Below are 288358 nucleotides of genomic sequence, written 5' to 3' on the forward strand. Positions count from 1 at the left end.
TCTAGTGTACTAAGGAAAACCACATACAAGGTAACTTGGGATCTCCCTACTAGCATCTTATACACGTAAGCATAGGCATCAACATAAGCAAGAGAGAATAAACATGAGCATGCATATTAACAACCATAATCATGAGCATGTACATGGGCATACATGAGCATGGACATAGCATATCATGAACTTAACATATTTAGAGGATATCATGAACCCAACATTTTCATAGCGTATCATGGACTTAATGTATTCATAGCATAACATGAACTTATACATAGCATATCATGAACTTAACATATTTGTAACATAACATAAACTTATACATAGTATATTATGAACTTAACATATTTATAGCATATCATGAACCTAACATATTTATAGTGTATCATGGACTTAACATATTCCTAACATAACATGAACTTATACATAGCATATCATGAACTTAACATATTTATAGAATATCATGAACGTAACATATTCATAGCGTATCATGAACTTAACGTATTCCTAACATAACATGAACTTATACATAGCATATCATGAACTTAACATATTTATAGCATAACATAAACTTATACATAGCATATCATGAACTTAACATATTTGTAGCATAACATAAATTTATTCATAGCCTAACATGAATCTAAACTTATCATATCATGAACCCAACTTATTTATAGCCTATCATGAAAATCGATATTGGGTTCCCTCTGGGGCTTTGTCCCATAAATGAGATCCCTCTGGGCTTTTCCCCTCACAGTATTCCCATCAAATCCTCATCATTTTGTCACAGTTGACTTACCTGATATTGGGCTCCCTCTGGGGCCTTTTCCCGTAACCGGGCTTCCTCTGGGGCCTTCTCCTATAAATTGGCTCCCTCTGGGGCCTTCTCCCGTAAACGGGCTCCCTCTAGAGCCTTTTCCCTCATGGTATCTCATTAAATCTTTATTATTATCATTATCATTATAATTTTTTTATATTCAAATTACCCAATATTTGGCTCTCTATGGGGCCTTCTCCTATAAATGGACTCCCTCTAATGTCTTCTCCCATAAATGGACTCTCTCTGGGGCCTTCTCCCATAAACAGGCTTCCTCTGGGTCCTTCTCCCTCACGGTATACTCATTAAATCTTTATTAATTAATTTACCTAATATTGGGCTCCCTCTGGGGTCTTTTCCTGTAAACAGACTCCCTCTGGGGACTTTTCCCATAACCGGGCTCCCTCCGGGGCCTTTTCCCGTAAACGGGCTCTCTCTAGTGTCTTTTCCCATCACGGTATCCTTATTAAATCGCTATCATTATCATTATCACTTTGATGAATTGTTAAGGTTACTGATTCCCTAACATTTATCTAGAAATTTAACCTATAACATGTGATATTAAACAATTAGCATGTCAACAAGATGATTTAATTCCCTTAGTGCATGGAATATGAAGATCTCAACATATTTTTACAGTATTTAAGGGACCTTAAATTCTAATAAAATATCTGGAAATGTTCTCTACATAGTAACTATGAGTTCCATAATTCTAAGGGTCATTGTAAGCATCAATAAAATGAAGAAACTGCATAAAAAGTTAAAACTACAAATAAGAATCTGATTTAATGAAGCGGGAAGAATCCTAACTTGTTCACTAGTGATTAAATGACAATAAAATTCAGATTTAATTCACATAGATGTTCTATATATTGTAACCATGAGTTGTATAATTTTAGGGGTCATTATATGCATCAAAAGAATGAAGAAAACTACATGAAATGCTAAAACAACAAACAATGTTCCGATTTTATGAAGCATAATGGAACCTAACATTTTTGCTAGCAATTAAATGACTCTAAATTCATGTTTAATTCATCTAACTGTTCTTCATACAGTAACCATGATTTTTCTATTTTTTAATATCATTATATGCATCAAAAGAATGAAGAAACTTCATGAATATTAAAACAACAGCTAAATGTTCTGATTTTATTAAGCATGAGCAAACCTAACATTTTCACCAGCAATTAAATGACTTTAAATTCGGACTTAATTTGTCTAAATATTCTTCATATAGTAATCATGAGTTTTATAATTTTTAAGATCATTATATTCTTCAAAAGAATGAAGAACCTTCATGAATATTAAAACAACAGCCAAATGTTCCGATTTTATTAAGCATGAGCAAACCTAACATTTTCACCAGTAATTAAATGACTTTAAATTTAGGTTTAAATCATTTAAATATTCTTCACATAGTAACCATGAGTCCTCTAGTTTTTAGGGTCATTAAACATTTCAAAAGAATGAAAAAATTACATGAATGTTAAAACAACAAATCATAACATCAACCATGTTCCCCGAAATTCCCAAACTATAGAAACCAACTAAAACATTAACAAGATAGGGAACATGCACAATTCATATAGGTTGAAACATGATATCATTAACAAGAAAAACAAGCTAACCTTACAAGCTATAAAAATTCCAAAACTACACAAGACTATAGAGGCTAAGTACAACATAACATGGTGGAGAACTGCCTTTAAATCATTGGTTACCAACTCCCTCTTATTGTCCTCCCTTGGGGCTCTAGAACTGGCAGAGAACAATGGGAAGGAGAGGAGCTCCTTTAGGGTTGACGGCACATCAAGGGGATGGGGTTTTTGGAGGTTGGACTTTAAAGAGATGGAGATTAAGACTTTGTCTAAATTTTATCCTTCAAGATATATAATTTATTTGTCTCTTTATATATATATATATATATATGTTACATGTTACATACATAATATATTAAATCTTTTTTTTCTTATTCTTATTTAATTATATATTTTATATTATATATAATATATTATTTATAGAAATAATATGTTACACGTTGTGTACCTTATATATATATATATATTTCCTTATTTAATTTTATTTATGATTTTTAATTTATATTATACATTTTATATAATAAATTATATATATTTTATTTCTATATTAATTAGATGAATAATCTCCATAAATTTATAGATACTAAATTTTATCCCTAATTGCTATCCTTTAACTCCTATTTACTAAGTTTTATCCACATGTTTTAATTTCTTACCTGTTTAATCTTTATTTACACTATATAATTTATATTATATATTTTATATATAATATGTTATTTATATTTCATTTCCATATTATTTAGAAGAATGATTTATACACATAAATTATATAAATACTAAATCTTTATATATTGGTATCTTATTATTATTATTATTTTAATATAATTTCATATATATCCACATATATAAACTTCGTAAGTTATATGTTTTATAAATGCTAAATCATTTATATTATTTTTATAAAACTTAATACTAATTATAAATAGAAGCCTATATCCATATACTAATTTTATATTTATATATATCCATGTTTATATTAGCTATACATGGTAACATATAATTCATGTTATAATTTCTTAATACTATGTCATTGCATTAATTTCATATATATATATATATATATATATATATGCTAATTTCATATTTATATATATCCATGTATATATCACATACACATGGTAATATTAGTATATTTCAATATTACAATTTCTTAATTATAATATATAATATATATATTCTACATAATACACGTTATACAAATATATCATATTATTCTTATTTTTATTTAGTTATATATTTTTATATTATGTATAATATATTATCAATGTTTTACTTCTATATTAATTAGATGAATAATACAAATTTATACACATATGTTATGTAAATACTAGGTCTTTATAAATTTTGTATATTTAGGCCCTACTATTTTCTTAATATACTTGATTAATCAAATTTTCATAATTGTGGGCTAGCTGAATTAATTAAATATATTCATATAACTAAATTTTTAATTAAATCTAATGATGAATTATAATTAATCCAATAAATATCCTTAATTAAATAAATTTAAAATATAGTTATAATTAATCCAATAAATCCCTTAATTAAATTAATCTGGATTCTAATTAAATTATAATTTAATTCAATAAATTTATTTAATTAATTAAGTCATTTTGGACACTACAAGATACCAATATAAAAGCATTTGTAACTTTTAATCTCAGAATTCTTTTACATAATTCCTTTTTAATCTTAAAATTCTTTTAGATAATTACTTGGCATACACAATAATTAGAAGTTAAAAGCTTTCACAAATAATTTATCATGCAACTCAAAAGCATTCATAAGTAGATGTTCATATTTGTACACAGAAATAACAACTGAAAAAGAAGATTAAAAAAAAAGATTAATATAGAATCAATCAATAGTACTAAAATGTTCGTTAATGAAAAATTATAAGTTCTTAACAAGTGCGATCAAAAATGTTCTTTTTTAGAAAATTATAAATTCTCAACAAATGTTATCACATGTTAAATATGTCTTCATGGATATGAATTTGCATAAACTTTAATACCTAAGATTTTGAACAAAGTGATCTTCGAGTATATAGAAAAAGATAGACCTGTAAAAAAAAATTATGTTTCTTCAGTCTCTTATCTTGCTTAGTCTATTTGATAGTGAAAAGATCTATTTAATGGGTAGATGTAGGACCAATTTTTCAACCTTCCATTCACATTCCATCAATGTATTCATTCAGTTCTCTTTAATTTCATTTAAATTCTTTCATTCTAAATGCATATGAGAATTGTATCTTTATTGTCCAATATGAATAAAACAATTAATTATAATAAAGTTAAATAATGTGGTCATTTAACAAAAAAATAAATCATAACAAAGTCAAACAATGGGGGCATTTAATAGGGGAATAAGCCATTAAATAAATAATGTAGGTCATTTAATGAAACATGGGAACCATTTAATAAGAAAACTAATATATATTTCAAATTCAAACATGAAAAGTGAAACCATATTTCGTGCGTAAAATGCTGCCATTTCGCCTTCCATGAGCCTTCTCTAAATAGTGAAGCCAGAAGATGCAGTCTTTGTATTATTTCTCACTTGTTTCATATAATGCTTAGATGTTAATCCTCTATATCTGATCATCTTTGATGATTTTCCTTGTTATGTTAGATTCTCTGAATGGTCCCTAAATTGATAAAATAAGTTATCCTTTATCTTCATTGAACAAGATCTACATGAGAATAGAATGGGGAAATCATTGTTCAGAGTTCATGAGCGAGAAATGGAGGGTGTTTTATCTTCTGTCGAGAAATACATGAAGAAATATGTTGATAATCTACTTCTAACTAACTCTTCACCCTATTAGTGGCCATTTGTCACAGTTGGAGTTAGTTTACTACTGATACTGTGCATAAAGGTAGGATCTGGCCATCGGAAGTTCAGGAGACGTGGCAGTCAAAAGTCAAGGAGAAGTGGTAGTCATAAGTCAAGGAGACGTGGCAATCAACAGTCAGGAAAACATAACAGTCAGTAATTAGGGAAAGAAGAGGTAGGACCGCCGGTGTCATCAGTCTTATGATGCCTGGTCGGATGCTTGCGGATTAGGATCCCAGATCTCTCAGTAGGCCAACTCCCGGTCAGCTCTTGAATAATCTCACCAGAACTCTCCCTGCCCCTCAAGATTTAGGCCAAGTGTTATACATGATAGATTATCCTTAGCTGCCCCTAGTTATACTCGGGCGGGACAGAAGGCGCTACACGACAACAAGGTCAGGGAATCGTAACCACATACAAGAGAATTGTTGAATCGAAAGCGCCGGGGGGGGGGGGGGGGGGGGGGAAAAGCGCTCGTGGCTTTCACTTTCATTTCGAAAGATTAAGACTAAAACGTAGCAGAAAAGTAAATACACTACAAGAAAATCCTCATTCAACAACACTCAAACGACAACGATTTTATGCCAAATCTTTATTTTTTTGCCTTTTAACAACGGTTTTAACAAAAATCGTTGTTTTTTAGCAGTTTTTTTTTACCTACGACAATGGTTTTTAAAAACCGTTGTTTATTTATGCTTTTTTGGGGGTATGACAACAGTTTTTAAAGGCTACGATAATAGTTTTTGAAAACTATTGTGTATGTGCGCTTTTTTTGGGATTACAACAACAGTTTTTGAAAATCGTTGTCTATTAAGTATTGTTGAATATCGTTGTTTTTTCCTTCACCGTTGATCCTGTCTGAAAGCTTGACGTAATGAAGAGCTGGGGGCGGTCAGTGGAGACTCTGAAGAGAAGGTAGGTGACGACTCCAGGGAAGATGATTAGCCACAGTTCTGAGAAAACCAAAGCGGATCCTGAAGAAATCTAATAAAAAAATACCTCCCAGCGGCGAGAATAGCAAGTCGAAGCTAAATCAGAGAAACCCACACTACAAGAAAATAGATATTTTGCGACGATTTTTTTCGTCGCTAATGTTATTTTTTCGCCGCTAAAAAATCTTTGAGACGATAACTTTTCGTCGCTAAAATCGTCGTAATAAGCTTGTCGTAAACCTATATTAGCGACGAAATGTAATATTTCATCGCAAATATATTAGCGACGTTAAATTATTCGTCGCTAAAGTAAATTACTTCGCCGTAAAATATTTAACGACGATATTACTAATATCGTTGCTATAATTTACGTTAACGATGATTCCTTTCAATGTCGTCGCTAATATATTCCCTTCTTTGCTACGAATTAGTCAATTTATTACGTTGCTAACAATCGATGTTGCTAACAAAGAATGTTTGATTTGCAGACAGGTTAGCGACGAATAATCTAAATTCGTCGCTAACATAATTATTAGCGACGAATTTAAACAAAATTCGTCGCTAACTATCCTTATTGGCGACGAATTAAACAAAATTCGTCGCTAATAATTAAGGTTAGCAACGAAAGTTTTTAAAATTCGTCGCGAACCACTAGTTTTACTTCATGTAATATATTTTCTGCATATAGTTTATAAACATACAAACCATCACAACTATAACAACAAATTCACAAATACTCAAAACACAACTATAACAACAAATTCACAAATACTCAAAACATCACAACTATAACAACAAATTCACAAATACTCAAACCATCACATGCTTAACTTCAACACAAATATAATTGCAACAATCACAAACCAAGTTCAAAATATATTTACAACCAACAATCCAACCAAGTTCACAACCAAAAATCCAAACTAATTCAAAACAAGTCAACATCATGTTTCTATCCAAAACTCTACAAAAACAAAGCCTAAGATGGAGGAGGAGGAGGTGGAGCTAAAAATGAATTATGAATCAAAGAATCTAATGCTCCAGGTGCCAATCGGTTAAGTATTTGTTCAAACAAATCTTGTCTTGATTTAATTGATGCTAACTCATCTTGGGTGTTTGCTAGCTGAATTTTGGTATTTGCTAACTCATCTTGGGTCGATTGAAGTCTTTCACGCAATACAGCATTAGTTGATCTGGATGAGGATGTGGCATCTGAAGAAGTAGACCTAACTGGCTTCGGCCCACTTCCAAGTCCTCTGATGTATCCAGACCGAGTACCTAGGACCTAATACAAAATTTTAAAGATAATAAAACATATGATATGATATGATGATAATAAAACATATGATATACTAAAAAATAAGTGGGAGAAAAGTGAATTTAAAAGAGACATGAGAACCAGTTGAAGCTCGAGGCAACTTCAAGATTTGGAGGTAATCTGGATTGATAAACATGCAAGTCAAAGTAAAGTTGTTCATTATTTCGTTTTTCTGTTTTGTAACTTAGCTTTGTTAGATCAAAATAAAGGAACAACACATGGATGAATCAAACTCAACTTCAACTTCAAGGAAACCATCATAGCAGACACCTAGTTTTGTTTCCAAAGTGAACAAACAAACCCAACAAAAGACTTAACGAGACAGGCGCTGCTCCTGTTTTCCACAGCAGACCCACTTTTAAATGTAGATTGTGAGTAGGTATAGCACATTTCTAATGGAGAATATGGCACAACAGGACCGAATGACTCATCTTACCATGGTGCTCCTCCTAAGATGGACAGCTCAGACAATGAGTGTAAAACACATCCAAACATTTACTTCCTGAGATGGACAGCTCATTCATGCTTTTTGATAGAGGATTCACATTCACCTATCGAGATACAGAGATATGATACAATTCACAGTGAAGAAAAAAGTACAAGATACCAAGTGAAAAACAAGATCATCATAAAACAAGGACTCATGACAGATGAGAATAACAAAGATGATACACAGTTTATTGTAACTCTAGACCCTATGACTCATGACATAGATGACCCAAGAACAAGGATCTGTTCTAAATCTTTCACTTATTCAAATAGCATAGGTACATCATCGACGATATGCTAATAGGCTTATTTAGCTACATGTACATAACGCAGAAGTAACTAGACTATCTAAGCACAGGGGTTTACTATAATTCACCTCAAATTTCTTCTTTTTGATCAAGTTCATGATGACTTTGGATCAGCTGGAGCCACAGAATTCACAGGTTGGCTAGGAGAAGCAATTGATGGAGTGGCCTGAGAGTAGTAAATTTGAGGACGGGTATTATCAGTAGTAGCAAATTGATACCCATAGTTAGCTATTGTTGCAGGGGACTAGGAAAGATGGTGCTGCTGCACTACATGATACCCCATTCCGGCTACATATGGGTGGGCTTGGTCGGCACCAATGTGGATCAAAGGCGGCGGTGGCGGTTGCACTGTGGCAGAAGGTGGTGGGACTGCAGTTCGATACAAACCTTAGCAAGTTGCCATACCAACCTTGATCTGAACTTAAGGCATTTGCCATACCTTCAACTAAATTACAAGAGCAATGCTCTCTAATTAAGATTAGTAAAAAAACAACTTAAGCTTCATAAAACCTTAATTGAATACTTATAAATAAACTTGTTAAGAAAGCAAACAAGTTTAATACATCAACTCAATCTTCATTGACGTGTAATAGCAGTTGATGGAAATATCGAGACAAGTATGTTTTGCAAGAAGTTTTGAAAGAAGATGGACAACATTTCATATAAAAATATCGAGACAACATGTCATATATATTTTGAAAAAAATGAAAATTATATCGGCGGTTATTAAATAATATTCTCACAGACCTGATCACAAACTGTATCTGCAATTTGGACTACATCGATGACATCTTCTGGATTTTGTGATAGAATACATTCATCACGTAGTCTCACCATATCATCCTAGAAAAAACAAACATGTTAAAAATATTGTGAAAAATAATTATGCAAAGTTAAGAACAAATTCACTTAATAAGGTCATAACATACATATGCAGTTTTTGCCGTGTCCCTAATCCACCCTTTCTTTGAGCTATAATGAGTTTCATTAAAGACAGTAATCCGATCTTTTCTTTGTGACTGATCGGTCTAAAAAAAAATAATGTCTTAATATTTTAATCAACAAACAATATAAGATAACTATAAAATTAACAATTATACCGTCGTAACTATACTGGATGAATGATTTAGAACCTCCGCGATGGTTATATGGGAGTTTTCCTCGATTTTCGACATTTATTGCAGATCTTTTCTACAACACAAAATTTTGTATAAACAAAACAATAGTTATGGAACAAATAATTAAAATTTTATATAAAGAAGACATTTGTTATAAAATGAGTTACCTGAAATGCTTCAGATTCAAACAGATCACACATGTAGTTCCAATCATCTTGAGTCTCACAAAACTCAATCGGAATATGCTGTCGGCGCTCAGCAGGAGGCAGGTGCGATAGCTTTTTATAATGGTTATGCATTTTAGATCTATTGTCTCTATATCGTGCACTCATCAATCGGTCGGTCTCCTTCATGACCGACGATGAGCCCTCCTGAAAACTTATATCAAAAGCAGCCTGAAAAAATAAATTTATTTTGCACATGGTTAGTAATAAAGGAGTGGTTATAAATATGTTGAATTACTTATACTTACTGATATTCGATCGTATATCATCCTTTTATTCTCAGCGGGGATGTGTTTCCAACTCTTAGCTTGTAATGGAGCAAACTTCTTTACCGAGAGGCCTAACTCGGTCATAAATGAAGCTGCATTAGGGCCAATGGGATGGCCATCGCTCTGACGGAAAGTAATGGGCAATCTACCCCGATCACTGATCTGGCGTCGTAGCCGATCAGAATGTGTGCCTCGTGTCTCCCTACATAGCGGTCGGCCTGTAAATGGAATAGTGTTAAACTGGTAAATGTTCTAAATAAAATTTTTATAAATTAAATACAAAACAACTAACCACTGGAAGAACTATCATCTATAGGTGTCTCCAAAACTGGTAAATGTTCAATCCTCTTTGGCGGCATGGCTGTCGCATATTCATCATATATAGATCAAAAAATATGCATCAACATATACAGATATCTACAAGTAATGAATTAAAAACAAATAAAAACATATTTACCATGTTCATAAAAATTAATCACCACTATCATCTGAAAGAGATAATTGATCATCTGTGTCACCATCAATTTCAGTATCTTCATCCTCATCATTAAGAAAACTTTGAGCATCCCTAGCTAGCTCCACTTGTGCATTTGACATATTTATATGTTGATGCTCAACATCTAATCTACAAAGTTGGGATATCTCTAATTCTTCACCAACTACTAAAGTTGCTTCATTAGAAGAATTATCTTGGTTAGTCTCAATATTGAAATTATTTCTGGATTCAATATCTTCTGATACTTCATCAACTTCAGTTACTTCGTATATTTCTCGGTGTTGAACCTTTTGCACTACCTTCCAATGACCTCCACGCTTTATATCATTTAAATAATAAACTTGGTTTGCTTGGTTGGCCAAAATGAACGGGTCATCAGCGTACCATGTTTTAGAAGTGTCAATAGATAACAGACCAAACTCTTCAACTATTGATTTTTTTTTTGGATTACATTGGAACCATTCACACCAAAATAATTGTACTTTATATCTGAAAGAGTAAAATAGTTGAACAACATCCTTCAACACTCCAAAAAAATCTAAATTGTCACCGTCATCAGATGATGGTACGCTAACCCCGCTATTCTGAGTAGTTCTGCGAGCATCACGAGATCTTGTATGGTATCGAATACCATTAACAATGCAAGCATCATACAGTTGAACTTCAACATCAGGTCCCATTGCTAAATAATATAACTCGTTTGTGATTTCTGAATTTGTTAAATTCTTTAACTGTATCTTTCTATCCCTAAACCATTGTGGAAAATCTCGCTCATGGTATTGGAGAAGTTGATTTGAATGAACTTTATGTGACAAAAGTTGTTGATGTTCACTGCAGAAACAAATAATTATTTTATAATTGTATAATGAAATATAAACAATAAAATTATATAATGTAAATACTTACTTCCTATATTGGTCAACTTCCTTACAATTGTTGAGAATATACCAATGTGCCTTCTTATACAAAGTCAAAGGCAATTTCAGATTATGTTGATTGCCAAATACTCTTGTTTGTTGTGAGAAAACACTTAAATTGCATGTTACTGGTTGAACATCTTGGTTTTGTTCTGGCCTACTAAATCTTGTCTCAATTTGACTCATATATAAGGAACTGAAAGTCAATGCCTCATTTACAATATACCCTTCTGCAATAGATCCTTCAGGCCTTGCTTTATTACGAACATACTTTTTTAGTCTGCCCAAATATCGTTCAAAGGGATACATCCATCGTGAAGAAACAGGTCCAGCTAGCATGGCTTCACGGGGTAAATGAACTGCCAAATGAACCATAATGTCAAAAAATGCTGGAGGAAATATTTGTTCCATCTTACATAATATGATCACTATTTCCTCCTCCATTTTACATAAGTCCGCTAAGTGTAAAGATCTTGCAGTTATCTTTTTGAAAAAATCACATAACTCAATTAGTGTGCCACATATGTCTTTTGGAAAGAATTTTCGTACAGCCACTGGAAGTATTCTTTGCAACAAGACATGACAATCATGTGATTTTAGTCCATGTAACTTTCCATCATTTGCATTCACATTTCTAGATATATTAGCAGCATATCCATCAAGAAACTTCACGGATTTTAAAAATTGACAAAATTCACATCTTTCTTCTAATGTCAATGTGTAACTTGCATATGGTTTACTAAATTTGTCTCCAACTTTCTTTAAATGTAATTCACTTCTAATTCCCATATCCTGCAAGTCTAACCTTGCTTTAAATGTATCCTTTGACTTTCCATCTATATTAAATAATGTGCCAACCAAAGCGTCGCAGATGTTTTTTTCGATGTGCATAACATCTAAATTGTGTCTCAACTTTAAATCTGGCCAATACTTTAACTCAAAAAATATAGACTTTTTTACCCAATTTGTTTCATCCAAAGATTGTTGCCGCTTTTTACTTAATGTAGGATACTTACTGAATGTCACTTGGGGTAATGCATTTAACTGTGCTAAAATCTCATAAGCATTAAGTCTTCCTGGTGGTCCTTCTTGTTCAACCTTTCCATTGAAATTCTTATTTCTACGCCATGGGTGTTGCACATTCAAAAATCGACGGTGGCATGTATAGTATATTTTACTCCGTAATCATTGAGATTTAGTTTCATTAAGACATACTGGACATGCTTTATAACCCTTTGTGCTCCATTCAGATATTGTTCCATATGCTGGAAAGTCATGAATGGTCCACATCACAGCAACGTGCAATTGAAATACTTGTTTAGTCGATGCATCATATGCTTCCACCCCATCATCTCATAGCTCCTTCAGTTCATTGATCAAAGGTCGTAAGTACACATCTATCTCTTTCCCAGGTGATTTAGGACCAGGAATTAAAAGAGACATTATCAAATATGATGGCTTCATCATTTTCCATGGTGGTAAATTATAATTAACAAGTATAACATGCCACATACTATAAGCATTTGACATGTTTCCAAATGGATTAAAACCATCAGTAGCCAACCCTATACGAATATTTCGTGGATCACTAGCAAATATTTCATGCGAAGTGTCAAATTCTTTCCATGATTTACTATCTGCTGGATGTCCTAATACACCATCTGTTTCAACCCTCTTTTCTTTATGCTATCTCATATCTTTTGCTGTATGTTTGGCAATAAACAACCGCTTAAGTCTGGCCTTCAAAGGAAAATATCGAAGAATTTTCTGAGCATTCTTTTTCTTATTCATCCCATCATACTTGTATCTGAGCTCCTTGCACACTGGACATATATCTTTATTCTCATGCTCACCCCAAAATAATATACAATCATTCTTACATGCATGTATCTTCTCATATGTTAATCCTAACTCTTTTAACATTTTTTTTTGCTTCATAATGAGAGTTTGGAATCGCATTCGGTTTTGGAAATGCCTCTTGCAATAACTGAAGTAACATATCAAATGATTTATTGCTCCACCCATTTAACACCTTCACATGCATTAACTTGACCAAAAAACTGAATGCAGAAAAATTAGTACAAGTGTGATACAACTCTTTTTGTGCTTCTTCAAACATTGAGGTATAGCTTCCTCTAATGTCATCTGCATTAATATCATCTAATTGAGGTCCACTGGTATTGATATTTTTTGCATTTCTTAAATCAGTAAACATAGCTTCAAAATCATCTTCTTCAAAACCATAATCATGTTCCTCTTCATCGACAATATTTATATTGATAGATGATGTAGTAGCTTCTCTGTGAAAGTTCCAAACTTTGTATAATTTATCAAATCCCCACCTATAAAGATGTCCTCGAACATAATCCAACTCATATTTAAACAAATTGCCACACCTTCGACATGGACAACGAATTTTAGATAAATTCAAACTTATCATATAATTCTCTGCTACCTGTAAAAACTGATTTAGCTCATTTATATATTCAGGTTCAATCCGATTCTCAATAATTATCCAACTTTTATCCATATTTATAACCTGATTTGAATTCCGAAGGCAAAAAGAGTTAAAATGTATCACCACCTAAGACAAAATGACATAAGTGAACATGGAGACTTGAAGTCCGAAATGTCATATTAAACAAATAAAAAACTCAAGTACAACCAGAATGCATCACAAAAGGATAGGCTGGATGACTAAGAAATTGTATATACATGTGGCCTAACATTACATACTATAAAGGACTATATTACCAAAAAAATATTACAATTCTAAACTAGGTATAGCTACTATAATCACCTACAGACAAGGTTACCAAACTTTCTGAAATCATAATACATTTTAATTACCCAGCTAAGGTTTGACACAAACATGAGGAGTGGATGGGGATAACAAAGATGTAGGCAAGAGATCACCAATGACTAAAGAACTAAACTAGATAGAAGCACATAAAGATGAATAAAAATGAAAAACACAATTGACAGCCCTAAAGATCAATTTCTGTAGCAATGACATGATCATATTAAGCAATAACCAACCCTAATTTAACCAACACAAGGATATACATTCACCAATAAAAAATCATCACAGGTTTACCACTACAAAGATTTTCAATTAATCAAATCTACAACTAGATTTTGTAGTTTCTGATGTTAAAAAGAGAGTGAATATACCTTACTAAAAAGTAGCAGATTTTTAGAGGGAGTAGTCAATCGGTTACCAAATCGCCAGAAATAGGAGGGTCTCTGCTGAGATGTGCTTCCGTAACCAATAAAATGGACAAGGGGCAGGTGGTAGCGTGGATGGTCTCTGCTGGCCGCTGGAAAGTAATGTTATGGCAATGAGGGGAAGGCGCTGGAGTTGCTGGAAGAGAAGTGTGGCGTAGGATGGCGCAGGAGAAGGGAGCAGGCTTCCGTCAGAATAGCTAGAGTCGCCGGAGAAAAGGTGCGCGCGGAGAAGAAGAGGAGGTGTGGCGCAGGGAGAAAGAGGGTGGCAGAGAAGAGGTGCGCGATGAGAAAGACAGGGTGGCGGAGAAGAGGTGTGTGCGGACAAGAAGAGGAGGTGTGGCGCGAGGAGAAAGACGGTGGCGGAGAAGAGGTGCGCGCGGAGAAGAAGAGTTGTGGCGCGAGAGAAACACAGTTGGCGGTGGGGACATTAGGTCAGTTTTAGCGGCGAATTAGAGTCTTTTCGCCGCTAACATATCCCACACGAATATATTTGCAACGATTTTGGCATATTTCGTTGCTAATATCCGAATATTAGTGGTATTTTTTTTCCACCGCTATCATATTAATTAGCGACAAACTCCATATTTCGCCGCTAAAATATTAGCAACGATTTATTTTCCAAACTTTCGTCGCGAACATATATTTTTGATAAAAAAATTATTTAAAATAATAATATTTGCGACAAATTAAAATGTCATTGCAAATTGCGATGATTTGCTTCAAAATTTATTTTTGTCACTAAAAATTCGTCGCTATTTTTCTAATTTTTTGTAGTGCCAAAGCTGATCTAGGGAAGACTTTGGCGAATTAGAGCACCGTGACGAAGATAACACAGCCCACTATTCCGGCGGATGCCATTGCCTCCCACACACCACGCCGCCAATCAACAAAACATTAGTGACCTAAAACCGGGGTGGGAATCCCTGGCTAGGCCCTCCGACGCTCAAGTTAGTTTTCTCCATTTTAGGTTGGAGGAGGAAGAAGAAGTATAGTGAACTCAAATGGAACTTAGGGTTTCAGTGGTGATGTTGCGCGCGTACCTGGCCAACGGAGAGGATTCCTCTTTTTATACCACTTTATATAACCTCTGTAATCATGAAGTGGACCCCAGTTTTTTAGAGTTTGTTATGAGATGATAAAAGTACCTGCAATAATAGTTTAAGGAATTTTTTCGTACCCTAGATGTATCTTCTTTGTCGTCTAGCACATTTACAGAAGTTTCTAGAAGCTGTTTCTCGCCAGGTTGTCATATGATTTTATATTATTCATACACCGCCTATATTTGACTGTAATACTCCTTACTAGCTATGTTCACGAGATTTAATGAATGTAAGTGTCTTTATGCCCTGCCAGATTTTGCCAAGTCAATTTTATACTAATAGACTTATAAAGGTGCGTGTTGGTATACCCACCCGAGATTACACTACCGAGCGAGTTATGTGTATGCTTGTTCGGGCTTATTATACTGACCGTGTTAAGCCAGATCCCTTCTGACAACCTTTGTTCATATACCTGCTGTAACGCCTGAAAATTCTCAAAATAATTATTAGAAATATCCTAGTATTTTTCTGGAATTTTAGGATATTTTTATGAAATTTTTAGATTAGCGGAAGTAGCAAAAATAAATAGAGAACGAAAATAGCCTACGCGGGAATTGAACCCGAGACCTATTGGGTCCTACGACTTATAGTGGACTCTAGTAACCAAGTGAACCCAAAAGGGCCGTGCTGAAAGAAAAGGGAGGCAATTAAATTTATATTAGAGTTGGGCGAAATTACCCAATTAATATAAATAGGGAATTAATAAGTGAAGAGTTATTTTTAACGTAACTTTTCACCTCTTCACCCTAACCTCACGCCGCCCCTCCCTCTTCTCCTTCTTCTCTCGTCGCCAACCACAAGCACACCTAGGGTTCCGTCCCTAGGGCCATAGGAGTACTTTTCGGCGATGACTCCGACACGAGGACGCTCCCCTCCGCGAGAGGAACGCATAGAAGTATATAGTTTTTCGGCACAAAGGATGCGAATTAGCGCATACCAAGTGTTCGATTAAATTACTAGCACAGTTAAAATGCAACTTAGGCATTTTAATAGCTTAGTTAAATGAAATAGGAGCATTTCACAGCTCATATAGTCTTGCCACAGCTTTTACAGGACTAGATGTCCAATGGGTGGGCTCCCACAGTCGCCTCTAGGTTTAGATAACCTAGTTCTGGGTTTAGACAACCTAGTAAAAGCAAGACAAGAATTTATTAGCTTATGTTCAGTATTTTAATTTCTCAGTGGCACTGTACTGGATTAGATATCCATTGGGTTGGACTCCCATAGTCGTCCCTAGGTTCAGCTAACCTAGTAACCCTACTAAATTCGGGACTTGCAAACCCGGGTCTAGTTAGGGATGCGCGCACAGCAAAGTACAGTTGCCGGGCCCAAACAATAGTATGATTATTATTTTAATCTATTATGTTATTAGCTTTTCAAAACTCACAAAGATTAGTTATGTTAGTTGAGTTTGAATTCAGCTTCAGTCTAGCTCAGTTCATGTTTAGCTCAGTTCTTTCTTATTGATGCACATGATAGTTTATGATCAGCTTTGTATGCCATGCTTTAGTGTTCATGTTCAGTGATTTCAGTATGCCATGTTTTAACAAGTTTAGCATATGTTCAATAGCATGTTTTTAAATCATAAATGCATCGTGTGCATGTTTTAGTGAGGTAGATGGTTTCTTACAAGCGAAAGCTTACAGATACTTTTTCCTTATACTGCAGATAAAGGCAAAGGAAAAATGGACTAGTGGAGGCTGGAGGGCAATGCGATGAAGATGTGTGTGGATGGAACTTGGAATAAAGATCTTAGGGAATTTCAGCAAGCTTGTTTAAGCATTAGAACTTTTAGCGTTTTGGTTATTTTGCACCTTAGTAAGTTAAATGTTATGAACTAGTTAATCATGCATTCTATCATGTTAGAACACTATTTTATGATGTTAGAATGTTTTGTATTTGGTTTAGAATAGTTATAAGTAACTTTGGCACGAACAAGTGCTGAAATCAGGCCATTGGCACGAAATCAGAAACTCGAATCGATCAGCTGATCGATTCGAGAGTTTCCAATCGATCGAAGGATCGACTGGGCAATTGGACTCGCGGACAGTAGGCCTCTGGATCGATCAGCTGATCGATCCAGCAAGTTCTGTCGCGAACAGAAGGCTCTGGGATCGATCACTGGATCGATTGGCCAGTCTGGATCGATCAGCCGATCGATCCAGAATATTGCCCCGAGCACAGTAGCGTGCTGGATCGATCACTAGATCGATCCAACCCACGTCCCGGATACAGTAGCCCTCTGAATCGATCTCCAGATCGATTCGACCATTCCAATCGATCCGTGGATCGATTGGGAGGCCTGATATTAACTAGAAACCCTTAGTTAAGTTCCTTGACCATAAGGGGAAGTAATAATGACATGAATAGCTTAGATTACACCCCTTAGCACATGTAGAACCAAGAAAGGATAATAGTTTAGCAAAATTTTAATTAGTACAGCTTCCGCACTTAGTTTTAATGATGGTCATGGAATAGTTAGCACAGCATAATGTGACGATCGGCCTTACAGCTTAGCCAGTAGAAGGCGGGTCGTTACACCTGCTCGATTGTGTGAGATTATACTACCGAGCGAGTTATGTGTATGCTCGTCCGGACTTCTTCTACCGACCGTGTTAAGCCGTGTCCCTTCTGTGTCACACCCCGGAGGAGTCCCTGTTTGAAGAAAGTTTGGCAGCATCTCCCCTGTACGGCGGACAATCTGAAACTTTCTACATCGCCCTCTGGGCCACATATACCTCGGCCAACACGGCCGGAACAATAACAATAATATAAACAATCACCCACGCTGTTAATAATTTAACAAACTGTAACAGTGATAATATGACTCAAAAATAACCCTACTCAACTACACCCATAAAGCACAAAACCGATGTCCTACTCCACTACACTCATAAAGCTCAAATCCGACGATAAATCAACTTACCTCTTCTACCGTCTAGACAAGCGTGTAGTAAAACAAATCCAATAAAACTCATAGGCATTAAGAATCCATACAAGATCCAAATGTATCAACACAAACAAGTCCAAACATAGTCTAAAACAAGAAAACCACAAGATCATCACACGTCCTCGTGGACTGCAAGGGACTAGCGACTGGAACTCTCCTGACAGCATCAACCTGAAAATAGTAAATATCCACGAGGGTGAGTCAACTCCTCAGCGGGTAACAACTGATATGCATAATAAAGAAAATAACATCTAGCACTAATCATGTGTATAGTCTCCTGATACTAGAAGGATAAATGCAACTGAAATAAGTAGGAGAAAACAGTACTAACCAGGACCAAGGTATAAGGATATCAAGGTCATCAGACCGGAAGTGTCATAAATCCTGTATGCATGTCAAACATATGCATCCATCCAAATGCAGCAAATAAATGCAGCAAACACAAACACAACCAATAAATGCATCATGCATATGATGTCAATGGCATGTCCTGGTCACAACTACTCTCCAGTCAGCCGTCTCACACACGATGATAAGACCGAGTGGGTAGGGCTGTGACAACCGTGCACTCTGTCATCAGTACTCCTGATGAGTGACTGAGTGGGTGGGATGCTGTCTGAGTACACCTATCCTCCTTACCCCAAATCATAAATGGGGGAGCTCAATGCTCTCATCTCCCGGTACACGATGACGGGGAGGGATCCCTGTCCTGCTACAACGCTGCATCACACTAACCCATGAGTGGACCAATGGAGCCCTTGACAGAGCACCTGCTGCAACACACCCTACCTGAATATACCACTAACCCATGAGTGGTCGTGTGTACAGATACATGTAACTGGCGATGTGCTCAACAATAATGGAGCCGACAATCACACAACATGCAATCATGCGAATGGTGCATGACACTAAGCATGGCAATATCCTGAACCAATCCATATATATAAAATGTGTACCCTAGAATAAATTGATCTAATCAATGATATAGATACACAGGTCAGATAAGGAATCTAAAACCCTAGGTCATGAACATAATAGAAACATGGTTGTGTCACTACCCCTATAAGCATGTATAATCAGGTAGGTACTAGCATGAAGTGTGATCCTGTCTGAGAAGCTGGACAAAACGGAGAGCCGGGAGAAAAAACCTACTGTTGATGGAGAATAATACCTATGGAATGCCGATCCGAGAAACTCAAAGTGGATCCAAGAAGATGAAGCCACAAAAGTGTCCTCCCGATGCAAGATACCAATGGCGATGAAGAGATTCGATCGAAGAACACCCAGATTCGGAGCTCCTAAGGCTTCCTGCGCACAAGAGACCAACCAACACTACCGGCAGTGACCTAAGACCAGGGTGGGAATCCCTGGCTAGGCCCTCCGACGTTAAAGTCAGTGATCTCTCTTGGTGTGGAAGGAGGAGGAAGAAGATGAACAGTAGTTGAAAAATTAGGGTTATGAATGTGCGCAATGATGTGAACTTACCTAGCCAACGGAGCGGATTCCCCTTTTTATACCACTTTATATAACCTTCGTAGTCATGAAGTGGACCCCGGTTTGTTAGAGTTTGTTATGAGATGACGTAAGCTGCGTACTTGTGGTAAATGACTTTTAAGGAATCTTTTTTGTACCCCAGATGTACCTTCTTTGTCGTCTAGTACCTGCAAAATAGTCTAAAAATACATTTCCCGCCAAAGTATATAACACCTGTTATACAATCATGTACTGCAAATATCTTTATTAACTATTTAAAATATTTACTTCTATCCTGTTTCACAGGTCCTTTAAAGTGTTTCTATCGTTCCTACTTGCCCCTCTTGTTTTTGCTATATCATAGATAACTTAATGTACCAATGTTCCTTGTATCAGTCGGAACTGGGCCTAGTTAGGTTTGACCAATTATTATTACCTCTCATGAGGCTCCTGGGGCAGTGCCCGTCCGAGCTCCTTTAGTTATTAAATATCTTTTCAAGGTATTAGCTAACCCGACCGATATTGACCTTCCTTCTTGAAGGCATGTCTCGGTCGATACTAGTCTACTCACTCGAAAGTATATCCTGGCCGATATTGGCCTACTTCCTTTGAGGCATATCCCGGCCGATATTGGCCTACTCCCTTTGAGGCATATGCTGATTGATATGGGTCTTCCTCCTTGAAGGCATATCTCGACCGATATCGACCTACCTCTTTTAAGGTATATCCCGACCGATATTGACCTTCCTTCTTAAAGGTATGTTTCAATTGATACTGATCTACTCCCTTGGAAGTATATCCTAACCGATATTGGCCTACTTCTTTTGAGGCATATCCCGACTGATATTGGCCTACTCCCTTTGAGGCATATGCTGATCGATATGGGTCTTCCTTCTCAGAGGCATATCTTGGCCGATATCGACCTACCTCTTTTGAGGTATATCCCGGCCGATATTGACCTATCTTCTCCATTTGGTTATATCCTTTCCCTTTCTTATCGGGGACCCATGAAGCCTAACCCATATCACTAGCCTTCCCTTCAAATCTAGTCGAAGGAGGTGTAGACGACTGACTAGACACAAGTATGATTTTGTTTTTTCCTACCCGTGACCCTGCCACAGATATTGAAGTGACCTAACAGATTTTATGTACAACTATCTTGTGATCCTAAGTAGAGTGATCCCGTGATCCTTAGTACAGTGATTCCTTAGGTCCTTTGATCCTTTAAATAGGGCTACAACCTTCTCTTCATTCATCGCCTACCTCAGTTCTTTTCCTTTCCTGCCAATCTTTCTTGCTAAGAGTATGGCCTTGGATCCCCCTCTTTGGGGGCGACTTTTGTTGGGCAAGACGAGATCTATATATGAGTTTATTCAAGTTTTTTCTTCGCCTAACTCTAAGGTTCAAGGAACTGTCCCAAGAGATGAAGTTTCTCAAAGTCTAAAATTTTCATCCAAAGGTGCCAATGCTCTGAAGGCTCAAGAAACTTCAGAGAAGTTTTTGTTACTCATGGAGGGACAACCACATGGCCCCTGGGTATCAATATGAACGTGTAGCCCATGTTACCCTTGGGCTAAGCTTGGTGGCTCCAGTTGCAGAACTCCAGGGCTTGAGGAGGGGAGAGGCTCTTTCAACCACCTTTGCACCATGGTCTGAATAAATCCATCCCCTTCCCCTTGCCCTTGGATCTTTCTGTTGGGTTTTTCGGGCCGCGAAAACCACTTTTTCACGTCGCGAAAACCCCGAATCACCCTAGCCAACGGATCTCGTGCGAAGAAAAGATTTCAAAACAAAATTACGAGTACGAGTTTCTACTTAGATCTACTCCTAGATCTACATGAAACGAGTTATACCTTTGAAGCGAAGCCCTTCGCGTTCCCGCTCGTCCAAACGGTGCCGGATCTCAAGAGTATCAAGATAGATACTCCTCTAGAAGTATCCACACGGACTCGTAGGTGGAGAAAAACACACAAAGAGGTGTGCTAGCACCTATGTGTGGTTCGACCAAGTTGAGGAGGAGAGGGAGAGGAAGAGAGCTCCAAGAGGAAGAAGAAGGAATAATGCACTTGAATGAGGAAAATCAATTTGATTCCCATTCAAAAGTGGCCGGCCACTTTCAAGTTGTGTAACTCCCAAAAAATTGCATTAAGTGCAATTAATGTGAAGCTATTAAAGAAAATGGCTTTGTAACTTCCATGAGGTGGCATCCATGATGATGTGGAGTAACATCATTGGTTCACATCAATGCCAACTCACCAATGAGGTGGCATAAAGTCAAGTCAAACTTGACTTTCTATCTTCCTCTCAAGTCAAGTCAAACTTGACCAAATCTCTTCCATGGTTGATCTAATCTAACCATTTGATTCAAGCCAACTTAATATAATGAATCTAATTCATTAAATTAAGTTGATTTAATAAGTCATAATATAAATTAGACTCATTGAATACATAAATCCACTTGAGTCCAACTCAAGTTAGCCTAATTAGGATTACTCTTAATCCAATTTGATTCATCAAATGAATCTAATCCTCTTGGTTCATCATATGAACCTAATCTCCATCTAATTGTCCTTAGTGTGTGACCCTATAGGTTCTTGTAACATTGGCAATGCCCTAAACCCATTTAGGAGCATAAGTAATGAGCGGTATCTAGCAACACATCATTACTACCCAAGTTACAAGAATGTTGAGATCCAACATCACCTTGTGACTACTAATTGTGACTCCTCACAATATATGACAAGTGCCCTTCTATCCTAGACATCTAGATTGGTTAATGTGAGGCATAGACCGTGTCATCCTCTGACCAATCTAAATCTTGAACTCCAAGTAGACTCACTAAATCAAATGAGCTCAATATCCTATATTGGCTCATTTGGGCATGGCCATGCACTTCGTGGTCTCACTCTATCAAGAATACCGATGTCTCTCCCGTCATATAGGAGGGATAGATCCCATCTACATCACTCACATCCCTCTGCATAATTTGTTATATACCCAGTAATCGCCTTTATAGTCCACCCAGTTACGGGTGACGTTTGACGAAACCAAAGTACATAACTTCTTATGTAGGGATCTATGGTGACTTCAGGTCTAAGGACTAGTAGTCATACTAATAGCCACATGAGAAAGTATATGACACTCATATAACGATCCATGATATTTTCTCATGGCGGGTCATTCAGTATACATTCTCTAATGTATACCCATGTGTCAACTTGATATCTCTATATCCATGACTTGTGAGATCAAGTCATCGAGTTGACCTACATGCTAGTCTTATTGCATTAACATTGTCCCTGAATGTTAATACTCGACTAGGAATGATTAAGAGTAGTGTTCCCTATATCATCTCACTATCGATTCAACCAATCGATTGATATATGTAAGAACCTTCTACTCAAGGACGTTATTATACTTAGTTTATTTGGCACCAATACAAGTAAGTATAATAACCAAACAAATGCCTTTATTAATATAAAAATATGATACAGTAAGTCCATAATACAATCATCAAATGATTGGCTCTAGGGCTCTAGCTAACACTTTCTGCTTCATAGTTTTTTTGTCCTGGGCAAAATATTGCCACTTATGCGCCTTGACAAGCTCGGATGAGCTTCCTCTGCACTAGGTAAAATGTTCCTACTTCTGCTCCATTATAAGTTTGACTCCAGTGGGACTGAAATTTTCTAAGCGTCTCAAGAGCTTATGTTTGTAATTTTTGTTATCTGTTTGAGGTTTAATGTTCTGAGGGAAAATGTAATGTTATGTACTTGACCAGATTCTAAGTGTAAAAATAATCTTTTGTATTGAATCGAGTGACCCTATTGAATCCTTCTAATTCATAAGAATAAATGTGATGTTGTGTTCATTACCCCTTCGTATATCCTATGTTTTGTTATCTTGACAAATATTTTTCATTTATCATGGCCACAACTATCTTAACCGCTGGAATACTTCTCTATTATAGCTAACATTATACCGACCAGTATTAGCTTGTTGATCACAAACAATGTTATTTAAACCAATGTTATACTTGTCTAGCATAACAGAAGTTATGTCGATCGATATAAAATTATCTTGATCAATGCTAGTTTGCATTTTATAATGATATTAATTTAAAATCTGTTATTCGCCTAAATCGCTATCCTTAAATGTTCTTGTCCTTAACCTGGACTTAGTCAAACTCAGTCTCTCTTTCTTTATTATGCCTAGTTAACTACGTCTCCTTTCAAAACTTCCTGGTTGGTGATTGGCTCTTTCTCTAGTAAGAGAATGTTGGAAGCATATAACGAGGTGTTACCAACCCCAGCGTGATCCGATCTGTCACATATAGCATAAATGTTTCTTTATGATTATATGACACATGCTCTCTCTCTCTCTCTGTTGCGTCATGTAAGCCTTTGCCCTTTTTCCTATAATCCTCAGCGTCTACTGAGATAAAAATGTTTTGATCTGATGATGGCTATGTGTTTCTCAAACCCTAAACCCTTTGCCTTCTTTTTAGCTTCGTCCTTTCTTTTCTTACCTTAGCGTTCTTTTCTTGCTGCGGTTTTCGATTAAACCTATCGTCCACCGTTTTTCGGCGATCTCTTTTCTTGCTTTCAGTAAGTAATCTGTTGTTCTGCTAGCTTTTACTCTTGTCTATGGCTGAGGAAGCAATTGCTCATTGGTATGTCCAAATGTCTTCTTCCCTTGATAAAAGTGCTAGGCTTACCATCCGTCATCAATATGAAATCCCCCGGGAGTATGGTATTATAATCCCAAAACTGGATGATCATCCTCATTGTCCCCCTGTTAATTGCGTGACTTTTTTCAAGGATCAGCTGATAGGAGGTTTAAGACTTCCTATTCCTCCTTTCCTGATGTAAATAAGCCAGTATTTTGATATTCCTTTGCAACAGTTTGCCCCTAACGCATTTCGTTATCTATGTGGTGATTACATGATGTTTCATTTGCTAGATATTCCTCCTACTCCTCAAATTTCTTCATGTTTTCTTATCCCAAGTGTTCGGAACCTGGTGTTTTCTTGTTCCAGTCACGAACTAAAATGGTTCTTTTTGAGGATATGTCCTCATCTCTTAAAGCTTGGAAATCCCGCTTTTTCTTCATAAAGTTTCCCGGACCCATTCCTTGGTCTTATGCTTGGAAATCCTCCTTACCCTCTTTGCCCGATATCAGAGAGTTCCATCTCCATACTTCTTTTCCTATTTATTGTGAAAAGTTGTTAAATCGTCAACTTTCTATTCCCAAGTGGCTGTGAGTCGATCTTCTATACTTGTTTGGCCTAAGCCCCATCAAACCTGATACACAAGGCTCTTTAGGTAAAACCCTGTTTCTTTCTTGTTGATTTTAACTAACTAAACTATTTTACTTTTCTATGTAGTGGAGAGCTTTTATGATGCTTTGATTGATGAAGAACTACGTTTGGAGGAGGACGCAATTTGCGCCAAAGAAAAAGAGCTTCTGGCTGCTATTACTCCGCCACCTTCAATCGAAGAGCCGGCTCCTTTAGCTGAGGTACCCAGCTCTTCGGGAGTACTTGAGGCTCCTGAAGGTCTTCTCGCAGAAATCCCTGCTGTTTCTTTACCTGCTGTTGCTTCTCCAGTGGCTACTGCTACCTCATCGTCCGTCCCTCTTCCTATCATTGAACTCACGTCTCCTTGTAGCCTAGGTAAATCGATAGCTGAAATTGCTATCGGCAAGCGTCCGGGGCGCAAACTTACCAGGGTTCCTCCGTCAAAAAGGAGGCTTATCCTTCCTGCTGATGAACTGGTTTCAGAAGATTTTGTTCTTACTGACCTTCCTTCTACTGAGCCTACGCTGGCTGAACTTTACCCTTCTCTTAGTTTTCCTGCTTCCCCTTTCTCCAATGCCAATGCTTCTGGCAATGTCTCCTTCACCTTTCCATTGTCTATTCCAGCATCCGGATCTTTACCCTCCTCACATTCTTCTTATTTAGTCTTTGCTCCACTATCTAATCCTACTTCCTCCTTCTCTGCTAGTTCTTCTACTATTCCTGTCCTCCCCATATTGCTAGGAGGTTCCTTTGCCCACACTTGGGATAAAGTTCGTCCCATTTTTGAAGAACTCACTACTCCCGAAACAATTGATCGTTTCTCCCATAATGAGAATCAGGTATGTTTACTAACGTCTACTTTATATTTCTTAGCGATCATCTCATGACCCTTTATTATATTTCTAGTGATGGATAGAAAACATAGGCTTGTCTCAGCTGATGCACAATTTATACAACAAGAACAAGAAGCTGAGATCTGAGAATGATAAGCTGAGACAACAGGTTACTGAGTTATCTTCTGCCTCATTTTCCGCTACTGCCAAGAAACAACTTGAAGCTCAGTTTGAAAGTCATCAAGCACATTTCCAATCAGCTACGGATCTTAACCAAGAATTAACTTCCAAAATTGGTGAACTAAAGACTGATTATGAAGCGGAATTGGCTGAAAAACTCAAAGTTCTGCAGCTGAAGGAAGATGAAATAACTTCCTTGAACATCTCCCTTAATTCAGTTAAAACTGAGGTTTCTGTCAAAGAAAACGAACTGAAGACTCCCCAAATGGCTCTAGCGGTCTACAAGGCGAACGAAGATACTCGTTACAAAGAACGGACCATCATCATAATTGGATCTCCTGAATTCAATAGGTCGATCGTGAAGTCAATCTTAGCAGCCTTTATTACGGGAGCTAAAGGGGCGATTTAATAATTGCGAGAGGAAAACTACTTATCTCGCGATCCTCCTCCCAACTTCCTAAATCATCGCAAACTTATTGAGGACATGCCTCCTAATCTATTCCCTCAGCTGACCTTAGTATGACTTTCTTTTCTTACTTAGATTCGAATCCCTGTAAAGGGGGACCAAAACTTTGTGATGACAATCTAGCGAACTCATGTAAAGTCGATTATCCCTTTTCATTGTTAAATTTACTCTTCTTTATGACGATCGTCTGTTTTGTTTAAATATGTTAAATGTTGCTTGGCTGGTCATCACAAAACCTCACTCAACATAGTATTATGTTTATCCATTTAGACTGTTTCATCATGACCGGGTAGTATATATCAATGCTGACAAATATCGTCCGATACTTTATAGATTAATTATGTCTCGTTCGATCTAGTACAGTCCTATTGCGATATTCTCAATATCGATCGATTTGTTCTACTTGATTGATTTACGCTCGTATCTACGTATGTCATCTTATGTATTAACCAAATTTCAGACAGTTTTATCATAGTGTATGTCATTTGACTTATCATGATAAGCCTTTGGACGACACATTTGAATGACATTTATCTCAGCCGATCTACTATGACCGACTGATTCATATTGATGAATCTCGTCCGGTATCCTTTAACCAAATCCTGTTTATTAACTAATGCCTTATACCCAACTTTTGCCTGGTCTTATTATATCCCTTTGGGTTTGTTATTTTATTAGACAAATAATCCGAACTTATAGTACTTGACCAATTTTTCTTTATATTCATTAGACTTTCTTAAGAATTAAAATTATATCTAGGGAAACTTTTTGTATTTTTCGAGGAAGATTACTTAACTCCACCTCTCTTTCTCGGGATTCATTCCCCTTTTTTAGAATTTGATTTTATCCTTTAATGTTACCACCCCTTTATGACGATTGAGTACTTTTTCTTTTCTTGTTTCCTTCTGCTATCTTTGTTTGGGGGTTTAGCACAGGACCGAAAGGAAAACAAGGGTTTTAAGAAGTTCTCTCCCACTTTCCCACTTTTCTCTTCATCTCCCTTGATTCATCTTCCTTCTACTGTTTCACTATGGAAACTTCCCCTCCTGTGTGGTTTCTTTCGTGTGTTTCCGACCTTATAGAGATAGAGGAAGTGGATTTAAAGGCGAGCTTTGGTTTTCCTTTTTATATTGCCCGTCCTGCTCCTCAGGATAGTCCACATCTTCCTCCTCCAGATAGAAAATGTTCCATATGCATAGAATCCCACTTGAACCCTTGCAAATATAATCCCGGTTGATTAGGCTTTGAAGTCTCTGGTTCCTCTCGTGAAGACCCCGTCCGAGTTACTTCATGAGATTTCCCGATCGATTATGTTCTGTGATAGTTTAGAGTCTTCGATTCCTCCCATGAAGACCCGTCCGAGTTACTTCATGAGATTTCCCGATCGACTATGTTCTTGTGATAGTTTAGAGTCTCTGGTTCCTCCCATGAAGACCCGTCTGAGTTACTTCATGAGATTTCCCGATCGACTATGTTCTTGTGATAGTTTAGAGTCTCCGGTTCCTCCCATGAAGACCCGTCCGAGTTACTTCATGAGATTTCCCGATCGACTATGTTCTTGTGATAGTTTAGAGTCTCTGGTTCCTCCCAAGAAGACCCGTCCGAGTTACTTCATGAGATTTCCTAATCGACTATGTTCTGTGATAGTTTAGAGTCTCCGGTTCCTCCCATGAAGACCCGTCCGAGTTACTTCATAAGATTTCCCGATCGACTATGTTCTGTGATAGTTTAGAGTCTCCGGTTCCTCCGATGAAGACCCGTCCGAGTTACTTCATGAGATTTCCCAATCGACTATGTTATTATGCCAAATTATGATGTTTGTACTGACCTTGCGATGGTTTTTAAAATTTCTGGATTTTTCTTAGGGTAGCTGAATAGGTCTTTAGGATTCTCCACTGTTGATCGCTCAAAAATAGATTATAAACGTTCTGCCAATACTTGTCAATCTGTATGAACCACATTTATTTCTATGGCGGTATTTGTCTTGCATTGCATTTATTTAAAGAAATGGAGTACATAAACTGTAAGAATACTTGTCTTCATCTCACCGGGAACTTACTTCAGATAATTATGATTTGTTCCTTCTGACGTATTCTTGAGTGGCATGGTCTTGTCAGGTCCGGTAAGGTTGTAAATGATTTGTACTCCAGGGACGTTCCAGAATTCTTCCTTCAGTATCTTGGAGATAATATGAACCTGATGCGAGCTTTTCCACCACTTTGTAGGGTCCTCCCCATTGTGGTGCCAACTTACTAACATCCCCGACAGGTTTAATACGCTTCCATACTAAATCTCCTATTTGGAAAAATCTGGGGATGTCCCTTTTGTTATAATTTTGCCTCATTCGTTGTCGGTATGATACGGGACGAGTAGTTGCTTTATCTCTAATTTCCTCTATCAAGTCTAGCTCTATGAGTCGTCGACCCTCATTGTCTGCATCATATAATTGCCTTCTGTCAGATTCTACTCCCACCTCAATGGGAATTATTGTTTCTCCCCCATAAACTAATTGAAAGGGAGTGATTCCTATAGCTTCTCGAGGTGTAGTACGGTATGCCCAAAGAACGCTGGGTAATTCATCTACCCAGCTACCTCCGACATGATCCAGTTTGGTTTTTAAACCCCTTATAATTTCTCTATTGGTTACTTCCGCTTGACCATTACTTTGCGGATAAGCTACAGAGGTGAAGGCCTGAATAATACCATAACTTTTGCACCAAGCTAAGATTCTATCCCCTTGAAATTGCCTTCCATTATCATAGACTAATTTATGAGGAATGCCAAATCTGCATATGATATTTTTCCACAGAAATTTAATAACTGCATCTTCAGTAATTCGGGCAAGTGGTTCTGCTTCTACCCATTTGGAAAAATAATCCACTGCTACCAATAAAAACCTTCTTTGTACAGTCGCCATAGGAAATGGGCCTACTATGTCCATGCCCCATTGATCGAAGGGACATGAGACTATAGAAGTTCTCAATAACTGTGTGGGATGATGCGAAATATTTTGATGTTTCTGGCAAGACATACAAGTTCTTACCAACTTATTGGCATCCTCGTGTAGAGTAGGCCAGAAATATCCTGCTAATAAGATTTTATGGGCCAAGGATCTCCCTCCTATATGACTACCACATGAACCTTGATGAACTTCCTGTAAAATAAATTATATATCTTCTGTGCCGATACACTTGAGCAGAGGTCTAGAAAAAGCTCTTTTATATAACTATTCTCCTACCATAGTGTACTGAGCAGCTCTCTTCTTATATACCCTTGCTTGTTCTGTATTACTTGGAACAATACCTTGCTGTAAATACAATATGATTTGAGCCCTCCAGGCACCTTGAATTTCTGCGTCAGCTTGTCTTTCGATACAGGATATTAACAGAGTTTGTTCTACTGGCCGATCTAGACTCCATGGTACTATAGCAGAGGCCAGCTTAGCCAATTCATTTGCTACCTGATTCTCAGATCGAGGAACCTTTTGTATATTTACTTCTTGAAACTAGGACTTCAACTTATCAAATGCCTCAGCATATAACTTGAGCCTGTCATTATTAATTTCAAAATTACCTGATAGTTGTTGGGCTGCTAATTGAGAATCAGAATAGATGAGGACTCGAGCTGCCCCTATATGCCGAGCGGCTTGCAATCCAGCTATCAAGGTTTCATATTCTGCTTCATTGTTAGTAGCTTTATAATTCAATCTGATAGAGAGTTGAAGTATGTCTTCCTTTGGAGATATAAGAAGAACACCAATTCCGCTGCCTTGTCTAGTTGAGGAGCCATCCACATAAACTTTCTAGATGTTTTCTTCCTCAGGGCCTTGAACTTCTATAATAAAATCTGTTAGAGCTTGTGCTTTGATGGCTGAGCGAGGTTTATATTGTATGTCATATTCACCAAGTTCAGTTGTCCATTTGATCAGCCGACCTGATGCCTCTGGGTTGAGTAACACCCGTCCGAGAGTACTGTGGGTTAATACAATAATTTCATGTGCTAAGAAATATGGGCGCAACCTCCGAGCAGTCAATACTAATGCATAAGCCAATTATTCTAGTGTAGTATATCTACACTTAACTCCTTTTAATAAATGGCTAGAGAAATATACAGGTTGTTGTTCCTTTCCTTCTTGTCTAACTAATACAGAGCCTACAACATTTTCATTAGCCGACAAATATACCCAGAGGGTTTCTCCTACTATAGGCTTAACTAATACAGGAAGAGTAGACAAATAATCTTTTAACTCTTGGAAGGCCTTATCACATTCCTCGTTCCACTGAAATTTATTTGCCTTCCTGAGTATTTTAAAGAAATGGAAGCTACGATCGGCCGACCTGGAAATGAACCTAGACAAGGCTGTAATCCGGCCAGTTAGTCTTTGAGCTTGTCTCATGTTGCGCGGAGGCTCCATGTTCTGAAGTGCCTTGACTTTGCTCGGGTTGGCCTCTATCCCTCGCTCAGACACCATATACCCCAGGAATTTTCCCCCTTTCGCTCCGAATAAACATTTGCTCAGATTTAACTTGAGCCCATACTGTCTCAATGTCTTGCAGGTCTCCTCTACATCCCTGCACAGATCAACAGCTTGAAGAGACTTAATTAAGATATCATCAACATATACTTCCATATTTCTCCTAATCTGCTTCTGGAAGACCTTATTCATAAGCCTTTGATAAGTTGCTCCTGCATTTTTTAGTCTGAAGGGCATAACATTATAACAATAAGTACCTTCAGATGTTATGAAACTGACCTTTTCTTGATCTTCTTTAGCTAAGGGAACCTGATGATAACCTTGATAAGCGTCTAGCATAGAGATGTACTCACACCCAGCAGTGGAGTCTACCAATTGATCGATCTTGGGTAATGGATAATAATCTTTTGGGCAAGCCTTGTTGAGATCTCAGAAATCAATGCATACTCGCCATTTATTTCCTGGCTTAGAGACTAACACCACATTAGCTAACTAGCTAGGAAATTGTACCTCCCTGATGTAACCAGCCTCCATAAGCTTAGTGATTTCTTCTTTGATGATTTGGTTCTGTTCCGAGCTAAAATTCCTCTTTCTTTGCATGACCGAGCAGGCATCTGGGAAGACATGTAAGGAATGCTCCATGACTGTAGGAGAAATGCCCGAGACTTCTTTGGGCGTCCAGGCAAATACATCATTATTCTTCTTTAGGCATTGTACCAGTTCGACTTTCAGAGTGGGATCAAGATCAACCACAATATATGTAGTACCTTCAGGCCGACCGGTCTGGATCTGAACTTCTTCCTTTTCTTCATAAACCAGAACAGGCTGCTTCTCCTGAATGGCATTGACTTCCATTCTTTAAATCTTTTGGGCAGCGTTAGCTTCAGCCCGAACTATTTCTACATAACATTTCCGGGCTGTCTTCTGATCACCCCGCACCTCCCCGACTTGGTCATCAACAGGAAATTTAATTTTCTGGCAAAAAGTAGAAATGACCGCCCTGAACTCGTTTAGGGCCGGTCGACCCAGTATCATATTATAAGAGGACGAGGCGTCTACCACCATGAAATAAGATCTCCTTGTTCTCATCAGAGGCTCCACTCCTAGAGATATGGCCAACTTTATTTGACCCAGTGGTTGTACTTCGTTGCCCGTGAATCCATATAGAGGAGTGACCATCTGTTGAAGTTCACTCGGGTCAATCTGTAATTGATCGAAAGCCTTCTTGAATATAATATTGACAGAACTGCCCGTGTCTATGAAGGTACGAGAAATAGCGTAGTTGGCTATCACAGCTTTGATAATTAAGGCATCATTATGGGGTATTTCTACCCCCTCAAGATCTCTAGGCCCAAAACTTATCTCGGGACCAGCTGCTCGTTCCATGCTACACCCCACGGCATGAATTTCCAGTCTTTGGGCATGTGCTTTCCTGGCCCTATTAGAATCCCCATTAGTGGCCCCACCTGCAATCATATTGATATTGCCTCGAGCGGCATTACTCCTGTTTTCTTCCTGTCGAGTCATCATGGCTTCAGAAGGAGCCTTTTCCGACACTTGGCTTGTACCAACCGGGGCCGGCAATGCATCCTGGCGAGGCTCGACCGGGCGATATTCCAATTTGAGTGGGCTTTGCTGCCTGGGGTACTGCTGCCGATAATAGTTTTGCCTCTAGTAACGCTCCCTATTAACTCATTTATTTCTTAAAACAAAACAGTCTTCAGTATGATGACTGCTAGTTTTATGATAAGTGCACCATCTTCTTGGTGCCTCTGGCTGTATCTCTACGTGTTGTACTGCCTGTGGACGATATTCTAGCTGATGGTGAGGTGGATGAGTCGATCGAGGTCCTCTTGGTGGAGGAACAGGGGCAGGAGCTTTCTCCTTAACCAGGGTAGGAGAAGAAGTAACGCCCTCCTTAACCAGCTTTCTCCTTACGGGCGGCTTGAGCTTCTTCCACATTAATGAATTCAGTAGCATGCTCAATCAAGGAATCAAAATTAACAGGAAGATTTCTCACTAAGTCCTTAAAGAAATCATTATCATTTAAACCCTGAGAGAAAGCGCTTACTAAGATTTCAGTGGTAGCATTAGGTACATCGATAGCTACCTGATTGAACCTTTTGATGTAGGCTTGGATGGACTCTTTGGATGCTTGCTTAATTGAAAATAGACTCCAAGGAGTCTTATGATACCTCTTGTTGCTAGAAAAATGGTGTAGAAAAACTTTCTTGAAGTCTTTGAATTTTCGGATAGACTTCTCTGGCAGTCTCTTGAACCAGCGTTGTGTGGCTCCTCCGTGGGTAGTAAGAAACATCCGACATTTCACCCCTTCGGAGAATTGTTGTAATAATGCTACATTCTCAAATTTCAATAGATGATCTTCTGGATCTGTTGTTCCAGTGTACTCGCCGATCTGAAGATTTTGATACCGTTTAGGAAGCGGATCATCCAGTACACTTTGAGAGAATGGGGAGATGACTTTTTCTGGTGAGCTGTCACTAGTTATTATTTTAATCATACGCTTTTCTTTATCTGGTGCTTCACAGGAAGATTCTTGGAACACGGGCCTTCGACCCCCCTGCTCTATGGGAGTGCGAAGAAAGGCTCGTGGACGTCTTGTCGGAGAAATTGCAACTGGAGGAAAATACGCATGTTCTTCTTCTTCTAGTTCTTTTCCCTTTCGATGCTCAGTAGTTGAAATTGCTGGGTTAGGAGTTGTTGGCAGAGTAGCTCCAGCATGCGCCTGAAGTTGTTGTTGTTGTTGTTGCAAGGCTTTTTGCACATGAGAATTAATGAGGAAATCCAGATCTTCACGGCTGATGGTGAGTAGATTTGATTTTCCGGCCTCTTCCATCTTGTAGTCTCAGATTCAAGTTCGATTCCCACAGACGGTGCCAAATTTTATCCTGTCTGAGAAGCTGGACAAAACGAAGAGCCGGGAGAAAAAACCTACTGTTGATGGAGAATAATACCTATGGAATGCCGATCCAAGAAACCCAAAGCGGATCCAAGAAGATGAAGCCACAAAAGTGTCCTCCCGATGCAAGATACCAATGGCGATGAAGAGATTCGATCGAACAACACCCAGATTCGGAGCTCCTAAGGCTTCCTGTGCACAAGAGACCAACCAACACTACCGTCAGTGACCTAAGACCGGGGTGGAAATCCCTGGCTAGGCCCTCCGACGCTCAAGTCAGTGATATCTCTTGGTGTGGAAGGAGGAGGAAGAAGATGAACAGTAGTTGAAAAATTAGGGTTATGAATGTGCGCAATGATGTGAACTTACCTAGCCAACGGAGAGGATTCCCCTTTCTATACTACTTCATATAACCTCCGTAGAAATGAAGTGGACCCCTGTTTGTTAGAGTTTGTTATGAGATGACGTAAGCTGCGTACTTGTGGTAAATGACTTTTAAGGAATCTTTTTTTACCCCAGATGTACCTTCTTTGTCGTCTAGTACCTGTAAAATAGTCTAAAAACACATTTCCCGCCAAAGTATATAACACCTGTTATACAATCATGTACTGCAAATATCTTCATTAACTATTTAAAATATTTACTTCTATCCTGTTTCACAGGTCCTTTAAAGTGTTTCTATCATTCCTACTTGCCCCTCCTGTTTTTGCTATATCATAGATAGATTAATGTACCAATGTTCCTTGTATTAGTCGGAACTGGGCCTAGTTAGGTTTGACCAATTATTATTACCTCTCATGAGGCTCCTGGGGCAGTGCCCGTCCGAGCTCCTTTAGTTATCAAATATCTTTTCAAGGTATTAGCCAACCCGACCGATATTGACCTTCCTTCTTGAAGGCATGTCTCGGTCGATACTAGTCTACTCACTCAAAAGTATATCCCGATCGATATTGGCCTACTGCCTTTGAGGCATATCCCGGCCGATATTGGCCTACTCCCTTTGAGGCATATGCTGATCGATATGGGTCTTCCTCCTTGAAGGCATATCTCGACCGATATCGACCTACCTCTTTTGAGGTATATCCCGGCCGATATTGACCTTCCTTCTTAAAGGTATGTTTCAATTGATACTGATCTACTCCCTCGGAAGTATATCCCGACTGATATTGTCCTACTTCCTTTGAAACATATCCCGGCCGATATTGACCTACTCCCTTTGAGGCATATGCTGATCGATATGGGTCTTCCTTCTTAGAGGCATATCTTGGCCGATATCGACCTACCTCTTTTGAGGTATATCCCGGCCGATATTAACCTATCTTCTCCGTTTGATTATATCCTTTCCCTTTCTTATCGGGGACCCATGAAACCTAACCCATATCAAAATGCATAATAAGTAAACAACCAAGCATGTAACATATCAGGTAGTGACCAACTGAAGCAGATAACAAAACACAATCATTGTTATATGTTATAAACATTACTATGCATATCAAATGACATAAAGTCAAAGTACCCACCTCCAATAGAAAGGATTGTATCCGCAATAGATCCCTCGTCGAGACACCGTCTCAAATCAAAGTCCTATATCACCAATATTTTAGTTTAGCTAATTCTATCATACATCCATTAACTAAACTAAATCCTAATCCATTGATCAATTAGGGTTAATGAAATTAACCCTAACTGTTCCACCTTCTAATTAGGACTAACTATAACATAATCCATCACAGATTCAACACAAAAACACATCTAAATCTGTACTTACCCACTGCTAGAGGAGGTTGCTGCCGGACCAAGAAAAATCCACAGTAAAGCAAACCCTACTGGAAATCTTTTCCCCTCTGTCGGATTAATAAGACGTGAACATCACCAATCAAAAATACCTAACTACATAACACAATGCCTTACCTGAAGTGGAATCATGGCTGCCAGTTGCTTCCTCTGCCCGAGACTTCACTGAGAGTGTCTGAAGAAAGGGCCGAGAAAGACCAGACAGTGGAATCACGGCCAAATAGGTGGCTCGGCAATGGAGAACTAGGGCAGATTAGGAGAGGACTCGATACTCCTCCTTCCAGCCAAAACTTGCTGACAAAAAGGGGCGGCGATCTGAGATGTCCACGGCGAGAGGCTAAGAGGAAGAGGTCAGCGTCAGGAAACTAAAGCTCGGCATGGAGAAGGCCGGCGATGTCCCGTGCGGCGGCGGCGCTAGGGTTGTGGAGAAGAAGAAGAAAGGAGATGGGTCGGCAACAGGGAGAAGAAGAGAGGAAAATGCTGTGCGCGATGTAGCTAGGGCAGAAATGAGAAGAGGAAGCCGAGGGGTTTTGTCGCGAGAGGGGGAGGAAACCGCTCGGGGAAGGAGGTTAGGACTTGCGGGCAAAGAGGAAACGACAAAAAATAATGAAAAGGAAAAAGAAATAAGAATAAAAAGAAAATCAACATTTCCTCGCTTAAATGGGTAGCCTAAACAGGCTTTCCCGGGGCCCAGTTTTTATCCCCGCGAACTCGTTCATACGGTCTTTGAAAAATTCCCGAAAAATTTTCAAAAATTTCGAAAAATTCCATTATTATTATTCTCTATTTTCCAGTATTTTACATTCTCCCCCACTAATAAAAATTTGGTCCCCAAATTTCGTTATCTACCATCAGCAAGCACTAACAACAGATATCAAGTGTAAATGCTGAACGGTAAATTAAATCACATACCTCAAGTGAAAAGATGGGGGTATCGAGCTCGGATCGTATCCTCGAGCTCCCAAGTAGCCTCCTCATCCAAATGATGCTGCCATCCGACTTTAACCAGTCAGATAGTCTTGTTCCGCAACTGACGCTCCTTCCGGTCCAAAATCCGTACCGGAACCTCCTCATAAGTGACGTCAGGCTGAACTGGAACTGAGACATCTGTCAGCACATGCGTCGGGTCAGGTACGTATCTCCTCAACATATATACGTGGAATACATCATGGACGCCTGCTAGGGACGGTGGTAGTGCCAGCCGGTAAGCTACTGCTCGAATCCTCTCCAGGATCTGGAAAGGGCCAATGTACCGCGGAGCTAGCTTACCTCTGAGGCCAAATCTCTTCACCCCTTTCATAGGTGAAACTCTCAGAAAAACATGATCACCAATAGAGAACTCCAAAGGTCTGCGTCTCTAATCAGCATAACTCTTCTGACAGTCCTACGCCTCTAACATCCTCCGTCTGATAATACGGACCAACTCTGCCTCCTGCTGAGCTTTATAAGGTCCCAACAACTGGGCCTCCCCAACCTCATCCCAAAAGGTGGGCGTCCGACAAGGCCTACCATACAACATCTCAAACGGTGCCATCTGGATAGCCGAATGAAAGTTGTTGTTGTAGGCGAACTCTACCAACGGCAAATGGTCCTCCCAACTGCCTCCAAAATCTAATACACAAGATCTCAGCAAGTCCTCTAGAGTCTGAATACTCCGCTCTGACTGTCCATCTGTCTGTGGATGGAAAGTTGTACTAAATCGAAGCTGCGTGCCCAAGACCTGCTGCAGACTCTGCCAGAAACGAGACGTGAACCGAGGGTCTCTATCCGAAATGATAGTCAAAGGGACACCATGTAATCTGATGATCTCCCGGCAATACAAATCTGTCAATCGATCCAGGGAATCTGTCCTCCGAATCGCTAAAAAGTGCGCGGATTTGGTTAATCGATCAACGACTCCCCAAATCGCGTCATGGCCTCGTCGTGTCCTCGGCAAACCCACCACAAAGTCCATGGTAATATGTTCCCATTTCCACTCAGGAATAGGAATTCGATGAAGTAATCCGGCAGGTCTCTGATGCTCAGGATTTACCTGCTGACAGACAAGACATCTAGCTACAAATTCCGTGATGTCTTTCTTCATACCGTTCCACCAATAGGAACGTCTCAAATCTCGATACATACGGGTCCCGCCAGAGTGGATCGTAAATTGAGCGCGATGAGTCTCCTGAAGTAGCTCCTGTAAGACCGAATGAGACTGAGGTACGCATAATCTGCCTCAAAGTATATAATACCCTCCTCGTCTCGTGTAAACTCGGTCTGCTGCCCGGAAGCTATCTGGCTGTCAATAAACTGCAAATGCTGATCACTGGCCTGGGCCTCTTGGATCCTCATCCTGATCGACGAGCAACCATGGTAACCAGAATACCCTGCTCTGTCGGTCCCTGCTCCTCAAGGTCTAACCCGGAGAAACTCTGAATCAAGTCTGTGACTGAAGTCCGGTTGGCCCTCTGGACTTCCTGCTGAGTGCATCTACAACCACATTAGCTTTCCCCGGGTGGTAGCTAATGGTACAATCGTAATCCTTCAGGAACTCCATCCATGTCCTCTGTTGGAGATTAAGCTCCTTCTGAGTGAATATATATTTGAGACTCTTATGATCAGTGAGAATCTCAAATGTAATACCGTATAAATGATGCCGCCAAAGCTTCAGAGCAAAGATGATGGCAGCCAACTCCAGATCATGTACTGGGTAGTTCTTCTCATGCTCCTTCAACTGTCGAGAAGCATAGGAGACTACCCTGCCGTGCTGCATCAGAACAGCACCCAAACCCTGAAAAGACGCGTTGGTGTAGAGAACAAATCCATCCTCTCCAGAAGGTAAAACCAAAATTGGAGCCGACACTAATCTCTGCTTCAGCTCCTGAAAGCTAGTCTCGCAATCCTCGGGCCACGTGAACTTCACTCCTTTCCTGGTAAGGAGTGTCAGCGGCATAGCAATACGCGAGAAACCCTCGACAAAACGTCGGTAATATCCGGTCAATCCCAGAAAACTACGGACCTCCTGCACTGACTTCGGCTGCTCCCAACTGGTGACAGCCCGATCTTCTCAGGGTCTACTGAAATACCTCTGCTCGAGACCACGTGTCCCAGAAAACCAACTGAAGATAGCCAGAATGCACACTTGCTGAACTTCGCATACAACTGATGTCGTCGAAGAGTCTCCAAGACTATACGAAGATGCTGTGCATACTCCTTCTCGGAATGCGAGTAGACCAATATTCCATCAATGAAAATGATAACAAACTGATCCAGATAGTCCAGAAAGACGCGGTTCATCAAGTCCATAAACACCGATGGAGCATTGGTAAGCCCAAATGACATTACCAAAAACTCATAATGACCGTATCTTGTACGGAAAGCTATCTTCTGAATATCTGAGTCTCTAACTCTCAACTGATGATATGCGGATCATAGATCAATCTTAGAATACACTGATGTACCTCTGAGCTGATCAAACAAATCCTCGATCTGTGGAAAAAGATATTTATTTCTGATGGTCACTGCATTCAGCTATCTGTAGTCAATACATAACCTCAGAGTGTCATCCTTTTTCTTGACAAATAACACCGGAGAACCCCATAGAGAAACACTAGGGCGAATAAATCCCATGTCTAAAAGCTCCTGGAGTTGAACCTTCAGCTTGTTCAACTCTTTTGGTGCCATACGATAAGGAGCTTTCGATGCCGGTGCGGTCCCCGGAATCAGCTCAATAGCGAACTCCACTTGCCTTCTGGGAGACAGATCTGGTAGCTCCTCTGGGAATACATCTGGGTACTCTCGGACCACTGAAACGTCGGAGAGCTGCGAACTACTGTTGTCGTCAGTACTAATCAAAGATAGCAGAAAACCCTGACAGCCATGCGACAGCAGCTTCTGAGCTTGAATCACAGAAATGATCGATATGTCATCGTCTCTGATGCCAGTGAAATCCCACGAGGGTTGGTTCGGAGGCTGGAATGTGACCACCCTCGTCTGGCAATCAACTGTGGCATGATATGCTGACAAACAGTCCATGCCAAGTATAATATCGAAATCGACCATTTCCAATACTAAAAGATCCACCATAAGTATTAGGTTGTCAAAATCTAACGGGCAATCTCTGACCTCTTGGGTGACGTCCATGGTGTCACCGGAGGGTAGAGAGATAGTCAGTCGTTGCGATCTGAAAGTGGGTAATCTACCAATCTCCCGCATAAAAGTATGAGATATAAAAGAATGTGAGCTACCAGTATCTATCAGTATATCTGTAGATAAGGCATAAATAGAAATCGTACCATGGAAAATGGATCTGTCGGCCCGCTGCACGTCCTCTCTGGTGATCGCATGAATACGTCCAGTCTCTGGCGGTGGAGGAGGGGGTAACGCTTCCTGCGACTGCTGCATTTGGGCAGGAACCTACCACTTGTGTCGGGTACCTGGTAGGTCCAGGTGGCGATGGTGCTGAGTACGCCGTAGGCTGGGCTGGAGCAGGTGCAGGGTATGCCGGTAGTACCCCTGATGGTAGGAGAAATACAGTAGAGATAGGTACACTCGGCACAGCCGAGGTAGGTACCTCTATAGGAGCCATCGGGGTCTGAGAGCCTGACGCGCCCGCAGTATGCTGAGTTTGTCCCTGACTGACAGGCTCAGCCCCAGTAGGCATCTCTGGCGAATCTAGAGATCCCAAGGTCCTAGTACGTGGTTGTCCAGCACCACGTCTCGCAGCAATACGTGTAGACCTCCTCATATCTGTTATGTTATATCACAGATATCACTACCAATATAACAATCATAAAATAACATCATACCTATTTGCCGTCTGGAGATGTTCCGTCACTGTCCAGTCCCCAAATTGATCTAGGAATTCCGTATGAGAAAATCACCGAAAATCCATACAAATCCGAAACGGAAGTCCGAAACATAACCATAATGGAAATCCGTACAAACCGAAATAGATATCGAAATATACAGAACACCAAAAGCAGGTATCATAACCCGCTCTGATACCAATAAATTGGTATCAGATAAATCTCGAAACTGCAACACACGGAAATCAAACAAGTATCGCCAACTTGGCTCTGATACCAAATAAATCAGTATCAGGTTATCCCAAATATCCAAAATATGAAAACAAAGGATCGTATACCTGTGCTTTGATACCAATAAATTTGTCACGCCCCGGAGGAGTCCCTGTTCGAAGAAATTTCGGCAGCATCTCCTCTGTACGACGGACAATCTGAAACTTTCTACATCACCCTCTGGGCCACATATACCTCGGCCAACACGGCCGGAACAATAACAATAATATAAACAATCACCCACGCAGTTAATAATTTAACAAACTGTAATAGTGATAATATGACTCAAAAATAACCCTACTCAACTACACTCATAAAGCACAAAACCGATGTCCTACTCCACTACACTCATAAAGCTCAAATCCGACGATAAATCAACTTACCTCTTCTACCGTCTAAACAGGCGTGAAGTAAAACAAATCCAATAAAACTCATAGGCAATAAGAATCCATACAAGATCCAAATGTATCAACACAAACAAGTCCAAACATAGTCTAAAACAAGAAAACCACAAGATCATCACACATCCTCGTGGACTGCAGGGGATTAGCGACTGGAACTCTCCTGACAGCATCAACCTGAAAATAGTAAATATCCACGGGGGTGAGTCAACTCCTCAGCAGGTAACAACTGATATGCATAATAAAGAAAATAACATCTAGCACTAATCATGCGTACAGTCTCCTGATACTAGAAGGATAAATGCAACTAAAATAAGCAGAAGAAAACTGTACTAACCAGGACCAAGGTATAAGGATATCAAGGTCATCAGACCGAAAGAGTCATAAATCCTGTATGCATGTCAAACATATGCATCCATCCAAATGCAGCAAATAAATGCAGCAAACATAAACACAACCAATAAATGCATCATGCATATGATGCCAATGACATGTCCTGGTCACCCCTACTCTCCAGTCAGTCGTCTCACACACAATGGAAGACCGAGTGGGTAGGGCTGTGACAACAGTGCACTCTGCCATCACTACTCCTGATGAGTGACCGAGTGGACGGGATGTTGTCTGAGTACACCTATCCTCCTTACCCCAAATCATAAATGGGGGAGCTCAATGCTCTCATCTCCCGGTACACGATGACGGGGAGGGATCCCTGTCCTGCTACAATGCTGCGTCACACTAACCCATGAGTAGACCAACAGAGCCCTTGACAGAGCACCTGCTGCAACACACCCTTCCTGAATATACCACTAACCCATGAGTGGTCGTGTGTGCAGATACATGTAACTGGCGATGTGCTCAACATTAATGGAGCCGACAATCGCACAGCATGCAATCATGCGAATGGTGCATGACACTAAGCATGACAATATCCTAAACCAATCCATATATATATAATGTGTACCCTAGAATAAATTGACCTAATCAATGGTCTAGGTACACAGGTCAGATAAGGAATCTAAAACCCTATGTCCTGGACATAATAGAAACATGGTTGTGTCACTACCCTTATATGCATGTATAATCAGGTAGGTACTAGCATGATGTGCATAATAAGTAAACAACCAAGCATGTAACGGATCAGGTAGTGACCAATCGAAGCAGATAACAAAACACAATCATTACTATATGTTATAAACATTACTATGCATATCAAATGACATAAAGTCAAAGTACCCGCCTCCAATAGAAAGGATCGTATCCGCAATAGATCCCTCGTTGAGACACCGTCTCAAATCAAAGTCCTGTATCACCAATATTTTAGTTTAGCTAATTCTATCATGCATCCATTAACTAAACTAAATCCTAATCCATTGATCAATTAGGGTTAATGAAATTAACCCTAACCATTCCACCTTCTAATTAGGACTTACTATAACATAATCCATCACAGATTCAACACAAAAACACATCTAAATCTGTACTTACCCACTGCTAGAGGAGGTTGCTGCCGGACCAAGAACAATCCACAGTAAAGCAAACCCTACTGGAAATCTTTTCCCCTCTATCGGATTAATAAGACGTGAACATCACCAATCAAAAATACCTAACTACATAACACAATGCCTTACCTGAAGTGGAATCACGGCTGCCAGTTACTTCCTCTGCCCGAGACTTCACTGAGAGTGTCTGAAGAAGGGGCCGAGAAAGACCAGACATTGGAATCATGGCCAAATAGGTGGCTCAGCAGTGGAGAACTAGGGCAGATTAGGAGAGGACTCGATACTCCTCCTTCCGACCAAAACTTGCTGACAAAAAGGGGCGGCGATCTAAGATCTCCACGGCGAGAGGCTAAGAGGAAGAGGTCAGCGTCAGGAAACTAAGGCTCGACGTGGAGAAGGTCGGCGCTGTCCCATGCGGCGACGGCACTAGGGCTGTGGAGAAGAAGAAGAAAGGAGATGGGTCGACGACAGGGAGAAGAATAGACGAAAATGTTGTGCGCGATGTGGCTAGGGTAGAAATGAGAAGAGGAAGTCGAGGGGTTTTGTCGCGAGAGGGGGAGGAAACCGCTCGGGGAAGGAGGTTAGGGCTCGCGGGCAAAGAGGAAAGGCGAAAAATAAAGAAAAGGGAAAAGAAATAAGAATAAAAAGAAAATCAACATTTCCTCGCTTAAATGGGTAGCCTAAACAGGCTTTCCCGGGGCCCAGTTTTTATCCCCGCGAACTCGTCCATAAGGTCTCTGAAAAATTTCCGAAAAATTTCCAAAAATTTTGAAAAATTCCCTTATTATTATTCTCTATTTTCCGATATTTTACATTCTGACAACCTTGGTTCATATGTTTGCTCGATCGCCCGAGATTACACTACTGAGCAAGTTATGTATACGCTCGACCGGGATTCTATTACCGGGCGAAATATGCTTGTATTGTGTTGATACTTGTGCGAATTTTGCTTATCGAGTCATGTTGGGCCTTATGACTACAAAGATTGCTTAGGAATGTACGCCTTTAAACTCAGTGGAGCTTTTGCTTGCTAAGTGCTCCTAGGTTTATTGACCCTCAGTTATTTTAACTTGGCCAGTATTTTATGTTCGGTCATCTTTATACCACCGAGCGTATCAACAAGCACTAATCCTTCATTTGTTATAATTCGATCTGGCTTATACTCTCGACCAGACTTACATTCTCAGTCGATATTTCCTGCTCAATCAAGAATTCCTCGTTGGGCGTAGGCGCACTTGCTAGTACTTCACCCATTTGGGTTTGCTCGATCTCATATACCTATTTATATCATGTGCTCTATTATTTTTATCTCGGCTTGTCTAAAGTGGATGACCGAGATTTGCTTACCGGGCGCATTTGTCTAGACCGAACCTCCTTACTTCCTCTTTCTTCTCCTTATATCCCCTTTCACATTATTACACGGACTTCACTCCTTATAACCCATATCACTTGCCCCCCCTTCAAGTCTAGTCGAAGGAGGTGTGTCCGACTGACTAGACTTGAGTGTGGCAGTGATCTCGTGACCCCAGCTACAATAATCCCGTGACTCCTGATATCATGATCCCGTGACCCCTGCTACAATGGTCCCGTTACACTTCCAACTATTTAAATAAGTGTGTGATCCTTCCTTCTACAACATTCAGTTTTGCTTTCTCTTGTTCTACTTTTTTTCTAAAGATCTTATTGGAAGTTATGGCTTCAGATCCTCCTCCTTGGGATTAATTGATACGCGAGAAGAAAAAATCTTTAGAGGCTATGCGAGCCATGGATCTACATCATTCACCCCAATAGGTACTGGAGGTGCGTCTGCTCTCAGGTCAATCACAGGTCCAGTCAGAAGTGGCTTTGAGGAACAAAGCCTATACGGAGTTGAAGCAAAAAACTGAGAAGTTGGATAATTTAAGAGCCCAGCATACCTCAGAGGTAGCCACTCTAAACAGAAAATCTCATGCAGATGGTTTACTAATATTTCAACAGCAACAAGCTTTGGATCAGCAGAAGGCTAAGGTGGTTCTTCTGCATGCCAAGTTGACTTAAATTAGGTCAGAGAGGACCTTTCAGTCACATGTTTCTGAGGGGGAACCATTCAAGTGTCAGAGGACAGGACAAGCCTCTTCCTTCTATCTGGGCTATCACTCTACTACCCGCCCCCACTTAGGATGGGAAGAGCAATCGGGTGGCTCTCATTAGATTCTGTTGGGTGATAAATTTTTGTATCAGTAATATTACCGAGTAAAATTTGTTTTCGTCCCAAAGAACATGATAATAAGTCGGCTTGTTTAGGTGACCTTTCAATCACATATTTGTATAGTGACCTGGTATCTCTAGATTTGTTGATCTGTTGTGTTTGTGTATGGCAGCTCAAGAGCTATGGTTGTAAAATTTCTGATAGTGATATGAAAGCTTCATGTTAATGTTTAAGGAGTATGTCTAAAAATAGGTCATCAACTACGCTAGAAATAATTGAACAAAGAATTTTAGGTATAATCCCGAATGAGTATGAGCTTAATTAGATCTTTGGACTTCATTCTATCTACAAAACTCGGTCGGGATTGTGCTTGGTCAAAATATTTGGAGCCAGGCCTCACCCCAATTTATATATATTTTCTCCTCATTCTTCTCTTTATTATGCTTAGAAAATTGAACACCGTTTTCCACATTTCCTCGTTGTTGATTGGTTCTTCAACGGAAAGAGAATATTGGAGGCATATGGTACAGCGACAATAACCCGAGCATGATTAAATCTTTTATGTCCATCATAAATGTCCGTTCATGGATTCTTGCCACGTGTTGCCTATTTCTTCTTCTTGACGTAATGATTCACATGTTTTTTCAGTAACGCCCTATTGCATTCTTCCCTTAGCAAATCAACGGCTTCACTTGTGAGGGTTCTTCATATCCAACGGCCCTTATTATCTATAATATTATTGAAAAAACCCTAAACCCTTTATCTTCTTACCTTCTTCGTCTTCCTCCTCGCGCTCTTCACTGGTGCTGTTGTTTAGTGTTTTTTAGCTTATACTACCTTTTCTTCCTTTCTAGTTTTCTCCTTTCATTCATTTCTTTCGAGGCTCCAGTAAGTTATCTTTCTTGTGTTCCTATGTTATTCTATGGCCGAAAAGTCTTTCGCCGCTTGGTATGCCCAAACTTCCTCCACCTTCAGTAAGGCTGATTGGGCTTCTATCCGCTTGGAGTATGGAGTTTCTAAAGAATATCTCATTGAAATTCCTACTCCTGACGCTCGCCCTCATCTTCCCCCCACCGGTTATATCACTTTTTTCAAAGATCAACTGATAGCTGGACTATGCTTTCCCATTCCTCCTTTTCTAATAGAAATAAGCAGATACTTTGATATCCCTTTACAACAATTTTCCCCTAACGTATTCCACTATCTATGTGGTTTGTACATGATATTTCATCTTTTGGGCATTCCCCGACTCCCCAAAATTTCTTTATGTTTTCCTACCGCAAGAGGTCGAACCCTGGTGTCTTTTTGTTTCAATCAAGGCCTATGGTGACCTTCTTTGAAGAAATGTCGTCTTCCATCAAGGGTTGGAAATCGCGTTTCTTTTTTGTGAAATTTCCCGTGCCTATCCCTTGGTCTTCTTATTGGCAATCCTCCCTTCCTGCTCTTCCGGATGTCAAAGAACTACATTGACACTCTTCCTTCACTACTTATTCAGAAAGACTATTAGGTTGTCGCCTATTCATTCATAAATGGATACACAATGACCTTCTCTATCTATTTGGTTTGAGCCCCGTCAAGATAGAGCTTCGCAGCTCTCTTAGTGAGTTGTAGTTTATCTATCAAAATCCCTTTTTACTAACTAAAATATCTTTTCTTTTACGTAGTGGATGCTCTGTTTGAAGTCGCAGTTGATGAGAAACTATGCTTGGAAGAGGAGGCACTCCGTGCCAAAGAGAAAGAACTTCATGATAAATTGAGAGAACCTCCTTTAGCAGAAGTTTCTGCCTCCACAGGGATTGCTTCCAGTTCTCATGAGGCAGCCTTCGAAGGATCTTTCCCCGACCTTCCTCCAATCATTGAGCTCACTTCTCCAGTAGGTTCAGAGAAATCTCCTGAGGAAGCCCCTACTAAGAAGAGATGCAAATTGACTCTTGCCCCTTCCTCTAAGCAAAGAATTGTATCCCGTCCTGCCAATACTCTGTTGGTAGCTACTCGGAATATCGTACTGGTTCCCCTATACAAAAATTTTATACAAGTCCTGAACCATTCCTAACAACCTATTGTGTTCTTTAGAAATTAAATTTGGAATCGCAAACAGAACTTAACATTATTGATTCCAAATTCAACTTATCTGTTCTTAGAGGTTTAGACTTGGATCGCAAACGATGCTTAACATTATTAATCCAAACCACCCATGTTACAAATTCGATTAAATATTTATTCAGAGATCGACTTCTAGGTTAAACATGACGAGACACTAGGCCTTCTTGGGTATGGGATCATCCACCACTTCCTAGACAAAGTCTTTCAACAAAATTCAATATTTAATCTCCTTATATCAACCCTAGGTTTAACCATTAAGAACAATCGAATCACAAGATCAAAAAATAAAAGAAACACAAAATCGAATCATAAATTTGAAACCTAGAATCGTTATCCTCTTATGTTTTCTATTTCAAAATCTAAACAAAAGAATAAACTAGTTATGATGCGGAAACTAATAACTAGTTATACCTTTTGTAGCTTATAGACCTCACGATCTTCTATCGTATTCCTCTTCTTATCTCGGACATCGTGTAAGCGATGATCTACCGAGATGAGAATCCACCCAAGCCTCCTTCTTCTCCTTGCAAGTTTCGACCACCAACAATCTCCTTGAGATGAAGAACTTCGACGACCAACCAAGCTCCAATGGATGCTAAGAAACAAAGCCTCCTTTCTCTACTTCTTCTCCAAGCAAAATCCGGCCACCAACCAAGCTCCAAGGGTTGATGCCGCCGACCACCAAAGAAGAAGAAAAGGAGAAGAGGAAGAAGATGAGGGCCAACCACCACCAAGGAATAAAGGAGAGGAATAATAGATGTATTGTTCTAAGGTGAGGCACCTCTACCCTCTCTTTTATATTCCTTGGTCTTGGCAAATAAGGAAAGTTTTATAATTATAATTTCCTTATTTTCCTTGCCAATGTCTAAGAAGGAAAATTTAATAAAAAAATTCCTTATAAACCTTTCAATGGCCGGTCATATCAAATCCTCCAAACAAGGAAAGTTTTAAACACAAAATTAAAACTTCCTAATTTGTTTCCGAAAATTTTTAAAATAAAAAATTTTCTTTTAAAAAAAATCCCTTTATGGTCGGTTATAAAAGAAAACTTTTATAAATTAAAATCTCTCTATTAAAATATGTGCATGATTACAATAAGAAATGTTTTCTTCAAAATTAAAATCTTCCTTTCAATCTACAAATTAGGAAAGATATCAAACCATTCTCTTAATCCTTTGTAGAAACTAAAAAAGGTAATATTTAATTTTAAAACTCTCTTTTAAAATCATGTCTTCCATATTAGGAAAGATTTTAAAATAAAATCTTTTTAATTTTAATTGTGGTCGGCCACCCTTGCTTGGGCTCCAAGCTAGGGTCGACCATCACTTGATCCATCCAAGGCTTATCTTGGCCGGCCCTTTCTTGGGCTCCAAGCTTGGCTTGGCCGGCCACCTATGGATGGGTAAGAAGGTGGGTTTAGGTGGGTATAAAACTTTATAAATAAGAGGCTACGATAGAGACCGAGAGGAGGAATTGGTTTTGGTCTCCCGATGAACTTGAGCTTTCCGTGTTTGCCCCAAACACCCAACTCGAGTTCATCAATAATATCTCATTCGACTAAAGAGTTATTATTGCACTACCGTACCAATCCCATATTACTATATGGGCTCCTTTTTATCATGTGTGTGTTGATCTCCCTATGTTTAAGATATTGAATGCTGACTAATTAAATGAGTTACTGACAACTCACTTAATTAATATCTAGCTCCAAGAGTAGGACCACTCAATCTTATCGTCATGTCCGATTAAGTCCACCAGCAGGGTTTACATGACAATCCTTATGAGCTCCTCAAGGGGGCATCATCAACCAAGATTACTAGGACACAGTTTCATTCTATAATCAACAACACACCATATAAATAATATTATTTCCCAACTTATCAGGCCTATTGATTTAACGAGCTAAATCACACCCTTTGATAAATTAAAGAAATAAGTATTAAGTATATGTGCTTGTTATTATATCATGATTAAGAGTACACACTTCCATAATAATAGAGGTATTGTTCTTTTATATAGTGAGTATAAAAAGAAACTACCTCAAATGGTCCTGCTCAATACATTCAGAGTGCACTAGTGTAATTTTATAGTTAAGATAAACTAATACCAAATTATACTACGACTATTCCAATGGTTTGTTCCTTTCCATCTTAGTCATGAGCTACTTTTTATAACTTATAAGGAACTGATAACATGATCTTCCGTGTGTGACACCACACACCATGTTATCTACAATATAAATTAATTGAACAACTATACTTAGCATATAAATGTAGACATTTGACCAATGTGATTCTTTATTTCAAAATAAATATTTACAAAAAGCTAGGCTTTTAGTATACACTCTAACATACTTCTCTCATAAATGTTACTCCTTCTTCTTCTGACCTTCCCCTTTCTACTCTATATTCTACTCTTGCTTCCTCCTCTTCCACAAAATTACCTACTTGCAGTGATAGCTCCCCTCCTACTTTTGTTATGGCATTCTCTGACCCAATGGCCTTACCCGCCCGAGGGGAAAAAGGTCAGAACTCGACATTTTTTATTTTTTACCCCCCTTCACCCCAAACTACTCTAACTTCCATGTCTTCTTCTACTCCTACTCTTCCTATATTGTTTTGTGTGTGTGTGTGTGTGGGGGGGGGGGGGGGGTCTTTTACTACAGCGTGGGAGGAAGTTCGCCAATTGATTGAGGGATTCTATCTTTCTGAAATGGCTTATAGCTTCTCTCTTGAGAAGACGAAGGTAAAATCGTTTATGCTTATACTTACATTTCCTTAAGCGCTTTCTTAATGACCCATTGCTTCTACAGTGCTGGATAAATAACATGAATATAGCTCGTTTATTGCATAACCTAATCGAAGAGAATGGGGTACTTAGAAGACAAGTTTCAGAATTATCTTCTGCCCAGACCACTGAGAAACTAGACAATCTCTCCTCTCAGATACAAGAAGCCCGTCATGTTGGGTGCTGCCAGAATTCTGTTCTATTTCCCTTGTACAAAAATTTGTACAAGCACAAAACTTTTCCTAGCAACTCATGTGCTTTTTAGAAGTTAAACTTGAATTGCAAATGAAACTTAACATTATTAATCCAAGTTCAACCCATGTGTTCATCAGAAGTTAAAACATATTACAAAAGTTGATTAAATATCTATTTTAAGGTTTGGCTTCCAGGTCGTTGGTGAGGCACTCGGCCTTCTTGGGTATGGGATCATCCACCACTTCCTAGATATAGCCTTTCAAAGAAATTGAATATTTAAACTCCTTACAGTAACCTTAGGTTTAACTACAGAAATCTCAATCGAAGCACAAAATTGCTAGCCTCTTGTGTTGGTATTTCAGGATCCATACAAAGGAAAACTAAACTAGTACACAGCGGAAATAATTAACTAGTTATACCTTGCTTTGTATCTTAAATACCTCTTGATCTTCTGTTGTATTTATCTCCTCCTCTTGGACATCGTGTGGGCAATGATCTACCAAGACAACACCACCCCGAACCACTTCTTTGCCTCCAAGACTTTCGGCCACCAAGGGATGCTAGAATAGGGAGCCTCCTTCTCTTCTTCTTCTCCTCCAAGTAACCGGCCACAAGAAGATGGAGCTTCTTGATGCCACCATTCCTTGGTAAAGGAAACAAGGGGAGAATAGAAAGGGAAGAGGGTCGGCCAAAACAAGGATTAAACCAAGAGACTTAGGTTGTGTTCTACCATAAGGCATCATCTACCTCTCTTTTATAATCCTTAGTGAATGTAAAAAAGGAAATATTTAAAATTAAAACCTTCCTATTATGTGTGGTCGGCCCTTATTTGGGCAACAATTAAGGAAAAAGTTTAAAGTAAAATCTCTCTTTTAACCCATTGTGGATGGCTACAAAAAAGGAAAGATTTTAAAATTAAAATATCTCTTTTAAATCCCTTTGTGGATGGCTATAAAAGGAAAGTTTTAAAAATTAAAACCTCTCTTTTAAATCCCTTTATGGATGGCTATAAAAGGAAAGTTTTAAAAAATTAAAATCTCTCTTTTAAATCCCTTGGAGGATAGCTATAAAAGGAAAGATTTTAAAATTAAAATATCTCTTTAAAAATCCCTTGGAGGATGGCTATAAAAGGAAAGATTTTAAAATTAAAATCTTTCTATCAAATCCCTTGGAGGATGGCTATAAAAGGAAAGATTTTAAAAAATTAAAACTCCCTTTTAATTCCCTTGTGGTCGGCCCCTTGCTTGGGCACCAAGCAAGGCTTGGTCGGCCACCTATTGGGCTCCAAGAAAAGCTTGGCCGGCCATTGCTTTGGCACCAAACAAGGATCTGGTCGGCCCATTACTTGGGTAAGAAGTAGACTTGGTTGGATACGAGGCTTTATACATAGAAGCTACAATAGGGACCTAGAGGAGGAATTGGCTTTGGCCTGCTGATGAGCTTGAGCTTTCTATGTTCGACCCAAACACCCAACTCAAGTTCATCAATAATAGCTCATACTACTAAAGAGTTATTATTGAACTATTGCACCAATCTCATATTACATTATGGATTCCTTCTTATCATGAGTGTGTTAATCTCCCTGTGTTTAAGATATCGAATGTCCATTAATTAAATGAGTTACTGACAACTCACTTAATTAACATCTAGCTCCAAGAGTAGTACCACTCAACTTCTTTATCATATCGGAACTAAGTCCACCTGCAGGGTTTACATGACAATCCTTATGAGCTCCTTAAGAGGACATCATCATCCTAATAAATAGGACATAATTTCCTTCTATAATCAACAACACACCATATAAATAATATTATTTCCCAACTTATCGAGCCTATTGATTTAACGAATAAATCTCACCCTTTGATAAATTAAAGAAATAAATACTAAGTACATGTGCTTGTTATTATATCAGGATTAAGAGTGTGCATATCCATAATAACAGAGGTTTTGTTCTTTTATGCAGTCAGTATAAAAGGAACAACCTCAAATGGTCCTGCTCAATACACACATAGTGTACTAGTATAATTTTATAGTCAAGATAAACTAATACCAAATTACACTACAACCATTCCAATGGTTTATCCCAATCCATCTTAGTTGTGATCTACTAGTTATAATTTATAAGGAATTGATAACAAGATCTTCTATGTGACACCACACACCATATTATCTACAATATAAATTAAATGGGCAACTGCATTTAACTAAATGCAGACATTTGATCAATATGATTCTCATTTCAAAATAAATATTCATACAAAAATCAAGGCTTTTAGTATACATTCTAACACTTCAAGCATTACAAACTAAGACAGAGCTATCGGACCAGTATAAGGCCGACCTAGAAAGCCTTCAATCTCAGTTTCGGTTGGCCACTGGCCATGGAGAGGAGTTATTATCCAAGTTGGAGAAGCAAAGTTCTGAGGTCGACCAATTGTCTTCCCAACTACGATCACTGAAAGATACTCACACGGCTAAATTAGTAGACCATCTATCCACTCTGAATCTTAAGGAGGCTTCTTTAAAAGCTTCCCAAGAGGAACTAGCTGATTATAAGGCCAATGAGGATGCCCACTTTCAGCAGCGCAAGAAGGCATACCTTGAATCTCCTGCCTTCATGAAACCCATGGTGGATTCCTTTTTAAGAGCTCTTAGCTACGGGGCTACTGATGGGGTAGCACACTTGAAAGAGCTAGGATTATTAATTTTTGATCCTCCAGCCAGCTTTCCGGACCAGAGGAGACTAGTGAAAAATTAACCTCCTGATCTACTCCCTAAGCTACTATAATCAGGAGTAAAGTAATGTTTCTGGTGTTATCATTGTAATTTTTTGTGAGGAATCTTCCTTTTCTTGACGTTATACACTTCAACTTGTTATTAAGTTTTCTTTATGCATATGTTTTTCATGTTGTCTTTGATTGCTTGATCAGTGAATAGGTAACTCTATTTTGTATATATATCTGTGTGTGTGTGTGTGTGTGTGTGTGTGTGTGTGTGTGTGTGTTTTCTTACTTTTCCCATATATGTTATTATGAATCTTCACATAGTTTAGGTTATCTGTTTGGCCTACAGTGATTGATTAGGTACTTTATCTCCCTTTATATACTGTGGGTGCTTATTTAATCTGTAATGGCTAGGTGAATTGGCTTGCCTCGGTGTTTTTAGTTCTCTTGTTCTTTTGCTCGACCAACTTACACTACAACAAAAACCCTCATAGACATCGGTGGAACAACAACAGTTTTAAGCAAAAACCGATGTCTTTGAGTATTTTACACCAGTTTCTCCAAAAATCGATGTCTATGAGCGCAGATTTTTGCTCATAGACATCGGTTTTTTAGGCGATGTCTATGAGCGCCTTTTTTTCGTTAATAGACACCGATTTTAACAGTGGTTTTTAAAATCTGATGTCTATGATAAAATAAAATAATTTAATTTTTCCACTCATACTTAGCCGAAATTTGCAACACTTCATTCTTCCCTCCAAACCTAAACCTATATCGCATACTTAGCCCTAAACCTATATCGTCGCTACGGCACCACCACTTTCCTCCGGCCATCTCTCTCAGCCCCTCATCTCCCTCTTCTCCTTCTAGCGTACCTGCCTCTCCCGATCAGGATCAAAACCACCTGCTTCGGTCCTAAGAAAAACCGCAGCATAAATGATAGATGCAATTCCCCGCTTCGAAGAGCATACCGGCCTTCTCGTCGGTGACCCTCTGCATGATCCCACTGTACATGTGGAAAGAGTTCTTGGGGTTCTTCACAATCACGATCATCCTGGGCAGGAAAAGGGGAAGCTCGGGGAGCTTCGGCTTCGCCCGTGCCAGCAACACCGCGATTTTCTCCTCACCGCCCGCCCTTGCCTTTGCCTCGGAAGGAGAAGGGTTCCGCTGGATGAAGTCTTTGAGGCCCTTTTTGCTGCCTGGGAAGCCTCTGGTGAGGCCGAAGAGCTCCTTTTCGAAAGCACCTTCGTCCACGCCGACGACAGAAGGCGGGGCAAGAGCAGGTGGGGAGGCGAGAGGAGGCGAAGGCAGCTGTTCCATGGTGGTCCGCTGGAGCTCGTGGCGGATGCCTCACTCGCCGTTGCAGAGGTCACAGCCACCCATGGTCTCCGAGAGGTCGAGCTTGGCGTAGGGGGTGAAAGTGAAAGCGGAGCGGGTCAGAGGGGTGGCCTGCTGGAGGAAGGTGGAGTTGCGAGAGAGAAGGCGAGGGTTGAGTGTAGTGTGGATGGGAATCGAAGTCGCCATGGATGGATGGAAGGAAGGAAGGAAGGAAGGAGATCAGGTGATTCGTCGAGTCGAGCAGGAACGATCGCGAAGGCTGCTGGTTGGAGGAGGTTTCCAGACCAAAAAATACTCAATCGCATCGAATGTTTAGGGTAATTGCATTTTTTTATCTAACACCTATATCGTCGCTCGCTTCGCCGTCGACGAGCACAACAAGAAACAGGTCTCGCGCTCCTCCTAATTACTTTTTTTTTCTCTCCCAAAATTGGGTCTTTTTCTCCAGACCAATGTTTTTCGATCTGTCGATGCGCAGAATGCGCTTCTGGAGTTTGCACGTGTTGTGAAGGCGAGGGAGCAGGTTGTCGTTGGAACTCTGCATCACTTGACGGTGGAGGCAGTTGAGGGAGGGGAGAAGAAGCTGTACGAGGCCAAAGTGTGGGTGAAGCCATGGCTTAATTTCAAACAGGTTGAAGAATTCAAGCATGTTGGCAAACAAGGTAAATCTAGCATCACTTTACTAAACGCATTCTTAGTTTTCTTGTACACTGTTGAAGTGAAAAACATAGTGAACATGAAGATGGTAAAGATTCAAACCAAAAAATGCAAGGTCAAAAATATACGAATTTTTCATGGTCTCTTGCAGAGATACCTATTAAGTTGCCATTACACTTACATCACACCACATCATAACTCCATTAGATTATCTTTCCTTTTATAAACAAGGAGTCTAAGGATAGAAGTATATCGAGCGTCTAGATAAGTGAGATTAGATCGGTAAATATAACACTAGTAAGATTAACACAAATGCATGAACATGATATTGTTGTTTTCAGTACTGATTGCAATACTGAGCCATCTGTTCACACAATAAATGTGCCCAAATCTGGGAAACTGAAGGACCTTATTCAGGTTCTAGGTGTTGCTTCTTCATTGAGAGACAATGAGAGTCTATTGATTGTTGAGGCATGTTTTTTTAAAATAAAAAAATGTTATATTCAATCAATGAACTTTTGCTTTAGTAATGAATTAACCATTATTGAAGCATCCATAGGTTTATGCTAATTGCATTATCCGTTTTCTGGATGAACCATCAGATTCAATATCCCTGATACCAAAAGATGCTGAAAAATCTCCAGTTGTTATTTTTGCACACCAAAGATTGGAAGAGTGAGCTTTATAATCTCTATTTGTTTTTGCTCCGCGTGTTTTTGAAGTTATTGTTTTCCTATCAAAATCAAATTTCATGTCTGGATATTCTTTCAAGATATTAAGTTTGCAGTAATGCATACAAGACTTTTAGAACTTAAGCTAGTTTCTTGAGGAGAGTAGTTCCACATTGTTTCTATTATTGCATTATTACTCTAACTAACGATGACTGATGGTAACTTACCATTACTTTTGCATACAGGGCCTTACAAACATCAAGCTTTATCAATATTTGCTTATTTGGCTATACTAGAATGACATAGTAAGTTTGATAAGTGGAAGGGATTTTCCCTTTCTTTCTCAGTGGTTTCCCAGATTCTTCAATGCATTTGTGTTCAACTCCTGTTGATGTTGAGTAATTTGCTTTATCAATGTTAGCTGTGACCTTTTCTGCTCGTAAGAATTCCCAGACAAATAGAATAAAATCATGTATTTTTCGTATGCATTTGTAGATATTTTTAGAGGCATTTAGTTTGCAAAAATATACTCCGTCCAATTAAATGCTATTACTAGAAACAATAATAGAATGCAGATCATCATGAGAAAATACGATCAGAAATAATAAAGATCTGACTAACACGTCTAATCTTGACCTCAGATATTTGGATTCTTAACCTTTCTATGTACCCATGTTGGACAGCCAACATCTGATATTCCTATTGATCATGTGTAAAAGTATTTAGAAATTACCTTGTCGGAGACTTAGATATTGGCCAAAGTGTTAATACTTCACCAACATCTAGAATGTGATTTCTTTAGTTGAGATACATATTTGTGAATAGAGTTTGATGCTACTTTGTCCGTATATGTTTGTTTGACTTTTGCAAATACTTTCTGGAGTTTTTTTGTTGTACCTCTATATTTGTACTTGCTCAGAAAAATGAAAAACAGTACTAGACATGATTTTTGTTTAAAAATTCATGCGGGCTATGAAGAATGCTCCTAAACAAGGAGACAACAACGTTGAACAAACATGTTAACAACATTTAACATCAAAATAGTGTTGTAAATACAGAAATTGATTTTTCTCATTATTATTCTTCTCTAAACTTGGGATAAAAGCTACTAAGGTTCCTACACAATTGGGAGACTTTGCAAAACCAAAGTAGCTAATTTATTAGGTTAAAATGATAGATAGATGAGTGATCTCAGTCTTGGCATGGCTAACATTTTTTTTTTTTATGTTCGAAACCTTTCATTTTGTTTTGTATGGTTCTCTCTAAGATCATGGACCTAGTTATCTTTTGACAGCTGAATATGATTCTTTTACTTCATTTGTAACTACAAATTCAACTTTCTAATATCTTGTGAACCATTGAAGATCCTTATTGCAAGCATTGAAGTAAGCATGCCTTGTTTACTTGTGCTACTTGAAAAACTATCAACATGATCACTAACCGAAGGTAACAAATTGTTTGATTCTTTTCAATTATCAGGTGATTAAAGAGTTTGCTAAGAGTCCATGTTCGAAGCACTACAAGAACCTTGGAGCAACTTAACGTTTCGAATAAGATGTAGCAGGAGCATATAGAGCCTGCATTGTGTTCTCTCTATAGAAAAACATTCTACTCTTAATTTCCATTAATACTGGATATATGATGCAGTAAACTAAATTCTTGAGTAAATAAAAAAAATATTTAAGTACTAATGAAGTGTAGCTGGTTTTTAAATAACAATAACTATAATGATTGATTTCTCTAGCATGCACGCAAAGCATTTAAACAGACTGGTCCCTTATTTAACCTTTGTTAAGTCATCCTCTACATTTTCATTTATTGATTTAAGTTACTAGTTTGATCAAATTTGGATTTATTATATAGTTGTTTGGGTTTTGTAATCTAACTAATCAAGCTACCTATCATTACTTGAAGCTTTCTGACAATCAGTTATGGTTTTATCTTTTTTTTTTATTTCATCTATAAATTATTTGATTCATGTATCTATTATGATTATAAATGTTCTTAATAATCAGTTTTCTACTTGTAAATGCTGAAATGTTGTAGCAGTATTTTTCTCTTGTAAATATTCAATGTTTTCATGAGCTCACATTGATGGTTCTAATTGGAGTGGATCATAGTTCCTGTAATTTGATTCAACATATACTAGTTCCATGTCTCGTTTATGCATGAGTGACTGGTTTCACTCATTTGGTTTATGTTAGCTACATCTATCTTGTTTGGTTCAGTCTTGATCAGTTCCTAATCGTTTCTTCCATAAGTAATCTCATGAATTCATGCATACCAGTGCATTTCAACTCTATGTTAGGGTTTTGATTTACTGGTGCATTTATGCATACCAGTGCATTTCAACTCTCAACTATTGACACTGATGGATGGGTTGAAGTCTCATGCTCATGTAATTGTCATTGGGGCTACGAACATGCCAAACACTATCGATCCAGCTCTTAGACGATTCGATAGATTTGACAGAGAAATTGACATTGGTGTTCCTGATGAGGTTGGCCGATTGGAGGTTCTTCGCATCCATACTAAGAACATGAAGCTATCTGATGATGTATGTGAACATTACCAATTGTTGTTACCTTGTTAATAGATATCTTGCTGTGAATGTCCAAGTTATGAAATTTGATTTATTCAATGCAGGTTGATTTGGAAAGGATTGCTAAGGATACTCATGGCTATGTTGGGGCTGACCTTGCTGCTTTATGAACTGAAGCTGCTCTCCAGTGTATCCATGAAAAGATGGACATAATTGATCTAGAAGATGAATCAATTGATGCTAAGATTCTCAATTCTATGTCTGTTACAAATGAACACTTTAAGACTGCTTTGGGATCTAGTAACCCATCTGCCCTCCGTGAAATTGTAAGTCTTTGCTTTGGTAATTGTAATCATTTTCAGTTAGTTTTTTTCCTTCTAAATATGATTATCTACATGAATTTTTAAAATAAATTGTTGCTGCAAGAATTGAAAATGAGAAATTTGACATTGGTGCTCAACTCAAGAAATTAAACTTGTGTCTGGTTGGTAACTTGTGTTTACTGTCATATGTTGATGAATGGCCTAAAAACCACTTCTATTTCTACCTTGAGATATGCTGATAGTTTGTTGGGTTTTGATCAGGTTGTTGAAGTACCAAATGTTAGCTGGGATGATATTGGTGGGCTAAAAAATGTCAAGAGGGAACTGCAAGAGGTAGTTTGCTGGATATGTTTGAGGTTTTATGTCCACCAAGTGTGATTTTTTCTTTCTGATGGTGATATTCTAGGACTTCTACAGCATGTATATTTCTTCTATTTTTGTTCTTTGCTGTAGTTAAGTAGACCAAATGATACTTTTGTTTGACAGATTAGAACAGTGGATGTTTTAACTCAAAAAACTAGGCATTTGAAGGTGAAAAGTGGTGAGATTAGGGAAATGAAAAGCGCAAGAAGAATGGAGCAGTATAGCAAGTTGAACAGATTCTGATTCTCATAATTTAATATAGTCTCAGCTTGATTTTTGACTCACGATGTTCTACCTTGATGTGTACAATATCTATTAGCTTTTGATGTAAAAAGAATATTTATGTATTTTATGGATACTGTTGTAAGAAGAATATTTATATAATTTGTGAATATTTGTGTATTTTATGGATACTATTGGAAGAAGAATATTTGTGTAATTTATGAATATTTGTGTATTTTCTTGGATACTGACGATTTTTCACTGTTTCATAAATCGAATTTGTGTCGTTAAACAATACTGATATTACATCGGTTTTCCACCGCTGTAAAACTGGTGTCATTAACTAATATTACATCGGTTGTATACCGCTGCCAAAACTGGTGTTATTAACATATAATATTACATCAGTTTTACACCCGATGTCGTTAAGTGATACTACACCAGTTTTAACCCGATGTCTAAAATGGTAGACCTTTTACATCGCCTTCATAGACATCGGTCGAAAATGTAATAGACACCGGTGGAAAACCGATGTCTATGAGGGTTTTTGTTGTAGTGTTATACAGACCGGACGAGCTTGTTTGCCCGCCCTAACTGGACTGAACAAGCCAGTCACCTACTTAATTGGTTAATATTGATCAGTCAGGTTTAGGCCTCTAATCCTAAAATATCCCCTCGAGTCATAAAACTCGAGCGAGGTTGATTGAAGATTCGAGTGGGATTCCTTTATGCTAAATACTAATTCGATTTTTAATGCCCGAGTGCATTTACTAGTACCCGTGCACCCTCTTTTCTTGATAAATTCAGTTAGTCAGATTCGGCTAACCGGGTCTGATTGAAGATTTAGGATGATCCTTCTTTTTAGGACTCCTCGTCTTTTTCAAACATAACGGCCCTCTCAGGAACATCATCTTCTATGCTATCTACCTCTATAATCGTGCCAGGGTTTTGAAAAATGGAAAAGGGGTGAGTAGAGGTTTTACTTCATCGTCCTCTTCTTCTTAGAGATTTTTCTTCTCCCTGTTCTATTCGTGATTCCTTTTGCCCCCCCCCCTCTTCTCACAATGGCTTCTTCCTCCACTGCAGAATGGTTCGCCCATTGCTCTTCTGATCTCACAGAACCATAAGCGTATGAACTCCAAGTGAACTATGGCTTCCCTTCATATATGACTATCCCTACCCCTAAGGATCGTCCTCATCTTCCACCCTCAAGGAGCATGACTATCTTCTGGGAACAAGCTTTGTCTGGCTTCCGGTTCCCTCTCCACCCTTTCATCATCAAGGTTAGCGTGTATTTCAACATATCGCTAAATCAGTTTATCCCTCAATCTTTCTCTATTTTGGCTGGCTTCATTGTTGTCTCTCGATTGCTTGGCTTTCCTTTATCTCCTCACTTGTTCCACCACTTCTTCATCCCTCGTCAGGTAGAGGATAGCCTTTTTAAGTTTTAGAGTCGTCCTAAAGCCATTCTGTTTAATAGAATCCCTACACAAGGAGAATGGAAGCATAAATTCTTCTTTCTACGCCTTCCTTCTCCTCCTCCGTATCCTATAACTTGGCAGTGGACTCTTCCTGTCCTCCCTAATCCCCAAGATATGTCTGCCGACTTAACCTTGCAATGTTCTCTTTCAAAACTAAGGGGTGCCAAATTTAGTCTGCCGACATTAATCGCTGAAGGTCTGCTATTTTCCTTTGGGATAAGTTCTGTTGATACAGAATTGGATGTCCCTTTTGGTGAGTTAAACATCTTGCTTGTTTAAACCCTTAAATTAGTCTTCCTTTAAACTTATGATCTTTTGTTTTCTTTAGCTGATGTCATCCTCCCAGCTCTTATGTACAAGAATGCAGCATTGTCCAGATCATCTTTAACCAAGTTTGGGAAGGATTTATTAAGAGACCGTCGTCTCAATCCCGTATCTTCCACCCTTGGATTCCTTCCTCCTAATGAAGTGTCTACAGAGAAGTCTGAATCTTCTGAGGAGGACTGCCCCTTCATTGCCCGGCGGAGGAGAACAAATATTGGTAAACACACTCCTCTTGGACTTACTATCCCCACGCTTGAACAAATTCCCATTGTCCCCTCCGAGGTTTCTTATGAGAGAGGTAAGGAGCCTATGCCTTATACTTGTGTTCGTTATAATTTATCCCTTAATATGATGCGATCGGGCTTACTTATTTCTAATGTTATCCCAGTTGCCCTTGTTTCTGAGTCGGTGCCCATATCTTCTCTAACTCCATTAATTTCCTCTTCTTCTCCTTCTAGAGCGAGAGCCGAGAGAACCCCATGTAGGAGAACCTCTGGCTCTACCTCTCAAGATTTCTCCACTTAGTCAAACCCTATCTTCCTACCTCCCATCGTACCATCTCCCATTCATGCCCCTGTACATAATCTTCCTACTACTTTAGGTGTTAGGACTTCACCTTCTGTTCTAGAACCTTCGTCTACTTCTTATGAGAGGCCTTCAACCTCTATCCCTCCTCGGGTTACTTTTAGATAGGCCCATGGACTAACTTCTATGTTGGGACAACCAGACTCTATTCTTATCTCTTTCGAGCTCCTTTAGTAAAGAAGCCCCTTAGCTGAGCCCTGGTTACAATGTCAAGCTTCTATGAAAGGAAAAAGTATTTTTGATCGAGCAGACGACCACAACTGCCAAGCTGCTGTTGTGAGTATTTTGAATATGTTTTATTAGTTTTCATAATTTTCTTAGGTCGTGGGCTTAAACTACAAATGTGTTGTTGTTACGTTCAGTTTTTTGCTTTAAGCCTACATATGAGTCACCTAGCTGCTGAACTAGAGCGGGAAAACAATACCTTGAAAGATCAGCTAAGGGTCTTAAGGGCAACTCCACCTCCTCCCAGCAACGATATTATTCAACTAAGAGAGAAACTGGGTTCTCAGGTTCAACATATGACTCTCTTGAAGAAGGATCTTCAAAACCATCGACAACTATTATAGGTCCGAGAAGGGGAAAAAGGACCCTGGAATTACAGATAGAGAACCTGAATTCTAAATTAAACATGGAAGCAACCCTAAAGGATAAGGCCATTGCAGATGCCACTATTCACTCTTCCATTTTAGAACATTTTCAAACTTCTCATTCCAAATCTCCAGATGTAGCTCAAGAGTTAGCCTCTCGAGATTTTGATCTATTACAATCATAAGAGCGGTTAAAAGCTCAAGATTCTCAGGTAGATTTCCTTACCAAAGATTTGGAACAGGCTAAAATAGAATGAGATGATTTCAAAGGAAAAGTGACCCAATTAGAGTCAGAGCTACACTCCTATAGAGCGAGTGAAGAAGAACCTTGGGAGAGTCGACGTCGACAATATTTAGACTCCCCCGAATTTGCGAATGAGTTTGCTGAGTACATTATAGGAACTCTAACTCATTCAGCTGATGGAGTCCTTAAGCAACTGCGAGAAGGAGGGTATTTACCTCAAGAACCCCCTCCTCGATTTATAGACCATTGGAAGCTCAATAAAGAACTGCCCAAGAAGATTCTTAGTAGTTTTAAGTGAACTGTTGGCGGAAGGGCTAACCAAGGGTTAAGCCAATTGTTCTTATTTTCCTAGGATTATACCTATAGATAATACTGTTGTTTTATTAACTAATATATGCATGTTTCCCTAATTGTTTTATGTGAGCTTGCAAATAAACACTTTAAAAAGAACATGCGATAATCATGATATCCAGAATAAGCATGTAAAATAGGCAGTTGCATGTATGCATTTTATTCTTGAATTGTAAATGAATATCAGACACTTACTTGTTCATTGCTTTCATATATCTTCTGTCATGCCCCGGGGGAGTCCCTGTCCGAAGAAATTTCGGCAGCACCTCCCCTGTACGGCTGACAATCTGAATTATTTCTACATGCACAATATACCTCAGCCACAGACGACTAGAATATACACACAACCACGCAGTTTATATGCAGCCTACTCGGCTGATACAATAAAAACACCACCACGCAGTTATACGTAAAACTAACAGCCCTCTCGGCTGTATTAGAACCAAACACAGCGGAAATACAACGGGCACACATACAAACTAAAAACGAAGACTGCTAGCCGGCTAGGCTTACACCACACAACAAAACAACACTCCAGAAACAAAACCAGAACACAAAGCTAAATACACAAATCTCATATACCAAACTAGAAATAAACAAAAGAGAAGACAGGTCTTCTGATGTGACGTGGGGATCGGCAGACAAGATACTCCAAGCGACTCCATAAACAACCTGGTACCTGAAAAAAATAGTGTCCACGGGGGTGAGTTCAACAACTCAGCAGATACCTAGTTGACATGTATAGTAGACTATAACAAATGGTAATAACTATGGAGTACAATCTCCTGGACAAAAGCTGGAAGATGCACAATAGAAAAGGATGAAGAGAACTGTACTCACCAGGGCCTCCTATCAGAATAGTCAGGTCGTCAGATCGAGAGTATCATAAATCCTGTATGCATGTCAAACATATGCATCCATCCAAATGCAGCATATAAATGCAACAAACACAATCAGTAAATGCATAAATGCATATGATGCCAATGACATGGTCACCCCTGACGCCAGTCAGTCATCTAACACACAATGGTGAGACCGAGTGGGTAGGGTTGTGACAACCGTGCACTCTGCCGTCACTACTCCTGATGAGTGACCGAGTGGACGGGATGCTGTCGGAGTACACCTATTCTCCTACCCCAAATCATAAATGGGGGAGCTCAATGCTCTCATCTCCTGGTACACAATGACGGGGAGAAATCTCTGCCGGCTACCACGCTGCGTCACACTACCCATGAGCGGACCAACGAAGCCAAACAAAGTCCAACCGTTTGCCGTCTACCACACTGCTACACTAAACCAACGGAGCCTAACAAAGTAGAACTGTCTGCCGACTACCACGCTGAGTCACCGGACCAGCAGAGCCAAACAGCAGAACTACCACACACCTGTCTAATATACCACAACCCATGAGGCATGGTGCATGCAGATCCATGTAACTGGCGATGTTCTCAAAAATAATGGAGCCGACAATCACGCAGCATGCAATCATGCGAATGATGCATGACACTAAGCATGACAAAATCCTGAACAACATAGCAATATCCATATATAAATAAAATGTGTACCATAGGACAATGAACCAAATCAAAGGTACACAAATCAGATAAGGTATACAAACCTAGATCCTAAACATAATAAACACATGGTTGTGTCACTATCCCTATAAGCATGTATAATCATGTAGGTACTAACATGAAGTGCATAATAGGTAAACAAAACAAGCATGTAACGGGTATTGGGTAGTGACCAACCGAAGCAAAGACGAACATAATCATTACTAAAGGTTATAACCTACTAAACATATCAATATGACATTATCAAAGATAAGTCAAGGTACCCACCTCAAATAGCAGGTTCAATCCAGTCAAGTCCAACGTCAAGATGCTCGTCTCGCGTCAAAGTCCTGTGATACATGGTATCCAGATTTAGCTAATTACATATAAATAAATTAGCTAAATCAAATCCTCGAGAAGCTAACATAAATTCAGATCCAATTATAAACCCTAATTGGATCATCTAACTCCTCAATCGATTCTAACAAATTCATTCAAATTAGGACTTACAATAAGCATAATCAATCATAGCATCTTACCCAATTCACAGCCGAAAAGGTTGCTGCTGGAAAGATGTAACTGCTGTTGGAAATACCACAGCTCTTGCCGGACACCTCTTCATTGCCCGGATCCAAAAAAGAAACACCCAATCAACACAATACCGAGATGAGATACACAAATCGCCACTAGAAAGCGTACCCACTAACCTTACCTCTACTTACAACCACTGCTTATCCATAGCTAGGGATCGTAACTACTAGAAATCCTCAGAAGAACATCACTACTCTTGTTGAAAACCTCCGCATTGCCTTGACAAAAGTGGATCAAGGAAGCAACCATAAAGTTTATTTACTACCACAATCCAGCAGCAACATTATCTATCCAAAACTTACCAAATGCCAACAACTTGGACCAAGTCAACCTCATCCTTTAAAAACCCTCAACTGAAGCAAGATCAGCCTCAGTAGATTAAAAACCCCAATCTTCCATACGAACCAAAACTAAGTCAGTATTAATCCCTCCACAACAGAAATTGTAAATGAGATCCCTACCTCTATTCCAGATCAGTGGGACAAAGAACTTGGCATCTGGAAACTAGAGCACAGCGTGGAGGAGGTTGGCGCTATTCGGGTCAAGAGATGGCAGCATCGGCAGAGCACAATGAAGGCCACGCGAAATAGATCTAGGGCAGAGGAGTTCAGCCGGCTAGTTGGCGCTCGGGAGAGGAGAGGAGGGAAATCGGTGGCTAGATCGGCAGTGGTGCGCAGGGGCATAGGAAGTTGGGCGATGTGGAGATGGCTAGGGCAGAGGGTATGCAAAGTAGTGGTCGGCGGAGAGAGATCGGACCGTGGCAGTCAACTTCAGGCTAGGGCACGGCGTCGGCGCTAGAGCACGGTTGAAGGGGAGGTGTCGCGAGCGTCACCGTCGGGTGGAGGAGCCAAAGATGTGATCGGCGACGAGAGGAAGGAAAGGAGAGGAAAGGAATCAAGTTTGGGAAATCAGCGCGAACGGGAAAAGAAGAGGAGAAGGAAACAACGCCGATTAGGGCACAGGCATGCGTTCGACGGGGAGAAAAGAAAAAGAAAAACAAGGAAAAAGGAAAATAAAAATCAAACTTTTTCTCGTTAAATTAGGGTAGCCTAAACAGGCTTTCCCGGAACCTATAATTGATCCCTGTAACCTAAGTCATACGGGCTCCGAAAAATTTCCGAAAAATTTTCAAAAATTCCGAAAAATTCTCTTATCATTATTCGCCATTTTTTCGGTATTTTACATTCTTCCCCACTAATAAAAATTTGGTCCCCAAATTTCATTATCTACCATCAGCAAATACTAATATCAGGTAAAGAGTATAAATGCTGAACGGTAAATTAAATCACATACCTCAAGTGAAAAGATGGGGGTATCGAGTTCGCATAGTATCCTCGAGCTCCCAGGTAGCCTCCTCGTCCGAATGATGCTGCCATCTGACTTTAACTAGGCGGACAGTCTTATTTCACAACTGACGCTCTTTCCGGTCTAGAATCCATACCGGAATCTCCTCATAAGTGACGTCAGGCTGAACAGGAACTGAGATATCTGTCAGCACATGTGTCAGGTCGGGTATGTATCTCCTCAGCATAGACATATGGAATACGTCATGAACACCTGTCAGGGATGGTGGTAGTGCCAGACAGTAAGCTACCGCTCCAATCCTCTCCAAGATCTGGAAAGGTTCAATGTATCGCGGAGCTAGCTTACCTTTGAGTCCAAATCTCTTCACCCCTTTAGTGGGTGAAATTTGCAAAAATACATGGTCGCCTGTAGAGAACTCCAGGGATCTACGTCTCCGATCAGCATAACTCTTCGGGCGGTCCTGCGCCTCTGACATCATCCGTCTGATAGTACAGACCAACTCTGCCTCATGCTGAGCTCTATGAGGTCCCAACAGCTAGGCCTCCCCAACCTCATCTCAGAGGGTGAGTGTCCAACAAGGCCTACCATACAACGCTTCAAACAGTGCCATCTGGATAACCGAATAAAAGTTGTTGTTGTAGGCGAACTCTACCAAAGGCAAATGGTCCTCCCAACTGTCTCAAAAATTCAATACACATGACCTTAGCAAGTCCTCTAAAGTCTGAATGGTCCACTCTAACTGTCCATCTGTCTGCGGATGGAAAGCTGTACTGAAACAAAGCTTAGTGCCCAAAGTCTACTGCAGACTCTGTCAGAATCGAGACGTAAACCGAGGGTCTCTATCCGAAATAATAGTCAAAGGGACACTATGTATTCTGATGATCTCCCGGCAATACAGATCTGCCAATCGATCAAGGAAATCAGTCTTCCGGATCACTAAGAAGTGCATCGATTTGGTTAATCAATCAACGATTACCTAAATCTGTCATGGCCTCGTCGTGCCCTAGGCAAACTCACCACAAAGTCTATAGTGATATGTTCCCATTTCCACTCAGGAATAGGAATCCGCTGAAGTAAGCCGGTAGGTCTCTGGTGCTCGGCCTTCACCTGCTAACAGACCAGACATCTCGCTACAAATTCCACAATGTCTTTCTTTATACCGTTCCACCAATAGGAATGCCTCAAATCTCGATACATGCTGATGTGCTTAGATTATATACTCTTTTATGCATGTTTTTACGCACATTTACATACTTTGAGCATGCTTGATCTATGCATTTTTATACTTCCAGCTTTCCTTTTAGCATATTTACTCTTTTGGTTCGGAGATCTACTTTTTGTGCATTTTCTGTACACAGGAGTCGAAATTGGTGAAGATTATGCGTCCTCGGGCAAGCTTGGAAGTAATTGAAGGGAGAGAGCATCAGGCCGTGTACCACACATGGCCGTGTAGTCTTAACAGGAAGGGAAGAGGACATGGTCGTGTGAATCTCACACGACCGTGTCTTGATTTGAAGAAATCAGAGCAGATGCCTTACATGGCCGTGTGGATCTACACGGCCGTGTGAGGTTTCCAGAGGCCAAGCAGGTGGTGGCCGAGTGCATCACACGGCCGTGTGAAGTTTACCAAGCAGGCTGTGGCCGTGTAGCATTTCCAGAGAGCAGAAGGGTTCTGGCCGTGTGAACCACACGGCCGTGCAGCTTTGGCAGAGAAGGAACTGGACATGGCCGTGTGAATCTCACACGGCCGTGTCGTGGGACCGTGTGGCGCCCGATTTCCTCCTCTATTTAAACCTTCCTTCATGAATTGAAAGGGGATCTCTCCCCCTTTGGGAGAAGGCAAGATTTGGTGGTTTCCTCCCATTCTTGGGAGGATTTCTGGGCAATTCTAAGGGAGTTCTTGACGATTTCGACTCCGGAGCGAGGATTGGATCCGAAGACGAGGCTTCTTCGTAGATAAGTTTTCTCCTTCCCCTTTTCTTGGTTTCTTGGATTGGGGATTTAAGAAATGCTTGTAATCTTTATTTCTTCCGGTATTCTTCCTCGATTCATGGAGTAGATCTTGTATTCTAGGATTAAGGGAGTATTTGTATGATGGATTGATGTAATCTCATATGGATTTGCCATTTCTTGTTTCAATGACATTGTCTTGCTTGTATCAATTAGATCTTGAATGATTAATGGTGATTTGTGCTTAATTCTCATTCTTGATTGATTGTTTGGATCTCTTGTGGACTTTGTAAAGATAAACTCTCACTCAATCATCCGAGGGATCCACGTGACAGGTGCAAGCCCATGTAAGGACGTTTGAGAGATAATCTTGAAGAGGAAATAGGAATATTCAAGAGAGTAGGATGGATTTTGTGATTAGTTTCTTGTATCTTGATAGATTAATAAGTTGTGGGCTTCTATGTTGATATCCAAGGAAGGCATAGTAATAGGTGCGCTTCTGTGTAAGGACAACATAGGTTCACGTCTAATTGATCATATTTAGATACATTTCTCAGTCCTTAGCCGGTTATCTATTGCAAGAGAGAACCGGCAACTTTCTACAAGTGTTTGGCAATTGAGGGATAAGAATTGGTGAACCATTTACATTCAAGAAACCTTACAAAGAAACCAAAACTCCTAGAATCTCCCTTTATCATAACCCAAAACACTAAACTCTTGTTTGTTAATCTTTAATATTAGATTTGTTTACCTTCACTTTGCATTTGAAACGATTGGATAGTTGTTTAGCTAATTCGCATTGAGACATTTCTAGTGCTTATTCCAGTCCCTGTAGATACGATAATCTTTTATATTACTTGCGACATTTCCGTACACTTGCGGAGCGTAACACATGCGGATCCCACCTGGATGTATCGCAAATCAAGAGCGATGAGCATCCCGAAGTAGTGTTAGTTAGAGCCCTAGAGCCAATCATTTGATGATTGTATTATGTACTTATTGTATCATATTCTTATATATAAATAAAGGCATTTGTTTTGGTTATTATACTTACTTGTATTGGTGCCAAATAAACTAAGTATAATAGCATCCTTGAGTAGAAGGTTCTCACCTATATCAATCGGTTAGTTGAACCGATAGTGAGATTATATAGGGAACACTACTCTTAATCATTCCTAGTCGAGTATTGACATTCAAGGACAATGTTAATACAATAAGACTAGCATGTAGGTCAACTCGATGACTTGATCTCACAAGTCATGGATATAGAGATATCAAGTTGACACATGGGTATGCATTGGAGAATGAATATTGAATGACCCGCCATGAGAAAGTATCATGAATCGTTATATGAGTGTCATATACTTTCTCATGTGGCTATTAGTATAACTACTAGTCCTTAGACCTGAAGTCACCATGGTTCCCTACATAAGGAGTTATGTACTTTGGTTTCGTCAAATGTCACCCGTAACTAGGTGGACTATAAAGGCGATTACTGGGTATGTAAAGAATTATGCAGAGGGATGTGAGTGATGTAGATGGGATCTATCCCTCCTATATGATGGGAGAGACATCGATGTTCTGGATAGAGTTAGACCACGAAGTGCATGGCCATGCCCAAATGAGTCAATATGCGATATTGAGCTCATTTGATTTAGTGAGTCTACTTGGAGTTCAAGATTTAGTTTGATCAGAGGATGACACGGTCTATGTCTCACATTGATCAATCTAGATGTCTAGGATAGAAGGGCACTTGTCATATATTGTGAGGAGTCACAATTAGTAGTCACAAGGTGATGTTGGATCTCAACATTCTTGTAACTTGGGTAGTAATGATGTGTTGATAGATACCGCTCATTACTTATGCTCCTAAATGAGTTTAGAGGCATTGCCAACGTTACAAGAACCTATAGGGTCACACGCTAAGGACAATTAGATGGAGATTAGGTTCATATGATGAACCAAGAGGATTAGATTCATTTGATGAATCAAATTGGATAAGAGTAATCCTAATTGGGCTAATTGAGTTGGACTCAAGTTGATTCATGTGTTCAATGAGTCTAATTTAGATTATGACTTATTGAATCAATTTAATTAAATGAATTAGATTCATTATATTAAATTGGCTTGAATTAAATGGTTGGATTAGATCAACCATGAGAGAGATTAAGTCAAGTTTGACTTGACTTGGGAGGAAGAAGAAGAGTCAAGTTTGACTTGACTTTATGCCACCTCATTGGTGAGTTGGCATTGAGTGGGCCAATGATAATGCTCCACCTCATCATGGTTGCTTAAGTGGGATGCCACCTCATGGGAGTTACCAAGAGTTGTGACTCTTGGCATTCCATGGGAGTTACACATGCTCTTAATGTGGCCGGCCACATGAATGGGAGGAATAAGTTTCATTTTGTGAATTATTCTCATTCATTCCATCTTCTTCTTCCTTGCTCCATTTTCTTCTCTCCCTCTCCTCATCTTGCCGAACCTAACTAAGGTGCTAGCACACTTTAGTTTGGTGATCTCCTTCTTGTGTTCGTGTGGATACTTCTAGAGGGTTGTCTACTTTGACAACCTTGAGATTCGGCACCATTGGACGAGCGGGATTCGCTTAGGGCGCGCATCAAGGGTATATTCTTTGTTTCCCTTTGTAGATCTACTGTAGATCGATGTTTTGAAACTCGTATTCGTATTTTTCGAAAGTTTTCTTTGCACGGATCTGGTGGCTGGGGCTTTCGGGGTTTTCGCTACGCGAAAACGCGATTTGCACGTGGCTCTTTTTGATTTTTATGAAAAATATAGCTTCTGTGATTTTATATAAATTTAGGTTTTTTGTAGTTTTTATGGGTAATTTTCTCGTAGAAGCGAAGCACAAGTGTTTCGGCACTTATAGGCTTGCACTACCGGGAAGATTTTTCCAAAACGGCTTGGTTTCGCCCCAAAACTTTTTAGGACAGTGGGATAAGGCGCTGTAGGATCACTAAGGAACCCTCGTGATGGTTAGATCGCGGGTAGGGGCGCTGCCCCTGGCCCCGCAAGGGGATTCGTTCCGCGATTGCGCCCGAAAACTACTAAACGGGACTGCTAGGAATTTTTACTCGTAAAAATTGTAAAAATTGGTATTAAAATTGCAGAAAATTATAGAAAATACATAATTTAAAATTATGTATAATTTGTGATAGTCATGGCCCAAAAGACCCAATTGGATTGGAATAAATGTGTTGTAATTCATAATACGGCCTGCGTGCCGTGATGTGATGTGCGTGTTGTATTTTTATTCGCGACCTGCGCGTCGTGCCTTTCTCTATTTTATATTCTTATTGTAAATTAGTTTAGACTCGAATGTAACTCGAGTTTCAAAATTATAATGTACAAAATTGGAGCGGTGGAAGCTCCACTCGAGACAGAGTTACGGGAGGGCGCGAGCAACAGAAGGTGGTCAAAGGGAGGAGCTTGAGAAGCTGTTGACCTTAGGTTGACCATCCGATCTTCTCATTGGCTTGAGAAGATCGTAGTAGGGCCATGACTAAATCACAAATTAATTTAATTAATTGCTTGTGTATATGTGATGCATGATTAAGTAATTAATTAGTGTCTAACGATTAGATTAGATCTAAGTCGTGCACATGATGCACCCCACGATTAGATTAGATCTATATCGAGTATATGATACGCATCATCGTTTAGATTAGATCTAAATCAACGTCAACTCTAATGCCTACCGTGTCGTGATACCTATCACTACCTCGATCACATGTGTTGTTGAATCTGCCAAAGCAGAGGAACACATATTATCTTGGTAGGGTACGGAGGGACAATCTTGGTCCCGCTTATCAACGCATGGGCGAATACAAACTCAATTAGATTGAGTATTCCTAGTTAACTCGGTTGGATCGAGTATAACTATAGGCATTCTTCCAATGGTTGGAAAGACAGGACATAAATCACATTTATATTAATTCTTGGGCGTATTAGTCAAAGCTAACTCAAGTTTTAATATAACTGTGGATAATGATCCGATAAACAAGAGTTGCATAGAGATGTAATTGGTAAATCGTTGCCTACCGATCATACTAAGTCTTGGGCGTATTAGCCAAAGCTAACTCAAGGGTTAGTATGATGCGGATCTTGTCCCACATGAATTATAGAATTCAGTGGGAGTATCATTTAGTTAAAGGCCTAATTAAATGATTTAAAGAATATGATATTTATTTTCTGTATTTTTCTGTTGTAGATAAACCATGATGTCGAATACGAACTCCTTCTCCCTGCGTTCAGTCCTTGAGAAGGACAAGCTCAACGGAGCAAATTTCCTGGACTGGTAAAGGAACTTGAGAATAGTTCTCTCCCAGGAACGTAAACTGTACGTTCTGGAGCAGCCCATTCCGGAGGCTCCTCCTGCCAATGCCCCGCGAGCTGACAAAGATGCTTACAAGAAGCATCAAGATGACGCATTAGATGTGTCCTGTCTAATGCTCACGACCATGAACTCTAAGCTTCAGAAGCAACACGAGTTAATGGGCGCTTACGATATGGTTGAACATCTTCATCAACTGTATCAAGGACAAGCGCGGCATGAGAGATTTGAAATCTCAAGGGCACTATTTCAGTGCAAGATGTCATATGGGGCTCCCGTAGGCCCATATGTACTCAAAATGATTGGGTACATAGAAAACCTACAGAGGTTGGGATTCCTGCTTGGCCAAGAGCTGGCCACTGACCTGATCTTGCAATCCTTACCGGATAGCTGTAGTCAGTTCGTTCTAAACTACAATATGAACGAAATTGACAAGCCACTGCCCGAGCTGCTTAACATGTTAAGAACTACTGATCTGAACCTTAAGAAGGCAAAGCCCCACTCTGTTCTGATGGTTCAAAAACACAAGGGCAAGGGCAAGCCCAAAGGCAAAGGAAAGTCCCAAGCCAAGGGCAAAGGCAAGGCACTGAAGCCTAAAGGAGGGGTCGCCAAGGATGCTACCTGCTTCCACTGCGGTCAAACCGGGCACTGGAAGAGGAACTGCAAGGTGTACCTGGAAGATCTTAAGAAGAAGCGAAGAGAGACTTCCACTTCAGGTATATATGTTATAGAAGTCAATCTATCTATTTCTTCATCATGGGTATTAGATATCGAATGTGCATCTCACATTTGTACTAATGTGCAGGCGCTGAGAAATAGTAGGGCATTGGCGAAGGGCGAGGTGGACCTACGCGTAGGCAATGGAGCACGGATTGCTGTTGTTGCTGTAGGGACTTATCATCTATCTCTGCCCTCTGGTCTTGTATCAGAATTAGATGAATGTTGTTATGTGTCTGCATTAACTAAGAACATAATTTCAATTTCTTGTTTGGACAAGAAAGGTTTCTCTTTTATTATAAAGGACAAATGTTGTTCTGTTTATTTAAAAGATATGTTCTATTGTAGTGCACCTCTGATGAACGGACTCTACATTCTAGATCTTGAAAGCCCTATCTATAACATAAATACCAAGAGGTTCAAGTCAAATGACCTGAACCAAACCTATCTCTAGCACTGTCGCTTAGGTCATATAAATGACAAGCGCTTATCCTAGCTCCATAAGGATGGTTTGCTGGACTCATTTGATTTTGAATCTTATGAGACGTGCGAGTCATGCCTACTAGGCAAGATGACCAAGACTCCCTTTAGTGGATACAGCGAAAGAGCGACTGATTTGTTAGGACTCATACATAGTGATGTATGTGGCCCTTTCAATGTCGCTGCTAGAGGCGGTTATAGGTACTTCATCACATTTATTGATGACTTCAGTAGATATAGTTATGTGTACTTAATGACACATAAGTCAGAATCCTTTGAAAAGTTCAAAGAATTCAAGAATGAAGTACAGAACCAGCTTGGCAAGAGTATTAAGATACTTCGATCAGATCGAGGTGGAGAATACCTTAGCCATGAGTTTCGTGACTACCTAGCTGAGTGTGGGATTCTATCCCAACTCACTCCTCCTGGAACACCACAGTGGAATGGTGTATCCGAAAGAAGGAATCGTACCATATTAGATATGGTATGATCTATCATGAGTCACACAGATCTTCCGACATACCTTTGGGGTTATGCTCTAGACACGGCATCTTTTATACTCAACTGAGTTCCATCCAAGGCCGTTATAAAGACACCATATAGGATATGGACTGGGAGAGATGCCCAGGTGTCTTTCATGAGGATTTGGGGTTGTGAGGCTTACGTTCGACGTCAAGTCTCAGACAAGTTAGGACCCAAATCCGACAAGTACTACTTTATTGGATATCCCAAGGAAACTAAGGGATATTACTTCTACATTCCCAGTCAGCACAAGGTAGTTGTGGCAAAGACTGGAGTCTTTCTAGAAAGGGACTTTGTTTCTAGAAAGACTAGTGGATCACACCTGGATGTATCGCAAATCAGGAGCGATGAGCATCCTGAAGTAGTGTTAGTTAGAGCCCTAGAGCCAATCATTTGATGATTGTATTATGGACTTATTGTATCATATTCTTATATATAAATAAAGGCATTTGTTTTGGTTATTATACTAACTTGTATTGGTGCCAAATAAACTAAGTATAATAGCGTCCTTGAGTAGAAGGTTCTCACCTATATCAATCGGTTAGTTGAACCGATAGTGAGATGATATAGGGAACACTACTCTTAATCATTTCTAATCGAGTATTGACATTCAGGGACAATGTTAATGCAATAAGACTAGCATGTAGGTCAACTCGATGATTTGATCTCACAAGTTATGGATATAGAGATATCAAGTTGACATATGGGTATGCATTGGAGAATGTATACTGAATGACCCGCCATGAGAAAGTATCATGGATCGTTATATGAGTATCATATACTTTCTCATGTGGCTATTAGTATGACTACTAGTCCTTAGACCTGAAGTCACCATGGTTCCCTACATAAGGAGTTATGTGCTTTGGTTTCATCAAACGTCACCCGTAACTGGGTGGACTATAAAGGCGATTACTGTGTATGTAACGAATTATGCAGAGGGATGTGAGTGATGTAGATGGGATCTATCCCTCCTATATGACAGGAGTGACATCGATATTCTTGATAGAGTGATACCACGAAGTGTATGGCCATACCCAAATGAGTCAATATGAGATATTGAGCTCATTTGATTGAGTGAGTCTACTTGCAGTTCAAGATTTAGATTGGTCAGAGGATGACACGGTCTATGCCTCACATTGATCAATCTAGATGTCTAGGATAGAAGGACACTTGTCATATATTGTGAGGAGTCACAATTAGTAGTCACAAGGTGATGTTGGATCTCAACATTCTTGTAACTTGGGTAGTAATGATGTGTTGCTAGATACCGCTCATTACTGATGCTCCTAAATGGGTTTAGGGACATTGCCAACGTTACAAGAACCTATAGGGTCACACGCTAAGTACAATTAGATGGAGATTAGGTTTATATGATGAACCAAGAGGATTAGATTCATTTGATGAATCAAATTGGATTAAGAGTAATCCTAATTGGGCTAATTGAGTTGGACTCAAGTTAATTCATGTGTTCAATGAGTCTAATTTAAATTATGACTCATTGAATCAATTTAATTAAATGAATTAGATTCATTATTTTAAATTGGCTTGAATTAAATGGTTGGATTAGATCAACCATGAGAGAGATTAAGTCAAGTTTGACTTGACTTGGGAGGAAGATGAAGAGTCAAGTTTGACTTGACTTTATGCCACCTCATTGGTGAGTTAGCATTGAGTGGGCCAATGATGATGCTCCACATCATCATGGTTGCTTAAGTGGGATGCCACCTCATGGGAGTTACCAAGAGTTGTGACTCTTGGCATTCCATGGGAGTTACACATGCTCTTAATGTGGCCGGTCACATGAATGGGAGGAATAAGTTTCATTTTGTGAATTATTCTCATTCATTCCATCTTCTTCTTCCTTGCTCCATTTTCTTCTCTCCCTCTCCTCATCTTGCCGAACCTAACTAAGGTGCTAGCACACTTTAGTTTGGTGATCTCCTTCTTGTGTTCGTGTGGATACTTCTAGAGAGTTGTCTACTTTGACAACCTTGAGATCCGGGACCATTGGACGAGCGAGATTCGCGTAGGGCACGCATCAAGGGTATATTCTTTGTTTCCCTTTGTAGATCTACTGTAGATCGAAGTTTTGAAACTCGTATTCGTATTTTTCGAAAGTTTTCTTTGCACGGATCCGGTGGCTGGGGCTTTCGGAGTTTCCACGACGCGAAAACGCGGTTTTCGTGGCCCAAAAACCCTAGCAAGTAGCTCCTGTAAGACCGGGTGAGACTGAGGTATGCATAATCTTCCTCGAAATTATATAACACCCTCCTCATCTCGTGTGAACTCAGTCTGCTGCCCGGAAGCTATCTGGCTGCTAATGAACTACAAATGTTGATCACCAGCCTGGGCATCTCGGATCCTCATCCTGACCGACGACTGAGCAACTATGGTAACCAAAATACCTTGCTCTGTCTGCCCCTGCTCCTCAAGACCTAACTCAGAAAAACCCTGAATCAAGCTCATGACCACAACTCGGTGGCAAGCTAAAGTACCTCTAGACTTCCGGCTAAGTGCATCGGCAACCATATTAGCTTTCCCCGGGTGATAGCTAATGGTACAATCATAATCCTTCAAGAACTCCATCCGTCTCCTCTGTCGGAGATTAAGTTCCTTCTTGGTGAAAATATACTTGAGACTCTTATGATCAGTGAGAATCTCAAACGTAATGTCGTACAGATGATGTCACCAAATCTTCAAAGCAAAGATGATGGTCGCTAGCTCCAGATCATGTACTGGATAGTTCTTCTCATGCTTCTTCAACTGACGAGAAGCATAGGAAACTACCCTACCATGCTGCATCAACAGCGCCCAAACCCTGTAGAGAAGCATCGGTGTAGAGTACGAATCCGTTCTCTCCATAAGGTAAAACCAAAACTGGAGCCGACACTAATCTCCGCTTCAACTCCTTGAAGTTGGTCTCGCAGTCCTTTGTCCAAGTGAACTTCATGCCTTTCCTGGTCAGGCGTATCAGCGGCATAGTAATGCGGAAGAAACCCTCGAAAAAACATCGGAAATATCCGGCCAGTCCCAGAAAACTACGGATTTCCTGCACTGACTTCAGCTGCCCCCAGCTGGTGACAGCCTCGATCTTCTGAGGGTCTAACAAAATACCTCTGCTTGAGACCACGTGTCCCAGAAAACCGACTGAAGATAGCCAAAAGGCACACTTGCTGAACTTCGCATATAGCTGATGTCGTCGAAAAGTCTCCAAGACTATGCGAAGATGCTGTGCATGTTCCTCCTCAAGACGCGAATAGATCAATATATCATCAATGAAAATGAAAACGAACTGATCTAGATACTCCATAAAGATGTTGTTCATCAAATCCATAAATACAGCTGGAGCATCGGTAAGCCCAAATGGCATTACCAAAAAAACTCATAATGTCTGTACAACAAACATTCTCAACCAGAGATCCCGATAACAAATCTAAAATCTGATCACTAACTATAAATCACCAAAGAATAGATCATCTAATGTGAGAGCAACACTCCATCACAAGAAATACTACATATGTGGGAGCAATGCTGTACCACCAACAAGGCAACATATATGGGAGCAGCACTCCACTACCACAATCCAAAATATGTAGGAGCAATGCTCCACCACCGACAATCCATAACATGTGGGAGCAACGCTCCACCACAACAATCCAAAATATATGGGAGCAACGCTCCACCACAAACAATTCAAAATATGTGACCAAGACAGCTAACTATCCAACTAGAGACTGCACGAGATCACTCTACCGCAGGTCACTGTGGGTAGTCAAGGGTATAATAACCTAGTAAATATATCCAATCATTTGTCAACTCTCTCAACCTCCTAGTGGTTCACCCACTAATAGGAGAATTAGTTGACAGGATAGTGCAATAAATGACATAATATAGACACTCAACATTCTACATTCGTCATAGGTAGAATCATCATGATGCTACCAATAATACACCTGGCACACATGCACACACAATATAGGTATGATCAACATAATCCTCCAATTAGTACACACCAAACATACTCATAACATAGGTAAAAATCAGTGTGATACCTCCAACATTATATACTGAACCCGTGTGCATAAATCATCGTAGGTATAATCGACAATACACCTCAAACAACACTCACATGACATATATACACCTATGCCAAGAGTATAATCAACAAATACTTCCAATAAAGCATATTAAACCCAGGTGCACTCACAAATCAAACATAATCAACAAGATACCTCAGATACCACACCAAACACATATGTACATATCACAACACCGATGTAATCGACAAGATACTTCCAATAAGACACTCACACTGTAACACCCACTAAGCTTTTAAGAATAAATATGAGAATGATGAATTTGCCTTAGAAAAATAATAAGAAGTGAGTTGAAGTAAAAAGAAATAAAATGAAATAAAAAGAAGTGATGGTCAAGGATTGAACCTTGAACCTCTTATATTATAATTCATAGAATTAATTAGTAGAAACCAATTGGGATAGAGAGAAGATATTGATAGAAAAGGAGGGAAACTCATGATAAAGGTGAGAATAAAAGATAGCCAAAAGAAAACAAGAAAAGAGCAAGAGAAAGGCAACTTGCCTTCCTCCCTTTCTCTCCCTCTTCCTCTTTGATCTTGCCGAAATTTTTAAAGAGGAGTTAAGGGGATTCATTCCCCCTTATTTTATCATGAATGGTGAGAATAAATGGAAAATAAGATAAATAAAATAAAAATAGAGAAAAAGGCTAAGGGAGAAGGAAAGCAAAAATCAAGTTTGCTACCTCTTCCCCCTTAACATAAAAGGGAGCAAGAAAAGAGAAAAATATTTTTCTCTCATTTTTCTTTCACTCATCCTCTCCCTCACCGAGAACACCACAGTTCCCTCTCCTCCATCTTCGGCCCCAAAGCCAAGTTTGTCCCTAAGAAAGCCTAAGATACAAGGAGGACTTAGCAAAGGAATCAAGGGAAAGGAACTAGAAGAAGAGACTATTTCTTCTTCACCATACCTTAGATCCACAAGCGAAAAGGATGTAAGCTTCCCCTCACCTGTTGTACAAGGCGTTTTATGTACTTTTCAGATTTTATGAGGATTTTAAAACCTAGAAACAAGTTTTTGAAAATTCGGCCAAGAAGAGCTTTCAAAATCTAATGATGTTTAACTAGTCTTCACTATATGATAGATTTTTCTATGCTATGTAGAGGGGTTCTTCTTCATGCTTTTATACCTATATGATGCTTGATCAGAGGAGTACTGAACCCTAGAATTTCGGCCAAAAATATTCTTAAGAGGCTAGGGAAATTTATTGTTTTACCCAACTAGTACAAGGTTCTCCCTATGAAATATTAAGGATTATGTATTGGTTTTCTTCCTTAGAAGATATTTGAAAATAAAAGAAAACCCACTCATATGTTTCGGCCAAGGAAGGGTTTAGGATTAGGAAGGCCTTTAAATTTAAATAACCATGCTCATGCTATAGAATACAAAGATCTTAAAGGATTTGTATGCTTGAATATTGCTAGAATTTCATGAACTCCTTCTTAGTGTTTTTTGGCCATGATGAGATGGATAGCTTAGAAAGCTTAAACAAAATTTTAAAATGCTCAAGACCTCTGTGCTGTTTAGATATGAAAGTTGTTTAATGCCCTCATGCTTAATTAGGGTGTAGAAAAATTAGTAGCATAACATATATCATGTATGACCACAAGGGGTCCTAGTTTACTCATGAACCAATTTGTATATATGTTTCTTAGTAACTTTTGCCATGAAACTTACTTAGATTTTTCATGCTTTAGGCCACTTAAAAACCTAGCTAAAGAATGGTAGGTTTCGTCCATGGGAAAAAATAAAAGAAAAAGAGAAAAAGAAACCTAGAAAGCCTAAGACACAATTCATATGTATACTCATTAGGCTTGTCTTTACACATGCTATGAAACTCGTATGACTTCACATGTTTTTTTTTGTGTTATTGAAGCAAATTTAAGCACTGATGAGTTTCAGCCAAGTAGGGTTTAAATGACCTAGAGGCCTTAGAATTTAAACCAAAGGTGTTAAAATGCTTCTTATGAAAATATGATAACCTATTGATTGTGTCACATGCTTGTATAATTTTTCCATGATCTAAAAGGACTATTGTAAGTCTCGGACATGGAGGGTTAGACACCCTAGGGACCCTAGGACTTAAATTAAATATGCTCATGTCACCCTACATGAAATGTGATAAGTAGAAAGCCAAGGTTCAATTGCTATATGTTGTTTTATGACCTAAAATGATGCTAGGGTATGTTTCGGCCATAACTAATGTATGATGCTTTGTATGAATTTATACATAATGTTAGTCCAAGTTCACATGCTTGTATGCTTGTTTGTAGCCCTAATGAGAACTTGTTAAATTTCGGCCATGACATATGTTAAGGGCTTAAAGAACTTAGGAACTAATTCAAATATGTCAAATGTGTTTACCTTATTTCTTGGTAAAAATGTTATAGATATGATTTCAAGTTGTCTATGTTTTTATGTCATATGGAACCTTGTTTCACACCTTAAGGTTTCGGCCACATGAAATTAGGGACTTGAAGAACTTAGAAACTAAGTTAATCATGTTTATAATGCTTCCTATGAAAATGTTATGATGATAATTTAGGTACCACATGCTTGGATGTTGTGTTTAGCCTAAATTGAGCTCTAAAGGGGTTTCGGCCACAAGGGTTTAGGAAGCTTAGAACCAAGATAAATATGATACCATGTTTCCTATGATAGGATAATCACAAGATACACCCTTATGCTTAATATGTATGCTTGTGATTTATGACTTATGATATGATATGCATGCTTTTATGATATGATATGCTTTGTCCTTAAAATATGCATGCTTTTATGATAAGCTATGTGGATAAAATATGCATGTTTGATGATATGCTTTATGCTTAAGATATGCATGTTTTTATGATCTATGCCTAAGTGATGCATATTGTTATGACATGATGTATGCCTAAGTGATGCGTACCTTTATGATATGATGTATGCCTAAGTGATGCATACCTTTATGATATGATGTATGCCTAAGTGATGCATACCTTTATGATATGATGTATGTCTAAGTGATGCATACTTTTATGACATGATGTATGCCTAAGTGATGCATACTTTTATGATGTGTGCCTAAGTGATGCATGCTTTTATGATACATGATATGTATGACATGTACTTTACTTTATGTGTGAGTGGCTTGTACCAAGGGTGGGCTCCATAAGCGCCCCGGGGACTAAGGACCTCGTTAGGGATGGGCTCCTAAGTGCCCCTAGGACTAAGGGCCTAGTATGTTTGCCTCGTAGGGTTCAAGATTTGCTACCTTGGACCTACAAGGTTGCGCGCAATATGTAAGTGGTACATAGCCGGGATCCCTCTTATGTTGAGATTATTTTCAAGTATATATACATATAAAAGAGAATGGTTTTAAAGATCATGAGACATACACATGTTTTTTCGGATACATGTTTTCCAAAATCATATTGCATACACCTTTTGATTATGCTATGTTTCATGCTATGCTCTTGATTATGATATGCCATGATAAGGTATGTTTATGTTATGTTCATGCTATACCTTATAGACATGTTTCGGCCATGGATATGTTGATGCTTGATATATATAGATTTCGGCCATGGATTTGATGATGCCTTGATGTACATATTCGGCCATAGCTATGATGCTTTGATATACATGTTTCGGCCATGCTTTGATATACCATGATACTTGTTTGTTATGCTATGTCTAGCTATGTTTTATGCAATGCACTACGTATATGTTTCAGCCATGATGATGTTTGATATGCCATGACTAGTTGTGATTATATTATGATGCATGATAAGCTTGAATAGAATGCTATGTTATGCCATGATTAGCTGAGATTATGACTTGTTGATACATTCTTGATTATGTGCTGATTGTTGGCTTTAGTGAGTAGGAAAGGAACTTACTGAGCCATGAGTGCTCATAGCTTACTTTCCTTGTACCACAGATAAAGGAAAAAGCTGGATGAGTTAAAGGAGCAGCAGGAGGGGCAACAAAGATGTGTGTGGCGGTGGCTAGGCAACTAATTAAGAACCTGCTTTAAAACCTTTAAGAACTATGCTTTGGTTTTGTGAAATGTAATACAATATGAGTGACTTGATACTAAGTTTTTATTTATTTCGTTATCATGTTATGAAACCATGTTAGTGTAGTTCGGTTTTAATTAAGTTAAGAAAAATAAATTTTAAGTCTTCCGCTGTAGTACGTACATAGAGTATCGTAGCCCCGTCCCTTAGGGTTAGCAGGGAGGGCGGGCGTTACAAGTTGGTATCAGAGCCAAGTTATTGCCAGCTCACTACACACACATCAAGCCTCCTACCTGCCGCTCCAAGTAAGAATGTGTAAGCTGAATTTACTTGCTATATGCTTAATTTTAATTTTCTTGCCATATGTTTATGCTTAATTTCTTGTCATATGCTTATGTTTAGTTTCATGTTATGTAACTTATGCTTTATTTTTCTTTCTTGTTATATTGCCTATGTTTTATTTCTTTACTACATTGCTTATGCTTTATTTCCTTATGTTACATTGGTTGTCATTATATTCCTTATTTTTTTTCCTTATGTTGTTTATGCTTAGATTCATGTTTTACTTGCTTATATTTGATGCTTTATTCTATGCTTTTAGTTATAAATTAGATTAGGAGTACATATTGGTAGGTTAGAAATAATACCATAACAAATAGATAGGAACAAATCAGTACGTTAGAATGGCTAAAATCGATAACCACTTACACTAGTCTATCTCTTTTAGATAAACATGGTTAGGACACGCAATGCCCGAACCGGAGGAACAGTGACTCCACCAGATCTGACGCAGGTAGTCGCAGACCTCCAGCATCAGATCGCAGAACAACAATAGCTGATCACTACCTTAATGGGTCAGCAAGGCAACCCAGTTACCCCACCGGTGAATCCACTACCTGTCATACCTACAGCCGCACCAGTGCCCCCGGCAGCCCCTACTCCGATGGTCCGACAAGAGGCCTACCTGATGCAATGGCAAAGGCTTAAGCCAGAAGCATTCTCGGGAAACTGCGAACCATGGGACGCACAAGCCTGGCTCAAAACCGTGGAGAACATAATGGAACTATTGGATTGGCCTGAACACGAGAAGGTCAAGTGCGCGTCGTTCTGTCTTACCGGAGATGCCCGGATGTGGTGGGACAGAGTAAAGGCGAAAAGGCAAATAAACCAAATGCAGTGGGCAGATTTTGAGACAGAGTTCTTAGAGGAATTTTTCCATATGCAAGTGACCAACAAGCACTATGACGAGTTCACTGAGTTCCGGCAAGGTGATCTGTCAGTCAATGAAGCCGTCAAGAGGTTCAACCGCCTAGCTCGATTGTGCCCAGAACTGGTCTGAACTGAAAAAGAAAGGGTCCGGTTGATGTTAAAGATGCTCCGACCCGAGATAGCTCTGAACGTAGCCGGCGGAGTTAATAGACCGCAGACTGCAGAGGAGCTGGTCAGCAGCGCCCTGATTACCGAGCACTATCAGGAAGCAATGAATAAGGGAAAGAACCAAGCACTGACCGGAGGACAAAAATTGCACAGTACCAGAACTGACTGGAAAGGAAACTCAAGTGGAAAGAGGAAACAGTGGAATAAAACAAAAGGTGGTCCAGCCAATAAGCAGACCAAGTACCCTCAATGTGCCACATGTGGAAGGATGCATTCTGGTATATGTCTTCTGAGCACCAAAAAGTGCTACAACTGCGGAAGGGAAGGTCATTTGGCAAGAAATTGCCCTACTCAGTCTCAGGCACTACCTCCACAGAACAACCAGAACAGGAGTGCCCCCGCACAGCTTCATCAGATGCAAGCTGCCATAGAAGGGACTTCAATCAGCCAAGGAAGATTGGAGGCCCCTCCCACTATGACCAATGCCAGAGTCTACTCTCTCACTCAGGACGACGTGGCGAACGCCTCTACTATCGCCACAGGTCAGTTATTTAATTTCAGTCAGTATGCTAGAATTTTTATTCGATGCTGAAAACAAACTGAAGGGGGAATCCATCGAAAACTGAAACATGTTTCGTATCCATTAGTTGAAACCATGTCCGGACGACTCTCTACCCTCACCATAACACCAACGTTATTCGAGAACATGTTAGAGAAGCAAACCAAGGACCCGAGCCTTCAAAGAATTAAACAAGATACCGTAGAAGGAAAGAATGACGGGTTTCGTATCGCAGACGATGGAATACTATACCTCAGGGATCGACTATGTATTCCAGAGGATCCAGAGTTGCGGAAGAAGATACTAGAGGAAGCCCATACAACGCCTTATGCAATACACCCGGGTTCCACTAAGATGTACCAGGACCTGAAAAGGAAATTTTGGTGGTCCGGTATGAAAAGAGAAGTGGCTTAGTACGTTAGTACTTGTCTGACATGCCAAAGGGTAAAAGCTGAACACCAGAGACCCGGTGGATTATTACAACCTGTCCAAATTCCAGAATGGAAATGGGAAGAAATCTCCATGGATTTCATTTCAGGTCTACCCAAGACAACAAACAGGTATGATGCTATATGGGTGATCGTGGACAGATTGACAAAGTCTGCACACTTTTTGGCGATCAAGATGACTTATTCAACTGAACAACTAGCTCAGCTATATGTTAAGGAAATCGTCAGATTACATGGTATCCCTAAGACCATTATTTCCGATAGAGACGGACGTTTTGTCTCGCACTTTTGGGAGTGCGTTCAGAAGGCTCTCGGCACGAAGTTGTTGTTTAGCACAGCCTTCCACCCACAGACTGATGGGCAGACTGAAAGAGTAAATCAAATATTGGAGGATATGTTAAGAGCTTGTGCCCTGGACTTCAAGGGGAGCTGGTGCCGATATTTATACCTGGCAGAATTCGCCTACAATAATAGCTACCAAGCTACAATTGGAATGACACCTTACGAAGCTCTATATGGGAGGAAGTGTAGATCTCCTATATGCTGGTATGAAATTGGTGAAAAGAAAGAAATGGGGTTCCGAACGGAACTTATTGATAACACTACCCGGGCTATACAAAAGATCCGTCAACGAATAGAAACTGCTTAGAGCCGGCAGAAGAATTATGCCGATAAACGACGCATACCGCTGGAATTCAACATCGGAGATTTGGTATTCCTTAAAGTATCCCCCATGAAAGGGATAATGAGGTTCGGAAGGAGGAGCAAGTTAAGCCCACGATACGTAGGACCATACCGGATTTTAGAAAGAGTGGGCCAAGTCGCATACAGACTAGAATTACCTTCAGACATGGCGGCCATTCACAACGTGTTCCATGTATCGATGCTCAAGAAATGTACTCCCAGCATAGATCAAGTGATTGAGCCTCAGTCGGTACAAGTGCAGGAAGACCTGAGTTACGAAAGTAAACCCATCCAGATTCTGGACCGAGAAATCAAGAGGTTAAGGAACAAAGAAATACCCTTAGTAAAGGTCTTGTGGCGGAATCAACGATTGGAAGAAGCCACCTGGGAACGCGAGGACGATATGAAACAAAAGTACCCAGAACTATTTTAAAGTTCGATCGAACTTTTTATGGTCAGTCTTTGTAACACCCACTAAGCTTTTAAGAATAAATATGAGAATGATGAATTTGCCTTAGAAAAATAATAAGAAGTGAGTTGAAGTAAAAAGAAATAAAATGAAATAAAAAGAAGTGATGGTCAAGGATTGAACCTTGAACCTCTTAAGGCGCCTTTTTATTGTAACGACCGGGCCCTTTGGCCTCTTGGGCGGCCCTTGTGGCGGCCCAACTAGCGGCCCTTATGTCGTCGGCCCATTTGGCGACCTCTCATGTCGTCGACCGACGAAACTGCCTAGTTACTCACTAGGACTTTCCACTTGGATTCCTCCCCGAGTTCGAACTCTAAACCTCCGGGCTTAAGTATTAGAGTTTATGAATCCACCAAATGAGATCATCTCACTTGGTTGCGAGATCGTAAACTCTAATACTAAGCTGGAGGCAAAAATCCACAAGCCAGGGTGGAAAGTCTAGTGAGTAACGCCACAAGGGCCGCCCAAGAGGCCAAAGGGCCGGGTCGTTACACACACCCATGTGCACATACCACGACATAGATTTAAATCGATAAGATACCTCCAATAAAACAATCAGACACGTACACCTAACTACATAGATATAATCCACAAGGAACCTATAATAACCATATCAGAACTTGTATACAAATACCACCTGCAAATGGATAATCTACCACAGGGCTCCTACAACACTTAACAATCATATATACATGTAACATAGCTATGAATAATCAGCATATTTTACCCAATCAACCTGACATTCCCTATGCTACCTTCTAAGTTATCCAACTAGAAACATACAGTCAAAAATGAATGTCCACATGGAATAGGATACATCGATCCTCTATAGACTGACCAAACCGATAATGGTATACTGCTAATTCAGTCTTTTCCACGTCAGTACAAATCATGTACTCAAATGTGCTCTAGATATCTAACTAAGCACAAATAACCCAAAGATTCGTACCTCTAAAAATAGAGTATGATAGTCCCCTACTGGTCGGACCAACAAAACTAAATCGGTCATCTACTAACTAATCAAGAATACATTAATCCTCCATAAGCAACTAAGGTATATCGATCCACGACTACCCAAATCAACAAGTGTAAATCAGACTTCTACTGACCGATGTAACAAGAGTAAATCAATTATCTACTGATGAAATTAACTAAGATAACATGGTATTCTTCTAGCTAAGTCAACATGAATATGTAGATACTATCCACTATCAAGCTAATAATAGCAGAGGCTGGTATGTGCCTCCATCTCCTAACCAACTAGCAGTAATAGAAGCTAAAACTACTGGTGGTATGATATGAAAAATCACCAAAGACTATAATCCTTGATCTCTATTAAGGTCGATCATCATCAGTGGCTAACCCATCACATGTAATAGGTGCTACAACAACCAGATAGGTACTAAATACAAAGTGCTAATATATGTCATAACTATCATAGTCAACAATGCATATACTAACAAAAAGGTAGGATAACAGTATACCCACATACCTCCTATAGCTTGGAGATGTCTTGCCGCTGTCAGGTCCCAAAACCCAAAAAGACACATCGAGAAAACTAAAACATGAAATCCGAAACACAAGATATAAGACTCGTAAACCAAGCTCTGATACCAATAAATTGGTATCAGATAAATCTCCAAATCCGTAACACGATATACAAACAAGTATCGCCAACTTGGCTCTGATACCACTAAATTGTCACACCTCGGGGGAGTCCCTGTCCGAAGAAATTTCGGTAGCACCTCCCCTGTACAACTGACAATCTGAATCATTTCTACATGCACAATATACCTCAGCCACAGACGGTTGGAATATACACACAACCACGCAGTTTATATGTAGCCTACTCGGCTAATACAATAAAAATACCACCACGCAGTTATATGTAAAACTAACAGCCCACTCGGCTGTACCAGAACCAAACACATTGGAAATACAACGGATACACATACAAACTAAAAACGAAGACTGCTTGCCGGCTAGGGTTACACGACACAACAAAACAACACTCCAGAAACAAAACCAGAACATAAAGCTAAATACACAAATCTCATATACCGAACTAGAAATAAACAAAAGTGAAGACAGGTCTTCTGATGTGACGTGGGGATCGGCAGACAGGATACTCCAAGCGACTCCATAAACAACCTGGTACCTGAAAAAAATAGTGTCCACGGGGGTGAGTTCAACAACTTAGCAAATACCTAGTTGACATGTATAGTAGACTATAACAAATGGTAATAACTATGGAGTATAGCCTCCTGGACAAAAGCTGGAAGATGCACAATAGAAAAGGTTGAAGAGAACTATACTCACCAGGGCCTCCTATCAGAATAGTCAGGTCGTCAGACCGAGAGTATCATAAATCCTGTATGCATGTCAAACATATGCATCAATCCAAATGTAGCATATAAATGCAACAAACACAATCAGTAAATGCATAAATGCATATGATGCCAATGACATGGTCACCCCTGACGCCAGTCAGCCATCTCACACGCAATGGTGAGACCGAGTGGGTAGGGCTGTGACAATCGTGCACTCTGCCGTCACTGCTCCTGATGAGTGACCGAGTGGACGGGATGCTGTTGGAGTACACCTATCCTCCTACCTATTGGTTAGTCCTAGGAAAACGTACCAGTTCCACTGTATAAAAAAATTTTGTACAAGTGTCGAACCTTTCCTTAAATAACCTATTGTGTTCTTTAGAAGTTAAATTAGGAACGGCAGACGGAACTTAACATCATTGATTCCAAATTTAACTTATCTGTTCTTAATAGTTTAGATTTGAATCGCAAACGGAACTTAACACTATTGATTCAAATCTACCTAAGTTATTAATTCCATAAATATTAATTTCTAAAATTGGCTTCCAGGACTGCATGGCGAGGCACATGGCCTTCTTGGATATGGGAGCAACCACCACCGCCTAGGCAAAGCCTTTTAAGGAAAGCTAATATTTATTTCCTTAAATAACTCTAGGTTAACCAAAAAGAACAATCGAATCACAAATTCGAAAAAGAAGAAAACACAAACTCGAAAAATAAATTCGATAAACTAGATCTAATTGCCTCTTGTATTTAGAATTCTTACAAAGAAAATAACTAGTATAATGCGGAAGAAAATTACTAGTTATACCTTCTCTTTGTAAGCTAATGACCTCGAGATCTTCTGCCGTATTCCTCGCCTCGCCTTGGACGTCGTGTGGGTGACGATCCTCCAAGATGAACACCACCCAAAAGCTTCCTCCTCTTCTTCTAAAATCCGGCCACCACCACCACCAAGGAGAAGAGAGCAAAGGGAAAGGGAGAAGGGAGGCGGTCGGCCACCAAGAGATCTCCAAGCTAGAGAATAAGAGTTGTGTCTCATGAAGCCCCCTCACCCCTTCTTTTATATTACTTGCCCAAGGCAAATAAGGAAAAACTTTTTACAAAAATAAAATAATCCAAGAGTTTTTCCTTTTCCCTTTTAATTTTTCCTTTTCATTCTTCTTGATTGAATCAATCACCAAAATTAATTTTTGTGATGATTTTATATTTTTTATTATGGTCGGCCCCTTGCTTGGGCACCAAGCAAGGTGGTCGGCCACCTCATCAAGAGGAAAAATAAATTATATTTTATAAAATTTTACAAGAAAAATTCTTATAAAATATTACAAGCTCTCTTTCCTAAAGTAGGAGTTAAAAAAGGAAAGATTCTAAAAATTAAAACCATGTTTTAAAATTTAAAAACTCTCTTATAAAATTTTCTTTTTTAACATGATGATAGAAAATTTTAATTTTAAAACTTATCTCCCCTTTTTTTTTCTTAAACCATGAGGATGGTTAAAAAAGGAAAGTTTTAAAACTTTTAAAACTCTCTATTAAAATATGTGGCCTAAATTCAAATAAGGAAAGTTTTAAAAATTAAAATCTCTCTTTTAAAACTTATAGTTTTCAAAAAAAGAAAAGATTTTAAAAATTCAAAACAACCCTCCTATTTGAATTAATATTGGTCGGCCCCTACAAGCTTGGTCACCAAGCAATAGGGCAGGCCCCTATAAGAGGATGTGGCCGGCCATTGCTTGGTCACCAAGCAATGGTCCGGCCCCCTTCTTGGACACCAAGAAGAGCCTTACATTTGGATGGACTTGAGGCTTTAATGAGGCTATGACAGGGACCTAGAGGAGAAATTGGTTTTGGCCTTCCGATGAGCTTGAGTATCCCGTGCTCACCCCGAACACACAACTCAAGTTCATCGATAATAACTCATTCCACTAGAGAGTTATTATCGCACTACCGCACCAATCCCAAATTACATTATGGGCTCCTTCTTATCATGAGTGTGTTAGTCTCCCTGTGTTTAAGATTACGAATGTCCACTAATTAAGTAAGTTACTGACAACTCACTTAATTAATATCTAGCTCCAAGAGTAGTACCACTCAACTTCATTATCATGTCAGACTAGGTCCACCTGCAGGGTTTAACATGGCAATCCTTATGAGCTCCTCTTGGGGGCATTCTCAACCTAGATAACTAGGACACAGATTCCTTCTATAATCAACAACACACACTATAAGTAATATCATTTCCCAACTTATTAGGCATATTGATTTATCGAGCTAAACCTCACCCTTTGATAAGTCAAAGAAATAAATATTAAATATATATATGTGCTTGTTATTATATTAGGATTAAGAGCACACACTTCCATAATAACTAAGGTCTAGTTCTTTTACTAACTCTGTACAAAAAGAACTTACCTAAATGATCCTACACAATACACTTAAAGTGTATCAATGTAATTTATTAGTCAAGATAAACTAATATTTAATTACACTACAACTATTGTTATGGTTTGTTCCTTTCCATCTTAGTCGTGAGCTACTGTTTGTAATTTATAGAGAACCTGACAACATGATCTTCTGAGTGTGATACCATACTTCATGTTATCTACTGTATAAATTACTTGAACAATTACATTTAACAAATAAATGCATATATTGACCAATGTGATTCTTTTATTTCAAAAATAAATGTTTACAAAAGCTAGGCTTTTAGTATACACTTCAACAATCTCACACTTATACTAAAAGACTAAGCTGCCATATCTGTTGCCATACATCTAATTCTCATCCCCTCCACATGCCGATCAAAAGCTTTCGCCGGAAGGGCCTTAGTGAAAGGATCTGCCAGGTTATCTACTGATGCAATCTTAGCGACGACAACTTCTCCTCGCTTGACGATGTCTCGTATCAGGTGGTACTTGCGCTCTATATGTTTACTTGCTTTATGGACTCGTGGTTCCTATGAGTCTGCAACTGCACCGCTATTATCACAATAAATTATGATGATCTTAGGCAAACCAAGAATCACATCTAAGTCCATTAGAAAGTTCCATAGCCATACAGCTTCTTTGGTTGCCTCAGAGGCTGCCACATACTCAGCTTCCATGGTTGAGTCTGGGACGCATTTCTGCTTAACACTCCTCCATGCAATGGCTCCACCTCCTAGAGTAAACACATAGCCTGACGTAGACTTACTATTATCCCTATCTGATTGGAAGTCTAAATCCGTGTAACCCACAGGGAGCAAATCATCTGCTTGGTAAACTAGCATATAGTCTCTAGTCCTTCTCAGGTACTTTAATATATGCTTTACCGCAGTCCAATGTCCTTGTCTAGGGTTATTCTGATATCTGCTAACCATGCCCATGGTAAAACAAATATCAGGTCTCGTACACAGCATTGCATACATAAGGCTTCCTACAGCCGAGGCATAAGGAACTGCCTTCATGTCCTCTATCTCCTTTGATGTCTTCGGAGACATCTCTTTAGATAAAGCTACTCCATGCCTAAAAGGTAAGAAACCTTTCTTGGAGTTTTGCATGCTAAAAGGAGCAAGGATCGTATCTATATATAAAGCTTGGGATAGGCACAACATTCTTTTCTTGCGATCCCTTATAACTTTGATCCCAAGAATGTGTGCACATTCTCCTGAGTCCTTCATATCAAATTGTTTGGACAACCATACCCTTACGTCCGATAATACCTTCACATTGTTACCAATTAACAAAATATCATCTACGTATAGTACAAGAAATATCACCACGTTTCTGTTACACTTCTTATATACACAAGACTCATCCGGACACTAAATAAATCCATATGACTGGATTACTTCATTGAACCGGATGTTCCAAGATCTTGAAGCTTGCTTCAGTCCATAAATGGACCGATTGAGCTTACACACTAGATGCTCTTTGCCCTTTTCAATGAACCCTTCTGGTTGCTTCATATGGATGTTTTCTTCAAGACTTCCATTAAGGAATGCTGTCTTGACATCCATTTGCCAAATCTCATAATTCATATGAGCGGCAATCGATAAGAGTATCCGGATAGACTTAAGAATGACTACCGGCGAAAAAGTCTCCTCATAGTCGATTCCCTCTTTCTGAGTATACTCTTTCTCAACAAACCTTGCTTTGAAGGTTTCTACCTTCACATCTGTCCCTCTTTTCCTTTTGTAGATCCACTTGCATCCAACGACTTTTATACCATCAGGTGGTTCTACAAGCTCTCAGACCTTATTAGAGTACATAGACTCTATTTTAGAATTCATTGCCTTTTGCCAAGATACTACATCTATATCTTGGAGTGCTTCATCATATGTCCGGGGATCAGGTTCATGTTTACCCGGGATCAAGTCCGAAGAATCTCCCAAAAACATGAATCTCTCAGGCTGCCATACAACCCTCCCACTACGACGAGGCACCGTCTGTGGTTGTGTATCATGTGTGACACGTGTTGCAGTCTCTTGTGGTACTTCATCTTGTACTGTTGGTACTGAAGTAGATGTGTCATCTCTATGTTCTTCTAGAACAATTTTGCTACTAGGCTTGTGATCCATTATATAGTCTTCTTCTAAAAACTGGCATTGGTGCTAACAATGACCTTCTGGTCTTTAGGACTATAAAATAAACCACCTTTCATTCCTCTAGGATAACCCACAAACACACGAACTTGTTGGGTTCTTCGGGCCGCGAAAACCGCATTTTCGCGTCATGGAAACCCCGAAAGCCCCGCCACCGGATCCGTGCGAAGAATAAAACTTCGAAAACATTACGAATACGAGTTTACAAACTCTAGATCTACATTAGAGTATGAGTTTTACCCTTGATGTGTGCCTTTCACGAATCCCGCTCGTCCAAAGGTGTCGGATCTCAAGATTGTCAAAGTAGACAACCCTCTAGAAGTATCCACACGAACACAAGAAGGAGATCACCAAACTAAAGTGTGCTAGCACCTTAGTAGGGTTCGGCAAGGTGAGGAGAGGAAGAGCAAGAAGAGAGAGCTCTAGGAGGAAGAAGATAAGAGTTACTTCACAAAATGAAAACTCATCTTGCAATTGATGTGGCCGGCCACATTAAGAGGTGTTGTAACCTCCATGGAATGCCAAGAGTCACAACTCTTGGTAACTCTCATGAGGTGGCATCCCACTTAAGCAACCATGATGATGTGGAGCATCATCATTGGCCCACTCAATGCCAACTCACCAATGAGGTGGCATAAAGTCAAGTCAAACTTGACTCTTCATCTTCCTCTCAAGTCAAGTCAAACTTGACTTAATCTCTCTCATGGTTTATCTAATCCAACCATTTAATTCAAGCCAATTTAATATAATGATTCTAATTCATTTAATTAAATTGATTCAATGAGTCATAATCTAAATTAGACTCATTGAACACATGAATCAACTTGAGTCCAACTCAATTAGCCCAATTAGGATTACTCTTAATCCAATTTGATTCATCACATGAATCTAATCCTCTTGGTTCATCATATGAACCTAATCTCCATCTAATTGTCCTTAGTGTGTGACCCTATAGGTTCTTGTAACGTTGGCAATGCCCCTAAACCCATTTAGGAGCATAAGTAATGAGCGGTATCTAGCAAAACATCATTACTACCCAAGTTACAAGAATGTTGAGATCCAACATCACCTTGTGACTACTAATTGTGACTCCTCACAATATATGACAAGTGTCCTTTTATCCTAGACATCTAGATTGATCAATGTGAGGCATAGACCATATCATCATCTGACCAATCTAAATCTTGAACTCCAAGTAGACTCACTAAATCAAATGAGCTCAATATCTCATATTGACTCATTTGGGCATGGCCATGCACTTCGTGGTCTCACTCTATCAAGAATATCGATGTCTCTCTCGTCATATAGGAGGGATAGATCCCATCTACATCACTCACATCCCTCTGCATAATTCGTTACATACCCAGTAATCGCCTTTATAGTCCACCCAGTTACGGGTGACATTTGACGAAACCAAAGTACATAACTCCTTATGTAGGGATCCATGGTGACATCAGGTCTAAGGACTAGTAGTCATACTAATAGCCACATGAGAAAGTATATGACACTCATATAACGATCCATGATACTTTCTCATGGCGGGTCGTTCAGTATACATTCTCCAATACATACCCATGTGTCAACTTGATATCTCTATATCCATGACTTGTGAGATCAAGTCATCGAGTTGACCTACATGCTAGTCTTATTGCATTAACATTGTCCCTGAATGTTAATACTCGACTAGGAATGATTAAGAGTAGTGTTCCCTATATCATATCACTATCGGTTTAACTAACCGATTGATATAGGTGAGAACCTTCTACTCAAGGACGCTATTATACTTAGTTTATTTGGCACCAATACAAGTAAGTATAATAACTAAAACAAATGCTTTTATTTATATAAGAATATGATACAATAAGTCCATAATACAATCATCAAATGATTGGCTCTAGGGCTCTAACTAACAATCTCCCACTAGCACTAGTGCCAATCAGTGTAGGCTCTAAGCCCCAATGACCCAGTGTGACCATCATGTTTCCTCTGTGCCAAAGCCTTGGTCAAGGGATCTGCGATGTTAGCCTCTATAGGTACTCTGCAAATCTTCACATCTCCTCTCTCAATAATCTCTCGAATGAGATGGAAGCGTCGTAGTATGTGTTTGGTCCGCTGGTGTGAGCGAGGTTCCTTCGCCTGTGCTATAGCTCCATTGTTGTCACAATAGAGATCAATAGGGTCAGCAATACTGGGAACCACCCCAAGTTCAGTGATGAACTTGCGGATCCAAACTGCCTCCTTTACTGCCTCTGATGCAGCAATGTACTCGGCCTCTGTCGTAGAATCAGCTACAGTGTCCTGCTTCGAACTCTTCCAGCTCACAGCACCACCATTTATGCAAAATACGAACCCTGACTGTGATCGATAATCATCCTGGTCGGCCTAGAAGCTAACATCACTGTAACCCTTTACAGCTAGCTCATCATTGCCTCCATATATCAAGAAATATTCTTTAGTCCTTCTCAAGTACTTAAGAATATTCTTGACCGCTATCCAGTGACATTCACCTGGATCTGACTGGTATCTGCTCGTCATGCTCAAAGCATACGAGACATCAGGTCGAGTACATAGCATGGCGTACATGATAGATCCTATGGCTAAGGCATAAGGGATCTAATCCATGCGGTCTCTCTCCTCTCTAGAAGAGGGACCTTGAGTCTTCGAAAGACTCACGCCATGTGACATTAGCAGAAATCCCTTCTTGGAGTTCTGCATGGCAAACCAAAGGAGTACCTTGTCAATATATGTACGCTGACTTAGGCCAAGCAATCTCTTAGATCTATCTCTATAGATCTGTATCCCTAGAATGCGGGATGTTTCACCTAAGTCCTTCATTGAGAAGCAACTCCCTAGCCAGGTCTTGACAGACTGAAGCAAAGGGATGTCCTTCCCAATGAGTAGTATGTCATCCACATACAATATCAGGAAGACAACTATATCCCCTACAACCTTCTTGTAGACACAAGGCTCATCTTCATTCTTGATAAAACCAAACTATTTGATTGCATCATCGAATCAAAGATTCCAGCTCCGAGAAGCTTGCTTTAGTCCATAAATGGACCTATGCAGCTTGCATACTCTGCTAGTATGCTGTGGATCTACAAAACCCTTAGGTTGTGTCATGTACACATCCTCAAGCAGGTTTCCATTCAGAAACACAGTTTTGACATCCATCTGCCATATCTCATAGTCATGGTATGCTGCAATAGCAAGCATGATCCGAATGGACTTAAACATCGCTACTGGAGAAAAGGTTTCATCATAGTCAATACCATGAATTTTCTTGAAACCTTTAGCTACCAAATGACCCTTATAGATAAGTCCATACATGTCAGTCTTTCTCTTAAAGACCCACTTACACCCAATGGATTTTACCCCTTCAGGTGGATCAACCAAAGTCCATACATGGTTGGTGTACATGGATTCCATCTCGGATCTCATGGCCTCTAGCCATTTCTCGGAATCTGGTCTCATCACAGTTTCCTGATAGGTGGTAGGCTCATCCTCTATGAGCACAACATCATCATGGTCAGACAAGAGAAATGAGTATCTCTCAGGCTGACGACGTACCCTATCAGACCTACGAAGAGGTATGTCTACTCGAACTGGTTGTTGTTCCTCAACTCTTTGTGGAACAACATCATCCACAAAACTTTGTGGTTCCAGTTCAACTTCCATCGAGGCTTCAGTGCTATGGTCTGCATCTTGAACTTCTTCAAGATCGAACGTACTCCTACTAGTCTTTCTAGAAACAAAATCCCTTTCTAGAAAGACCCCAGTCTTTGTCACAACTACCTTGTGCTGACTGGGAATGTAGAAGTAATACCCCTTAGTTTTCTTGGGATATCCAATAAAGTAGCACTTGTCGGATTTGGGTCCTAATTTGTCTGAGACTTGATGTCTAACGTAAGCCTCACAACCCCAAATCCTCATGAAAGATACTTGGGCATCTCTCCCAGTCCATATCCTATTTGGTGTCTTTATCACGGCCTTGGATGGAACTCAGTTGAGTATAAAAGTTGCCGTGTCTAGAGCATAGCCCCAAAGTTATGTCGGAAGACCTGTGTGATTCATCAAAGATCATACCATATCTAATAGGGTACGATTCCCCCTTTCAGATACACCATTCCACTGTGGTGTTCCAGGAGGAGTGAGTTAGGATAGAATCCCACACTCAGCTAGGTAGTCACGAAACTCATGGCTAAGGTATTCTCCACCTCGATCTGATCGAAGTATCTTAATACTCTTGCCAAGCTGGTTCTGTACTTCATTCTTGAATTCTTTGAACTTTTCAATGGATTCTGACTTATGTGTCATCAAGTACACATAACCATATCTACTGAAGTCATCAGTAAATGTGATGAAGTACCTATAACCGCCTCTAGCAGCGACATTGAAAGGGCCACATACATCACTATGTATGAGTCCCAACAAATCAGTCGCTCTTTCGCTATGCCCACTAAAGGGAGTCTTGGTCATCTTGCCTAGTAGGCATGACTCGCACGTCTCATAAGATTCAAAATCAAATGAGTCCAGCAAACCAATCTTATGGAGCTGGGATAAGCGCTTGTCATTTATATGACCTAAGCGACAGTGCCAGAGATAGGTTTGGTTCAGGTCATTTGACTTGAACCTCTTGGTATTTATGTTATAGATAGGGCTTTCAAGATCTAGAATGTATAGTCCGTTCATCATAGGTGCACTACAATAGAACATATTTTTTAAATAAACAGAACAACATTTGTCCTTTATAATAAAAGAGAAACCTTTCTTGTCCAAACAAGAAACTGAAATTATGTTCTTAGTTAATGCAGGCACATAACAACATTCATCTAATTCTAATACAAGCCTAGAGGGCAGAGATAGATGATAAGTCCCTACAGCAACAGCAGCAACCCGTGCTCCATTGCCTACGCGTAGGTCCACCTCGCCCTTCGCCAATGCCCTGCTATTTCTCAGCGCCTGCACATTAGTACAAATGTGAGATGCACATCCGATATCTAATACCCATGATGAAGAAATAGATAGATTGACTTCTATAACATATATACCTGAAGTGGAAGTCTCACTTCGCTTCTTCTTAAGATCTTCCAGGTACACCTTGCAGTTCCTCTTCTAGTGCCCGGTCTGACCGCAGTGGAAGCACGTAGCATCCTTGGCGACCCCTCCTTTAGGCTTCAGTGCCTTGCCTTTGCCATTGGCTTGGGACTTTCCTTTGCCTTTGGGCTTGCCCTTTTCCTTGTATTTCTGAACCATCAGAACAGAGTGGGGCTTTGCCATCTTAAGGTTCAGCTCAGCAGTTCTTAACATGCTAAGCAGCTCGGGCAGTGGCTTAACATGCTAACATGCTATTGTAGTTTAGAACGAATTGACTATAGCTATCTGGCAAGGATTGCAAGATCAGGTCAGTGGCCAGCTCTTGGCCAAGCGGGAATCCCAACCTCTGTAGGTTTTCTATGTACCCAATCATTTTGAGTACATATGGGCCTACGGGAGCCCCATCTAACATCTTGCACTGAAATAGTGCCCTTGAGATCTCAAATCTCTCATGCCTCGCTTGTCCTTGATACAGTTGACGAAGATGTTCAACCATATCGTAAGCGCCCATCAACTCGTGTTGCTTCTGAAGCTCAGAGTTCATGGTCGCGAGTATTAGACAGGACACATCTAATGTGTCATCTTGATGCTTCTTGTAAGCATCTTTATCTGCTCGCGTGGCATTGGCAGGAGGAGCCTCCGGAATGGGTTGCTCCAGAACGTACAGCTTACATTCCTGGGTGAGAACTATTCTCAAGTTCCTGTACCAGTCCAGGAAATTTGCTCCGTTGAGTTTGTCCTTCTCAAGGACAGAACGCAGGGAGAAAGAGTTCGTATTCGACGTCATAGTTATCTACAACAGAATAAATGCAGAAAATAAATATCATATTCTTTTAAATCATTTAATTAGGCCTTTAACAAAATGATGCTCCCACTGAATTCTATAATTCATGTGGGACAAGTTCCACATCATACTAACCCTTGAGTTAGCTTTGGCTAATACGCCCAAGATTTAGTATGATCGGTAGGTAACGATTTACCAATTACATCTCTATGCAACTCTTGTTTATAGGATCATTATCCACAGTTATATTAAAACTTGAGTTAGCTTTGGCTAATATGCCCAAGAATTAATATAAATGTGATTTATGTCCTATCTTTCCAACCGTTGGAAGAATGCCTATAGTTATACTCGATCCAACCGAGCAAACTAGGAATACTCAATCTAATTGAGTTTGTACTCACCCATGAGTTGATAAGCAGGACCAAGATTGTCCCTCCGTACCCTACCAAGATAATATGTGTTGCTCTGCTTTGGCAGATTCAACAACACATGTGATCGAGGTAGTGATAGGTATCACGACACGGTAGGCATTAGAGTTGACGCGATTTACATCTAATCTAATCGTCGATGTGTATCAAATATGCGATAGATCTAATCTAATCGAAAGGGTGCATCTTGTACACGATTTAGATCTAATCTAATCGTTAGGCACTAATTAATTACTAATCATGCATCACATACACACAAGCAATTAATTAAATTTATTTGTGATGAGTCATGGTCCTACTACGATCTTCTCAAGCCAATCAGAAGATCGGATGGTCAACATAAGGTCAACAGCTTCTCAAGCTCCTTCCTTTGACCACCTTGTGTTGCTCGCGCCTTCCTCGTAACTCCGTCTCGAGTGGACCTTCCACGGCTCCAATTTTGTACATTACAATTTTGAAACTCGAGTTACATTCGAGTCTAAACTAATTTACAACAAGAATATAAAATAGAGAAAGGCACGACGCGCAGGTCGCGAATCAAATTTACAACACGCACAACACAAATGACGACGCGCAGGCCGTAATATGAATTACAACACAAATCCAATCAGATTGGGTCTTTTGGGGCCATGACTATCACAAATTATACATAATTCTAAATTATGTAATTTCCATAATTTTCTGTAATTTTAATACTAATTTTTACAATTTTACAAGTAAAATTTCTCGGCGGTCCCGTTTAGCGGTTTTCGAGCGCAATCACGGAACGAATCCCCTTGCGGGGACAGGGGCAGCGCCCCAACCCATGATCTAACCATCGCGAGTGTCCCTAAGCAATCCTATAGCGCCTTAGCCTGCTGTCCCAAAAAGTTTTGGGGTGAAACCTTGCCGTTTCGAAAAAATCTTCTCGGTAGTCGAAGCCTACAAGTGTATAAACACATGTGCTTCGCTTCTATGAGAAAATTACTCATAAAAAACCATAAAACTTAAATTTACAGAAAATCACAGAAGCTATATTTTTCATAAAAATCAAATTAAACTCGTACAAGTCTTCGCACGTGGCTCTGATACCATTGTTGGGTTCTTCGAGCCGCGAAAACCGCTTTTTCACGTCGCGGAAACCCCGAAAGCCCTGCCACCAGATCCGTGCGAAGAATAAAACTTTGAAAACATTACGAGTACGAGTTTACAAACTCTAGATCTACATTAGAGTATGCGTTTTACCCTTGATGCGTGCCTTTCGCGAATCCCGCTCGTCCAAAGGTGCCAGATCTCAAGATTGTCAAAGTAGACAACCCTCTAGAAGTATCCACACGAACACAAGAAGGAGATCACCAAACTAAAGTGTGCTAGCACCTTAGTAGGGTTCGGCAAGGTGACGAGAGGAAGAGAAAGAAGAGAGAGCTCTAGGAGGAAGAAGATGAGAGTTACTTCACAAAATTAAAACTCATCTTGCAATTGATGTGGCCGGCTGTTGGGTTTTTCGGGCCGCGAAAACCGCTTTTCGCGTCGCGGAAACCCGAATCACCCAAAGCCGTAGATCCGTGCAAGGAAAACCGAACGAAATACAAATACGAGTTTCAAAACTTTAGATCTACTCCTAGATCTATGTGTTGAGAGCTTTACCCTTGTTGCGTGCCCTTTCTCGTTCCCGCTCGTCCAAGGAGTTGCCAGATCTCAAGACCGTCAAGCGTCGGTCCTCTAGAAGTATCCACACGGACACGTAGGTGGAGAAAACCTTACACAAAGGTGTGCTAGCACCTTGGTCGGCCCAAGGAGGAGGAGAGGGAGAGGGAGGAGGAGAAAAGCTTACACGAATGAGCAAATTGAATTTCTCATTCAATCAAAAGTGGCCGGCCACTCTCTATTGTAACTCCCCTCATTAATGCATTAAGTTGTCATCAAGGAGAGAATGTAACCTCCATGAGGTGGCACTCACTAGTAACTCCCATGAGGTGGCACACCATGATGATGTGGAACATCATCATTGGTCCACCTAATGTCAACTCACCAATGAGGTGGCAAAAGGTCAAGTGAAAATTAACCTTTGGTCTTCCTTCTTAAGTCAAGTCAAACTTGACCCAATCTCTACCATGGTTGATCTAATCTAACCATTTGATTCAAGCCAACTTAATATAATGAATCTAATTCATTTAATTAAATTGATTCAATGAGTCAAAATCTAAATTAGACTCATTGAACACATGAATCAACTTGAGTCGAACTAAAGTTAGCCCAATTAGGATTATTCTTAATCCAATTTGATTCATCAAATGGAGCTAATCCTCTTGGTTCATCATATGAACCTAATCTCCATCTAATTGTCCTAAGTGTGTGACCCTATAGGTTCTTGTAACGTTGGCAATGCCCTAAACCCATTTAGGAGCATAAGTAATGAGCGGTATCTAGCAACACATCATTACTACCCAAGTTACAAGAATGTCGAGATCCGACATCACCTTGTTACTACTAATTGTGACTCCTCACAATATATGACATTGTCTTTCTATCCTAGACATCTAGATTGATCAATATGAGGCATAGACCGTGTCATCCTCTAATCAATCTAAATCTTGAACTCCAAGTAGACTCACTCGATCAAATGAGCTCAACATCTAATGTAGACTCATTTGGGCATGGCCATGCACTTAGTGGTCTCACTCTATCAAGAATACCGATGTCACTCCCGTCATATGGGAGGGATAGATCCCATCTACATCACTCACATCCCTCTACATAATTCATTATATACCCAGTAATCGCCTTTATAGTCCACCCAGTTACGGGTGACGTTTGACGAAACCAAAGTACATAACTCCTTATGTAGGGATCCATGGTGACTTCAGGTCTAAGGACTAATAGTCATACTAATAGCCACATGAGAAAGTATATGTCACTCATATAACGATCCATGATACTTTCTCATGGCGGGTCATTCAGTATACATTCTCCAATGTATACCCATGTGTCAGCTTGATATCTCTATATCCATGACTTGTGCGATCATGTCATCGAGCTGACCTACATGCTAGTCTTATTGCATTAACATTGTCCCTGAATGTTAATACACGACTAGGAATGATTTAGAGTTGTGTTCCCTATATCATCTCACTATCGATTCATCTAATCGATTGATATAGGTATGAACCTTCTACTCAAGGACGCTATTATACTTAGTCTATTTGGTACTAATACAAATAAGTATAATAACCAAACAAATGTCTTTATTAATATACAAGAATATGATACAATGAGTCCATACAATCATCAAATGATTGGCTCTAGGGCTCTAACTAACAATCTCCCACTAGCACTAATGCCAATCAGTATAGGCTCTAAGGCCTAATGACCTAGTGTGATCATCATGCTTTCTCTGTGCCAAAGCCTTGGTTAAGGGATCTGCGTGTTAGTTAGAGCCCTAGATCCAATCATTTGATGATTGTATGGACTCATTGTATCATATTCTTGTATATTAATAAAGGCATTTGTTTGGTTATTATACTTATTTGTATTAGTGCCAAATAGACAAAGTATAATAGCGTCCTTGAGTAGAAGGTTCATACCTATATCAATCGATTAGTTGAATCGATAGTGAGATGATATAGGGAACACTACTCTAAATCATTCCTAATCGAGTATTAACATTCAGGGACAATGTTAATACAATAAGACTAGCATGTAGGTCAGCTCGACATCTCACAAGTCATGGATATAAGATATCGTCGACATGGTATGCGATTAGAGAATGTATCTGAATGACACGCCATGAGAAAGTATCATGGATCGTATATGAGTGTCTATACTTTCTCATGTGGCTGTTAGTATGACTACTAGTCCTTGACATAAGGAGTTATGTACTTTGGTTTCGTCAAACATCACCCGAATGTAACAAATTATGCGGAGGGATGTGAGTGATGTAGATGGGATCTATCCTCCTATATGATGGGGCGACATCGGTATTCTTGATAGAGTTAGACCACGGAGTGCCATGCCTAAATGAGTCAACATGAGATGTTGAGCTCATTGATCGAGTGAGGCAGTTCAGATTTAGATTGATTGAGAGGATGACACGATGCTCTCACATTGATCAATCTAGATGTCTGGGATAGAAGGGCACTTGTCATATTTGTGAGGAGTCACAATTAGTAGTCACAAGGTGATGTTGGATCTCGACATTCTTAACTTAGGTAGTAATGATGTGTTGCTAGGTATGCTCCTAAATGGGTTTAGGGCATTGCCAACGTTACAAGAGCCTATAGGGTCACACACTTAGGATAATTAGATGGAGATTAGGTTCATATGATGAACCAAGAGGACTAGATTCATTTGATGGATCCAATTGGATTAAGAGTAATCCAAATTGGGCTAATTGAGTTAGACTCAAGATGATTCAAGTATTCAATGAGTCTAATTTAGATTATGACTTATTAAATCAATTTAATTTAATAAATTAGATTCATTATATTAAGTTGGCTTGAATCAAATGGTTAGATTAGATCAACCATGGTAGAGATTGGGTCAAGTTTGACTTGACTTGAGAAGGAAGACCAAAGGTCAATTTTGACTTGACCTTTTGCCACCTCATTGGTGAGTTGGCATTAGGTGGACCAATGATGATGTTCCACATCATCATGGTATGCCACCTCATGGGAGTTACAACTCTTTAATGGCTCCACATTAATTGCACTTAATGTGGAAATGGGAGTTACACATGAGAAGGTGGTCGGCCACTTGAATGAGGAGAATAATTTTCATTTTGGTAAATTATTCCATCATTCATTCCTTCTTCTTCCTCCTAGAGATTTCTTCTTGCTCTCTCCCTCTCCTCCTTCCTTGGCCGAACCACATAGGTGCTAGCACACCTTGGTTTTTGGTCACCTCCATCTAGTGTGTCCGTGTGGATACTTCTAGAGGACCGTACGCTTGACGGTCTTGAGATCCGGCACCATTTGGACGAGCGGGATTCGCGTGGGGCGCGCATCAAGGGTAAAGTTCTTCTTCATGTAGATCTAGTTGTTTTGTAACTCGTACTCGTATGTTTTTCGAATTTTTCCTTGCACGGATTCGTTGGCCTTGGGTGATTCGGGGTTTCCGCGACGCGAAAAGCGGTTTTCGCGGCCCGAAAAACCCAACAGTGGTATCAGAGCCACGTGCAAGGCTTGTACGAGTTTGATTTTTGGTTTTATGAAAACTAAAGTTTCTGTAATTTTCTGTAAAATTATGATTTTATAGTTTTTATGGGTAATTTTTCTGTAGAAGCGAAGCACAAGTGTGTAGGCTTCGGCTACCGGAAAGATTTTTCCAAAACGACTTCGTTTTGCCCCAAATCCGTTTGGGACAGCGGGCTTGGGTGCCATTAGATCGCAAAGGAGAAACTCACGATGGTTAGATCGTGGGTAGGGGTACTGCCCCTAACCCCGCAAGGGGATTTGCTCCGCGATTGCACTCGAAATCGCTAAAAACGAACCCGCCGGGAAGATTTTTCCGAAACGGCAATGTCTCGGCCCAAATCGTTTTGGGACAGCGGGTTTAGGCGCTGTTAGATCGCAAAGGAACCCTCGCGATGGTTAGATCGCGGGTAGGAACGCTGCCCCTGGGCCCCGCAAGGGGATCCGTTCCGTGATTGCGCCCGAAACCGCTAAACGGGACCGCCGGGAAATTTTACTCGTAAAAATTAATTTTAAAATTATAGAAAATTATGAAAATATATAATTTTGAATTATATATTAATTTTGTGATAGTCATGGCCCAAAAACCCAATATGATTGGTTGTGTTGTAATTCATAATACGGCCTGCGTGCCGTTATGTGTTTGCGAGTGTTGTATTGTATTCGCGACCTGCGCGTCGTGCCTTCTCTTATATTCTTGTTGTAAATTAGATTTAGACTCGAATGTAACTCGAGTTTCAAATTGTAATGTACAAATTGGAGCGGTGGAGGGTCCACACGAGACGGAGTTCCAAGGCGGGCACGAGCAACACAAGATGGTCAAAGGGAGGAGCTTGGAGAAGCTGTTGACCCTAGGTTGACCATTCGATCTTCTCATTGGCTTGAGAAGATCGTAGTAGGGCCATGACTAAATCACAAATAGATTAATTAGTTAATTGCTTATGTATATGATGCATGTTTAATAAGTAATTAATTAATTAGTGCCTTACGATTAGATTAGATCTAAGTCGTGCACATGATGCACCCTTGCGATTAGATTAGATCTAAGTCGTGCACAAGATGCATCCTTTTCGATTAGATTAGATCTCGATCGAACCAACTCTAAATGCCTAACCGTGCCGTGATACCTATCACTACCTCGATCACATGTATTGTTGAATCTGCCAAAGCAGAGCAATACATATTATCTTGGTAGGGTACGGAGGGACAATCTTGGTCCCGCCTATCAACGCATGGGTGAATACAAACTCAATTAGATTGAGTATTCCTAGTTACTCGGTTGGATCGAGTCAACTATAGGCATTCTTCCAATGGTTGGAAAGGTAGGACAAAATCACGTTTATATTAATTCTCGAGCGTATTAGCCAAAGCTAACTCGAGTTTTAATATAAATGCGGATTTTATTCTATAAACAAGAGTTGCATAGAGATGTAATTGGTAATCGTTACCTACCGATCATACTAAGCCTTGGGCGTATTAGCCAAAGCTAACTCAAGGGTTAGTATGATGTGGATCTTGTCCCACAATAATTATAGAATTCAGTGGGAGCATCATTTAATTAAAGGCCTAATTAAATGATTTTAAAATAATGTGATATTTATTTCTGCAAATTTTCTGTTGTAGATAACCATGACGTCGAACACGAATTCCTTCTCCCTGCGATCTGTCCTTGAGAAGGACAAGCTCAACGGAGCAAATTTCCTGAACTGGTACAGGAACTTGAGAATAGTTCTCACCCAGGAACGTAAACTGTACGTTCTCCTCCCGCCAATGCCACGCGAGCGGACAAAGATGCTTACAAGAAGCATCAAGCGACGCATTAGATGTGTCTTGTCTAATGCTCGCGACCATGAACTCGAGCTTGAAGCAACACGAGTTGATGGGCGCTACGATATGGTTGAGCATCTTCGCCAACTATATCGGGGACAAGCGAGGCATGAGAGATTTGAGATCAGTGCAAGATGGCAGACGGGGCTCCTGTAGGTCCTTATGTACTCAAGATGATTGGGTACATAGAGAACCTACAAAGACTGGGTTCCCACTGGCCAAGAGCTGTGACTTGATCTTGCAGTCCTTGCCGGATAGCTATAGTCAATTCGTTCTCAACTATAACATGAACGAGATTGACAAGCCACCGCCGAGCTACTTAGTATGTTACGAACTGCTGAGATTAACCTTAAGAAGGTTAAGCCCATTCTGATGGTTCAGAAACAAAAGGGCAAGGGCAAGCCCAAAGGTAAGGGAAAGTCCCAAGCCAAGGGCAAAGGCAAGGCACTGAAGCCTAAAGGAGGGGTCGCCAAGGATGCTACCTGCTTCCACTGCGGTCAGACTGGGCACTGGAAGAGGAACTGCAAGGTGTACCTGGAAGATCTTAAGAAGAAGCGAAGTGAGACTTCACTTCAGGTATATATGTTATAGAAGTCAATCTATCTATTTCTACATCATGGGTATTAGATATCGGATGTGCTTCTCACATTTGTACTGATGTGCAGGCGCTGAGAAATAGCAGAGCATTGGTAAAGGGCGAGGTGGACCTACTGGTAGGCAATGGAGCACGGGTTGTTGCTGTTGTTGTAGGAACTTATCACTATCTCGCCCTCTGGGCTTGTATTAGATGATTGTTGTTATGTGCCTGCTCTTACTAAGAACATAGTTTCAGTTTCTTGTTTAGACAAGAAAGGATACTCTTTTATAATAAAAGCCAAATGTTGTTCTGTTTATTTAAAAGATATGTTCTATTGTAGTGCACCACTAATAAACGGACTCTATATTCTAGACCTTGAGAGCCCTATTTATAACATAAATACCAAGAAGTTTAAGTCAAATGACCTGAACCAAACTTATCTCTGGCACTGTCGCTTAGGTCATATAAATGACAAGCGCTTATCCCCACTCCATAAGGATGGTTTGTTGGACTCATTTGATTTTGAATCATATGAGATATGCGAGTCATGCCTACGAGGCAAGATGACCAAGACTCCTTTTAGTGGGCATAGAGAGAGTGATTGATTTGTTAGGACTCATACATAGTGATGTATGTGGCCCTTTCATTGTCACCGCTAGAAGCGGTTATAGATACTTCATCACATTTATTGATGACTCAGTAGATATGGTTATGTGTACTGATGACACATAAGTCCGAATCCTTTGAAAAGTTCAAAGAATTTAAGAATGAAATAAGCTTGGCAAGAGTATTAAAATACTTGATCGGATCGAGGTGGTGAATACTTAAGCCATGATTCCGTGACTACTTAGCTGAGTGTGGGATCCTATCCCAACTCACTCCTCCTGGAACACCACAGTGGAATGGTGTATCCGAAAGGAGGAATCGTATCTTATTAGATATGGTACGATCTATGATGAGTCACACAGATCTTCCGACATATCTATGGGGATATGCTCTAGACACGGCAGCTTTCATTCTCAACCGAGTTCCATCCAAGGCCGTGATAAAGACACCATATAAGATATGGACTGGGAGAGATGCCCAGGTGTCTTTTATGAGGATTTGGGGCTGTGAGGCTTATGTACGACGTCAAGTCTCAGACAAATTAGGACCGACAAGTGCTATTTTATTGGATATCCCAAGGAAACTAAGGGATATTACTTCTACATTCCCAGTCAGCACAAGGTAGTTGTGGCAAAGACTGGGGTCTTTCTAGAAAGGGACTTTGTTTCTAGAAAGACTAGTGGGAGCACGTTCGATCTTGAAGAAGTTCAAGATGCGAATACTGAAGCTTCGATGGAAGTTGAACTGGAACCACAAAGTGTTGTGGATGATGTTCCACAAGGAGTTGAGGAACAACAACCAGTTCAAGTAGACATACCTCTTCGCAGGTCTGATAGGGTACGTCGTCAGCCTGAGAGATACTCATTTCTCTTGTCTGACCATGATGACATTGTGCTCATAGAGGATGAGCCTACCACCTATCAGGAAGCTGTGATGAGACCAGATTCCGAGAAATAGCTAGAGGCCATGAGATCCGAGATGGAATCCATGTACACCAACCAAGTATGGACTTTGGTTGATCCACCTGAAGGGGTAAAACCCATTGGGTGTAAGTGGGTCTTTAAGAGAAAGACTGACATGGATGGACTTATCTATAAGGGTCGCTTGGTAGCTAAAGGTTTCAAGCAGATTCATGGTATTGACTATGATGAAACCTTTTCTCCAGTAGCGATGTTTAAGTCCATTCGGATCATGCTTGCTATTGCAGCCTACCATGACTATGAGATATGGCAGATGGATGTCAAAACTGCGTTTCTAAATGGAAACCTACTCGAGGATGTGTACATGACACAACCTGAGGGTTTTGTCGATCCACAGCATACTAGCAAGCTGCGTAGGTCCATTTATGGACTAAAGCTTCTCGAGCTGGAATCTTCGATTCGATGATGCAATCAAGCAGTTTGGTTTCATCAAGAATGAAGATGAGCCTTGTGTCTACAAGAAGGTTGTAGGAAATACTCCTCTTATTGTATGTGGATGACATACTACTCATTGGAAGGACATCCCTATGCTTGATCTGTCGACATGGCTAGGGAGTTGCTTCTCAATGAAGGACTTAGCGAGCATCCCGCATTCTAGGGATACAGATCTATAGAGATAGATATAAGAGATTGCTTGGCCTAAGTCGAGTACATACATTGACAAGGTACTCCTTCGGTTTGGCAGAACTCCAAGAAGGGATTACTGCCGATGTCACATGGCGTGAGTCTTCAAGACTCAAAGTCCCTCTTCTAGAGAGGAGAGACATGGATCAGATCCCTTATGCCTCAGCCATAGGATCGATCATGTATGCCATGCTATGTACTCGACCTGATGTCTCGATGCTTTGAGCATGACGAGCAGATACCGGTGAAAGTCACTGGATAGCGGTCAAGAATATTCTTAAGTACTTAAGAAGGACTAAAGAATATTTCTTGATATATGGAGGCAATGATGAGCTAGCTGTAAAGGGTTACAGTGATGCTAGCTTCCAGACCGACCAGGATGACTATAGATCGCAGTCGGGATTCGTATTTTGCATTAATGGTGGCGTTGTCAGCTGGAAAAGTTCGAAGCAGGATACAGTAGCTGATTCTACAATAGAAGCCGAGTACATTGCTGCATTAGAAGCAGCAAAGGAGGCAGTTTGGATCCGCAAGTTCATCACTGAACTTGGGGTGGTTCCCAGCATTGCTGACCCCATTGCGCTCTATTGTGACAACAATGGAGCTATAGCACAGGTGAAGGAACCTCGCTCACACCAGCGGACCAAGCATATACTACGGCGCTTCCATCTCATTCGAGAGATTATCGATAGAGGAGATGTAAAGATTTGCAGAGTACCTACAGAGGCTAACATCGCAGATCCCTTGTAATGTCCGCCCTCCCTGCTATCCCTAAGGGACGGGGCTACGATACTCTACGTACATATTACAGCGGAAGACTTAAAATCATTTTTCTTGGTTTAATAAAATCCGAACTACACTAATATGGTTTCATAACATGATTACAAGATAAATAAAAACATAACATCAAGTCAACCATAGAGTACTACAATTTACTAAACCAAAGTGTAATTCCTAAAAGTTCTTAAAGCAGGTTCTTATTTGGTTGCCTAGCCACCGCCACACACATCTCCTTGCCTCTCCTGTTGCTCCTTTAGCTCATCCAGCTTTTTCCTTTATCTGTGGTACAAGGAAAGTAAGCTATGAGCACTCATGGCTCAGTAAGTTCCTTTCCTACTCACTAAAACCAAAAATCAACACATAATCAAAGAATGTCTCAACTTAACATGATCTCAACTAGTCATGGCATAACATATCATATTCTTTAAGCATATCATGCAACATAACATAATCATATCATGGCATATCATCCCTTAAAACATAGCATGAAACATAACATAATCATATCATGGCATATCATTCCTTAAAACATAGCATGAATCATAACATAATCATATCTAAGCATAGCATATCATAAATCATAGCATCATCACAACATGATCATAAAGTTTATGCAATATGATTTTGAAAACATGTATCCGAAAAAACATGTGTGTGTCTCATGATCTTTAAAATCATTTCTTCTTACATATATACTTGAACATAATCTCAACATAAAAGGGCCCGGCTTAGTACCACATACATACATAATGCGCGCATCCTAAGTAGATCCAAGGTAGCTAATCCTGAACCTACTAGGAAACTAGGCCCGTAGCTCGACCTAGGGGCACGTAAGGAGCCCACCCTTTACTAGGCCCGTAATTCAACCTAGGAGCGCATAAGGAGCCCACCCTTTTGGTACACGCCATTCAAAGTAAAATACATGTCATACTTATACATATCATACATCATACAAGCATGCATCACTTAGGCATACATCATATAAAAGTATGCATCACTTAGGCATACATCATGTCATAAAGGTATGCATCACTTAGGCATACATCATGTCATAAAAGTATGCATCACTTAGGCATACATCATATAAAAGTATGCATCACTTAGGCATACATCATATTAACATGCATATTTCTAAGCACATAGTATATCATTAAAGCATGCATATTTCTAAGCACATAACTTATCATTAAAACATGCATATTTCTATCCATATAGCATATCATAAAAGCATGCATATTCTAAACATATAGCATATCATCAAGCATGTATATTCTAAGCACATAACATATCATCAAAGCATGCATATTTCTAAACACATATCATATCATAAAAGAAAATATAAATCACAAGCATACATGTTTAAGCATAAGGGTGTATCATGTGATTATACTATCATAAGAAACATGGTATCATAGTTAACTTGGGTTCTAAGCTTCCTACCCCCTTGGGTTCTTATCATGGCCGAACCCCCTTAGGTCTCAACTTAGGTAAAAACAACCTCCAAGCATGTGAAACCTAAATTATCATCACATAAATTTCATAGGAAGCATTATAAGCATGATTAACTTGGTTCCTAAGTTCTCCAAGTCTTTAAACTCATGTGGCCGAACCCTATCAGTATATAAACAAGATCCTAAATGTCATGAAAGCATGGAAACCTTAAACCATATTTATAGCATTTTTCCCAAGTAGCATAGTAAGCATATTGAGCTAGTTCCTAAGTCCTTCAAGCCCTTAACATATGTCATAGTCAAACTTTTAACAAGTGTTCATTAGGGCTAACAACAAACATACAAGCATGTGAACTTGAACTAACATCATGTATAAATTCATAACAAGACATTATACAACATGTATGGCCGAAACTTACCCTAGCCTTAATTAGGTCATTAAACAACATATAGCATGGGAACTTTGTCTTTCTTCTTATCATATTTCATGTAGAGTGACATTAGCATATTTAATTTTTGTTCTAGGGTTTCTAGGGCATCTATCCCTTCATGGCCAAAACATACAATGGTCCATTTAGGTCATGGAAAAATTATACAAGCATGTGACACAATCAACACATTATCATATTTCCATAAGAAGCATTTTTAACCCATTTGGTTTCATTTCTAAGGCCTCTAGGTCTTTTAAACCCTACTTGGCCGAAACTCAACAGTATATAAACTTACTTCAAATAGCCTAAAAGCATAAGAAATCATACAAGTTTCATAGCATGTATAAAGACAAGCATAATAAACATACATGTGAATTGTGTTTTAGGCTTCCTAGGTTTCTTTCCCTTTTTCTTTTATTTTTCCTCATGGCCGAAACTTACCAATTTCTAAACTAGGTTTTAGGTGGCTTAAAACATGAAAAACCTAAGTAAGTTTCATGGCAAAATTACTAAGAACATCATATACAAAGTTGGTTCATAAACAAGCTAGGACCCTTGTGATCTTACATGTCATATATCATGTAACTAATTTTCTATACTCCAATTAAACATGAGAGCATTAACAACTTTCCTATCATAATATCACAGAGGTCTTGAGCATATTATAATTTTGTTTAAGCTTTTCTAAACTATCCATCTTATCATGGCCGAAAATCTACAATAAGAGTTCATGAATTTCTAGCAATGTTCAACATGAAAGTCTTTAAGAGAACTCTATATTCTATCATACAAACATCGTTACTTAAATTTAAAGGTCTTCCTAACCCTAAGCCCTTTTCTTGGCCGAAACATATAAATGGATTTCTTTTGGTTCCAAGTAACTTTCAAGCAAGAAAATCAATAAAAGACCCTTAGTAGTTCATGGAGGGAATCTTGTACTAGTTTGGTTACACAATGTTTTCCCTAACCTCCTTAAAATATTTTTGGCCGAAATTCTAGGGTTAGGCACTCCTCTGATCAAGCATCAATTAGGTATAAAAACATGAAGAAAATCCTTCCTACATAGCATAGAAAACATATCATGAAATAAAGACTTGTTTAAACCTTCCTAGATTTGCAAACCCTTTCTTTAGCCGAATTTTCTAAAATTCTTTCCTAGGTTTTCTAATCCTCATAAAATCCGAAAATCACATAAAAAGCCTTGTACCACAGGTGAGGGGAAGCTTACATCCTTTTCGTTTGTGGATCTAAGGTATGGTGATGAAAGAAGTAGCCTCTTCTTCTAGTTCCTTTCTCTTGATTCCCTTGCTAAGTCCTCCTTGTATCTTAGGCTTCTTAGGGGAAAAAAAAAACCTTGGCTTTGGGGCCGAAGATGGAGGAGAGGGGACTGATGGTTTCGGTGAGGGAGAGGGAGGATGAGGAAATGAGAGAAAAAATAACTTTCTCTTTTCTTGCTCCCTTTTATGTTAAGGGGGAAGAGGTAGCAAAATTGATTTTTGCTTTCCTTCTCCCTTAACCCATTTTCTATTTTTTTTTATTTTATTTATTTTATTTCCTAATTTATTCTCACCATTCATGATGAAATAAGGGGGAATGAATTCCCTTAATTCCTCTTTAAATTTTTGGCAAAAACAAAGAGGAAGAGGGAGAGAAAGGGAGGAAGGCAAGTTGCCTTTCTCTTGCTCTTTTCTTGTCTTCTTTTGGATAGCTTTTACTCTCACCCTTATCATGAATTTCCCTCCTTTGCTATCAACATCTTCTCTCTATCCCAATTGGTTTCTACTAATTAATTCTATGAATAATATAAGGGGTTCAAGGTTCAATCCTTGACCTTCACTTCTTTTTATTTCATTTTATTCCTTTTTGCTTCAACTCACTTCCTATTATTTTTCTAAGGCAAAATCCCACATTCATATATTTATCTTACAAGCTTAGTGGGTATTACAGTACCCCGTACCTCATAAAAAGTTCGTCCTCGAACTTTAAAATAGCTCCGGGTACTTTTGTTTCATATCGTCCTCGCGTTCCCAGGTGGCTTCCTCAAATCGTTGATTCCGCCACAAGACCTTTACTAAGGGTATTTCTTTGTTCCTTAACCTCTTGATTTCTCGGTCCAGAATCTGGATGGGTTTACTTTCGTAACTCAGGTCTTCCTGCACCTGTACCGACTGAGGCTCAATCACTTGATCTGTGCTGGAAGTACATTTCTTGAGCATCGATACATGGAACACATTGTGAATGGCTGCCATGTCTGAAGGTAGTTCCAGTCTGTATGTGACTTGGCCCACTCTTTCTAAAATCCGGTACGGTCCTACATATCTTGGGCTTAACTTGCTCCTCTTTCCAAACCTCATTATCCCTTTCATGGGAGATACTTTAAGGAATACCAAGTCTCCAATGTTGAATTCTAGCAGCCTACGCCGTTTATCGGCATAATTCTTCTGCCGACTCTGAGCAGTTTCTATTCGTTGGTGGATCTTCTGTATTGCTCGGGTGGTGTCATCGATAAGCTCCGTTCGGAATCCCATTTCCTTCTTTTCACCGCTCTCATACCAGTATATAGGGGATCTACACTTCCTCCCATAAAGAGCTTCGTAAGGTGTCATTTCAATAGTAGCTTGGTAACTATTATTGTAGGCGAATTCTGCCAGGTATAGATATCGACACCAACTTCCCTTGAAGTCCAGGGCACAAGCTCTTAACATATCTTCTAATATTTGGTTCACTCTTTCAGTTTGCCCATCGGTCTGAGGATGGAAAGCTGTACTAAATAACAACTTCGTGCCGAGGGTCTTCTGAACGCACTCCCAAAAGTGTGAAACGAAACGACCATCTCTATCAGAAATAATGGTCTTAGGGATACCATGTAATCTGACGATTTCCTTAACATATATCTGAGCTAGTTGTTCAGTTGAATAAGTCATCTTGATCGCCAAAAAGTGTGCGGACTTCGTCAATCTGTCCACGATCACCCATATAGCATCATATCCGTTTGTCGTCCTGGGTAGACCTGAAATGAAATCCATGGAGATTTCTTCCCATTTCCATTCTGGAATTCGGATAGGTTGTAGTAATCCGCCGGGTCTCTGGTGTTCAGCTTTTACCCTTTGGCAGGTTAGACAAGTACTGACGTACTGAGTCACTTCTCTTTTCATACCGGACCACCAAAATTTCTTTTTCAAGTCCTGGTACATCTTAGTGGAACCCAGGTGCATTGCATAAGGCGTTGTATGGGCTTCCAGTATCTTCTTTCGCAACTCTGGATCCTCTGGAATACATAATCGATCCCTGAGGTATAATATTCCATCGTCTGCGATACGGAACCCGTCATTCTTTCCTTCTGCGGTCTCTTGCTTAATTCTTTGAAGGCTCGGGTCACTGGTTTGCTTCTCTAACATGTTCTCGAATAACGTTGGTGTTATAGTGAGGGTAGAGAGTCGTCCGGACATGGTTTCAACTAATGGATACGAAACATGTTTTAGTTTCTCGATGGATTCCCTCATCAGTTTGCTTTCAGCATTGAATAAAAATTCTAGCATACTGACTGAAATTAGATAGCTGACCTGTGACAACAGTAGAGGCGTTCGCCACGTCATCCTGAGCGAGAGAGTAGACTCTGGCATTGGTCATAGTGGGAGGGGCTTCCAATCTTCCTTGGCTGATTGAAGTCCCTTCTATGGCAGCTTGCATCTGGTGAAGCTGTGCGGGGGCACTCCTGTTTTGGAAGTTCTGCGAAGGTGGTGCCTGAGGCTGAGTAGGGCAATCTCTTATCAAATGACCTTCCTTTCCGCAGTTGTAGCACTTTCTGGTGCTCAGAAGACATACTCCAGAATGCATCTTCCCACATGTGGCACACTGAGGGTACTTGGTCTGCTTATTGGCCTGACCACCTTTTGGTTTATTCCACTGTTTCCTCTTTCCCCCTGAGTTTCCTTTCCAGTCGGTTCTGGTATTGTGCGATTTTTGTCCTCCGGTCTGTGCTTGGTTCTTGCCCTTATTCATTGCTTCCTGATAGTGCTCGGTAATCAGGGCACTACTGACTAGCTCCTCTGCAGTCTACGGTCTATTAACTCCGCCGGCTACGTTCAGAGCTATCTCGGGTCGGAGCATCTTTAACATTAACCGGACCCTTTCTTTTTCAGTTCGGACCAGTTCTGGGCACAGTCGGGCTAGGCGGTTGAACCTCTTGACGGCTTCATTAACTGACAGATCACCTTGCCGGAACTCAGTGAACTCGTCATAGTGCTTGTTGGTCACTTGCATATGGAAAAATTCCTCTAAGAACTCTGTCTCAAAATCTGTCCACTGCATTTGGTTTATTTGTCTTTTCACCTTTACTCTGTCCCACCACATCCGGGCATCTCCGGTAAGACAGAACGACGCGCATTTGACCTTCTCGTGTTCAGTCCAATCCAATAATTCCATTATGTTCTCCACGGTTTTGAGCCAGGCTTGCGCATCCCATGGTTCACAGTTTCCCGAGAATGCCTCCGGCTTAAGCCTATGCCACCGAATTAGATAGGCCTCTTGTCGGACCATCGGAGTAGGGGCTGCCGGGGGCACTGGTGCGGCTGTAGGTACAACAGGTAGTGGATTCACCGGTGGGGTAACTGGGTTGCCTTGCTGACCCATCAAGGTAGTGATCAGCTGCTGTTGCTCTGCGATCTGATGCTGGAGGTCTGCGACTACCTGTGTCAGATCTGGTGGAGTCACTGTTCCTCAGGTTCGAGCATTGCGTGTCCTAACCATGTTTATCTAAATAAGGATAAACAGACTAGTGTAAGTGGTTATCGTTTTTAGCCAATCTAACTTACTGTTTTGTTTCTATCTATTTGTTCTGGTATTATTCCTAACCTACCAATATGTAATCCTAATCTAATTTATAACTAAAAGCATAGAATAAAGAATCAAACATAAGCAAGTAAAACATGAAACTAAAGAATAAATAACATAAGGAAAAATAAGGAATATAATGACAAACAATGTAACATAAGGAAATAAAGCATAAGCAATGTAGTAACGAAAATAAAGCATAAATCGTATAACATGAAACTAAGCATAAGCATATAACAAGAAATTTAAGCGTAAGCAATATAAGAAATTTAAAGAATAAATCAAGCAAATAATATAACACAAGAAAATAAGCATGAGCATATAAAATTAAGCATAAACATTCTTACTTGGAGCGGCAGGTCGGAGGCTTGATGTGTGTGTAGTGAGCTGGCAATAACTTTGGCTCTGATACCAACCTGTAACGCCCGCCCTCCCTGCTATCCCTAAGGGACGGGGCTACGATACTCTACGTACATATTATAGCGGAAGACTTAAAATCATTTTTCTTGGTTTAATAAAATCCGAACTACACTAATATAGTTTCATAACATGATAACAAGATAAATAAAAACATAACATCAAGTCAACCATAGAGTACTACAATTTACTAAACCAAAGTGTAATTCTTAAAAGTTCTTAAAGCAGGTTCTTATTTGGTTGCCTAACCACCACCACACACATCTCCTTGCCTCTCCTGCTGCTCCTTTAGCTCATCCAGCTTTTTCCTTTATCTGTGGTACAAAGAAAGTAAGCTATGAGCACTCATGGCTCAGTAAGTTCCTTTCCTACTCACTAAAACCAAAAATCAACACATAATCAAAGAATGTCTCAACTTAACATGATCTCAACTAGTCATGGCATAACATATCATATTCTTTAAGCATATCATGCAACATAACATAATCATATCATGGCATATCATCCCTTAAAACATAGCATGAAACATAACATAATCATATCATGGCATATCATTCCTTAAAACATAGCATGAATCATAACATAATCATATCTACGCATAGCATATCATAAATCATAGCATCATCACAACATGATCATAAAGTTTATGCAATATGATTTTGAAAACATGTATCCGAAAAAACATGTGTATGTCTCATGATCTTTAAAACCATTTCTTCTTACATATATACTTGAACATAATCTCAACATAAAGGGGTCCGGCTTAGTACCACATACATATATAATGCGCGCATCCTAAGTAGATCCAAGGTAGCTAATCCTGAACCTACTAGGAAACTAGGCCAGTAGCTCGACCTAGGGGCACGTAAGGAGCCCACCCTTTACTAGGCCCGTAATTCGACCTAGGGGCGCATAAGGAGCCCACCCTTTTGGTACAAGTCATTCAAAGTAAAATACATGTCATACTTATACATATCATACATCATACAAGCATGCATCACTTAGGCATACATCATATAAAAGTATGCATCACTTAGGCATACATCATGTCATAAAAGTATGCATCACTTAGGCATACATCATATAAAAGTATGCATCACTTAGGCATACATCATATTAACATGCATATTTCTAAGCACATAGTATATCATTAAAGCATGCATATTTCTAAGCACATAACTTATCATTAAAACATGCATATTTCTATCCATATAGCATATCATAAAAGCATGCATATTCTAAACATATAGCATATCATCAAGCATGCATATTCTAAGCACATAACATATCATCAAAGCATGCATATTTCTAAACACATATCATATCATAAAAGAAAATATAAATCACAAGCATACATGTTTAAGCATAAGGGTGTATCATGTGATTATACTATCATAAGAAACATGTTATCATAGTTAACTTGGGTTCTAAGCTTCCTACCCCCTTGGGTTCCTATCATGGTCGAACCCCCTTAGGTCTCAACTTAGGTAAAAACAACCTCCAAGCATGTGAAACCTAAATTATCATCACATAAATTTCATAGGAAGCATTATAAGCATGATTAACTTGGTTCCTAAGTTCTCCAAGTCTTTAAACTCATGTGGCCGAACCCTATCAGTATATAAACAAGATCCTAAATGTCATGAAAGCATGGAAACCTTAAACCATATTTATAGCATTTTTCCCAAGTAGCATAGTAAGCATATTGAGCTAGTTCCTAAGTCCTTCAAGCCCTTAACATATGTCATAGTCAAACTTTTAACAAGTGTTCATTAGGGCTAACAACAAACATACAAGCATGTGAACTTGAACTAACATCATGTATAAATTCATAACAAGACATTATACAACTTGTATGGCCGAAACTTACCCTAGCCTTAATTAGGTCATTAAACAACATATAGCATGGGAACTTTGTCTTTCTTCTTATCATATTTCATGTAGAGTGACATTAGCATATTTAATTTTTGTTCTAGGGTTTCTAGGGCATCTATCCCTTCATGGCCAAAACATACAATGGTCCATTTAGGTCATGGAAAAATTATACAAGCATGTGACACAATCAACACATTATCATATTTCCATAAGAAGCATTTTTAACCCATTTGGTTTCATTTCTAAGGCCTCTAGGTCTTTTAAACCCTACTTGGCCGAAACTCAACAGTATATAAACTTGCTTCAAATAGCCTAAAAGCATAAGAAATCATACAAGTTTCATAGCATGTATAAAGACAAGCATAATAAACATACATGTGAATTGTGTCTTAGGCTTCCTAGGTTTCTTTCCCTTTTTCTTTTATTTTTCCTCATGGCCGAAACTTACCAATTTCTAAACTAGGTTTTAGGTGGCTTAAAACATGAAAAACCTAAGTAAGTTTCATGGAAAAATTACTAAGAACATCATATACAAAGTTGGTTCATAAACAAGCTAGGACCCTTGTGATCTTACATGTCATATATCATGTAACTAATTTTCTATACTCCAATTAAACATGAGAGCATTAACAACTTTCCTATCATAATATCACAGAGGTCTTGAGCATATTATAATTTTGTTTAAGCTTTTCTAAACTATCCATCTTATCATGGCCGAAAATCTACAATAAGAGTTCATGAATTTCTAGCAATGTTCAACATGAAATTCTTTAAGAGAACTCTATATTCTATCATACAAACATCGTTACTTAAATTTAAAGGTCTTCCTAACCCTAAGCCCTTTTCTTGGCCGAAACATATAAATGGATTTCTTTTGGTTCCAAGTAACTTTCAAGCAAGAAAACCAATAAAAGACCCTTAGTAGTTCATGGAGGGAATCTTGTACTAGTTTGGTTACACAATGTTTTCCCTAACCTCCTTTAAATATTTTTGGCCAAAATTCTAGGGTTAGGCACTCCTCTGATCAAGCATCAATTAGGTATAAAAACATGAAGAAAATCCTTCCTACATAGCATAGAAAACATATCATGAAATAAAGACTTGTTTAAACCTTCCTAGATTTGCAAACCCTTTCTTTAGCCGAATTTTCTAAAATTCTTTCCTAGGTTTTCTAATCCTCATAAAATCAGAAAATCACATAAAAAGCCTTGTACCACAGGTGAGGGGAAGCTTACATCCTTTTCGCTTGTGGATCTAAGGTATGGTGATGAAAGAAGTAGCCTCTTCTTCTAGTTCCTTTCCCTTGATTCCCTTGCTAAGTCCTCCTTGTATCTTAGGCTTCTTAGGGGAAAAAAAAAACCTTGGCTTTGGGGCCGAAGATGGAGGAGAGGGGACTGATGGTTTCGGTGAGGGAGAGGGAGGATGAGGAAATGAGAGAAAAAATAACTTTCCCTTTTCTTGCTCCCTTTTATGTTAAGGGGGAAGAGGTAGCAAAATTGATTTTTGCTTTCCTTCTCCCTTAACCCATTTTCTATTTTATTTTATTTTATTTATTTTATTTCCTAATTTATTCTCACCATTCATGATGAAATAAGGGGAAATGAATTCCCTTAATTCCTCTTTAAATTTTTGGCAAAAACAAAGAGGAAGAGGGAGAGAAAGGGAGGAAGGCAAGTTGCCTTTCTCTTGCTCTTTTCTTGTCTTCTTTTGGCTAGCTTTTACTCTCACCCTTATCATGAATTTCCCTCCTTTTCTATCAACATCTTCTCTCTATCCCAATTGGTTTCTACTAATTAATTCTATGAATAATATAAGGGGTTCAAGGTTCAATCCTTGACCTTCACTTCTTTTTATTTCATTTTATTCCTTTTTGCTTCAACTCACTTCCTATTATTTTTCTAAGGCAAAATCCCACATTCATATATTCATATTACAAGCTTAGTGGGTATTACATCCCTTGACCAAGGATTTGGCACAGAGGAAGCATGATGGTCACACTAAGTCATTAGGCCTTAGAGCCTATACTGATTGGCACTAGTGCTAGTGAGAGATTATTAGTTAGAGCCCTAGAGCCAATCATTTAATGATTGTATGGACTCATTGTATCATATTCTTGTATATTAATAAAGGCATTTGTTTGGTTATTATACTTATTTGTATTAGTGCCAAATAGACTAAGTATAATAGCGTCCTTAAGTAGAAGGTTCATACCTATATCAATCGATTAGTTGAATCGATAGTGAGATGATAAAGGGAACACTACTCTAAATCATTCCTAGTAGAGTATTAACATTCAGGGACAATGTTAATACAATAAGACTAGCATGTAGGTCAGCTCAATGACTTGATCTCACATGTCATGGATATAGAGATATCAAGCTGACACATGGGTATGCATTAGAGAATGTATACTGAATGACCCGCCATGAGAAAGTATCATGGATCGTTATATGAGTGTCATATACTTTCTCATGTGGCTATTAGTATGACTATTAGTCCTTTGACCTGAAGTCACCATGGATCCCTACATAAGGAGTTATGTACTTTGGTTTCGTCAAACGTCACCCGTAACTGGGTGGACTATAAAGGCGATTACTGGGTATATAACGAATTATGCAGAGGGATGTGAATGATGTAGATGGGATCTATCCCTCTTATATGACTGGAGCGACATCGGTATTCTTGATAGAGTTAGACCACGAAATGCATGGCCATGCCCAAATGAGTCAACATGAGATGTTGAGCTCATTTGATCGAGTGAGTCTACTTGGAGTTCAAGATTTATATTGATTAGAGGATGACACGGTCTATGCCTCACATTGATCAATCTAGATGTCAAGGATAGAAGGGCACTTGTCATATATTGTGAGGAGTCACAATTAGTAGTCACAAGGTGATGTTGAATCTCGACATTCTTGTAACTTGGGTAGTAATGATGTGTTACTAGATACCGCTCATTACTTATGCTCCTAAATGGGTTTAGGGCATTGCCAACGTTACAAGATCCTATAGGGTCACACACTTAGGACAATTAGATGGAGATTAGGTTCATATGATGAACCAAGAGGACTAGATTCATTTGATGGATCCAATTAGATTAAGAGTAATCCAAATTGGGTTAATTGAGTTAGACTCAAGATGATTCAAGTATTCAATGAGTCTAATTTAGATATGACTTATTAAATCAATTTAATTTAATGAATTAAAATCATTATATTAAATTGGCTTGAATTAAATGGTTGGATTAGATCAACCATGAGAGAGATTAAGTCAAGTTTGGCATGACTTGAGAGGAAGATGAAGAGTTAAGTTTGACTTGACTTTATGCCACCTCATTGGTGAGTTGGCATTGAGTGGGCCAATGATGATGCTCCACATCATCATGGTTGCTTAAGTGGGATGCCACCTCATGGGAGTCACCAAGAGTTGTGACTCTTGGCATTCTATGGAGGTTACAACACCTCTTAATGTGGCCGGTGTTAGTTAGAGCCCTAGAGCCAATCATTTGATGATTGTATGGACTCATTGTATCATATTCTTGTATATTAATAAAGGCATTTTTTTTGTTATTATACTTATTTGTATTAGTGCCAAATAGACTAAGTATAATAGCGTCCTTGAGTAGAAGGTTCATACCTATATCAATCGATTAGTTGAATCGATAGTGAGATGATATAGGGAACACTACTCTAAATCATTCCTAGTCGTGTATTAACATTCAGGGACAATGTTAATGCAATAAGACTAGCATGTAGGTCAGCTCGATGACTTGATCTCACAAGTCATGGATATAGAGATATCAAGCTGACACATGGGTATACATTGGAGAATGTATACTGAATGACCCGCCATGAGAAAGTATCATGGATCATTATATGAGTGTCATATACTTTCTCATGTGGCTATTAGTATGACTATTAGTGCTTAGACCTGAAGTCACCATGGATCCCTACATAAGGAGTTATATACTTTGGTTTCGTCAAACGTCACCCGTAACTGGGTGGACTATAAAGGTGATTACTGGGTATATAATGAATTATGTAGAGGGATGTGAGTGATGTAGATGAGATCTATCCCTCCCATATGACGGGAGTGACATCGGTATTCTTGATAGAGTGAGACCACTAAGTGCATGGCCATGCCCAAATGAGTCAACATTAGATGTTGAGCTCATTTGATCGAGTGAGTCTACTTGGAGTTCAAGATTTAGATTGATTAGAGGATGACACGGTCTATGCCTCACATTGATCAATCTAGATGTCAAAGATAGAAGGGCACTTGTCATATATTGTGAGGAGTCACAATTAGTAGTCACAAGGTGATGTTGAATCTCGACATTCTTGTAACTTGGGTAGTAATGATGTGTTGCTAGATACCGCTCATTACTTATGCTACTAAATGGGTTTAGGGCATTGCCAACGTTACAAGAACCTATAGGGTCACACACTTAGGACAATTAGATGGAGATTAGGTTCATATGATGAACCAAGAGGACTAGATTCATTTGATGGATCCAATTGGATTAAGAGTAATCCAAATTGGGCTAATTGAGTTAGACTCAAGATGATTCAAGTATTCAATGAGTCTAATTTAGATATGACTTATTAAATCAATTTAATTTAATGAATTAGATTCATTATATTAAGTTGGCTTGAATCAAATGGTTGGATTAGATCAACCATGGTAGAGATTGGGTCAAGTTTGACTTGACTTGAGAAGGAAGACCAAAGGTCAATTTTGACTTGACCTTTTGCCACCTCATTGGTGAGTTGGCATTAGGTGGGCCAATGATGATGTTCCACATCATCATGGTGTGCCACCTCATGGGAGTTACAACTCTTTAATGGCTCCACATTAATTGCACTTAATGTGAAAATGGGAGTTACACATGAGAAGGTGGTCGGCCACTTGAATGAGGAGAATAATTTTCATTTTGGTAAATTATTCCATCATTCATTCCTTCTTCTTCCTCCTAGAGAGTTCTTCTTGCTCTCTCCCTCTCCTCCTTCCTTGGCCGAACCACATAGGTGCTAGCACACCTTGGTTTTTGGTCACCTCCATCTAGTGTGTCCGTGTGGATACTTCTAGAGGACCGTACGCTTGACGGTCTTGAGATCCGGCACCATTTGGACAAGCGGGATTCGCGTGGGGCGCGCATCAAGGGTAAAGATCTTCTTCATGTAGATCTAGTTGTTTTATAACTCGTATACGTATGTTTTTCAAATTTTTCCTTGCACGGATCCGTTGGCCTTGGGTGATTCGGGGTTTCCGCGACGCGAAAAGCGGTTTTCGCAGCTCGAAAAACCCAACACTGCGATGTTAGCCTTTGTAGGTACTCTGCAAATCTTCACATCTCCTCTATCGATAATCTCTCGAATGAGATTGAAGCGCCGTAGTATGTGCTTGGTCCGTTGGTGTGAGCGAGGTTCCTTTGCCTGTGCTATAGCTCCATTGTTGTCACAATAGAGCTCAATGGGGTCAGCAATGCTAGGAACCACCCCAAGTTCAGTGATAAACTTGCGGATCCAAACTTCCTCCTTTGCTGCCTCTGATGCAGCAATGTACTCGGCTTCTGTTGTAGAATCAGCTACTGTATCCTGCTTCGAACTCTTCCAGCTGACAGCACCACCATTAATGCAAAATACGAACCCCGACTGCGATCTATAGTCATCCTGGTCGGTCTGGAAGCTAGCATCACTATAACCCTTTACAGCTAGCTCATCATTGCCTCCATTTATCAAGAAATATTCTTTAATCCTTCTTAAGTACTTAAGAATATTCTTGACCGCTATCCAGTGACTTTCACCTGTATCTGACTGGTATCTGCTCGTCATGCTCAAAGCATACGAGACATCAGGTCGAGTACATAGCATGGCATACATGATTGATCCTATGGCTGAGGCATAAGGGATCTGATCCATGCGGTCTCTCTCCTCTCTAGAAGAGGGACCTTGAGTCTTCGAAAGACTCACGCCATGTGACATCGGCAGAAATCCCTTTTTGGAGTTCTGCATGGCAAACCGAAGGAGTACCTTGTCAATGTATGTACTCTGACTTAGGCCAAGCAATCTCTTAGATCTATCTCTATATATCTGTACCTAGAATGCGGGATGTCTCACCTAAGTCCTTCATTGAGAAGCAACTCCCTAGCCAGGTCTTGACAGACTGAAGCATCATTGAGAAGCAACTCCCTAGCCAGGTCGTGACAGACTGAAGCATAGGGATGTCCTTCCCAATGATTAGTATGTCATCCACATACAATATGAGGAAGACAACTACATTCCCTACAACCTTCTTGTAGACACAAGGCTCATCTTCGTTCTTGATGAAACCAAACTGTTTGATTGCATCATCGAATCGAAGATTCCAGCTCCGAGAAGCTTGCTTTAGTCCATAAATGGACCTATGCAGCTTGCATACTCTGCTAGTATGCTGTGGATCTACAAAACCCTCAGGTTGTGTCATTTACACATCCTCGAGCAGGTTTCCATTCAGAAACGCGATTTTGACATCCATCTGCCATATCTCAAAGTCATGGTAGGCTGCAATAGCAAGCATGATCGGAATGGACTTAAACATCGCTACTGGAGAAAAGGTTTCATCATAGTCAATACCATGAATCTGCTTGAAACCTTTAGCTACCAAGCGACCCTTATAGATAAGGTCATCCATGTCAGTCTTTCTCTTAAAGACCCACTTGCACCCAATGGGTTTTACCCCTTCAGGTGGATCAACCAAAGTCCATACTTGGTTGGTGTACATGGATTCCATTTCGGATCTCATGGCCTCTAGTCATTTCTCGGAATCTGGTCTCATCACAGCTTCCTGATAGGTGGTAGGCTCATCCTCTATGAGCACAATGTCATCATGGTCAGACAAGAGAAATGAGTATCTCTCAGGCTGACGACGTACCCTATCAGACCTACGAAGAGGTATGTCTACTCGAACTGGTTGTTGTTCCTCAACACTTTGTGGAACAACATCATCCACAAAACTTTGTGGTTCCAGTTCAACTTCCATCGAGGCTTCAGTGCTATGGTCCGCATCTTGAACTTCTTCAAGATCGAACGTACTCCTACTAGTCTTTCTAGAAACAAAATCCCTTTCTAGAAAAACCCCAGTCTTTGTCACAACTACCTTGTGCTGACTGGGAATGTAGAAGTAATATCCCTTAGTTTCCTTGGGATATCCGATGAAATAGCACTTGTCAGATTTGGGTCCTAATTTGTCTGAGACTTGACGTCGTACGTAAACCTCACAGCCCCAAATCCTCATGAAAGACACCTGGACATCTCTCCCAGTCCATATCCAATATGGTGTCTTTATCACGGCCTTGGATAGAACTCGGTTGAGAATGAAAGATGTCGTGTCTAGAGCATATCCCCATAGATATGTCAGAAGATCTGTGTGACTCATCATAGATCGTACCATATCTAATAGGGTACGATTCCTCCTTTCGGATACACCATTCCACTGTGATGTTCCAGGAGGAGTGAGTTGGGATAGAATCCCACACTCAGCAAAATAGTCACAAAACTCATGGCTAAGGTATTCACCACCTCGATCTGATCGAAGTATTTTAATACTCTTGCCAAGCTGGTTCTGTACTTCATTCTTGAATTCTTTGAACTTTTCAAAGGATTCGGACTTATGTGTCATCAAGTACACATAACCATATCTACTGAAGTCATCAGTAAATGTGATGAAGTATCTATAACCGCCTCTAGCAGCGACATTGAAAGGGCCACATACATCACTATGTATGAGTCCTAACAAATCAGTCGCTCTCTCGCTGTGCCCACTAAAGGGAGTCTTAGTCATCTTGCCTCGTAGGCATGACTCGCATATCTCATATGATACAAAATCAAATGAGTCCAACAAACCATCCTTATGGAGCTGGGATAAGCGCTTATCATTTATATGACCTAAGCGACAGTGCCAGAGATAGGTGTGGTTCATATCGTTCGATTTGAACCTCTTGGTACTAACGTTATATATAGAGCTCTCAAGGTCTAGAATATAGAGTCTGTTCATCAGAGGTGCACTACAATAGAACATATCGTTTAAATATACAGAACAACATTTGTTCTTTATTATAAACGAGAATCCTTTCTTGTCCAAACAAGAAACTGATATAATGTTCTTAGTTAATGCAGGCACATAACAACAATCGTCTAACTCTAGTATAAGCCCAGAGGGCAGAGATAGAAAATAAGTCCCTACAGCAACAGCAGCAACCCGTGCTCCATTGCCTACGCGTAGGTCTATCTCGCCCTTTGTCAAAGCTTTGCTATTTCTCAGTGCTTGTACATTAGTACAAATGTGCGAAGCACATCCGATATCTAATACCCACGACGAAGAAATAGAGAGGTTGACTTCTATAACATTTATACCTGAAGTAGAAATCTTATTTCTCTTCTTGTTAAGATCTTCCAGGTATCCTGTGAAGTTCCTCTTCCAGTGCCCTGCTTGTCCTTGATATAGTTGACGAAGATGCTCAACCATATTGTAAGCGCCCATCAACTCGTGTTGCTTCTGAAGCTCAGAGTTCATGGTCGCGAGCATTAGACAGGACACATCTAATGCGTCGTCTTGATGCTTCTTGTAAGCATCTTTGTCTGCTCGCGGGGCATTGGCAGGAGGAGCCTCCGGAATGGGCTGCTCCAGAACGTACAGTTTACGTTCCTGGGTGAGAACTATTCTCAAGTTCCTGTACCAGTCCAGGAAATTCGCTCCGTTGAGCTTGTCCTTCTCAAGGACAGATCACAGGGAGAAGGAATTCGTGTTCGACGTCATGGTTATCTACAATAGAAAATTTGCAGAAATAAATATCACATTCTTTTAAAATCATTTAATTAGGCCTTTAATTAAATGATGCTCCCACTGAATTCTATAATTCTTGTGGGACAAGATCCACATCATACTAACCCTTGAGTTAGCTTTGGCTAATACGCCCAAGGCTTAGTATGATCGGTAGGTAACGATTACCAATTACATCTCTATGCAACTCTTGTTTATAGAATAAAATCCGCATTTATATTAAAACTCTAGTTAGCTTTGGCTAATACGCCCGAGAATTAATATAAACGTGATTTTGTCCTACCTTTCAACCATTGGAAGAATGCCTATAGTTGACTCGATCCAACCGAGTAACTAGGAATACTCAATCTAATTGAGTTTATATTCACCCATGCGTTGATAGGCGGGACCAAGATTGTCCCTCCGTACCCTACCAAGATAATATGTATTGCTCTGCTTTGGCAGATTCAACAATACATGTGATCGAGGTAGTGATAGGTATCACGGAACGGTTAGGCATTTAGAGTTGGTTCGATCGAGATCTAATCTAATCGAAAAGGATGCATCTTGTGCACGACTTAGATCTAATCTAATCGCAAGGGTGCATCATGTGCACGACTTAGATCTAATCTAATCGTAAGGCACTAATTAATTAATTACTTATTAAACATGCATCATATACATAAGCAATTAACTAATTAATCTATTTGTGATTTAGTCATGGCCCCACTATGATCTTCTCAAGCCAATGAGAAGATCGAATGGTCAACCTAGGGTCAACAGCTTCCTCAAGCTCCTCCCTTTGACCACCTTGTGTTGCTCGTGCCCGTCTCGGAACTCCGTCTCGTGTGGACCCTCCACCGCTTCAATTTATACATTACAATTTGAAACTTGAGTTACATTCGAGTCTAAATCTAATTTACAACCAGAATATATGAGAAAGGCACGATGCGCAGGTCGCGGAAAAATAAAAACATACAACACGTGCAAACACATAACGGCACGCAGGCCGTATTATTAATTACAACACAATCCAATCATATTGGGTTTTTGGGCCATGACTATCACAAAATTAATATATAATTCAAAATTATATATTTTCATAATTTTCTATAATTTTAAAATTAATTTTTTACAATTTTTATGAGTAAAATTTCCCGACGGTCCCGTTTAGCGGTTTTGGGCGCAATCGCGGAACGGATCCCCTTGCGGGGCCAGGGGCAGCGCCCCTACCCGCGATCTAACCATCGCGAGGGTTCCTTTGCGATCCAACAGCGCCCAAACTCGCTGTCCCAAAACAATTTGGGTCGAGACATTGCCGTTTCGGAAAAATCTTCCCGGCAGGTTCGTTTTTAGCGATTTCGGGTGCAATCGCAGAGCAAATCCCCTTGCGGGGTTTGGGGCAGTACCCCTACCCACGATCTAACCATCGTGAGTTGCTCCTTTGCGATTTAATGGCACCCAAGCCCGCTGTCCCAAACGGATTTGGGGCAAAACGAAGCCGTTTAAGGAAAAACTTCCCGGTAGCCAAAGCCTACAAGTGCCGAGATACTTGTGCTTCGCTTCTACGGAAAAATTACCCATAAAAACATAAAAAACTAAATTTTACAGAAAATCACAGAAGGTTTAGTTTTCATAAAACCAAAAATTAAACTCGTACAAGCCTTGCACGTGGCTCTGATACCACTGTTGGGTTTTTCGGGCCGCGAAAACCACTTTTCGCGTCGCGGAAACCCCGAATCACCCAAAGCCGTAGATCCGTGCAAGGAAAACCGAATGAAATACAAATACGAGTTTCAAAACTTTAGATCTACTCCTAGATCTATGTGTTGAGAGCTTTACCCTTGTTGCGTGCCCTTTCGCGTTCCCGCTCGTCCAAGGAGTTGTCGGATCTCAAGACCGTCAAGCGTCGGTCCTCTAGAAGTATCCACACGGACACGTAGGTGGAGAAAACCTTACACAAAGGTGTGCTAGCACCTTGGTAAGATCCGGCCAAGCAAGGAGGAGAGGGAGAGGGAGAGCTTGAGGAAGAAGAAGGAGTAATCACTTGAATGAGCAAATTGAATTTCTCATTCAATCAAAAGTGGTCGGCCACTCTCTATTGTAACTCCCCTCATTAATGCATTAAGTTGTCATCAAGGAGAGAATGTAACCTCCATGAGGTGACACTCACTAGTAACTCCCATGAGGTGGCACACCATGATGATGTGGAACATCATCATTGGTCCACCTAATGCCAACTCACCAATGAGGTGGCAAAAGGTCAAGTCAAAATTAACCTTTGGTCTTCCTTCTTAAGTCAAGTCAAACTTGACCCAATCTCTTCCATGGTTGATCTAATCTAACCATTTGATTCAAGCCAACTTAATATAATGAATCTAATTCATTTAATTAAATTGATTCAATGAGTCAAAATCTAAATTAGACTCATTGAACACATGAATCAACTTGAGTCGAACTCAAGTTAGCCCAATTAGGATTACTCTTAATCCAATTTGATTCATCAAATGAATCTAATCCTCTTGGTTCATCATATGAACCTAATCTCCATCTAATTGTCCTAAGTGTGTGACCCTATAGGTTCTTGTAACGTTGGCAATGCCCTAAACCCATTTAGGAGCATAAGTAATGAGCGGTATCTAGCAACACATCATTACTACCCAAGTTACAAGAATATCGAGATCCGACATCACCGTGTGACTACTAATTGTGACTCCTCACAATATATGACATTATCCTTCTATCCTAGACATCTAGATTGATCAATATAAGGCATAGACCGTGTCATCCTCTAATCAATCTAAATCTTGAACTCCAAGTAGACTCACTCGATCAAATGAGCTCAACATCTAATGTTGACTCATTTGGGCATGGCCATGCACTTAGTGGTCTCACTCTATCAAGAATACCGATGTCACTCCCGTCATATGGGAGGGATAGATCCCATCTACATCACTCACATCCCTCTACATAATTCATTATATACCCAGTAATCGCCTTTATAGTCCACCCAGTTACAGGTGATGTTTGACGAAACCAAAGTACATAACTCCTTATGTAGGGATCCATGGTGACTTCAGGTCTAAGCACTAATAGTCATACTAATAGTCACATGAGAAAGTATATGACACTCATATAACGATCCATGATACTTTCTCATGGCGGGTCATTCAGTATACATTCTCCAATGTATACCCATGTGTCAGCTTGATATCTCTATATCCATGACTTGTGAGATCAAGTCATCGAGCTGACCTACATGCTAGTCTTATTGCATTAACATTGTCCCTGAATGTTAATACACGACTAGGAATGATTTAGAGTAGTGTTCCCTATATCATCTCACTATCGATTCAACTAATCGATTGATATAGGTATGAACCTTCTACTCAAGGACGCTATTATACTTAGTCTATTTGGCACTAATACAAATAAGTATATTAACCAAACAAATGACTTTATTAATATACAAGAATATGATACAATGAGTCCATACAATCATCAAATGATTGGCTCTAGGGCTCTAACTAACACCGGCCACATTAAGAGGTGTTGTAACCTCCATAGAATGCCAAGAGTCACAACTCTTGGTGACTCCCATGAGGTGGCATCCCACTTAAGCAACCATGATGATGTGGAGCATCATCATTGGCCCACTCAATGCCAACTCACCAATGAGGTGGCATAAAGTCAAGTCAAACTTGACTCTTCATCTTCCTCTCAAGTCATGCCAAACTTGACTTAATCTCTCTCATGGTTGATCTAATCCAACCATTTAATTCAAACCAATTTAATATAATGATTCTAATTCATTTAATTAAATTGATTCAATGAGTCATAATCTAAATTAGACTCATTGAACACATGAATCAACTTGAGTCCAACTCAATTAGCCCAAATAGGATTACTCTTAATCCAATTTGATTCATCACATGAATCTAATCCTCTTAGTTCATCATATGAACCTAATCTCCATCTAATTGTCCTTAGTGTGTGACCCTATAGGTTCTTGTAATGTTGGCAATGCCCCTAAACCCATTTAGGAGCATAAGTAATGAGCGGTATTTAGCAACACATCATTACTACCCAAGTTACAAGAATGTTGAGATCCAATATCACCTTGTGACTACTAATTGTGACTCCTCACAATATATGACAAGTGTCCTTCTATCCTAGACATCTAGATTGATCAATGTGAGGCATAGACCGTGTCATTCTCTGAAGAATCTAAATCTTGAACCCCAAGTAGACTCACTAAATCAAATGAGCTCAATATCTCATATTGACTCATTTGGGCATGGCCATGCACTTCGTGGTCTCACTCTATCAAGAATATCGATGTCGCTCCCATCATATAGGAGGGATAGATCCCATCTACATCACTCACATCCCTCTGCATAATTCGTTACATACCAAGTAATCTCCTTTATAGTCCACCCAATTACGGGTGACGTTTGATGAAACCAAAGTACATAACTCCTTATGTAGGGATCCATGGTGACTTCAGGTCTAAGGACTAGTAGTCATACTAATAGCCACATGAGAAAGTATATGACACTCATATAACGGTCCATGATACTTTCTCATGGAGGGTCATTCAGTATACATTCTCCAATGCATACTCATGTGTCAACTTGATATCTCTATATCCATGATTTGTGAGATCAAGTCATCGAGTTGACCTACATGCTAGTCTTATTGTATTAACATTGTCCCTGAATGTTAATACTCGACTAGGAATGATTAAGAGTAGTGTTCCCTATATCATCTCACTATCGGTTCAACTAACCGATTGATATAGGTGAGAACCTTCTACTCAAGGACGCTATTATACTTAGTTTATTTGGCACCAATACAAGTAAGTATAATAACCAAAACAAATGCCTTTATTTATATTAGAATATGATATAATAAGTCTATAATACAATCATCAAATGATTGGCTCTAGGGCTCTTCTGTACGAGATTCTAACTTATCTACATCTAGTTTCAGCACATGTGCTGGACTACCCCAAATCCGAATATGTCTTAGACTGGGCTTCCACCCATTCCACAATTCTGTGGGAGTAGAAGATACTGATTTAGAAGGTACTAAGTTTTGAATGTGCACTGCTATTTCTAGAGTGTATCCCCAAAACGAATTTGGTAATTCTGAATAACTCCTCATCGATCTAACCATCTCCATAAGAGTCCTATTCCTTTACTCTGCCACACCATTCTGTTGGGGTGTACCTGGTGCGGACAACTGGGATTGAATCCCGGCCTCTGATAAGTAATTCCTAAACTCTCCTAAGAGGTATTCGCCATCACGATCAGACCATAGTGTCTTGATACTTTTACCTAGACATTTCTCCACATCAGCCTTGTACTCTTTGAACTTATCAAAGCACTTAGACTTGCGGTACATCAGGTAAATGTATCCATATCTTGAATAATTGTCTATAAAAGAGACAAAATATTCAAAATCACCTCTAGGCTGGATAAACATAGGACCACACAAATCAGAATGAACCAATTCTAACGCTTCTTTGGCTCTATACCCCTTGGCCTTAAAAGGTCTCTTAGTCATTTTACCTTCCAAGCAGGATTCACATGTTGGAAAGTTTTCCAACTCTAATGGACCCAAGAGTCCATCGGCTACAAGCCTTTGAATCCTACTTAAGTTAATATGACCAAGCCTTAGATGTCAAAGATGCGTTTGGTTCATTTCCAAAGGTTCTTTTCTCTTATTAGAGTTAGAAGATGTGTTATTAATTTCCATATTTTGCTTTGTGGGAGAAATTAGATTTAAAGTATATAAATTTCCAACCAATGCACCAGAACAGATAATCACTTTATTTCTCTTTATAACCACATTGTTACTAAAAGAAATTGAATATCCATCCAAATACAGTTTAGAAACTGAAATTAAATTCTTTCTAAAACTGGGTACATAAAGACAATTTCTTAAAACCAATTTCCTATTCCTATCAAATGATAAGTAGATGTCTCCCACTGCAACAGCCGCCACCTTAGTAGCATTGCCCATGTAGACAGTTATCTCTCTATCAAATAGTCACCGGGTTTCCTGGAACCCCTGCAAAGAATTGCAGACATGATCAGTGGCTCCCGTATCTACACACCAGGTGCTGGTAGATAACACCACTAAACATATTTCAACTACTAGAGTATGAGATATACCTTTATTGTTCTGGTTCCTACGAGGACAGTCCGCTTTCCAATGTACAGACTGCTTGCATATGAAGCACTTGTCCTTCGACTTCTTCATTCCAGCTTTCTGTCCTGTACCTTGAGGTTTATTCACCTTCTTCGCTGAAAAGACCTATTTCTTCTTCTTCTTGCCTTTCGACTTAGAAGTAGAACCATTTTCAGCATAGTGAATCTGAGAACTGTGACGAAATATTCCTTCTACTGCCTGTAGTTCTGTCAGAAGTTCCGCCAACGTATACTCTCTTTTGTTCATGTTATAGTTCAGGCAGAGCTGCTCAAAACTTCTGGGTAGCGTTTGGAGAATTATATCGACCTGGGTTTCCCCATAGATTTCTCCTCCAAGGACTTGTATTTCATTCAGATAAGTCATCATTTTGAGGATATGATCCCATACGGGTGTCTCCTCAGACATGGTGGCTGTCATTAGCTTTCTTATTGCCTCTTGCCTTGCAGTCCGACTTTGGTGCCCAAAGAGTTCTTTGAGATTGTTCATTATATCATAAGCTGTTGGTAAATCTTGATGCTGATGTTGCAATACATTTGACATTGATGCCAAAATGTAACACCGCGCCATCTCATCAGCTTTTACCTATTTCTTATGATATTCAATCTCCTCTAGGGTAGAGTCATCGTCAGGTGCATCAGGGCAAGCCTCAGTCAGTACAAACTTATAGCGTTCAGCAGTAAGGACAATGTCCAGGTTTCTTTTCCAATTTATGTAGTTGGTCCAGTAAGTTTGTTCTCTTTCAGTATAATGGCCAGTGGGTTGAAAGTCATCCTAAGAATCACAAAAATAACTTTGGTCAGGGCTCTAAATTTAGAATAATATTGATTCCTCAAACAATACTATTTTAAATTAACTAACACCTCAAAACACCGTGAATTTTGTATGCCACGATGGTGTGGACGTATACAAAATCAACATTTGTAAAAGGAGGATGTAACCATTAATTTTATTATCTTGTCAACCTAACTTTTTGACAAATAAAATTAATAGTTGGTTTCCTTCGGTCACACAAATAATAGCAGTGACTCCGATGGGGAGGATACTATTAGACGTGCCTAAGTGTATACCATTACTTGACACCAAGTCCATTAACAAGATTGTGCCCCTTCCGATGGGGAAGATCACACGCTCTTAATTAATTTCCTATAGTCATCCAAATTGGAAGTTTGATCTAGTGATCCGCAAACAAACTCATCCGATATGGAGGAAGGCACTCAGAGCCAACGTGCAAGTTTGTTTGCATCACTTACAAACCAGTAATGGAGACCATGGAATCTATTAAAATAAATCTCTCTCCCACTTAGTTATTTAAAGTGAGGAATTTTAAACTATCCTAGCATACATCACATGCATACACACACATCACAGTAAATAAAAGCAATAAATATGGAAATTATTTTCCAACTATTATGACATTTTTCTATTACTGTCCTCCATGTGCACCAACCCTAGCTGCTGCCATCTTTAGCCACCGCCATCGGGTCGAGTCGTCGCATCCATCTTGCCTCTTATTCCGCTACGCCTCTAGTGCTCCAAAAGTACCACGCCTCGCAAGAATCCGATCAGCGACAAAAATAGAATTTTACATATATCGATCCTATATTCCTCGAGGGAATGTACATGTAATCTAGATCGAAAATAAAATTCTAAAATCCTAGGGCTAATACAGCTCCAGCTGTATTAGTTACATATAATCATGCACACATAAAATATTACCCTTGACATGTCCAAGGGTCCAATCACACACAACATCAATAAGTCATAATAGTTGGAGTCTGCAACCAAAGAGTTAGCACATCCTACTATTATCCTGCTTAAATTATGTATGACATGTGCATAACCTATTTGAATTCTAAAAATACACAGAGGTAAACCCTAGCTCTGATACCAATTGTTGGTTAGTCCTAGGAAAACGTACCGGTTCCACTGTATAAAAAAATTTTGTACAAGTGTCGAACCTTTCCTTAAATAACCTATTGTGTTCTTTAGAAGTTAAATTCGGAATCGCAGACGGAACTTAACATCATTGATTCCAAATTTAACTTATCTGTTCTTAATGGTTTAGATTTGAATCGCAAGTGAAACTTAACACTATTGATTCAAATCTAACTAAGTTATTAATTCCATAAATATTAATTTCCAAAATTGACTTCCAGGACTGCATGGCGAGGCACATGGCCTTCTTGGATATGGGAGCAACCACCATCGCCTAGGCAAAGCCTTTTAAGGAAAGCTAATATTTATTTCCTTAAATAACTCTAGGTTAACCAAAAAGAGCAATCGAATCACAAATTTGAAAAAGAAGAAAACACAAAATCAAAAAATAAATATGATAAAATAGATCTAATTGCCTCTTGTATTTGGAATTCTTACAAAGAAAATAACTAGTATGATGTGGAAGAAAATTACTAGTTATACCTTCTCTTTGTAAGCTAATGACCTCGAGATCTTCTGCCGTATTCCTCGCCTCGCCTTGGACGTCGTGTGGCCGACGATCCTCCAAGATGAACACCACCCAAAAGTCTCCTCCTCTTCTTTTAAAATCCGGCCACCACCACCACCAAGGAGAAAAGAGCAAAGGGAAAGGGAGAAGGGAGAGGGCCTGCCACCAAGAGATCTCCAAGCTAGAGAATAAGAGTTGTGTCTCATGAAGTCCCCTCACCCCCTTCTTTTATATTACTTGCCCAAGGCAAATAAGGAAAAACTTTTTACAAAAATAAAATCATCCAAGAGTTTTTCCTTTTCCTTTTTAATTTTTCCTTTTCTTTCCTCTTGATTGAATCAATCACCAAAATTAATTTTTGTGATGATTTTATATTTTTTATTATGGTTGGCCCCTTGCTTGGGCACCAAGCAAGGTGGCCGGCCACCTCATCAAGAGGATAAAGGAATTATTTTTTTATAAAATTTTACAAGAAAAACTCTTATAAAATTTTACAAGCTCTCTTTCCTAAAGTAGGAGTTAAAAAAGAAAAGTTTCTAAAAATTAAAACCATGTTTTAAAATTTAAAAACTCTCTTATAAAATTTCCTTTTTTAACATGATGATAGAAAATTTTAATTTTAAAACTTATCTCCCCTTTTTTTTTCTTAAACCATAAGGATGGTTAAAAAAGAAAAGTTTTATAACTTTTAAAACTCTCTATTAAAACATATGGCCTAAATTCAAATAAGGAAAGTTTTAAAAATTAAAATCTCTCTTTTAAAACTTATAGTTTTCAACAAAGAGAAGATTTTAAAAATTCAAAACAACTCTCCTATTTGAATTAATATTGGTCGGCCCCTACAAGCTTGGTCACCAAGCATTAGGGCCGGCCCCTATAAGAGGATGTGGCCGGCCATTGCTTGGTCACCAAGCAATGGTCCGGCCCCCTTCTTGGTCACCAAGAAGAGCCTTACATTTGAATGGACTTGAGGCTTTAATGAGGCTACGACAGGGACCTAGAGGAGAAATTGGTTTTGGCCTTCAGATGAGCTTGAGTATCCTGTGCTCGCCCCTAACACACAACTCAAGTTCATCGATAATAACTCATTCCACTAGAGAGTTATTATCGCACTACCGCACCAATCCCAAATTACATTATGGGCTTCTTCTTATCATGAGTGTGTTAGTCTCCCTGTGTTTAAGATTACGAATGTCCACTAATTAAGTAAGTTACTAACAACTCACTTAATTAATATCTAGCTCCAAGAGTAGTACCACTCAACTTCATGGTCATGTCAAACTAGGTCCACCTGCAGGGTTTAACATGGAAATCCTTATGAGCTCCTCTTGGAGACATTCTCAACCTAGATAACTAGGACACAGATTCCTTCTATAATCAACAACACACACTATAAGTAATATCATTTCCCAACTTATCGGGCATATTGATTTATCGAGCTCAACCTCACCCTTTGATAAGTCAAAGAAATAAATATTAAATATATGTGCTTGTTATTATATTAGGATTAAGAGCACACACTTTCATAATAACTAAGGTCTAGTTCTTTTACTAAGTCAGTACAAAAAGAACTTACCTAAATGATCCTACTCAATATACTTAAAGTGTATCAGTGTAATTTATTAGTCAATATAAACTAATATTTAATTACACTACAACTATTCTGATGGTTTGTTCCTTTCCATCTTAGTCGTGAGCTACTGTTTGTAATTTATAGAGAACCTAACAACATGATCTTCTGAGTGTGACACCACACTCCATGTTATCTACTGTATAAATTACTTGGACAATTAAATTTAACAAATAAATGCATATATTGACCAATGTGATTCTTTTATTTCAAAAATAAATGTTTACAAAAGTGTTAGTTAGAGCCCTAGAGCCAATCATTTGATGATTGTATGGACTCATTGTATCATATTCTTGTATATTAATAAAGGCATTTGTTTGGTTATTATACTTATTTGTATTAGTGCCAAATAGACTAAGTATAATAGCGTCCTTGAGTAGAAGGTTCATACCTATATCAATCGATTAGTTGAATCGATAGTGAGATGATATAGGGAACACTACTCTAAATCATTCCTAGTCGAGTATTAACATTCAGGGATAATGTTAATATAATAAGACTAGCATGTAGGTCAGCTCGATAACTTGATCTCACAAGTCATGGATATAGAGATATCAAGCTGACACATGGGTATGCATTAGAGAATGTATACTGAATGACCCGCCATGAGAAAGTATCATGGATCGTTATATGAGTGTCATATACTTTCTCATGTGGCTATTAGTATGACTACTAGTCCTTAGACCTGAAGTCACCATGGATCCCTACATAAGGAGTTATGTACTTTGGTTTCGTCAAACGTCACCCGTAACTGGGTGGACTATAAAGGCGATTACTGGGTATGTAATGAATTATGCAGAGGGATGTGAGTGATGTAGATGGGATCTATCCCTCCTATATGACAGGAGTGACATCGATATTCTTGATAGAGTGAGACCACGAAGTGTATGGCCATACCCAAATGAGTCAATATGAGATATTGAGCTCATTTGATTGAGTGAGTCTACTTGGAGTTCAAGATTTAGATTGGTCAGAGGATGACACGGTTTATGCCTCACATTGATCAATCTAGATGTCTAGGATAGAAGGACACTTGTCATATATTGTGAGGAGTCACAATTAGTAGTCACAAGGTGATGTTGGATCTCGACATTTCTTGTAACTTGGGTAGCAATGATGTATTGCTAGATGTCGCTCATTGCTTATGTTTCTAAAGGAGTTTAGAAACATTGCCAACGTTACAAGAACCTATTGGGTCACACACAAAGAACAAGTGGTTGGAGATTATGTTCTTATGATGAACAAATTGGATTAGGTTCATATGATGCACCAAAGATTGGATTCAAATTAGACTTATTGAGTTAAACTCAATTAGATTCAATTGTTGAATGAGTCTAATTTAAATTTGATTCATTGAGTCAATTTATATTAATGAATTGAAATTCATTAAATTAAAATTGACTTGAATCAAAGGTTCGATTTAACTCAACAAGGAAGACAATTGGTCAAGTTTGACTTGACCAAGTAGAAGTTGAAACATCAAGTTTGACTTGATGTATTGCCACATCATAAGGATGACTCATCCTTGCCACATCACCTCCACCTCATGAGACATTCCATCTCATGGAGGTTACACCTTCCTCTTGGCTTTAATGTGGCCGGCCACATTAATGGGGAGGTTACATTGTGTGGCCGGCCACACACTAATGAGGTGGGGTTTTTCATTTGGTGAATTGATGTGTGGTAATTATTCCATCTTCTTCCTAGCTTCTTCCTCCTCTTCTCTTGTGGTTGCCGTGGGTTCCAAGGGAAGGTGAAGGTGGTTGAGTGAGTTCCAAGAGCAAAGGAAGAGTGAAGGTCACAAAGGAGGGATACTACTTCTTGAGTGTAAGACATTCCTTTTGCATCCTTTCTCTTCTTCCTTTTAAATCCTACCCAAGAGCCCTAGAAAGTGCTAGCACACTTGGGGCTCTCTTCTCCATCCTTGAGTGCTAGAGAGCACTCCTTGTTCGTGTGGATATCACTAGAGAAGTATCTACCTTGATACTTTGGAGATCCGACACGTACCTTGGACGAGCGGGATTTGCGAGGGCACGCATCAAAGGTATAAAGTGTTTTCCTTTGTAGATCTACTGTAGATCGTTGTTTATAACTCGTACTTGTGTTTTCGAAATTTTTCCTTGCACGGATCCTATGGCTTTGGGTGATTCGGGGTTTCCACGACGCGAAAAGCGGTTTTCGCGGCCCGAAAAACCCAAAAAAACCTAGGCTTTTAGTTTACACTCCAACAATGTTAAGTCGGCGGGACTTTTCCCGCCTCTGTTTAGGTACCAACAGAACTCGCGAACCAAGATCATGACGAAGAACTGAACCCGAGTCGGAAGAAGAACCCGAGTCAGATGATGAAGACGATGAACTGACAACCGAGCTCGTAAACCTAGTGAAGAAGCTCTCCAAGATGAAGAAGGGCTTCAACAAAAGAGACCTAAAGAAGGCAGTACAATCCAAGGAGATTCAACCCAATTCAAAAGTTAAGTTTGAGGTGATCTGCTACGGGTGCAACCAGAAGGGGCACATCAAGGCCAACTACCCTAATCAGAAGGATGCAAAGAAGCTCTGATACCAATTGTTGGATCGAAAGCGCTAGAGGGGGGTGAATAGCGCTTGTGGCTATTTCGCATTTCAGAATCGACTTCGTAAAACTTGACGAGTAATAAGAGTAATAAAGCAGTGGAAAATAAAAGGCACACGACTTGAACACAGGTCGTTTACTTGGTTCGGAGCCTATGACGACTTCTACTCCAAGGCCCGAGGTCGTTGACCGCTTTCGGTGGGTAATAACTATAGAATCGATAAAGTTTACAAGAATAACAATTACAGCTCAAATTAAAATAATGATCTTATACTGACAACTAGAGATGAGTAAACGAAGCTCCGGGTCGTCGGGAGGTTGTCGCAGCACTTCGTGATCGTGTCGTTAGCAGCTTTTCACAGAAGGATCGCTTGGATGATGATATCTGGAGTGCTGCCTCGAACCCCTCTTTTATACTATGTTGGAGGCGCCTCCAAGCCTGTCCAAGGCACCTCCAGGCCGCCGAGTCGCAAGGGTGGATCAGCACAATCCTGGTTGCACCTTATCTGGTTTAAGGCGCCTTCAAGCCTCCTCTTGGCGCCTTCAAGCCTTGGTCCAAGGCGCCTCCAGCTTCATCCGAGGCACCTCCAACTCCTCTGGACAGTTGGCTTTGGCTTGGACCCGAGGCGCCTCCAAGCTCCATGGAGGCGCCTCAGACATTGTTCATCCGAGGCCAAACTCTAGTTTTTGGCCCTGCAAAACATGTTAGTCTACAAATACAAACGCATCCTGCAAAACCAAGTTAGCACAGATATTAATAAAATATTCTGACAGTCTTCGGACTGTCCGGGTTTGACTTCAAATTTCTAACCGGAAGTCCTAGGTCGACCCGACGCCTACTGTTCCCTCTGTGAGGAAAGCATCCTCACCTACTCCTCTCAGGAGTTTTACCTGTTGTCAGTACGATCCTCCAGTTCGACTGAACTTTTGCTCGGTGCTCGATGCTTCCGGACTTTCTGCTGGACTCCCGCTTCCCGGCTCGTCCAGTCTTCCACCTGGTTCGTGACACCAGGACTTTCCACCTAGGGTTACCACCCCCTAGGACTTTTGCCTGAAGCTCTCGACCCGCCAAGACTTTCCGCATAGAGTTACCGCCCCTTATGACCTAGGGTTACCACCCCCTAGGGTTTTCCACCTGCCTAACCGCAGCTAGGACTTTTACCTAAGTACCACTTAGGACTTTCCTGCAAGTTCCATGAACCTTGTTAGATAACAACATAACCTTAAATTTGAATTCCTTTGCCATTATCAAAACAACGGATCGATCGTCGGATGCTTCCCGCACCAACAATCTTCCCCTTTTTTATTATGGCAACTGAAATTCAAGGTTAAGTAAAGTAGATGCATAAATATTTTTCAAAGTTTAAGCAAGTTTAAAAAAAATTTAAATGTAAGCATAGTTAAGCTAAAACTAACTTAAACTTTGTAAGGCTCCCCCTTAATAAAGGCTCTCTTTATAAATTGAATTTTCCTACTTTGAATTTTCCTACTCTCCCCCTTTGCCATTTATCAAAAATAAGCATGTTTGAATAATTCTAACTTTTCAAACAAATTTTATAGTTAGAAAAATATAGAATTAAATAAACATTAGACTTTAAAGAGGGATAAAGATACTTTGATAACACTTAGCTTTTTGAAATAAATTGTAGAATTCTTAGCTAAGTGAAATAAGGGTCTAAAGAGATATTTTTCTTTCAACTGAGTTTAAAAAGCTAATAAAACGTTGACTTTGAAATATAATGCTAGCCAATTTTTGAAACTTAGTTGAACTCTTTGAAAATTATGTTGTAAAGTTTGAAAAACATATTGAAGCATATTCAAGTAAGTTGAAATACTTTGAAGGTCTTAGCTAAGTTTTGAAAATCTGTTAGAAAAATACTTAACTAAATTATCAAAAGCTATTGAAAGACTTAAATAAATTTGAAATGTTTTTTTTGTAAATATTTTCTTAATTTTGAAAAAGCTTTTTGAACAATAATTTGGAAAGATTGAAAATTAAGGAAGGCTAAGGCCATTTAACAAAATATTTAACCGAATTAAGAATTCCAAGACACTTAAAGGCAAAGGAGGATTAATAAGTTTAAAACCTTAATGTCCAAGCATGAGCTGAGTTAAAGAGATTGCAAATTAATTAATTTCTTTTAGTAAGGTTTCAGAGCCCTAATGTCTAAGTATGAGTAAAAATTTAAAAATCAAGCACTTAAGTTCTTGGCCACATGTCTAACCATCTAGCTACTAGCTGATTGCATAGAGGACAACAGCCTTCACTTGGTTAGTCAAGTTAAGTCAATAGATCTAGTTAACTTTGACTAGGGCTGGATGATTTAACTTGATTAATGTGAAGTTGGTTTTTAACGCCCAGACTCACTATGATGCACAGAATTAAGTATTCTGGAGTCCAGGCTGAACCCTATGCATCTCACACTGTTCTAAGTTTTGCAACACACAAACAAGTTATGCCTAGTGTGCTTGTGAGATGCTCTGGCTGAAACTAGGGGAACATGATTTCTAGGAGGAGGATCCTAGGCTAAGTCCAGATTTGATAAAACTAAGAAAACTGAGATTTTGAAAACATTATTTTTCCTAGTTTTTAAAATAATTTCTGAAAAAAAATATTTTTTAAAATAGATGTAAGAAATTTGAAAGTAAAGATCTATTCTATCCAACACATTCCTATTTGGCAAAATTAAGCAAATAAAACTGGTAAGCAGAAATAAGTAGACTAACTGAGTTTTACTAAGCACTAGTACAACCAGACTAGAAAATGGAAGTGCCCGTGTAATATCCAAGGTACATGAAATGATAGTATCAAAAAGCAGGATCATCAACTGGAGGGTCGTCAACTTGAGGTGGTGCAAGGGGCTGCTCGGGTGCAGGCTGTCCCTGGCGATGTATCTCACCCCGGAGAGAAGCGAATCCTGCAACTATCTCGAATCGTAGGGATCGAAGGAAGTGATGGCTATCTAGAACAGCCCGTCACGTCTGAATGGACTGAATCTCTAGCCAAACGAGTCTGTCCTCGACGGAAAGTGGTGCTAAAGTCGAAGGTCCGGCTGATGTGGAGGGCCCGGCATAGGTGGAAGGTAATGTATCTATGAAAAACTCCTCGGCTAAGAAGTTGGGCCACTCCTCTCCCTCGCCCGGTGCATCCTCGGCCTCTGGAGCAATAGGAGCAGCGGTTGGCTATGCCGACCCTTCTAGGCTAGAATCCCCTCAGCGGTGACCTCTATACTGGCTAACCGAAGACTATGCTGTCCTAACTCGTCGTATAGTGTAAGGGGGATAAGTGTCCCTACAACCGTGTCTATCCTAAGGGAGGAAAAGATCTGAGTCAGGATATGGCAGTAGGGCATGTGGACTACTCCTGATGTGACTGTACTAGATGCATGTATGATGTTGTGGAACATATCCAGTGCAATATCTATATCTAGACGCTGACTCAGGGCGTACAGAAAAAATGAGTGAGAGGATCGCATCTTTGTGATGTCCCGAGTTGTGATCGGTAAGATGCATGCTGTCAGGACTCTGTACATAACGAAGTCCTGAACCCTAAGTAGAGTTGACCTGAACTCAGTCAGGCCAAATGGTCTCTCCTCCCCGAAAAGATACATATAGATGGTGTCTAATGTGATATGGGAATAGGGATCACCGAATGGTAGATCCCTACCCGGGTAGCATAGGAATGTACATGTAGACTCCCTAAGCTCTAAACTAGTGCGAATCAGGAAGGGAGTAAACTGGATGTCTGATCCATCAACTCTGGTGGAATGCGTACTATCATCAACCCTCTCGAGGTTGTGATAGAACTGTGCACACAAATCCTAGTTTACTGTATTGTTGCAGTAAACCAGTTTTCCTAACTGATAGTATTCTATCATCTGTACTATGGGGTGATAGAACTGGGAAAAAAATGTCCTTCCTACATACCTAGGTTTAATAGATTCAAATGTAAATCTAGCAAAGTCTACCCTATGCCGCTCTGAGGGGAATCTAGGATCCGTAGATGGAGTCCTAGCCGGTGTAGGATCAGCATGTCAGTGTTTTCTGATTTATGCAACATATAACAAAAAAAAATGCATAAAAATACCATATAAGGACAATAGGATGGTTGAAAATATACCTAGGAGGCATTTTAGGAGGATTGAAGAAGTTTGGATGGGTTGAAGGCACCTTTGGTGTTGGATTTGCGTGGAGAAGCACGGGAAACTCGTGGGAGTTTTTTCGGTCGAAAACGAACAGAATCGATTATGTTCGTGTTAAAATTCTCGGGTTGAAGGCGCCTTAAACGTGTTTTAGGGCGCCTTATGAACGGTGTTGGAGGCGCCTCGGAGATGATCCGAGGCGCCTTAGGTTAAGTCGGTGGGACTTTTCCTGCCTATGTTTAGGTACCAGCAGAACTCGCGAACCAAGATCACGATGAAGTACTGAACCCGAGTCAGAAGTGTTGGGTTTTTCAGGCCGCGAAAACAGCTTTTTCGCGTCGCAGAAACCCCGAAACCCCCGTCACCAGATCCGTGCGAAGAATAAAATTTCGAAAAACCTTCGAGTATGAGTTTACTAACTCTAGATCTACATTAGAGTTCTAGATGGTTAAGAGTTTTTACCCTTGATGCATGCCCTTCGCGAATCCCGCTCGTCCAAGGCGTCGGATCTCAAGATTATCAAAGTAGATAATCCTCTACACGTATCCACACGAACAAAAGAGGGAGAAAACCAAACTAAAGTGTGCTAACACCTTAGTAGGATTCGGCCAAGGTAGGATGAGAGGGAGAGAAGAAAGAGCTCAAGGAGGAAGAAGATAGAATAAATGCCTTGAATGAAAAAAATTCATTCTCATTCATTTGAGCGGCCGGCCACAATTGTAACTCCCATACAATTAATGTGGTCGGCCACATTAAATGGAAAGGGGTTTGTAACCTCCATGATGTGGCACACACATGTGCTAGCTTTGATGATGTGGCACATCATCATTAGTCCTCCTATTGCCAACTCACAAATGAGGTGGCAAATGGTCAAGTCAAACTTGACCTTTCATCTAACTTCTCAAGTCAAGTCAAACTTGACCAAATCTCTCTCATGGTTGATCTAATCCAACCATTTGATTCAAACCAACTTAATATAATGAATCTAATTCATTTAATTAAATTGATTCAATGAGTCATAATCTAAATTAGACTCATTGAACACATGAATCAACTTGAGTCCAACTCAATTAGCCTAACTTGGATTACTCTTAATCCAATTTGGTTCAATACATGAACCTAATCCTCTTGGTTCATCATATGAACCTAATCTCCATCTAATTGTCCTTAGAGTGTGACCCTATAGGTTCTTGTAACGTTGGCAATGCCCCTAAACTCATTTAGGAGCATAAGTAATGAGCGGTATCTAGCAACACATCATTACTACCCAAGTTACAAGAATGTTGAGATCCAACATCACCTTGTGACTACTAATTGTGACTCCTCACAATATATGACAAGTGTCCTTCTATCCTAGACATCTAGATTGATCAATGTGAGGCATAGACAGTGTCATCCTCTGACCAATCTAAATCTTGAACTCCAAGTAGACTCACTCAATCAAATGAGCTCAATATCTCATATTGACTCATTTGGGCATGGCCATGCACTTCGTGGTCTCACTCTATCAAGAATATTGATGTCGCTCCCGTCATATAGGAGGGATAGATCTCATCTACATCACTTACATCCCTCTGCATAATTTGCTACATACCCAGTAATCGCCTTTATAGTCCACCCAGTTACGGGTGACGTTTGACGAAACCAAAGTACATAACTCCTTATGTAGGGATCCATGGTGACTTCAGGTCCAAGGACTAGTAGTCATACTAATAGCCACACTCATATAACGATCCATGATACTTTCTCATGGCGGGTCATTCAGTATACATTCTCCAATGCATACCCATGTGTCAACTTGATATCTCTATATCCATGACTTGTGAGATCAAGTCATCGAGTTGACCTACATGCTAGTCTTATTGCATTAACATTGTCCCTGAATGTTAATACTCGACTAGGAATGATTAAGAGTAGTGTTCCCTATATCATCTCACTATCGATTCAACCAATCGATTGATATAGGTAAGAACCTTCTACTCAAGGATGCTATTATACTTAGTTATTTGGCACCAATAAGAGTAAGTATAATAACCAAAAATAAATGCCTTTATTTATATATGAATATGATACAACGAGTCCATACAACAATCATCAAATGATTGGCTCTAGGGCTCTAACTGACAATCTCCCACTGGCCCTAGTGCCAATCAGTGTAGGCTCTAAGCCCCAATGACCTAGTGTGACCATCATGCTTCCTCTGTGCCAAAGCCTTGGTCAAGGGATCTGCGATGTTAGCCTCTGCGGGTACTCTGCATATCTTCACATCTCCTCTCTCGATAATCTCTCGGATGAGATGGATGCGCCGTAGTATGTGTTTAGTCCGCTGGTGTGAGCGAGGTTCCTTCGCCTGTGCTATAGCTCCATTGTTGTCACAATAGAGCTCAATAGAGTCAGCAATCCTAGGAACCACCCCAAGGTCAATGATGAACTTGTGGATCCAAACTGCCTCCTTTGCTGCCTCTGATGCAGTAATATACTCGACCTCTGTTGTAAAATCAGCGACTGTGTCCTGCTTCGAACTCTTCCAGCTCACAGCACCACCATTTATGCAAAACACGAACTCTGACTGCGATCGATAATCATCTTGGTCGGTCTGGAAGCTGGCATCACTGTAACCCTTTACAGCTAGCTCGTCATCGCCTCCATATATCAAGAAATATTCTTTAGTCCTTCTCAAGTACTTAAGAATATTCTTGACCGCTATCCTGTGACTTTCACCTGGATCTGACTGGTATCTGCTCGTCATGCTCAAAGCATACGAGACATCAGGTCGAGTACATAGCATGGCATACATGATAGATCCTATGGCTGAGGCATAAGGGATCTGATCCATGCGGTCTCTCTCCTCTCTAGAAAAGGGACCTTGAGTCTTCGAAAGGCTCACGCCATGTGACATCGGGAAAAATCCCTTCTTTGAGTTCTGCATGGCAAACCGAAGGAGTACCTTGTCAATGTATGTACTCTGACTTAGGTCAAGCAATCTCTTAGATCTATCTCTATAGATCTGTATGCCTAGAATCTGAGATACTTCTCCTATGTCCTTCATTGAGAAACAAGTCCCTAGTCAAGTCTTGAAAGACTGTAGCAAAGGGATGTCTTTCCCAATGAGCAGTATGTCATCCACATACAATATGAGGAAGACAACTATATTCCCTACAACCTTCTTGTAGACATAAGGTTCATCTTCACTCTTGATGAAACCAAACTGTTTGATTGCATCATCGAATCGAAGAATCCAGCTCCGAGAAGCTTGCTTTAGTCCATAAATGGACCTATGCAGCTTGCATACTCTGCTAGTATGCTATGGATCTACAAAACCCTCAGGTTGTGTCATGTACACATCCTTGAGCAGGTTTCCATTTAGAAACGCGGTTTTGACATCCATCTGCCATATCTCATAGTCATGGTATGCTGCAATAGCAAGCATTATCCGAATGGACTTAAACATCGCTACTGGAGAAAAGGTTTCATCATAGTCAATACCATGAATCTGCTTGAAACCTTTAGCTACCAAGCGACCCTTATAGATAAGGTCATCCATGTCAGTCTTTCTCTTAAAGACCCACTTGCACCCAATGGGTTTTACCCCTTCAGGTGGATCAACCAAAGTCTATACTTGGTTGGTGTACATGGATTCCATTTCGGATCTCATGGCCTCTAGCCATTTCTCGGAATCTGGTCTCATCACAGCTTCCTGATAGGTGGTAGGCTCATCCTCTATGAGCACAACGTCATCATGGTCAGACAAGAGAAATGAGTATCTCTCAGGCTGACGACGTACCCTATCAGACCTACGAAGAGGTATGTCTACTCGAACTGGTTGTTGTTCCTCAACTCTTTGTGGAACAACATCATCCACAAAACTTTGTGGTTCCAGTTCAACTTCCATCGAGGCTTCAGTGCTATGGTCCGCATCTTGAACTTCTTCAAGATCGAACGTACTCCCACTAGTCTTTCTAGAAACAAAGTCCCTTTCTAGAAAGACCCCAATCTTTGCCACAACTACCTTGTGCTGACTGGGAATGTAGAAGTAATATCTCTTAGTTTCCTTGGGATATCCAATAAAGTAGCACTTGTCAGATTTGGGTCCTAACTTGTTTGAGACTTGACGTCGAACGTAAGTCTCACAACCCCAAATCCTCATGAAAGATACCTGGGCATCTCTCCTAGTCCATATCCTATATGGTGTCTTTATCATGGCGTTGGATGGAACTCGGTTGAGTATAAAAGTTGTCGTGCCTAGAGTATAGCCCCAAAGGAATGTCGGAAGATCTGTGTGACTCATCATAGATCGTACCATATCTAATAGGGTATGATTCCTTCTTTCGGATACACCATTCCACTATGGTGTTCCAGGAGGAGTGAGTTGGGATAGAATCCCACACTCAGCTAGATAGTCACGAAACTCATGGCTAAGGTATTCTCCACCTCGATCTGATCGAAGTATCTTAATACTCTTGCCAAGATGGTTCTGTACTTCATTTTTGAATTCTTTGAACTTTTCAAAGGATTCAGACTTATGTGTCATCAAGTACACATAACCATATCTACTGAAGTCATCAGTAAATGTGATGAAGTACCTATAACCTCCTCTAGCAGCGACATTGAAAGGGACACATACATCACTATGTATAAGTCCTAACAAATCAGTCGCTCTCTCACTGTGCCCACTAAAGGGAGTCTTGGTCATCTTGCCTCGTAGGCATGACTCGCATATCTCATATGATTCAAAATCAAATGAGTCCAGCAAACCATCCTTATGGAGCTGGGATAAGCGCTTGTCATTTATATGACCTAAGCGATAGTGCCAGAGGTAGGTTTGGTTCATGTCATTTGACTTGAACCTCTTGGTATTCATGGTATAGATAGGACTCTCAAGGTCTAGAATTTAGTGTAACACCCGCCCTCCCTGCTACTAAAAGGGACGGGGCTACGTACTTACTTAACCATTCCAGGATACATGCATATTTAAAATTTCTTTCTAGTATCATAAAGCAGCGGAAATGTCATGAAGTTATACTGGAATGTAACATAAATACAAATGGTTCATGTCAAACATAACAAAATATCATAGCAGGTCTTATTTGTCTTAGCCGAGCCACTGCCACACACACCTCCTTGCCTCTCCTGCAGCTCCCTTAAGTCATCCATCCCTTGCCTTTATCTGTGGTACAAGGAAGTAAGCTATGAGCACACAGGCTCAGTAAGATCCTTTCCTACTCACAAAAATCGTATCTCAAAGCATAATCATATAAGCATATCATCAATGAAGACATAATCATCTAACAATATGTAATGTGAGCATAGTTCCTTATCCTAACATATCATTATCAACCATGATTCTAACATATCATAAATAAAGAGATCATGTGAGGTGAATCATAAGAAACATAACATATCATCAGATCATATGAATCATAAAAGAAACATGTCATATGTGAATGGGTGCATTATGCAAAATGTCCTTTTTAAAACATATGCCATGTCGAGTGCAAGATGTCTTTAAACATATCTTTTAATACTTAAACATAATATCATCATCATGAGGGCCCGGCTTGTACCACATACATACATAAATGCGTGCAATCCCTAGGACAGGGTAGCTAGCCCCGAACCTACTAGGGATCTAGACCCGTTCATAGTCCGTCGGCCTAGGGGCGTACTAAGGAGCCCATCCCTTTTTACTAGACCCGTTCATAGTCCGTCGGTCTAGGGGCGCTTATGGAGCCCACCCTTGGTACAAGCCATACAAAGTAAAGTACATGTCATTCATATCATATCATCATAACTGTCATATCATATCATCATAGATGTCATACTCTTGTCTTAACATGAAGAGTGCTCTTAATCCCAATCTTAAGGGAAGCAACTCTTTGCCTTTTTCTTATCATATCATAAGGCATACATTCTTGGGCACATAGCCATCATATAAAACCATTATCATGCTTGGTTCATGAGCTTACATAAATGAACATGCCACATATTTGAAATCATACATGCTTGGGTACATTGTCATCATAAGAATCATTTCATGCATAATTCTTAAACATACATAAATAGACATGTTACTTGTCTGGTCATAAAGCATGCATACTTAAGCATAAAACATATCAAGCATCCTAAATTAAGTATAAAAATCATCGTGCAACCATAATCATACATGGAAAACATTTACTAGCATCTCCTAGTTCGTATTCTAGTATGTGAGACACCTAGCAAAGTCATAATTGGGTCTCTAACCCTAGTTTCATATGGTGGTCGAGAGTCACCATGCTTGGTTTTTAAGTTACAATGACATATCAGCATGTGAACCTTAAATCAAATTCATGTCATAAACTATAAAGAATATCATGAGCATAAGTAGTAGGTTCTAAGCTTCCTAGGCCTTTTAACTTAATTGTGGCCGAACCTTTAAAAGCATGAAACTAAGTTCTACATAAGCATACAAATACCAAGCTACCTTCATATCATATCATAAGGGAATCCATGAGCTTGCTAAGTTAAGTTTAAACTTTCTTGAACCCTACATTATAGTTATGGCCGAAAGTTCATAAGAAGGGAAATAACTTCTAAGCAACATACAACATGAATACCTAGCCAATTTCATAACATATCATAAAGAAGTCTATGAGCATACTAATTTAGGTTTTGAGCTTCATGAACCCTAAAACCTCATCATGGCCGAAACTTCATCAAGCAAGAAATAAACTTCTAAGCAACATATAAACATGAATACCTAGCTAATTTCATAACATATCATAAAGGAGTCTATAAGCATATTCAATTAGGTTTTGAGCTTCATGAACTGTAAAACCTCATCATGGCCGAAACTTCATCAAGCAAGAAATAAACTTCTAAGCAACATACAAACATGAATACCTAGCTAATTTCATAACATATCATAAAGGAGTCTATGAGCATATTAAATTAGGTTTTAAGCTTCATGAACCCTAAAACCTCATCATGGCTGAAACTTCATCAAGCAAGAAATAAACTTCTAAGCAACATATAAACATGAATACTTAACTAATTCCATAACATATCATAGAGAAGTATATGAGCATGCTAAAGTTGGTTTTGAGCTTTATGAAACCCTAAAACTCCATCATGGCCGAAACATCATAAAACAAGAAATAAACTTCTAAGCAACATATGAACATGAATACCTAGCTAATTTCATAACATATCATAAGGAAGTCTATGAGCATACTAACTTAGGTTTGGAGCTTCATGAACCCTAAAAATTCATCATGGCCGAAACATCATAAAACAAGAAATAAACTTCTAAGCAACATATGAACATGAATACCTAGCTAATTTCATAACATATTATAAGGTAGTCTATGAGCATACTAACTTAGGTTTGGAGCTTCATGAACCCTAAAAATTCATCATGGCCGAACCTTATTAAGAAGAAGGTCAATAAACATATTAAGAAGAAGATCAAGCTTAAACAACATCCAACATAAATCTTTAACTAAATTCATATCCTAACATAATAAGATCCATGAGCATGGTTTCTTCTCTTTTTATTTTTATTTTCAAGCGTTCTAATATTTCAAAAATATCGTAAGTGACTTGTACCACAGGTGAGGGAATACTTACATCCTTGTTTGATTTACTTAGGGGGGAAATCTTGCTTGTGGAGCCTTCCTAGAGAGGAGTCCTCCTTTGTTTTTGGATTTCGGCAAGGAGAGGTGAGGAGAGGCTCTTGGTCACGGTGAGGAGGAGGGGGAAAGGAGGAAGAGGTGAAAATGAATTTTCTTCTTTAATTTCCCCTTTTATTCATCATGAGAGGAGGAAGGGAAAATATACTTTTCCTTCTCCTTTCTTTTACTTCTCCTTAATGAAAAGAGGAAGCAAGAATCCTCTTTTCTTTTGAGAGGAAGAGGGCAACTCTAACTTCTCCTTCTCAATGAAAAAGCTCTTTTCTTACTCTTAACTATATTGTCACCTCTCTCTTTAATAATAACTTCTCTTGGTCTATTGGTTAACACATACATATATCTAGTAAGAGATCCAAGGTTCAAACCCTGGTCATCTCTTTTTGGTTCTATTTTATTTTATTATTTTTGCAAATTTACACATAAGGCCTATTTTTTTATTCATGATAAAAAAACAATATCTAAAATCTTGCTAAGTACTCTATGGTTGTTACATTTAGAGTCCATTCATCAGAGGTGCACTACAATAGAACATATCTTTTAAATAAACTGAACAACATTTGTCCTTTATTATAAAAGAGAAACCTTTCTTGTCCAAACAAGAAACTGAAATTATGTTCTTAGTTAAAGCAGGCACATAACAACAATCATCCAACTCTAGTACAAGCCCAGAGGCCAGAGATAGAAAATAAGTCCCTACAGCAATAGCAGCAACCCGTGCTCCATTGCCTACGCGTAGGTCCACCTCGCCCTTTGCCAATGCCTGCTATTTCTCAGCGCCTGCACATTAGTACAAATGTGAGAAGCACATCCGGTATCTAATACCCATGATGAAAAAATAGATTGATTGACTTCTATAACATATATACCTGAAGTGGAAGTCTCACTTCGCTTCTTCTTAAGATCTTCCAGGTACACCTCGCAGTTCCTCTTCCAATGCCCGGTCTGACCGCAGTGGAAGCAGGTAGCATCCTTGGCGACCCCTCCTTTAGGCTTCAATGCCTTGCCTTTGCCCTTGGCTTGGGACTTTCCTTTGCCTTTGGGCTTGCCCTTGCCCTTGTGTTTCTGAACCATCAGAACAGAGTGGCGCTTAACCTTCTTAAGGTTCAGCTCAACAGTTCTTAACATGCTAAGCAGCTCGGGCAGTGGCTTGTCAATTTCATTCATGTTGTAGTTTAGAACGAATTGACTATATCTATCCGGCAAGGATTGCAAGATCAGGTCAGTGGCCAGCTCTTGGCCAAGCGGGAATCCCAACCTCTGTAGGTTTTCTATGTACCCAATCATTTTGAGTACATATGGGCCTACGGGAGCCCCATCTGGCATCTTGCACTAAAACAATGCCTTTGAAATCTCGAATCTCTCGTGCCTAGCTTGTCCCTGATATAGTTGACGAAGATGTTCAACCATATCGTAAGCTCCCATCAACTTATGTTGTTTCTGAAGCTCAGAGTTCATAGTCGCGAGCATCAGATAGGGCACATCTAATGCGTCATCTTGATGTTTCTTGTAAGCATCTCGGTCAGCTCGCGTGGCAGTTGCAGGAGGAGCCTCCGGAATGGGCTGCTCCAGAACGTACAGTTTACATTCTTAGGTGAGAACTATTCTCAAGTTCCTGTACCAGTCCAAGAAATTTGCTCCATTGAGCTTGTCCTTCTCAAGGACAGAACGTAGGGAGAAAGAGTTTGTATTCGACGTCATGGTAATCTACAACAGAAATTAAAGAAGAAAGTAAATAACATATTCTTTTAAATCATTTAATTAGGCCTTTTAACTAAATGATGCTCCCACTAAATTCTATAATTCATGTGGGACAAAACCACATCATACTACGCCTTGAGTTAGCTTTGGCTAAATCGCCCAAGACTTAGTATGATTGGTAGGTAACTAATTACCAATTACATCTCTATGCAACTCTTGTTTATAGGACAAGATCCGCATGTATATTAAGACTTGAGTTAGCTTTGGCTAATACGCCCAAGAATTAATATAAATGTGATTTTGACCTATCTACCAACCATTGGAAAATGCCAATAGTTAAACTCGATCCAATTGAGTTAACTAGTTACTCAATCTAATTGAGTTGTACTCACCCATGCGTTGATAGGCGGGACCAAGATTGTCCCTCCGTACCCTACCAAGATAATATGTGTTGCTCTGCTTTGGCAAATTCAATAACACATGTGATCGAGGTAGTGATAGGTATCACAGCATGGTAGGCATTTGAGTTGACGCGTTTGAGATCTAATCTAATCGAGAGGGTGCATCTTGTACACGATTTAGATCTAATCTAATCGTTAGGCACTAATTAATTACTAATCTAGCATGCATCACATACACACACAAGCAATTAATTAAATTTTTGTGATTAGTCATGGCCCTACTACGATCTTCTCAAGCCAATGATAAGATCGGATGGTCAACCTAGGGTCAACAGCTTCTTAAGCTCCTCCCTTTGACCACCTTGTGTTGCTCGCACCCTCCTCGTAACTCCGTCTCAAGTGGACCTTCCACCGCTCCAATTTTGTACATTACAATTTTGAAACTCGATTTACATTCGAGTCTAAACTAATTTACAACAAGAATATAAAAATAGAGAAAGGCACGACACGCAGGTCGCGAATCAAATATACAACACGCATATCACATGACGGCACGCAGGTCGTATTATGAATTACAACACATTTCCAATCAAATTGGGTCTTTTTGGGCCATGACTATCACAAAATAATATATAATTCTAAATTATGTATTTTCTATAATTTTTTATAATTTTTACTACAATTTTTATGAGTAAAATAAAAACTATAAAATAAACTATAAAAACTACAATTTTTATATCCTTGTGCTTCGCTTCTACGAGAAAAATACCCATAAAAACTATAAAAATAGGAAATTTACAGAATATTACAGAACTGCTATTTTTCATAAAAATACAAAATAAACTCGTACAAGACTTCGCACGTGGCTCTGATATCACTGTTGGGTTTTTCGGGCCGCGAAAATAATTTTTTCGCGTCGCGGAAACCCCGAAACCCTCGTCACCGGATCCATGCGTAGAATAAAATTTCGAAAAACCTTCGAGTACGAGTTTACTAACTCTAGATCTACATTAGAGTTCTAGATGGTTAAGAGTTTTTATCCATGATGCGCACCCTTCGTGAATCCCGCTCGTCCAAGGTGCCAGATCTCAAGATTGTCAAAGTAGACAATCCTCTACACGTATCCACAAGAACAAAAGAGGGAGAAAACCAAACTAAAGTGTGCTAGCACCTTAGTAGGTTCGGCCAAGGTAGGATGAGAGGGAGAGAAGAAGGAGCTCAAGGAGGAAGAAGATAGAATGAATGCCTTGAATGAAAAAAATTCATTCTCATTCATTTTGAGTGGCCGGCCACAATTGTAACTCCCTTACAATTAATGTGGCCGGCCACATTAAATGGAAAGGGGTTTGTAACCTCCATGATGTGGCACACACATGTGCTAGCTTTGATGATGTGGCACATCATCATTAGTCCTCCTATTGCCAACTCACAAATGAGGTGGCAAATGGTCAAGTCAAACTTGACCTTTCATCTTCCTTCTCAAGTCAAGCCAAATTTGCCCAAATCTCTCTCATGGTTGATCTAATCTAACCATTTGATTCAAACCAACTTAATATAATGAATCTAATTCATTTAATTAAATTGATTCAATGAGTCATAATCTAAATTAGACTCATTGAACACATGAATCAACTTGAGTCCAACTCAATTAGCCTAACTTGGATTACTCTTAATCCAATTTGGTTCAATACATGAACCTAATCCTCTTGGTTCATCATATGAACCTAATCTCCATCTAATTGTCCTTAGTGTGTGACCCTATAGGTTCTTGTAACGTTGGCAATGCCCCTAAACCCATTTAGGAGCATAAGTAATGAGCGGTATCTAGCAACACATCATTACTACCCATGTTACAAGAATGTTGAGATCCAACATCACCTTGTGACTACTAATTGTGACTCCTCACAATATATGACAAGTGTCCTTCTATCCTAGACATCTAGATTGATCAATGTGAGGCATAGACCGTGTCATCCTCTGACCAATCTAAATCTTGAACTCCAAGTAGACTCACTCAATCAAATGAGCTCAATATCTCATATTGACTCATTTGGGCATAGCCATGCACTTCGTGGTCTCACTCTATCAAGAATATTGATGTCGCTCCCATCATATAGAAGGGATAGATCCCATCTACATCACTCACATCCCTCTACATAATTTGTTACATACCCAGTAATCGCCTTTATAGTCCACACAGTTACGGGTGACGTTTGACGAAACCAAAGTACATAACTCCTTATGTAGGGATCCATGGTGACTTCAGGTCCAAGGATTAGTAGTCATACTAATAGCCACATGAGAAAGTATATGACACTCATATAACAATCCATGATACTTTCTCATGGTGGGTCATTCAGTATACATTCTACCCATGTATCAACTTGATATCTCTATATCCATGACTTGTGAGATCAAGTCATCGAGTTGACCTACATGCTAGTATTATTGCATTAACATTGCCCCTGAATGTTAATACTCGACTAGGAATGATTAAGAGTAGTGTTCCCTATATCATCTCACTATCGATTCAACCAATCGATTGATATAGGTAAGAACCTTCTACTCAAGGATGCTATTATACTTAGTTATTTGGCACCAATAAGAGTAAGTATAATAACCAAAACAAATTTATTTATTTATATAAGAATATGATACAACGAGTCCATACAACAATCATCAAATGATTGGCTCTAGGGCTCTAACTAACCAGAAGAAGAACCCGAGTCAGACGATGAAGACGATGAACTGAAATCAAGAATCGAAAATTTCTTGATGATGGAGATAGAGCAATGGTTTGCTCTAATGGAAGGCTTCGAAGCTCCAAGAAATTTAAAAGGCAAGATCCTCAAGAAGAGCAAATGGAACCAAGAGCAAATTCAAAGGAGTGAGGCAAATGACAAAGTGACCAAGCTATTGGTCAATTTATTCCCAAGCAATATTTTGGCTCAAATTGGAGAATTCGAGGATGCCAAGGAGCTTTAGAGCAAATTAGCAAAGATTCATGAGATCCCCTCCACTGTAACAAATCAAGAAGAATCTAAAGAGGGTGACTCAATGGATCAAGGTCAAGAGCAAGAGGACTCTGAAGTTGAGAGATGCTCAATTTCTGAAGAGGAAGTCTAAGAAGCCTCATCTTCAAAGGAATATGCAATGAAAAGAGCAAGGAATGAGCATATTCCTTGTTCCATGTACAAGATAAAGATGAAGAAGCCTCCACCTCTAGGATTGAGGGGGAGAGACCTTCATTGATATCGGATCAAGAAGAAGGAGAAGCTTCTACATCCGGGTCAAGTGGAGAAGAAGATGAAGTATCCTCCAAAAATCAAGAGACATCAAATGGAGGATCAAGTGTCATCCTTACACATAAAGGTATAGTTATTTCAATAAATAATAAAAATCATATCATTGCTTTGAGTATAGGGAACAAGGGCATTACAAAAGTAAGTGCCCTAAATTGGCCAAGAAGAAGGGTCAAGTGGCACCTAAGGGCAAGGATAAGCCCAAGGAGACCGCTCCCACAACAAAGAAGAGCAAGGAACACATTGTGTGTTTCTTGTGTCAACAAAAAGGACATTATCAAAGCCAATGTCCAAAGGGGAAGAAGGCGGTCAAAGTCAAAAGTGGAAGCACAAGTCAAGGGGGAGCTTACAAGGTAAAACCCAAGGTAACATTTATTGAGCCTACCCCCTTGAATAATGGTAAAAAGCATGCTAATTCCAGTTTATATCATTTTAATGCTATTTACCATAAAAATAGGAAGCATGATCGAATTAAGGAGAATTATGTAGCCTATCATGCTAAAATCACTCAACCTAAGGTTAGAAGGGTAGAAAATCATTTAGGCAATAATTCTAAAGATTCTAGGTATTTGCCTAAGAAAAATAAAAATCAAGGTGTTAGTGAAAAATCTAAGGCTGAGGTATTATGGAGAGAAAATCAAGTCTTGAGGATAAGACTTGATAAATTGGAAAGGACCCTTAGAAGAATTACAAATGAAACACAACGGTCCAAGAATCATAAACTAGGTTTAGGAAAACAACAAGGGTCATCCAATGGTCATAGGGGTTTGGGATACAAACCTAAAATCAAGAAAGATGTGTCTTCTTACCATAGGGTTCCATATAGCTATGGAACCAAGTCTAGGTTTAGTGGTCATGTCAAAAATACTAGGAAAGTTATCCCTGTAACACCCACTAAGCTTTTAAGATAAAATAAGAGAATGATGAATTTTTCTTAGAAAAATATTAGTAGAATGTTGAACCAAAAAGAAATAAAAAGAAATAAAAAAATAGGGAGTTGTCAAGGATTGAACCTTGAACCTCTCATGATGTAAATGATAGGATTAATGGGTAATAACTAGTTGGGATAGGAATAATATATTGATAGCAAAGGAGGGAAACTCATGATAAGGATGAGAGTAAAAGCTAGCCAAAAGAAAACAAGAAAAGAGCAAGAGAAAGGCAACTTGCCTTCCTTCTTTTCTCTCCCTTTTCTTCATCTTTTGCCGTGACTTAAAAAAGAGAATTAAGGGGATTCATTCCCCCTTGTTTCATCATGAATGATGAGAACAAATAAATAAATAAAATAAAAAGGAAATGAAAAAAAAAGGCTAAGGGAGAAGGAAAGCAAAAACCGATTTTGCTACCTCTTCCCCCTTAACATAAAAGAGAATATGTAAAGAGGAGATTTTATTTTTCTCTCATTTCTCTCATTCTCTCCTCTCCATCACCGAGAACCTCAGCCCCCTCTCCTCCATTTTCGGCCCCCAAAAACAAAGTTCCTCCTAGGATACAAAGGAGGGCTACCAAAGGAAATCAAAGGAGGAGAACAAGAAGAAGAGACCTCTTCTTCCATCACCATACTTTAGAACCACAAGTGAAAAGGATGTAAGCTTCCCCTCACCTGTGGTACAAGGGATTTTAATGTGTTTTTGGATTTTATGAGGATTTTAAAACCTAGAAACAAAGTTGTGAAAACTCGGCCAAAGAAAGGACTTGTTGATCCTAGGAATGTTTAATATAAGCTTTGATTCATGATAATTTTTCTATGCTTTGTAAGAAGGTTTTCTCTCATATTTTTATATATATGTGATGTTGGATTAGGGATGTATCTAACCCTATAGTTTCGGCCAAAAAGGTTTTGTAAAGGCTAGGGAATTTAATTGTTTACCTAACTTGCACAAAACCCTCTAAATAAATGGTTAAGGATCCATTATCGTTTTCATACTTGAAGGTTACTTGGAACCATAAGTATCCCACTCACAAGTTTCGACCAAGGAAGGGTTTAGGGTTAGGAAGACTTGAATTTAAACTTACCATGTTTATATGATAGAATATAGAGTTTCTTAAAAGAGTTGCATGCTTGTATGTTGATAGAAACTCATGAACATCACTTTTACTGTTTCGGCCATGGTAAGGTGGATGCTTTAGAATAGCTTAAACAGATTTTTAACATGCTCAAAACCTCCATGACAATAAGATATGAAAGTTGTTTGATGCTCCCATGCTTAATTAGAGTATAGGAAAATTGGTTGCATGATATATGTTAATAAAGACCACAAGGGTCCTAACTTGTTTGTGAACCAAACTTGTATGTATAGTTTCTTTGATACTTTTGCCATAAAACTTGGTTAGGTTTTCCATACTTTAGGCCACCTAAAACCTAGTTTAAAAACTTGGAAGGTTTCGGCCAAACATATGCTATGAGATAAAGAAAGGAAAAACCTATGAAACCTAAGACACAATTTAAATGTATACTTATAGTGCTTGACTTTTATACATGTTATGAAATGTGTTATGACTTTCTATGCTTTTATGCCATTTGAACAAATTCTATGCTTGATGAGGTTCGGCCATGTAGGGTTTAAAGACCTAGAAACCCTAAAATTTAGACCTCATGTGTTAAAGATGCTTCTTAAGAAATTGAGATAACATGTTGTTTGTGTTCACATGCTTATATATTTAACTATGATTCAAATGGACACCTTAAGGTCTCGGCCATGAAGGGATACATGCTCTAGATGTTGGTTGCTACTCGGAAAACCTATAGGTTCCACTGTACAAAAATTTTGTACAAAGGTCTGACCTTTTCCTAGCTACCATGTGTTCTTTTAAATTAAATTTTGGATCGCCTGCGGAACTTAACACGTTTGATCCAAAACTTAATCTATTTGTTCTTTTAGGTTTTGACTTGGATCTCCTGCGGAACTTTACACGTTCGACCCAAGTCTCCTTAAGTTATTAATTCCATTAAATATTAATTTCCATAATTGGTTCCCAGTACTGACGTGGCGAGGCACATGACCTTCTTGGATATGGGAGCAACCACCACCGACTAGACAAAACCTTTTATAGAAAGCTAATATTTAATTTCCTAAAATAACTTTAGGTTAACCAAAGAGAACAATCAAATCACTAGGAAAAGAAAAAAACAAAAGAACACAGCATCGAAAAAACATATTCGAAATTCTAGAACATAAGCCTCTTGTATTTGGTATTATTTCCATAAATAACTAGCATGATGCGGAAATAAAAATTACTAGTTATACCTTGTAGAAAAACCTCTTGATATTCTACCGTATTCCTCTTCTAACCTCGAACGTTGTGTGGGCAAAGATCTTCCGAGATGAGAAACCACCAACCACCTTCTTCTCCTCCAAGCAAGGTTCGGCCACAAAGGAAAAACTTCACCAAGGAGGAAAACCAAAATACTAACCAAGTTCCAAGAGATGCTAGCTTTCTCTCCTTCTTCTTCTCCTCCTACGAGTAGTATCCGGCCACCACAAGAGCTCCAATGGAAGAGGGAGATTCAACCACCACAAGAAGAAGAGAGAGGAGAGGATGGCCGGCCACACCAAGGAACAAAAGAGTGAGAGAAATAATAGATGTTGTATCTCATGAAGGCACCCTCACCCCTTCTTTTATATTCCTTGGCCTAGGCAAATTAGGAAATTTAATTACAATAAAATTTCCTTAATTTTCCTTGACATGAATTAATTGAGAAAAATAAAATAAAATTTCCCAATCAACTTGTGATGGCCGGCCACAATCAAGAGAGCAAATTAGGAGAGTTTCAATCAACAAATTAAAACTTCCTAATTTGTTTCCGGAAATTTTAAAAAATAAAATTTCTCTTTAAAAATCTCTTCATGGTTAATAAAAGTAAATTTCTATAATTTTAATTTTATTATCATGTGAATAATTTTAAAGAGAAAATAAAATATCTCACCAATCTACAAATAAGGAAAGAGATCTAATCTCTTTCTTTAATCTTTTGTAGATCTTTTATAAGAGAGATATTTTAATTTAAATTCTCTTTAATGAATTATTTCTTCCACATAATAAAAATTAAAATTAAAATTCCTTTTTAATTTAATTTGGCCGACCCCCACTAGCTTGGGTTCAAGCTAGGGTCGGCCACCCAAATTCATACCTAGGCCGGCCCTAGCTTGTTCCCAAGCTAGCTTGGCCGGCCCCTATTGGGTGGGTATATAAGGTGGGTATAGAACTCTATAAATAAGAGGCTACGATAGGGACCGAGAGGAGGAATTGGTTTTGGTCTCCCGATAAAATTAAGCATCCCGTGTTCGCCCCGAACACACAACTTAATTTTATCAATAATAATTCATTCCACTAGAGAACTATTATTGAACTACCGCACCAATCCCAAATTACATTTTGGGCTCCTTCTTATTATGAGTGTGTTAGTCTCCCTGTGTTTAAGATATCGAATGTCCACTAATTAAGTGAGTTACTGACAACTCATTTAATTAATATCTAAGTCCAAGAGTAGTACCACTCAACCTTATCATCATGTCGGACTAAGTCCACCTGCAGGGTTTAACATGACAATCCTTATGAGCTCCTCTTAGGGACATTATCAACCTAGTATCTCTAGAACACAGTTTCCTTCTATAATCAACAACACACACTATAAGTGATACCATTTCCCAACTTATCGGGCTTATTGATTCATCGAACTAAATCTCACTCATTGATAAATTAAAGAAATAAATATCAAATATATGTGCTTGTTATTATATCAGGATTAAGAGCACACACTTCCATAATAACCGAGGTCTTTGTTTCTTTATAAAGTCAGTACAAAAGAAACGACCTCAAATGGTCCTACTCAATACACTCTGAGTGTACTAGTGTAATTATACAGTCAAGATAAACTGATACCTAATTACACTACGACCTACTAATGGTTTGTTCCTTTCCATTTTAGTCGTGAGCTACTGTTTATAATTTATAAGGTACTGATAACATTATCTTCTGCATATGACATCACATGCTATGTTATCTACAATATAAATTAATTGAACAACTACAAACAAATGTAGACAATTTGACCAAATGTGATTCTTTATTCATAATGAATGTTTACAAATCTTAGGCTTTCAGTATACACTCCAACAATCTCCCACTCATACTAATGACTAAGCTGCCATATCTTCTACCATACATCTGATTCTCATTCCCTCCACATGCCGATCGAAAGCTTTCGCCGGAAGGGCCTTAGTGAAAGGTTATCTGCTGATGCAATCTTGGCGATGACAACTTCTCCTCGCTTCACGATATCTCGTATCAGGTGGTACTTGCGCTCTATATGTTTACTTGCCTTATGAGCTCGTGGTTCCTTCGAGTTTGCAACTGCACCGCTATTATCACAATAAATTGTGATAATTTTGGGCAAACCAGGAATCACATCTAAGTCCATTAGAAAGTTCCTGAGCCATACCGCTTCTTTAGCTACCTCGGAGGTGCTACATACTCAGCTTCCATGGTTGAATCCAAACGCATTTAGCTTAACACTCCTCCATGAAATGGCTCCACCTCCTAAAGTAAACACATAGCCCGATGTAGACTTACTGTTATCCCTATCGATTGAAATCTGAATCCAGCAAATCGTCTGCTTGGTAAACTAGCATATAATCTCTTGTCCTTCTCGGGTACTTTAATATATGCTTTACCGCAGTCCAATGTCCTGGGTTACTCGATATCTGCTGACCATGCCCACGGTAAAACGGATATCGGGTCTATATAGCATTGCATACATTAGGCTTCCTCCAAGCATAAGGAACCGCTTTCATGTCTTCTATCTCCTTTGATGTCTTGGAGACATCTCTTTAGATAGAGCTATTCCATGCCTAAAGGTAAGAAACCTTTCTTGGAATCCTGCATACTAAAACGAGCAAGGATTGTGTCTATATATGAAGCTTGGGACAGACACAACATTCTTTTCTTGCGATCCCTTATAACTTTGATCCCAAGAATGTGTGCACAATCTCCTAAGTCCTTCATATCAAATTGTTTGGACAACCATACCCTTACGTCTGATAATACCTTGACATTGTTGCCAATTAACAAAATATCATCTACGTATAGTACAAGAAATACCACCACGTTTCCGTTACACTTCTTATATACACAAGACTCATCCGGACTTTGAATAAATCCATATGACTGGATTACTTCATTAAACCGGATGTTCCAAGACCTTGAAGCTTGCTTCAGTCCATAAATGGACCGATTGAGCTTGCACACTAGATGCTCTTTGCCTTTTTCAATGAACCCTTCTGGTTGCTTCATATGGATGTTCTCTTCAAGACTTCCATTAAGGAAAGCTGTCTTGACATCCATTTGCCAAATCTCATAATCCATATGAGCAGCAATGGATAAGAGTATCCGGATAGACTTAAGCATGACTACCGGTGAAAAGGTTTCCTCATAATCGATTCCCTCTTTCTGAGTGTACCCTTTCGCAACAAGCCTAGCTTTAAAGGTTTCTACCTTCCCATCTGTCCCTCTTTTCCTTTTGTAGATCCACTTACATCCAACGGCTTTTACACCATCAAGTGGTTCTACAAGCTCCCAGACCTTATTAGAGTACATAGACTCTATTTCAAAATTCATCGCTTTTTGCCAAGATGCTGCATCTGTATCTTGGAGTGCTTCATCATATGTCCGGGGATCAGGTTCATGTTTACCTGGGATCAAATCTGAAGACTCTCCCAAAAATATGAATCTTTCAGGTTGCCTTGCAACCCTCCCACTACGACGAGGCACTGTCTGTGGTTGTGTATCATGTGTGACACGTGTTGTAGTCTCTTGTGGTACTTCATCTTGTACTGTTGGTACTAAAGTAGACGTGCCCTCTCTAAGTTCTTCTAAAACAACTTTGCTACTGGGCTTGTGATCCATTATATAGTCTTCTTCTAAAAACTGGGCATTGGTGCTAACAATGACCTTCTGGTCTTTAGGACTATAAAATAAACCACCTTTCGTTCCTTTGGGATATCCTACAAACACGCGAACTTCTGCGAGATTCTAACTTATCAACATCTGGTTTTAGTACATGGACTACCCCAAATCCGAATATGTCTTAGATGGGCTTTCTCCCATTCCACAATTCTATGGGAGTAGAAGAAACTGATTTAGAAGGTACTAAGTTCGGAATCTGCGATGTTTCCGAGCATATCCCCAAAGCGAATTTGTAATCTGAATAACTCATCATTGATCTAACCATCTCCATAAGAGTCCTATTCCTTCGTTATGCACCATTCTGTTGGGGTGTTCCAGGTGCGAACAATTGGGATTGAATCCCGGCTTCGATAAGTAATTCCTAAACTCTCCTAAGAGGTATTCGCCACCACGATCGTAGTAGTGTCTTGATACTTTTACCTAGTCGTTTCTCCACATCGACCTTGTATTCTTTGAACTTATCAAAGCACTCGGACTTGCGCATTAGGTAAATGTATCCATATCTTGAATAATCGTCTATGAAAGAGACAAAATATTCAAAACCTCCTCTTGCCTGGACAGACATAGGACCACACAAATCAGAGTGAACCAACTCTAACACTTCTTTGGCTCTATACCCCTTGGCCTTGAAGGGCCTCTTGGTCATTTTACCTTCCAATCAAGATTCACAAGTTGGAAAATTTTCCAACTCAAATGAACTCAAAAGTCCATCGGCTATAAGCCTCTGAATCCTACTTAAGTTAATATGACCAAGCCTTAGATGCCAAAGATATGCTTGGTTCATCTCCGAAGGTTCTTTTCTCTTATTAGAGTTAGAAGATGAGTTATAAATTTCCATATTTTGCTTTGTGGAAGAAATTGGATTTAAAGTATACAAATTGCCAACTAATGCACCAGAACAGATAATCACTTTATTTCTTTTAATAACTACATCGTTACTGAAAGAAACTGAATATCCATCTAAAAATAGTTTAGAAACTGAAATTAAATTTTTTCTAAAACTGGGTACATAAAGACAATTTCTTAAAATCAAATTTCTATTTCTACTAAAAGATAAGTAGATGTCTCCCACTGCAACAGCTGCCACCTTAGTAGCATTGCCCATGTAGACGGTAATTTCTCCTTCAGATAGTCGTCGGGTTTCCTGGAACCCCTGCAAGGAATTGCAGACATGATCAGTGGCTCCCGTATCTACACACCAGGTGCTGGTAGATAACACCGCTAAACATGTTTCAACAACTAGAGTATGAGATATACCTTTGTTTTGGTTCCTACGAGGACAGTCCGCCTTCCAATGTCCTGCCTGCTTACAGATGAAGCACTTGCCCTTCGGCTTCTTCACTCCAGCTTTAAATCCCGTACTCTGAGATTTATTCACTTTCTTTGCTGAGCCAGCTTGTTTCTTCTTCTTCTTTCCTTTCGGTTTAGAAGTAGAACCATTTTCAGCATAGTGAATTTGAGCATTGTGACGAAATAATCCTTCTGCTGCTTGAAGTTCTGTCAGTAGTTCCTCTTATTCATATTATAGTTCAGGCGGAACTGCTCAAAACTTCTAGGTAGCGTTTGGAGGATCATATCGATCTGGGTTTCCCCATCAATTTCTCCTCCAAGGATCTGTATCTCGTTCAGATAAGCCATCATCTTTAGGATATGATCCCTTACAGGAGTACCCTCTTGCATGGTGGCTGTCATTATCTTTCTCATGGCTTCTTGCCTAGAAGCCCTATCCTGATGACCAAAGAGTTCATTGAGATTGTTCATAATATCATAGGTTGTTGGTAAATCTTGATGCTGATGTTGCAATACATTTGACATTGAAGCCAAAATGTAACACCGCGCCATCTCATCTGCTTTTACCCATTTCCTATGATATTCAATCTCCTCTTGGGTAGATTCACATGAGGGCACTGCTCAGTCAGTACAAATTTATAGCTTTCAGCAGTAAGAACAATGTCCAGGTTTCTTTTCCAATCTATGTAGTTTGGTCCAGTAAGTCTATTATGTTGAAGAATGATGGACAGGGGGTTGAAAGACATCCTAAGAATCACAAATAACTTTTGGTCAGCACTCTAAATTTAGAATAATATTGATTCCTCAAACAATACTATTTTAAATTAACCAACACATTCAAAACACCGTGAATTTTTTATGCCACGTTAGTGTGGACGTATACAAATTCAACATTTGTAAAAGGAGGGTTTTATCCCATTAATTTTATTATCTTGTCAACCTAACTTTTTGACAAATAAAATTAATAGTTGGTATCTTTTGGTCACACAAATAATAGCAGTGACTCCGATGGGGAGGATACTATTAGATGTGTCTAAGTGTATACCATTACTTGACACTAAGTCCATTAATAAGATTATGCCTCTTCCGTTGGGGAAGATCACACGCTCTTAATTAACTTCCTATAGTCATCCAAAAATGGAAGTCTGTTCTAGTGATCCGCAAACAAGCTCATCCGTTATGGAGGAAGGCACTCAGATCCAGCTTGTTTGCATCACTTACAAACCAGTAATGGAGACCATGGGATTTATTTAAAAATCCCTCTCCCACTTAGTTATTTATAAATGAGGAATTTTAACTATGCTAGCCTACTAAAACTTGTAAACTAACATGCACACACAGCATTATATAAAAGCAATAAATAGAAAATTTAATTTTCAACTATTATGGCTTTTATCTCTAATTGTCCTCCGTGTGTTGTCATCCCAAGCTGCTGCCATATTTGGCCACCGGGTCTAGCTGTCGCATCCATCTTGCTCCTAGTTCCGCTGCGCCTCTGGTCCTTAGAAGGTTCCACGCTTTGCAAGATTCGATCCACGACATAAATAGAATTTTACATTTTGATCTTATATTCCATAAAAGGAATGTACATGTATCTAGATCAAAAATAAAATCCTAATAAAACTAAATACAGCTCCTGCTGTATTTTAATACAATCATGCACACACAGATAAATGCCCTTGACATATCCAAGGGTCCAATCACACACATAATAACTAAAAGTCATAATAGTTGGATCCTGCATCCACAAAGTTAGCACATCCTACTATTAACCTGCCTAAATTATGTATGACATGTGCATAATTAAACTAAATACCAAATACACAGAGGCAAAACCCTAGCTCTGATACCAATTGTTGGTTGCTACTCGGAAAACCTATAGGTTCCACTGTACAAAAATTTTGTACAAAGGTCTGAACCTTTTCCTAGCTACCATGTGTTCTTTTAAATTAAATTTTGGATCGCCTGCGGAACTTAACACGTTTGATCCAAAACTTAATCTATTTGTTCTTTTAGGTTTTGACTTGGATCTCCTGCGGAACTTTACACGTTCGACCCAAGTCTCCTTAAGTTATTAATTCCATTAAATATTAATTTCCATAATTGGTCCCTAGTACTGACGTAGCGAGGCACATGACCTTTTTGGATATGGGAGCAACCACCACCGACTAGACAAAACCTTTTATAGAAAGCTAATATTTAATTTCCTAAAATAACTTTAGGTTAACCAAAGAGAACAATCAAATCACAAGGAAAAGAAAAAAACAAAAGAACACAGCATCGAAAAAACATATTCGAAATTCTAGAACGTAAGCCTCTTGTATTTGGTATTATTTCCATAAATAACTAGCATGATGCGGAAATAAAAATTACTAGTTATACCTTGTAGAAAAACCTCTTGATCTTCTACCGTATTCCTCTTCTAACCTCGAACGTTGTGTGGGCAACGATCTTCCGAGATGAGAAACCACCAACCACCTTCTTCTCCTCCAAGCAAGGTTCGGCCACAAAGGAAAAACTTCACCAAGGAGGAAAACCAAAATACTAACCAAGTTCCAAGAGATGCTAGCTTTCTCTCCTTCTTCTTCTCCTCCTACGAGTAGTATCCGGCCACCACAAGAGCTCCAATGGAAGAGGGAGATTCGGCCACCACAAGAAGAAGAGAGAGGAGAGGATGGCCGGCCACACCAAGGAACAAAAGAGGGAGAGAAATAATAGATGTTGTATCTCATGAAGGCACCCTCACCCCTTCTTTTATATTCCTTGGCCTAGGCAAATTAGGAAATTTAATTACAATAAAATTTCCTTAATTTTCCTTGACATGAATTAATTGAGAAAAATAAAATAAAATTTCCCAATCAACTTGTGATGGCCGACCACAATCAAGAGAGCAAATTAGGAGAGTTTCAATCAACAAATTAAAACTTCCTAATTTATTTCCGGAAATTTTAAAAAATAAAATTTCTCTTTAAAAATCTCTTCATGGTTAATAAAAGGAAATTTCTATAATTTTAATTTTATTATCATGTGAATAATTTTAAAGAGAAAATAAAATATCTCACCAATCTACAAATAAAGAAAGAGATCTAATCTCTTTCTTTAATCTTTTGTAGATCTTTTATAAGAGAGATATTTTAATTTAAATTCTCTTTAATAAATTATTTCTTCCACATAATAAAAATTAAAATTAAAATTCCTTTTTAATTTAATTTGGCCGACCCCCACTAGCTTGGGTTCAAGCTAGGGTCGGCCACCTAGGCCGGCCCTAGCTTGTTCCCAAGCTAGCTTGGCCGGCCCCTATTGGGTGGGTATATAAGGTGGGTATAGAACTCTATAAATAAGAGGCTACGATAGGGACCGAGAGGAGGAATTGGTTTTGGTCTCCCGATAAAATTAAGCATCCCGTGTTCGCCCCGAACACACAACTTAATTTTATCAATAATAATTCATTCCACTAGAGAACTATTATTGAACTACCGCACCAATCCCAAATTACATTTTGGGCTCTTTCTTATTATGAGTGTGTTAGTCTCCCTGTGTTTAAGATATCGAATGTCCACTAATTAAGTGAGTTACTGACAACTCATTTAATTAATATCTAAGTCCAAGAGTAGTACCACTCAACCTTATCGTCATGTCGGACTAAGTCCACCTGCAGGGTTTAACATGACAATCCTTATGAGCTCCTCTTGGGGACATTATCAACCTAGTATCTCTAGGACACAGTTTCCTTCTATAATCAACAACACACACTATAAGTGATACCATTTCCCAACTTATCGGGCTTATTGATTCATCAAACTAAATCTCACCCATTGATAAATTAAAGAAATAAATATCAAATATATGTGCTTGTTATTATATCAGGATTAAGAGCACACACTTCCATAATAACCGAGGTCTTTGTTTCTTTATAAAGTCAGTACAAAAGAAACGACCTCAAATGGTCCTACTCAATACACTCTGAGTGTACTAGTGTAATTATACAGTCAAGATAAACTGATACCTAATTACACTACGACCTACTAATGGTTTGTTCCTTTCCATTTTGGTCGTGAGCTACTGTTTATAATTTATAAGGTACTGATAACATTATCTTCTGCATATGACACCACATGCTATGTTATCTACAATATAAATTAATTGAACAACTACAAACAAATGTAGACAATTTGACCAAATGTGATTCTTTATTCATAATGAATGTTTACAAAGCTTAGGCTTTCAGTATACACTCCAACACTAGAAAACCTATAACTTACATTGAACATGCTCATGTCACTCTCCATGAAATATGAAATGTAGAAAGCTAAAAATTCACATGCTATATGTTGTTAGTGACCTATATGTTGTTAGTGACCTAAATTGATGCTAAGGGAAGTTTCGGCCATGACCACTTGTATGATGCCATTTTATGAATTTATACATGATGTTAGAGTAAGTTCACATGCTTGTATGCTTGCTTGAAAACCTAAATGAGTACTTGTAAGTTTCGGCCAAGACATAAATTTAAGGGCTTAAAGAATTTAGGAACTAACTCAATGGTGCTTACCATATTCCTTGAAATGAATGCTATAAAGATGGTTAAGGTTTCCATGCTTTATATCCTTTAGAACCTTGTTTCACACTTGTTAAGATTCGGCCAAATGAGGTTTAAGGACTTGGAGAACTTAGAGTCCAAGTAAACCTTGTTTATGATACTTCCTATGAAAATGATATGTGAATGAATTAGGTTCTACATGCTTGGATGTGTTTAAAACCTAAATGGGCACCAAAGAGGGTTTCGGCCATGATAAGAACCCAAAGGATTAGGAAGCTTAATACCCAAATTAATCATGTTACATTGTTCCTTATGATTGGATGAACACATGATACACTTTTATGCTTAGACATGTATGCTTGTGAACTATACAAGATGAGAAATTCTACGATATGTTATGAGTTCAAAATATGCATGTTTTATGTTATGATATGTGGGTAAATTTTACATGCTTTGATGATATGATATGAGCTTAAAATATGCATGCTTTCATGATATGCTATGTGGTTAAATTATGCATGCTTGATGATATGCTTTATGCTTAAGATATGCATGTTTTTATGATCTATGCCTAAGTGATGCATATTGTTATGAAATGATGTATGCCTAAGTGATGCATACTTTTATGGTATGATGTATGCCTAAGTGATACATGCTTATGTTATGATATGTGGTTAAATTATGCATGCTTTGATGCTATGTTTAGTGCTTAAAATATGCATGCTTTCATGATATGCTATGTGGTTAAATTATGCATGCTTGATGATATGCTTTATACTTAAGATATGCATGTTTCTATGATCTATGCCTAAGTGATGCATATGGTTATGATATGATGTATGCCTAAGTGATGCATACTTTTATGATATGATGTATGCCTAAGTGATGCATACCTTTATGACATGATGTATGCCTAAGTGATGCATACTTTTATGATATGATGTATGCCTAAGTGATGCATACTTTTATGACATGATGTATGCCTAAGTGATGCATACTTTTATGATATGATGTGTGCCTAAGTGATGCATGCTTTTATGATGTATGATATGTATAAGTATGACATGTACTTTACTTTATGTGGCTTGTACCAAGGGTGGGCTCCATAAGCGCCCCGGGGTCGATGGAATAAGACTCGGGCCTCGTTAGGGATGGGCTCCTAAGTGCCCCTAGGTCGATGGAGTAAGACTCGGGCCTAGTATGTTTGCCTTGTAGGGTTCAAGACTTGCTACCTTGGACCTACATAGGTTGCGCGCAATATGTAAGTGGTACATAGCCGGGATCCCCTTTAAGTTGAGATTATGTTCAAATATATATGTAAGAAGAAATGGTTTTAAAGATCATGAGACATACACATGTTTTCCGGATACATGTTTTTCAAAAATCATATGCATATACCTTATGATGATTTTATATGCCATGGTTAGATATGATTATGTTATGTTCCATGATACGTTCATGTGTATGATTTGCCATGACTCCTTATGATGATTTATATGTCATGGTTGGATATGATTATGTTATGTTCTATGATATGTTCATGTGTATGATATGCCATGACTCCTTATGATGATATGCCATGATTAGATACGATTATGTTATGCTTCATGCTATGCTTTACGCTATGATATGCATGACTAGTTATGATTTCTTCATGTTGCATGATATACTTAAAAGAGTATGTTACATTATGTCATGACTAGTTGAAATGATGCCATGTTGAGACATTCTTTGATTATATTATGATTTTCGGTTTTAGTGAGTAGGAAAGGAACTTACTGAGCCATGAGTGCTCACAGCTTACTGTCCTTGTATCACAGATAAAGGAAAAAGCTGGATGAGCTAGAGGAGCAGCAGGAGGGGCAAGGAGATGTGTGTGGCAGTGGCTAGGCAACCAAATAAGAACCTACTTTAAGAACTTTTAAGAACTATGCTTTGGTATCATGAATTGTAGTACCTTATGTGTGACTTGATGTTATGTTTCTACTAATTTTGATATCATGTTATTGAGGCCATGATAGTGTAGTTCGGTTTTGATGAAAAGAAAAAAAACAAAAGAAAAGTTTTTATGAAACTAAGAAAATTATTTTAAGTCTTCCGCTGTTATTTGTACATAGAGTATCGTAGCCCCGTCCCTTAGGGTTAGCAGGGAGGGCGGGCGTTACAATCCCTAAGAGTATTTTTGCGACAAATGTGACTAAGACTACAAAGAAGTCTAAGAAAGTCACTAAGAAGGTCACAAGGGAAGAAATCCCTAGAGTTGACATAGAAAAGGTGACCAAGGCTTCTAAGAAGCCTAACAAGGTCACTAGGAAGGTATCTAGGGAAGTTATCCCTAGTGAGTGCCTAGAACATCCAAGGAGCACCAATAGGTTTTTGGTTCCTAGGAGCATTTTCTCTACCCCTTAGATGAGTTAGAGAGTGTCAACTCAAATTGGAAAGGTAGTTAACCCAACCTTGATGAAGTTGACACTAGAAGAGTATTTTCAAGGTTATTATTAACTTTTGAAAATGAAGTGGATTTTTGTTTACTCTTTGAAAGAGTAAAATGTGCCAAAACTTACGGATTTGGATTTTATTTTAAATTGGCACAAATTGGGAAAATATAAGAAATACCAAGTTGGGGTCTTGGTATTTTCTTAGAGATTTAAAGGCAAATCTAAGCCTTAAATTTAAAGTGTTTACTCTTTGGAAGAGTAAAGTGTGCCAAACATTGAGGAATATACTTAATTTTAATTGGCACAATTTAATCATGGGTTAAAGAAATGTCAATTTAGATTTTGGTATTTTCATGAGTAGATAAGGGGCAATCTAGGTTAATTTTAGGTTTAGCTAAGGATTTAAGGACACTTAGATAGAAAATCTATGTACTTTATTTAAGCTAAACTATCATGCTTTGTTTGCCCATCACATGCCATGACATCATTTTTGCATTCATGCTTTATTATGAAAAACACAAAAATACCATGTCATGTCATACATACATCATGTTGTTATAACAAATTTTCTTTTGAAAATTCTTCATTCTGATGTATGACATAGCATATCATGCATTATTTTTAATTCCTTACAATTAAGGACTAATGACATTCACTAATAAGTAACATCCTTGGTGGATGTTCAAAATTCTTAAAATGCCTAGATAGAAATGAATGATCCCTAGTTTAGGGCAAAACCAAACTTTACATCTCACAAACACTTATAAGATGACTTGTATGTGTTTTTAGTGCACATTAGATACAAGTGAGATGTTAGGATGATGAACAAAACTTAAGATGTTGATTTAGTGCATCTAGTTGAGTTTTAGGTTCATCAAAACACATAGTTATGTGTTTTCCAATCATTGGAAAAGCTAATGTACAAGTCATGTGCATTGAGCCCAAAGAACATGGTTGGATATTGGTTTTGAAAATGATTTCAAATACACTTTGAAAAACCTTGGTGAAGACTATCTTTTGATTGTAATCATTATTGAAAAGTTAGACACAAACTTGAAGAAAACACTAAAGTTTTTACAAGTTTTCAAGTTGTATCAATCTTTGAAAATAGGAAGTATTTTCATAGAAAACTATTTTTCCTTGATAGTGTATACCCTAAGTAATGTCTACACAAAATTTCATGATTTTTAGAATTTTGTAGAATTTTTGGGGAGTTTCTGAAGATTGCTGAAATCAATTTTCAGAAATGTTAGGCATTCAATCGATCACCCGATCGATTAAAGTGCCTCAATCGATTGGGAGATCGATTGAGAAGGGCTTTCTCACGAACAAAAGCTCAGTGGATCGATCGACCGATCGATCCACACTGCTTCAATCGATCCATTAATCGATTGAAGTGCTGGTTTTGGCTGGGAAAGCCTATTTTCAGCATTTTAAACCCTTTTTCATCCATGTAACCATTCCTAACCCCTTAAAACACATTTGTTTACATTTAGGGGAAATTTTCATGATGAAAACAAGATTGGATTGGTTAAGGAAGACTAAGTAGAAGTTTAGGTTGAAGTTTGGTTTCATTCTTAAATTTTTGAACCTTAAAACTTCTAAATTTTGGGTTTCTTAAAGATTTAGGGATTTCAAGTCATTGTTAGTGCAATGACAGAAGTTACGTGCAATGTTTTTAGGGGGAGTTACTCTTTAAGGACATGAAATTTATTTTCCAACACCATTGAAGGTGGTTAAACCTTCGTTTAGAAAGACAATTGCTCAAGGTTGAGCATTGAAAAACAATGAAGAGTGGATATCTTCATTGAGGGGTTATGTAAGGTCCCAAAACTAATTGTTTTAAATTAAAAGTAATTATTTAATTAGTTGGGTATAATTAGAATGGAGTTTAACTTAAGTGGCCAGTTTTAATTATGTTAATCAAATAGGATATAGTATATCCGAACTTAAATAAATTTCAGGACCTAAATATGTAAAAAATTTATAAAAAAAAGGGGGGGGGGACTTGGTGATGTAAATTATAAATTTTATACGGCTTGGATGGGTATAAAATAAATACATAAGGTTGTTAGATACTAAAAATATGGATAAAGGTATAAATAATAAAAATCTAACCTAATTAGATTAGTTTAAAATAAATAAATAAATATGTTTCATGGAAGATTTATCAGGAATTAAGTTAATATGAATTTATGGAGTCTATTGGAATTTTTATGAATTTTTAGGGAATTATTTTAGGTGTTAAGGGGTATAATTAGGTATGAAAAAGTCTATTTAGAAATACTAATTAAGTTAGAAGTTGATTGATTCAATAAACCTAAGGTAGGAATTAATTAACCTAAGTACCAATTAACTTATCCTAGGTATAAATTTTCTATTTTCTCCTCTCCACTCTTACCTACTGGAATCGCCGATTTCCCCTTTCCCCTTCTGTCTCCGCCGAACGGGATCGCCATCAGCCTCGGAGACGATCAAGCGCCATCGTATGGGAGATTCCTCTAAGGGTATCATGGTCGATCGGGCAGAGGTCCTCGTCGCCCGACGGCACTGGCGAGGCCTTCTCGCGTCCGGCAGTAGCATAAAGAAGAGCAAAAAAATGAAGGCGTAAGAAGAGAAAAGGCAAGTACCTCCTCATATGAAATAGGAGATCTATGAGGTAAAGAATATGTAGATAGGGATACCTAAAAGTGCTTGATTGTGATGTCCAAATGGTTGAACGAGACACGATTTGCGTGTTCCGTAGTGTTTTGGCTTCATCGCGAGTTTTCCTTTTGATTTTCGCAATGGATTTTGGGCATGCTTGTTGAATTGAGTTTCCTTGCTTGGATTCTTAGTGTAGGTGTTGGCGTTTTCTTGAGTCAGGGTTCGATCCTCGTTTCCTCTCATGGTTTTGAGCCTTGCCTGTTTCTATTTGGGTTTCGGCTGGAACCGTTGTTTTGATTCGGGAATTTCTTGTTATTATTGCTGGTTTTGCTCATGGAATTTCTATGGGATGTTGGGTTGAATTTGAAAAGCTCTGGTGTTCTTTGATCGGCTCAAATTTTTTGTTAGAAATTGGATAAGTCGAGTTCTGTTTTTGGTGTTGTGCTGGTTTCTCATGATAGCATATGGCTTGGGACTGATTTGGCTTCTGTTCTGGAATTGTGAAGTGTTTTGTGTTGCTGGCATTTCTGTGAGCAGATTTTGGTAGATCTTAGTTCGATTCCATTCGCTCTTTGTGATCATTCTTGTTTCCTTATGGTGTTTTGTTTTAGATCAGTAATTGAATTGTTGATTATGGCTCTCGGTTCGGAAGTTATGATGCAGTTTTTTTTGTTGTTTGTGTTCCGGATGGTTATTCGAAGGATTAAGCTTGGATCAATGATGTTCTGTTGTCTATTGCTTTTGAAGGACTTGGATAGATTGCAAGCGCTTAGGCCCGGATTGGAGATACTATGTTTTTTCCTTATTTCTCTATTTCTTATGAAATGCTGTAATGATTTGGAATGAATTGCCATGGAATTTTCTTGCGGATTTAATTTGAAGTGTTCTGTGGCTTTGGTTTCACCTGGACTTCTGGTAGTTTAGACTTTGAATTGATTTTCCTATGTATTGTTCTTACTTCTTAGAGCTGCTCTAAGTTTCTAGACATAATTGAGTAGATTATGGGTAGATTTTATATTGTACATGTTTCTCCCAACTACTGTATTTCTGTGGACAGAATTAACAAGTGTAGGTTGTTTAGTGATGCATTTCCTTTCTCTTATTGCTTCTGGATTTGAGGTTAGATGGTTGCTGGTGTGGGTTTGGAAGAATGATGTTCTATTTCCTATAATGTTGTTCGATGTATTTATGTTTTCCGACAGATTGTGGATTGTAGTTGGTTTTTGACGAAGTTCTTCACTTTCATGATGCTCTCCGGACTCCTAGATAGATTCGGAATGTTGTAGCTCGAATTCAATGATATCCTTCGCCATGTTGCTTTCGGGATTTCTACGTAGCCTTGCTTTTCCTTCTGCTGCCGAGGTTTTGATTCGATTCTGACGTTCCGCATGATTCCTTCACATTGGTGAAAATTTCTAGTGTAAGATAAGAAGTTGCAAGTATATTCCTTTGTAGGTATGTGATTGCTCTTTAAGTTTTGGTAGGACAATCTGGGTGATGCTCTATTTTTGTGTAAGTTACTTTTCCAATGATTATGCATCAGTTTTTGTGAGGTTCGGTTGGTTTCGATGATTACGTATCCTCCTCAAAATGGTTTTGTTCCAGTAGGACAAGAAAGAGGTAGTATGTAAATTGATTCTTTGGCTTTGTCTTTGTTCCTTGCGCTGCCCTCCGATAGGGTTGCTAGTTGATGATCATCTTAGGGAAATGGGGTTATATTTCGATGTTGTTCCAATTTACTAGATAGATGATGACTGTGTTGGCTGCGGTTTTATTTTTGTGGATAGGTAGCATGATTGTGAGCTTAGTTTTGGTAATGTTGAAAGTTTTTACTGCTCTTTATTTTATTAAGTTTGGTTTAGGCTCCTGATCTTGGATATTCTTATGTTACGCATGATTTGTATATGGAAAGTTTCTTGTGGATTGATATGCCTACGGATTAAATGAGGTATGCTAATGTTATAGAAACGAATATGGAAGGAATGACTGGAAAATATTATGGAATGAATGTCTGGAATTTTATTATGGTTATATGAATCCTATGTGGCTAATTGGATGGGTATGTGCATATGTGGTGACAGTACGGGATGGGTGCCCCGGGATGAGCTCCGGGGAGGACCCTTCTAAACTTGACTGATAATTTATTGTTAGCTTCGGCTATACGACTGACTGCATGTTCTCTAAGAGGTACCTCTAGGTTCATGGGATTGTTGACTGGCTCTAATTATGGTTACCGGATATGTGACATATTCACCCTTATTAGCTATGTAGGAACTTTTTATATATATCGTACCTTTCTTCGGGTCGTTGTATTTGAGGTAAGTTTATGCATGCTAGTTACTATTCTTGCTACTGTTGGAGTGTATATTAAAATCCTAACTTTTGTAAATATTTATTTTTGAAATAAAAGAATCACATTGGTCAATATCAGCATTTATTTGTTAAATGTAATTGTTCAATTAATTTATATAGTAGATAACATAGAGTGTGGTGTCACACTTAGAAGATCATGTTGTCGATTCTTTATAAATTATAAATAGTTGCTCACGACTAAGATGGAAAGGAACAAACCATCAGAATAGTCGTAGTGTAATTAAGAATTAGTTTATCTTGATTAATAAATTACACTGATACACTCTAAAGTGTATTGAGTAGGACCATTTAGGTAAGTTTTTTTGTACTGACTTAATAAAAGAACTAGATTTTAGTTATTATGGAAGTGTGTGCTCTTAATTCTAATATAATAACAAGCACATATATTTAATATTTATTTCTTTGACTTATCAAAGGGTGAGGTTTATTCGATAAATCAATATGCCCGATAAGTTGGGAAATGATAATACTTATAGTGTGTGTTGTTGATTATAGAAGGAATCTGTGTCCTAGTTATCTAGGTTGAGAATGTCCCCAAAAGGAGCTCATAAGGATTGTCATGTTAAACCCTGCAGGTGGACTTAGTCCGACATGACAATGAAGTTGAGTGGTACTACTCTTGGAGCTAGATATTAATTAAGTGAATTGTCAGTAACTTACTTAATTAGTGGACATTCGTAATCTTAAACACAGGGAGACTAACACACTCATGATAAGAAGGAGTCCATAATGTAATTTGGGATTGGTGCGGTAGTGCGATAATAACTCTCTAGTGGAATGAGTTATTATCGATGAACTTGAGCACTGGGTGCGCCCCCTCTGCGCACCACTAAGGCACTGGGTGCCTCTGCTCTGCACACCACTAAGGCAATGGGTGCCCAGCTCTGCGCACCATCGTGGCACTGGGTGCCTCTGTTTTCCGAACCGTCGTGGCAGTGGGTGCCTTCGCTTTTGCGCACCACCAAGGCACTGGGTGCCTCTGCGTGCCTCCATTTTCTGCGCTGGGTGCGTACGCTCTGCGCACCAGTGTGTTCGGGGCGAGCACGGGATACTCAAGTTCATCAGAAGGCCAAAACCAAATTTTCATATCTAGGTCCCTATCGTAACCTCATTATAGCCTAAAGTCTATCCAAATATAAGGCTCTTCTTGGTGTCCAAGAAGTGGGCCGGTCCAATGCTTGGTGACCATGCAAGGGTCGGCCACATCCTCTTCTATAGGGGTCGGCCCTTTGCTTGGTGACCAAGCATGAAGGGGTCGGCCACAATATTCAAACAAGGAGGGTTGTTTTTGAATTTTTAAAATCTTCTCTTTGTAGAAAACTATAAGTTTTAAAAGAGAGATTTTAATTTTAAAAACTTTCCTTATTTGAATTTGGCCACATGTTTTAATAGAGAGTTTTAAAAGTTTTAAAACTTTCCTTTTTTAACCATCCTCATGGTTTAAGAAAAAAAGAAGATAAGTTTTTAAAATTAAAATTTTCTATGATCATGTTAAAAAAGAAAATTTTATAAGAGAAGTTTTAAATTTTAAAACATGATTTTAATTTTTAGAACTTTCCTTTTTTAACTCCTACTTTAGGAAAGAGAGCTTGTAAATTTTATAAGAGGATTTCTTCTTGTAAAATTTTAAAAAATATATTTTTTTTCTCTTGATGAGGTGGCCGGCCACCTTGCTTGGTGCCCAAGCAAGGGGCCCACCATAATTATAATTAAAATTAATCACAAAATTAAAATTGGTGATTGATTCAATCAAGAGGAAAGAAAAAGAAAAATAAAAAGGAAAAAGGAAAAACTAGAAGATGATTTTATTTTTTGTAAAAAGTTTTCCTTATTTACCTTGGCCAAGTAATATAAAAGAAGGGGTGAGGAGACTTCATAAGACACAATTCTTATTCTCTTGCTTGGAGAACTTCAAGTGGTCGGCCCTCTCCCTCTCCCTTCTCTTTTCCCTTTTGCTCTCTTCTCCTTGGTGGTGGTGGTGGCCGGATTTTAGAAGAAGAGGAAGAAGCTTTTGGGTGGTGTTCATTTTGGAGGATCGTCGCTCACACAACGACCAAGGCGAGGCGAGGAATACGGCAGAAGATCTTGAGGTCATTAGCTTACAAAGAGAAGGTATAACTAGTAGTTTTCTTCTGCATCATACTAGTTATTTTCTTTGTAAGAATTCTAAATACAAGAGGCAATTAGATCTAGTTTATCGAATTTATTTTTCGAGTTTGAGTTTTCTACTTTTTCAAATTTGTGATTCGATTGTTCCTTTTGGTTAACCTAGAGTTATTTAAGGAAATTAAATATTAGCTTTCCTTAAAAAGCTTTGATTAGGCGGTGGTGGTTGCTCCCATATCCAAGAAGGTCATGTGCCTCGCCATACAGTCCTGGAAGTCAATTTTGGAAATTAATATTTAATGAAATTAATAACATAGGTGGATTTGAATCAATGATGTTAAGTTCCGTCTGCGATTCCTAATTTAATTTCTAAAAAACACAATAGATTATTTAAGGAAAGGTTCGACACTTGTACAAAAATTTTTGTACAGTGGAACCGATACGTTTTCCTAGGACTAACCAACAATTGGTATCAGAGCTAGGGTTTGCCTCTGTGTGTTTAGAATTCAAATAGGTTATGCACATGTCATACATAATTTAGGCATGATAATAGTAAGATGTGCTAACTCTTTGGTTGCAGGCTCCAACTATTATGGCTTATTGATGTTGTGTGTGATTAGACTCTTGGACATGTCAAGGGCAATATTTTGTGTGTGCATGATTGTATGTAACTAATACAGCAGGAGTTGTATTAGCCATAGGTTTTTAGAATTTTATTTTCGATCTAGATTACATGTACATTCCCTCGTGGAATATAGGATCGATATATGTAAAATTCTATTTTTGTCGCGGATCGGATTCTTGCGAGGCGTGGTACTTATGGAGCACCAGAGGCGCAGTAGAATAAAAAGCAAGATGGATGTGACAACTCGACTTGATGGCGGTGGCTAAAGATGGCAGCAGCTAGGGTTGGAGCACATGGAGGACAGTAACAGAAAAATATTATAATAGTTGAAAAATAATTTCCATATTTATTGTTTTTACTGTGATGTGTGTGTATGCATGAGATGTATGCTAGGATAGTTTAAAATCCTCATTTTTAAATTACTAAGTGGGAGAGGGATTTTAATAAATCTCATGGTCTCCATTACTGGTTTGTAAGTGATGCAACAAGCTTGTGTGTTGGCTCTGAGTGCCTCCCTCCACAACGGATGGGTTTGTTGCGGATCACTAGATCAAATTTCCTTTATGGATGGTTATAGGAAATTATTTAGGAGTGTGTGATCTTCTCCAACTGAAGGGGCACAATCCTATTTAATGGACTTAGTATTAAGTAATGATATACACTTAGACGCATTCAATAGTATCCTCCCCAACGGAGTCACTGCTATTGTTTTGTGTGACCAAAGTGAAACCAACTATTAATTTTATTTGTCATAAAGTTAGGATGACAAGATAATAAAATTAATGGGTCACACCCTCCTTTTACAAATGTTGAATTTGTATACGTTCACACTAACGTGACATGTAATATTCACGGTGATTTGAGGTGTTGGTTAATTTAAAATAATATTGTTTGAGGAATCAATATTATTCTAAATTTAGAGTCTTGACCAAAGTTTATTTTTGTGATTCTTAGGATGACTTTCAACCCACTGGCCATTATACTGAAAGAGAACAAACTTACTGGTCCTAACTATATTAATTGGAAAAGAAACCTAGACATTGTTCTTACTGCTGAAAGTTATAAGTTTGTACTAATTGAGGCTTGCCCTGATGCACCTGACGGTGACTCTACCCCAGAGGAGATTAAGTATCATAAGAAATGGGTAAAAGTTGATGAGATGGCGTGGTGTTACATTTTGGCATCAATGTCATGTATTGCAACTGTTGGTTAGTCCTAGGAAAATCGTACCGGTTCTATTGTACAAAAATTTTGTACAAATGCCGAACCTTTCCTTAAATAACCTATTGTGTTCTTTAGAAGTTAAATTAGGAATCGCAGACAGAACTTAACATCATTGATTCCAAATTTAACTTATCTGTTCTTAATGGTTTAGATTTGAATCGCAAGCAGAACTTAACACTATTGATTCAAATCCACCTATGTTATTAATTCCATTAAATATTAATTTCTAAAATTGGCTTCCAGGACTGCATGGTGAGGCACATGACCTTCTTGGATATGGGAGCAACCACCACCGCCTAGACAAAGGCTTTTAAGGAAAGTTAATATTTAATTTCCTTAAATAACTCTAGGTTAACCAAAAAGAACAATCGAATCATAAATTCGAAAAAGAAGAAAACACAAACTCAAAAAACTAATTCGAAAAACTAGATCTAATGCCTCTTGTGTTTGGAATTCATACAAAAGAAATACAACTAGTATGATACGGAAATTAATTACTAATTATACCTTCCTTTGTAAACTTTAATGACCTCTTGATCTTCTACCGTATTCCTCTTCTTATCTCAGACGTTGTGTGGGCAACGATCTTCTGAGACGAGAACCACCAAGCTCCTTCTTCTCCATGCTAGATTCGACCACCATTAATTCTCCATGAGAAAAGGTTCGGCCACCACCACCAAGCTCCAAGGGATGCTAGAAACGAAGCCTTCTTTCTCTCCTTCTCCTAGATAGAACCGGCCACCATGGACTTCCCTTAACTTGATGCCACCGGCCACAAAGGAGGAAGAGAAAATAAGGAGAAGAGGAGACCCTAGGGTCGGCCACACCAAGGAGGAAAAGAGAGGAAGAAAAGAATAGAGTCATTAGCCATTAAGCCATCTCTACCCCCTCTTTTATAATCCTTGGTTTTGGCAAATAAGAAAATTTTAATAAAAACTTTCTTAATTCTTTTTCCATGAAAAAGAAAAATTAATTAATTAAAAATCAATTTTCTTTTTCCAATTTTCTTGGCCGACCACTTTCTCCCTAAAACAAGGAAAGTTTAATTAAAACAAGAATTAAAACTTCCTAATTTGTTTTCATAAATTTATAAAAAATTTCTTCAATAATTTTAATCCCTTCATGATTGATTAATAAAAAGGAAATTTTATAAATTAAAATCTTTCTTTTAAACATGTGGATAATTTCCAAAAAGAAAAGTTATCTCTAAAATTAAAATCTCTTTTCAATCTACAAATAAGGAAAGATATCAAATCTTTTCTTAATTTTTTTTGTAGAAACTAAGAGAATATTTAATTTTTAAACTTTTTTTTTAAATCATGAACATGGTTAAAAAGGAAAGTTTTCTCAAAATTAAAATCTTCTTTTAATCTACAAATAAGGAAAGATTTCAAATCTTTTCTTAATCTTTTGTAGAAAGCTATAAAAGGAAATATTCAAATTTTAAACTCTCTTTTAAAACCATGATATCCACATAAGAAATAATTTTAATAAAAATTCCTTTTAATTTTCTAGTAGTCGGCCACCTAAGCTTGGGACCCAAGCTTTGGCCGGCCACCAACTTGGCTCATCCACTTGGTCTTGGCTGGCCCTAGTTTGGATTCCAAGCTAGCTTGGCCAGCCCAACTAGGATGGGTAATAAGGTGGGTATGTGGTGGGTATAAATCTCTATATACAAGAGGCTACGATAGGGACCGAGAGGAGGAATTGGTTTTGGTCTCCCGATGAAATTAGGCTTCCCGTGTTCGCCCCGAACACACAACTTAACTTCATCAATAATAATTCATACCACTAAAGAATCATTATTGAACTACCGCACCAATCCTAAATTATATTTTTGGGCTCCTTCTTATTATGAGTGTGTTAGTTTCCCTGTGTTTAAGATGTCGAATGTCCACTAATTAAGTGAGTTACTGACAACTCATTTAATTAATATCTTAGTCCAAGAGTAGTACCACTCAACCTTATCGTCATGTCAGACTAAGTCCACTTGCAAGATTTAACATGACAATCTTTATGAGCTCTTCTTGGGGACATTATCAACCTAGATTACTAGGACACAGTTTCCTTCTATAATCAACAAGTCACACTATAAGTAACATCATTTCCCAACTTATCGGGCATTTTGATTTATCGAGCTAAATCTCACCCTTTGATAAGTCAAAGAAATAAATATTAAATATATGTGCTTGTTATTATATTAGAATTAAGTGCACACACTTCCATAATAACTAAGGTCTAATTCTTTTATTAAATCAGTATAAAAAGAACTTACCTTAAATGGTCCTGCTCAATACACTTAGAGTGTACTAGTGTAATCTATTAGTCAAGATAAACTAATACCTAATTACACTATGACTATTCCAATGGTTTGTTCCTTTCTATCTTAGTTGTGAGCTACTGTTTATAATTTATAAAGAACTGATAACACGATCTTTTGTGTGTGACACCATACACTATGTTATCTACAATATAAATTAATTGAACATCTACATTTGATATATATAAATGTAGACACTTGACCAATGTGATTCTTATAAATGTTTATACAAAAGCTAGGCTTTTAGTATACACTCCAACAGCAACATCAGCATCAAGCTTTACCAACAGCCTATGATATAATAAACAATCTCAAAGAACTCTTTGGGCACCAAAGTCGGACTGCTAGACAAGAGGCAATGAGAAAGTTAATGACAACCACCATGTCTGAGGGGACACTCGTAAGTGATCATATCCTCAAAATGATGGCCTATCTGAACGAAATACAAGTTCTTGGAGGAGAAATCGATGGGGAAACCCAGGTCGATATAATTCTCCAAACGCTACCTAGAAGTTTTGAGCAGTTCCGCCTGAACTATAACATGAACAAAAGAGAGTATACGTTGGCGGAATTTTTGACAGAACTACAGGCAGCAGAAGGTATATTTCGTCAAAGTTCTCAGATTCACTATGCTGAAAATGGTTCTACTTCTAAACCGAAAGGCAAGAAGAAGAAGAAGAAACAAGTCTTTTCAGCAAAGAGAGTGAATAAACCTCAGGGACAAAAAGCTGGAATGAAGAAGCCGAAGGGCAAGTGCTTCATCTGCAAGCAGTCAGGACAATGGAAGGCGGACTATCCTCGTAGGAATCAGAACAATAAAGGTGTATCTCATGCTCTAGTAGTTGAAACATGTTTAGCGGTATTATCTACCAGCACCTGGTGTGTAGATACGGGAGCTACTGTGTTAGTTAGAGCCCTAGAGCCAATCATTTGATGATTGTATTATGGACTTGTTGTATCATATTCTTATATAAATAAAGACATTTGTTTTTGATTATTATACTTACTTGTATTGTTGTCAAATAAACTAAGTATAATAGCGTCCTTGAGTAGAAGGTTCTCACCTATATCAATCGGTTAGTTGAACCGATAGTGAGATGATATAGGGAACACTACTCTTAATCATTCCTAGTCGAGTATTAACATTCAGGGACAATGTTAATGCAATAAGACTAGCATGTAGGTCAACTCGATGACTTGATCTCACAAGTCATGGATATAGAGATATCAAGTTGACACATGGGTAGAATGTATACTGAATGACCCGCCATGAGAAAGTATCATGGATCGTTATATGAGTGTCATATACTTTCTCATGTGGCTATTAGTATGACTACTAGTCCTTAGACCTGAAGTCACCATGGTTCCCTACATAAGGAGTTATGTACTTTGGTTTCGTCAAATGTCACCCGTAACTGGATGGATTATAAAGGCGATTACTGGGTATGTAACGAATTATGCAGAGGGATGTGAGTGAAGTAGATAGGATAAAAGGACACTTTTCATATATTGTGAGAAGTCACAATTAGTAGTCACAAGGTGATGTTGGATCTCAACATTCTTGTAACTTGGGTAGTAATGATGTGTTGCTAGATACCGCTCATTACTTATGCTCCTAAATGGGTTTAGGGGCATTGCCAACGTTACAAGAACTTATAGGGTCACACACTAAGGACAATTAGATGGAAATTAGGTTCATATGATGAACCAAGAGGATTAGATTCATGTGATGAATCAAATTGGATTAAGAGTAATCCTAATTGAGCTAATTGAGTTGGACTCAAGTTGATTCATGTGTTTAATGAGTATAATTTAGATTATGACTCATTGAATCAATTTAATTAAATGAATTAAATTCATTATATTAAATTGGCTTGAATTAAATGGTTGGATTAGATCAACCAGAGAGATTAAGTCAAGTTTGACTTGACTTGAGAGGAAGAGAAAGAGTCAAGTTTGACTTGACTTTATGCCACATCATTTGTGACTTGGCATTAAGTGGCCAATAATGGTGTTACACATCATCATGTTTAGAACATGTGTGTGCCACCTCATGGAGGTTACAAATCTCCTCCTCATTTTAATGGCCACATTAAATGAGAGGAGTTACAATATTGTGGTCGACCACTTTTGTGTTGAATGAGATTGAAATTTCATTCAAGGCATTATTCATTCTATCTTCTTCCTCCTAGAGCTCTCTCTTCTTGCTCTCCCTCTCCACTCTTGGCCGAACCACCTAGGTGCTAGCACACCTATTGTTTGGTCTTCTCCACCTAATTAGTTCGTGTGGATACGCATAGAGAGTTGTCTACTTTGACAACTTGAGATCCGGCATCTCCTTGGACAAGCGAGACTCGCGAAGGGCACGCTACGAGGGTAAAACTCTTTAACATATAGTTCTAGTGTAGATCTATAGGTTGGTAAACTCATACTCGTAGTTTTACAAACTTTTATTCTTCGCACGGATCCGGTGGCGGGGTTTCAGGGTTTCTGCGACGCGAAAAAGCGATTTTCGTGGCCCGAAAAATCCAACACACTAATCATGTCTGCAATTCTTTGCAGGGGTTCCAAGAAACATGACTACTATTTGATGGAGAGATAACCGTCTACATGGGCAATGCTACTAAGGTGGCGGCTGTTGCAGTGGGAGACGTCTACTTATCTTTTGATAGGAATAGAAATTTGGTTTTAAGAAATTGTCTTTATGCACCCAGTCTTGGAAAGAATTTAATTCCAGTTTCTAAACTGTATTTGGATGGATATTTAGTTTCCTTTAGTAACAATGTGGTTATAAAGAGAAATAAGGTGATTATCTGTTCTGGTGCATTGGTTGGCAATTTATACACTTTAAATTCAATTTCTTCCACAAAGCAAAATATGGAAATTAATAACACATCTTCTAACTCTAATAAGAGAAAAGAACCTTCAGAAATGAACCAAATATATCTTTGGCATCTAAGGTTTGGTCATATTAACTTAAGTAGGATTCAAAGGCTTATAGCCGATGGACTCTTGGGTTCATTAGAGTTGGAAAACTTTCCAACATGTGAATCCTGCTTGGAAGGTAAAATGACCAAGAGACCTTTTAAGGCCAAGGGATATAGAGCCAAAGATGCATTAGAACTGGTTCATTCTGATTTGTGTGGTCCTATGTCTATCCAGACAAGAGGTGGTTATGAATACTTCGTCTCCTTTATAGACGATTATTCAAGATACGGATACATTTACCAAATGTGCCGCAAGTCTGAATACTTTGACAAGTTCAAAGAATATAGAGCTGATGTGGAGAAACGTCTTAGTAAAAGTATCAAGACACTACGGTCTGACCGTGGTGGCGAATACATCTTTGGAGAGTTTAGGAATTACTTATCAGAAGTCGGGATTCAATCCCAATTATCTGCACCTGGTACACCCTAATAGAATGGTGTGGCAGAACGAAGGAATATGACTCTTATGGAAATGGTTAGATCAATGATGAGTTATTCAGAATTACCAAATTCGTTTTGGGGATATGCCTTGGAAACAGCAGTGTACATTCTGAATATGATACCTTCTAAAACAGTTCCTTCTACTCCCATGGAATTATGGAATGGGCGTAAGCCTAGTCTGAATCATATCCGGATATGGGGTAGTCCAGCACATGTGCTAAAGGGAGATACTGACAAGTTGGAATCACGTACAGAAGTTTGTCGGTTTGTGGGATATCCTAAGGGAATGAAAGGTGGTTTATTTTATAATCCTAAAAATTAGAAGATCATTGTTAGCACCAATGCTCGATTTTTAGAAGAAGATTATATAATGAACCATAAGCCCATGAGTGAAATAGTTCTAGAAGAAATAAGAGAGGACACGTCTACTTTAATACCAAAAGTACAAGATGAAGTACCACAAGAAACTGCAACACGTGTCACACATGATACACAACCAGAGACAATGCCTCGTCGTAGTGGGAGGGTTGTGAAGCAACCTGAGAGATTCATGTTTTTGGGAGAATCTTCGGACTTGATCCCAGGTAAACATGAACCTGATCCCCAAATATATATATGACGAAGCACTCCAAGATATAGATGCAGTATCTTGGCAAAAGGCAATGAATTTCGAAATAAAATCTATGTATTCTAATAAGGTCTGGGAGCTTGTAGAATTGCCTGATGGTGTAAAAGTCATTGGATGCAAGTGGATCTACAAAAGGAAAAGAGGGACAGATGGGAAGGTAGAAACCTTCAAAGCAAGGCTTGTTGCGAAAGGGTATACTCAGAAAGAGGGAATCGACTATGAGGAGACTTTTTCGCCGGTAGCCATGCTTAAGTCTATCCGGATACTCTTGTCCATTGCCGCTCATATGGATTATGAGATTTGGCAAATGGATGTCAAGACAGCTTTCCTTAACGAAAGTCTTGAAGAAAACATTCGTATGAAGCAACCAGAGGGATTTATTGAAAAAGGCGAAGAGCATCTAGTGTGCAAGCTCAATCGGTCCATTTATGGACTGAAGCAAGCTTCAAGATCTTGGAATATCTGGTTTAATGAAGTAATCCAATCATATGGATTTATTCAGTGTCCGGATGAGTCTTGTGTATACAAGAAGTGTAACGGAAATGTGGTGGTATTTCTTGTACTATACGTAGATGATATTTTGTTAATTGGCAACAATGTCAAGGTATTATCGGACGTAAGGGTATGCTTGTCCAAACAATTTGATATGAAGGACTTAGGAGAATGTGCACGCATTCTTAGGATCAAAGTTATAAGGGATCGCAAGAAAAGAATGTTGTGTCTATCCCAAGCTTTATATATAGATACAATCCTTGCTCGTTTTAGCATGCAAAATTCCAATAAATGTTTCTTACCTTTTAGGCATGGAGTAGCTTTATCTAAAGAGATGTCTCTGAAGATATCAAAGGAGATAGAGGACATGAAGGCAGTTCCTTATGCTTCGGTTGTAGGAAGCCTTATGTATGCAATGATGTGTACGAAACCTGATATCTGTTTTACCGTGGGCATGATTAGCATATATCAGAGTAACCCTGGACAAGGACATTGGACTGCTGTGAAGCATATATTAAAGTACCTGAGAAGAACTAGAGATTATATGCTAATCTATTAAGCAGACGATTTGCTCCCTGTGGGTTGCACGGATTCGGACTTCCAATCAGATAGGGATAATAGTAAGTCTACGTCAGGCTATGTGTTTACTCTAGGAAGTGGAGCCATTGCATGGAGGAGTGTTAAGCATAAATGCGTCTCGGACTCAACCATGGAAGCTGAGTATATGGCAGCCTCTGAGGCAGCCAAAGAAGCTGTATGGCTCAGGAACTTTCTAATGCACTTAGATGTGATTTCTGGTTTGTCCAAGATCATCACAATTTATTGTGATAATAGCGGTGCAGTTGCAAACTCGAAGGAACCACGAGCCTATAAAGCAAGTAAACATATAGAGCGAAAGTACCACCTGATACGAGACATCGTCAAGCGAGGAGAAGTTGTCGTCGCCAAGATTGCATCAGCAGATAACCTGGCAGATCCTTTCACTAAGGCCCTTCCGGTGAAAGCTTTTGATCAGCATGTGGAGAGGATGAGAATCAGATGTATGACAACAGACATGGTAACTTAGTCTTTTAGTATAAGTGAGAGATTGTTGGAGTGCATATTAAAAGCCTAGCTTTTGTAAACATTTATTTTTGAAATAAAAGAATCACATTGGTCAATATCAGCATTTATTTGTTAAATATAATTGTTCAATTAATTTATATAGTAGATAACATAAAGTGTGGTGTCACACTCAGAAAATCATGTTGTCGGTTCTTTATAAATTATAAACAGTTGCTCACGACTAACATGGAAAGGACAAACCATCAGAATAGTCATAGTGTAATTAAGTATTAGTTTATCTTGATTAATAAATTATACTGATACACTCTAAAGTGTATTGAGTAGAACCATTTATGTAAGTTCTTTTTGTACTGACTTAATAAAAGAACTAGATCTTAGTTATTATGGAAGTGTGTTCTCTTAATCCTAATATAATAACAAGCACATATATTTAATATTTATTTCTTTGACTTATCAAAGGGTGAGGTTTAGCTCGATAAATCAATATGCCCGATAAGTTGGGAAATGATATTACTTATAGTGTGTGTTGTTGATTATAAAAGGAATCTGTGTTCTAGTTATCTAGGTTGAGAATGTCCCAAAAGGAGCTCATAAGGATTGCCATGTTAAACCCTGCAGGTGGACTTAGTCCGACATGACAATGAAGTTGAGTGGTACTACTCTTGGAGCTAGATATTAATTAAGTGAGTTGTCATTAACTTACATAATTAGTGGGCATTCGTAATCTTAAACACAGGGAGACTAACACACTCATGATAAGAAGGAGCCCATAATGTAATTTGGGATTGTTGCGGTAGTGCGATAATAACTCTCTAGTGGAATGAGTTATTATCGATGAACTTGAGTTGTGTGTTCGGGGCGAGCACGGGATACTCAAGTTCATCGGAAGGCCAAAATCAATTTCTCCTCTAGGTCCCTGTCGTAGTCTCATTATAGCATCAAGTTCATCCAAATGTAAAGCTCTTCTTGGTGTCCAAGAAGTGGGTTGGTCCAATGCTTGGTGACCAAGCAAGGGCTGACCACATCCTCTTCTATAGGGGTCAGCCCTTTGCTTGGTGACCAAGCATGAAGGGGCCGACCGCAATATTCAAACAAGGAGGGTTGTTTTTGAATTTTTAAAATCTTCTCTTTATAGAAAATTATAAGTTTTAAAAGAGAGATTTTAATTTTAAAAACTTTTCTTATTTGAATTTGGCCACATGTTTTAATAGAGAGTTTTAAAAGTTTTAAAACTTTCTCTTTTTAACCATCCTCATGGTTTAAGAAAAAAAAGAAGATAAGTTTTTAAAATTAAAATTTTCTATCATCATGTTAAAAAAGAAAATTTTATAAGAGAAGTTTTAAATTTTAAAACATGATTTTAATTTTTAGAACTTTCCTTTTTTAACTCCTACTTTAGGAAAGAGAGCTTGTAAATTTTATAAGAGGATTTCTTCTTGTAAAATTTTAAAAAATATTTTTTTTCTCTTGATGAGGTGGTCGGCCACCTTGCTTGGTGCCCAAGCAAGGGGCCCACCATAATTATAATTAAAATTAATCACAAAATTAAAATTGATGATTAATTCAATCAAGAGGAAAGAAAAAGAAAAATAAAAAGGAAAAAGAAAAACCTAGAGGATGATTTTATTTTTTGTAAAAAAATTTTCCTTATTTACCTTGGCCAAGTAATATAAAAGAAGGGGTGAGGAGGCTTCATGAGACACAATTCTTATTCTCTTTCTTGAAGAACTTCAAGTGGTCGGCCCTCTCCCTCTCCCTTCTCTTTTCCCTTTTGCTCTCTTCTCCTTGGTGGTGGTGGTGGCCGGATTTTAGAAGAAGAGGAAGAAGCTTTTGGGTGATGTTCATTTTGGAGGATCGTCGTCCACACGACGACCAAGGCGAAGCGAGGAATACGGCAGAAGATCTTGAGGTCATTAGCTTACAAAGAGAAGGTATAACTAGTAGTTTTCTTCCGCATCATACTAGTTATTTTCTTTGTAAGAATTCTAAATACAAGAGACAATTAGATCTAGTTTATCGAATTTATTTTTCGAGTTTGTGTTTTCTACTTTTTCGAATTTGTGATTCGATTGTTCCTTTTGGTTAACCTAGAGTTATTTAAGGAAATTAAATATTAGCTTTCCTTAAAAGGCTTTGACTAGGCGGTGGTGGTTGCTCCCATATCCAAGAAGGTCATGTGCCTCGCCATGTAGTCCTGGAAGCCAATTTTGGAAATTAATATTTAATGGAATTAATAACATAGGTGGATTTGAATCAATAGTGTTAAGTTCCGCTTGCGATTCAAATCTAAGCCATTAAGAATAGATAAGTTAAATTTGGAATCAATGATGTTAAGTTCCGTCTGTGATTCCTAATTTAATTTCTAAAGAACACAATAGGTTATTTAAGGAAAGGTTTGACACTTGTACAAAAATTTTGTACAGTGGAACCGGTACGTTTTCCTAGGACTAACCAACAGCTACTTCATGGATATCATATTACTCATATAGGATTATACTTGCTGGGTTCGTAGACTCATGATGCCTACGTTACAGGAAAGGGCGTCTACTAGGAGCATGCGGATGGAGTAGGCGAGGAGGCGAGATGGATGCACGACACTGTCCAGACGTATAGGAGTGCAAAGCATACTCGTTCCATTGTGAGAGGTTCTTCATTTGTATAGGGAGAAATTTGAGAATTCATTATTACTTGTTGTTAAACTCGTATTGGGATGATGTCATTTACATTGGATAAGCTAAATCATTATGATGGTATTGCACTACGGTTATCTACATAGCGGAGGTCGAGAGTGTAACGCCCGAAAATTCTCAAACTTGCATTAGAATTATTCTATGATTTTTCTGGAATTTTTAGATATTTTTCCGGAATTTTTCCGAGAAGCAGAAGTAGCAAAAGTAATTAGATAAGCAAAATGGTTTAAGCGGGAATCGAACCCGGGACCTCTCGGGTCCGCTAAACCTTTAATTAGCCTTAGTAACCGGTGAACCCAGCAGGGCCGTGCTGAAAGAAAGAGGAACCAATTATATTTATATTAGAGTTGGGTTCAATAATCCACTTAATATAAATTAAGAACTTAAGTTGAGTTTGATTTAATTTGGTTCGGCAGCCCTCTCCTTACAAAACCTCACGCCACTTTCTTTCTCCAAACCCTCACGCCGAACACCTCTCTTCTCTTCCTCCTTCTCTCGGCGCCACACCAAGAAGACCTAGGGTTCTCTCCCTAGGGCCCCAAGGTCACTTTCCGGCGACGATTTCAGCACAAGGACGTTCCCCTCCGCGAGTAGAGCACGTGGACGCGAGCGAATCGTCGAGAAGTCGTCTCCACCGGAATTTCTAGCGATTAGATTTGTAAGAAATCTAGCACACAAGGTAAGAAACCCCTCACCTGCAGTATAAGTAGTTTCCGTTTGGTTTCTATGCACTAGTTTAGTTATATGCAGATTTTTCGACATATAGGGTGTATTTAACCCTCCTCGCAGGTTTAGGGATTTAATGAGTACCTTTAGATGGGCCGGACACGTCTTTTCCCCTTCAGTTGGAGGTTTAGATGTTGTTGGGTGCCTAAAGGTAGTCTCCCTAATAGAGAGGGGAGTTAAAGCACACTAGGTGTTCGATAAATTAGCTAGTTAAGTAAAAAAATGCAAATTAGGCATTTTAACAGTTCAGTTGAATGCATTAGAAACATCTAAATCAGTTTATTCTAGCTTATATGGGACTACGGTCCAATGGGTGGGCTCCCACAGTCGCCTCTAGGTTCAGACAACCTAGCTCTAGGTTCAGATAACCTAGAAACAGCCAGTTTAAACAGTTAGCTATATTCAGTATTTTACTTTCAGTGGCACCGTACTGGATCAGATATCCATTGGGTTGGACTCCCACAGTCGTCCCTAGGTTTAGATAACCTAGTTAACCCTACTAAATTCGGGACTTGCAAACCCGGGTCTAGTTAGGAATGCGCGCACAGCAAGTACAGTTGCCGGGTATTTTCACTTACTATATGTATATGGTTTTTAACCTTTCACAAATTAGTTCGTGAATTCAGTACAGTCCTAGCAGTAGCTCAGTATTAGCTTAGTCAGTTTTTAGTATCAGCTTAGTTCTTCATTGATACCATGTGATTGATATCATGATCAATTTTAGATATGCCATGATTGTATGCTTATATGCCATGCCATGTTTAGTTTATTCAGTATACTTAGCATAACCTTTTAAACAGCATGATTTAAAAACATATTTGCATCGTATGCATGTTTTAGTGAGGTAGATGGTTTCTTACTAAGCTTTAAGCTTACAGATTCTACTTTCCTTATACTGCAGATAAAGGTAAAGGGAAAATGGACTAGCAGAGGAAGCTGGAGTTTAATGTAAAGATGGTGTGTGTGGCAGGAACTGGAATAAAAGATCCTCAGGGGTTTTAGCAAGCTTAAATAGTTGGATTCTTAGTATTTCTTCTTTCATGCATTTTCAGACCTTAGAATGTTTAAACCATGGGAGATTTATTTAGTTTGTTAGTAATTATGTTAGAATGCTGGTTAATAGTTGCTAGAATACATTCCAATTGATTTTAGAATTTGTTGTGTGAGGTTTTGGCACGCCAGAGTGCTGAAATCAGAGTTTCAGTGCGAAATCAGAAACTCCGATCGATCCATGGATCGATCGTGGGTCCACGATTGATCCATGGATCGATTGGGGGCTGATTCCGCGAACAGAAGGCTTCTGGATCGATTAGCCGATTGATCCAGACACATTCTGTCGCGAACAGATGGCCTCTGGATCGATCGGTCGATCGATCCAAGCTATTCCTCGCGAACAGAAAGGTTTTTGATCGATCATTGGATCGATTGACTTATGTTGGATCGATCAGCCGATCGATCCAAATAAAGTCCCGTGCACAGAAGCACGCTGGATCGATCACTGGATCGATCGGTGAGCCTGGATCGATCAGCCGATCGGTCCAGATTATCACCCGAGCACAGTAGCGGTCTGGATCGATCCCTGGATCGATCCAACAGAGAGCAATCGATCCAGTTCAGTCTGGATCGATTGGGAAGTTCAGTTTCAACCAAGAAACTTAGCAGATCAGCTTCTAGTCCATAGGGAATGTAGGATACACCTGACATCCTTTAGATTATCCCCTTCAGCACATGTAGAACCAAGAATAGTTATCAGATAGCATCTAAAATTTAAATTAGATCAGTTTTCCGCACAGTTAGCACAGCATAACTGTAGCGATCGGCCTTACAGCTCAGCTAGTAGAAGACGGGTCATTACAGAGAGAGTTGCCTAAAAAAACATGAGGGTTGAACACGGGATGTTTCAGGTTATGGATGCTCTAGGATGAGCATCATAACGTGGAGTACTGCTCCAGGGTGAGCATTTAATACAGTGAATGGTATAGGACCTTCATTGTTGGATTGGTTAACGCTCACGGGTGAGCGTTGAAGATAATGAAGAATATGAGACTTTCATTATGGTGGTGTAAACAACGAGTGAAGTTTTGAACAACGGTGAGTAACTCTTCAGGGGGAGAGTTCTTTTTGATGTGTGCCAAAGGGAGAGAATGTAGGGTTTAAGTTAGGCCTTCATTACCTAAAGAGGGAGTTTGCCCTCTAGGAAAGGGGGAGAGTGAAGGAAGCCCTCATTCATACCTTAGCATGAAGGAAGTTGAGGCTATGGGATTAGCCTAACTTAAAGGTATTGTCAAACATCAAAAAGGGGGAGATTGTTGGTACAATATTCCCTAGGTCAAGGTTGACCTGGTTGACTAAGCTTGAGAAGACTCAAGCTTGAGTCTTGATGTTTGGGTTTCGATGTTTGACAATACATGGAGACTGATAATACGTGAAGATTGTAGATGCAATTGTTCATTTAGGGAGATTGTGGGTACAATTCTCCTCTGGTCAAGGTTGACCAGTTAGATATGAAGAAGAGTCAAGTAGGTCAAAACTGACCAGATACTTGACTGGGAAAGTCCTAACTGGAGGCTAGGCAAATGAAAAATCCTGGTGAGTGAAGCCAGGTGAAAACCCTAATGAGTGAAGCTAGGTGAAAGTCCTGGTGAGGGAAGCTAGGCGGATGAAAGTCCTAGTGAGTGAAGCTAGGCAGATGGAAAGTCCTGGTGAGTGAAGCCAGATGAAAGCCCTAGTGAGTGAAGCTAGGTGAAAGTCCTAGTAAGTGAAGCCAAGCAGATGGGAAGTCCTAGTGAGTGAAGCTAGGCAGATGGAAAGTCATGGTGAGTGAAGCCAGGTGAAAACCCTAGTGAGTGAAACTAGGTGAAAGTCCTGGTGAGTGAAGTCAGACAGATGGGAAGTCCTAGTGAGTGAAGCTAGGCAGATGGAAAGACCTGGTGAGTAAAGCTAGGTATATGGAAATCTAGGTGGATCAAGGTTGACCGAACACCTAGTATTTGAAAGTCCAAGTAGGTCAAAGGATTGACCGGATACTTGGCAAGAGGAAATCAAGATGAGTCAAGGGTGATAAGACATCTGGTGGAAGGAAGTCCAAGTGGGTCATGGAAGACCGGACACTTGGCACGAGATGGTAAGTCCAAATGGGTCAAGGTTGACCGGACACTTGGTGCGAGAATAAAAAGTCCAGATGGTTCAAAATTTGATCAAACACTTAGCGGTCGTAAGTCCAATAGGGAGTTGGCATGGAACTAGGAAGTTCGGGCGTAGTAAATTTTCAAAGGCCATAACTTTTGACTTGGATATCGGAATGAGGTGATCTCAGATGTGAAACGAAGATCATTTTAAGGTCTACATATTTATCTGCTTGCCAATCAATTGGTCAATCGATTGGGGGGTTCAATCGATTTGTCAATCGATTGGTTGACGTGATTTCGTGTATAAATGGTCTGGATCGATTGGGTAATCAATCAAAACTTCCCCAATCGATTAAGAATTTTGACTGGGAGACTTTTTGAGCGATTAGTGAGCTTCTGAATTGATCAGTTGATCAATTGAAACCTCCAATCGATCAGCCGATCGATTGGAGCGCTGGAAATCATGCGATAAGCCTTAAATCGATCGGGTAATCGATTTAGGCGATTTCTAGAGAGCACAGGGGCGCTCTGAATCGATCAATCGATCGATTCAAAGTCTTCCCAATCAATTGGGATTCGACTGTTGGCGCTGGATAAAGCCGTTACGAGCGTCTTCTCAAACACATAGGGATTTCTCCACAGAGCTCACCGCCAGTTCTTGAAGTTTCTTGGAGCAAGGTGTTCTTGCACTTCCAAGGTCAAGAGGCATTCCAAACAAGAAGAGAAAAGCAAGCTAGGGTTTCTACCATGTAAATCTTGTAAGGTTTACTGTTTTATCAGCTTGTAATTTGTTCTTCTTATGTATCTTTGTGTGTGAGTCCTGTACAGGCTTCTCCACCTTCGGTAGTTACCGTAAAGGAGTGTTTTCATAGTAGAGAGTGTGTGTCATGTGTGGATCCTTGGATTAGTCACCTCTTCTTGAGGTGGATACCAAGTAAATCCTTTGTGTTAGCGTTGTATCTGTGTTTCTTGTATTTTTTGCTGCATATCATCACCAAGAAACAAGCGACAACAAGACGACGAGTGCACGACGAGCTATTCACCCCTCCCCCCTCCTCCTCCTAGCATATTTCGACCCTAACACGTATTTGGTCCTTATTCTTGATTATTATGATAAGAGAAGTTTGGATAATTCTTCCAACCAAGGTTGTATGTGAATCTTGAGAATGATCTGTGCTTCCACATGTTTCACAGACACACACTATGGCATTGACGGTGCTAGAAGTTGTTCTCATATTTTCTACCTTTTTAGTAAGAGCATCCAGTTTTACAGACATCAAAGTAATTGCATCTATATCGAATTTTCCTGATGCTTTAATTGGGTTTGTATATGAATAGCCTCCACTCCTTTTTGTTACCCATTGATGATGGTTTTGTGCTACACTTTCAATAATGCTCTCGGCTTCATCTAGGCTTTTGTTCATAAGTGCCCCTCCGGCTGTAGACCTTTGTATGATAGTTGATGACATTATAAAACGTATGTAGAACTAGCCATTTTTCTAGTCCATGATGTGGCCATTGTCTGAGGATATTGTTGTATCTATCCCATGTTTCAAATAATGATTCAAAGTATGACTGTCTTAAGCTTGCTATTAAATTTCTCATATGAGCAGTTTTGCTTCGAGGATAGAATTTGTCCAAAAATTGTTACTCACATTGTTCCCAAGTGGATATACTATTTGCAGGAAAAGAATTTATCCACTGTTTGGCTCTGTCTATCAAAGAAAATCCAAATAATAATAATCGCACTGCTTTTACTGGAACACCATTCATTTTCATTGTACCACAGATTTCATAGAAAACTTCAAGATGTTGATTAGGATCTTCATATGGTCCACCTCCAAACTGATTCTGTTGAACCATAGTGATTATCGTAAGGTTGATTTCAAAATTATTAGTTTCAACAGATGACCTTGTGATGCTAGAACGAAGTCCTCTTGCATACGATGCTGCAAAACCTTTCAGTGGTTTGTTTGCCATATTTGAGTGTTCTTGTTCTTCTAGATATCTTTGCGAAGTTTTTCTTTTATGAAAGGTTCTATCAATTTCTAGATCAAAAGGTAACAAATCACGAGCAAGGTTAGATCTTCGCATACAAAGAACAAGATCACATGTCACAAAATTTTCTCTTTACTTGAAAGATAAAAAAAACTGAAATACTGAAAATATAAAATGCAAAATTTGAATTGTAACAAGGAAAATTGCAGAAAAAATAATAAGAAATGCAAGGTAAGCTTTCGAAAATAGAATTTCTAAAACTAGTTACAACTATGTAATAGAAAAGAAAAGTTTAGTCTAACTCGAAATGATTATCTCTAATGTCATAGACGCAGTCCCCGGTAATGACGCCAAAAACTTGTTACGCAACCACAAGTTCATGATTTCATCGTCAGTAATAAAAGATTATCGATCTCATAGGGACTGGTTATAAGAACAAGAGACGTCTCATGTAGAATTAGCTAAACAATTAGCAAGGTAAGGAAATGTACCAAGTAAGTAACTAGAAATAGAAATAGGAAAGTAAATGAAGTATTTGGTTTTGTGAGCGTTTTAGGAATTTAGTTTCTTTATGATATTCATTGATGTATCATGGTTCTCTAATTCATATCCTCAATTGACATGCACTTGTAGGAAGTTGTAGGTTTTCTCCTACAGAAGACAACCGACAAGAGACTTTGATTTACACCTCTATCAATTAAATAGTTATGATCCCTATGAAGTCCATTAGCGGGATAACCTGTTGCCAACATCCCTCGGTCATAAAACACAGAAACACATCACCATTTAATCCACATAGAGGTGTAGGAACTAAGCATATTCAACTATCCCACCTCCTTGTAGAGACTAGCTTCACCTTTCAAGGTAACCTCCTAGACGTCCGTTAGCGGGGCAGGCTGTTACTAATGCTCCTTGGTCATACGATCTAGGGAATCCCTCTACAAGATCCGCAAACATCACAAACATTCAATCAAACATGGTAATTAGGTCCAAATACAAGAATTCACACAAGATCAAATAGATACAAAACACACCAACATCATCTAGATAGGAAAATGGCATATCCATGAGACTCTTACATCAAATCACATCACAAATACTCCCTTAATCCTAGAACAATGAATCTACTCTATAATACAAAGATAGAGATTCGAAGATAAAGAAATCACAAACAATTCAATCTCAATCGAGAGAAGAGAATAGAAATGCTTATCTAGAGACAATGAGTGATCTTTGGAACCAATCCTTAGCTTCTGGAGTTGAAACAGAGATGGAAATGGCTTTGGAACACCGAATCAAGGCTGGAGAAGGTGAAGAACATCCCCAAACTTGATCTCCCCAAAGGGAGAGCCTTTCTCCTTTTGAAAGAGGAAGACCCCCCTTATATAGAGCAGGGCACGGGCACCACACAGCCCATGCCATGGTCGTGTAGCCTTCACACGACCCCAAACATTTTGCTCTCAAACAGGGTCACATGGTTGTGTGGCCTTCACACAGTCGTGTACTGTTTTATCTCTGGATGGCTTACACGGTCGTGTGGCTCACACGGCCTAGCCAATCTTGGCCTCTGGAAATCTTGCACGGTCGTGTGGCACACACGGCCTGGACTTGCCTTCTCTCTGGAAATGTTGCACGTCCATGTGGAAGTGTTGCTTCGACCGTGTAGATCTACACGACCATATTCTGGTCACGCTGCTGGGGTGACATGGCCGTGTGGATTCACACCGCTATGTCATGCTCCTCCTTTGGTGAAGCTACACGGGTTGTCTGCACCACATGACCAAAGTCATTTTCCTCCTTGCTTCTTTGGCATGGTCGTGTGGCTTATAGGGCCAAGCTGTTTTCCTTCGCATGTTGCCCGAATCGACCACGAATAGTATTTCCTATCCAAATTCGACTCCTGTAAATAGAAAATACACAAGAGCAGATCTCCGAACAAATAAGAGTAATTATGCTGAAAGTAAGACAAAGAGTATGAAAGTGCATAAACAAAGTATGCGTAAAATATGTGAATGTGTGTCAAAACATGCTAAGTAAGTGTATATAATCTACGTACATCAGCTGTATCATACGCTTCAACCAGGTAGTCCAGGATGTCCCGTCCGCTATCTCTAAAATACTGATGAGCGCTTTCTCCCATGGTCTAGTAAAAGGGGAGTTCTTCCGAGCCCTCATATGAGAGCCCTTGAAGAACTTTGATGAGATGCTAGGGAGGGTCACTAGTTACATCAACGTAGAAGAAGCCCAGGTGGCTCGGCGGAAAGAGGACAAAGCACCTGCTCCCGCCAACAAATCGGAGAAGAGGTCACCCCAACCGCCAGCTCAGCCTCTTCCACGCACCCGAAATGCCCGACCGCAATTCCTGCCTGGTCAGGATTCCAGGATGGCCCAACGTGTGGCAACTGTTCAAGCCCCAAGGCCCAGTCAGTGAGGACCTCACTATTGCACTTACCACAGGTTCCACAATCATGCCACCGAGGATTGTTTCCAGTACACCCGTGATTCACGACGCATTGCTGAACTGGACCTGCCTCTACCTGAGATCACACCTGAATCAGCTCCGTCTTGGTGGACTGAATAATGTGACGTTACTGAGCAATGGTTTCGTCTTTGAGCTGATTTTCTTCTTGAAGAAGGGCTATGGAAGAGGTGTGTTTTTCTTTTAAATAGAGCAGGAATTGGGTTTGGCTCTGCAAGTCTGAATAAGGTTTCTGTTTCAATGCTACTTCAGCTTGGGCCCAAGATTTAGCGGCTAACCAAAGTTCCTCAATTTCTCGGTGAAGAGAAGATTGAAGATCTCTATCTTGCATCATCTCGGCTAAGGTCGTACCCCTTTAGGTAAGTAGTTGAGTCATCTGATCCAATTGTTGCCGGAGATGTTGCAGTTCATTTGACTCATAATTCACATCCATGGGTAAGGGGCGTCATTAGCAAGAAAGTACAACTCTATGGATGGTGATCAGCCTCCTTTTAAACAAAAGGGGAAGGGGAAAGCAACGTATGCAGAAGTTAAAATGACCCTTCTTCCTAGATTGATTAAGTAGTTAAACAGGTTATACAATCGAGGATCTGGGAAAAAGAGCAGCATTTAAGGACATAATGGCAAAATAAATGAAACCAGGGTCTGAGTGTAGTCAGTCGGACCTGAGCCTCCTTCGACTAGACTTGGGGGAGGCTTGTGATACGGTGCATAATGGTAGGGCCAGGTCGTAGGAAGTCAAGGAGACATGGCAGTCAGAAGTCAAGGAGAAGTGGCAGACAGAAGTCAAGAGGATGTGGCAGTCAACAGTTAGGGAAATAAGAGGTAGGACCATCTGGTGTCATCAGCAGTATAATGCCCGGTTGGGTGCTTGCAAATCAGGATCCTAGATCTCTCAGTAGACTAACTTCCGGTCAGCTCTTGAGCGATCTCACCACAGCTCTCCTTACCCCTCAAGACTTAGGCCAGGTGTTATACCTGACAGATCATCTCGAGTTGCCCCTAGTCATACCTGGGCGGGACAAAAGGCGCTACACGACAACAAGGTCAGGGAATCGTAACCGTCTGTCAGAGAATAACTGCTATATATCAGGAAATATTCCAATGGTCTACGGTCATTTGCGAATGAAACCTTCTTCCAGCCCACAAGAGAGTTCCATGCGTCCTCCATCACGAAACAGGTCCTGACTCCCGATATTTTCTGACATCAGTCAGGCTCTAGAGATATGCACTGTCATATAAAAAGGGAGGTTCTCTCCCTTGAGCAGGTACGCTCTCTCGCACATTCGCACTTGTCTTTTACTTTTTTTTCTCATTCGTACACTGTTCTTCTAGGGAAAAAGTACCTGACTTGAGCGTCGAAGGGCATACTCCAGGGACTTTTTCCCTGGTTTTTGGCCTCTAACGTTCCGTGTGTTTGTCTGAGTGCGCGCAGAGCTCAAGTACCGCTAGCTTAGTTACCACCGTCTGTCAGCACCATTGGGGAGTTCGTTCTCTGGGCACATACGATAAGAGTATCATAGTCGCCTCTCCATCAACACCAGCGACAGCTCATCCAGCTTTCGTCTGACTCAGATTCTGGATAAGATCAACTACAAACTCGAAAGATCTGTTAATGAACTTCGAACAGATTTTATTCAAGATCAGAGTGAAAAAGTTGTGAAGTTCAAGTCTCTTGAGAAACATCTTCAAGAAGTTTAGTGTTTATATCAAGCATGATAAGCACTCTGGATTTGAAAGGAACAAATCTGAAACATCTTTAAAAATATATAAAGAAATATAATTTTTACAAAAGTAAATCCATGCACGGAAATAATTTCTTTAATTTAGTGTTTTTGGTTTATGCATTTAAATTGCCTCATGGGATTATCAAAGGAACTAATGTATAATTTTGGAATTAGGGCAATGCGTCCAAACTCATAGGAGGTATTTTATTTCCTGATATTTGTAACAAGCTCTAAATAAGTATAGGGCTCCATCATTCTAATCATTTTTTCTGTCACTTTTATTACTATCCCTTATATCTTCGATCCAAGTAAGCTCATCCTTAAGCATGATAATCTTTCAAGTATTAATGTATATTGCTTCGGTTCCTTCATATATTTTCATCTTACAGCAATAACCGTTCACTTAGGATTATTCTGTTTCCTATAGTCTAGTTTCACCTTGAAACTAAGGCCAATTATATTTGATGTATGCAAGTTTGCAACTTGAATTTACTGTGGTTCGCCTAGTTCAGTTTCACTGTTCCTACTTTATTGATTAAAGATATTTATTGTGTTTAAAGTTGAACAAAATTTACATACCAAACTATCTGTGCATCAGCTATTCAAAATTCTGTCACCGCAACTCTATCATAGTACCATTTTCATTTGGACAGCAACTGTGACAAATCTCATATGACATTGTGTCCATCTTTTTTTTTGCCGTGCTAATATAATTTATATCTATGAAATATGGTTAGTCTAGAATATCTCAATTATCAAACAATTCTATGATTCTCACAGTGCAAAAGTGGGAGGGCATGAAATGCAGTCATAGCTTGACTCTTGCCCAAATCATATAATACAACATTGCAAAGAAAGTTAATACTTCTCAAATGAGTAACATCTCATTCAATGAAGTTATTTGAAACATAACTGGTCTCAATTTCATTCTTTGTGTTAGTGCTCACACAGTCATTGTTGTATCATGTCGTTCTTTGATCTCAATAATTTTGCTTGTCTCAATCTAATCCTTTTACTATATATTCTTTAATACTCGAGCATTTCTCTAGTCCTAGTATTGGAGTTTTGACATGGAGCCTAATCTGCAAGAGATTGTTTCCACGACTCAAACTCATGACCACAAAATTACACGACAACAATTTTACCATTGCGCCAAGGCTCTCCTCAACCTAATCTTATTCGTATCTCTTGCCAAAGGCAGCATTTGTTATGCCTTTTACCCTATTCCTTTTCTAAATTTTTTCTTATATTGTTGAGAATACAAATGCAGCACAATCCTCCTCCTTTGGTAACATTCTTAACTTTTGAAGATATCTATCTTAAGATCATCATCAATTACAGTCTAGCCGTCAACACCTTCGGAGAACAACCAAGAGCATCACAACATCTAGTTTCTCAACTACTGAGCTAGTGCTGTCTCTTCCTCTTCACCTTGTGTCTTTTCATTTTCATTCCCGTTGTTAGATTTTTTTTCTATTCTGTTCAACAGATTGGAAACAATATTTTTTTTTTGTACAGATTCATGTGTGTTTTAGTCAATATGCGGTACAAGTTTTAATCAAAGTCCTATTTTAATACACCTTCATTACCATAAAAAAGATGGCAGAAAGATTTTATTGATACAAGCAAATAGTAAGAGCACCCTCAACCTAATCTTATATGTAAAAAAGGAAAATCTCTTGTCAAAGGCCTCATTTGTTGTACCTTTTTACCTGATCCTTTTCTAAATTTTTTTTTCTTATATTGTTTAGAATATGGATACAGCACAATCCCCTTTCTTTGGTAACATTCTTAATTTTTGATGTCTAGATTAAGATCATCATAAGTTACAGTCTAGCCGTCAACTCCTTCGAAGAACAACTAAGAGCATCACAACATCTAGTTTCTCAACTATGAACTAGTGTTGTATCTTCGTCTTCACCTTGTGTCTTTTCATTTTCATTCGAGTTGTTGGATTTTTTTTTCCCTATTCTGTTCAACAAATTGGAAACAATATTTTTTCTACAACTTGAGATATTGTGCATATTCATGTGTTTTAGTCATATGCGGTACAAGTTTTTATCAAAGTCCTATTTTAAATACACCTTAACAACGAGATTGGATTCTCTATCTCCAAAATCCCTTATCCCTGTCATCATCCCCAATTAATCGCCGGTGGCCTCCAGTCGCCAGCCCGATCAGAACTATACCCTGGGAGGAAGATGAACCCAGAGAGATCGCCACCGGCGCGATCGGTGTCAGAATCCGACCGAACTTGAGCAGGCTTTCCTCTGTTGTCGATCTGAGCTCCTGCTTAGATCCGGCTGGATGCCAGTGCCGATCTACAGCATCCCCCAATCTTCTTCTCCCAACTTTAAGCAGGGGTGATGAAGCAGGTGGTTTTGGAAATGGAGAAATGGAGTCAACCTGAGCTCCAGACCTTCCACCTTCTGTCCCCTCCCTGTCCTTCTTCCCACCCAAAAGGACACGTTGAAGCGTGTCTGCGCATACGATCAGCAACCGCAGTGATGGATGGCCTGCATAGCGTGGATTCAGCCCCATTGTAAAAAAATTTCTAGTTTCGCCCCTACCTTAGGTTATAGTTTTGACTGGTCTGGTGGTCGGAGGCTACCAACAATATGCTAGAGGCGACGAGTGGGATACGGGGACAGAGAAAAAATAGGACAGATGATCTGATTTCCTTAACTATCATAAAAAGATGGCTGAAACATTTTATTGATACAAGCAAATAGGAAGAGCACCACTAGACCAGAGATTGATTATGAGCTGGGCAACATCTCGTGTTTAGAAGTATAACAACCACCACCTAAAACGACAATGCGAGTCCTGACTAGTTTAAACATTATCAGTTCAATACTTTTGATATAATTCTCTATCCAATTCGTATTACCTTTGTTCGCAATAACATGACATGCTCCGTAGTTGTACATAAGAATGAGTATATATATATATATATATAGAGAGAGAGAGAGAGAGGGCCACTTGATTTTTTTTGTTTATTATATATATATATATATATGTATATATAGAGAGAGAGAGAGAGAGAGAGCCACTTGAATTTTTTTGTTTGTTTTGCTATTTGTCTTTTTAGGTCTCCCTTCAATCTGCATTAAACCATAAGTCTTGGACATTTTCAATTGGTGGAACTAGAGTGTCTATTTCCCTTAGAACATCTCTATATTTGACATATTTTGTGGCTAGCATAATTGCATTGTCCATGAATCGTAATATTTATATTACGTTAAAGTTAAAAATTAAAATACATGAACTATGACGTATTTTGTTGATCCATACAAGAATTTTGTTAAGATTGCATTTATAAATTTTCTTAAATTCTGCAGTTTAGTCACTGTCAATTGATGGTAGGCATTGCAGATAAAATTTTCTTTTTAAACTTATTTAATTTTATCCTTTTCCTCTCACCCTCTCTTTCTTCTTCCCATTCTCACGTTGTTGCCACTGCCCAAGTAGAGGCAACACCTACCAGGGTGTGAAGCTCACGTATTGTGGTAGCAGAGAAGCTCCTTTTTTTCTTTCCTTGGTCTTACTCATGTCGAAGCTTAGTTATGGAGACGATGGTAGAAGGGGAGAAGGGGAGAAAGGGAGAAAGAAATAGAGGGAAAAAAAATGGGCATGCAAGAAGGGAAAAAATAAAGGGGGCTCTACCTCCACCTCTATCATCGTCTCATCACTGGAGCTCGTCTGGGCAGCATCGACTCTCAACCTGTGGTGGCAACAGCAGGAGAAAAACGGGGAAGAAGCATAACACTACAAAGGCAAGGTGAAAATTTGCATATGCAATCTTAACAGAAAAAGGTTGGTGTATGAACCATTAGCCCTAACATTTTTGTTTCTATATTGACACATCCAGTTCAATCAATATCCTCAAAAGAAGACAAGTAGACTTTGATTTTGTTGTTCCTTTTGTCTAATAGGATGTTCAGGGATATAGGACTGGAACACGTACAACTAAGTTTCCTTTTCTCATAATTATAAGAAAAGAAGACTGATTTTCTTGTCATTAAACTTGGTTGCATTTGACTCATACAATCTGAGACAGGGAGGACTAGGATAAGTACAAATAGGATGCCTTTCTTATAAATATCAGTAGGGTTTGTTTTGCCCGATTAATATGACTAATTAGGATGGTATAAAATGCCAATAGCACAGCTTCTCTCAAGGCAAAATTAGTGCTTCCTGGTGGATAACTTGATGATCAATGCAGATTTGTCATATTCCTTACCTTCCTAGGGTATGTACTTTTTTTTTAAAAAAATATTGTATAATATCAAGTGCTTGTCATGGATATGCATGTGCTCCTTTAGATGCCCATGGAATCAATTGAGTTCATGTGTCAATCCAAGCAGTTAATTCTGTGGCATGACAATGATATTTGATTTGCTGTATTTCTTATCCATTTATTTTTTTTTCCAAATCTTACTATCATGTTCGGTTAGAAATTTGGAGAAGTCTGCAATAGACTGCTTTTTATTGTTCCATCTACTCCATTTTGTGATATTCAGCAATTCTGATTTTTTGAGCATGCCTTATCAGGTGCATAGATCTGTTCGAATTCTTAGAGACAAGCAAGAACTTGCAGAAACTCAGAAGGAACTAACCAAGTTTCAACTAACACAAAGAATCTCAAGAGAAGAATGATATCACTATTACGCGAGCTGTATCTGAACCCAACAGCCTAAACAACAAACCGGACGATGCCAACCAACAGTTGGTGCTTTCTCTACCCCATCAAACTGCTTCAGCTTCAACAGTGCTGCCAGCCGGAACTTAACAGGAAGCTCGAATGTATAAAGAACTACCTATGCCTCTGCAAGCACCAAACACTCCTAACATTCAACAGGACCACATTATAATGAACCAACCTGGCAATTACTAACCTCGACATCCAATATTGCCACAAGACCAACTTAGCCAACTCGCACGACCAGAACTGCACTTCATGCAACCAAGACCTCAGCCTCAGGATATACCATTCCAGACAACACTGCAGCAACAACTGTCGGTAAACCCAAATCAACATCCACAATTTCCACAATACCTGCAGCAACTGCCTCCAAAGCGCGCCCAGCAATTGGCTTCAATCTCCATAATTAGTGTGGGGGGTGTCCTTGCCCAACTTGGGACTTTCATGTTGGCGTGAATTGCATCTTTGCAGCAAGGTGAAACTCTCGCCCTCAGGGCCCTTACCAACCGGACTTACGGTCATTATGAGGGAGATAAATCGCAGCACCCGAGCTAACATGGGACGGACCGAGTGGGATACAGGGATAGGGGCGTGAATTGCATCTTGTAACTATAGTTGTTGAGGGTAACAAGTGTTTTAATGTTTCTCATGATGGTTTGACTAATAGGGTTACAAGCTGCCTCACACTTTAGATTGTTACGTTGTCAGATGGCTTAAAATACAATTATAAAAAATAACATAGTGCCTATATAATTTTTTATCATAAAACTTATGTCTTTAACTAGTTATGAAGTTATACGTATGGTTGCAGAGGAACAAAGCTTTGCTTTGATTACCTGATAGGAGGAGTGACAAATGATCAATGGGGGGAAGTAAAGGGGAAAAATTGAAAGAGAAAAAGAAGGGAATAACAGTGAAGGAAAGGAAGGGAGAGGGTAAAGGGAAGGAGGCAGTTTGTGGTCACAAGCTCATAGCTAGAGCTCATGGGTCAGGCCGCGGCCAAGCTAAGGCTCATGGTCGTGCCTCGCAGCTAAATGGCTAGCAACCAAGTCGAGGTTGTGTCGGTAGTTCATAGTCAATTTGTTAGATTTTTTTATTACTTTTTAGTAAATTATTATTTTTAATATTTAAGATATTTTTGATATTGAGGATAATTTTGATAATTTGTCTCTTGTATTTTTTTTTATTTATTTTTGAGTTCGTTTAAGATTTTTTAAGATTTTAAGTTCATTAGGAATTTTTTATTTCGGTTAGAATTTTTTTTTTTATTTATATCTTTGGGTTTGGAGTTTATATAAATAATTATTTGGGTCAATGAAAAAGAGTTTTTGATTAATAAGGATTTGCCGCTGATACGGTGCATGATAGTAGGGTTGGATAGCTAACGTGGTCGAAAGTCAAGCCCACGGGGCGGTCAGAAGTCAAGTCCACGAGGAGGTCAGAAGTCAAGCTCACGTGGCGATCAGAAGTCAAGCCTACGTAATGGTCAAAGGTCCAGCCTACGTGGTGGTCAAAGGTGTAACGACCCCGCCCCTTGGGCCGCCACACTGGCGGCCCAACTGGCGACCCCTTATGTCATCGATTGACAACCCTCGGGCGTGTCGTTACTTACTAGGTCTTCCCACCCCTGGCCAGTGGATTTTTGCCTTCCCCAGGATTCGAACTCTAGACCTCCAGGCTAAGTACTAGAGTTTATAAATCCTGGTAGCCAAGTGAGTGGTGCTCACTTGGCTACCAGGATTCATAAACTCTAGTACTTAGCTTGGAGGTCTAGAGTTCGAATCCTGGGGAAGGCAAAAATCGACGACATAAGGGGTCGCCAGTTGGGCCGCGGCCGCCCAAAGGACCGCCAAGGGGCCACCAAATGGGCCGCCAGTGTGGCCGCTCAAGGGGCCGAGGGGTCGGGTCGTTACAAAAGGTCCAACCTACATGGTGGTCAGAAGTCCAGATTATAGGAAGGTCCAGGTTGGACATAAGTGGCATTCAGGGGTTAGGCCTACATGGCGAGTAGGAACACGAAAGGTAGGACATACAGGTAAGGATATACGGACCAGGACGAACAGGTCGGGATATACGGGTCAAGACTTACAGACCAAAACGACTTGGGTCGTTACAAAAGGTCCAACCTACATTTCGTCCTTTACTTTTTGTCCTTTCACTGTGCTTCTGGAGAAAAAGTACCTGACTTGAGTGTCGGAGGGCCTGACCCGGGGACTTTTTCCTTGGTTCTTGGTTTCTAAAGACTTGGGTGCTTGTCTGAGTGTGTGCAGAACCCTCGCCTTATCATCACAATCATCACCCCCCGTCATCCACCCGTGGGAACCCTTCCCATAGGTACTAGATCAACCAGGCGTCTCCGCGAATTTCCGTCAACAGCGAGGACAACGCAGCTAGCCTTTGTCCGACTCAGCTTTTGGACGAGATCAAATTTGGCGCCGTCTGTGGGAGTCTTCTCTACCTGTTCTGGAACGTGAAGATGGAGGACTCTGGTCGAATCAACGTGACCATGACAGCGGGAGAGTACAAACTATTCAAGGAAGCCAAGAAACGGGCGGCCTCTGAAAAGCAAACTACCGCCTCCCGACCGCGGAAGTTGCCTGAAGTTTCTAAAGAGCCGGCTCACGCCTCAGATTGAGGTTCCAAGAGAAAGCAACCTGTAGAATTTCCCTCAGCCTTCTACCGAGAGCCCGACCAGGGTTATTATCAGCCAGAACCGGGATGCTACAACCACAAGGAGCAACCATAAGTTTCTATGGCAGAAAGCTCTCTGCCTAAGGATTCGAAAAGGGAAAAGGCTATCGTCCTCCGCGAAGAACGTCGGGTGGAGCCAAAAGAAAAAGTGCCCTTCTCCTCCAAAATATTGGAGGAAAAGCTGCCAAAAGGATACAGGTCCCCAGCTATTGGGGAATATGATGGCAGCAAAGATTCTGAAGATCACCTCCGCAAGTTTAGAAATGTGGCCCTGCTACACCAGTATAGTGATGTCGTTAAATGCCGGGTATTCTTGAATACCCTATCGGGCTCTGCCCAAAAGTGGTTCGATGGACTGTCACACGGATCCATCACCTGCGTCTTAGATTTCAGGACTGCATTCCTGCGCCACTTCGCCAGCAGCAGGAAATATCAAAAGACTGACACTGCCTGTTCGCTCTCAAGCAAGGGCCCTCTAAGTCGTTAAGAAGCTATATCAAACGCTTCAACTAAGTAGCCCAGGACGTCCCCGCAGCCACATTAGAAATACTTATGAGCACCTTCTCTCATGGTCTAACAGAAAGAGAATTCTTTAGGGACCTCATCAGAAATCCTGTAAGAAATTTTGATGAGATACTGGAGAAAGCCGCTAGCTACATCAATGTGGAAGAAGCGCAGGCGGCTCGAAGGAAGGCAGACAAATCGCCCTCCTCTGCCAATAAGCCGGAGAGAAGAGTACCCCAACCGCCTGCTCAACCTCTCCCGCGCGCTCGGGAAGCCCGACCTACCTTCTACCTCGGTCAGGATGCTTGGTCAATTCCGCGGGTATTTGCAGTCCATGCCCCCCGACCTAGGCCTTGGGGGGCGCGTGATAACCATGATTTTACTGTATTATTTTGATTCATATATGCATGGTTTGATGTTGATTTCATAGGTTTAAATCATCGTTACATCACATTTCATGCATTATCTTTATTTTTGGCTTAATTGCAAATTATCTTATTTTTGGTGTTATTTGATGCTAATATTTTATTTTTATTTTGTAGGCATCAAAAGAATCTTCGATTTGGATCTATTCGAACCAAAATTGAGCTCGAATCGGAGTTTAAACGAGACGATCAAACCTTGGAGTTATTTGGACCGTTCATCTACAATCAAGCCAATCTGAGCTATCCATTGAGAATCTGGACCATCCGACCTAATGAGGAGCAAATCTGAGCCATTGATGAAGATCCAAAAGTTTTGATCCAGATCTGAGTTCATCCAGCCGTTGATCCAGCCCGAAACATTTTGGACCGTTCATCGAAGATTGGACAGATCTGGACTATTCAGTGAAGATCTGGTCGATCCGACTTAAGGGAGAGTAGATCCAGACCCTAGATCAAGATCGGTACCTTCGGATCGGATTTTGGGTGGCTTTTCACCATTGATCAAGCCCAAACTAATCTGGACCGTTCATCGAAGATTGGGCAGATCTGAACCATCCAGTGAAGATCTGGTTGATCCGACCTAAGCGAGAGTAGATCTAGACCCTAGATTGAGATCAGCACCTTCAGATCGGATTTTAGGCGACTTTCCACCATTGATCAAGTTCCAAATCAATTTCAACCATCCGTTCAGATCTGGATTAGATTTAAACCCAGAAGCTACAGTGTTTTCCAGTGTCGATCCTCCACAGCGCAGCTTCATCCCGGTGCGCGTCTTCTTCCGGATTTCGGACCCGATTCCTTCTCCAATCAACCTCTCGAGCTTCAACTTCATTGTAGAGCTTCACGGCAGCTCATCCCGATCTTCTGAAGCCATCGAAGGGTGTTCCCTCCGGTGGAATTTGACTTGCGGCATTTCTCTGTTTTTGCCAGATTTGGAGGTGGTCTTCCTGTTGGTTGCTACTCGGAAAGCCTAGAGGTTCCACTGTACAAAAATTTTGTACAAAGGTCTGAACCTTTTCCTAGCTACCATGTGTTCTTTTAAATTAAATTTTGGATCGCCTGCAGAACTTAACACGTTTAATCCAAAACTTAATCTATTTGTTCTTTTAGGTTTTGACTTGGATCTCCTGCGGAACTTAATATGTTCGACCCAAATCACCTTAAGTTATTAATTCCATTAAATATTAATTTCCATAATTGGTTCCCAGTACTGACGTGGCGAGGCACATGACCTTCTTGGATATGGGAGCAACCACCGCCGACTAGACAAAACCTTTTATAGAAATCTAATATTTAATTTCCTAAAATAACTTTAGGTTAACCAAAAAGAACAATCAAATCACAAGGAAAAGAAAAACCAAAAGAACACAACATCGAAAAACATATTCGAAATTCTAGAATCATAAGCCTCTTGTATTTGGTATTTTTCCAAAAATAATTAGTATGATGCGGAAAGAAAAATTACTAGTTATACCTTTTAGAAAGACCTCTTGATCTTCTACCGTATTCCTCTTCTAACCTCGGACGTTGTGTGGGCAACGATCTTCCGAGATGAGAAACCACCAACCACCTTCTTCTTCTCCTAGCTAGGTTCGGCCACAATCAAGGAAGCTTTACCAAGGATGAAGAACAAATCACCAACCACGCTCCTAGGGATGCAAGCTTTCTCTCCTTCTTCTTCTTCTTCTCCAAGTAGTATCCGGCCTCTACAAGAGCTCCAAGCAATAGAGAGTTTCGACCACTGCAAAGAGGAAGAGGAGAAGAGATGATGGCCGGGCACAACACCAAGGAAAAGAGGGAGAGAAAATAATAGAGGTTGTGTCTCATGAAGGCACCCTCACCCCTTCTTTTATATTCCTTGGCCTAGGCAAATTAGGAAATTTAATTACAATAAAATTTCCTTAATTCCCTTGACATGATTTAATTGAGAAAAATAAAATAAAATTTCCTCAATTAATCTCTAATGGCCGACCACATTAAAAGAGATAAATTAGACAAGTTTTAATCAACAATTAAAACTTCCTAATTTGTTTCCGGAAATTTTTAAAAAATAAAATTTCTCTTTAAAAATCTCTTCATGGTTGATAAAAAAGAAATTTCTATAATTTTAATTTTACAACATGTGAATAATTTTTAAAGAGAAAATAAAATATCTCACCAATCTACAAATAAGGAAAGAGATCTAATATCTTTCTTTAATATTTTGTAGATCTTTTACAAGAGAGATATTTTAATTTTAATTCTCTTTAATAAATTATATCTCCTACATAATAAAAATTAAAATTAAAATCCCTTTTTAAATTAATATGGCCGGTCCCTCTAGCTTGGGTTCAAGCTAGGGCCGGCCACCCCAATTTATACCTAGGTCGGCCCTAGCTTGGTTCCCAAGCTAGCTTGGCCGACCCCCTATTGGTGGGTATAGAAGGTGGGTATAGGTGGGTATAGTACTCTATAAATAAGAGGCTATGATAGGGACCGAGAGGAGGAATTGGTTTTGGTCTCCTGATAAAATTAAGCATCCCGTGTTCGCCCCGAACACACAACTTAATTTTATCAATAATAATTCATTCCACTAGAGAACTATTATTGAACTACCGCACCAATCCCAAATTACATTTTTGGGCTCCTTCTTATTATGAGTGTGTTAGTCTCCCCGTGTTTAAGATATCGAATGTCCACTAATTAAGTGAGTTACTGACAACTCATTTAATTAATATCTTAGTCCAAGAGTAGTACCACTCAACCTTATCATCATGTCGGACTAAGTCTACCTGCAGGGTTTAACATGACAATCCTTATGAGCTCCTCTTGAGGACATTATCAACCTAGTATCTCTAGGACACAGTTTCCTTCTATAATCAACAACACACACTATAAGTGATACCATTTCTCAACTTATCGGGTTTATTGATTCATCGAACTAAATCTCACCCATTGATAAATTAAAGAAATAAATATCAAATATATGTGCTTGTTATTATATTAGGATTAAGAGCACATACTTTCATAATAACTGAGGTCTTTGTTCTTTATAAAGTCAATATAAAAGAAACGACCTCAAATGGTCCTACTCAATACACTCTGAGTGTACTAGTGTAATTATATAGTCAAGATAAACTAATACCTAATTACACTACGACCTTCTAATGGTTTGTTCCTTTCCATTTTGATCGTGAGCTACTGTTTATAATTTATAAGGTACTAATAACATTATCTTCTGCATGTGACACCACATACTATGTTATCTACAATATAAATTAATTGAACAACTATAACTAAATGTAGACAATTTGACCAAATGTGATTCTTTATTCATAATGAATGTTTACAAAGCTTAGGCTTTCAGTATACACTCCAACAATCTCCCACTTATACTAATGACTAAGCTGTCATATCTTCTACCATACATCTTATTCCCATTCCCTCCACATGCCGATCAAAAGCTTTCGCCGGAAGGGCCTTAGTGAAAGGATCTGTCAGGTTATCTGCTGATGCAATCTTAGCGATGACAACTTCTCATCGTTTCACGATATCTCGTATCAGGTGGTACTTGCGCTCTATATGTTTACTTGCCTTATGAGCTCGTGGTTCCTTCGAGTTTGCAACTGCACCGCTATTATCACAATAAATTGTGATAATTTTGGGCAAACCAGGAATCACATCTAAGTTCATTAGAAAGTTCCTGAGCCATACTGCTTCTTTAGCTGCCTCAGAGGCTGCTACATACTCAGCTTCCATGGTTGAGTCCGATACGCATTTCTTCTTAACACTCCTCCATGAAATGGCTCCACCTCCTAAAGTAAACACATAGCCTGATGTAGACTTACTATTGTCCCTATCGATTGGAAATCAGAATCTGTAACCCACAGGGAGCAAATCGTCTGCTTGGTAAATTAGCATATAATCTCTAGTCCTTCTCGGTACTTTAATATATGCTTTACAGTCCAATGTCCTTGTCGAGGTTACTCTGATCTGCTGACCATGCCCACGCAAAACAAATATCCGGTCGTACATAGCATTGCATACATAAGGCTTCCTACGGTAGAGGCAGGAACTGCTTTCATGTCTTCTATCTCCTTTGATGTCTTAGGAGACATCTCTTTAGATAGAGCTATTCCATGCCTAAAAGGTAAGAAACCTTTCTTGGAATTCTGCATGCTAAAACGAGCAAGGATTGTATCTATATATGAAGCTTGGGACAGACACAACATTCTTTTCTTGCGATCCCTTATTACTTTGATCCCAAGAATGTGTGCACACTCTCCTAAGTCCTTCATATCAAATTATTTGGACAACCATACCCTTACGTCTGATAATACTTTGACATTGTTGCCAATTAACAAAATATCATCTACGTATAGTACAAGAAATACCACCACGTTTCCATTACACTTCTTATATACACAAGACTCATCCAGACTTTGAATAAATCCATATGACTGGATTACTTCATTAAACCGGATGTTCCAAGATCTTGAAGCTTGCTTCAGTCCATAAATGGACCGATTGAGCTTACACACTAGATGCTCTTTGCCCTTTTCAATGAACCCTTCTGGTTGCTTCATATGGATGTTCTCTTCAAGACTTCCATTAAGGAAAGCTGTCTTGACATCCATTTGTCAAATCTCATAATCCATATGAGCAGCAATGGATAAGAGTATCCGGATAGACTTAAGCATGGCTATCGGTGAAAAGGTTTCCTCATAATCGATTCCCTCTTTCTGAGTATACCCTTTCGCAACAAGCCTAGCTTTGAAGGTTTCTATCTTCCCGTCTGTCCCTCTTTTCCTTTTGTAGATCCACTTGCATCCAACGGCTTTTACACCATCAGGTGGTTCTACAAGCTCCCAGACCTTATTAGAGTACATAGACTCTATTTCAGAATTCATTGCCTTTTGCCAAGATGCTGCATCTATATCTTGGAGTGCTTCGTCATATGTTCGTGGATCAGGTTCATGTTTACCCGGGATCAAGTCCGAAGACTCTCCCAAAAACATGAATCTCTCGGGCTGCCTCACAACCCTCCCACTACGACGAGGCACTATCTGTGGTTATGTATCATGTGTGATACGTGTTGCAGTCTCTTGTGGTACTTCATCTTGTACTATTGGTACTAAAGTAGACGTGTCCTCTCTAAGTTCTTCTAAAACAACTTTGTTACTGGGCTTGTGATCCATTATATAGTCTTCTTCTAAAAACTGGGCATTGGTGCTAATAATGACCTTCTGGTCTTTAGGACTATAAAATAAACCACCTTTCGTTCCTTTGGGATATCCTACAAACACGCGAACTTCTGTACGGGATTCTAACTTATCAGCATCTGGTTTCAGCACATGTGCTGGACTACCCCAAATCCGAATATGTCTTAGACTGGGTTTTTGCCCATTCCACAATTCTATGGGAGTAGAAGAAACTGATTTAGAAGGTACTAAGTTCAGAATGTATACTGCTGTTTCCAGAGCATATCCCCAAAACGAATTTGGTAATTCTGAATAACTCATCATCGATCTAACCATCTCCATAAGAGTCCTGTTCCTTCGTTCTGCTACACCATTCTGTTGGGGTGTTCTAGGTGCAGACAATTGGGATTGAATCCCGGCCTCTGATAAGTAATTCCTAAACTCTCCTAAGAGGTATTCGCCACTACGATCAGATCGTAGTGTCTTGATACTTTTACCTAGTCGTTTCTCCACATCAGCCTTGTATTCTATGAACTTATCAAAGCACTCGGACTTGCGGCGCATTAGGTAAATGTATCCGTATCTTGAATAATCGTCTATAAAAGAGACAAAATATTCAAAACCACCTCTTGCCTGGACAGACATAGGACCACACAAATCAGAATGAACCAATTCCAACACTTCTTTGGCTCTATACCCCTTGGCCTTGAATGACCTCTTGGTCATTTTACCTTCCAAGCAAGATTCACAAGTTGGAAAATTTTCCAACTCTAATGAACCCAAAAGTCCATCGGCTATTAGCCTCTGAATCCTACTTAAGTTAATATGACCAAGCCTTAGATGCCAAAGATATGCTTGGTTCATTTCCGAAGGTTCTTTTCTTTTATTTGAGTTAGAAGATGAGTTATAAATTTCCATGTTTTGCTTTGTGGAAGAAATTAGATTTAAAGTATACAAATTGCCAACTAATGTACCAGAACAGATAATCACTTTATTTCTCTTAATAACTACATCGTTACTGAAAGAAACTGAATATCCATTTAAAAACAGTTTAGAAACTGAAATTAAATTCTTTCTAAAACTGGGTACATAAAGACAATTTCTTAAAACCAAATTCCTATTTCTACTAAAAGATAAGTAGACGTCTCCCACTGCAACAGCTGCCACCTTAGTAGCATTGCCCATGTAGATGGTAATTTCTCCTTCAGATAGTCGTCGGGTTTCCTGGAACCCCTGCAAGGAATTGCAGACATGATCAGTGGCTCCCGTATCTACACACCAGGTGCTGGTAGATAACACCGCTAAACATGTTTCAACAACTAGAGCATGAGATATACCTTTGTTTTGGTTCCTACGAGGACAGTCCGCCTTCCAATGTCCTGCCTGCTTGCAGATGAAGCACTTGCCCTTCGACTTCTTCACTCCAGCTTTAAATCCCGTACTATGAGACTTATTCACTTTCTTTGCTGAACCGACTTGTTTCTTCTTCTTCTTTCCTCTCGGCTTAGAAGTAGAACCATTTTCAGCATAGTGAATTTGAGCATTGTGACGAAATAATCCTTTTGCTGCCTGAAGTTCTGTCAGTAGTTCCCTTTTATTCATATTGTAATTCAGGCGGAATTGCTCAAAACTTCTAGGTAGTGTTTGGAGGATCATATCGATCTGGGTTTCCCCATCAATTTCTCCTCCAAGGATCTGTATCTCGTTCAGATAGGCCATCATCTTTAGGATATGATCCCTCACAGGAGTACCCTCTTGCATGGTGGCTGTCATTATCTTTCTCATGGCTTCTTGTCTAGAAGCCCTATCCTGATGACCAGAGAGTTCCTTGAGATTGTTCATAATATCAAAAGTTGTTGGTAAGTCTTGATGCTGATGTTGCAATACATTTGACATTGAAGCCAAAATATAATACCGCGCCATCTCATCTGCTTTTACCCATTTCCTATGATATTCAATCTCCTCTTGGGTAGATTCACCAGTAGGAGCTTCAGGGCAAGGCTCAGTCAGTACAAATTGATAGCTTTCAGCAGTAAGAACAATGTCCAGGTTCCTTTTTCAATCTATGTAATTAGGTCCAGTAAGTCTATTCTGTTGAAGTATGATGGACAGTGGGTTGAAAGTCATCCTAAGAATCACAAATAACTTTTGGTCAGAACTCTAAATTTAGAATAATATTGATTCCTCAAACAATACTATTTTAAATTAACCAACACCTCAAAACACCGTGAATTTTGTATACCACGTTAGTGTGGACGTATACAAATTCAACATTTGTAAAAGGAGGGTTTTATCCCATTAATTTTATTATCTTGTCAACCTAACTTGTTGACAAATAAAATTAATAGTTGGTGTCTTTTGGTCACACAAATAATAGCAGTGACTCCGATGGGGAGGATACTATTAGATGTGTCTAAGTGTATACCATTACTTGACACTAAGTCCATTAATAAGATTATGCCCCTTCCGTTGGGGAAGATCACACGCTCTTAATTAACTTCCTATAGTCATCCAAAAATGGAAGTCTGTTCTAGTGATCTACAAACAAGCTCATCCGTTATGGAGGAAGGCACTCAGAGCCAACGCGCAAGCTTGTTTGCATCACTTACAAACCAGTAATGGAGACCATGGGATTTATTTAAGAATCCCTCTCCCACTTAGTTATTTATAAATGAGGAATTTTAACTATGCTAGCCTACTAAACATGTAAACTAACATATACACACAGCACAATATAAAAGCAATAAATAGAAAATCTAATTTTCAACTATTATGGCTTTTATCTCTAGTTGTCCTCCTTGTGTTGTCATCCCAAGCTGCTGCCATATTTGGCCAACGCCACCGGGTCAAGCTGTCGCATCCATCTTGCTCCTAGTTCCGCTGCGCCTCTGGTCCTTAGAAGGTTCCACGCTTTGCAAGATTCGATCCGCGACATAAATAGAATTTTACATTTTTGATCCTATATTCCATGAAAGGAATGTACATGTATCTAGATCAAAAATAAAATCCTAATAAAACTAAATACAGCTCCTGCTGTATTTTAATACAATCATGCACACACAGATAAATGCCCTTGACATGTCCAAGGGTCCAAGCACACACATAATAACTAAAAGCCATAATAGTTGGATCCTGCATCCACAAAGTTAGCACATCCTACTATTAACCTACCTAAATTATGTATGACATGTGCATAATTAAACTAATACCAAATACACAGAGGCAAAACCCTAGCTCTAATACCAATTGTTGGTTGCTACTCGGAAAGCCTAGAGGTTCTACTGTACAAAAATTTTGTACAAAGGTCTGAACCTTTTCCTAGCTACCATGTGTTCTTTTAAATTAAATTTTGGATCGCCTGCGGAACTTAACACGTTTGATCCAAAACTTAATCTATTTGTTCTTTTAGGTTTTGACTTGGATCTCCTGCGGAACTTAACACGTTCGACCCAAATCACCTTAAGTTATTAATTCCATTAAATATTAATTTCCATAATTGGGTCCCAGTACTGACGTGGCGAGGCACATGGCCTTCTTGGATGTGGGAGCAACCACCACCGACTAGACAAAACCTTTTATAGAAATCTAATATTTAATTTCCTAAAATAATTTTAGGTTAACCAAAAAGAACAATCAAATCACAAGGAAAAGAAAAACCAAAAGAACACAACATCGAAAAACATATTCGAAATTCTAGAATCATAAGCCTCTTGTATTTGGTATTTTTCCAAAAATAACTAGTATGATGCGGAAAGAAAAATTACTAGTTATACCTTTTAGAAAGACCTCTTGATCTTCTACCGTATTCCTCTTCTAACCTCGGACGTTGTGTGGGCAACGATCTTCCGAGATGAGAAACCACCAACCACCTTCTTCTTCTCCTAGCTAGGTTCGGCCACAATCAAGGAAGCTTTACCAAGGATGAAGAACAAATCACCAACCAAGCTCCAAGGGATGCAAGCTTTCTCTCCTTCTTCTTCTTCATCTCCAAGTAGTATCCAGCCTCCACAAGAGCTCCAAGCAATAGAGAGTTTCGGCCACCACAAAGAGGAAGAGGAGAAGAGATGATGGTCGGCCACAACACCAAGGAAAAGAGGGAGAGAAAATAATAGAGGTTGTCTCATGAAGGCACCCTCACCCCTTCTTTTATATTCCTTGGCCTAGGCAAATTAGGAAATTTAATTACAATAAAATTTTCTTAATTCCCTTGATATGATTTAATTGAGAAAAATAAAATAAAATTTCCCCAATTAATCTCTAATGGCCGACCACATTAAAAGAGATAAATTAGACAAGTTTTAATCAACAATTAAAACTTCCTAATTTGTTTCCGGAAATTTTTTAAAATAAAATTTCTCTTTAAAAATCTCTTTATGGTTGATAAAAAGAAATTTCTATAATTTTAATTTTACAACATGTGAATAATTTTTAAAGAGAAAATAAAATATCTCACCAATCTACAAATAAGGAAAGAGATCTAATCTCTTTCTTTAATATTTTGTAGATCTTTTACAAGAGAGATATTTTAATTTTAATTCTCTTTAATAAATTATATCTCCCACATAATAAAAATTAAAATTAAAATCTCTTTTTAAATTAATATGGTCGGCCCCTCTAGCTTGGGTTCAAGCTAGGGCCGACCACCCCAATTTATACCTAGGCCGGCCCTAGCTTGTTTCCCAAGCTAGCTTGGCCGGCCCCCTATTGGTGGGTATAGAAGGTGGGTATAGGTGGGTATAGTACTCTATAAATAAGAGGCTACAATAGGGACCAAGAGGAGGAATTGGTTTTGGTCTCCCGATAAAATTAAGCATCCCGTGTTCGCCCCGAACACACAACTTAATTTTATCAATAATAATTCATTCCACTAGAGAACTATTATTGAACTACCGCACCAATCCCAAATTACATTTTTGGGCTCCTTCTTATTATGAGTGTGTTAGTCTCCCCGTGTTTAAGATATCGAATGTCCACTAATTAAGTGAGTTACTGACAACTCATTTAATTAATATCTTAGTCCAAGAGTAGTACAACTTAACCTTATCATCATGTCGGACTAAGTCCACCTGCAGGGTTTAACATGACAATCCTTATGAGCTCCTCTTGAGGACATTATCAACCTAGTATCTCTAGGACACAGTTTCCTTCTATAATCAACAATACACACTATAAGTGATACTATTTCTCAACTTATCGGGTTTATTGATTCATCGAACTAAATCTCACCCATTGATAAATTAAAGAAATAAATATCAAATATATGTGCTTGTTATTATATTAGGATTAAGAGCACACACTTCCATAATAACTGAGGTCTTTGTTCCTTTATAAAGTCAGTATAAAAAAAACGACCTCAAATGGTCCTACTCAATACACTCTGAGTGTACTAGTGTAATTATATAGTCAAGATAAACTAATACCTAATTACACTACGACCTTCTAATGGTTTGTTCCTTTCCATTTTGGTCGTGAGCTACTGTTTATAATTTATAAGGTACTGATAACATTATCTTCTACATGTGACACCACATACTATGTTATCTACAATATAAATTAATTGAACAACTACAACTAAATGTAGACAATTTGACCAAATGTGATTCTTTATTCATAATGAATGTTTACAAAGCTTAGGCTTTCAGTATATACTCCAACACTTCCAATCGGCGACTCTGATTCCTATCAATGACGCTTGGAGGTGGTCCGCTGACGTTATTGAGCTTCATCCAATGCTCATCCGCAGTATGCAACATCATTCCAGATCCAGAGATCCAGAATTGCAGATTTCCAGATTTTCAACACTTGAGTGGGTTTAGGGTTGTTCTAGCTCGCTGGGGGTGGTCCGTCGGCATTGTTGAACATTCCTTGAACTGAGACGCAGTTGAGGTTCTTCATTAAGGTCCGGAGTTGGGTGTTCTCAACTTTAACATTCTTGTGTGACGGCAAGAGTGTGAAGATTGAGTAGATGATTGTGAGGATGGATTGGTTACCATTTTTATTTCGTTTTGTTACTATTTTTACAGCTTAGAACAGATTCATTTGAAGGTTGTTATGTTTTTAGCAAGTCATTTAGTATTTCATTACCTTGTTGTAGTTTAATTTGAGTTTAATTTGTTCTTGGTTAATTGTTAGATTGTTAAGTTTAAGCTAGGGTTTTAATTGGTGCTATAGATCAGATTTAATTGTGTTTCGTAATTTCATATTTAGTTTAAGTGTGTTGATGTTTTAATTATAATGTAGGGTGACAATGCATTATGGTTTGATCATTGGCACATAGATAGGTTTCATTTATGCTTTAGATAATTTTGTATTCGCTATGCTTTTCATTTATTCAGTTTAGATTCAAAGCATCAACCCCCCATTTTCATATTAAAACCTCCAAAAATAGAAATAAAATACGATCCTAAGATTACATCCTACCGTTTGTTCCTCGAGAGATCGATCCTGGGCTCGTTACTACAACGTTATTGTGAAATTAAGGGGTTCAGTGGAATAATCATTTATTAATTTGATTTACGAGTGTGACAGACTTTGTATACCAAATTTTGGCGCTGTTGCCGGGGAATTAACTAGCAATGTGTGTTTATTTTAGATTGATCCATTGATTGGTTTATTTTGTTAGTATCTTGATTGATTTGATTGCTTATTTTCTTTTTGTATTTTCATGTTGGTTTGTTGTTGAATTTTTAAGTGCTTTTACTGTTCATATTTTCATGTGATTGAAACTTTATGCTCTAGAGTCTTCTAACATTGATTTTTAGTGTTGTAGTGAAGAACAGGAGATTTCTTTAGCATGGATCCATATTTTCAGAATTTTGGAGGTGGAATGGAGAATTCTCAATATTTTCAACCTGAGTATCAGTTTTACCCAAGCATGGATCAACAAAATAGGTATGAATCGTTTCATAATGGTTTTAATGCTAATTGGGTGGATAATTCATCTTTCAGGTATGAAAGTGCACAAGGACCATTTATTGAGCCATATCCAGCTTACCAGAGTTCATATGGGTTCCAAGAAGTTTCAACATCTTCTTTGCCAAATTCTTTTCAACAAAACGATCTTCAGATGAATGAGACAACATGGAAACTCAGAGAGATTATGCAACAAATGAGTGAGCATCAAGAGCAACAAATCTCAAGGATACAGAACCTACAGTTACAGTTAGACCAGATTGCATCATCCATCAATCAGCTGCAAACACAAAACTCCAGTGGAGAGATGGAAAGTAGTGATTCTGTCAGGCCTGACCCTACTCCCATTACTTCACATGATTTTTCTAATATTTTTTGTGGTGATTATGTAATTATGTAAATTTCTGATCCTACTGATATTGTTGATGAAGATGTTGTTAGTGATTCAGGTTCTGAACATGTTTTTGAAGATGATTTAAGTGTAGGGGAATGCTCACTGGAAGCATTACCTCAAGAATCACCAAGAGTTGAAGATGTAAGTGTAGGGACTTGTGCTATGGAGCCAAGCACCCAAGAATCACTACATGAGGATGGACATTCACCAGAACCAGAGCTTGAGCATTCATTTGATGAGAAAGAGGCAACAATCACCACTCCAGGTACCGCTCAAAATGACAAGGTGAGTATTTTTTGTGATTTTTCAGAAAATTCAATAGAGGTACCATTTGTTGATTTCATTAGTTGTGATTCATTCTTTGCTAAATTTTCTACCCACACTAATATTCTCCTATTTTCTTTTTACTCCACATGTATATGGGAGGGATTTTCTTTTAATGATGTTGTAGGAGAACATAAGCTTCCGGAGTGGATGCTTACGCTGAACCACCTAAGACCTCCAAAAAAAGCTTTGAAGGGAAAAATGGTCAATAAAAAGAAATTGACTGCAACCAAAAGTACTCCATTTCCGGTGTGGATTTTGTTGCTAAATCTTCTTCGACCACCGGAATGAAAGGGGAGTTGGTTCTAATTTCATTTTCTTTTGCATTTTAATTCATGCTTTGTTAATAAATCCTTTTTATGCATTTCTTTAGTTACGTACTTTGCATTTTGCATTTTGCTTCCACACTTTTGCATTTAGTTTTGTTTACATAGCATGTCATTTTTGAATAAAAATTTCCATGGGAATTTTCTAAGTAATACTTTTAAGATGGTAAAAGTTTCTTAAATTTGATCAACAATTTTAGGTCATGTGGCATGATTGGATGCTTTACTTACATGATATTGGTTAAATTGGTGGTGAATTCTATTTTGATTGATTGAGCTTGTTGCATGAATATCACCTAGTGAGGTCCACTTTAAGCCTATACATTATTTTCTTTTGTGTGGCATGCACTTACAACAATTGAACTCTAGAATTTGCTTAATTTCTTTTCAACGTCACAATAGCATTTGTGTGCATGGAAATTGAGGATTTTGTCAATTTTGTTCCCCTATATACTTTCCAATTCCGTTCCTCACAATTTTCTTGAAATATTCTCATCTAGCATTTTAAACCTTAGGTAATCTTTGCTTATCATTCTCTTATTGAGAGTTTTGGTCGATTTATATTGATGAGTTAGATTGTTTAATGATGGTTGAATATTTTAAGTATGATGATAGTACACATGATCAAAGTTCATGGGAATTGGATGGCCGAAATATTGAATGTTCGAAGATAAGTTTGAATGCATTGGAGTGCAATGTTAGATGCTATGTAGTTTACACAAGTTATAATTCAGGAAATGGTTTGAAGACAAGGGCTGATTTTGTAGTATTTTTGTGCTAACATGGTTAAGATTCTTCCTATACAAGGAAGTGGTGAATGGAGGGTTCATTGGATTGAATGCTAAATTTAATCATTCTTTGAGTTTATTCATGGAAAGAGCAAGCTCCAATAGTTGGAATTTTGGAATTTGATACTATTTTGATACACATTGATACATCTTTAAGGTTAAATCATGTTTTCCAGTTGCTACTTTACTGCATAATTACATTTCCTTACTTCAATCTCATCAATTTACAGCTATGCAAACAAAATTTCAGCATTTAAAACCTTCCTAAGATGTTGAGTGTATTACTATAGTATCAAATAGAGATGGATCCGAGTTGTTTACTGAAACTCATTCAAGAATTACGAGTTAAGCTTTCGAATGAAACAAATGAAAACAAAAGGAGATTTTTACTATAAAAATAGAAGTGTACAGAGGTTACAGAATTAAGGAAATGCTAGATTACTTACTGGTTTTGAAGGACAGGAATTGAAACTTAATTTTGTATGGAGTCTATGCTAAATGCAACTCTTGGTGAAGCTGTAATCTCCATGTTACAAATTGAAATTATCTTAGAAGCTTGTGCAAAATTTTGCAGAAATGAAGAGTTGGAGAAGTTGCAGAAATAAAAGGGAAACCAATTCAGCTAGTGTGGAAACAGTGGAGTATCAAAAACTAAGAAACAATTTCAAGAAAAGGAAGGATATGATGAAGATTGGTGATGCTGCTCAGGATGTGTTAGACAATGAAATCAGGGGATGTTGGAATTGGAAGTGTAGAGATATGGAAGAGAGTTATAAGACAGATATATTCAGGAAGCAATACTTCAGAGCTGAAGTGCAGATGTAGATCTAAAATGGAACAATAAGATGGAAATATAGATTTTGCAGTATGAAATGCACATTTATGTGCCAATTTGGGAAATGAATTGTGATGAACTAGAGTTAATGAAACTTGGAATTCTTTCAAGTATGCATTGTAATGGGTCTTAAAAAAACAAGACGAAGAAGAATTGAGATTTTTGTTGGCTTAATAATGCAAAGTTAATACAAAGTTATGAGAAAAATGCTGGAATCTGTATTCTTGAACCTGATTTCTGAAATTGAAGTATAGCAACTAGTACAGTGAGCAACTTTTACATCTGAGCAACTAGATGACATCTTCTATAGTTAAACGAAGGATGAATTTCAGATCTGAAATTGAACAAATGACAATCAAAGGTGATAGTTACTGAAATAACAGATATAAACAGAGATGTATACACGGAAATGGCAGAAAATGCAGAACTTTTTTTGGCACACAACATACCATGCTGATACATGCATTTCAGTAAGAAATAAAGCACTGGAAAAATATAAAATTTTGTTGCTGAATTTGCTAGGAACTGAACTCAAGTTTTTATCATCTTAGTGCTCAATGAAACCCTGTTCCAAGCTTTTGACACTAATTTCTGATAAGTTAAAACCTGCTGTCATTGTATTTACATTTGATGTTCCTGCCTTTCCTTCTCAATAATACTCTTAACATCAGCTAAGGAATCTCAGTTCAGCTTACTGATCAGTTTGTTGTCTTGAAAGTTGATCTGAGTTGTTTATGGAAATCTAAAGTTGGAATCATTCGGATCTGCAAAGACAGCAAACTGGAGTTCTGCACCCACTGCATCCGGATTATTTTTCTGATCATCTCAAATTCCACCTTCCTTAACATGCTACTTACTGATTTCTTGTAAAACTGAATAGTTTCAGAAAGTCAAGCCATTGAAGTTGCATATTTTGATATATAATAAACTCGGAAAGGAAAACATTTTGAAGAATGTTTACATGAATGTGTAGCTGCACATCTGATTGGCTCATAACTGTGAAACCTTGATGCTGAAAGCTTTAAATGCAGATTCTAGAAACTTGAATCAATTTACAGGAAATTGTAACTATTGAAAACCTAGAGTCCAGAATTTAGTATCATTGAATCTGCTTTTGGGAGCTTTGCAATTTTTGGCAGTTATAATCCATTGAATCTTTTTTGCTATTGCTAAGAAGAAACACTTGTGCAAAGTTCATGCTTCGAGTTAATTGTGTAGATTTCCAATCAAAAGGAAAGAAATGACTCAATGCATATCACTGGTACATGATCAGAATAGATGAAAGAATTCTGTTTTGCAGGTTTTCATAATTAACATTCAAGATATCAGAAATTTAGAATCATAAGGGCTGCTTCTTCAATGTTTTAGTTATGGAAAAATCTGAAGGACGAAAGCAAAGAAATGAAGTTGCAAATACTGATGCGAACTACTGGATTGGAATTTGGAAATAACATGATTTCTGAAATTTACGTTGAGAGAAAAATGCTAAAGGGTGATTTAGTGAAGTACATTAAGCCCTTGATGATTTTGATATTAAAGTGAATTCCAGAGATCATGAGAGATCAAAATGCAAGAATGAAATGATATTAATAAGATGTATTATGGTGTTTAAAATCTTAATGATTTGTCAATGGATTGAAGTGAATCAGAATTTGGCACTTGGGCAAGAATGGTAGAAATTACAGGATTTGAATAGTGCAGAATCTGGAATTGAAACTCATTTACAGACACCTGAATTGTGATAAGCTAGAGTTGTTAAACCGGGAATTCTTTGGAGAATGAATTGATAAAGATCTTAAGAGATTAAGTGAAAAGGAATTTGAAATTTTGGTGGCTTTTTGATGGCTAGTTGGCACAAAGTCAGGAAGCTGTATAGGGATTCTGGAAACCTGTAAGTTCTGTGATACATGGTGTTTAGAGCCATTGGATCATTTAAAAATTATCTTTTCATGTTAGCCTTAATTCTGTGAATGCAGAATTTTGAAGTTGCTGTTGTTGTTAAGGATTTAAAGAGGTGATTTGCTGGGTTACTACAGGGCTCAGATTGAATCCTTATCTATGTAATCGAAAGATATTTCTGGTGATTGTTTCTATCCAAAGTTTGAGGTCGTTCATTAGGAGGAAGGGATGTGACAACAACAATTAACAGGTCTGATTTCTGTTATTGCTTTTGCTGTGTTTCTGTAAAGGGTTGTAGTTGTGTATCAATTTGGACTAGTTATGTGCCAAAATTTCTATACAGCTTCTTAGTTATTAATAACTCAAAATTTGGAGTTGGCCAGCTACACATCAAAGCTGGAATCAGTGACTTGCTGGAATTTTTGAAAACCACAGAAAAAAAAATCAAAAACAGAGAAAGAAAAGGAAATAGCAACCTGTAGAAAGGAGAAACAGTGGCAAGATTGTATCAAGTAAGAGGATGGCATGAATTGTCTTTCATTGTCCGAGACGGACAAGATTTTAAGTGTGGGGGAGGGAGATTTTCTCCATGAGGCGATTTAAGATTATTTGAGCTTTCAAAGTGATGGAATGAAGTGGAAAAAAAATAGTAAAAACAGTGAAGAAAGAAAAAAATGGCACATTCATGAGAGTATCAAAGTTGGAGATAGAGTATCAAGATTCTATGTTTGTATTCAAATTTAAAGAGAGGTTAGCTTGATACTTTGAAGTGGTAATAACAAATGGTATTCATCTTTTTACACATCAAAATGGTCAACTCATCAAGTATATTCCTCTAATACTCTCATCTTCTCATTTTTCTTCATTAAATACTTTTCTTTTGCCAATTTCATCCACTTAAATTGTTCTTTTTGATTCCATTTTAATTCGTGTTGATTAAATCCTTTTGATTCATGTATGCTATGTTTATAGTGGTGGAGAATTAGAAAATAAGCAAGCTTATGGTAGTGAAATGTTGTTAGTGACATTGAGTGAGCTCCACTAATATACATTTTTTAGTGTGAAGGCTAGAATAGATAAATTCTTTGTGAGATTGCAACTTGCTTAATTTTTCAATTGGTTTGAAACTACTATACCTACTGATTATTGTTTGGATTGTATTCATGATTGTTTGTGATCTTTAAGATGACCTTAGTTAATTACTTCTTACCATCTTCTAGGTATTGCTAGGGAATTTGTGTGGAGATGATTTTAGGTTTTCTTGACTTGAACGGGACGTCCAAGATTAAGTGTGGGGGATTTGATAACCATGATTTTTCTATATTGTTTTAATTCATAATGCATATTTTTCATGATCTTTTCATAGCTTAATTTCACATTTTACATCATATTTCAATATTGCATTTGATTTTGGACCTAATTGCAAATTAGCGAATTTTCATGCTATTTGATGCTAATATTTGCTTATTATTTTGTAGGCATCAAAAGGGTCATGGACTCGATCAAATCAGACCACACTTGGGCTCAAATCAAGGATTAATCAAGTCGATCAAGCCTTGGAGTGTTTTGGACCGTCCATTGAAGATCAAGCAGATCTAGGCCATCTGTTGAAGATCTGGCCCATCCAACCTAATGAGGAGAAGATCTCATTCGTTGATGAAGTTCCAAAGGTTTTGATCCAGATCTGAAGACATCACAGCCGTTGATCAATCCCGAGCAATCTGGACCATCCGATTTAATTGAGGAGTATTTAAACCCGAAGAAGCTACAGTGCAGCATCGAGCTCGGCGTAGCGATTTCTCCACTATTCTTCGTCTTCTTCACTCGACGGTCGTAGCCACCCATTCCTCATTCCAGATCCGCGAGCTAGGATTCTTCATCGCCGACGATCACTAAGCATATGGCGTTCATCATCCGAGGTTAGGTTGTGGGCGAGGGTGTTTCCCAGTCCGCGAGTTCAACTCTGGTTCACTGTTCGTGATCCAGGCATAGGGCGGTTCCCATGTTCTGCAATCCATTCATCAGCCACCGGAGCTCGAAGGGTGGTTCCCAGAAGCATCCGGATTCCACTCCATCTCCAATTCATCTGCTGAATTCGCACCGATCTGATCAATCAGCCGAGTGATGCAAATTTTCGGAGTTGAGCTGTTGTTCTTCGTATGTTGTGAGTGTAGCCGGTATGTGAGCCCGAAGGATGTTTTCCAGAGGCTGTGATCGAGAGGACGCATTAGCTGGAAGCTTTGTTCTTCACTGGTGGTCACCCGAAGGGTGTTTCTCAGAGGTGGCTCTGTTTCTGGCAGAATGAGGAAGATTTGTTCCGGATTGGGTTTGTGGAATGTTTAGGGTTTAGTTTTCCTGATCCTTATCTTTGATTTGTTCATCATCTTGTTGGAGTGTATACTAAAAGCCTAGCTTTTGTATATACATTTATAAGAATCACATTGGTCAAGTGTCTACATTTGTATATACCAAATGTAGATGTTCAATTAATTTATATTGTAGATAACATGGTGTGTGGTGTCACACACAGAGGATCATGTTATCAGTACCTTATAAATTATAAACAGTAGCTCACGACCAAGATGGAAAGGAACAAACCATTGGAAGGTCGTAGTGTAATTAGATATTAGTTTATCTTAACTATATAATTACACTAGTACACTTAGAGTGTATTGAGTAGGACCATTAGAGGTCGTTTCTTTTATACTGACTTTATAAAGAAACAAATACCTCAGTTATTATGGAAGTGTGTGCTCTTAATCCTAATATAATAACAAGCACATATATTTGATATTTATTTCTTTAATTTATCAATGGGTGAGATTTAGTTCGATAAATCAATAAGCCCGATAAGTTGGGAAATGATATCACTTATAGTGTGTGTTGTTGATTATAGAAGGAAACTGTGTCCTAGTGATCTAGGTTGATAATGTCCCCAAGAGGAGCTCATAAAGATTGTCATGTTAAACCTTGCAGGTGGACTTAGTCCGACATGACGATAAGGTTGAGTGGTACTACTCTTGGACTAAGATATTAATTAAATGAGTTGTCAGTAACTCACTTAATTAGTGGACATTTGACATCTTAAACACAGGGAGACTAACACACTCATAATAAGAAGGAGCCCAAAATGTAATTTGGGATTGGTGCGGTAGTTCAATAATAGTTCTTTAGTGGAATGAATTATTATTGATGGAATTAAGTTGTGTGTTCGGGGCGAACACGGGAAGCTTAATTTCATCGGGAGACCAAAACCAATTCCTCCTCTCGGTCCCTATCGTAGCCTCTTGTATATAGAGATTTATACCCACCACATACCCACCTTCTTACCCAACCAATAGGGGCTGGCCAAGCTAAGCTTGAAGCTCAAGCTTAGGGCCGGCCAAGCCTAAAGGTTGGCCTTAAGGTGGCCGGCCAATAGCTTGGAGCCCAAGCTTAGGTGGCCGACCACATCATATTAAAAAGGATTTTTTATTAAAATTATTACTTATGTGGATATCATAGTTTTAAAAGAGAGTTTAAAAATTAAATCTTTCCTTTTAAAGCTTTCTACAAAAGATTAAGAAAAGATTTGAAATCTTTCCTTATTTGTAGATTGAAAGTAGATTTTATTTTTAAGAAAAACTTTTCTTTTTAACCATGATAATAATTTAAAAGAGAAGTTTAAAATTAAATATTCTCTTTTATTAGTTTCTACAAAAGATTAAGAAAAGATTTGATATCTTTCCTTATTTGTAGATTGAAAAGAGATTTTAATTTTTAGAGATAACTTTCCTTTTGGAAATTATCCACATGTTTAAAAGAAGAATTTTAATTTCCTTTTTATTAACCAATCATGAAGGGATAAAAATTATTGGAGAAATTTTTATAAATTTCTAGAAACAAATTAGGAAGTTTTAATTCTTGTGTGAATTAAATTTTCCTTGTTTTGGGGAATTAGAAGTGGACGGCCATTATTATTAAAAGAAGAAAATTGTTTTTTAATTAAAATAATTTTTCTTTTTTATGACAAAAGAATTAAGGAATTTTTTATTAAAATTTCCTTATTTGTCAAGACCAAGATTATAAAAGAGGAGGTAGAGGTGCCTTCACGGGTGAACAACTCTATTATTCTTCTCCTCTCTTTTCCTCCTTGGTGGCCGGCCCTAGTTTCTTCCTCTTCTCTTCTTCTTATGGCCGGCGGCAACCTCTATTGGAGCTCTTGATGGTGGCCGGTTCTAGCTAGGAGAAGAAGGAGAGAAAGGTGGTTTTGTTTCTTGCATCCCTTGGAGCTTGGTGGTGGTGGCCGGACCTTTACTTCACTTGGAGAATTGTGGTGGCCAAAACTTGCAAGGAAGAAGAAGGTGCTTGGTGGTTCTCATCTCGGAAGATCGTTGCCCACACAACTAACGAGGTTAGAAGAGGAATACGGTAGAAGATTAAGAGGTTATTTTTGCTTACAAAGAAAGTATAACTAGTAATTGTTTTCCGCATCATACTAGTTTTTCTTTGTATAGTTATTTATGGAAATACCAAACACAAGAGGCATATGATTCTAGAGTTTTCGAAATAGTTTTCTTTTCGAGTTTGTGTTTTCTTCTTTTTCGAATTTGTGATTCGATTGTTCTTTTTGGTTAACCTAGAGTTATTTAAGGAAATAAATATTAGCTTTCCTTAAAAGGCTTTGGCTAGGCGGTGGTGGTTGCTCCCATATCCAAGAAGGTCATGTGCCTCGCCATGCAGTCCTGGAAGCCAATTTTGGAAATTAATATTTATGGAATTAATAACTTAGGTAGATTTGAATCAATAGTGTTAAGTTCCGCTTGCGATTCAAATCTAAACCATTAAGAACAGATAAGTTAAATTTGGAATCAATGATGTTAAGTTCCGTCTGCGATTTCTAATTTAACTTTTAAAGAACACAATAGGTTATTTAAGGAAAGGTTCGACACTTGTACAAAATTTTTTTTGTACAGTGGAACCAGTACGTTTTCTTAGGACTAACCAATACATCTTACTCAGATCTGAAGATCTGATAGTATAGGTTGCATTTTAATCTTTGTTTGCGTTTTCCATTTCAGATTTTGTATGAATTTACTTCTACAATTCCATTTCTTCATTTCCTTTGCAATTCTGTTCTTGATTGAGATCTATAATCTGAAATTTATTTTAATTGTCTGCAATTTATGTTCATTTTAACTTGCAATTCTGATTATAGTAAGATTGTCTAGTTTCGGACATTAGTTTAATTAAACCTTGGATCTATGCATCATGATAGTTGTTTGAGCTTGATTGTTCAAGTTGATTGCAAGTATGAATTAGATGCTACCTCTGTTTAACATCAATTGGCTTGAGTTTTTGATTTTAACGAGATCTGTGAATGTAATTGAAGTGATTGAAATGGATTTACTGAATTTGATGATACATTAGTCACTAAACTTGTGAAACTTTATTTGTAGAGTTGAAGCAGATTATGTTTAGATGTAAACAACACTTCTTCGATTCCATTTTAAATTGATTTAACGAATTATTGAGAATTAGATATGTTCAAGTTGAAATGAGAACCGAATGGAAGAGCTTAATATAACTTGTTGATGTAAGAATTTGATTGGAACAAATTTTAGAATTAGCACACATTTACTAGTTATCATTGGAAAAATACGACTTGAGACTCGTTACTACAACACTTGTTTTAATTTTAATGAGTTTCCAATCTTTATTAATTTGATGCGCCTCGTGACATACAAAAAGGTCGACACCATCGCGCTATTGCACTTATCATCGGTCACACACGCATGCCACCAGCGATTATTTTCAATTCGCTCGTGATTCTCATCGCGAAGCTGAGAATAGGGGCAATGCGGCCATCCGGGACATAGGCATGATCTCTGGAGGGCCTACTGATGGAGATTCGGGTCGGGCACGCAAATCCCACGAACGCCAGTTGGAGATCCATGCTGTTGGATGCACCTAGGAGCAAGCTGCTGGCCCTGTGTAATGCCCGAAAATTCACAAAACTATTTTAGAAATATTCTAAAATTATTCTGGAATTTTTAGATATTTTTCCGGAATTTTTAGAGTAGCGGAAGTAGCAAAAATAATTAGAAAAGCAAAATAGCTTAAGCGGGAATCGAACCCGGGACCCCTCGGGTCCGTTAAATCTTTAGACCGCTTAAGTAACCGGTTGAACCCAGCAGGGCCGTGCTGAAAGGAAAGGGAATCAATTAAATTTATATTGGAGTTGGGCGAATTAATTCCTAAATATAAATAGGAAAATTATTAAGTGAGGAGATTATTTTCCACCGTGAACTTTCTTTCCTCACCCTAGCCACGCCGCAACCCTCCCTTCTCCTTCTTCCTCTCGGCGCCAACTCTAGGGTACCCTCCCTAGGGCCCCAAGGTCATCTTCCAGCGACAACTCCGGCACGAGGACGCTCTTCTTCACGAGAGGAACGCATAGACGCGAGAAGATTGTCGAAGGGGTCGTCTCCACCGGAATTCTAGTGAATAGAATTGTAAGGAAATTAGCGTACGAGGTAAGAAACCCCTCACCTGCAGTATAAGTAGCTTTCGTTTGATTGCATGCCTCTAGTTTAGCTATATGCAGATTTTTTCGGCACTCAGGGTGTGTTTAAACCCTCCTCGCAGATTAGGGATCTAGTTGAGCACCTCTAGATGGGCCAGACACGTTGTTCTCCTTCAGTTGGAGGCTCTAGACGTTGTCGGGTGCCTAGAGGTGGTCTCCCTATTAGAGGGGAGAGTTGGGGCACACCAAGTGTTCGACAAAATGATTAGTGTAGCTAAATACCACCTCAGATATTTTTAACAGCTCAGTTAAATGCATTAGTAGCATTTAAATCGGTATATTAGTCTAGTTTCAGCTTACATGGGATTACGGTCCAATGGGTGGGCTCCCACAGTCGCCTCTAGGTTCAGATAACCTAGTTCTAGGTTCAGATAACCTAGAAACAGCAAAATAAGCAACTAGTAGCTATATTCAGTATTTTATTTTCAGTGGCACTGTACTGGATTAGATATCCATTGGGTTGGGCTCCCACAGTCATCCCTAGGTTCAGACAACCTAGTAACCCTACTAAATTCGGGACTTGCAAACCCGGGTCTAGTTAGGGATGCGCGCACAGCAAAGTACAGTTGCCGGGCCCACTAGCAACATGATTATGTATTTTCACTTATTATGATAATAGCTTTCAAACTCATAATCTTGTTATGTGATTATAGTTTAAGATCAGCACTAGCTCAGTTTCAGTTACAGTTTCAGCTTATTTTCTCCTAGTTGATATCATGAGATAGCTCCATGCTTAGATTTTGTTATGCATGTCATGTTTCAGTATTTATACCATGTTTCAGTAATTATGCCATGTAACTTCAGTATGTCATGCTTTAGCAAATTCAGTGCATGTTTTCAAATAGCATTCTTTAAAAACATGTTTGCATCGTTGCATGTTTTAGTGAGGTAGATGGTTTCTTACTAAGCTTAAAGCTTACAGATACTATTTTTCCTTATACTGCAGATAAGGGTAAAGGAAAGATGGACTAGCAGAGGAAGTTGGAGGTCAATGCAGTGATGGTGTGTGTGACAGGAACCTGGAATGAAGATCCTTAGGAAGTTTAGCAAATTAAGAACTTGGTTTCTTTACTTAAGACACTTTTATGCATTTCTAGTCGTTTAAATGCTATGAATTAATAAACCTTGCACTATGTCATGTTAGAATGCTAGTTAGTGGATATTAGAATGTTTTCCATGCATTGTATAATTGTTGTGTGAGGTTTTGGCACGAACTAGTGCTGAAATCAGAGTTTCAGTGCGAAATCAGAAACTCCGATCGATCTACGGATCGATCAGAGTTTATTTGTCCCACTGGATCGGTCAGCTGACCGATCCAGTCGCGAACAGAGAGTTTATGGATCGGTCAGCCGACCGATCCAGATGCGAACAGTGGGTGCAGAAGCTCACTGATCGGTCAGCCGACCGATCAGTGAGCCACTGGATCGGTCGGTAGACCGATCCAGCCACATCCAGAAGCGAGATAGCTTGTGGATCGGTCAGCCGACCGATCCAGAGCGTTTCTCCATGCCAGTGTCAAGTTGGATCGATTACTGGATCGATCCGACAGCCCAATCGATTCACGGATCGATTGAAATGCCTGATTACAGCTAGCAGGACATCCGAGAGGCATAGATTACCTTCCCTAGCATGTGTACAACTCCTAGGTACACCTAGAATATTAAGTTCTGATTTTACAGTAATCAGTTTAGTAAAGTTTTAATCAATCCAGATTTTTCGCAATAGTAATTTAGCACAGCATTACGTAACGATCGGCCTCGCAGCCTAGTTAGTAGGAGGCGGGTCGTTACAGAGTGGTATCAGAGCAGTGTTCCATACTTCCTACACACACATCAGCATTGTACCTACAGCTTCCAAGTAAGAGCATCTCTCACTTTCGTTATGTTTCTTGTTTTCATGTTCAGATATAACTAAAGCATGTTTGTTTATGATAGTAGTTAACATGATAACAATAGTTTCTCTATTATGCTTGTGTTAGTCATGTATGTCCTCTATGTCTCTAGAATGGCACGAGGAGGCCCAGCTAGAAGGGCACCAGCTACTGAGCCCCAGCATGAGGCAGGCAGTTCAGTGCCTCCCCCAGACCTTACAGCACTAGTGGCTCAGTTGCTGAACAACAATAAGAAATAGCCACCTTAAAGGCTAGTCAGCAAGACACTCCCACCGTCACCCCGGAGCCTAACTTAGCGACACCAAGGGTCTTAGAGGTTCCACCGATCACCTCGGCACCCCAAAGAGGGAGCGAAAGAAGCCTATCCGATCCAGGTGGCGGAGAGTCAAGCCGAGAATTTCTCGAGCAGGTGAACCATGGGATGCCTGCATGGTTCAAAACACCGGAAAGTACGATGGAGCTTCCGGACTGGAGAAGGTGAAGTGCGCCTCCTTCTGTCTGACAGGAGATGCACGCATGTGGTGGGAGAGAATCAAAGCGAAGCGCCCAGTGAACCAGATGACATGGGCTGACTTCGAGAAGGAATTCTTTGAGGAGTTCTTTCATATGCGGGTCACCAACCGCCACTACGACGAGTTCACTGAGTTTCGTTAGGGCAACCTATCAGTTGAGGAAGCCGTGAAGAAATTCAATAGATTGGCTCGTCTATGCCCTGAACTAGTCAGCACAGAAAGGGAACGAATCCGGTTGATGCTCAAGATGCTGAGGGCGGAAATAGCAATGAATGTGGCTGGTGGCGTTCATAGGCCACAAACCACAGAAGAATTAGTGAGCAGTGCTCTAATCACTGAGCATTACCAGAATAGCATCAAGCAGCAGAAGCAAGTCCTCTCAGAAGCTAAAGGTCAAGGAGGCTCAGACACTCAGAAACAGCAGGGCCACAGCTCCCATGGCTCTAACTGGAAAGGGAACTTCAGCAACAAGCGCAAGCCAGGGAGTTACCCAAAAGGAGGGCCAGCCAGCAAGCAGCCCAGTTATCCAAAGTGTGCTACTTGTGGGAAATTCCATCCTGGAGTTTGTCGTAAGGGCACACGAGGATGCTTTGAATGCGGACAAGAAGGGCATATGGCCAAGCAGTGTCCAAACAAGACCAGTCTTCCTCAGCCACAACCAATTTAGTATGGAGGCCAGCCAGCTCAGTTACATCAGATGCAGGCCTCTTTAGAAGGTCCACATATCAGCCAGGGCAGATTAGAAGCCCCTCTAGCTACGACCAACGCGAGGATCTACTCACTCACCAGAGAGGACGCAGCAAATGCCTCGACAGTTGTTACAGGTCAGATTAGTATTTTACATCAAAATACAACTGTCTTATTCGATACTGGGGCAACCCATTCATATATATCCAGGGCATTTGCTGAGAAGTTAGCAATACCTCCAGAGGTACTCAGTAGTCAGTTCCTGACGACCTTACCTTCAGGAGAAGTTATGGCATCTACGCACTGGCTCAGAGCAGTGCCGGTCACTATAGCAGACAGAGAGCTCTTTTGCGATCTGATAGTGCTAAATATGACTGACTACGATGTCATCTTTGGAATGGACTTCTTGATCAGATACGGTGCCTCCATCGAGTGCCGTAAGCAGAAAGTCGTATTCCAACCTGAAGCAGAAGCACAGTTCGAGTTTATCGGAGAACCCAAGAGAAAAGCCAAGAAATTTCTCTCAGCTATGAAGGCACGGAAGTTAATGGATTCAAGATGTACGAGATTTTTAGCACACGTAGTCAGTACCAGTCAGGACAAGGACCAACAGCTAGCAGAGGTCTGAGTCGTATGTGACTACCCAGCAGTCTTCCCTGAAGAGTTACCAGGCCTAGCACCAGACAGGGAGATTGAATTTGAGATAGAGCTCATCCCCGGTACCAATCCGATCTCCAAAGCGCCTTATCGCATGGCCCTAGCAGAACTGAAAGAACTTTATGAGCAATTACAGGAGCTGCTTGACAAAGGCTTCATACGCCCTAGTCACTCACCATGGGGAGCGCCTGTATTGTTCGTGAAGAAGAAGGACGGGAGCATGCGCCTGTGTATAGATTACCGGGCACTGAACCAAGTTACGATCAAGAACAGGTATCCTCTTCCCAGAATAGATGACCTGTTTGATCAGCTAAAGGGAGCAGCAGTGTTCTCTAAGATAGACCTCAGATCAGGTTATCATCAGGTGAAGGTTAAAGAAGGGGATATACCCAAGACAGCATTCAGGACTAGATACGGACATTACGAGTTCGTAGTCATGCCCTTTGGCGTGACAAATGCTCCAGCTACTTTCATGGACCTCATGAACAGGGTATTCAGGGAATATTTAGATAAGTTCGTTATCGTATTCATCGATGACATTCTTATCTATTCCAGAACTCAGGAAGAACATGCAGAGCATCTGAGAACAGTATTGCAGACCCTTCAGCAGAATCAGCTGTACGCCAAGTTCACCAAATGTGAATTTTGGCTAGATCAGGTGTCCTTCCTGGGTCACGTCATCTCCAAGGATGGTATCATGGTAGACCCCAGCAAAATAGAAGCTGTGAGCAACTGGAAAAGACCCAAGAACGCCAGTGAGATCAGAAGCTTTCTGGGATTAGCAGGTTACTACAGGAAATTCATAGAGGACTTCTCCAGGATAGCCTCCCCACTGACAGCTCTTACCAGAAAGAATAGAAAATTTCAGTGGACAGAGGACTATGAGAACAGTTTCAGCGAGCTAAAAAGGAGATTGATCAGTGCACCTATTCTGACTCTACCAGAGAACGCAGATAGCTTTGACATATATAGTGATGCCTCGAAGTTGGGACTAGGAGCAGTGCTGATGCAAAATGGCAAGGTGATCGCCTACGCCTCCAGACAACTCAAGGATTATGAGAGGAATTACCCCACTCATGACCTTGAGCTTGCAGCAGTAGTGTTCGCTCTCAAGATTTGGAGACATTACTTGTATGGAGCTCAGTGCAGAGTGTATACAGATCATCAGAGTCTGAAGTACTTCTTCACTCAGAAGGATCTGAATATGCGACAGCGCAGATGGCTAGAGCTGGTCAAAGACTACGATATAGACATCCTCTACCACCCAGGAAAAGCAAATAGGGTAGCAGACGCCCTTAGCAGAAAGTCCAGTGCTGCCCTATTATCTATAGCAGCCATGTCACCGCCCCTACAGAAGGAGATCTCAGATTTCGGTCTCGAGCTCATAGTCCGACAGCTCTCTACTATGACATTAGAGTCTACCTTGCTCGGTGACATCCAGACAGCTCAGGAGCAGGATCCTGAAATTCAGAGGATCAAGCAAGGCTTAGCAGAATCAGAAGGTGGAGAGTTCAGAATATCAGATAGCGGGGTGTTGTATTTTGGTGACAGGCTATGTGTTCCAGATCAGGAGGAATTCAAAAAGAAGGTTTTAGATGAGGCTCACAAGACTCCCTATGCGATGCATCCTGGCTCCACCAAAATGTACCAGGACTTGAAGAAACATTTTTGGTGGCCTGGGATGAAGAGATACGTCGCTCGATATGTCAGCACCTGCCTAACCTGTCAGAGGGTTAAGGCAGAACATCAGAGACCAGGGGGAGTTTTGCAGCCCATACAGATACCAGAATGGAAGTGGGAGGATATTTCCATGGATTTCATAGTGGGATTACCCAGAACCACGAATGGTTTTGATACCATCTGGGTAATAGTCGACAGATTGACTAAATCAGCCCACTTCTTAGCTATCAGGATATCCTACTCCATGGAACAGCTAGCTCAGTTGTATCTCAAGGAGATCGTTAGATTTCATGGAGTCCCACGAACCATTATTTCAGACAGAGATAGCAGATTCACATCACACTTCTGGGAGTGTGTACAGTCAGCTTTGGGCACGAAGTTGAAGTTTAGCACAGCCTTCCATCCTCAGACAGATGGACAGACGGAGCGGGTAAATCAGGTACTCGAAGATATGCTCCGAGCATGTGCCCTAGATTTCAAAGGAAGTTGGTGCAAATATCTGAGTCTAGCAGAATTTGCATACAACAACAGCTATCAGGCCACTATCGGTATGGCATCTTATGAGGCTCTCTATGGGCGGAGGTGTAGATCTCCAATCTGCTGGTATGAGAGTGGTGAACAGAAAGAACTAGAACTACAGACAGATCTAGTGGCAGATACCACAGCAGCTATACAGCAGATCCGCCAGAGGATAGAGACAGCTCAGAGCCGCCAGAAAAGCTATGCTGATACACGGCGCAGACCTTTAGAGTTTTCAGTTGGGGATTCAGTGTTCCTCAGAGTAGCTCCCATGAAGGGAGTAATGCGTTTCGGGAAGAAGGGCAAGCTAAGTCCCCGATATGTGGGACCATACCTTATTAGCAGAAGAGTGGGCAAGGTAGCATATGAGCTAGAGCTACCCCAGGAAATGTCAGCTGTCCACAATGTATTTCATGTCTCTATGCTGAAGAAGCATATCCCAGATGCCACTCAGGTGATTGAGCCCCAGTTGGTACAGATCCGCGAAGACCTCAGCTATGACAGTCGGCCTATTCAGATAATAGACCGAGCAGTTAAGAAATTACGGAACAAGGAAGTACCATTAGTCAAAGTTATTTGGCACAGTCACACAGCAGAAGAGGCAACATGGGAGACAGAAGCCAGCATAAGACAGAAGTACCCAAAATTATTCTAAGTTCGAGGATGAACTTTTTATAAGGTATGGGGGATTGTAACAACCGAAAATTCACAAAACTATTTTAGAAATATTCTATAATTATTCTAGAATTTTTAGATATTTTTTTGGAATTTTTAGAGTAGCGAAGTAGCAAAAATAATTAGAAAAGCAAAATAGCTTAAGCGGGAATCGAACCCGGGACCCCTCGGGTCCGTTAAATCTTTAGACCGCTTAAGTAACCGGTTGAACCCAGCAGGGCTGTGCTGAAAGGAAAGGGAATCAATTAAATTTATATTGGAGTTGGGCGAATTAATTCCTAAATATAAATAGGAAAATTATTAAGTGAGGAGATTATTTTCCACCGTGAACTTTCTTTCCTCACCCTAGCCACGCCGCAACCCTCCCTTCTCCTTCTTCCTCTCGGCGCCAACTCTAGGGTTCCCTCCCTAGGGCCCCAAGGTCATCTTCCGGCGACAACTCCGGCACGAGGACGCTCTTCTTCGCGAGAGGAACGCATAGACGCGAGAAGATTGTCGAAGGGGTCGTCTCCACCGGAATTCTAGCGAATAGAATTGTAAGGAAATTAGTGTACGAGGTAAGAAAACCCCTCACTTGCAGTATAAGTAGCTTTCGTTTGATTGCATGCCTCTAGTTTAGCTATATGCAGATTTTTCCGGCACTCAGGGTGTGTTTAAACCCTCCTCGCAGATTAGGGATCTAGTTGAGCACCTCTAGATGGGCCAGACACGTTGTTCTCCTTCAGTTGGAGGCTCTAGACGTTGTCGGGTGCCTAGAGGTGGTCTCCCTATTAGAGGGGAGAGTTGGGGCACACCAAGTGTTCGACAAAATGATTAGTGTAGCTAAATACCACCTCAGATATTTTTAACAGCTCAGTTAAATGCATTAGTAGCATTTAAATCAGTATATTAGTCTAGTTTCAGCTTACATGGGATTACGGTCCAATGGGTGGGCTCCCACAGTCGCCTCTAGGTTCAGATAACCTAGTTCTAGGTTCAGATAACCTAGAAACAGCAAAATAAGCAACTAGTAGCTATATTCAGTATTTTATTTTCAGTGGCACTGTACTGGATTAGATATCCATTGGGTTGGGCTCCCACAGTCGTCCCTAGGTTCAGACAACCTAGTAACCCTACTAAATTCGGGACTTGCAAACCCGGGTCTAGTTAGGGATGCGCGCACAGCAAAGTACAGTTGTCGGGCCCACTAGCAACATGATTATGTATTTTCACTTATTATGATAATAGCTTTCAAACTCATAATCTTGTTATGTGATTATAGTTTAAGATCAGCACTAGCTCAGTTTTAGCTCAGTTTCAGTTACAGTTTCAGCTTATTTTCTCCTAGTTGATATCATGAGATAGCTCCATGCTTAGATTTTGTTATGCATGCCATGTTTCAGTATTTATACCATGTTTCAGTAATTATACCATGTAACTTCAGTATGCCATGCTTTAGCAAATTCAGTGCATGTTTTCAAATAGCATTCTTTAAAAACATGTTTGCATCGTTGCATGTTTTAGTGAGGTAGATGGTTTCTTACTAAGCTTAAAGCTTACAAATACTATTTTTCCTTATACTGCAGATAAGGGTAAAGGAAAGATGGACTAGCAGAGGAAGTTGGAGGTCAATGCAGTGATGGTGTGTGTGGCAGGAACCTGGAATGAAGATCCTTAGGAAGTTTAGCAAATTAAGAACTTGGTTTCTTTACTTAAGACACTTTTATGCATTTCTAGTCGTTTAAATGCTATGAATTAATAAACCTTGCACTATGTCATGTTAGAATGCTAGTTAGTGGATATTAGAATGTTTTCCATGCATTGTATAATTGTTGTGTGAGGTTTTGGCACGAACTAGTGCTGAAATCAGAGTTTCAGTGCGAAATCAGAAACTCCGATCGATCTACGGTTGAGTTGAGAGCCCTGATCGGTCTGTGGACCGATCAGGCCATAGGTGGATCGGTCCACCGACCGATCTCTCCTATTCTTCTCCCGATCGGTTCGGTTACTGATCGGTCGCTAGACCGATCAGATGACCCACAGTGAGAATCGGTGTATCCGAAGCGAGATAACTTGTGGATCGGTCAGCCGACCGATCCAGAGCGTTTCTCCGTGCCAGTGTCAAGTTGGATCGATCACTGGATCGATCCGACAGCCCAATCGATTCACGGATCGATTGAAATGCCTGATTACATCTAGCAGGACATCCGAGAGGCATAGATTACCTTCCCTAGCATGTGTACAACTCCTAGGTATACCTAGAATATTAAGTTCTGATTTTACAGTAATCAGTTTAGTAAAGTTTTAATCAATCCAGATTTTCCGCAATAGTAATTTAGCACAGCATTACGTAACGATCGGCCTCGCAGCCTAGTTAGTAGGAGGCGGGTCGTTACACCCTGTCATCATCTTTGGGCCACAGGATTTAGAAGGCTTGGAGATGCCTCATGATGATGCCCTCATCATTAAAGTTGTCATAGCAAATAGCCGCATGGCCACGGTCTTTGTTGACACCAGGAGCTTTGTCAACGTGTTATTTAGAACTGCTTTTGAAGAAATGCAGATCAACGCCAGCGAGCTTCAGCCGGTGGCTACTTCTTTATATGGTTTTACTGGTAACGAGGTAAAGCCCATGGAACAGATCAAGCTGGCCATATCTTTGGGAAGCGAACCATTAGTAAGGACCAGGAGGAGCACCTTCATTGTGGTAGATTCGCCCTCTTCTTACAACATCATTTTGGACTGACCAGCTCTGCATGAATTCTGAGCTGTTGTCTCTACATTCCACTAGAAAATCAAGTTCCCTATGGGAGAGCAGGTCGGGGAAGTTAAAGGAGAGCAGAGGGTTTCTCATAGATGTTATATTGATATGGTCAAAGTGGAGTCTCACAAGGCACAGAGGACTTAAGATGGGGTCGTTCATGTCATTCAAGAAGAGCTTCTGCCCATAGTGGAAGAACCCATTCCCTGGGAGGAAGTTCAATTATATCCTGAACGCCTAGAAAGTTTCACTCGTATAGCTGGTGATTTACCTCCCGAGCTTAAAGAAGAATTAATCCAATGCTTGACTCGCAATAGAGACATCTTCACCTAGTTTACTAAAGAATTACCAGGAATCAAGCATGAGGTAGCAGAGCATAAGTTACATCTCTTGCCTGACGCATGACCAGTCAAGCAGAAGAAGTCGAATTTCTCGGTCGATCAAAATAAAATTATCCGAGCTGAAGTGGATCAGCTTAGGGAAGTACAATTCCCGTCCTGACCCTCTAATGTGGTCTTGGTGGCAAAACCCAACAATAAGGGGAGAATTTACATAGACTTCCGGGATCTCAATCGTGTCAGTCCTAAAGATTGTTATCCTTTTCCCAGAATTGATCAGCTGGTAGATTCAACCGCCGACTGTAAGAGGATTTACATGCTGGATGCATATCAGGGGTACCATCAGATCCCCCTGGCCCTAGAGGATTAGGAGAAGGTCAATTTTATTACGACTGATGGTACTTTCTGCTACACTGTCATGCCTTTCGGACTCAGGAATGCTGGAGCTATATACCAAAGGATGATGGATAAAATCTTCCGGGAGCAGGCCGGGCGTAACGTGGAAGTCTATGTAGATGATATACTCATCAAATCCCCTTCAGCCGCAAACCTAATAGCGGATGTGGAGGAGACCTGCAGCACCCTTTGACAGTATGGGTTAAAATTGAATCCCTTGAAGTGTTTGTTCGGAGCCAAAGGAGGAAAGTTCTTGGGATACTTAGTGACCGAGCGGGGAATTGAAGTCAATCCTGAGAAGGTCCGAGTACTCCGAGACATGAAGGCTCCCCAAAACCTGAAGGAGGCTCAGAAGTTGGTAGGCAGGATAACAGCCTTGTCCAGATTTATTTCCAGATCAGCAAACAAAGTAACCCCCTTCTTTAAAATGCTCAGGAAAGCTTCCAAATTCCAGTGGGACGAGGAATGCACGTGGGCTTTCGAAGAGCTGAAAAAGTATCTGGAGACCTTGCCTTCCTTGTTCAAGCCTATTATGGGAGAGCCGCTCTGGGTCTACCTGTCAGCCACCCCTGAGGTCGTGGGGTAGTGCTGGTAAAAGAACAAGACAATGTACAGCAGCAAGTATACTTTTTCAGTCATCTACTAAAGAAAGTTGAGTCTAGGTACACAGCTCTAGAAAAGTTAGTATATGGACTAGTCCTCATGGCCCGACGCTTGAGGCCTTATTTCCTAGCGCATCCTATCACAGTCTTGACGAATAGCACCATGGGTAAGGCCCTTACCAATGTGGAGGTTGCTGGTCGGCTTATCAAGTAGGTGACAAAATTGGGAGAATATAACATCGTATATCAACCTCGCATGGCTATTAAAGTGCAGACCTTGGCCGATTTCTTGACGGAGATTCATCAAGCTGATTCCAAAGAAACTTGGAAGATATATATGGACGGGTCGGCTACATAACAGGGAAGCGGCGTCGGGGTTCTTCTGATATCTCCTCATGAAGACATTCTGCAGATAGTCATTTGGTTAAACTTCAGAGCTACTAATAACGAGACAGAGTATGAGGCCTTGTTAGCAGGGCTGCAGGCAGCCCGACATGTGGAAGCTGCCCGAGTAATCATCTATTCAAATTCCCAATTGGTAACATAACAAGTAGCGGGCAACTTTGAGGTCAATAGTGACAAGCTGCAAGTATACTGAGAGGCTTATGAGAAAATGAAAGAAGAGTTCAAGGAGGTCACGGTGAGCAAGATTCCCAGAACAGAGAATGGTCGAGTTGACGAGTTAGCCAAAATGGCCAGTTCTCTGACCACATGGGTCTTGGACAAGTCAATAGCGCTGACGTTTCTCATAGCCCAGATATATCTTCAGAATAACGTGGAGGAGCTTATTGATTGGAGAGCCCCGATGATTAGTTATCTTCAACAAGGTATCTTACCAACCGGCCTGGAGGAAGCACGGCTGGTCAAGAAAAAGGCTCACGCCTACACCATGATAAGAGATCAGTTATATAAGCGGGCATTTTCCAGGCCTTTACTCATGTGTTTAAGCATGGAAGAGGCGGAGCATGCCTTACAAGAAATACATCGAGGGTGTTACGACAATCACGCTGGAGGCAGAACATTAGCCCGCAAGGTGCTGTTGGCCAGCTATTTCTGGCCTACCTTACAGAAGGATGCTCAATGGTTGGTAAACATTTGTTTATCTTGCCAAAAGCATCAGAATTTGACGCATACGCCCACCTCGATGCTAAAGATGTCTGTGGTTTCTTGCCCCTTCGATCAGTGGGATATGGATATTGTAGGACCATTTCCTATGGCACTCGGTCAGAAGCGATTTCTGCTTGTGGCAGTGGACTACTTTTCTAAATGGGTAGAAGCCGAAGCCCTGGCCAGAATTACAGAGGGAGCAGTTATTAAGTTTTTGTGGAAAAAAATCCTGTGCAGATTCGGCATACCCCATAAACTGGTATCGGATAACGGAAGACAGTTTCAAGGTCGGAAGATCCAGGCCTGGTGTCAAGGGTTCGGCATTATACAAGCCTTCACATCCGTGGCATACCCGCAAAGTAATGGTCAGATAGAAGTTATTAACCGAGAAATTGTGCGGGGGCTGAAGGTTAAATTGGATCACGTTGGGGGAGATTGGGTGGAAGAATTGTAAAGTATTCTCTGGACCTATCGTACAACGCCCCGGGAGACCACAGGCCTTACCCCGCTTCATCTAGTCTACGGCAATGAGGCAGTGGTACCTATAGAGATCGGGGTGCCTTCAACTAGGAGAATGTTATACGATGAGGAGAATGTCGAGCGATGACTTGCAGAGCTGGATCTTATTAGTGAAACCCGCGAGCGGAAGACAGCTAGGCTAGCAGCTTACCGACAAAGGATGAGGCAAAATTATGATAGAAGGGTGGTTCCTCGTTTCTTCGGAGAAGGGGACCTGATCTGGAAACGAGCAAAGTTTGTTGGGGATGTAGCCAAACTAGTACCCCAGTGGGATGAACCTTATACAGTTGTTAAAAAGTTGGCATCTGATGCCTATTACCTACAGGATGGTTGGGGTAAGAAGCTAGACCGACCCTGGAGCGCTAACTATCTACGGCCTTATCACACATAGAGAACTTTATTTTTTACAAAGTCTAAACCCAATAAGTGTGGGTCTGATGAAGGTAGGATAAGTCAGGTCAGGAATATTTGTCCGACCAGTCAGTAAGAATGTTTGTCCGATCAGGATCGTTATGTTCTTATTTTTTTGTAAAGCATCATACTTATTTTGGATTCATGGATAATAAGAAATGGGATGGAACATTAAGCATAGAGTGGTGCAGTTTACATAGTTTACAAACACAAATTCTTAAAGGCGGAAAAGACTTCGTCAGGTATTTCTTTCAAAATACGGTGGTGATCCAAGAAGTCTTCGGGGGGAGCGAAATTAAGGTATCCTTGTTCATATAGTTGCCGCAAGGCCCCTGCCACACCATAAGCTATGGACGTCACGAAGCGGTCCCCTACTTGGACACCAAACTCCCGAGAGTGGAGGTAAGCCTCTCGGCTTAGCCTACAGCGTTCACTTTCTCCCACCCTATATATTTCCAGAGTTGTAGTGACTCTAGAGGAAGCAGAGCGGGCTTGGGCTAATTCAGCCTGCATCGCGTGCAATTCTGCTGCTTGAGATTCTAGAGTTTTGCTCTGTTCCTGTAATAGCACCTCTTTGGATTGCAGCTCCTTATTCAATTGATCCACGGTCTACTAATAAAGAATCCCGGTCTGGCTCTTTTCCGCCTGAAGACCCTTGATTTCCTGATCTGCTTCCCTCAGAGATTGCCTGTGGAGGACATTCGCTCTTTTCAAAGTCTCTATCTCAGCCCTCATGATATGGTTAGCTGTCGCCGAGTCATTCAATTGGAGTTCCACTTCAGCTACCCTGTCCTTCATAGCTTTATTCTCTTGATATAGGACGGACATGGTGTGACTCATGGCCAAGGATTTGGCAAGGTTCTACAGAGAGACAAGTATAAGGGATGATAGGAATAAGGGCAGGAAATAATAAAGGAAGCTTACCGCTATAGCTCCTTCCGCGATCAGGTCCAACTGGGTTGGTATGGGAAAGGAATGTATATGCTCCATATGCTCTTGCCAACTGTCAGATAGTAGTCCTCTCAAAGTGATGCAGATGGTAGGGGCATCTGCTTGATGCTGCAGGTGCAGCTCTAAATGTAAAGTGGCTCAGAAATAGGAGTAGGTTGGATGTCATGAGCTAGAAGGTCCAGCTTCACCTCCAGTCGCAGGATCATGAGTTGAAGGTCCTACAGCCGCATTGGGGGCCTCTGAAGGATGGGGCGCATAGGACGAAGATGTCGGGGGGAGATGCAGGTGTCTAAGCAGGACCCATGGGGGGCAGGCGAGATTCGCTTCAGACTTCTTCGGAGATAATTGGGGGTATCCCTCGAGGAGTTCTCTCTGGGATCTTTGAAGGAGGCACATAAGTACCCGGGAATCTCGATCTTGAGGCGGCTATTGGAGAGGAGGAGGAAAGTTAAGCAGCAAGAGGATCAGTAGAAACAGGGTCCATAGCTCTGTGTCGGAACCGGCGTATCAATGGTTGTTCATCCGAATCTGAATCTTCAGGGGAAGGTCGGGATCGACGAGCCGAAAGAGGTGCAGCATTTTGACTTATGGGATCAACAACAAAATGTGCTTGCCGGGTTGCATGGGAAGCCGCTCGAAAAGAGGGACTGGTAGGAGGTATGTCCGACCTGGAGGGTGGTCGGGGAGCTAGTTGGAAAGCAGGTTCAGGAGCCGCTCGGGGGGCAGACGGGGGAGTTGGTTGAGGACCTGACTGAGGAATGGCAGCGGTAGGCGCTCCTAACCGAGTAGGGGCAGAATGGGGGAGGGGTCTCCTTTCCAATATGATTTTGCCTATACATAGTATTTTCTGGTCGCTAAAGGGGAGAGACTGGACATCTGATGTGCGGAGCAGGGTGTTGGCTGCACGGGGAAACTAGAGTTGTAGTAACGATACCAAAAAACCAGGGTGGAGTAATTCAAGGTCAGGTAAAACTCACCCAGGGAGCTAGGCAGCTCGGTAGAAGAAATGCAGCTCAGCCAGAAAAAGGATAGCATGTCCTCGGCCAGTAGTCTCATTAAATCTAGCCTCCAGCACCTTAGTTGAGCCAGGGCCTCTATGAAGAGGGGGTCGGTACTGAAGTCTCCCACGTAAGGTGCTGCAGGAAGCACTCGTTGCCACCGGGTAAGTCATTCCACGTTGACAGGAAATTTAAGGAAAAAATATTTATCCTTCCAATTAGGTTCGGAGGAGGGAATAGGACAAAAGAAAGTAGTGTGGGTGTGGGGCCTGGAAACGAAACAAGCCCTCACTTTGCTGGCGAGGAGTAAAGAAATAGTGGAACAAGCGAGCAGACCAGGATATGTCACAAACTTTACACAGGACCACGAATCCATACAGGATCCTTATAGAATTGGGAGTAAGTTGGCCTAGAGAAATCCTGAAGTAGCGGCTTATGTCAGAGAATAGGGGTGAATAGGGAAATGAAGCCCCGCGATGAATTGCTCCTTATAAAATGCGACATATCCTTCGGGAGGAGAGGAGGCCCGGTAAAGCAAGTTAGGAATGATGATATGCATGTCTTCTGAAATTTCATAGCTGAAACGGAGATCATCCAGATCCACGCCAGCGAAAGAAGAGACTCCAGGGGGGTAAATCATGGTAGGAAAAGCCATAGGAAGGATGTGAGTATGAGGCAGAGGACAAGAGGATGAGGTAGAAGGCAAGAGGAGGCGAAAGGCCAGAGGAAGCAGAGAGCGAGAGCAGAAGGAAGAAGCAGGCGAAAAAGTCCCAAGGGATAGAAGAGAGGCCTATTTATAGCCGACACTCATGAGGGTATTATGGTCAACCACCATTCAACAGCTTACAATAAAAGAAGTTTAGATTATCCAAGAAAAAGGGGTCGCGAGATCATCACGGAAAACGAAGCTAAAAGAAAGGGTTGGAGAAAGTAAATGGCGCGATGTACGAGGATCATCATGAGGCATAGTTGCCTCAGAAAAGAACGCTACTGTAGTACGAATCCTTTGAAATCTTCGTATGCTTTCTCTCTCTCTCGCCTTGGCTTGTTAAGTTCGAGGGGCAAGCTCAGTTAGGGCGCCAGCTCGGGACAATAAGGGATCAGAGGCCCAGGGCAAGGGCATTATTCATAATGCCATCATGGTCAAGACGGATCCTGGGTCAGGGAGCAAGTAGGTTTCGGTGGGAAGCATGTTAGCTAGAGCCCTAGAGTCAATCATTTGATGATTGTATTTTTGGACTTGTTGTATCATATTCTATATAAATAAAGGCATTTGGTTTTTGGTTATTATACTTACTTGTATTGGTGCCAAATAAACTAAGTATAATAATGTCCTTGAGTAGAAAGTTCTTACCTATATCAATCGATTGGTTGAATCGATAGTGAGATGATATAGGGAACACTACTCTTAATCATTCCTAGTCGAGTATTAATATTCATGGACAATGTTAATGCAATAAGACTAGCATGTAGGTCAACTCGATGACTTGATCTCACAAGTCATGGATATAGAGATATCAAGTTGACACATGGGTATACATTAGAGAATGTATACTGAATGACCCGCCATGAGAAAGTATCATGGATCATTATATGAGTGTCATATACTTTCTCATGTGGCTATTAGTATGACTACTAGTCCTTAGACCTGAAGTCACCATGGATCCCTACATAAGGAGTTATGTACTTTGGTTTCGTCAAACGTCACCCGTAACTGGGTGGACTATAAAGGCGATTACTAGGTATGTAACGAATTATGCAGAGGGATGTGAGTGATGTAGATGAGATCTATCCCTCCTATATGATGGGAGTGACATCGATATTCTTGATAGAGTGAGACCACGAAGTGCATAGCCATGTCCAAATGAGTCAATATGAGATATTGAGTTCATTTGATTGAGTGAGTCTACTTGAAGTTCAAGATTTAGATTGGTCAGAGGATGACACGGTCTATGCCTCACATTGATCAATCTAGATGTCTAGGATAGAAGGACACTTGTCATATATTGTGAGGAGTCACAATTAGTAGTCACAAGGTGATGTTGGATCTCAACATTCTTGTAACTTGGGTAGTAATGATGTGTTGCTAGATACCGCTCATTACTTATGCACCTAAATGGGTTTAGGGGCATTGCCAACATTACAAGAACCTATAGGGTCACACACTAAGGACAATTAGATGGAGATTAGGTTCATATGATGAACCAAGAGGATTAGATTCGTTTGATGAATCAAATTGGATTAAGAGTAATCTAAATTGGGCTAATTGAGTTGGACTCAAGTTGATTCATGTATTCAATGAGTCTAAGTTAGATTATGACTCATTAAATCAACTTAATTTAATGAATTAGATTCATTATATTAAGTTGGCTTGAATCAAATGGTTAGATTAGATCAACCATGGAAGAGATTTGGTCAAGTTTGACTTGACTTGAGAGGAAGAGGAAGAGTCATGTTTGACTTGACTAATTGCCACATCATTAGTGAGATGACAAGATGTGGACCAATGATGATGCTCCACATCATCATGGTATGCCACCTCATGGAGGTTACAAGCCTCCTTTCCCATTAATGTGGCCGGCCACATTAAATGAGTGGGAGTTACTCATGTGGTCGGCCACACAAGAGAATGAATGAAATGAATTTTTCATTCAAGATTCATTCAATCCATCTTCTTCCTCTCAAGCTCTCCCTCTCCCTCTTCTCCTCTCTTGCCGTGACCTATCAAGGTGCTAGCACACCTTCGTTTAGGTCTTTCTCCACCTAATTAGTTCGTGTGGATACTTCTAGAGGAGTATCTATTTTGATACTCTTGAGATCCGGCACTGTTTGGACGAGCGGGAACGCGAAGGGCTTCGCTTCAAAGGTATAACCCTTTTTCATGTAGATCTAGGAGTAGATCTCGGTAGAAACTTGTATTCGTAGTTTACAAAATTTTTCTTTGCATGGATCCATTGGCTTTGGGGCTTTCGGGGTTTCCGCGACGCGAAAATGCAGTTTTCGCGGCCCGAAAAACCCAACAGTGGTATCAGAGCCACGTGCGAAGACGAATACAAGTTTATTTTGTGTTTTATGAAAACTTTTCAGTTCTGTAATATTCTGTAAATTTATGATTTTTATAGTTTTTATGGGTATTTTTCTCGTAGAAGCGAAGCACAAGTGTTTTGATACTTGTAGGCTTCGACTACCAAGAAGAATTTTCCAAAACGGCCAAGTTTTGCCCCAAAACTTTTTGGGGCAGCAGGTTAAGGCACTGTTAGATCGCAATGGAACCCTCGCGATGGTTAGATCACGGTTAGGGGCGCTGCCCCTGGCCCCACAAGGGGATTCGTTCCGCGATTGCGCCCGAAAACCGCTAAACGGAACCGCCGGGAAATTATACTCGTAAAAATTGTAAAAATTATAGAAAAATTACAGAAAATTATAGAAATATATAATTTTGAATTATATATTATTTTTGTGATAGTCATGGCCCAAAGACCCAATTCGATTGGATAATTCGTGTTGTAATTCATAATACGGCCTGCGTGCCGTGATGTGATGTGCGTGTTGTATTTTTTTTTTTCGCGACCTACGCATCGTGCCTTTCTCTTTTATTCTGGTTGTAAATTAGATTTAGACTTGAATGTAACTCGAGTTTCAAAATGTAATGTAAATTTTGAGGCGGTGGAAGGTCCACTCGAGACGGAGTTACGAGGAGGGCGCGAGCAACACGAGGTGGTCAAAGGAAGGAGCTTGAGAAGCTGTTGACCTTAGGTTGACCATCCAATCTTCTCATTGGCTTGAGAAGATCGTAGTAGGGCCATGACATAATCACAAAATTATTTAATTAATCGCTTTTGTGTGTATGTGATGCATGCTAGTTAATTAAGTAATTAATTAGTGTCTAACGATTAGATTAGATCTAAGTCGTGCACATGATGCACCCTTCGATTAGATTAGATCTATCGAGTATATGATACGCATCATCGTTTAGATTAGATCTAAATCGTATCAACTCGTAATACCTACCATGCCGTGATACCTACCACTACCTCGATCGCATGTTGTTGTTGAATCTGCCAAAGCAGAGCAACACATACTATCTTGGTAGGGTACGGAGGGACAATTTTGGTCCCGCCTATCAACGCATGGGTGAGTACAACTCAATTAGATTGAGTAACTAGTGAACTCAATTGGATCGAGTTTAACTATAGACATTATCCAATGGTTGGTAGATAGGTCAAAATCACGTTTATATTAACTCTTGGGTGTATTAGCCAAAGCTAACTCGAGTTTTAATATAAATGCGGATTTTGATCCTATAAACAAGAGTTGCATAGAGATGTAATTAGTAATCATTACCTACCGATCATACTAAGTCTTGGGCGTATTAGCGAAAGCTAACTCAAGGGTTAGTATGATGTGGATCTTGCCCCACATGAATTATAGAATTCAGTGGGAGCATCATTTAGTTAAAGGCCTAATTAAATGATTAAGAATATGATACTTATTTCTGCATTTATTTATGTTGTAGATTACCATGACGTCGAATACGAACACCTTCTCCCTGCGATCTGTTCTCGAGAAGGACAAGCTCAACGGAACAAACTTCCTGGACTGGTACAGGAACCTGAGAATAGTTCTCACCCAAGAACGTAAACTGTGCGTTCTGGAGCAGCCCATTCCCCCGCGAGCTGACCGAGATGCTTTCAAGAAGCATCAAGATGACACATTAGATGTGTCTTGTCTAATGCTCACGACCATGAACTCTGAGCTTCAGAAGTAACATGAGTTAATGGGCGCTTATGATATGGTTGAACATCTTCGTCAACTGTATCAAGGTCAAGCGAGGCATGAGAGATTTGAGATCTCAAGGGCACTGTTTCAGTGCAAGATGTCAGATGGGACTTCTGTAGGCCCATATGTACTCAAAATGATTGGGTACATAGAGAACCTACAAAGGTTGGGGTTCCCACATGGCCAAGAGCTGGCCACTGACCTGATCTTGCAATCCTTACCGGATAGCTACAGTCAATTCGTTCTAAACTACAATATGAACGAGATTGACAAGCCACTGCTCGAGCTACTTAGTATGTTGCGAACTGCTGAGCTGAACCTTAAGAAGGCTAAGCCCAACACTGTTCTGATGGTTCAGAAACATAAGGGCAAGGGCAAGCCCAAAGGCAAGGTAAAGTCCCAAGCCAAGGGCAAAGGCAAGGCACTGAAGCCTAAAGGAGGGGTCGGCAAGGATGCTACCTGCTTCCACTGCGGTCAGACCGGGCACTGGAAGAGGAACTGTAAGGTATACTTGGAGGATCTTAAGAAGAAGCGAAGTGAGACTTCCACTTCAGGTATATATGTTATAGAAGTCAATCTATCTATTTCTACATCATGGGTATTAGATACTGGATGTGCTTCTCACATTTGTACTGATGTGCAGGCGTTGAAAAATAGCAGGGCATTGATAAAGGGCGAGGTGGACCTACGAGTAGGCAATGGAGCACGGGTTGCTGCTGTTGCTGTAGGGACTTACTTTCTATCTCTGCCCTCTGGGCTTGTACTAGAGTTAGTCGATTGTTGTTATGTGCCTGCATTAACTAAGAACATTATATCAGTTTCTTGTTTGGACAAGAAAGGTTTCTCGTTTACAATAAAGAACAAATGTTGTTCTGTCTATTTAAACGATATGTTCTATTGTAGTGCACCTCTGATAAACGGACTCTATATTCTAGACCTTGAGAGTCCTATCTATAACATAAATACCAAGAGGTTCAAGTCAAATGACATGAACCAAACCTACCTCTGGCACTGTCGCTTAGGTCATATAAATGACAAGCGCTTATCCCAGTTCCATAAGGATGGTTTGTTGGACTCATTTGATTTTGAATCATATGTGATATGTGAGTCATGCCTACGAGGCAAGATGACCAAGACTCCCTTTAGTGGGCACAGCGAAAGAGCGACTGATTTGTTAGGACTCATACATAGTGATGTATGTGGCCCTTTCAATGTCGCTGCTAGAGGCGGTTATAGATACTTCATCACATTTACTGATGACTTCAGTAAATATGGTTATGTGTACTTGATGACATATAAGTCTGAATCCTTTGAAAAGTTCAAAGAATTCAAGAATGAAGTACAGAATCAGTTTGGCAAGAGTATTAAGATACTTCGATCAGATCGAGGTGGAGAATACCTTAGCCATGAGTTTCGTGACTACCTAGCTGAGTGTGGGATTCTATCCCAACTCACTCCTCCTGGAACACCACAGTGGAATGGTGTATCCGAAAGGAGGAATCGTACCCTATTAGATATGGTACGATCTATGATGAGTCACACAGATCTTCCGACATACCTTTGGGGCTATGCTCTAGACACGGTAGCTTTTATACTCAACCGAGTTCCATCCAAGGCTGTGATAAAGACACCATATAGGATATGGACTGGGAGAGATGCCCAGGTGTCTTTCATGAGGATTTGGGGTTGTGAGGCTTACATTCGACGTCAAGTCTCAGAAAAGTTAGGACCCAAATCCGACAAGTGCTACTTTATTGGATATCCCAAGGAAACTAAGGGATATTACTTCTACATTCCCAGTCATCACAAGATAGTTGTGGTAAAGACTGGGGTCTTTCTAGAAAGACTAGTGGGAGCGCGTTTGATCTTGAAGAAGTTCAAGATGCGAACAATAGCACTGAAGCCTCGATGGAAGTTGAACTAGAACCACAAAATGTTGTGGATGATGTTGTTCCACAAAGAGTTGAGGAACAACAACCAGTTCAAGTAGGCATACCTCTTCGCAGGTCTGACTTGAGAGATACTCATTTCTCTTGTCTGACCATGATGATGTTGTGCTCATAGAGGATGAGCCTACCACCTATCAGGAAGCTGTGATGAGACCAGATTCCGAGAAATGGCTAGAAGCCATGAGATCCGAGATGGAATCCATGTACACCAACCAAGTATGGACTTTGGTTGATCCACCTGAAGGAGTAAAACCCATTGGGTGTAAGTGGGTCTTTAAGAGAAAGACTGACATGGATGGACTTATCTATAAGGGTCGCTTGGTAGCTAAAGTTTTCAAGCAGATTCATGGTATTGACTATGATGAAACCTTTTCTCCAATAGCGATGTTTAAGTCCATTCGGATCATGCTTGCTATTGCAGCCTACCATGACTATGAGATATGGCAGATGGATGTCAAAACCATGTTTTTGAATGGAAACCTACTCGAGGATGTGTACATGACATAACCTGAGGGTTTTGTAGATCCACAGCATACTAGCAGAGTATGCAAGCTGCATAGGTCCATTTATGGACTAAAGCAAGCTTCTCGGAGCTGGAATCTTCGATTCGATGATGTAATCAAACAGTTTGGTTTCATCAAGAATAAAGATGAGCCTTGTGTCTACAAGAAGGTTGTAGGGGATATAGTTGTCTTCCTCATATTGTATGTGGATGACATACTACTCATTGGGAAGGACATCCCTATGCTTCAGTCTGTCAAGACCTGGCTAGGGAGTTGCTTCTCAATGAAGGACTTAGGTGAGGCATCCCACATTCTAGGGATACAGATCTATAGAGATAGATCTAAGAGATTGCTTGGCCTAAGTCAGAGTACATGCATTGATAAGGTACTCCTACGGTTTGCCATGCAGAACTCCAAGAAGGGATTTCTGCCGATGTCATATGGCGCGAGTCTTTCGAAGACTCAAGATCCCTCTTCTAGAGAGGAGAGAGACCGCATGGATCAGATCCCTTATGCCTCAGCCATAGGATCGATCATGTACGCCATGCTATGTACTCGACCTGATGTCTCGTATGCTTTGAGCATGATGAGTAGATACCAGGTGAAAGTCATCGATAGCGGTCAAGAATATTCTTAAGTACTTAAGAAGGACTAAAGAATATTTCTTGATATATGGAGGCGATGATGAGCTAGCTGTAAAGGGTTACAGTGATGCTAGCTTCCAGACCGACCAAGATGACTATAGATCACAGTCGGGTTTCGTATTTTGCATTAATGGTGGTGTCATTTGGAAGAGTTCAAGCAGACACGATGGCGATTCTACAACAGGTCGAGTACATTCTTGCATCGGAGGCGAAAGGAGGCAGTTTGGATTCGCAAGTTTATCACTGAACTTGGGGTGGTTCCTAGCATTGCTGACCCCATTGAGCTCTATTGTGACAACAATGGAGCTATAGCACAAGCGAAGGAACCTCGCTCACACCAGCGGACCAAACACATACTACGGCACTTCCATCTCATTCGAGAGATCATCGAGAGAGGAGATGTGAAGATTTGCAGAGTACCTACAGAGGCTAACATCGCAGATCCCTTGACCAAGACTTTGGCACAGAGGAAGCATGAAGGTCACACTAGGTCATTGGGGCTTAGAGCCTACACTGATTGGCACTAGTGCTAGTGGGAGATTGTCAGCTAGAGCCCTAGAGCCAATCATTTGATGATTGTATTTTTGGACTTGTTATATCATATTCTATATAAATAAAGGCATTTGGTTTTTGGTTATTATACTTACTTGTATTGGTGCCAAATAAACTAAGTATAATAACGTCCTTGAGTAGAAGGTTCTTACCTATATCAATCGATTGGTTGAATCGATAGTGAGATGATATAGGGAACACTACTCTTAATCATTCCTAGTCGAGTATTAACATTTAGGGACAATGTTAATGCAATAAGACTAGCATGTAGGTCAACTCGATGACTTGATCTCACAAGTCATGGATATAGAGATATCAAGTTGACACATGGGTATACATTAGAGAATGTATACTGAATGACCCGCCATGAGAAAGTATCATGGATCGTTATATGAGTGTCATATACTTTCTCATGTGGCTATTAGTATGACTATTAGTCCTTAGACCTGAAGTCACCATGGATCCCTACATAAAGAGTTATGTACTTTGGTATCATCAAACGTCACCCGTAACTGGGTGGACTATAAAGGCGATTACTGGGTATGTAACGAATTATTCAAAGGGATGTGAGTGATGTAGATGGGATCTATCCCTCTTATATGACGGGAGTGACATCGATATTCTTGATAGAATGAGACTACGAAGTGCATAGCCATTCCCAAATGAGTCAATATGAGATATTGAGCTCATTTGATTGAGTGAGTCTACTTGGAGTTCAAGATTTAGATTGGTCAGAGGATGACACGGTCTATGCCTCACATTGATCAATCTAGATGTCTAGGATAGAAGGACACTTGTCATATATTGTGAGGAGTCACAATTAGTAGTCACAAGGTGATGTTAGATCTCAACATTCTTGTAACTTGGGTAGTAATGATATGTTGCTAGATATCGCTCATTACTTATGCACCTAAATGGGTTTAGGGGCATTGCCAACATTACAAGAACCTATAGGGTCACACACTAAGGACAATTAGATAGAGATTAGGTTCATATGATGAACCAAGAGGATTAGATTCATTTGATGAATCAAATTGGATTAAGAGTAATCCAAATTGGGCTAATTGAGTTGGACTCAAGTTGATTCATGTATTCAATGAGTCTAATTTAGATTATGACTCATTAAATCAACTTAATTTAATGAATTAGATTCATTATATTAAGTTGGCTTGAATCAAATGGTTAGATTAGATCAACCATGGAAGAGATTTGGTCAAGTTTGACTTGACTTGAGAGGAAGAGGAAGAGTCAAGTTTGACTTGACTAATTGCCACATCATTAGTGAGATGGCAAGATGTGGACCAATGATGATGCTCCACATCATCATGGTGTGCCACCTCATGGAGGTTACAAGCCTCCTTTCCCATTAATGTGGCTGGCCACATTAAATGAGTGGGAGTTACTCATGTGGTCGGCCACACAAGAGAATGAATGAAATGAATTTTTCATTCAAGATTCATTCAATCCATCTTCTTCCTCTCAAGCTCTCCCTCTCCCTCTTCTCCTCTCTTGCCGTGACCTATCAAGGTGCTAGCACACCTTCGTTTAGGTCTTTCTCCACCTAATTAGTTCATGTGGATACTTCTAGAGGAGTATTTATTTTGATACTCTTGAGATCCGGCACCATTTGGACGAGCGGGAACGCGAAGGGCTTTACTTCAAAGGTATAACCCTTTTTCATGTAGATCTAGGAGTAGATCTTGGTAGAAACTCGTATTCGTAGTTTACGAAAATTTTCTTTTCACGGATCCATTGGCTTTGGGGCTTTCGGGGTTTCCACGACGCGAAAATACGGTTTTCGCGACCCGAAAAACCCAACAAAGCATAGTAAAATAAGAAATTCTTAAGATAGAGGTAGTTGCAAATAAATTTCCTAAGATTAAGTAACTTCAGACAAGTGTAAATATAAAATGTTTGCATATGGAAATTTTTACATCAAGGTCGGGGGCCTGAGGGAGGTACAATGTCTGGGGGAGGTAATAAAGAAGCCAAGAAGTTGTCATCGGCAATGAAAGTAAGGAAGGCTCCATCGGGAAGTTCTTTCACCAGGCGCGCCCTGTCCAGGAAATTATCTGAGGGGGCAGAGCGAAGAAGGTCATGCTGAAACAATTATTGTATAGCACCCACGCCCCCATAACATATCAGTAGGTTAATTAAGTCGCCTATCTTCTTCATGAAGAGCAGAGATTTAACGTAGGCAAGTCTGTAGGCTTTGAGGCGATCGGTCTCGCCCGACCGGTATTCTACCAGCTCACCCTTTATTTTGTCTGCATCGGCTAGAACTAGAGCCTTCTCCTATTTAAGGGCGGAGGCATCCTCCTGGGCCTTGAAAAGATCTGCTTGGAGGGACTTGATGGTGGCTTGATCGATGTCCCACTGAGCCTTCAGAGCCCTTTCCCGATCGGTGCTCGCAGCCAAGTCTGTTTGGGCAACTTTCAACTCTTTCTGCAGGACCACATAAGATTTTTGAAGTGCCTCCAGATCTGTAGAAAGAGTGGCCAGCTCTAATTCTCTCTCATCTAAATCGGTCGCAAGTTGGTGACGAAGTTGCCCTTCTGAGTTCAGTGTCGATTCACTAGTCTGCAGGGTCGCTTGTAGTTCCTTTATCTTTTCGGAGGACACCTGAGCCAGATTCCTAGCTGACCGAGCGGACTCCCCTACCATATGAAGATAAGAATCCAGAGGGTTATCCGAAGCCGAAGGGTTCAGTGGATCGCGAGGAGTTAGTGACAACTCCAATTCCCAAACCCAAGCCTTCAGTGACTCGTTCTCTCTCAGCAAATCTGCGGCAAACTAGGTCAAGCTCAGGCTCGCGGAACAGGCCTGTCGGCAAAAAGAGGAGGGTCAGAATTAATGTCAAATAGCCAGACCAGTAAAAGGAAGACTCACTGATATAATATGTTGAGAAGCCAGATCTAGCCCTTCTAATGGGGAGCCTCCCCAGAACTGCTCATTAACCGACACATAGCGCTGATCAAACAGTCACCTTTTAGTATTTTTTTGGACATATAAGATATGCATCACATCCATGGGATTTTGGTCAATATATTTCAAAATTGGGATTCAAGTAGTCAAACCTTTAGATTCTCAGGTACAATATATAATTTCGTATTTTAAGCATAAAGTAGTTGTATGGTAAAATTAAATCTTTAGTTAAACATGGGCCTAATACGATATCACATCAGGGCCATAATGGGCCTAATACGATGCCATATCAGGCCCAACGTGAGCTTGATACGATGTCATATCAGGCCCAACGTGGGCCTGATACGATGCCATATCAGGTCCAACATGGGTCTGATACGATACAATAGCAGGTCTAACATTTGCTTCATATGGCAGCGTATCAAGCCCATGTTGGGCCTGATACTTTTGTATTTGTTGGTAGAAGTCTAATAATCATTAAACTTGGTCAGGTGTTCTGCTTGGCTTCACAAGAAGAGATATTTCATTGCTGCTTGGTATTGCAGACCGAGGAGCTTCAATTCCGATAAATTCAACTAAAGCATCCGGTGATCTCTTTCTAACATACTTCTCAAACAAAAAAAGAAGCTACTAGATCAAGAATTGAGGAGTTGCTTAAATTTTTTGGCAATCGTTTTGAAGGAGAAGATGATTTTTTATTATTTTACAAATTCTATATTTTGTATATATTTGTTTGTGTCTTATTTTCTTCTAGTACATATAAGGTCTCTTTATGTCTTATAGATATAGTAGATGATTTTGAGAATCTTACTAGATTCAACTGGGTTGAAGTCATCCATGAATTTATGGCTCCACAATTACCTAAGATTGGGGACATATTTTCATCAATTGGAACAAAACAATCTAACACCAACCTCCCTTACCTAAAGGGATTTGCTGGTCTTTTGGCAGTAAGTTTATAATTTATGTGAAATTTATTAATATTTTGCGGACATTTATGAATAGGTAACCCTTGTGATGGTGAATCAGGCATGGTTTTTGGAGCATGTTCCAATCCAAAAACCATACAAAATAGAAGGAGCAAGAATAAATAAGTGAAGGAATATTCCTTCACATATTAGTAAGGTGAGGGAATTGTTTGATCAACTCTCCTCTGAAGAGGTAAATTTTGAATACTTTGACTATAGTTTGGTTAAAAATTCTTGTTTTAACATGTGTTTTAATATTGTTACAGGTTTTGATTGACCTAATCCCTACCCAATATGAAAATTCATTGTTTGAGAACCTTGTTGGCTTTGATGATAGTCCATATGCAATGGAGACATCATAAATTGAAGTCACTAAAGGAGGAAGGCAAATTAATGAGTGTTGCAATTGCATTATTCAAGCAAACAGAATTAAAGAGCTAACAATGGAGAACATGCAATTGAAGGATAGGGTGAAAGAATTAATTAAAATAGTTAAAAATAAAGGCATGGAATCTCAATATAGCGAGCCTGTAGACGATCCTCAATTTGAACCTGTAGGTGTTACAACAAGAAGTAGGAGAGGACGCGATAAAAGTCGCTATGATTACAGGGATACTCCAATTGATAGTCAATTGTGGCTCAAAACTTTACCTAAGAGGCAGCATAGAAATATACATATAAGTGAGCCTACGGAGAAAGTTTCAAGTCCAAGAGATGGAAAAAAAGTTGTAAAAAAACCTGATGTTGTGGGGAGGGGGAAAGGAAAAATTGTTGTGGATGAAATGGAAGAAGAAAGAGATATTGTAGAATTGATGGAAGACAAATCTGATGAAGAGGCAGAGAAGGATGCAGATATCTTTGGAAAATATGACAAAATGAGGAAACAAGATATTGTTGTAAGACGTTATCTGCAAATTTCATTGTAATTTGTTTAATTTAATAGATTATCTAAATGCCTTTTATGTTTATGCGCATAGTATGTGAAGAAGCAATTTAAGACTTTCAAGAAAAAAAACAAGACGAAGAGGTGGCGTACTTGTTAAAAGTGTTGGAGAAACTAAAGTATGTGAAATACAGAGTTGATCAGTCAAAACAATTATATGCTTCTCTAATTACATAGTTGATCTATGGTTCTCATATTTAAATTTGTAAAAATAGTCATTGATTTGTTTACTTTGTAGATTTACAAATGATTTAGTTTGGGAGGAACCACCCTTTTGTTTAGATGTGTATTCTCTGTTATCTGGTGTGAATGGAGAGATGTTGACAAGAGGGGATGTAATCGACATGTATTGTAAAATTCTATTTAGGGGGGCATTCTCTTCTGGAAGGATATACAACAAGTCTATATATTGCTCAACGTTATTCACAGTAAGGAATTTATTTGAGAATAGTACAAATTAGAATTCATTTTATTATTTTATTATGTATATATGACTTTGCATATTTGTAGTCATTAATGAAATCGTCAAGTAAGTTTGCCTTCCAACACCTGATAAAGACAGATAGAGGAGATGAAGAGGTTAAGTATATTTTTATACCTTTGTGCAGTGATAATGCACACTTCCACTTGCTGATGGTGGGCACCAAATCAGTGACGTTCAATCAGTACAATTCTCTAGCAAGTGGAAGTAAATACAAATATGAATTTGAAGCAGCGGTGAGCATCCAATATTCATGTGTATGTTTGTATTCTCATATAAATGCTAGTTGATGGAAAATGTAAATTTCCTCTTCAATCTTATAGGTATCAGATTTTAAACTCTATAATCATGAGCACGTTGTTGCTATTGTTCCAACATTTGAAAGACATTATCCGTTCGATAAATGGGTCTCTCGCACAATAGAATGTCCACAACAAAACGCCAGGTAAGTCGAGCATAGAGTGTGAATAGAACATATTGATAAAAAATATTGACCATTAAAATAGTGTTGTTATTTACAGCGTTGACTGTGGCTTCTTTGTGATGCAATACATTTGATATCTCCTATACGATATGAAGATGGACTTCAAACAAGGAGACATGAAAAAAATTAGAATTGATGTAATGGTATCAATTTTGAGGGATAAGTTTTTTAAAACATTGGATTAAATATCCATAGTCTTGGAAGGCAAAAACCTGTAGAGAATGTAAATGAACTTACGTAGTGTAGGTAGTTTTATATCTTTATGTAGTCTTTGTTGTGTAATACAGTGGTATGTATTATATGAGAAGAGTATAAACTGTCATTGGAATATTAATAATATTGCATAGTGATTAGTCACAATACCCAAATTGCGATGCTGGTGCTTATCACTGAAATCCAAATTGCGATGCTGGTGCTTATCAGTGAAATCTAAATTGCGATGTTGGTGCTTATCAATTAAAATAGAGATAATGTATATAAGTTATACTGCACACCATTTCTATCTTCTCAAAACTAAAAAAATAGTAACGGTTGGGATTGTTTAGAAATCAAATAGGCTCAGACCAACACTCGGTTTCAAGAGCACAAGGTAGGCTTTGAAATTTGAATTAGGCATGTAATGATGGAACACCAAAGTAACTAAGTTACGAGAAAAAAAAATTGGTTCTTATTCCTGAAACTTCAAGAAACACATATTGTGTTCCAAATGGCACGGACAAAGAACTTCTTTCCTAGAGTTTATAACTATGTTTTGATTTGAGACCATATATACCTCCTCAAACCTTCATAGGGAGGGTGAGATCAAGTAAATCCAAGTAGGGTAGGCCTATCAGTGGATTTTGGCCAAACCCACTGATGGACCTAGACACCTGTGATTCGACCCTTTTCAAGTCTCATGTGATTAGGGTATTAGAAGGACTCCAACGGTGATATCCAATACACAAAGCTCTCTATGGGTGATAGCACGTGGAGAAAAAATCCAGTCTCCCTTTGGGCCTAATGTGATACCATATCAGGCCCAACGTGGGTCTGATATGGTACAATATCAGGCCCAACGTGTGTAACTTTGCATTTCAATTGAACATCTCTCTTTTGTCGTGGATTTCAAAGTCTGCTATTTTTTTCAAACTATAAATTACCTAAATTATAGTCAAGAAGTGTTGAAAAAAAAATTCAGGCACTGTTAGGGCTTATATAAGAGCATATCAGACCCAACTGGCACGGAGCCATAACTTAGTTTTCAAGGTGTATAAATTCATTGTGACACCATATATAGCATCTCCCCACCCAGACCTTCACAGGGAACTTGATTTCAGGTAAATCCAAGTAGGGGAGGGCCATCAGTGGGTTTTGGTCAAAACCACTAATGGACCTACACACCTGTGATTTGACCCATTTCAGTTTGAGTGGGATTCTGGAATTACAAGGACTCCAAAGGTGCTAAAAAAATCATGATTTAAAGCTATATATGTGTGGTAGGAAGTGTTGAAAAAAAAATTCAGCCACCGTTGGGCCAGATATGAGAGCATATCAGGCCCAACTGGCACAGAGCCATAACTTCGTTTCCAGGTTGTATAAATTCGTTATGACACCATATATACCATCTCCTCACCCATTCCTTCACAGGGAACTTGATTTCAGTTAAATCCAAGTAGGGGAGGGCGATTAGTGAGTTTTGGTCAAAACCCACTGATAGACCTACACACCTCTGATTTGACCCATTTCAGTTCAAGTGGTATTCTAGAATTGCAAGGACTCCAACGATACTAGAAAATCATGATTTAAAGCTATATATGTGTGGTAGGAAGTGTTGAAAAAAAAATCAGCCACCGTTAGGCCTGATATAAGAGCATATCAGGCCCAACTGGTATGGAGCCATAACTTCATTTCCAGGTTGTATAAATTCGTTGTGACACCATATATACCATCTCCTCGCCCATACCTTCACAGGAAACTTGATTTCATGTAAATACAAGTAGGAGAGGACCGTTAGTGGGTTTTGGTCAAAATCCACTGATGGACCTACACACCTCTGATTTGACCCATTTTAGTTCAAGTGGGATTCTAGAATTGCAAAGACTCTAAAGGTGCTAGAAAATCATGATTTAAAGCTATATATGTGTGGTAGGAAGTATTAAAAAAAAAATTCAGCCACCGTTGGCCCTGATATGAGAGCATATCAGGCCCAACTAGCACGGAGCCATAACTTCATTTCCAGGTTGTATAAATTCATTGTGACACCATATATACCATCTCCCCACCCATACCTTCACAGGGAAATTGATTTCAGGTAAATCCAAGTAGGGGAGGGCCATTAGTGGAGTTTGGTCAAAACCCACTGATGGACCTAAACACCTCTGATTTGACCTATTTCAGTTCGAGTGGGATTCTGGAATTGTAAGGACTCGAAAGGTACTAGAAAATCATAATTTAAAGCTATATATGTGTGGTAGGAAGTGTTGAAAAAAAAAATTCAGCCACCGTTGGGCCTGATATGAGAGCATATCAGGCCCAACTGGCACGGAGCCATAACTTCATTTCTAGGTTATATAAATTCATTGTGGCACCATATATACCATCTCCCCACCCATACCTTCACAGGGAACTTGATTTCTGGTAAATCCAAGTAGGGGAGGGTCATCAGTGGGTTTTGGTCAAAACCCACTGATGGACCTAAACACCTCTTATTTGACCCATTTCAGTTCGAGTGGGATTCTGGAATTTCAAGGACTCCAAAGGTACTAGAAAATCATGATTTAAAGCTATATATGTGTGGTACAAGTGTTGAAAAAAATTTAGCCACCATTGGGCCTGATATGAGAGCTTATCAGGCCCACCGTGGGCCTGATATGAGCGCATATCAGGCCCAAGTGGGGCCTGATATTAAATCATTTCTTAAAATTTGATTATATCTCCCCCTTCTATAAACTCAACACGTGCTACTATGGTACTTATAAAAAAATAAAATAAAATAACATTTGAAGGTGCTACCATAGGGTTTAAGTCTACAGCATAGCCATCAGTGGGAGTGGGTTCTGTGCCAACTGGAACAGAGCAATAACTTCTAATCCAAGGGTATAAATTCGTTGTGATACCATATATACCATCTCCCCACCTATACCTTCACAGGGAACTTGATTTCAGGTAAATCCAAGTAGGGGAGGGCCATTAGTGGATTTTGGTCAAAACCCACTGATGGACCTAAACACCTCTGATTTGACCCATTTCAGTTCGAATGAGATTCTGGAATTTCAAGGACTCCAAAGGTGCTAGAAAATCATGATTTAAAGCTATATATGTGTGGTACAAGTGTTGAAAAAAAAAATTTAGCCACCATTGGGCCTGATATGAGAGTATATCAGGCTCACCATGGGCCTGATATGAGAGCATATCAAGCCCAACGTGGGCCTGATATGAGCGTATATCAGGCCCAACGTGGGGCCTGATATTAAATCGTTTCTTAAAACTTGATTCTATCTCCCCCTTCTATAAACTCAACACATGCTACCATGGTCCTTATAAAAAAATAAAATAAAATAACATTTGAAGGTGCTACCATAGGTTTTAAGTCTACAACATAGCCGTCAGTGGGAGTGGGTTCTGTGCCAACTGGCACAGAGCAATAACTTCTAATCCAGGGGTATAAATTCGTTGTGACACCATATATACCATCTCCCCACCCATACTTTCACAGGGAACTTGATTTCAGGTAAATCCAAGTAGGGGAGGGCCATCAGTGGATTTTGGTCAAAACCCACTGATGGACCTAAACACCTCTGATTTGACCCATTTCAGTTCAAGTGGGATTCTGGAATTTCAAGGACTCCAAAGGTGCTAGAAAATCATGATTTAAATCTATATATGTGTGGTAGCAAGTGTTGAAAAAATAATATTAAATCAGCCACTATCAGTAAACTAAAATATGTGAGAGCATATCAGGCCCAACGTGGGTCTGGTATGGTTTCGTATCTCATATCAAAAAACTTGATTCTATCTCCCCCTTATCAAAAAATAAAATAAAATAAATTAATTTGATTCACCATAATTTTAATTTACACAATCAGTAAGTCATTACAAGAACAGTCTATTACAATTTTTCAGTATCTACAGTTTAAAGTTTTTGTCAGACATGATTTTATGTCCAAGTCTAAATCTATAAGCTCTCATATCAGCTTGTATAAAGTCTGCAAATCTCTGAAACATCAAACTCTCTACATAGCACATCATAAAGAAAGCACAATCTAACCTACAAAACAAAAGCCCAATCCATCATAAAATAAGCACACTCCAAATATGATGGAACAGACACAAATACTTATGATTTGCTTTGTGTGGGGCCATTAACTTGAATCGTTTCATACTCTCTCCTGGAGAAAGGTGCTAAGCCTTTATGCCATATGTGATAGTATGACAAGTTTAACTCCTTAAAAAACAACACCTACAATATACAAATAATAGTAATTAATACATAACCAATGATTATTTGATATAAGAAATTTGATAATTACAGTTTGATCAAAAACAACAGTGCAATTTTCTGTGGTGCCAAGAGAGTTATAATGAATTATTTGACCTTCCTCCATGTCCATGACCATTAGATGCCAATGATCATCTTAGTTATTTAGAGGACAAAAAATATATCTAATGGCCTTGTCCGATCATCAGTTTTTGCACTTTGTTTCAATGCATCCACATGCATCATTCCAAACAAGTCCTATGTGTTGGTGCAACCTTAGGTCAAGGTTGACCTGGTTGACCAGACTCGAGTTGACTTGACTCGAGTTGTGTTTTGATGTTTGACGAGTTATGTTTGACAATGTTTGACGTGAACAGAAAAGTTGTATCTTGATGTTTTACAAGGATACAAGCTTGGGAGATTGTGGGTGCAACCCGTGGTCAAGGTTGACCTGGTTGACCCGACCCGAGGTGAGTTGACCTGACTCAGAAAAGTCCAAGCAGGGAGCTTGGCACGGGAAAAGTCCAAGCAGGGAGCTTGGCATGGGAAAAATCCAAGCAGGGAGTTTGGCATGGTGAAAAGTCCAAGCAGGGAGCTTGGCACGGGAAAAGTCCAAGTATGGAGACTTGGCACGGAGAAGTCCAAGTATGGAAGCTTGGCACATGGGAAGTCGGAGAGGGCTCGGTAGCTCATTCTCCGGACTGTGGTCAGAGAGGGCTCGGGAGCTCGTTCTCTGGACCGGATGGAAGTCGGAGAGGGCTCGGTAGCTCGTTCTCCGAACTGTGGTCAGAGAGGGCTCGGTAGCTCGTTCTCTGGACCGGATGTGGAAAGTCCTGGTGAGTGAAGCCAGGCAGTGGGAGAGTCCTGGTAAGTGAAGCCAGGCAGTTGGAAAGTCCTGGTGAGTGAAGCCGGGCAGATTAGAAATCCTGGTGAGTGAAGCCAGGTGAAAACCCTAGTGAGTGAAGCTAGGTGAAAGTCCTGGTGAGTGAAGCCGGGAAAGGAAAAATCCAAATTGATCAAGGATGATCGGACATCTGGTGTTGAGAAGGTCAAGTAGGTCAAGGGAGTGACCGGATACTTGGCACGAAGAGAAAAGTCCAAGTGGGTCAAAGGGATTGACCGGACACTTGGTGGGGAGTCTTAGCAGGTCAAGGGAGTGACCGGATGCTAAGCATGATGTACCAACAGGTCAAGGTTGACCGGATGTTGGTGTGGGAGACTTGGGACTTGGTATTGGGAAAAACCAAGCTCTGGATCGATCTGGGGACCGATCCAGTGATAGGGCTGATCGGTCTGGTGACCGATCAGTAACCAAACAGAATGGTTCTGTGGATTATCTGATCGGTCTGAAGACCGATCAGGAAGCAAACAGAAGAGAAGAAGGAGAAAGGCTGATCGGTCTAGGGACCAATCAGACTCCTCCTGGACCGATCAGCACATAGCCTGATTGGTCCCCAAGACCGATCAGGGACAGTGTGGACCAATCAGGTTGGAGCCTGATCGGTCCAGGACTAGCCGTTGTGAGTGACAATGGCTAGATCTCGGTCTTCTGTGTCTTCTTCTGCCTATACAGGTTTGCAGGTTGAGCTATATAAAGAGTCGAGTGACTCTACAGGCCCTTCTTCTTGTTTCTGCAAGTTCTTCCAGGTTTCTTCTGCGAGCTTTGCTGAGCTCATACTTCTTGAAGCTTCGCGTGAGCTTCCCTGCTGCTGGCATCCGTGAAGCTGCTGCTTCATCAACGGATCTCCAGACGAGAAGGCAAGCTTATTTGTTTTACATTCATATTGTCTTGTGCTTCTTTGTATTTTGTGTACTTCTATCTTGCTGTTGCAAGAGTTATTGTGGTGAGGTTTCTCCACCTAGAAGGAATTTATATTAGCCGGTTTTCCGGGGTCTCATCCACCGACGGATTGATAGGCTTCGTCCACCTTACGGACACGCCGAGGAGTAGGAGTTTCATCTCCGAACCTCGTTACATCGTCGAGTTTGAGTTTGAGGTTTGATCTTTCGTTTTTGCGTTTCTATTTAGTTATTTCCGCTGCGCTAATCCTAATCGTAGGAAGAAACGAGCAATTTGGGGTCGGCTATTCACACCCCCCTCTCTAGCCGAGTACGACGATCCTAACAAGTGGTATCAGAGTAAGGTTGCTCTTCGACGGATTAACACCCAAGGGAGCACAAGCTAGAGAATGGAGTTATTTGGAGAAGACGTCACAATTCCACCTTTCTACGATCGCGACGACTTCGCGTTTTGGAAGGTAAGAATGAAGTACTTTCTTATGAATAACCTAGAAAATTGGAGGTGTGTGCAATTAGGTTTTACTCCTCCATTGGTTAAAGAAGGAGAACTTTTGGAGAAGAAGAAGTGGACGAAGGAGCAAATCCACCAATCAACCGTCAATGATGAGGTAGCGAAAATCATTGAATTTTCTTTACCTAATGATGTTTTGTGTAGGATAAGTGGATATAACGATGGCAAGGAGTTGTGGAATAACTTGGCAAAGTTCCATGAGGAGAACTCCACTTCAAGTCATGAAGAGGAGTCAAGTGAGCCAAGTAGCTCACATCATGGAGGCATGGATTTAGAGGTTGAGGGCTACTCAACATCTAAGGAAGAAGAGGAGGAGAGTTCCTCTTCAAAATCGGAGCAAGAAGAAGAAACTTCTATCTCCGGAAGGGATGAAGAAGAGAGCTCACATCCATCCTCAACCCTAGGTAACTCAAGCCATTTAATTTCAAATAAATTACACATAATGTGCTTTGAGTGTAGGGAATTTGGGCATTACAAGAGTAAGTATCCAAAGAGGGTTAGAAAGACTCCACCGGCGCCAAAGGTCAAGGAAGCCGGAGTTCCGACACGCAAGAGCAAGGAGCACGTGGTGTGCTTCCAATGCAAGCGAAGGGGACATTATAGGAGCCAATGTCCGAAGGGGAGGCAACCTCACAAGGACAAGAAGACGAGCACATCGATAGGGGGAGCTAAGGCAAACCCTAAGGTAATCTCTAAGGTACATTATTGCAATAATAATAAGATACATGCTAGTAGCCTTATTGCTATTGTTAATAATGGTAAGCATGATAACATTAGAAATCGATACACATGCTTAGGTGCCAAACATGTGAGCCTAGATAAGGATAACACTAGGAAAGCCAACCCTAGAATTAACCCATCTAAGGCTAAGGAAAACCTAGGTAGAAATCCCAAATCATCTAGACATATGCCTAGAAATACCTCAAAGAAAAATGATAAATTAAAGCTTGAGGTATTAGAGAAAGAAAATCAAGTCTTGAGGTCAAGACTTGACTCTCTAGAAAAGGCTCTTGAGGATTTGACTCCAGAGTCTAGGGGTCAAAAACCCAAGTCCAAGGACAAGAAAGGTTTGGGTCACAAACCTAAGTCCCAAGTGGTCAAGCCCACTTACCATGATGTTCCATTCGATTATGGAACAAAACCTAGGACTAGGAAGACCATCACCAAGGTCACAAGGGGAGTCACCCCTAGAGTTGATCTTGATGAGTCCCAAATGACCAAGGCTTCAAAGCCTAGGAGGGTCATTAGGAGGGTTGCTAGGGAAGTCATTCCTAGTGAATATTTAGTGAACCCAATGAGCTCAAATAGGTATTGGGTTCCTAGGAGCGTGATTTCATCACGCTAGATGAGTTAGGGTGTGCCAACCTTACTTGAATAGGTAGTTAACCTAATCATGGCAAAAGGTGGCACTTTAGGATTTTTCAAGGTATAATCAAGCCTTGAAAATGAAATTAAGAATTATTCCTAAGGTGATTAGAATGTGCCAATCAAATTTGAGGTGTTTTCTAGAGTCAATCTAATTGGCACATAGTGATCTAAAAATCTTTGGTATAAGATGCTAGGTCTATTACACTTAGGAATATAGAACCTATGGCAAAATGATCAAAATTATCAAAAATGGCAACTAAGGCTAGAATTAGGTATTTTCTATACCTTTATGTGTTATTTGCCATATATTGTTTGCTATATGCTATGTCATGACATCATATTTATTTTATGATCATTTAAAATGTCATGATAATGCTTAGATTAGTTAAATGTCATGCTTTATTTAAGTTTCATACTTTATACCATGACATCATGACATTGGCACATGTTTCCATTTATGATACAATTATATGCCATGTCATCATCTTGTGCATTAATGATCAATGAAATTGATTTAAGGACTAAAACACAACTTGATATGGAGATCAAATTGTTATTTAGAAAAATGCATGAGAACTTAGATTAAGCTAACCTAAACCCATATCTCACATCAAAATTGACTTGGATGTGTTTGATACACCTTAGATGTGTGTGAGATATTAGGATTGTGAGTTAGGATCAAGGTGCATAGTTCTTGTACCTAGATGAGCCTAATTCTAATTGGGGATCATAGGGAAAGTTTGTGTACAAGTCATGTACATTTAGCCCTAAGATTATGGTCCTAAATTGAAGGGTTTAAAATCATTTCAAAATTGATTTGAAAAACCTTGATGAATCTTTTCTAGTGATAGCATTCATCATTGAGCAAGTTGAAACAAAGTTGAGTTAAACTTGAACTATTTCAAAATTTTTCGAACTTTGTATCAAGTTTTGAAAATGGAAGTTATTTTCATCGAATTTTTTTTTCCGTGATAATATATGTTATGAGGAATGTATCCTCAAAATTTTACAATTTTTAGAATTTTCTGTGATTTTCTAGAGGTTTCTGAATTTCGGGAGAAGAAATCAGAAATCAGAAATCAGAGGTCGTGGACCGATCAGGAGGTTCCCTGATCGGTCCAGGTCTGTGTGGATCGGTCACTGGACCGATCCAGAGGGAGCCTGATCGGTCTGGTGACCGATCAGGGCGTGCCAAATTGCTGAAATTCGACTGGTTATATGAAATTTCAGCTCGGGAGTTAGTATTTTGAAGGTTTGAAACTCTCCAAGACATTGTTGGTGCAATGGTCAAGGGGGAGTTGACCTTTAGGGGGAATTTTACCTATTAGTCAAGGGGAGTTGACTTTTAGGGGGAGTTTTTACTCCTAAAGACTTGAGTGATATGGGATTATCACTAAGTTAAATTGTTGGACCTTAGTATCAAGGGGGAAATTAAGAGTTTCAATGAAAGGTATGGGACTTTCATTAGGAAGAAACTCTTGACCTTGATTCACTCTTTTTGATGTGTGTCAAAAAGGGGGAGAGTAGAAAGGAGAATGGAGAATGTCTAGAGAATGTTCAGGGAAAAACATTGGAAAACCTAAGTTAGGTTATCGGGTTAACCTAACTTGATTATGGGTTTGATTATGGGTTTTGTCAAACATCAAAAAGGGGGAGATTGTTGGTGCAACCTTAGGTCAAGGTTGACCTGGTTGACCAGACTCGAGTTGACTTGACTCGAGTTGTGTTTTGATGTTTGACGAGTTATGTTTGACAATGTTTGACGTGAACAGAAAAGTTGTATCTTGATGTTTTACAAGGATACAAGCTTGGGAGATTGTGGGTGCAACCCGTGGTCAAGGTTGACCTGGTTGACCCGACCCGAGGTGAGTTGACTTGACTCGGAAAAGTCCAAGCAGGGAGCTTGGCACGGGAAAAGTCCAAGCAGGGAGCTTGACATGGGAAAAATCCAAGCAGGGAGTTTGGCATGGTGAAAAGTCCAAGCAGGGAGTTTGGCACGGGAAAAGTCCAAGTATGGAGACTTGGCACGGAGAAGTCCAAGTATGGAAGCTTGGCACATGGGAAGTCGGAGAGGTCTCGGTAGCTCGTTCTCCGGACTGTGGTCAGAGAGGGCTCGGGAGCTCGTTCTCTGGACCGGATGGAAATCGGAGAGGGCTCGGTAGCTCATTCTCTGAACTGTGGTCAGAGAGGGCTCGGTAGCTCGTTCTCTGGACCGGATGTGGAAAGTCCTGGTGAGTGAAGCCAGGCAGTGGGAGAGTCCTGGTAAGTGAAGCCAGGCAGTTGGAAAGTCCTGGTGAGTGAAGCCAGGTGAAAACCCTAGTGAGTGAAGCTAGGTGAAAGTCCTGGTGAGTGAAGCCGGGCAAGGAAAAATCCAGATTGATCAAGGATGATCGGACATCTGGTGTTGAGAAGGTCAAGTAGGTCAAGGGAGTGACCGGATACTTGGCACGAAGAGAAAAGTCCAAGTGGGTCAAAGGGATTGACCGGACACTTGGTGGGGAGTCTTAGCAGGTCAAGGGAGTGACCGGATGCTAAGCATGATGTACCAACAGGTCAAGGTTGACCGGATGTTGGTGTGGGAGACTTGGGACTTGGTATTGGGAAAAACCAAGCTCTAGATCGATCTGGGGACCGATCCAGTGATAGGGCTGATCGGTCTGATGACCGATCAGTAACCAAACAGAATGGTTCTGTGGATTATCTGATCGGTCTGAAGACCGATCAGGAAGCAAACAGAAGAGAAGAAGGAGAAAGGCTGATCGGTCTAGGGACCGATCAGACTCCTCCTGGACCGATCAGCACATAGCCTGATCGGTCCAGGCTTAGCCTGATCGGTCCCCAAGACTGATCAGGGACAGTGTGGACCAATCAGGTTGGAGCCTGATCGGTCCAGGACTAGCCGTTGTGAGTGACAACGGCTAGATCTCGGTCTTCTGTGTCTTCTTCTGCCTACACAGGTTTGCAGGTTGAGCTATATAAAGAGTCGAGCGACTCTACAGGCCCTTCTTCTTGTTTCTGCAAGTTCTTCCAGGTTTCTTCTGCGAGCTTTGCTGAGCTCATACTTCTTGAAGCTTCGCGTGAGCTTCCCTGCTGCTGGCATCCGTGAAGCTGCTGCTTCATCAACGGATCTCCAGACGAGAAGGCAAGCTTGTTTGTTTTACATTCATATTGTCTTATGCTTCTTTGTATTTTGTGTACTTCTATCTTGCTGTTGCAAGAGTTATTGTGGTGAGGTTTCTCCACCCAGAAGGAGTTTATATTAGCCGATTTTCCGGGGTCTCATCCACCGACGGATTTATAGGCTTCGTCCACCTTACGGACACGCCGAGGAGTAGGAGTTTCATCTCCGAACCTCGTTACATCGTCGAGTTTGAGTTTGAGGTTTGATCTTTCGTTTTTGCGTTTCTATTTAGTTATTTCCGCTGCGCTAACCCTAATCGTAGGAAGAAACGAGCAATTTGGGGTCGGCTATTCACACCCCCCCTCTCTAGCCGAGTACGACGATCCTAACACTATGCAAACAAGATAGCTAATGAGTTGACTGCATCCAATATATATTATAAACAATTTACAATGAGATAAGGTTCATACTCAAAATCCAACCCCACAAAATATGGATGGGTGGTCAGTGAGTTAGAGTTTTTTGCTTCATTAGCAAGAATAGTCCAATAAACATTTATGCAATCCCCATTGGTGTATTGCGTCCAATCAAATATTGTCATAAAAGATTGCATATCTAAAGAGAAAGTATCATTCCTCCATATTGGATGCACCGTCACCCTACACACAAGGATACAGACAATGCAATTAACCAAATAAAATAAAAGTATAATAAATATTATTAAACTCCATTAACAATCCTTCGTTGACATGTGGTTGAAGTATTTACGCTACCAAATGATCATACCTTAACTAACTGAGCTTCAATAATGCATCGGCTATCACACCATCTTTACTCTTCTTAAAAAATGTCTTCGCTTGCTGAGATAATTACAAAACTACTATGTCATTAAGGATTATAAAATAACGAATTACCTACTCTCGACCATACCTTTAATATTTTGGTCTTCACCTTGTTAAGTTCAGCACAATTTTTTTTCTATTTGTGATGAACTTGTATCTTCGATCTTTAATGGTGCAGGAGCATCTGGTTCGACAACCTGAACAATCTATTTGCCTTTTTTTTTGTACATTCGGATATCAAACTTCTCTAAGTTCTCTTTCTCTTGAGGCCTACACGAAAATTAATTGGTAGTGTAGGCAGATTAGGGTCTATGCCTTCTAATACTCTTGGCTCCCCTAATACCTTGCTTTGTATAATTTCTTGGAGCTCTTTAATCTTATTTTCGACATCGGCGATGATTTTGTCTTTTACATTTAAAATTTTGTTATCCACATCAGCATTGATAGTCTCAGCCTTGGTTGCACTCATATCCCGTTGCTTACGCAGTTCAATTATTTGCAGATCCTTTTCTTTAAGCATAGAATCCATCTCAGCAATCATAATATCCTTTGCTGTTAAGAGACTATCCTTTTCTTCTATGACCGTTGCTAGGTTTTTATTAGCTTCGTCCAAACTTTTAGTAGCTTTATGTAATTCTTGCTTTAAACTTTCAATTTTTTCTCCCTTTTCCTTGCACTGACTACAATCTACTGTATCGTCACACTGCAGTAGACCTTCTTCGGGTTGTTGTAAAGATCCTTCGCCAACCAACTCAAGAGCCTCACTTGGCTGAGCCCAGTTTGGTAGTAAATCTAACTCTGATTCTGCCGAAATTAAATCTACTAAAATTTTATCTATAGTTACATGGTCTATCATTTTTTTGACTATGTCAACATGATAGTTAGGCCACCTCCACCGTAGTATTCTAGGCAATTTTTCAGGATGGTCTGGAGCAATAATGTTGATGTGCTCACACACCCATACCTACAATATGATTATAAAAATAATTCATATTCATTACAAATTTCGTGATATATATGTAATCGGACTTACAGCTAAAATATTTAGAAATCCCTTAAGCAACGGGGCATTGGGCATTGCATCAGCTTCCTGTGATTTTGGTCTTAATGTAAGCTCCAAGCCAATGACGTCTAATTGAGGAGCCATGAAACTGTATATTGCATTACACCAGTTAAACCTAGCTAAGTTGTCAAAATCATCTACATAGTCAATTAGGGAGAGCACAGGTATTCTGAGAACACTGCTACTACCACAAAACAGAACAGTTGCAAAAAAATACAGGATATATAGCTGACAGTACAGCTTGTCATTTGATCTCGACTTCCTAATCAATTTCTCCAAATGTTTGGCAGAACAATCTGAATCTTGGGAAAACTCCTTGTACAGTGCGCTGGAAGCCTCATTTAAATCGAGATGAACTATCTCTCCATTGTCGGGTAGGCTGAGAATCAGTCCCACGTCTACCTTTGTAAATTCGAGTATCTTCCAATGGAAGATAAAGTTTTTTTCCACTTGATCTCAATTATCAAACATATTTTGGACCTGAGCTCTTACAAAAGCACTATTAGGGAGGTCGAGGATCCACGAAAAAGGTGTGCCTCGAATCTTCTGTTCTTGTTCTACAGTCGGTTGAACGGAAGAAATAAATTTTCTGAAGTGACAAATGGTACTTTTCCAGTTTATTCTTTTAGTTCTTCCTCTGTTGACATAAGGATAACTTGGTCGATCAGTACTCACACTGGTCAATGCCTCTTTTGTAGCCATTGTGAACCTAGCTACCGTATAACTATACCCAGAAAAATAACTCTTAGATTCCGTAATAACGACTATGCTCTTATTCTAACATGGCCATAACAGTAACACAAACCCTAGGTTAAACCGTTATAGAAAGAACCACAAAATGAGCAACGGAGCTACATATGAAACCAATGCTAGAACGCTGGTGATGGTAGAGTCACGCCTCGAACGGAGCTACGTAGAATGCCTTCAAGAAGAAGATGACGACCGAAGTAGGAGAGTGTGCGCTTTTGCAAATTGAAAGTTGAGCCTGATATCCCATAATAAATATTTTAAATTTATTCGACTCGATTTATTTGTATGATTAATTATTATTATTTTCTAATAATACTCTTTAATATCAGGCCCCACGTTGGGCCTGATATGCTCTCATATGAGGCCCACAGTGGGCCTGATATGATATACTGTCATATTAGGCCCACGGTGGGCCTGATATGCTGTCATATCAGGCCCAATGGTGGCTGAATTTTTTTTTTTCAACACTTCCTACCACACATATATAGCTTTAAATCATGATTTGTTAGCACCATTGGAGTTCTTGCAATTCCAGAATCCCACTCAAACTGAAATGGGTCAAATCAGAGGTGTGTAGGTCCATCAGTGGGTTTTGACCAAAACCCACTGATGGCCCTCCCCTACTTGTATTTACCTAAAATCAAGTTCCCTGTGAAGGTATGGGTGGGGATATGGTATATATTGTGTAACAACGAATTTATACAACTTGGAAACGAAGTTATGGCTTCGTGTCAGTTGGGCATGATATGCTCTCATATCAGGCCCAACGGTGCCTGAATTTTTTTTTTTCAACACTTCCTACCACACATATATAGCTTTAAATCATGATTTGCTAGCACCGTTGGAATCCTTCCAATTCCAGAATCCCACTCGAACTGAAATAGGTCAAATCAGAGGTGTGTAGGTCCATCAGTGGGTTTTGACCAAAACCCACTGATAGCCCTCCCCTACTTGGATTTAACTGAAATCAAGTCCCCTGTGAAGGTATGGGTGGGGAGATGGTATATATGGTGTCACGATGAATTTATACAACCTGGAAATGAAGTTATGGCTCCGTGCTAGTTGGGCTTGATATGCTCTCATATCAGGCCCAAAGGTGGCTAAATTTTTTTTTTCAACACTTGTTACCACACATATATAGCTTTAAATCATGATATTCTAGCACCTTTAGAGTCCTTGAAATTCCATAAACCCACTCAAACTGAAATGGGTCAAATCATAGGTGTGTACGTCTATCAGTGGATTTTGACCAAAATCCACTAATGGCCCTCCTCTACTTGGATTTACCTGAAATCAAGTTCCCTGAGAAGGTCTGGGTGGGGAGATGGTATAAATGGTGTCAAAACTTATTTATACCCCCTAGAAACTAAATTATGGCTTCGTGCCAATTGGCACAGAACCCACTCCCACTAATAGCCATACTGTAGACTTAAACCCTATGGTAGCACCTTCAAATGTTATTTTATTTTATTTTTTTATAAGGACCATGGTAGCACGTGTTGAGTTTATAGAAGGGGGAGATAGAATCAAGTTTTAAGAAATGATTTAATATCAGGCCCTACGTTGGGCCTGATATGCGCTCATATCAGACCCACGTTGGGCCTGATATGCTCTCATATCAGGCCCAACGGTGGTTACATTTTTTTTCAACACTTCCTACCACACATATATAGCTTTAAATCATGATTTTCTAGCACCGTTGGAGTCCTTGAAATTCTAGAATCCCACTCGAATTGAAATGGGTCAAATCAGAGGTGTTTAGGTCCATCAGTGGGTTTTGACCAAAACCCACTGATGGCCCTCCCCTACTTGGATTTACCTGAAATTAAGTTCCCTGAGAAAGTCAGGGTGGGGAGATGGTATAAATGGTGTCAAAACTTATTTATACCCCCTGGAAACTAAGTTATGGCTTCGTGCCAGTTGGCACAGAATCCACTCCCACTGATGCCCATGCTGTAGACTTAAACCATATGGTAGCACCTTCAAATGCTATTTTATTTTATTTTTTTATAAGAACCATGGTAGCACATGTTGAGTTTATAGAAGGGGGAGATAGAATCAAGTTCTAAGAAACGATTTAATATCTGGCCCTATGTTGGGCCTGATATGCTTCCATATCAGGCCCACGGTGGGCCTGATATGCTCACATATCAGGCCCAACGGTGGCTGAATTTTTTTTCCAACACTTGTACCACACATATATAGCTTTAAATCATGATTTTCTAGCACCTTTGGAGTGCTTGAAATTCCAAAATCTCACTCGAACTGAAATAGGTCAAATCAGAGGTGTTTAGGTCCATCAGTGGGTTTTGACCAAACCCCACTAATGGCCCTCCCCTACTTGGATTTACCTAAAATCAATTTCTCTGTGAAGTTATGGGTAGGGAGATGGTATATATGGTGTCAAAATGAATTTATACAACCTGGAAACGAAGTTATGGCTCCGTGCTAGTTGGGCTTGATATGCTGTCATATCAGGGCCAACGGTGGCTGAATTTTTTTTTTTCAACACTTTTACCACACATATATAGCTTTAAATCATGATTTGCTAGCATTGTTAGAGTCCTTGAAATTTCAGAATCCCACTCGAACTGAAATGGGTCAAATGAGAGCTGTTTAGGTCCATTAATGGGTTTTGAACAAAACCCACTAATGGCCCTCCCCTACTTGGATTTACCTGAAATCAAGTTCCATGAGAAGATCAGGGTGGGGATATGGTATAAATGGTGTCAAAACTTATTTATACCCCCTGGAAACTAAGTTATGGCTCCGTGCCAGTTGGCACAGAACCCAGTGATGGATATGTTGTAGACTAAAATCCTATGGTAGCACCTTCAAATGTTATTTTATTTTATTTTTTTTATAAGGACTATGGTAGCACGTGTTGAGTTTATAGAAGGGGGAGATAGAATCAAGTTTTAAGAAATGATTTAATATCAGGCCCCATGTCGGGCCTGAGATGCACTCATATCAAGCCTACGTTAGGCCTGATATGCTCTCATATCAGGCCCACGTTAGGCCTGATATGCTCTCATTTCATGCTCACGGTGGGCCTGATATGCTGTCATATCAGGCCCAACGGTGGCTGATTTTTTTTCAACACTTCCTACAACACATATATAGCTTTAAATCATGATTTGCTAGCACCATTGTAGTCCTTGCAATTCTAGAATCCCACTCGAACTGAAATGGGTCAAATCAGAGATGTGTAGGTCCATCAGTGGGTTTTGACCAAAACCCACTGATGACCCTCTCCTACTTGGATTTACCTGAAATCAAATTCCCTGTGATGGTCTGAGTAGGGAGATGATATATATGGTGTCAAAACGAATTTATACCCCTGGATTAGAAGTTATTGCTCCGTGCCAGTTGGCACGGAACAGTGACCTGTTTTCTTTTTCAATGACTCCTATCTTATTTTTCAAGGATGACTCCAATCCCTTTGTCTGAGTTTGAATTCATTTATATTTCAAAACATATTTACATTACTTTGAAATTTCAAACCCCTTCCTATTGAATTGAAATGCAGAGATATACTAAACCTATATGGTGTGAAATATTAATTATACTTTGCAGGTGATGGTTGACACTTCTCATACCTACAATACCACTGTATCACAAAATAAATACTACATAAAATGATATAACAGAAACATCACTTTCCAAAACTATTTTTCTTACAATCTTATGTATGTACTGCATACAAAACATATGGATCAACTCCTCCAATTTACAATTAATTCAAGAACCAGAGGTTGGCGGCATTCTACAGGTCCTCCGATTATGGCTCATTTATTTGCACCTGCTGCATTTGATTTTTATCTTCCCATTATGTTTCGACTCGATCCTTGCCTTCTTTCGCCTACTCGACTGCACAAGGATACGGGGACATAGAACTATAATGTTGTTTACTCCCCTAAGCCAAAATTCCTTGCTTCGACAAGGGTAAATACGATCCATGTATGTCGCATTCCAATTCTGTGAATGAAAATAATGTTCACAATATGGGAGTGTATCCATGTTCCGGTGAATGATGCCGACAATTGCATGTTAGCAAAGCAATCCTGAAATTTGAAACTCCCCGCAGTTATAATATTTTCTCTCCAAATCAACAATGTATGAAGCACCCCATGTCTCTACTTCCATTTCAAATTAAGAGTAGGGGTGGACTTTATATCGTCTAGCTTTCTCCCTCCTTGATTCCATTTCTTTGGTAGCATGAGATGTCAACGCAACATACCATTTCAACACTTCCTCCCTACGGTTAAAGAACCATTGAGCAACCTTTCTTCTGGTATTATCAATTAACCTGTTTATCGGAAGTTCACGCGTCTCCTTGAACAAAGCATTTAAACTCTCTACACAATTGGTTGTTAGCATTGTGTAACTTCTGTCACTAAAGTGTGCATTAGCCCATCTTTTAGGGTCAATGTTCTGAAGCTACTTATGAGCATCTGGATGTTTTTCAAGCATGGACTGCATTATGAGATCATATTGGAGTGTTGTGTTTGCTCAAGCTGCTGCCCAAAACAAGCTCAAACCTGACCTACTGCCAGTATCTGTTACCATATTACAAGACATGTGGTGGCAACAAAAAGCATGATGGGTAGTAAGGTAGACTTTCCTAACTGCTAATATAATGTTGCGATGTCTATCTGACACTATAGTCATTGACTCTGGATCAACATCAAAGAATCTCTTCGTATGATCCAAAAACCACTCCCATGCAGACCCGCATTCAACTTCAGCGATTCCAAAGGCTACTGGGAGGACATTGTCATTAGCATCAATTGATGTAGCCATCAACAACACACCCGGATATTTGTCTCTTAGGTGTGTGGCATCAATTCCAATCAATTCGCGAAGATAAGACCTGAATACTCTTCTACAAGTTCTAAAACTCCAAAAACAACATTGGAACTGATTATCCCCATTCCTGTGTAGTGCCACATAGGTTTCAACATCCTTGACTCTTAACTCACGCAGATATAGTGGAAGATCTCTATATGCTTGTTCATAATCTCCAACAACTTTCTTCATCGCTTTCTCTCGAGCTATGTATGCTTTTCTGTATGATATGGTCACTCCAAACCTAGCTTTTATATCTGCTATAATCATACTTGGCTTGTATTGTTCATTAGCAAGAAATTGAGGATGAAGAGCATGCTTGATGATCAGCACTTTCCCTAATGGTGCCATATTGGTGTTCTTTTATATATTTCGTAATAATGAACTCTACATCCCCTCGGGCAACTACTCTCCATTTACACGGTTGATTGAAGCAGACGACTTTTACTTTATTTTTCCCAGTGTCAACTGGGTTATATCTCATATGTTTAACCATGGCATATTTCACAAGTGCATTCTTGAACTCTTGTCGAGACAGAAAAATCTATCCAAAAAAAAATTCATGCTCATCTGTTGCCTCTTCAATTGGCCTTTGGAGTAATCGAGAATTTAGAATATATGGATCATCAGCTATTGAGAACTCCTCCTCTAAGTCACTGTACTGCTCTGGAGATATTTCATATTATTCAATCTGCATATCATCACCTAAGAATTCTTGTACATCTGTATTACATTGCAATTCCTCTCCAATTCGGTTATAATACCCTTCCTCCTCACTCCAAGTAGGCTCAAAGTAATGATCAAGTGTTGTACAAGGATTCAGAACTTCATCTTCTTGAATACTAGCTTCTTCATTTAGATCAAATGTGAAATTACTACTTCTATTTCTATTTGTGTTAGGCACACAACTATACTGCGAAGATAATGGAATATTTGTTCTGGATACTTCTCCTACATTAGCTCCATGTCCAATGCTAGAATTTGTATCAAGTGTATTCCATATCTCAGAGAGAATTTCTTCATTATATGATCGTCCCTAATAAATAAATTCCAAATTAATTTAGTAAATTTGCAACTATATAATCAAGTGTTGTCATTAATTTGTAATTTTGCTCAATTGAAACCACTAGGAAGGGTTAAGCGAGGAAAAGATCTATATGATGTAAAATCCAACTTTTAACCAAAGATCACATTAGGCCTGGTGTCGATGATATCAGGCCCACGTTGGGCCTGATATTATCGATATCAGGCCCACGTTGGGCCTGATATTATTGATATCAGGCCCCTATTGAAGTAAACACTTCTTGTAAATTAGGACCATCACTGACTAAACCCTAAACTCTAAATAAAAAATGGTTAGCCAAACTTAACTATCAACTTCAGAAAATAACAAGACTTAAAAATATTACATCATATTGCAGGTGTTGTTGAATATTTACTCCCCACACAACCAAAATAAACCATAACAACCATTTTTCCACCACCCTTTGCTACAATACTGTAATTTTTATTTACCATCACTACCCTAATTTACAGTAATAAATCTATACATACATGTCTAAATCTTTAAATGTATTCTTCTACTAATTTCACTCTTGCAAGAAGTTTATCCTTCTCGGCTGACGTTCTTAACTGCAGTTGTCCTTTGTTCTCCTCTTGAAACTCTAACAGGCGAAAACCTAATAGGTCTATTGCAATCCTACCAACTAGCACGAGCAGTAATGGCAAGCGCAGGGTTCATATTTCTTTCGTGTTTATAACACCACGCAGAGGGATGGAGGGAGAGAGATGGTGAAATGACGTGCATCCAAACCACAAATTATTTTTCAATTTGATTTGTGCCTTGGATGTTTGGAAAATGATGATTAAACAACGTGGTTGCCAGGTAGCCAGAGGGATAATCTGGGAATTGAATTTGTTAAACTGCATCCTTTGGTAAATATCAACCTACCATGTGCCTTTTGATAAATACACTATACTACGTACATCTTTTGATAAATTACCGTAAAAAAAAAATTATTTGATAACCGACCGTTAGGAATTTTGACTGATATTGAAAAAGAAAATTAATTAGGTATTATAGCATATACTGAAAAATAATAATTATAAAAAATCTATGAAATAATTTAATATTATAAATTAATTGGTACCAATAATTGATAAAAGTGAATGGCATGAATATTTTTTTATTAAAAATTACGATGGCTATTTAAAAAAAATAAACTAAAATTAAAATATTAAAAACAATGGGTTTCAATAAATTTGAGATTTGGCATAAATCTTAATAGTCTATACCTTAAATCGACCCTATCTTCAGCTGAGAATTTATTGTTGGGTCAAAACTCAGCTCATGTGTGATTCTAATCATGATTTCATGTGCCTAGTTTTACTATAACTTAGTAATTACCTAGTTTATAATCATGACTTCAATATTTATTAAGTAATTTATATATGTACACTTACACAACTAGTTAGATCATAACTAATTTAATTTTAATCTTAATTATACATTAAAATTCTGAATTAAATATTATGCACCTAATACCAACAAAAATTACTATAATAATATTGAAATAAAAATCTTTTTAATATTCTTTTTAAAATATGACAACTATTCAGGATTTTTTTTCTCAAACCGTGTCTCAATTAGTTACAAGTGTGCACTACAACTATCCAACTAGAGGTGGAGAGAATAAGGGGGGAGAGTAGATCTCTTGGATCATTTGTTTTGGTTCAGGGGATGAACCATTCATATTTGTGGTCAGATCATGATCGCGATCCGACCACAATTGATTGTGATTCCTTACTGGATTCACCGTTCCCATCAGATTATAGTTTGGTTCAAAGCGGACAGCCGGAGGTCACCTGGAGGACATCGGTGGTGGATAAGTGGCCAGGTTGTTCGGCGTCGAGTGAGGGTCTCCTCCGGGCGGTCTTTGGCCGTCCGCTCCGAACCAAACTATAACTTGATGGGGACGATGAATCCAGAAAAAGATCACAATTAATTATGATCAGACCGTGATCATGATCCAATCACAAATATGAGTGATTCATCCCTTGGACCATAAAAAATAATCCAGAAGATCCTGTCTCATACGGGGTGGTAAAAGCGAAGTGGCAATTGTCAATTGGATTCGCATCGCGTGTGGAATTAGCATTATGCAACAACAACTTACCCATCTCGTTAACCATGTTGTTGCATTCAAAAAAACAGCAATGTATTAGGTTTTAAAGAATAGCATCACTAGTGATAGATTTTTAAAAAAATAATGATGCTGTATTTTAAAAATTAATATGAATACCATTTTAATATTATATAAATTTTAAAATCAACCTCACATTCATATTATTCTTTGAATTGTTTTTCTTATTGATGCAGTATTTTGACTGGAGAGATAAAATAAAAAGCAAACGTGCATTTTAAACAATTAAAAAGTTAAATACGTCTTTTAAATTTTTTATAATTTTAAATGTACCTTTTGATTTTTTTTACCATGGATATTAAAAAACAATTTATTCGTCTCAATTTCAGTGGGCTATCTTTTTGATATTTCAATCGACCTAGCTCTTCGACGGCTCCAGTCGAACGGGTTGTGAGGACTACAAATCTTGGTCCGATTCAAGTCCGCAGATAATGAACAATCGGAGTAGCGACAGACTGAGTGACGCGATCGATTGGGGATGAAGACGAGGGCGAAGAAAGTGAAGACCACCGCCGACGCTGAGACCGCCATGAAGTCCAAAAGGGAACCCTCCAAGAAGTCGAAATCAAAGCCGAAACCTTCCTCCTCCGCAAAGCACCAACACCGCCACAAGCCGAAGAAGCCCCCCACAGCATTCTTCTTCTTTCTGTACGCCTTGTTCAACTCTATCCCCCTTTGCTTTTAACCGCCGCCTATCGAATCTCGGCCATTGGGTTTCTTCATGTTTTTGATGTTGGGGCATGTGTTTCTTGCATAGTTTGATTGTTGCAGTTGGATCGTTGTCTGCAACGCCGTGTTAGAATAGTGATTTATTTTTTTGCATCTGTATTAGCACTTCAGCAAAAAAAAATAATAATAAGGTTCTTTTTTCCTTTTAGGTTCCTTCTTGTCTTTAGCTAGAGTAGTTGAGTGCATCTTGGGGCTTAATTCTTTTGTTCTTAGTGTCGAGGAGATTGGCTGCGTCTAAAGGTTTCGGATTGTTCTCTCCGTTTATATTTTGTGTTTGTTATGTTTGTCTATCGTAATAGGCGCTGGGCTTCTATTTTTGTCTTTTTTTTTTACTTTTTTTATATAAAGAAAAAAATTGATATTTTGGGATTATTTGAGTCCAATTAGCACTTGTACCTATGCTGTTGAATGTGGAGCCACATTAGTCCTCACAGGTGCTCAGTTGGCTAGAGAGTGATAGATTTACTATAATGAGGCAGGATCAATTCCTAGTGGCCGTATGCCCTCGGGACAAAAACTTCTCTCATCCCCTGGCCAGGTTACAACTTAGAACTTGGGCTTAGATACCATGGCTGTAGCATCGTTCAATGTATACATCTTTGTAGGATATGACCTTTATATCTAGTTATGGTCCTGGATAGTAAGGACGTTTTCTGGTTTAGTATTGTTATTATAAAACACGTTCAAGAATCTGATTATCTGCCATATTATCATGACGTAGATATGCTGCTACAATGGTTGCTAGTCTGGTGTTGTTAAAATACAGTTTTATTTTGGTTACAATATACAAGTTCCTAACCTTCCAGGTGTCATCGAGTAGCGTAATGTAGTTGCTGAAATTACCCTTTTTCTACTCTCTGGCTTATTTTTGCTTTGTAATGATTGGGTGTGAGGGCAGGCAATGTGGTCAGAAAACGAGCTATGGCATCTTGACGCTTTGTATCTTGTATTGCATCAGTTACAATGTTATTTCAAAAATCTACTCCAATTTGCAATTGTGGACTATAACTTCTACTTTTGTTTGAATTACAATGTTATTTCAAAATCTACTCCAATTTGCAATTGTGTACTAGAACTTTAACTTTTGTTTGAATTTGACTGTTCATTGTTTCCAGTTCACATGTAATGATTTGTTTGCCATGTTAGATAGAATACCAAGGTCATTAATCCTTTGCATGCCAGTCAAAAATAGTGTTTTATTTCTTACAACCTCGTTTCAGAGAATAAGGCTAATGGCCTTTTTCTAAAGCAACATTAAATAGATCTTGATGAAATTTGATCTTGAATTTACCAAAGTCTCTCATTAATGTTGAAGTTTAGTTTGTATCCAACTCTCCTAATTCTCATGGGAATTGTTGTATTTCAGTTTCTTCACAGCACTGAAAAGTCCTTGCCCTCCCTACCCCTTACCCTACTTGGTCAACCATCATGTAGAATTTGTTCCAGCAGCAGTCATGGTCTGACCAATTGGTCTTGGCAATGAGCATTGTTCCACGTTGAGATGTAGGTTAAACAACTTTTTCAAATGGTCTGAAGAAACTAGAGGTTGAGTTCGGACTTAAGTTATATCATTACTGGTGTAGTAGTCCAATTTAATTTTTAAGATGAGTTTGCAGCATAGAGAAAAGTGCTCTTCATGCTCACATAATTAAAAAAAAAACAATTATGATTAATTTTATAATGTACAAGAAATTGAATGTATAAGTGGATATGTTAATTTTTTGTGTTTGTTTGTTGTTTTGGTACTAAGTTCCTTTTACACTTACTAAAATCTTATGTTGTTTATCTATATATTTTATCTTGCGTAAATTATAGTAATCACCGCTTCAGTATTTCAATATTGTGTCATATACTCCTGCAAATTTCAGAATTGCATTTAGTATGCATGGATGCATTTGTAAGCTGATAGCTTGTACCGCTTTATCATTATTTTATGACTTTTTTACCGACTTTGCTTAATTTAGTTGAGTCCCTCCAATCCAGTTGTACCAATCTTTACTCAGTTGTGGAAGGAGGTGATACTTTTCATCTTATTTGATGTAATAACATACTTGGAGTTGAATCAAATAGTGTCCTCCATATCAAGCCCCTTCACCTCCAACAACCCTCATCTCCTTCTAGCTCGCTTGACCTCAATGACTCGTGGTGCTCTCTCTGTCATTCACATCATTGCACGGTGAAGGATGTTGAAATCAGGATTTTTGTCGACCGAGAACAAAGCACTATGCTGGTGCACCCCTTCGCTAGCCCAACTCCTTAAACTCACAGTGCACCCCATCATTGTGCCATCCAAGAGGTCGTCATTTGGAACTGGAAGTGAGTGCTCAGACTCAAATCAGTAGTCAATGAGGGCATCAACCATGTTCATTGATGCATTGTGGGCATTGACATAGTTGTAGTATGGAGGATCACATGGTGTTTGGGGCTGGGTATTGACCTTGAAAGTAGTGTCTAACAGAGGGTTTGGAGGCATGTCGATGTGGACGCCCTTGGAGGTGACGCCTATGGAGGGTGGAGGTTAGTGGGTATATGATGCGAAGGAATCACTTGGTGCAATTTCTCTTTAAGATGCTAGGTGAAAATGTAATTTGTTCTTGGTCAAGCATTCTTCAAATGGATCGAAGGATTTCAACCATGGCAAGTTGATTTGGATGAAAATATTATAAAATAAGGACACCTGGTATTAGTTATCTTCTGAGTGTACCACTCAGGTGTCATGTGTAATTTTGGAACTCTTAAGAGTATTGAGCATGATAGTAGTTTTGTGAGGTTTACCTTTTGTTGAACATAATATAAGAGAATGACTTCAAGACTGCTTAGCTTGGTTGACTTGTCCAATTATCACTTCTAGCTAACACCTCAC

At 39.5% G+C, this 288358-nt stretch overlaps 2 protein-coding genes and 1 non-coding gene across 4 annotated transcripts in view; 2 read left to right on the plus strand and 1 right to left on the minus strand.

The window, feature by feature from the left end:
• Positions 1 to 53909: 53909 nt before the first annotated feature.
• LOC121994787 (NAD(P)H-quinone oxidoreductase subunit S, chloroplastic-like) lies at positions 53910 to 54314 on the minus strand. The gene has a single exon (XM_042548708.1). The coding sequence runs from the start codon at positions 54312 to 54314 to the stop codon at positions 53910 to 53912; it is 405 nt and encodes a 134-aa protein (XP_042404642.1).
• Positions 54315 to 197642: 143328 nt separating this feature from the next.
• Positions 197643 to 197749, plus strand: LOC121998898. Its single transcript, XR_006116685.1, has one exon. It is a non-coding gene; the product is annotated as a small nucleolar RNA R71 (small nucleolar RNA).
• An 87356-nt stretch (positions 197750 to 285105) lies between these two features.
• LOC121996351 (high mobility group B protein 14-like) overlaps positions 285106 to 288358 on the plus strand; it is a 9749-nt gene continuing 6496 nt past the window's right edge. The window contains exon 1 of one of the 2 annotated variants that reach the window (XM_042550290.1): positions 285106 to 285414. In XM_042550290.1, coding sequence (XP_042406224.1) covers positions 285245 to 285414 — 170 coding nt within the window. In that variant the 5' untranslated portion in view covers positions 285106 to 285244. The remainder of the gene's footprint in view (positions 285415 to 288358) is intronic. The other variant, XM_042550289.1, reaches the window with a different exon arrangement.

The sequence above is a fragment of the Zingiber officinale genome, chromosome 6A (assembly GCF_018446385.1).
Source record: "Zingiber officinale cultivar Zhangliang chromosome 6A, Zo_v1.1, whole genome shotgun sequence".
NCBI lineage: Eukaryota > Viridiplantae > Streptophyta > Magnoliopsida > Zingiberales > Zingiberaceae > Zingiber > Zingiber officinale.

Coding starts and splice junctions, on each gene's coding strand:
- LOC121994787 (XM_042548708.1), bottom strand. CDS start 54,314: ATGGAACAGCTGCCTTCGCCTCCTCTCGCCTCCCCACCTGCTCTTGCC.